At 40.0% G+C, this 288,358-nt stretch overlaps 4 protein-coding genes across 16 annotated transcripts; 1 reads left to right on the top strand and 3 right to left on the bottom strand.

Annotated features, from left to right (window-relative positions):
• Positions 1-149,426: 149,426 nt before the first annotated feature.
• dcdc2c (doublecortin domain containing 2C) lies at positions 149,427-198,797 on the bottom strand. 5 transcript variants are annotated; one of them, XM_085143621.1, is made up of 12 exons: positions 198,289-198,790; positions 197,882-197,930; positions 197,599-197,675; positions 197,330-197,461; positions 196,872-197,027; positions 196,699-196,747; positions 192,999-193,122; positions 191,347-191,447; positions 190,630-190,758; positions 187,739-187,808; positions 185,694-185,751; positions 177,268-184,646 (listed from the first exon to the last, which is right to left on the bottom strand). In XM_085143621.1, exons 1-11 carry the CDS (start codon positions 198,570-198,572, stop codon positions 185,726-185,728), a joined length of 1,197 nt encoding a protein of 398 aa, XP_084999747.1. In that variant the 5' UTR covers positions 198,573-198,790; the 3' UTR covers positions 177,268-184,646; positions 185,694-185,725. The 5 variants fall into 5 exon arrangements, with proteins under 5 accessions (XP_084999750.1, XP_084999746.1, XP_084999747.1 ...); XM_085143620.1 differs by lacking the exons at positions 177,268-184,646; positions 185,694-185,751 and adding an exon at positions 149,434-167,651 and having other exon boundaries at positions 198,289-198,794; XM_085143622.1 differs by lacking the exon at positions 185,694-185,751.
• A 2,745-nt stretch (positions 198,798-201,542) lies between these two features.
• colec11 (collectin sub-family member 11) lies at positions 201,543-204,145 on the bottom strand. 3 transcript variants are annotated; one of them, XM_085143617.1, is made up of 7 exons: positions 203,980-204,142; positions 203,539-203,704; positions 203,363-203,434; positions 202,769-202,840; positions 202,608-202,661; positions 202,393-202,488; positions 201,543-202,234 (listed from the first exon to the last, which is right to left on the bottom strand). In XM_085143617.1, the coding sequence occupies exons 2-7, from the start codon at positions 203,672-203,674 to the stop codon at positions 201,825-201,827; spliced, it is 840 nt and encodes a 279-aa protein (XP_084999743.1). In that variant the 5' UTR covers positions 203,675-203,704; positions 203,980-204,142; the 3' UTR covers positions 201,543-201,824. The 3 variants fall into 3 exon arrangements, with proteins under 3 accessions (XP_084999743.1, XP_084999745.1, XP_084999744.1); XM_085143618.1 differs by having other exon boundaries at positions 201,544-202,216; positions 203,980-204,138; XM_085143619.1 differs by lacking the exon at positions 202,393-202,488 and having other exon boundaries at positions 201,543-202,216; positions 203,980-204,145.
• A 2,109-nt stretch (positions 204,146-206,254) lies between these two features.
• myo6b (myosin VIb) lies at positions 206,255-245,759 on the top strand. Of its 2 annotated transcripts, XM_085143291.1 has the most exons (33): positions 206,255-206,459; positions 209,688-209,836; positions 212,032-212,101; positions 212,183-212,256; positions 212,670-212,799; positions 213,035-213,140; positions 213,474-213,529; positions 213,623-213,720; positions 213,825-213,989; positions 214,617-214,697; positions 216,320-216,500; positions 218,565-218,709; positions 219,951-220,108; positions 220,248-220,339; positions 220,859-220,931; positions 222,248-222,375; positions 223,017-223,112; positions 224,528-224,698; positions 225,850-225,888; positions 226,056-226,149; positions 226,948-227,078; positions 227,316-227,393; positions 227,507-227,636; positions 231,177-231,267; positions 231,871-232,021; positions 233,619-233,827; positions 234,393-234,471; positions 237,940-238,100; positions 238,229-238,279; positions 240,602-240,705; positions 241,774-241,908; positions 243,031-243,249; positions 244,349-245,759. In XM_085143291.1, exons 2-33 carry the CDS (start codon positions 209,720-209,722, stop codon positions 244,546-244,548), a joined length of 3,813 nt encoding a protein of 1,270 aa, XP_084999417.1. In that variant the 5' UTR covers positions 206,255-206,459; positions 209,688-209,719; the 3' UTR covers positions 244,549-245,759. The 2 variants fall into 2 exon arrangements, with proteins under 2 accessions (XP_084999417.1, XP_084999418.1); XM_085143292.1 differs by lacking the exon at positions 238,229-238,279.
• Positions 243,318-273,248, bottom strand: impg1b (interphotoreceptor matrix proteoglycan 1b). 6 transcript variants are annotated; one of them, XM_085143294.1, is made up of 19 exons: positions 272,639-273,248; positions 272,202-272,531; positions 267,556-267,771; positions 265,199-265,365; positions 265,061-265,083; positions 264,741-264,775; positions 264,471-264,517; positions 264,229-264,381; positions 262,835-262,893; positions 262,134-262,324; positions 261,629-262,051; positions 258,693-259,339; positions 258,088-258,177; positions 252,575-252,794; positions 251,259-251,469; positions 249,368-249,553; positions 249,071-249,254; positions 248,318-248,401; positions 243,318-247,858 (listed from the first exon to the last, which is right to left on the bottom strand). In XM_085143294.1, exons 2-19 carry the CDS (start codon positions 272,266-272,268, stop codon positions 247,775-247,777), a joined length of 3,087 nt encoding a protein of 1,028 aa, XP_084999420.1. In that variant the 5' UTR covers positions 272,269-272,531; positions 272,639-273,248; the 3' UTR covers positions 243,318-247,774. The 6 variants fall into 6 exon arrangements, 5 of the variants coding, with proteins under 5 accessions (XP_084999420.1, XP_084999421.1, XP_084999419.1 ...); XM_085143295.1 differs by lacking the exon at positions 272,639-273,248 and adding an exon at positions 248,148-248,167 and having other exon boundaries at positions 272,202-272,631; XM_085143293.1 differs by lacking the exon at positions 272,639-273,248 and having other exon boundaries at positions 272,202-272,631.
• Between the last annotated feature and the right edge of the window lie 15,110 nt (positions 273,249-288,358).

Below are 288,358 nucleotides of genomic sequence, written 5' to 3'. Positions count from 1 at the left end.
GCTGACAGCTTTAGGCCATCACTTAGGTCACGTATTAGAGGCTGTATTATCATGGTGTCTGCACAAACACATACACACACAGACACGCATTCGCGGCCATACACACACTCAAAATGATCCCCTGTGTGGCAGCTATAGCAGATGGAGTCCTGAGTGACATGTCCTGGCAGAGGAAGGTTACATCATGTAAATAATGTGATACTCTGCCAGACTTTAATGACATTAGAATTAATTCCAACTCTGTGTTTTATGCCCCACACATACACCCAGTCAAACGCACATGCGCACACACACAGAGACCTCATTCAGTTGTTTACAATGCTCGTTTGCATCTGTAAGCCTCAGCTGGCTTTGAAATTACATTTCTGGTCGTTATAAAGTTGATTATGACATTTTAACTTAATGTATTCTAAGGTTTAGAATACTTACTTGCTAAGTGAAGGTTTTTTTTTTTTTTTTGGAGATATTCTCCACTTTACAGTGCAGCTCTGCTAACCATATGCTGTTTAAAACTGATTATTAGATTTGATTAATGTGTATCATGCACAATTACTGGAATATAATTGAACACAGTGGTCGCTTTTGGCACTGCTCCCTGACAGTGGACATGTGCCGACACGACTGAGGGAGTTAAAAAGGCCAAGCAGCTGCCGAGACAGACGTGACTTCTGCTCGAGCCAGAAAAAATGTAATATGTTCAAACTATATTTCACTGTATTGTTTACTTTGAAGCCCCCAGATGTTGTGAACATGTGGATGTTTTATATGGTAGTTAACAGCAGGTCACGCTTGGACTGCCACTCCCTCAGAAACAATTAATAAACTATAAACAGTCTAATGTCCCCTCCCCTGAGCATTAGGTTCATACTGCTTCCGTGCAGAGAAGAAAGGCGGTGAAAATTTGCTTTCGGTTCACTGGGGGGGATTTCTTTTAACTTTTTACAGCTTCTCTGCTGCGGAGCTGTTGCTGTTCATTTGACCAGCACTTAGGGGACGGTACAGTGAGAGCAAACTGATGATGGGGCTGAACTCCATGACTCCCTGTTTCTCCCGGCTGTTTTTGTTTGCTGCTGTACACAGGCACCTTATCCAAAATGTAAGCGATTTTGTTTCAAGTGAGGCTTGTTCTGACATGATGCAAGTAAATATATCTGTTGTCTGGTGGCGTCTGATCTGATTAGTGTGCCATGAAAGGCTCCATTGAGCGCAGGAATCTGGTTTATGCAACATGTCCAATTATAAATGTATAAATGGATGACTGGATTTCGGCTTTGAAGGCAGATGGAAAATTCATTACACCAAACAAGCCTTAAAAGGAAAACATGGAAAAGTCTAGCTTTTGTTTATGCTTTTCTGGTTTGAGCTTCACCTGTCCTTAAGGATGAATGCATTAAACATTTGTTTTACTGTAGAGGAACTGAGCAAAAGCTTATCAATTTTTTAAACAAACCCCCTTTGCAAATAATAAATAAAATCTGTATCAATAGAATGTTATGCATAGGACAGATTGTGTAGGTTGGATTAAGTCATCACAGTCCCTGGGAGCTAGCATTCTCAGTTTCATCATCACAGATGGCTTATCCCTTACCCGGGATCCTCTAGCAGGGGTTCAGGGGTCACCCTGCCATCAGAGGAAGCCATCACTGAGTAGCTGACCCCTCCTCTAGCCCCCACCTTTCATCTGTCTCTCTGATTAGTTTACCCATGTGACAGATAGCAACTCAAAATGAAACACCCCATGGACACCCTCCTGGATATATATATATATATATATATATATATATATATATATATATATATATATATATATATATATACACACACATATATATATATATATATATATATATATATATATATATATATATATACACACACACACACACACACACAGTGGCTTGCAAAAGTATTCGGCCCCCTTGAACTTTTCCACATTTTGTCACATTACAGCCACAACCATGAATCCATTTTATTGGAATTCCACATGAAAGACCAACACAAAGTGGTGTACAAGTGAGAAGTGGAACGAAAATCATACATGATTCCAAACATTTTTTACAAATAAATAACTGCAAAGTGGGGTGTGATCAGCGCTCTCCTTGTTCGGCCTGTGAGTTTAGGTGGACGACCTTGTCTTGGTAGGTTTACAGTTGTGCCATACTCCTTCCATTTCTGAATGATCGCTTGAACAGTGCTCTGTGGGATGTTCAAGGCTTGGGAAATCTTTTTGTTGCCTAAGCCTGCTTTAAATTTCTCAATAACTTTATCTCTGACCTGTCTGGTGTGTTCTTTGCTCCCAATATTCTCTTAGACAACCTCTGAGGCTGTCACAGAGCAGCTGTATTTGTACATTAGATTACACACAGGTGCACTCTATTTAGTCATTAGCACTCATCAGGCAATGTCTATGGGCAACTGACTGCACTCAGACCAAAGGGGGCTGAATAATTACGCAAACCCCACTTTGCAGTTATTTATTTGTAAAAAGTGTTTGGAATCATGTATGATTTTCGTTCCACTTCTCAAGTGTACACCGCTTTGTGTTGGTCTTTCACGTGGAATTCCAATAAAATTGATTCATGTTTGTGGCTGTAATGTGACAAAATGTGGGAAAGTTCAAGGGGGCCGAATACTTTTGCAAGCCACTGTGTATGTATATATATATATATATATATATATATATATATATATATATACAGTGTATACTCACACACACACAGACATTCTGCTAGTGAATGCACTTTCAATTACAAGAAGAAGAGAGGTGAGCCTTTAAATGTTCACGACTCGCAGCCCAGGGCTCTGCTCTGTTGGGTTCTTGAGAGCAAATCCATCCACTTGCCTTCAGCTGCATATCAGGTGTCCTCTAGCTTGTCTCTCACACGTGATTGGTGCGTACCTACCCCGCAGCCACAAATGGGGCTCTGCTAAATGCAATGGCATCCAGTACTCATTCAGTCTTGACATTATGTAATGGACAGCTAGCAGAGGCTCAAACAAAACTTCACAGTCTGTACATCTGTACGTGGTTGCTGTGTTTATAAGTAGAATTAAAGCCTTCTCCTTTACGCTTATTCTATACAGTAACGTTTCTCTATAATAAACGCCCGTTTTTGTTTGGACTTTGCACAGGTTGTAGTCTATGTTCTCTATCGTGCATGAGGTAGTCGGTATAAAAGAGCTTATTATATTTGAAGGATGTCACATTGTCAAGTTCATGAGTTGAACATTAAGCCCTGGTCTTAACCCACTGTGGAGGAGTGACAAAAATGAAGGGCAGCATGGGTCTAAAGGTGCTCTTTAGACAACAGGTACCAGCGTAAGGGCTGATTTGAAGATTTCCCTTCGCCATACACTTAGAGAAGTGTAGGCTGCATGTTGATGCAGTCATCAGGGGGTGATTTGGCTGATATACGAGGAGACCTATTGCTCATCAGAAAGCTATCCACCATGCTGATTGAGTCATATGTAGAGCCGCTGGGATAATTTGTCACAGGCCTGCCAGGTCAATGGACTTTGATTGGAACACGGTATGAACTCGAGGATTTCCACTGAGTTGAGTACTCTCACACACTCTCAGTCTCAAGATCTTTTCTCACTGTCATATCACATCTTTTATTATTTTTTTTGTTCTTTATTTTTAAGTTTTCTGAGTTGCACTGTTGCCTTGTTCCTTTTTGTTTCTTCCTTTGAAAAACTTACTTTAAAATCTCAACATCTCCTCTCTGGTGTCTGTATTTTTCCAGCCTCTTTTCTCTTTGCCTCTTTTTTTTCCCTGGCCTCAGCCTGGGGCCCTCTGCTTGTTGAAAGGTAACAGAATCTTCCGGAATGACCCGCTTGAAATCGCTGGGTTGATTCACTGATGTTTCTGTCAGGGAGAAGCACACAGCACAGGACTGTATCCCCCACACTCCACAAAACTAGAGGTGTCAATTACAGTAAAGATCTACGAAAAGGGAAACAAAAAAAAGAGTGGTCCATGATCCAGACTGAACTGTTAAATGTGACAAAAAAAAAGGCGATCAGCAGACATACATTTCCAGAAACCTTGTCTGAAGCACCTGTTCATTTTGTGGTTAAGCCTGAAACATTAAAACATGTGGCTTAACTGGGGAGCTAGCTGTAACTCTGCCAAAGGCTTGAATATACAAGTTCAGCTGTGCACTGTAACTTTTAGCACTTCACAGTGAAAATCACAGCCTCTGCACTTCTAAGCTGAGCAGTGCAGTTCCCCTTCATTACCTTTCTCCAGGAAAAAAAGAAAGAAAGAGAGGTTTGAAAGCAGGGAGAAAGAAATGATGTGAACTTGAATAACTGAAGAAGAAGAAGCATGGCAAAATACCTGCAGTGACTTTCAAAAAACCACAAGATCTTTCATCTGACTGTTTTGGCATTGCCAGGTGGGAGACTCTGTACTGACCATAACATAGGTATGCCTAATCCTCTTTCATCTGCAATATCACACAATGGGAGTATCTGTCCGAGTGAAGAGGGAGATTCATGCAGACATAAAAGGCCGACAAGGGAGTGTTGCATGTCTGTACCAACATTGTCCTGGTCCTTATTATTCTTTGCACATAGCTGTAAGTCTAAACAAGACCAGCTTCCTGAGGAGGACTGCTGTGCACTCTCTGCACTCACGCTGGCCCTGGTGTTGTTCTGCTCCAGTGTGTATGTGAGCGAGTATGTGTTTGTATGTGTGCAAGGAGGCTGCACTGTTAAGATGACCCTGCTTTCATTCTATAGGGGCTTTCACTCGGCAAGAGCTCAGCCCCTGTAAAGAGTGAGACTGTGCTGGTGCCTCTCTTAGCCTCTCTTTCTTGTGCAGACGTCTCTTCTCTTTCATTCTCTCTCTCTCTCTCTCTTTCTCTCTCTCTGCAGCAGCAGCTTGAGTACTTCCAGCTGCCGACATTGGATACCACCTCCTCCACACACGCACACTCTCAAAATTGACATACACAGGTACAAACTGGGCCAGTATAGGGTGCATGTACCAAGACTGCCCTCTACATACATGCATTTGCTGAAATGCCTAGAGTTTCTAATTGTGTCTGAATTTTTTAGCCCATATTGTTGTGTGTTTATGTAATCGGTCTATGTGTGCATGCAGACAAATCAGCCTCGTCTGCATCCTCTGTCTGTGTCCACAGAGGCTGTGATGTACCATGGATAGCCGACCAAGGAAAGATACCCCACCTTGCAATGTGCTGCTTTAGCTTCTCAACATAAGAAAAACTCCAGCAAAGGAAAACAAACGAAGCAGAGAAGACAAACGCAACGAGAGATAGTGCAGTTTCAAATCCCTCCGTCAAATGTGACCTGCTAGAAACTTTGAAACAAACAGATGTACACACTCCTCATCCCGCAAGCAGTTCCTCTGTAGCAGCAGTATGTCTGTCAGTTCTTTCATCATGTTATGAAATAAGAAGAGAGCACAAGAGGAACTTGTTGCTGGGCTATAAGACCAAAGCAGCCCAGAGAAAAAATGGTAATGCAAGCAAGAGCGGCGGCAGGGGTCTGCCGGGGTGTAACCATAGCTGCTAAACTCGCATTCAGGCCTTTTCCAGAGCAGGGCTCAGAGTATGCAGACGACCCAGGGGCTAGAGACTTAGGGAGGACTTTAAGCTTCTTTGTCAAGCTCCTCGGAGCTCAGTCGACTGCTGTGAAGAGGCCGAAGCATGCAGCTGTCTAGCAACAAGAAACCCCTCATACCACAGATACTGGCCTGTGGTTAAGGAGTGTGAGTATGAAAGTGTACGTGGTTCATATTGTGTGACTCAACATGTGGGTCTGAATTTGTGAAAGTGCACCGCTGATGAGTATCACACCAGGTGAGGCATGCGTTTAGAAGGCTGATAACATGCTTTTAATATTTTGATTTCAGACTTTATAACACAAGTGTAACACCAAATACACAGTTTGTCTGTGAAAACATGCGAATGTAAAGAACCACATCTCCATTTGTGTCATTAAAACTACGCTTAACGTGTAAGTAATGAATCAAACACCTATTCAAAGAAAGACACCCAGTTAAACTGTCTAACTCAGCCTACTAATCCCTGATTTAGAGAGGTAGGTACACTTAAGGACTTAAGCAATTTCACATGGAATAAGGATGGTAAATTCTGTCTTCTGTCACAACGCTTAAATTGCCTTTAAAGTGGGATTTCTGCTACAGGCAAAAGGGATGACAACAGCCAGCAATAACTCTTTCAGTGTCCATGTAGACATGTATTAGTTTTATTTTGATATGAAAAACAGTGAAACTAATTGATCATGAGCCTTCTTTTCTGGCAATTGTAACGGCCAATATATTATAAAATTGTAGAGGCAGTATAGCAGTGACAGTGATTTATCAGTATATGAGGTCTACAGTGTTTCTTATAGGCCTCATCTACATAAAGTACGGTCCTTACAACGAACACATCAATATGCATGACTCATTCTCGAGTCCTGTGAGATGTGGCGCAGACAGAGCCACAGACATTGGACAACACAGCAAACCTAAGCGCTGTCTTTCCATGACAGTATTATCAGTGAAACTAACACCCTCTTTGGAATGCCACAAACCTGCCTGGAGACATGGAGCAGCTAGTTTTATGAAGCCCATCCTTGCAGTGCCCCAAATGAGCCATGGTGAATTCTCCACCGCCAGTCAATCCCTGGGGAGGCAGTCAAGAAAACCCTATTATATTTGGGGGCAGGCACCGCTCAAACTGACAGCAACTGCTGCGACAGCAAAGCTCGCGGAAAGAGGGAGAGAGAGGGAGGTATGTTCACCATCTCGTGACAACAGACTAAATTGCTCACAAGTTGGTCTCATTTGCTTTGCATGGCGATTGCGCACACAGAACAATGCACTTTGCAGTTAAAGATGAACAAACCTTCTGAATTATGCTAACAGCCCAGAGTGCTCGGGCTCCCTCGCCTTACAAGTGCTTCATCAGTTTCACACAAAACCCAAAGTAAAAATCGAACCATAAATAAGCTTTGCTCTTAAAAACAGCTGCTGAATTTATTTGAGTGCTATATGATTAGCTAACTAAAAAAAGCTACGTTCATTAAGTTGCACTTTTCCAGATGTCTCTCTACGCTCAAACCATTGGACTCCCCATTGTATGCGTCTGCAATTTAAGATCAGTTATTAATTTTATAGTCCACTTAAAATAGCCGCACCTGTAATTATAATCTTAAATTGCTTATCTGTGCACATGCATGTGTGCGTGCATACACACACACACACACACAAAACCACAAACTGGTCATGGAATATAACCAAAGCAGGGAAATTACCACAGCGTGTACGTCTGGAAGTCCCTTCTCTGTGAAATGCGTATGAAACATTAAAGCAACAGCAAAAAAAGTAGCATGAACAGAGTGGAAGCTTGGGAGGACGTGAGTCCACAAGTGCTGGTTTCAATCTGAGGGATAACATGGAAAAGGTCAAGTCTGAGTCGGCAGATCACACATAATCACCTCCCACACAATGCTGCTGCCCTATTCCACAGAAGCCTCCTGATGAGAAGAGTAGATAGACAGACAGGAAGAGGCTGACAGATATAGGGCAGTGGAGGGAGAGAGAGAGAAGGAAGGAGAGGAAGAAAGGCCCAAATAAGAGGAGAATGAGGCATTATCATTCCGAGCATCAACCCAATAGCATATGGGCAGCTTGTCTGTCTTGGGCTGTGAAGGAGTGGCGTGTGACCCTGTTCACCCCAGGCCTAATGAAAGATTGACTGACTCACTCACCTCACTACGCCAGCGTGTATGTATGCTCGACCAAATATTATTGGATGCAGGGCCTGGAAATGATCTAGGAGCTTAGAGAGGGAGGAAAAAACGAACATTGCAGAACAGTGACTGAAGGCAGGGCCACAAAGTGAACTAATCTGAAAATGAACAGTGGTTCTGTGTTACGGGCAGACCACAGCGCAGTGAACTGAAAATAAGTGCGGTCGTGCCATGCTTTGACATGCAACTGAACACAAGGCTGCGGAGTAATGTTGAAGCTTATTTCAAATCACAGTCTGTGATTTAAAAACTACAGAAAAGGAAAAAAGAGTACTTGGAGAAAAACTGGAATTGAACAAGTTATTTTACTGTGTTTAGAATTATACAAAAAAAAAACATATTGCAGGTAATTCTTTCTGTGACTATGATTGAATGGAAAATCAGAACTGTGCACTCTCTCAAGCCCAAACCGAGTGTATACTGAGCAACCTTGGTTATGTATAAATCATCTGTACATGCAACAAAGTTTGAATGGCTAATGCTTGCTTTGTGCTTCTACAAGTATCACACAATTAATGCTATCCTGGAGGTCAAACAGGAAAGATAAGTGGCTAACCTCAACTGAATGCAAATAGCCCACATGCGTACGAGGTGAGCTACTGACAGGAAAGGACTCATTTAAGTGCCTTATGAAAGGAACATTTCTAGAGAGAAAGGTGCAAAAACACAATTGTTCAGTGTAGTAATTAATTGTTACTTCCACGGTCTCTGGTTCTATATTCTTTATCACAACAGAATAAAACGACAGCATTACTGCAATAATTCAGGTTTTAAATAATGTTCACTGAATGAATTAGGTTCTCCAAATCAGGTGTGTGCAGCTTAAATCATGTCAAAATTAATAATGAATTCCCACAGACATTAAGACTGGTGACTCTTTTTGGCATATCCAATTAGTTCTTCAGTGTCGTCTGGGTGCCTTTACAGTGTCAATCAGCAGGCAGTAAACATTGTCTTTCAGCAGCAGTCTACCTCAGGGGCACTGCCTTTAAACAACAAAGTCAGCTCTTTGATACCTCCCCTTCTCACCTTTCAGCACAGCCATCCCCAGATGTAAAAGCACACCTTCCCATAAAACACCGCCACAAAACACTAATACACCCTCTTTTTCGACTTTACAGCCTCTCGTCACACAATTACCCATGATCACACAATCAGCATTTCTTTTTACGACTCAGACCTGAGCTGAGTGTATGTATTTTGAGAGAGCGCGAGCAAGCGAGTGAGGGTCCGAATGGGGTTTGTGCATGGAAAAAAAAAAAAAGAGAGGCATATTTATATACAGACGGACAAGCTCACATAGATGCAGACAGGGAGCTGAGCAGACACATGCACCCAAGCACACACAAACGGATCTTCCCCTCTGCCTGCTGTCTCTCTCTGTGGCCTTTCTCTCCTTGCCCTTAGCTGTTTCCCAGATTCCAGATGACGTCCTGACAGGAGGGCTGAGTGACTGGAGGTGAGGCTGTGTGATGACAGACCAGGGCCTTTATCAGTGACCAGCACACTGCCGGCTTGCTGTTTGAAGATTAACTGGCAGATTGAAACCCAAAACTGCTCTCATTCCTGCTTGACTCCCTGCCTCTTTACATATTTTCCCTTTTTTTTTCTCTTTTCTTTTTTTTTCCCTTTTAACCCCTAGCCCACTGGCTGTAGGAACTCACAGGGTTTAATGTAATTGGCCTATTTCCTGCATATGAAGTTCCCGGTTTGTTGTAATTGACTTGGTCTTTTATTGGCTGTGAGACAGGTTAAATGGGAACCAAATGGAGAGGCAACACAGGAAGCTTAGGCCCAGGCTATCTGATACTCATCAAATCAGTCAACCTGGATGCAGAACAGCAAAGTGCTGAGAATGTGGCCGCAGTGATTAGCAGCTGCATAAGGATTAGTAAGGTAGTAACATCTTGGCATATGTTAGTCAATCTTGGCAGTGAGTGATGTTGTTAAGGCGTAGTCTGTCCCACAATATGGCACTAGTTTACTGTGCAGAGGAGGATATTTTCAGCTCTTTTTCCACGTGGAGCTATTTATTTCTTATGGGCAAAGCTGAAATCTTATCAGCCAAGGATGTCAAGATCAACTTCCTTTTTTAAAAAAAAAAAAATATATATATATATATATATATTTGATTATGTTATTTTGTAGCTTCAGCCGACGCAGTCTCTCTGCTGTTTCCTCTCAGCGGAGAAGAGGCATGGAGATAACCTTATTCAGCTTGTTTCATCAAAACATCTCATGCCACAGTAAATGACATTCAACAAAGCTGATCTTCTGCTCTTTGATGTTTGCCAGAGTAAATGGACTATCAATGCAAAGTATAAACACTCCTCTATGCTAATGTTCCTCTGGGGGTCTTTGATGGCACCAGTAGTATCTGTGAAGTGTGTTTTGAAAAATTGCATTGGTAAGCCATCCAAATAGCAAGAATTAAAGCCTTTTCACTCATGGTGCCTTTTCAGCCAAAGGCAAAAAAAAATGTTTCTCTGTAGTGGGAAAATTGGAGCACAAACAAGGTACAGAGTAAGTGACTTGTAACAGACAGTACGGGCCAACCAAACTGGCAGTGTGGCAGGGGTCCAGTTGACTGCCAGGTGACATTATTTGGCATTGTTTCACCACTCCATTTATTTTATTGTGCTCAATGTCCTCCCACATTCACTCAATCAAGTGGGTCTTTTTGTGCTGGTTGTTTAGGTAGTCCAGGTGCACCATGCTAGTGGAGGCTTCCTGTCTCCCCAGAAATCTTTTCAATACCTCTCCTGCCGCGGGTATTGTCATATCCCACAGAGCATCTGAAAAGAAGCAGCAGCCCTGCGTAAATGTCAGAGAGGTGATTTGTTTTTAACTCTTAGCAGTCACTAAATGCCTTGTGTGGGAGTCTGAGTGTGGGTGCGCAACTGAATAAACACACAGCTGCCTCTCTGGAGCATTTCCTCACTTTGCTGCAATGTACAGTACTTTATAGTAGGGTTTACAGTGTGGCGCCCCCTGTTGATATGGTGCTTTTTTAAAACAGAGTATTGACAGTTTGATTTAAAGGTATCCTTTGACTGTAACTACTGCATTTTATTTTCATACAAAATGAGCCAGCTATGAGGGTTTTTCTTTTTCGAGTCTTCTTTAAATGCCTTGTTTTTAATACATCAGAGAAAGAACAAGTCTGGATTTATCACATAAAACTGGAGGAAAGATGCCCCGGGCTTTCATGTGGAGGTACAGTTTATCTAGGAAAGGCGCCAGCAAAGTTTTCTTCAGATGTAAGTTAATTCCACTTCCCCCTGACACCCAAAATAACAAGGTATTATTCATTTAAAAGCGAGAAAAGACACTTTTCTGATTGGCAAAGAAAGTTGAAAAAAAAATCAGTTTTCAAAAGTGTGAAAAGACTCAAAATATAGTGACAGCTTAATCATCTGCTCATTAGATTGGCTTAGTTTTTTCACCAGTATTTTAGGAGATTTCACACTTTCCAGCCGGGCCTAATGTTTTGCAGCAAAGAGATAATTTATTTTAGATCACAGAGGTGCCACCGTTTCCCTCGCTCTGTTTTTTTAGAAGGTCAGAAGGACAACGAGATGAACTTTTCTAATGACTGCAGCATGAGTGAGAAGACTAGCAGAGACCAAGCCAAGGAGGAAGCCACATAAGTAAAGCCATGTCAAGTTCAATTAGACCAGCTGAAGAGTTTAGCAGGCAGAGCTGACACAGTCCAATTTGCCCAACATACTCAGCCCACCTTTCCCACATGTGCTCACTGCTCACAGCTTTCAGCACCAAGTTTGGACAAATATTCACACTTTCCCACATAAACCTCTTGGGAAAGATGCCCCAGACTTTCATTTGAGAGGTGCCGTTTATCTAGGAAAGCCGTCAGTCAAGCTTCCTCCAAACGTACGTTAATTCCACCCCCACTCTCTACTTGACAAAGTATTATTCCTTAAAAAGAGGGGAGAAAAGACACTTATCGGTCTATTTTTTCTTTCCCCTTTCTTCTTTTTTCATTCACTCGCAGCCTCTTTCTGTTGTACACACACCGAAACACACAGAGCTGTACCCTGTGGTGAATGTCTCACATATGCCATCCAGTTAGCAGGATATTTTTGTCTGTGTGAGTGGGCAGCGGTGTCACTCAGCGAGCTTTGAGCTTAGCGGAGGGAGAACTGTGAAAGCCAGTCACTAACAAGCAGAGAGATTCCCTCCCCGTGTCCCACAGCCAGATGGCTAATCTGGGCAGAATAGGAAACATACTTTATAATCAGATTTACAAAAGTGGAAAAAAAAAAAAACATACACAAACACCATAACAATTCAAATGCCTTGTGGTCACAAGCTGTCTGGAATGAGGTGACAACGACATAAAACAAAGTCCCTTCAAAATGGTTTCAATAATTAGACGGACTGGAGTGGCTTCGGTTAGCCTATAAAACAACTGCCAGGGCTTGAGGCTGGTCCTGCAAATTGGAATCATTTGTGTCTCTGCGTTTGTGTCAGGTCAGCATTAAGTGGATGACAGCTGAAGAAAAAGAGCTATTTATTTATTTGTTTTCTCTTTTAAGGATCGGGGCAGTATCCAAGTCTCTTTTCAACCACTAAAAAAATAGCGATAATAAATAATATATACATATAAAAGACTCTCATTCTGTCTTCCTCTGCCTTTGGCCTGAATGATGACAGGCATGATTCCTGCTGGTGCCCTGCCAGTGCATTGCCCAAGGATGCCCACGGGTGTTTGAGGCAGCGTATCCATTAGCTACCTGTGTAGACTGCTCCTCTGGGATATTCAGAGACTGATGTCTGCTTTCCTTCTGTTATTGAGACTCCTGAGCCACACAGACCAACACACGTGCACCTGAAGCCAACCATCTGGCCAAGACGTGAGGACCACGCTGCTGCAGCCTCCGATGAGCTGACCACTTACTCCTCTTCCTGTCACTCAGCCTCATCAGCTGGTGCTGTCAACACAGGTGGCATTCCCTTATTCCTTTACTACTGAGGAAAGAAGAAGCCGACGGATATATTATGCTTTAGGCTGTAAATATATCATGTGAGCAGAAAACACAATCCGCTGTATTACAACATCTCTGCAAAAACTGTCCAGCTGAGAAATTTATGGAGTTGTTGTTTGTATAACAGTGTAAGGGCAATACATGCAGATTGATTTGGCCTAGCTATTATAGAATTTAAGTGGCAATATGTACAACAAAACCCCTATAATGTACTAATTAAACTTGTTGGTTGCTTGGTTTTTTGCTGTTTTGGTGAATAAGGGTAGCCTATGTATATTTTTTGCTTTTCAACAAAAGTGCAACATTTTGAGGAGGTTTTGAATTGTGCAAAGAATGCAAAGCCCAGTCATTACTGTTTACACCAAAGTGTGGAATCGGACACTTCGTGTTGAACACCGGGAATAAGGAACAGCTGTTTGATGGAGAAAAACTAATGATGTCATGCCCAAAAACATCAGCGGGGACACCAACACCACGGGGGCTGTCACTCAACAACAGAATGTCAGCGGCAGAAGGGTCTCTGTTTGGGGAAGGCTTTTGTCAATCATCTCTAAGGTAGCGGGGAAGCAGGTGGGTCGGCCAATCGCAGAAGGTCCCAGCACAGCAGGCCTGCGACCAGGAAGTGGAAGCGCCATCTGGAGTGAGGATGAGCTGTGAGTGGGCATTTGAAACAAAGTAACGACATGCTGGAAGAAAGCTGGTGGTGTGTGTGTCTCTGGATATAACAAGGGCATTTGGATTCATGCTGCCTATCACACCCACTCTGTTGCTGATTTTACTAGTCAGATGGTGCTTATTAAAGATGTGCACCAGCAGCCATTCCTCTCATATAGGGGTTGAAGACCAGTGTGTGATACCTAACTGGTATGATGGGTAGAATACTGTTACTGGTATTAATGTGGCATGCAAGACATTGTTTCCCCCTACCGACACTGATTAGGGCAACAGACCTTCCATCACACACACATATATTTATCATTGTATTAATGTTATGAGCTGGCAAATTGTCAACTGCGAATGTTAAAGTGACACCCTGCTGGTGAAAATAGACTGAGTAAAATTGGCAAATTGAAAATTATGACATGAGTTTGATTTGGGGGAGAAGGGTGAAAAAAAAAATCCATTAAAACAAGTTCTGCATGGAAAGCGCTCCTTTTCTTCTTTTTATGTAACAATGATCTTTAATTCCTTTGATAAGAGACAGATCTGCTGAGAGATAGGTCAGAGGAAATGGAATTGAATGGAAATCTTTGCGCTACATTTACTGAATCATCAATGTGATTAATAGCAGTTAACACCTCATAAAAATAGAGCTGCAATTACAGCGGAAAATTAGAGGCCAGCATTACCATCATGCTAATAAGTACTGACTGTAATTACATTTATTGCAGCATTGTCACAGAGATTTATAAATCCACGCTCAATCTCGTTAATCTCTCAATAACATCCAGCAAAGAATTTAACAATTACTTTTTATTTTAAATTCTCGTGAATGAAATAAAGGTGAGAAAAAGGGGGAGAAAGACCGCGAAAGTAAGACAGAAGTACGGGGAAAGATGGAGAGATTCAGCGAAAGAGAAAGAGAGAAAAAAAAAGAAAAGGAGGAGATATGCTCCTGTCCATCCCGGGTATTTTTTCATCCTATTCCCAGCAGTAGGAATATAACAGATAATTACCAACTCTAAAAACTGTGTCTTTGTGTGCGGCTCTGAAAGGAGAAACTCTCCAGCACTGAAGAGATAAAGCTCAAAACAAAAGCAGCCTGAATTGGACCAGGATTAGCTTTAATGGTGGTAATTACCAGAGGGGATAACAGCTCAGTCCTCTCTGCCCATCACTGAGGCCTAGAGCAGAGGACAGCAGGAGGGGGAGAGAAAGACCTGAATCAGGGCCTATGCTTGGCTGCCTGTGTGGCTGCATGGTGGCAGTAGTTTAGCACATTCAATTGTAAAACACTTGGACGACCCATCTATGTCTGGCATCTCCTGTGCTAAAAGCCACTACTGCATCTCACTGCTCCTATAATGGCTGTGCATAAAAAGGACCGGGCCCTCCACACTGTTGCTTCTTGAATTACAATCTGAGCTGATGGCATAGATAAGAGTGCCCTAAATTATAGCAGCGGGGGCACTGAGGCCTCTCTTTCTCTTCCCCTGTGTCTGTCTCTACCTCATCTTTATTGCTGAGTAGCGTCAGTAAGCTGCACTGTGTGCACCGATAAAACGTTATTATTTGGGCCATTGACAGTGATGGAGTCTGCTGCCTAAAAACAAGAGAAATTAAAATGCAACACGGTGCCACCTTGCACCCACAGTGGAAGATGGCCCCCCAGACATCGATGGAACAAAAGAGGAGCGAGAAGAGCCATGTGCAGGACATTCAGCTGCTCAGAGGGCTATAATTTATCTAGATTTAAATCTCTGCTTCCAAACCCTAATTTGAATGTCAGCCCTCAAGCCCCAAGTGTATCGCACGCTGCATCTAAATGAAATACATTGTATCAATATGCAGCTGATTTCCCCTACCCCTACTTCAACTGCCTCAATACAATAATTCTACAGTGTCCATATTCCCAGGCTGTGTGTGGATGTCTGACCTGCGGTGTGTTTGTTTCCTGAAACTTGGATCAATAAAGAACAACACACTGGACAATCAATCCACAGGGAAGACGGATCTATAAATATCTCATATGTCCAGCTGAGCCAGACTGTCCGCACACTGGACTGCATTAACTGGTCTCACAGATTCAGGATGCGTAGCATAAAATGCTCTCCCCGTCTTATTTATCTCCCCATTGATCATATCAAATGTGTGAATTGTTTCTATATCCATACCGAAGAGATGTGTTTATTGTTTCTTTATCAGTGTCAAGCACTTGAGGAAGAAGTTCCTTGAGCCTCCAAGACTGTACAAGTAACCTATTTCCTCTGTGTGTTTAAAAGGGTAAGTATATACTCCTAAGTGCAGTATATACATTTTTTTGAGAATTATATCATCCAGCTTGGCATTTAGGCTGATTTTAAAGTTGGACAAAAATGTAAAAAATGTTTTTTGGGGAGGATGCCTGTTGGTTGTTTAGCTCACATTAAGAGGTAAAGTACTGTTTGACCCCCTCTGCCTGCTCTGTGTGGAAATTATGCCACAATAAGCAGAAAAGTATATTTGTGTGCCACATGGACTGTTTGCAGGAATATTTCTGGTTGGTGCTATAAAATGGATACAGACGACTTAATCATGACTAGATTTGGCACCGTTGTTTTTGCACTGGAATTCTAAAGTGATGTGTATGATTCGCTTACATGAAGAAGGTGACGCAAGATAGCTCAGCATAGCTGGGTTACATGAGTGGAGTCAGCATTTGAACTATTTGTGCAAACAAATTCTTTGAGGCTGACATCAAAAGTCCAACCACATGTCTTCTGATTGCCCTTGCGAGAAAGTCAGAATGGAAATCCCCCCCCCCCCCCCCAGCTCCACCCCATCCCGCTGAAACATGCTTGTGGCTTGCATAGTTTTTTTCTCTCCTTCTCGTTTTAATCTAAGAGAAACTCCGTTGATGAAAGCCGAGTAATGATGCTAATGTGTGCGATAGTCACAGCTACATAAAACCCACCACAATAAATTAAAGACCACAAGTGTTCATCTTGGCCTCATGTGACCAAACCCCCCAGATGCACTCAGACAAACAGTCACACAGTCATACATTGTCCTCCAACGCCCTCCAAATCAGAAGCAGCCAGCAGGCAGGCGCCCACATTCCCCACTCCAGACCTATCTGGCTGTGGAGATAAAACCATACTGTAAACACAACAACATTTGAATCATCTCAGTGACATCATTGGAAGCTGAATAATGATGAGGAAAACCTAATAGCTCTAATGCACAGGAGAAAATTCTCCTAGTGACCTGTAGCTTATACAGCTTGTAATGTTATGTAATGTAAAGTTCTTTTTTTTATAATGGGGTACGGGTAAAGCTCGCATGAGTCTTAGGACACAGCTTCCCTGCTCTTCATTTCTGGCTTTGCTTTAATGTGTTTACATCTTGCACATCATATATGTATAATTATTGTATGTATAATTTAAAATACATCCTTCTGCTTCACACATCCACTGTTCGACAATTTAGGTGACCTCTCCATCACTCTCTCTTTCTCACACACATACACACACAGCACCCATAAAATTCAGATGTCTCCACACTCCATCCTTTGTGAGACCTTATTGTCCTGGTTATTACCCTGGGTATTGTTACAGAGAATTGGTATGCTTATCAAGGCCTGTAGTCTAAAGTTGATACGACACTGGCCTGGCAGCTTCATTAAGATTGATATCCTGCCGTAGCACACCCAGATGAGCTGATCTAGGACATGCAAGGGAGCAGCCGAGCGGAGTTAGCGAGAGGACAGAAAGAATGAGAGAGTGGGAAAGAAAAAGAGACTGCTGCTCTACCTCCCAAGTAGCTCAATTGCTATCTTCCGAGCCACTTGAGCTCAGGAGAGGGCTCAGGCATGCATACCTCTCTTTTAAGGGGACATTCGCCTCTGTAACCTCACCCTGCCAGTCATAAATTACCTTCTTTTCACAGAAGGCCCCTATAGCCTCTGTATGAGCAATTAAAGCCCCAATAGGATAGTATCAAACCACCCTGACCTCATCCAACCTCTCCTGTCATTGTGGCCACCTGAAAGGTCTTCTCCACTTTGTCCCCAGAGTGCCACTGCTTTCTGTGTATGGTGCAGGCATAGAACATTTTACTGCCCACTCACCATTGTTGTTTCAGGGTTTTATCTTGTACCATATAAACAAGGTCAAAGGTCGACTGGACTCAAAAAAATTTTCGTGAATGTTTTTGAGACATGATTACAGCCCAGCTCACTCTAAGTGGCCCGAATGCTAACTTTGCCATCTGATTGGCTGTATGACAGCAACACTGTCTCATTTAACAGATTATTTTCATTCCAGCCAATGGCCTTTCTGGACATCCTATCATTCGGGCCACATTCAATCTGTGTAACCAGCTGGAATAAAACTTCTGCTTTATGAGGAATCCCATGTGCTAAATTCAGTCTGTGTAGGTCAGAGAAGATTGCAGTGTGTACATTAGCCCAGCACTTTAGCGTGTCTAATTTGCTGCAGTGGACTAAACAAAGGCTTTCACTGATATCTTGATATCGAGTCGACCATGTACTCAGTGGTCCTGGTTTCCACTGGCCAGACCTAATGATTTATTGCACCGCTGACTAGCCATCGCACTATCTGATTGGCAGGGCTGGAGCCCATTAAAAGGCATATATTTTTAATCACTGTTTACCATGTCAATAGCAATACTAATCGCTTCAAAGGTGTATGTATATTTCATTGCTGGGTGAGGAGGCCCCGATAAACAAGAGTGAGTCCTTGTGGTACTTCTTTTTAAAAGCTTCATAAAAAATGACATTGAGTTAAGCATTACATCTAAAGCTTTAATTTCACCTTTAAGAACCTTCATCACAGAAAGAAACACTAAAATGCAATTCAGCGAGCTAACATCTGTTATTCAAAGACACCGCATTAAGCCAAATGTGCAACATTCTCCTTGCTGTGACTCTTTATGTCAGATTTAAATAGGTGAAATGCCTTTCAGAAAATGATAAGACCGATATGGTGCATTGGAATGCATTTCCTTAAGATAGTCATTTGCATTTCCTTTAATACTTGCAATGACATTGTAATGGTGCGATCCTTTATTTTTGTCCTATCTGTGTAATTTTATGAACAAAACAATAATGTTTCTGACTCAATGTGTCACTACAGCTGGATTTTGATGATGTTACCTTTCTGCTAGAATCTTGAGAAGAATGGTGTTACGTGACAGCGAGTTTAATGCACATGTGGTATAATGTCATTAAGCGAAGCCCACTGGCCAGAGCAGTGCACACAGAGTGGTATTATGGAAGTAGGGCAGTAGTTGCAGCAGGCCCCTCTCATGGCCTATAGAGTGCTCCCTACATACAAACAGAGTCACTAGGCAGATGTGACCACGCCAGCAAACAGAGGCTCTTTGTGTCCAAGGGATTTAGGGTCCCCTGGGCCCCCTGACTCTAAACATTAACAGACCTACTGCAGAAGGAGAGGGAAACTAACTCTGCTGACATTCAACATTTACTGAGACCAACTCTCTCTCAATGCTTCCAATGGCCTTGTATGTAAAGTGCACATGCAAAAAGGCATGTGGGGATTTGATGTAAAGGTAGCACAACAGTTCTCAAAGATGCTAAATATGTGAAACTGTGCACTTAAATATACTAGTTAGTAATATTAAATATCTTAATATTAATTCTATAAGTCTCTGAAACACTGGCAGAGAAATGGGACTCCTTTCCAAGGCTATTCCCCTACTTGGTGATTTGATATCTGTGGGAGAGAGCAGTGTTTAATAAGTTCAAAATCTCTCAGGTGTTTCACTGGGCTAAGATGCAGTGACCACAAAGACCACAGTGTATATATCACATAATTTTTATACACTTCAAAGTACTCAATGACCCATTGAACCATATGAACAGAAATGGGAAGATTACCAAAAAACTGTATTCAAGTAAAAGTAAAAATGTCTTGGTAAGAATTTTCTCTGGTAGAAATAAAACGTCAGTTGATATGTACTTTGTCTATGTCTATGTTTTGATAATAATGCCTAAAGAAAAACAAATATATTACAAATCAAAGGAAAACATACATTTCTTCAACTATCCATTAATATTATTGAGGAACAACAAAATGATTTTTTCTGTTTTAATTATACAGCGCCAGGTCACAACAGTCACCTTGGAGCATTTTTATTATAATGTAAGGACCCTAAAATATAAGAAAGAACACCCCAACATTCAGACAGCCCCCCTGTGAGCAAACACTCGGTGACAATGAGAAGAAAATCTCCCTTTTAACAGGAAGTAATGTTTGACAGAACCGGGCTCAGGAATGGACAGCCATCAAGGTCACCAGATCCAGCCCTAACCATAAGCTTGATCAAAAAGGAAAGTTTTAAGGCTGACCTTAAAAGTAGAGAGGATGTCTGTCTCCCAAATTCAAACTTTAAGGTAGTTCTTCAGAAGAGGGGCTTGAAGGCTTTGCCTCCCTTTCTACAGATATGAGATCTGGCTTGTGGGATAGATAAAGCTGAGTATCAGCTACATAGCAATGAAAATGTATGCTGTGCATTCTCATAATGTATAGCATGTATAATGTAAATATAACTGGTCCTGGGATAGAACCGTGTGCAACTCCATAATTAACCGTTAGACACGACTAAAACCACTGATGTGCAGTACCTTTAATACCTATGGGATGCTCGGATCTCTGTGTTAAAATATTATGGTCAACAGTATTGAACACTGCACCTAGGTCTAGCAGGACAAGCACAGAGATGAGTTCACTGCAAGAGGCCACAAGAAGACAATTTGTAACCTTCACCAGTACTGTTTCTGCACTGTGACGAGCTCTGAAACCTGACTCAAACTCTTAAATTAACCATTCCTCTGTAGATGATCTATTAGCTATTTGACAAGCACTCTTTCAAGATTTTTAGAAATGAAGGAAAGGTTAGAGATTGACCTGTCATTAGCTAAGACAGCTGGATCAAGTGACAGCATTTTAAGTAGTGGTTTAATTACCGCCACCTCAAAGGCCTATGGTACGTATTTTATTAATAGAGGTAGATTGATCATATTTAATGTTGAAACATGAATTAATGGTAGGACCTAAAAGACACGTTGATGGTTTGGAGGAAGTGATTATTGAAGTTAACTCAGAAAGATTGGAGAGAAAAAATATCAGTAAATATTTAAAATTTAGTATACATAATGATACCTCTATAATGTGGGACCTCTTTGAATATTTGTTCTCTAATTATTAAAAATGTAATTGTAATGAAATTCATGAAGTCATTACTAGTTAGAAGAATACTTGGCTCCACAGAGGTTAACCTTGCTACATTATATTCAAGCTCTTATGTCCAAAACAACAGCAAATGTAATGCATTACAACAATTAGTGAGCTTGTTGATATACTTCTCTAAATGAATGACATGCTTGTGCTCCAAAAAGACCTCTTTGCTCCATTTTAAAACAATGTAATCAGCCAGTGTTATACCCAGAAAATACCCTGAATATTTAGTAGTGCTGTGTCACTGCTATGGATGTAACTTAAGTAAGCAAACTAAGGAGCTGCCAACCAAAAGTATTAAGGATGTATTATTGGTAAACTGTGAAAGAGCACCAGAAAAGCTAATCTCTATTACCAGAAACAGACTTACAATTTAGTGGCTAAAGTTATGCAAAATCTAAGAATGTGCTAACTGCACATTTTTGGCAAAGCTTATACATCACAAGCTTTTCTTTGATTTTCTAAGTGTTGAATCTGTCCCTTAAAATGCCACAAATTTCTTAAAGCTAAAATAATACTTTTCATTTTAAAATCACATAGGTCTTACAACCCTTGTGACATTTCACATTGATTCTGTGACATTTTTTTTTACTCTGTTATGGAGGCATTTAAATTGTACTAAAATAGGCTTAAAATAAGCTTGCTTAGTAAAGGCGCTGATACAGCTTCTACAAAGTACACAAAATATATGCTTTGCTACAATAACCGTGCTAAACATAGTTCATTTCTTCCATCACTATGGCAAGTGTCATGGGAATGGAAGTAACTACTCCTGTAAGGATATCAGTGAGTCATCATAGGTTAAAGTGATAGCTCAGAATAGCTTTGTACTGCACTGACTCTTCCCTCTAAGAGGACAAATGGTCCCAAACCATGCCAGCATAATGTGCCCACAGCTTAACACAGCCACAGATCCCCTCATTGTAAAAGTCATGGGTTCAAGCTTTCTTTTAATTTGTCACAAGTCTATATATTTATATGGCTACTTACTCTTTTTTACATGTAATAAAGGCAAGGTCTCGAAGCACTCCACTTGAGCAGTCCAATGCCAATTCTGTCCATTTCATTTATTTTTATGCAGCAATACAAACAAAGGTCAGCATCCTTCACACATTTCAGCTCATCTCCCGTAATGTGACTCTTACTGGAATGTGTCTGGAAGACATCTCCTCCTTTGCCAAACTGTAAAGGCTTTAAATAAAGAGCCTAATTATCTGTCAAGGATTGATGTTATGAGACTGATGTACATAAACTTATCTGGTTTCTTAGTGCTTTCTCTCCTCTCTGTAATTGTGTGATTTTTCACTACTGTAGTTATAGCTGGCTAGTGATTCACTGATATTCTCATAATTTTTGCTAATAATAATGATACACCATTTGCATAGAGGAAATGAAACAGGTTGCATTTGCATATATTAAACATTTATATTTATGCATATAATATGTTTGCTCATTTAAAAAAAAAATACTCGGCAAGATAATAGTAAAACCAAGACAGGAAATGGAAGGAGCACAAATCCACAGTAAATATTGGTCTTCTTTATCTGACAATCCCCTGACACAGGAGGCTGTATCATTTTTCAGCAAAGAGCCCTCTGATCTTGAGGACTATGCCAGGCCTTGCTTTATTAAATTATCTCCCTTGCTTTGCAAATACAATTTCCTACATAAATCACTCAAATGATCCTTCAGACTGTCAGCTTCAAGAGAGAGTTTTTCTACCCTATCTGCCTCTGACCAGGTTATGCAAATCCCCACCGCTGGGTTCGATATCTATTGAGATGCTTCAATTGTCTGCCTTCGGCCCTAAATCCTTCGCTTGTCCCCACATTATTCTCCTGCCCTCGATAAAAGTGACGTTAAACATCAAGCAGTAACCACATTGGTAATCCTTTGCCAAAAAAGCCCATGCCAATTTAACTAAGCCAGAAACACTGACCCTTCAACCTTGACCTTGTAAACATTGAAAAGGGGGAGGCCAGACTTTTTCGCATTGAAAATCTATGCAGCAGAACACTGGGAAGGCCTTACTGCGGCCCCTAAGCTGGAGCTGAATTCAATCACATTGGAAACAGGCTTTTTACTAGGGGTCAACCATGAGTAAGACCCCAAAAACAGAAGCACATAGCTGCATCAAGTCAGCCAGATAAGTCAGCATTATCATTCACCAAACAGCCACCAAGCCAGCAGTCTAGTTCTGAAAGATAAACATCTGCAATGCATTGGCTGAAATGAAAGCCAGCTTAGAGTGACTTCAGCTTTATCCCAGACAGCTGTTGAAGGAACAGCTCTGGCCTGACTGCACTGGGGGTCTTGGTAGATGTCCTGAAAAGGGACCTCCAAAAGTCTAAAGGGACAAAGGGACCTCTTGAACAATGTTCTTGCTGATACAATAGTGTTGCGCAGGGAGGAAGGGGCAAAAGAGCAACGCCTATTCTGGGGCATGAATGACCAGCACATTCCTCCCCAGTCACCAAGCAGTAAGCACAGTGACCAAGAGTGACAAGCCTTTGCACCGCTTTGTTGACACCCTGTACGCTTGACCAATACCTTCCTTCTGTTCTCCACATCACCCTCCATTTTTTTTCTCTTTTTTCTCTTTCCTTCCTCCTTTGCTTCTTATTCAGCAGATGCACATGTATTGCTTTATTTTGTTTCTGCGTGCTTTGAGTGCACATAAGCGGTGTCAGTTTAGTTACATATTAGCTCTCCTCAGAAAAAAAAAAAGACAGTGAACAGCATGCACATAAAATATACTTTGGGGTCAGGTCACTACCTAGCATTTACTGACACACATTTGAAACACATGTTTGTTCTCAAAGAAGCCACATATCAGCTGTGTGACAAGTGAAATGGATGAAAATAACATATGGGACAGTATCGAGGGTTCATGTGGAGGACAGGGAATTCAGGCTTTCTTCCTATCTGACACTGCTCTTCTCTTTCTCTCTCTTAGATACTCAGACACACACATGCACACAAACCAGGGACAAGATCCTGATGTAAAATGGCCCAAAAACTGTAAAGTTATAAAACAATTGGATCAAAAAGGAATACAGATGTGAAGCATGAGCTCTAGAACAGCTGGAACTAAGAGAACTGTGCTGATAGGTTAAAGGCACTGAGAGTAAAGAAGTTAAGCAACATACGTCTGATTAAGGCCTGAGAGCATTAACTTGGGCCTCGGTGTTGTCGTCAAGCCTTGACAGCGTATAGTTTTGGTGCTTGTTCTTTGTGAATAGCTGACTCCTTAATTGACTGGGTAAGCCTGTGTTAAACCCCACTGAGCTCCGACATCAGCAGATCCACACCTGTGACAGCAGCGCTAGAATGACGGCGCTCATTAAAAACTTGATTTAGATCTTCAGCAGGAACCCCGTTGAGTTTTTTTTTTTTTTTTTAAAGCAGCTCGTTCATTGGAATGATAGGTGGCAAATACAGTAGTGGAAGGAAAATTGGACTTGAAAAGGAATATCTGTCTCTCCATTTTTTAAAGCCTTCCTCCTAATAACCTGCTTTTCTTTGTACTCTCAAAAAATGGCTTCTGTAGTTGTACACGGGGCCTTTGAAGGTGAGCTGTGACTGGCATACACAGATGTCGGCTTGTAGGGCCTTAATTTGATGCTCGAGCACCGCCGAAACTCCCGTCTGTTTGTTGCCTCCGTTTGAAAAGAGTAGACCTTCATTGGAGTTAAAGTAAACTGCATCCATTTTTCATGTACTTGTCCTAAAGATAGGTACTGCACCATTCAAAAGTCTGAATTTCACACTGTACTACTTTCTGCAAGTGATATTGCACGTTCTAACTCCTTCCTGTTAAGTGGCTCTGGACAGGACTGAGGTGGTGCACAGTGGCACGGACTGCAAGCAGTGAAAATGAATTCAGTGAAGAGTATGACTCTTGTGATGAGAAATGTTCTGGTAAATTATGACACAAAGCATAATTCATGTGATAAAAAGAGGGAAATATTGCATAGATGGAGCAGATTATTGGTCTGAAGGCACGTACCTCCAGGCCATGAATATCTGAACTACCTAGTATAAGAGATAATAAGCACCATCTTAATGGTTTATGAATCTCATTTGATTTATGGTTATTAACCATAGGAGAATTATAGTGGTGATGTATTGATGGATGGGGGGGGGGGGGGGGGGGGCATTTCAGGATAGAAGCTCATATGATTGAAATGATATAACCTGCCAGCTCACAGACAGACATAATAGAGAGAAAGGTTGGTACACATCATGCTTTACAATAACCTGACCTAAAAAAAACCCTCATCCCTTTCATTTTATTTCTGACAATCTTTCTATTCTTTTTTTTTAACTTTTCCAACTTACAAGTAGCTTCAAGCTAATCATCTGTTCTTAGATTTTTTTTTCCTTGTTAGGGATTCGAGAAGGAAAAATAAAAGGGAGAGGGGGGGTAAAAAGGGTTTTATCTAGGGGCCCGACACCATGCCCATCCTGCACACGCCTCCAAGCAAGCATATCCCCTTGTTGAACACCCCCACCACCACTATCACCACCCCGCCCTCCCTAAAAAAAATAAAAAAAATAAAAGAGCATCAATAAAAGAACTGTGGTGCAGATTGGAGGAGGCATGAGCAGATTTTCAATAGGATTTCAGGAGAAGGCACAAGGGGCAGAAATCTTTTGCTTTTGTCTGACGTTCAAATGGGTCTGATGAGCCTCGAGCTGGAGGCTCTGCTTGTCATAGAGGTCCTGATCTCTTGTGAGAATTGATTTCCATCATTTGGGGGGGAGCTACACAGACTGAGGGCATAATGCTGCCTGGAAGAGCAAGATAAGGGCCAAATGAACTGAGAACAACTTACTGTACCAAAAAAAGGCCAAAAAATACCAATCAGGGGGTTCATGGGAGTGAGAAAAGAGACACTGAAAGAAAGCAAAAATAAAAATATGTTGTCTCACAGTCCACTCTGAAACGTTAGATTGGCTTTCGGAGTAGGAAGCCTTGTCCTGTTGTGACGTTTTTCTCTCTGCCAAGCATTTCATCTGATTATGAGTACTTTGCAATCTGCGACAGCATGATTGATGCTCCACTTTCATGAGGGGAATTTTAACAGCACCTCTTCAGCGCTCAATGCGCACCCAATTATGCGTCTGAGCTGGTAACCTTGAATTTATGTCACCATGGCAACAAAACCCCTGGTCATGCATTATGGATTATCATTGAAATTCTACACCCCTACCTAACATAATGAGAGCCCAGGACTTAATCAAATCAGCCCATTCTGTGTGACACAAAGTGAAGAAGGAGCTCTCATTGTATTGGGGTTGAGGCTGGGAGAAGCCAGCCAGCCACGCAAGGAGGCAGGCAGGCAAGCAGGCGGGCGGGCGGGCGGGTGGCAGACTGGGCTTTGACGGCCCTAGCAGCTGCAGGGCTAGCAGCCTGATAGATGGCTCCCATATACATCAGTGAACCTATAGACAGATGGCCCTCAATGCCTGGAATTTCCAACCCAGGAAGCAGCTGTTCAGCCTAACCTCTGCTGTCTGTCTCACCTTGTTGTCATGGAACATTGAGCAGAGAAGGAGAATGTGGATGGTGACACGGTGCCGAGCGCGGCGGAGCACTATTGCGCTTCAGGGTTGAAACAGGGGAAGGGGCTTGAGCTGAGGGTGAGGAAGGGCTTGCTGAATATACATTAGGTGGCACTTTGTCATTCTCTCCCCCCTCTCTCTCTCTCTTCCTAATTTTTTCTTCTTCTTTTTAGTGCAAGGATCTGGATGACACTGAAGTCTTGCTTTCACATAAACACATAAACAAACAAAGGTGGAAGCCCAGAATTATTTCGCCTTCCTCTCACTCCGTCCATCAGGTAGATGACATAATTGTTGTAAATCACTGCACGGGATTAATGCAATCTATTTTTCATCTCCTCCCTGGCTTCTCCCTCTTCCCCTGCTGCAGGCCCAGTCTGAGTTGTTGCATAAAATATTGATTGCTCTTGTGTATTTCTCTCATTGTATGTAAGCATTTTTATTAGCTAACAGGCAAGAAGAGGAAACCGGTATCCCCCTCCTTCTCCCACTCTCATTCTATAGGAACTTTTAATAGCACAGCAGTTTTTTTCCTCCCTCCTCTGTTTCCCTGCATCATCCCTGTAGTCTATTGGATACCTCTGAAGATTTCAGCAAGGGAATACTGGAGCAGGAATACGGGAATTAAAAAAAAAAAAAAAAAAACTATAGATGCATGGTCGACAAGATTTTTTTTTCTTTTGTAGAAAAAGTGTCAACAATCAGTTGGGGAAACAAACACAAATTAACACAAACATATCCAAAATCGTAATTTTTCCATTTGTACATAAGGACAAAAATGCATCGTAACCCAGATTTATAGTGTTTTTAATATATTATATTTGCAACAATGGAAATGTTGTCTAATACGGCACAAGTCATTTTGACTTATCATCAGTACAGTCCTTCCTGTAAATGCATATAAAAGCTTTAAAAAAGCATGTTTTGGGAATAACAAAAAAAAGCAGCTTCAAAATTGCAAACAGATCATTTGCACTGACTTTAAGAAGAATTTGTGTTTTGCCCACAACCTCATGTCACTGAAAGGTCCTACTGAGTAGTTAATTTACATAACTCTCTTCTCTTTTCCAAAGCAATCATACCAATGATAGTTTTTCGGGTGCTGTCTAACTAGAAAAGGGGATATGTGCAGTTTAGATGTGTATTGAGTCTATAACAACCACTTTTTGGAAGCAAAACAAAGTCTACTGCAGGCACTCAGGCATATCAAATTTATTCTGAGCACAGCAGCAAAAAGGGATAGTCTATCAGCAACAGAATACTAATATCCAATATTCTGTGGAGAATGAAATAAATAAAAAGTAATAGAAAAAGTTTATGTAAAGCAAATGAGAATCCAGTAGTTCATCTGCGCCACAGGTCCACTACAGCAGTCTAATAGATCTGCATATTTTCAATAAAGATAACAGGGTAATAAATGTTGTGTTCTCTGAAGTAAGCGCATCACAAGTAGAGATGTCATCCAAAATGTATCTGTGATGTGCTTGATGAAGCCTGCTCATTCCTCTGTAATGACACCCCAGCTTCTCTCATGTGTTATGCATCACATCTTGTTACCATCTTTTTCTGAGCATGGCTGTCATCGTGCGTCTTCTTAGGCTTCGGAGGAAGCGTCACATCAGCTAAGGGATATAAGGCAAAGGGAAGGGAGGAGAGTGGCATTATTAGATGCCTCTTCAACTCCTCAAACTGCAGAAGGTGTTATTCTCATCTATATTTGCTGAGGCCACCTTTCCCCTGTGCCAGACTAACTCATTACAAAGAAGAAACTAGACGGTAGAATCATTTAAGTAGGTGTGAGTGCACTTTTTGCGAGTCCATTCTCACAATATATTACTGATGTTATAGTTTGCTTCTTACTGATACTTCTCTCTGGCGTATCTTTTGTTCTCCCCACTAATAAGTATGAAAACATTTTAGCCTCTACTTGAACTAATAGTGTTTGCGGAATACACATCAGGCATTTACAGTATTTTAGTTCTGTGAAAACACGCATTTCATATCAGAAATGTTTGAGTGCATTGCAAATGCTTGCACAACATTTTTCATGACTATTACAACAAAGAATAAAAGCTGAATATCTTGCAAGATGCTTTGTCTACTGTACCGTGTTTCACTTAAATCACAATGTCTTACAAGCCAGTTCAATGCAGGATGATTATTTTTGTATCACATAAGAAAATCAAACAATAACTAATAACTCACGACTCTACATAGTGGATGGTGCACTTTTTTTTTATGTATACCATTAAGATGTAGAAAAGATTGCAACAGATCACACATCAGTGACAAAGTTCATTTTGCACACCTTCTTCATAAATCACCAAGACTGAATCTATATGGAAGGACTATCACAAATTAATGACTTTGCATCTCTTCATAACCTTCCTCTGACAGCTATACTATTGGGTTACATGAAAAGTCACACTAGTGCAGTCCCCACTGTCTCATTTGCATAGAATTAATGATGCATGCATATGCAAATGAGCATTTTAAACAATGCTGATTACTGCCTATGTATTCATAGGCCAACAGTCACACGTGTCTGACATGCCACTTCGCCATGTAATTTGCACCACAGTAAAGGGCAACTGGTACCATCTCCCACAAATGCTCATCATTGCTGCAGGTAGTAGTGATAACTGCTTTACACTGTGCTGCACTGATGATGTATATTTACTAGTCTGAATCTGTCTTCAAAGATGGAATCATATTACTTACAGTGTCAACAGAGCAGAAATAAAAAATACAGATTCTCCATTCTTAGGCTAAATAAAGACACATTTCACAGTATGTGTCTTCAAAGAATAACAATAATATGTCCGCTGTGTATAGACCACTGCCTAAAGAGAGCAGGAAGTAGCCTCATGCACTAATGCACATGGACATACACTTTTCTCCTTTAAGACAAGACGAGTCAGGGTGGGATCCTGCTTGATACCCCAGATGTTCTGGACCTTCTGAGCCTATGGATACATCATAGCTTGCTTTCAGCCAGCTCCCGGCCTGCTGAGGCCCACAGAGGCCCATGAAAGCCATTCAAACCAGCCTTCTTATGTGGGTAAGGGCTCTTCAGTTCTAGGCCAACAGCACTGAGAGCCTCTGCATCTAACTCCCTCCCTCTTGTCTTCCCTTTCTCTTTTCTCACCCCCTCGGGTCAGCCCTGTGCTTGGACTGTTACATTTCTAATATCTGTATGTCGTGCTGTGACTTACCACTGCCCTATAGCAAGAGCATGAACTCAAGAGTAGGGACTATCGTTTAAAAGGAACAGAATTATGGCTACACGTTACAATACAAAGGCACCGATCCTTCCGTTTTGAAATTCTAAAGTATATGGGAATGTATTAAAACGAGTGTTTGTTCTAGAAAATGAAGGGGACTTGTTGGTAGGTTTATTATGGGGAGAAATTCACACTTTTGCAGTCTTATTTTCCCTTTACACTCACAGTCATAACTCCTGCTTTTACAAGGTTCTCTTTCAACATGTATTACATTTTATTGTGTCAATATTTATAACCTGGTTGTAACCTACATTCGAATTATATCAGTGCTATGTCACAATATGCATTTATAGACTTAAGCTTAATGGCGTATTTCTTTAAAGGGTTAGTCTGAAGTCATTAGTCTTTTTATAATGCATGGGATCACAAGATTTGTGTGCAGTGCATTTATTGTAGGTTTTACGCCTACAAAAATGGGGAATCAAAATCAATACACTAATATATTTCTTCTTCTATTCTTTATTTCTTTTCTGTAGCCTGGCACAAAATGGTAATGAATGCTCAGGGGATGTTTACCCCATTTAGATTTCATAGAACTTGGTGTCTGCATTGATTAATGTGCGCCTAACCTATGTTTTCATTATGAGAGGAGGAGGTGGTGAGTGTGTGTGTGTGTGTGTGTGTGTGTGTGTGTGTGTGTGTGTGTAGACTCTGTTTTGAGGCTGGTTGGGGGTTATATTTTGGGGTGGTATGATTGAAACCTCCCATGCCTCTGTGTGGAGGTAATGAACCTGAAGACAACCAGCGACTAGCCTGAAATTTCATGCATTGAGAGAGCGTCAGGGCATACATAAAACTGGCTTGGTCATTTGTTATCATTAATCTTTACATTTATGGCCGCAAATATGTTATTAGGAGGCGTGTCCTGGGTATTTCACTTTGATTGGGCTTTGCTCTATGACATATTGATCAGGTGAGATGGAGAGGGGAAAGGGAGGAGGCCAAAGTGACCCAGACCTTGACTTTGGACATCTTGTAAAGACATGCCTATGAATGCCTGGCTCATTTTCAGCATCTCTGGTAATTTCCCTTTGTAGGGGAATCAAGGGCACATAAAGCCCATCACATTTAGTCCCACCACTAGCTGGCTGGGTGAGAAAGTGACAGCATACAGAGAAACCAAGATGGGTTCTGGCAATGACCAGCAGTCTCCTTTGGATTACATTCGAGGAAATCCTATCCATCTTCATTCAAGCATTTCAGTACTCAGTGAAACGGTACGGTAGGGTGGACCAGATTCAGATTGGTTCTAGTGTTTGTGTGTGACTGTGTGTGTATGCATAAGTCAAATTCAAACCCTCTGCTAACCCCAGCCTTTTTCCAAACTGTCCTGTTTTGGATAGCCCTTAGCATGCATGCTTACACCTTAATAGCCCTAATAGGCTGACATGATTCCTGCATTAATCAGCCAAGCATATTTTTGTAGGTGAATTGTGACTTGCCTGGGGCCTGGGTCAATGCAAGCAGCGTTTACATGAAGCAGCATACATCGTGCTGCAATCCAGAAATGACAAGACCCAGATTTCAATCAATTATGTCTGAAGCTATAACAGCACTTGCTATCTGCTAGTTCAAGCAGCAAATCCCCTTTTAAAGCCAACGCCAACGTATCACATGCAAAAAGAAAAATGCGGGGGTTGGTTTATTAATGCGCCACGTCTAGCTCAGCTATTTATGCAGTGGTAGCGCTTGCACCATATCCATCTTTGTAACTCAGAAAACAATATGCCATTAGTCATACGAATATTCAGGGATAGAAAATTTCCAATTCATGAAGAAGGTTCCATATGTACATGCACTTATACATTTGGGGGCAATGTTGTGGAACTCACTGATCAGTGCCTGATGAAGGTGACATTTTTCTCTGTCTGCTGTTAGACTAATGTGAGCAGGAAAGCCATTTGGCACCCTATAGCGGGTGACATTTGTGTAGACTTAAAGATGGAGAAAGACAATTGCAATAAAATGTGAGTGAATCAGCATTACTCTGCATGCTGATTCCATCCTTCTGGGCTGCATGCAGAATGTGCTTGGTAATTGTGGGTTGCACAAATGCTTTTTCACTAGCGCAAGTTCAGTTTCGTATCCTCGAATGTGAATTTGGAACTTTATTCCTGCAGTCATAAAAATAATTCATGATTACTCGTCCATGTTGAGATGTTTATACCCAAATCTAAGGCTTTTCACACAAGTGTAGGAGCTCAAAGGATATATTGAACGAAAAGACAGTGTAGGGGTGATGCAGAGTTCACTGTTGAGAAAAACACGGCATACTTTAAAAAAAGACTTAAGGCATGATTATGTAATCTTGTATACAACTACAACCACACTTTACATGCAAAACATTCCACCATTATTAAATTTCTATTATAAGTGTCGATAAATATCTGAAGATCTGAAAAACATTGAATTTATGGAAATTACAGTAATATTCTTTGTAAACTGTGGCCTCCGCTAATGGATTTTATGCACCTTTACAGCAGACAGCCCATGGCACCCAGAGAATAGAGATTAAGTGAAAATACATATTAGGTTATTATGCATCTCAACTTCCAACCTTCCTCTCTCCTTAGTCCAGTGCCCGGCTCCTGGTTGTAAATTAGAAGGACAAGTTGTGTGCAGCGATCACTGTTTATTGCTCTGTTTAAATTCACCCTCCATTCAGAACAACATATTATGGGGTGTACCTTTAAAAAAAAAAAGAAGGGGAAAAAAGAGAAAGAAGGCATTTAATATAAATGATCTTGTGTTGATTGTGATGGATCTACTATGTAGAGACACCTTGCCTTCAAGGGCATCAAGGGATAAGCTATCATTTTCTTCCTCTTACGCATGGAGGGAAGAATGACAGAGGGCTCAATGTCATCACAGTGTCTACAACAACACAGTCCCTCTTGAACACACACCACCTGATATGCGACAACAGATTGGTTTTAAGGTCTGCGTGCATTTCTCCAGCTAGTTTTCATGCAGCAAAGCATGTGCACAGAGCACAAGCTATCTCGAATCATCTCGGTGTAAAAATGGCCCCCATATGTTTTTGTGCAACAGCAAACATCAGGCTCCTTACTTGGGTGAGTGGGTGACCTTCTGTCACATATTTTGCTGAAGCTACCACTAAGTTTTAGTCTCAGTAGTGTTTTTACCTCCTCTCACCTCTGCTGATATTTCAATAAAGAGAGCCAAAGTGACCCAGCTTTATAAACCTGTGCTCAGCATAATAAGCCTATGTTGGGATTAATGAGATACCCAGGGCATTATTTGTTATCTTACATATCTTATTGATTGCATTGTCTTTCATCTTTGCAGGGGCCCCCCTTCGCTCTCTCTCCCTGACTCTCTCTTACCTCCCTCTGGCTGTCTGTTTTGCTCTCTCTCAGTCTCGCTCACTCGATCTCTCCCCTGAGTCCACTGTTCTCAGTTATATAGGAGATGTTGAAGGTTGAATAGCCATGGCATGCAGAGTGCAAGCTACGCTTCCATTACCTGCAGCATGTGTGCGCTAATAAGTCATCTTAAGTCAATGACCTGTATATATCAAGCTTCTTAGACCAACAATCCAAGATCACTGCCCATGCAGGTTCCTTTAACTATCTTATTTATAACAGACTTCAAAGGTTCTACTGATGCTCGATAAGGCCTCCCACTTTGAGATGTCTGATAAAACTGGCTGCAGGTAAAACGAATCATTCCCTCATGCGCACAAATGAATACATTTGCAGAAATATTTACATGCACATGTGCTGTAGCTCCTCTCTTGAAAGTGTTGCTTCAGCTCCAGTTCCAGGATTAAAGAGTGATGTCTGTGGGAAACTAGACAGGCGCAATTTGTTTGATCACATTCAACACTGTGGCTACTGGCAAACACCAAATGCTAGTTTATTGAAGGAAAACGCCAGTCTGTAATGAAAGCATGGAGGATTGGAAGTGGCACAGCATAAACAGGAACTGTCAAACAATTAAACAGTGTAAACAGCACAGATGAGCCACTGATGAATCTGGCTGTCGGAAACCATTAACTACCCTAAGTCAAGTTGCCTGAAAGGTGGTTCTATCTGTCCATCCCTCCGTGTGTGGCAGTTTCTCACAGTTACTTAGCTATTGTATAAATGCATTTCTTTAACTTTTATGTGTTTTAGGGCTTGCTTACTAAAATTTTAAAATGCTTTCTGTTTGTACAGATGCTGCATTCTGAAGAATAAGTGATCTTCATGGTTGGTAGAGCCTGGGAATTTGAGAATATGCCATGTAAGCACTGTTACTAAGGCTATTAACCTTGACACCATTATGTAAAGTAGAGATGAATGACATCAAATAGGAAAAAAAGAGACTTCTTATAATAGAAAAATTACAGGGAATGCTTTTAGCAAGCAGGAGTTCTAGGAGGGAAACAGAGAAACAGGAAGACAGAGAAAAGCAATGTGGGTAGCAATGAATATTAATGCAGAGTTGCACAGTTTCATTGTGAGGGTCTGAATCACTGTTGTATGTTTATGATAAATGGGTGCTCTCTTTCTCTGTGTCAGGGTCTCTTGACCGACAAATAGCAGGCTAATGACAATAGCTACAGCATATGGTAATGGAGCTTCACAATGCTGTCCTATCAATGACACCTGGAACCTCCTGGGCTACTATTCATGTGAACTATACAATCATCTTGATATTTAGTGTCTACTGTGTATTGTTTACGATGACTGAGCATCTGATTAGCAATATGTTTCAGGCTCGTTTCATCACTCAATGTGTCGCACTAGCTGTGAGCGTGTTCTCAAACATCTCGGTAAAGAAAAAAGGCTATCTTTTGTTTCTGTGCAACATTTTGTTGTTAACATTTTATGAATTTGCTATTTGTTTACTAGTTTGTCAACATTGGGGCAGTCTATATAGCCAAGGGTAATTTAAAAAAAACACTACCCAATACAAGAAAGTATCTCAAAGAAACTGGTATAAGGGCAGTTTTATCTGTAGTTTTGACACATTTGAACTAAGACTAAACTTGTAAATACATTTTTAATATCCAGAATCAGCCGCAGACTGGCAGGCTGGGAGTTCTACAAAGTTTTTGCCTTAATTGAGAGTTTGTGCAGTCTGTGGAAAGAAAGTCTAACTCTATAATTTCCTTCTGATATATTGTGGGTGTTTGTCAGGGTGGTAAAAACATAAAGATATACAATTAAAACTTTAGTCCTTAGTGATATAGCACATGAATTTCGGAGCAGTGTCAGTGCACAGTGTTTTGAGACGATGGGAAGAGTGAATCAAATGCACCTTTTAGCTGGCCAAATAAAGCCATGTCAACATAAATTTCTGAACTGATTTCTGTGTAATATTATATTTCACTAATAAAAGTTAAACCATGTTACAGCCTGAGAAGAAAACTTACATTTAGTCTTCAGACAGCAGGATATTATGATCAAATGCCTTTTTTTAAGAAGGAAGGAGTAAATCTATGCTTTCGAGCAAATAACAAGTAGTCGCTTTAGCTGAATACTTCAGGCTGAAGCAAAATTAATTAGGATACAATGCAGATTATTATCCTCCAAATATGTAATTTATGGTAAAAAAAAAAAAAAAAATTCAAAAACTTTTAGAACTTTGAGAATAGAAATTTGCACATAATTAATAAAAAATCACAACATTTTTGGGAGCTTTAGACAAGTTTATCAGTGTCTCAGGAAGTATGAATGTGTTTCTCTTTGAAAATGTTGCATTTTATGTAGTTTCTTGATTGATGACTTTAACATGAAAAGACCCATATACATTTATTGTAATATTATTATGTATTATTGAACAGTGAACTAATTCTAATGTTCAGGTTGTTAAATGTCACAGTTTAGCCAAAGCCACTTGTGTTTCAAAGATGCATACAAGGTTTTTATTTTTCTATCCTGTGACAGATGCCTGGCAGCAAAAGTGAGACACTCTCCCATTCATCCATCCATTCATCCATCCATTCACTTATCCTTAACAGGGTCACATGGGGCATGGAGCCAATCCCAGCCACCACAGAGCAAGAGGTGGGGTACACCCTGGTCAGGTCACCAGTCTGACACAGGGAAACAGGGGTCACTCTACCAACTCATCATATTTAACACAAACCCAAACCATCATTTTTCTTCAACTAAACAGTTTCTCCGATTAACTCCAACCCAGTAGAAAAAGCGAAATGTTACAGTGCGTCAAAAAGAACGTAGCATGTTGACTCCAGGTTTTTTCCAAAGTCAGATTTTTGCAAACTTGTCAGTATAAACTCTGCATTTCTGAGCGTCTGTACTGATATGTCATTAATATGGTGGTAAAGACCGACACGTACACTTATGTCTTTAACCCAGCTGTGGCACAATGCTCCAGGTTACAAAAATCGATGTCCATGTCACCGAAGTGACACTAAAACAACAGCTTGTTTCAGTGGATGTGATGTCAATTCCATTGCACACCATTAAGGTATTATTTAATCTGTTATAGCTATATAATAAGATTCCAGATAATGTTCCATAATAGAGTAGTTATCTATTTACAAAACTGAAACCTATAAACAGACAGATTATGTTCTACAAACCCATTACTAACCAAATAACAATGTTTATTATACAGGGTTACCTTTGAATTCTGACTTTATTAAAAGAAAAAAGAGAACATTTTGTTATGTCTGTGATTATGTGGTTGTGATTAGATTATTATTGTGCATGTCAGTTTTGTTTAATGTGAGAACAGACCAGCCCTAGTGAGTTAAGACTGTGGTGTCTATACAGTATATTTTACAGTCCCCGGGATTAACTTTCAAAGCTTTGTTTTAATTCTAATTCAAACATCCAAGGCAGACACACATGCCTGCAATACCTCATAAGTCTCATCTATACCCCCTCTCTCAGTAGGCAGTGACCAGAATCCTGAATCCCCTCTTAGCTATGTGAAGTGTTGAATAGCTTTGCTCTCCCCTGTGCTAATCCAGGCCCATCCATCCCCACAGCACTGGCCTGTGACAGATACAAAGTACAGGGAGTGCTGCTAATCACAGGGCCCTTGTAGCCAGGGGGTCAGTGGGGAGGTCCTCTGCCTAAGCAGGGCATCATGGGAGGCCAAGGAAGGAGATAGCTAGGCAGCCCTCAGCGTCGAGCCCCACGTGCTGGATTAATGCACCTCTGAGGGACAAGACGTTTCTGATGGGCCGCAGGATCTCAGGATCACAATATAAGGAATGGGAGAGCTGCAGATGTAGGGAAGCACTCTGTTAAGGTTCACTCCTCAAGCAGATTTTGTAAATAGATAAAGATGGCAAGAGAGAAACAGAGCCAGACACTTGGTGTAAAACATAAGGAAAAAACCAGTATGTTTATGTGTTGAAGTTGTAAGTGTGAATTTAGCTCGAGGGCAATATGTAGAGGAGCTGGGAAGAATTCAGATTGTACATTAGCAGGGAGAAAGACGTTTCTCTCCCTTCCCTAAAGGATGAAGCAGTGCACTTATAAGATGATGGAGATATAATTCAATAATTAATGTTGATAACCATCATCTGCAGCTCAGATCGATTCTTATATTTGCCTCTGTTGAGCAATGCTGCATTTTTAATGTTCTTGTCATTTTGATTAAGATCATGTTTTTGCCTTTGTCCTCACTTACAATATGAGTCTGAGTACCTGGAAGTATTTTTTTTCATCACACAGCATCCTGCTACTAATTACTACTAGCTGCCATATAGGCTGTTGCTTATAGGACATGATGAGATACAATAACAAATATCAATAACAAAGTGTGAAACTTAAAATGCCTCTGGCACTGTGTGTTGAAAAATCCGAAAGTGCGCAAAGCAACTTTTTTACTTTTATCTTTCCAAAAGTGATAAAAGTGAATGACATAAAGGGGCTTCGATCCAGGTTAAGTCAGGAAATATGAAGTGAAGCTAAAAAGTATAGCTAACATGTCCCGTCTAAAACTTCCCCATTCAGTTGTTTACATTAAGTAAATCATTATTAAATTAAGATTTTTGGGAATATGTAAGTGTGAATCTATGTGAATCTATTTAAATATCCACCATATGTAACAAATACCAGGATACTGGAAAAAGCCAGGTTCAAAATTCATTAATAGAAGTATGAATTCACAGTCTAGAGAAGATAAATGTTATTAACTGTAATTCATAAGACAGTCTTGGCTTCTGGTATCTCACTTTGGAAGAAACAGAATACAGTATAATAGAATACAGCAGTCCCAACATGATACAATAATCCCCAAATAATCAACAAAAATCCTGATCCTAGAATTTAGTGAGGCGTAAACTATCCATAACTACTGTAGTCATACCACAGCAGTGCAATTTCAGGGTTAACATGTATTTACTCTGCAATGCAATCTTACTTATACTTATAAGTCATTCAAACTAATGATTGTTCTGAAGCTAACCCAACAGTAGGACGCTTTAATTCCATTTTGTTTTCATTATTAAGTTTAGATTTCGAATGAGAACTTTGAAGTTAAGTAAGGAGCTTAAGCCAGCTAATTCCTATTTCAAATCATGAAACCATATTTTGTGCTGGCACACATACACAAATGCACGCTGGTGCACTAACACACCTACACAGGCAACACAGCAGCAGCAGTTTCCTCTGGTAGATAGACACCAAATGACTGGAACCCCGAGGGCTCAGGCAGCCCTGATGAGGAAGGATTAGGAGTGGTGGGTTGTCAGCAGGATGCATTTGCGAGTGTGTCTGTGTTGTGTCCAGGGGTGTGTAAGTGTGTAAGAGAGACAGGGAGAAATCTTGCTGTTTTGGTATTGCATGCCTGCTGAATCGGGTAGATAGAGGCTTTTAAAGCCTTAAGATGTCCTTGCGCTCAAAATCCCGAAATCTGCCCTGTAAGTGATGAGGTTTTAGAAAGGGATGCACAGTTAAATTAGGTCCAGATCACAAATAATTTGGTCAATGTCAGAGAATTAAGGAAACTCGCGTCACGATCTTGGCAGAAGGTGCAAACTGTTATTTCCATTCACGGCCTCAGCTACGCTCATAATATTACAACTTCTGCTTTTGTGTCACGTCCATATTCACATGTCAATTTCTCCACAACCAACCGAGTTAAATGATAGAATGTCATCAATGCTAAATGCTATTCTCTGGCGCAACTGCAACCCTGTTTCATATTCATAAACCCTCCATATGACATTTTCCCACTCTTGTGTGATGTCCTGTGTCCACACAGCACTCCCGTTTAGAGTGCCTTCCCATCCAAGCTATAATTCAAAGCCTAAAATTATGTCTGAGTTAAATGTTCTGTTCCTAATGCACTGAAATAATGCTAAATTACAGATGGCTGGTTTTATTTGTGTGAATAAATTTGTGAGCTTAATGGTTTGCAAAACATGTTTTCTATGCATAGTTTACAAACAGGGAAGGACGCTAGAATCTGTGTAAATTGTGAAATACAATTACCATTCATTTAGGCAAAATACAATAATTAAGTACAACTTCAAACAACAACAACAACAACAATATAACCCAGGAAATAAAAACTATTTTGCCATTGTGAGTTGGGGAAATAATTTCAAAAACAGGGTTTGCATGCTCATTAAAAATACTAAAGCCTTTTCTTTTTTTCTTTTCTTTTTTTTTTGTATATTTTTAGTGTCAAAACAAACTCGTGGCTCACAGCAGTGACCTGTTGTGCACACGGTATATAACACACAAACAGTGAGATCCAATTCATGCTATAAATAAATACATATTCTCCATTTAGGGTAATGATAGCAAATGTGGGTCATATCTGATCATTCTGTCTGAAATTATATCTACTCCTAACAGATGGTAAAACACTGCCCACAATTAGGCAGCACATGGCCAAGATCTGTCCATTTCTGGAAAGTAAAACTGACATATTTTCCTGTTATCTGCCAGTATCTGACATTAATCTGGCAGAAAAAAAAGCATTTGGCACAGTGTCAAGTAGCCACAATAGTGCGTACTTTCCATCTGTATCCTTAGACGGAGCACTAGCTGAAACCATATCTTTTTGCTTATACGGATTCAGAAGAACATTTAGAATTGATGTTGATGTGAATGTGAGGTGAATCTGTTGTCATAATATTGTTCCGTGCTCCTGTGAAGAACAGCTGTTCGCTGACAGATAATACCTGTTCAACTTGCGACGCAGAGAAGTTCTGCAATCTTTGTTTGCACCGTGCACATTCATCAGCCTCACACCAGAATTGTCAATTATTTGCATGAAGAATGGTCCGAGAATTATCTATCAATTTATCAGCATTACAATTTCTGACATGCTAAATGTGCGATGTTGTGAACAGCAACGGCTCCAAACGTAGGGGGACGGGTGGTGGGCAGATTTTATCAAGATTGAGTGCTGCAATAATCAAACACCATTGGACACAACACCTGCTAACATCGCGGAGATCTCAATTGTTCCCCCACGTGAGAAAGATGGGTACCAATCTAATCAACAGAGCAGGGGTTGCGTGGTGTTGGCGAGGGTGTGAGGCTAAGCCCCCTGCCCTTTGCAGTTGTTGTTGACACACTGCACACAATACTCATCTCATTCTGCGCAACAGAGGAAAAAGGGGGGAGTTTTGGGCAACTGCAAAGAGTCTTTTATTTTTAGTTAATGATTGAACAAACAATCCTAGCCTTGGAGCTGTGGCCTCTGGTGGGTGTGGCTACCCCTGAGGTCATATTTGCTCAGCAACTTGGGGGGAGGAGACACAAGAGCCGTTAGAGAGCAGGATAGTGGTTGGATACGACAACAGACATGTAGATAGAATAGGACTGCGTGTGTGGGAAGGGGGTTGGGGTGGGTATCGGGGTGTGTTTTGGGAGTGGGAGATGAAGTAGTGGTGAGTGCTGATGGTTAGGCATGGGGGCCTTTTCTGCCACATATAGCACTATGAGGAACAGATGGGGCCTGATAAATCCTGAAAGGAAGGCATTACCTGCCCAAGTCACCAAGCAGCCACAATTATCACAGGGCTCTGGGTTCATTGTCAATTAGAGTGGCAGTTAAAGCCAGGCAGCAGCTGTGGCAGATGGCTGGGATCCAGAGAGGCTGGGGGAGCCGGGACAGCGGCCAGCCCCCTGGCTCCCTCCATCTCTCCTCCTACTTTTCTCTCCATCTCTTTGCACATTTCTCTAAAGGTCTGCTTTAGAGCAGGGTCCACTTTCTTATTGTGTATGTGTGTTACAGCAAATAAATCAGAGTAAGAAGGAAGTGTGTCGTGAGTACCACAGACACCGCTCATTAGAGAGACTCCAGGAAAAACGTATTGTTCGACATGTATTTTTATTTTTTTTCTCGTACGGTGTCTAAAACAATCTCATACCTACAGAAAAGCCTCTTTTGTGATGTTGTCAGCAAATACTGCATCCCAGCAAGCAATTAGTATTTTCTGTTTTTGTGGTTATAGCAGACATCTTGGCTGACTTTCCTCACCACAATAAGTCATTTATGGAAGTGAGATCATGATCAATAGGGTTCTCCTACAATGTATAATATAATAAGAGCATACAGTCTTTGTCAGCTGGAGGAGGAATAATTGAATGCACTCAGTCATGTGGCATCAGTTGCTGTTTACAAGTTGCAAGTTTTGTGATTTTTCAGTGCCGACCGAAATGTCCTTTTAGTGGATTTAATTAGGATTTTGAATCCTTTATTGTGGAAAGAGAGTCTGTCTGATCCAGCTTTTTTTTGTGGTTGTGTGCCAACAGTGGTCCTGCCGTCTTGGTGGAGTACATGGGTGACTGAAGGGCAGCCTTTTGCTGAGTTTGTCCCCGTGATCTTCCAAGCAGTCTCCCCCTGCTTCCCGGCCTGAGCCAAGGCTCACCAGCAGGCTTCACTTTCAGCAAGTACCACCATTCATCACCAGGCAGGGGTGCTGGCGACAGGGAGGGGGATACGGAGGGGCCCAGTAAGGGGGCAGTGTGTATGCCCCTCACCCCTCCTCTTTTCTTCTCCACAGGCTGCTGAGAATATAGGCCTCTGCCACAGACAGCAGCCACACTCCTCTCTTACACTACGTACAATGGAGCTTCAAATTTATTCAGGGGAGGAGAGACCTACTCCCTTCTATTGCACCCTTACTCCTTCACCCTTGTCTCTTGCCCCCTCCCCCCCCCCTTTTTTTTTCTTTTTTTTGGTGCCTGACGCCCTCTTCCCTTGACTCTCCTCCCTCTCTCTCACCCTTTTCTCTCCATTGGGGCATCATTCCTCCTACTTTGTTCCGCTAGTCCTAGGCCCAGTGTCTGGGCTTCCCTGATAGCAGAGAAGAAGTAAGCAGCCTATCCATCTGCCTGCCCAGGGCCTGCCAATGAAGAAAGAGGAGCAGAGGTCCTCATTCATAACAATAGCCATTAACAATGCTAACAGCACTGCTGCTACTGCTGTAAAGGCTGGGGAGCAAGGGGTTGTTAGGGCCGGGACAGGGGGCTTCAAGGGCTGGGACTGCGGGGGCCAGACAAGGAAGTGAGTGCAGGGGCCTGGGAGGGCCTGTAGCCAGGCAGAGTTGAAGATTGCAGCGATGTGATAGGTTTATGGCACAGACAATGCTCCAAAGCATGTTGTTATGGCGTTAAGCAAGATCTCAGAGTCTCCCGGGCCGGTAAAGAAATATTGATTGTCTCTCTTTTTTTTCTTTTGCCTGTGGTCAGCCAGCATGTGAACCCCTGTCCATACAAAGACGCTCTCTTGTGAGTTCATGCCGGCTATATAGGAGTCTGCAGATCAGCTTTTTTTTTTTTAAATAATAAAATAAAGAGATATATAATAAAATTAAATAATTAAAAATAGTATATCTGAAACATTAAATAGAAAAAATCACCAGGAAGACAGAAAATATTTGATAATATAAACTGCTCAGCAACACCCCAAAACTGAGGGGTAAAGTAATTTACTAAAAAGGCCCACTGTATCAGCAAAAATACAGCACAATGTGGGTGAACTTACTGACAGGCACACAATAGCTGTAATGATGCCCAAGTAGGCCAAATTTACCTCTGGTACTTTCCCGGCTTCCCTCCTGAGTTTTGACACATTTTCACATTTATCAGGAATGCCTATCTGTCTCCAGTAACAACAAAAGGCACCCCCTCTAAGGAACAACACTGCATGGAGCCTCCTGTGAAATGGTTACAGTAGGCTCTCCCTCGCCATGCCTCTCATCCCTCCAATCAAACTGTCAAAAAGCACAGTCTTTTGTATTGAGGGTTTTAATTAGATTTGGATGGATTTCAAATCTGCTCTTGTTTCCTGGAATGATTCTGAGTGAAAGAAGAAACCCTACAACAAGATTAACCACTAATCTATCCTTTAGTTGCCGCTACTAAAATCTGTCCATCTGGCCATCCATTCAAACACGGAGAGCAGCTTTTTCAGAAACTTCCATATAATGTGTCATTTTTAGACATTTAAATAAATCCTCATGTGAAAAAAAATCTTTATAAATGAGACAAAAGATTCAAAGTGTTTGTGTCCGTGTATGATTTTGTGGATTCTGTTTTTTTCAATGAAATGTTAATCTCTGCTTGTCTCTCGTAGGCAGTCGGGTTGGATTTCTGTAGGTGTAACTTCACTTGAATTTTTCTTTAGGGCAAGGAAACAAACAGTACTGCATACCATCAATGACTCAAATCGATATGATCCTGTTATGGCAACTTATTCTAGGTGGCACAGTCAATATCACATATTGTCAATAGTGCTGTTTTACAGGTTAATAGTTTCTCAGTGTTCAGCATGGACTTTAGCAATATCTTACCAGGACTTTTAGCAGCTGTAGATTACAGGTATCAGTGCATGTAAAGCTATAGACAGCTCCCTGTAAGCATGCTGATTTTTCTTTTTAACTGTTCTTGTTTTGCTTAATTGTTTTGCCTGTTTTTTGTTTTGTTTTTTGTTTGTTTATTTTTTTTAACATGGTAGGTAAATTACTCAATGGCTCACAAGGAAATTGCCTGGAAACCCGACAAAGACTGTGCATAAGTTGCTGACAAAATTGTCAATGACTTAATTATCATGGAAAGTTGGCAGTGTCGCAGCTTTTCAATCCATCTCTAATGGATTCATTTCTATTGGCAGCCACCGATTTTTCTCCCCTTGATGATAACAAAGACCTTGTACCAACAGAGAAACAGGAAAAAGCGCACACACAGAGAGACACACACAGAGACACACAAAAGCCATTTGAAAGTGGAGCATTTTATCCTATCAGCTCAGTCGTTGTAGTTTGGCTAGCGTGAGACCATGTTAAAACTCAAAACAGACCTTGATGGTATTGGAGAAGTTTTGGCTGTTTGCTGGTCTGGAGCATTCAGGTGTGTGTTAACACGATGGCGAGGAGGAAAGATATCAGCAATAGTCTTAGAGAAGCAACTGTTGCTCTCATGGGCCTGCCAGCAAATTCACTCCATGGTCCGTGCAATGATCAGACAAATTACAAAAACCCCAAAAGCTGCATCTGAAACTCGACTGGCCTCAGCAAGTTAAAGTTAATGATGGGACACTTTACAAAGACTGAATAAGTACGACTTGTTTGGCAGAGTTTCCAGGAGAAAACCTCTTCTCTCCAAAAAAACAACAAACCACAAGACTTCTGGGACAATGTTCAGACGAGACCAAAGTGAAGCTGTTTGGTCAGCGCAAACACAGCGTACCAATTGCCAACCACGGTGGTGGAGAGGTGATGATTTGGGCTTACAGTGACTGAGTAGAGTATGAACTCCTTCCTACACCAAAGTATTTTAGGTGATTTGTCCAAAACATAAAACTTGGTCCAAGCACACCAAAAAAAAAGAAAAAAAAAACTACAACAGAACAGCTGAAAACAGAAAAACACAAAACTACAACAACTCACACAAAGTTTAGATCTCAGCCTGACTCAAAGGAAGCAATGGGACCCTAAAGTCCCTTTTCCATTAGTACCTACTCGGGTCACCTCGACTTGCCTCGACTCGTTTTCCATTACATTGAAGTACCAACTAATGTGCATGGAATCGTTACAGCAATATGTCCTGTGATATTATGAACCCACGACAAAGGTGGACGTCGAGACGACGACATAAGTGCTGTTTGGTCGGGGACTACAACGTTGCCAGGTTTCAAAAGTGGCGGTTGTGATTTTCGTAAAGGAGGCGCTCTCATTACTCATCGAGCGACGCCACTGACCAGCCAATGCAGTGGACTGCAGTCTGCTGACATCACATTTTCTGATTGCATCAGATTACTTGGAACCCAGGCGTAGTAGGTACTAAAAAGTACTTGGTATCAGTTACTGTCACCTAATTGAAAGCCCTGAAAACCACAGGGAGCCATGGTGAGCTGACCTGATGGTACTGATGGAAAAGGGGTTTAAGACAAAGTGCTGAATGACTTCACTACAATGTGAGAGACTGATAGCATCATACAGAAAATGACAAACAAAAGTTCTTGCTGCTAAAGGTGGTTCTACAAGTTACTGAATGATGGGAAGTGCTTAGTAAAACGTTTCTGCATTTTGACTTAGATTTTGTTAAATAATTACGTGGTGTTTTTGCTCATCTTACCTAATTTTAAGACCAGATTTTTTTCATAATGTCCTGATATGTAAAACTTTCAAACAAAGGTGTACTTTTTTGTTTAGTTTCTTTCTTTTTAATTTTTTTTTATTGTAATTAGACCATTGCATTCATAGTTAGAAAGTGGTATTTTACTGCCTCCTGTACATTATACTCAGACAGCACCCTTGTGTATTTCCAATAGTTAGAATTCAGCCAATAAGAATCATCTCCCACCGTGTGCTAAATGAGAGAAAGGACAACTTCAGACAATGTCTCCTCACAATTCTTCTGACATTTCCCAGAATTCATGTGTGAAAACAGCATGAGAGAAATTGTGCTTTCCAAAAAAAGCTATGCTGCGTGATTGATAACCAACGCTGGATGAATACTGTCTATTCTGCCTGTTTCTCTTTTAAAACATAATAAAGGAGCTAACGTCTCACTGTTCAGGACCACATCTAAGATGTGATTCTGAGCGTGACTGTGACGTCTGTATGCTGTTAAAATTCTGTGACCTTTCACTTATCTCTTTCCCAGATCATGCATCCTGTTTTATGTCTTTCCTCAACTATCTAATATGCTCTGCAAGGCAATCAATTATGTGAATAATCATTTTCAGAAGAAAAAAACACAAAGAAAAACAAAAAGCAGACTTAATCCTCATGCAAAGAACAGAGAACTCCTTATCCACATTTTATCTACACCGCTCCTCAATTTTATCTTTAAAACTGCGTCATTGATGCATATAATCTATTAAATGTGCAGGCTGTAACTTTAACTCACATGGCTGCCTAATAGCATCCTGAACTAAATCAAAACTTTCCATCTGTTTGATACTGTGAGTCAACATACATTTGTTTGTTATAGTGTGTACAACAAGGGCGGGTTTGTCTACACACCTGACTGCACATTCAAAGCTTAACATTTTTACAGGTAAGCTGTGAAAATGCTTAGAAACAAAGTATTCTCTTGATTAGAGCAGATGAGGGTGGCATTTTTTTTAAAGTTTCCTGAACTTGCCAATAAACTTTAAGTACAAAAATGTTTTAGGATAAGCATCAGCCCATAACCCGGATAATGCAGGCCAAGGAAACTCTATAGAGACATTCTGTAGCCTTTGAAAAAGTAAGATTCGTAGGAGAAATGCCCTTTATCTTACATTATTATCTGTAAAAGACGAGTATCTAAATCTCAATCCAATAATACTCTTATAATATGCTCTCCTAACAGCCCTCAACTATAAAATCCTGTACTTCTGTTCACAGAGAAACTTTCAAATGCTAATAAAAAGCCACAAATGTGTGCAAACAAATGCTGAATCTCTGGAATTAGTGATTCCACATATAGACCAACCGAAAAACAAGATCTAAGTTTATATCAGTGCATGAATTAAACTGGTTATATTCTTTTTATGCACAAGTTACATTATTTTTTTTATTACAAAAAGCCACATATTGGCCTTAAGCCAGCTTTTAATATAAGATGGTGACATATTGCTGGTTTCAAAGCCACAGGGCTGACCCTTTCACACAGAACACGAGTGCACAAGACGTGTGCTTGGACATGGTCTAAAAAGGTCTTGAATCGCTGCCTGTTTATCCTTCCACTCTTTGCCCTTTTGTACAGTCTTCATCTTCTCAGCATGCATAATTTAATACACTGTCACCTTTTGAAAATGAGCCCAAAAAAAAAGAAACATGTAATAACCGTGACCCTGTGGAGAGAAAAAAAAATGAGCAACATTCCTCACTGCAACCATTTATGGGCTCTGAAAAAGTAAGATTGTCAGAGTTGGCCGCTGGCCTCTAAAATTTCTTTGCCCAGTCTTGGAAACAAGCAATAAATCTGCGTTAAGCAAAACATATTTATATCATGTAAAACCAAAAATTTCTATTTTTTTTTCTTTGCCCTAAATCAATCCTTGCGTGGGATTTTGTGCAGCAGATGACAATACTCGATAACTGTAAGCTCGTGATACATGTCATACAGCATGAACTCTGCTTACTGATAATGAAGCAGGTGACTGCTGTATGGCTCCAGAATGGTCTCAAATGCACAGTTTAATGACTGCATGTGTGTGTGTGTGTCTGTGTGTGTGTCATCCTTGTGTGGCTCTTTCACAAGGCTCCTGTCAGGTCCGTAATTGACAGTCTAAGTGGGGCAGCCGAGAGGCCAGGCCCTGTTAATTTATTTTCTCAGACTCTGCATCCATATTTATGAGCCCCTGCTGTTTTGTCTATCAACGCTGATCAAACTTAGTGTGTAATTGTACTCGCCAAAGCAAGGAGCCACGTGTGAGTGGTCACTCGGCCTGCAACGTTCGCATTAGTTTATATTATTTCATTAATTCTTATTCCCCGACTAGGAGGGAGTGGTAAAGAGGAATAGCAACGGAAGAGGGAAAGACGCCAGTGGCGACTATGATTAGAGATCAGGAATAGAATAAGCTGCCAGAATCAGGTCATTATGCCAGCACCCTCTGATCTGGCTGAAACTAATTGCAGTGGCTCCTGTGGGTGTGGTTTCCTTCTTCTTTTAGCCCTAATAGCTATGTCTATCACTGCGTGGTGCAAAGTCATTAATCATAAACCATCATTAACACAATGATATCCAATACACAATAAGCTTTCAGCTTTGGGAAAATCCAGTGTAATTTAAACCAATAATAATCAGTGCTATGCATCTTCCATCTAGCTCGAATGAAAGATCACCTGCTTTGTTAAGTTCAATAACACCTTGATTTGCATTATATCAACCCAGCAGGGAAAAATCATTGCTTATGTGGACTACAAAAACACACACACACAAGGCATGTTGCTGTTTACCTTCACTCATCCTCCTTTAATGAATTTAATTTGTTTACAAACTAACCTCAAGGAAATATTTGCTAGAGAGACCTTGATGTTTGTGGTGTTAGACGGGGGCATACCTGTATCGTCAGGGGTAATAGCGTAATTATGTGCTATTTTGATCCCACAAACATTCACTCATTTCCATTCATTATGACTTGATATGTTTTCATCAAAACAACACTGCAGCCTGATGTAAGCATGCATAATTGGGGATTACTGGAAGTAGCCTGGCGGCGGTCAGCTCTAGTTTCCCTCTGACATCATAGATCACTAGAAGTAAAGTTTCCGGATTAAGTAACATTCACGACATTCCTTTTTTTCCATGAGTTGCATTACTTTTCACCTTGTTTTTTTCTGAAAGAACTATCTGAAAAATATTTTTAATTGGGTCTTTGTATTAGGTCCAGATACTCAATGATGCATAGTTAAAAGGCAGCACTTAATACGCACTGGGTAAATCATTTAAGTTGCTCATTTACTTGAGCTCAAAAGGTTTAATTTGAATGTTGTTTCACATTTTCATTCAGTCTTTTTTTTCTCTCTCTCTCTCAGTTTCTTTCTTTCAAAATCTCTGATTGAGCGCAGTTGCTAATGGCTGCATTGTGAGTTATAAACTACAAAATGAATTCTTTTCAATCCAAATGAAACTTACTCTGATAGGGGCTCCCAGCATGCATTGATGATTATAGAAACCCTCCCCGTGAAATTGCCTTTGTAATTGTCTGACTGCTCATGGTAAGCTAGATACTTCCCCAATAAACCAAACTGAGGCGACACCGAAGGCATTAAGACAACCTTGCAGAGTAAAATTACTGCCCCAAATGTTTCGCCTGCTAAATTTTATCAACTATGCCAATTTCATTGGTTGTTTTTAGCAACTGTGCAGCTTTTTCTATTAAAAATGTAATTTCTGTGCACATATAAAAGAAAAGTTCATCGATTTTAGGAGAATCACCGAGTGTAAAAGAAACTTTGTGAAAATTTCCAAAATGTGCCAAGTGAAGCAGATTAGTAACTTTTTTTTTTGTACCCAAAAGTAAGTTTCTGGTTGACAGAGACTAAAAATCAACCAGGCCTATAATTTTCATATCAGTTACAATCTGTTTACTATGTAGACAATATGTCCTCAGTCTATCCTCCCAGGGCATCGGTTCCAGACTCACAAAAACATCATCTGTCGTATATTTATGTGGACAGGTTAAAATCTCTTTTTTTTTGTTTCCTGTCTCGTTTGTCTATGCGCTGTGGAGAGGAAGTGAAATATGCTGTTTTACTGAACTGTCTTTTGTGCATAACTCAGCTTTTAATTCATCAAGTTTCAAAATCTTTTCAACACGATCGCCAGCTTTGATAAAAACTGAGGTGAGAGAGATAAAAACAAAGGATAGGAGGAAATTAATTAAGAAGAGGAAGCAACTTCAGAGTACCAGAATGTGTCCCAGGTGAAAACATGTCACCGGATTGACTTCTGCGAGAACAGAGGCTGAACCTGCATGCCTTGATTAATCAATGTGCTGTGTTTTCTCCCCTACTTGAACCCAAGGCCAAGCCATATTTCACAGGAGCAAATTGAGCAGGGTACTGACACAGGTCTGACCATAAAACCAAAGGTAATTAGGAACCACTGAAGACATTCCATAAAAGACAGTGGGTCAGACACATTCAATATACCCTTTGTAAGCTTCACAGAGACAAACAGAACCGCTGGCTGACTGCAGACTAAGCACAGATACCACAGGAATATAGCGGTTGGAAGAAGACACAAATCACTTTTCCCCGGTCCTATTATGAATTCACTGTGTTGCAAGTGCACAAATTTTGACAAATAATACCTTCACATCAAGCCAGTAATTTGATTTCCTGTGAGGTAATCTAAACTAATTGACACAAGAATTGATTGAGCGATGCAGTGATGTTAAAGCGTCCTGGCACAACATTCGCAGCGAGGTTTTTCGACGTGTCACAATGAAATGAAACATCGTCGCTTCTCTTTTCTCGTGCCTGTCATTAAAGACAGGGAAGTCTCCCATTTTATTGCAATGGAGATTTTCTTGATATGGCTACTCTTTCACTTAAATATTTTAATACAGGCACTAAAGCATTATAGCAATGCTGAGGTACAAGAAAAAAACACTTAAGAGAAAATGAAGCATTAGTCAAGACAGAGTAGAAGAGAAGCCAAGAAAAAAGTATTAGTTAGCCATTTTGTCTAAATGCCTTTGCTGTAGTACACCACTGGTTGGAGCTCCCCTTTTTATTATGCTACTGTTATGAAATCTGCCAAGGAACATCTCTTCTGGCTCTGTGTTTAATGTAGCTTGAACGGCAAATGGTCAGACATTTATTCTTCTGCACTCTCCTCATTACAGAGAGGGACCGAGGAAGATAGAGAGTGAGCTGCAGTCATTCTTTTCATTTTCAGACAAGTATTTTGATGTTTCTATGCACAGTGAGTGACGGGGGACAAGGAGAACTGCAGATTGCACAGTAAGCATTTCAGGGAACTGATGGGAAAAAAAACACAGATGGTTATTAAATCTATATTTAGATGTATGTATGTAAAATGCTGTATTAATGCCTGTAATGACATAATTTCTGGGTTTTTGGAAACTGCAAAATGTCACCAATAAAAGAACAATAAATAAATGAAAGCCTGCATTTACTTCCATAAACAAAACATAGCTGAAATGCTATTAGACAGGTAAATACAAGTACACTCATTGCACATGTCACTGTACATGCTGATGTTAATTCCGCTATCGGCCATTTAAAATAAGACACTCCCCTCCAGTCACATTTTAAGCAGTAATAACAGTGGCACTGATTACACTGCCGCTAGAATATCCACACTGAATGGCATATGAAGGTATGCATGTAAACAAATTAATAAAAAAAAAGAGACAAAATTGTCAATAGAATCTTTCCAAAACATGCATTTGGTCAGCCAGATTTAGAACCAGTCAAGGCTGGGTGGCACGAGAAGCTGTCAAGCAGGCCTTCCAGATGGCAGCCGCAGCATATGTGGCATGACCTTCTGTGGCATGGGTACACAGGGGTACCTAGTCACTGTGCAAACAGCAGGCAGGGTCTTCAGATGTGTGCGGACCTCCTGGGAGCGGCAGCAAAATGAGATGCCCATCACTCTCTGGCTCTGCAGATGTGCCTCACAACTGCCAGGCTTTCAGCTTCATTAGGCTCAGATCAGATACATACCGAGGAGTGCAGCCTGAGGCTATCAATGCAGCAACCCCGGGATGTGGGCACACACACACACACACACACACACACACACACACACACACACACACACACACACACACACACACACACAGATACAAGGACACATACATAGACACAGTCACATTTGAAATCATTTCTAAAAGGAGGTAATTTCATCAGTAGAAAGACATGATGGGGAGGGGATTTTTTTTCTTTTTTCTTTTCAGTTTGGTGTTTTGAATATGTGCAGGGAAGGCAATACGTGATGAAGCTGGTGAGCGTGTATGAATACAGAACTCGTTTAATGGGCAGAAATGAAATTTGTTTCTAGTTTGGCCAAATTATAATGGGAAGCAATGATATGGGATGCCATTTGTAGATGTAGCTCAGAGTAGGCAAAGGGCAAGCAAGATGTTTTTATTAATTTCTTTATGGAGAAACTTCTAAAGATAGTGACAAATAAATAGATATGAGTGCAAATGTGAAGTCTTACCATCATCTTCTCCTCTGTGAATCCAACGTAACCACTAAAGTCCTGCATATATGTTTGCTGAAACAGGAAGTACTGTTATTCATCACCAGTGGAGACCTTCCCACCAAGCACTATGCAATTAGTGAGTAATCAGCAGCCTTCTTTTCTTTTTTTAAATGAAAAATGATGATGCAGAAGCAAACTGAGATATTAATTTTGAAAAAACAGCAGACACACATTTTTTTAAATCTTCACCTCAATAAAGCAATGATGTATAAGTTAGCTTGAATGCAGATCTTGCTTTTACACCAATTTGTATTGGCAACCGGAGTTTAATTTCCTCTTCTGTCTGTTCCTCATTAAAATCTCAACCCTATCTGTCAGCAGTCTGTGTGTTTGGAATAATGCACTGGTGAAAGAGACATAAAGGAAGACGATACAGGAGGGAACACCAAAACACAAATGTTGCACATGTTTGTGGCCAAGAAAACATCACGCCAAGTCCCCCTGAACGTTGTCATGTGTGTTCAATCGCGAGCATTTGGCTCAGTCATGTAAAATGTGTCCCAAGTGACCCCTCCCAGGTACGAGCATCTATCAATGTGTTTCTCAGATTTAATATTTGAGTTAGACAGAATTCGCTCCAGTGAGTTCCCGCTTTAGCTTGAAAGGGTTTGAACAGTGACAAATGAGAAATGAGTGCAGATAATAGAAGAGCATTGTCCAAATGTGATTAATATGAAGAATTGTATTTGACTAATTATATTTGAATATTTGGCCAATCTATCAAAGAGCCAGCAACAATTTGTGTGAGCTGGATTTTTTTTTCTCCTCTGGAATTTTGCTTGACAGTCATCACTTTTTACTGTGAAACACAATATTTAACCAAATGGCCTTTAGCATTGCATTCACACTATTAAATTATTACACACCATGTCATCCATAACAGAATAACCCCATTATGTTCATGATTCATCAAAATTCCACAAAGCTGCTTTTCTAAACTTCCCCTAAACATCTAAAGAAAATGTCTTTATGCAAATATATATATATATATTTAAATATATATATATATATATATCGAATAAAAAATACAAAAAAAAGTGTTTGCATGTGCTGAAGCATATTTGTCACCAGCAAATCTTCACATTGCACATTAGAAGGGAATAAGGTACTCTCAGATTGCATTTTTGGCACCATATCAAGAGTGTAATTGAGCATGTGTGTGTGTGTGTGTGCATGTGCGCGCGCATGTGTGTGTGTATCAGGGGTTGTGGGGGGGGGGGGGGGGTTGAAGGGGCTTAAGAGAGTTGGGTCACCCTGTTGCCTGGTAACAAGCTTCAGATTGACAAAGGAAGAGCAATTTAGGACTACTTTCCCCAGAAATCAATACAACAGGCCTGATGTGATGATGTGAGATTAGCCAAGGGAGAAAAGCCAACATATTTGGCCCGGGTTACTTCATAACCAAGAGAAGAAAGTGTGGAAGAGATTGAATCTGAAACACTGAATATAAAGATATAAGGTCTGGGTATCTTGCTTCTGAAATCATGCTAAAATGAGACTTCTCTACTCCTCCTCTCCCTCAGGTAATGACAACTTTAGCAAAGTGGAAACTCATAGGGAGGGAAGAATCAGATTTTAGCTTTGTTGTTTAATACCATCTGTCAGACTGTCGCTAATATTGCCCTGGGCGGGTGGATACGGTGCAAGGCTGTAATATTGGAAAAGATTAAAGTAAAAAAAAAAAAGATGAAATAGAAGGTGAATAAAACTTTAGGACAGCTGTTGAAATGTAAACTTTTTTTTATGCATGAAATATGAAACATGTCCACTTCCTCTCAGTAAGTGCAGGAGATTCAAAGTAACTGAACATGAAAAAATGTCATATTGTAAAAGGACAAAAAACAAAGGATACACATTACTTTGTAAACTATAAAGCTGTTTTTGAGGGGAGGTTGTTATTCCAGCCCCAACACATTAAATTGAAGTTTAAAAAACCAAATTAAAACCAAATTTGTTGATTTAATATTTGGTTACTTTGGAGTGTGCACAACATTTAAAAGCAACACAATCATCAGTTTATGTAGCTTTTGCAATAAATTGCCTTTGTACATATACAAATGTCATGGAAAAACCCAAGCTTTAGTTTAGACTTTCTGACAACGTGGCAAAATGAAGTCCAGCACTTACTCTCCCTTTAGCTCTGTTTTGGTCTCCACCCCCTTGTTGTAAATATCTTTAACTGAAAACATCTGCCTGTGGAGTCTCAAAAGACCCTTTCTTTTCAGATTTAAATAATAAAGTTCCTTGCTGCTAAACCACCAAGGCTTCATAACTTTGTGGTGAAAGATTTTTCTTTAGGTAAACCAGAAACTCTATATTGCCCTTAGGTGTGAATCTAAGTGTGAATTTGTTTATCTTTCTTAGCCTTTTGGGAGACTGGTACTGAATACATCTCCGGCATTGCATGCTTGAAATTGTTCTGTGGAGTCACCCTGTACACAATATATAGCTTTAGATGGATGGATTATTTTGTGCTTTTATTTAATAATCATCTACCAAGAGTTATGATTTAATAGATCGCTGTATGTGTGTAGATTTTGTTGCATAAGACAACTGTGCGATATGCTCCTTTTAAACATTAATGCACAGCCACATGAGATATCTAATGTTAAAAAGGGACTTAGGCTGAAATGTGTTGCTGGGAGGTCATCAGGGACAAAATTATATTCTGTGAAAACTTTAAAAGGACATTTTTTTTCTCAATGACTCCTATTTATTTAACCACTGAAGACAAATGTTTTTGTTATGTAGGCTCAGAGCAGTTGTAATTTTAAGCCCCGATTGCACTAGATCTATCTACGACACGTGGTGGACTTACCATGGCCTGGAAGGCATGCAAACTGAGAAGGAGGGCGCTAAGGAGAAACTCACAGGCCAGACCGGAGAAGGAGAGCAGATAAGCAGGTAGAGGAAAAGAAAAGGAGAAATCAACAGACACACAAAGTCTAATCTGGATGAGTGGAAGAAAATATGAAGGATTAGACAGACTAACATTCACACAGGCTTTTCTCCCACTATAGTCCAGTGTAACAAGACCTTGTAAGGCTAGACAGTGAGAGCTCTTGATGGGCAGGAATGTAGATCCTGAGAACAGCAACATAAGATTGGTGAGGACTGAGAAAGGGGAGGAATGCATCAACTCCTGAGCCAGTGGGAAAAGAACAGCAGGAGAGGATCACCGTGACCTGTGCTGACACCTCTGTCATCGCACGTCCTCTGTCTCAGGCCACGGAAAAACGGTGGAAATGGAGAGACTTGTGGAGGAGAAGGAGAGAGGACAGCGTAAGGGGGATGGAGGTGAATGGCTCACTTCACCACCAACAGTAGGAGGCAGAATGTGCCCGAGTTCTGAGGAAAGGCATGTTTTGTGTGCAGTCTACATTGGGAATGTAAGAGTGAGCTCTTTGCAGTCAGCAAACACATACTGAACATAAAGAAAGGACTGTTTGATTCAAAGGGTGCGATTCAAAATCCAATTTCAGATAGACAGCCATAGATCTTTTAAAATATAATATGCAAATGAGGGGCAAAGTGACACACCACTTCAAAAGTCAGCACATCAGCTAATCAGCAGCATTATTCAGTATTCCACAGATTTGTAATCAGTTCTCATATCAAGCCCACAGTCAATTTAGTGATCAGCACCTGTGGTGAAGTCGGGCAGAAAAAGAGTCACCCTGAAGGAATGAACTCTACAGTCTTTTCTACAAAATGATCAGGCAATCAGCCCTAATAAGCTCTCTCTCGCTGTCCTTGTCCGTCCCTTTCGCTCCTTAACATTACAAGTCATTTACCAATATCTGCATCATTAGTCTGCTTGGACTGGCCTTTATGGACTGATGTGTCCGTGTCAGGACCTGCCGCGTTTGATCGCCACTCGGGTGCCATAATTCACCTCAGTATGGGCAAGGGGTCAATGGTGAGATGAGGCTCGTCGGCCATTAGCTACTCAGAGAAAGACAGTGAGGTTGTGTCAGGGCCAGTGAGGGTCACTGTTGTTAAGCCGAGTACTGCAGGAGTGAAATTAGGCAGGAAGTGGTGTCGGCATTATAATGACAGGAATGAAACAAGGAATAGTAGTGTGAATAGATAAATTAGGAGGTTTGAACTGGTTGCCCGGTTGAGCTTGGTACTATATTCCAGCAATAAGTACCTCAATTGCATATTTAAACCAAATTTGACATACAAAAAACATTGCGTTAATATAAGCAGTTCCATAGGAGTGTTTGTGTCTCAAGTTAAAATTTTATTATAGAACTAAAACTTGGTTGTGCCATGACATCAAGATCCAGGAAGACAATCACAGCTCAGCACAGAGAACAAAGAGTTATTGCAAATATAAATAAAAAGATGATTACTGCCAGTTATTAGCTGATGTTTTCTATAATATCGTAGTAACATCAGTGTCATTGTCATGTTTGAATGAAACTATAAGGAACATATCTTTATCAGACAACAGCGACGTGCATGTTTGAATAAGAGAATGTCATTACTTCAAACAACTGAGTAAACTAACAATGGCATGAATGGCACATAAAATAAGCAAACAAATCAATAAAAAGCCTTCACCATTTTTATCATAGTTTAGCACAGAGGTCTCCCTATTAAATGTTGCATGCTTATAGCGCCGTGGTCTTTATGAATGCCATTTTTTAAAATCACTCCAATTATCATATACCAACCCTGGAATTCTCATGTTTGTTGCCTGTAGTCCTGCTTTGCATATAAAGAGAGTGGATGTTTTAAGTACTTTAGGGATTATGTGTGTTGGCTATAATGTCATATAATTATCTGATGACTTGCAAAGCACTATAAAATTCTACAAGCAGAATGTCGTGTATGAGCCTTACAATTAGAATTAGTGGTTTAATATGTTTGTTTGCAAACATTTGGCTATTGCACTGAACCAAAAGTACAACTGAGGGTAATTTTCAAGTAAGAATTTAAAGAATAAAGCTTGCAGAATCCACCCTGAGGGGACCCTCGGTGTTTGGACCAAATGTCACTATAATCCATCCAAAACTTTTTGGAATATTCCCCTAAAATTCAAACAATGTCACACAGCTGGTGCCAGTAGACAATCATACATTAAAAAACAAAACAAAAACAAACAAACATGAAAAGCCTTCACAGTCTTAGGAGCCACCTGAGTGGTATGTGTGGTTAAATTGAGGCATGGCATGTGCTGCACTTAGTAAAAACACCACGAGTCTTGTAATAGTCCTTTGAAGTTTGGCTTGTAAGACGTAGCAGCTCTGTGGCTATGAAACCGACAAAACGGCTCCGTTAACACTTGTGATACACATGCACCACTGCTCTGAGAGAAATAAAATACAACACAATCTTACCGTGTGATTCCTACTGTTGATATCCTTTACTTTTTTTAGATTTTTATCTATTGTCAGTAGATTGTGGAAAAGAAAAAAAAAAACAGTCCATTGAAGAATCAAGTGACTCATTCTTGGCTCGTAATTGCTGCAACTCAAATATCTGTTAACAGGCTGCTTCCTGGCAGGGTTACATCAGCTCTGGCACCAGCCAGAAACACAGACAGAGACATTAGTCAGCACTATTCTCTCTCCAGCTATACGCCGGCGCATCCGGCGGGGGGTTCACACATCAGCTGATAATTCATAGTTAGTGTCATTTATGGTAATCTGGGTCACTTACAAAGGGTGCCGAGCTACATTAAAGTATACCGTCGCTATGTTGTGTCTTGTTTGGATATAAAGTACAGGCACTTTTGCTTTCACCTTTGAAAATGGCTTTAATAGCACGCCAATGTGTGTGATATATGTTCAGCGTGACACGCTTTGTTTCATTTACTCGAGTGCATGCATGCATGTGCTTCCTTACATTTGTGTTTACAAACCCTATGCATGCAAACACTGAAAGCAACACGGTAACATGGCAGCTGCACAGACACCCAGTCTTGTGCGGACGGGCCTATTATTCTATGGCAAATTGCTTAATGCCAGGATTGAAGGCGAGGTGACAAGGAGAATGCAAGGAATGAATCCTCTGCTTGTAATCTGAGGCTGGATGTGTCACGCTCTGGAGTTTTATCACCGACACAGCATGGGATGAATTCCACCATTTTCTCTCCGCAGGGCCATGACAGTGCTCTTCTTTCTAGCGGGCCCTGAGAGGGGGGGAGGAAAAAAGGAAAGGGAACCCAGAGAAGAGAGCACAAAGACGGAGGAATGGATTGACTAGGAGCTGTTGATAAACTTTCAGAATAGTTCTCTGTTGGAAATAGCTCAGCGGCCCCATCGTGAAAGGAAAAAAAAAAAGAAGGAAGAAAATGAAGCAGGCTGAGAGAGGGGGATTGAAGGCTTTCCTTTGCTTAATCAGAAGCAGCTGAGTGAAGGGTGACAGTTTGGGAACAAGTGCTGGTTCACTCTTTGGGGTGTGGTTTAAATTATTTTAAACACTATATGGACACAGCAAATTCCACACTGACAGAATGACAGGGCTCTGAAGTGTTTGCTGGCATAAATCCAATATCCGTGGATTATTGCAGAATTCTACCGATTTAAACATCGGATTTTGCCCCCTTTTAATGAGTCATCAAAATGCTACCTTCAATCAAACACAATGTGGTGTTCCAATCCTTCAGAAAAACCTGACAGGCTCTAATAACTCAACTTCACAAAGTACGGCTTAAATAATTACTAACCCTAATTATGATGGTTGAGGAGTGTTATGCATTCTTTTTTTTCGATAGCAATTCTCTAATTAGCATATTTTCATTATCTTGACAGATGAATAATTTAGAGGGTCTGTAATAGACGTGAATGATTAGACTATGGTACAGTGATGGATTTAAAGGGGCACCACACTCAATTTGTGTCTCAATCCCTCCCAGGGTGACATGAATAATTAGTAGAAAAGCGGTGTACGAAGTTAATATTGCTGCACTAAATGACCAAGATCTTGATAAAAAGCTTCCTCATTCACACTGTAGTCTCTTAATTTTATTTTCTCACTCAAGGTTAGCCAATTTGCACTTTTTCTTCACTATGAAGGGTTTTACTGTTCCAGAATAATTTGTCAAACATCCAGGTATGTCTCCAATGCCCCACTTATTACTCGCCTGTGCATCCCTGTTTTTCCTTTTGTTTGCATTTTTTTTTAATCACACATTTTCTATATTGCTATAAAGAGAAAAACACAAAAAAGAGAAAAAAGTGGCAGTGACTTCTCCTCCTCTCTCTTTACCTCCAGGTGTCCCTTTAGATCTCACCCTCACTCGCCAGGTCCCACTCTCTTAGCCATCCCTCCCCGGTCCAGTTCTAAACAGACTCTGTCAGTGTAAGATGAAAATAAAATGATTTATGTTGTCCCCCCTCCCCACTTGTTCAAAGTAATGAGATTCCATATTTCAACTCACTTGACAGATGGATTGGAAATTAAAAACCTTAGATAAGTAATGCCTTTTTGATGTTGGACTGTGAATAACTCGCACAGGCTGATTGATTTCAAAACTCTTGTGACAAACTGCGCACGCTGTACAGGGGACAACATGCCCATACCACTATATGTCAGACATTACTTAATGTGGTGGTGGGGGAGGGGGGGTCTGTGTCAGAGAACTCACTTTCCAGGAAGCCTTATTTTCATTTTTTGTGCTACATTACAATAGTATAAGGTCGATATTTACAGGAGTGATTGTTGCCATTCCGACGGGACAGGCTATGCATTATGTAGTAGTAGGGCTTTCACCTTGAAAATGGCAGCAGTGCAACATTACTTTGAATTCCATGTTAAAAAGTGCATGTCCAACCTTAGAGCTGCATACACTTGGATTGGTGCAGCGCGACACCTTTATACCGTACAAGTAAAGAACACTGTAGTATTAAGCAAAACGTACCTTCATCTTTTTCACATGTCCACTGCGGTGGTTGTAACAGATTCAAAAAGGGAAACTAATCAGGGACGATGCGTTCAGCTCAAACTGGAACTTTACTAAAAAAACGATTATTCACGTAACACTATAAATCTGCACATTTGTATCATTTCTTTTTTTCTTTTTTGCATATAACCTTCGTAAATTCTGCTGTTGTTCTCCACACAAGCCGGCGCTACATCACTTTCATTCCATCAGCACCTCCAGTCAATTTGTGAGAACAGACAGCTGTCTATTGCTCCGGAGGAGGCAGAGTGAAAATATCGAACCGGCTCATTCCACGAAGAGACAACACCACCAACATAACAGTGATTCATCAGAAAAAGTGCTTGATGAGCAGAGTCTTCGCTCCGCTTTCAATTTTTCATCAAACATTTCAGGTGCAAGAAAAAAAAAAGAAAGAAAGTAATGCCCCCCATATGAGCCGGAGGTGTGCAGCTATCTGAATGGATGGTATTAATACTAATCCGTGTTGTCACTTGCTGCTGAAAGACAGAATTTTTAAAACATGTGATTGATTTTGTCGAAGTGTTTTCTAGAGGTCATATTGATTGGGATTGCAAAAGATAAAACTCTTGTTTTTAACTCTGCATGAACTGACTCGACCCAAAACATAATTATGGAATAAAAGGACACATCGCCAGTTGGGCACTGGGAGAACGTAAAACGAATTGCATCCAGTTTTGCATTATTTTGAAAGTGCGTGCTTCTTCTTTTTTATTAGAATTCAGCCACTTCATGTTTCCATATTTTACTTCCCTATTTGAAATAAATGGAAGCTGAAAACCCAGTTAGTGAATATGACTGATATTAGAGCAGTGAGCCTCATTAGGACCACAGGTGTGTAATACCCTCAGCCTCCCCTGTTGTTCCCCCCCTGATGTTTCCTGGCTTATTTTCCGTCATGACAGGAGCATATTGCTGTTGCGTTGAACTAACAGTCTTCTTGGTTAAAAACAATGCAAACCCAAATTCATCAACTCCTCAGAATAAAGCGCAGGGAGATAGGAGGAAGTCAACAGGGCTAGAAGTTCTTTGCATGTTTCCCCATAAATGAGACAGTTGCACAAATAATCCATCACGCAAACAAATACATACAAATGAATAAATAAAGACAGATTCCAGGAGTTGCCTCTTCCTTGTGTCACTGAAAAACAGTGGGCGCTCTCATTAGGCACAGGGACGACATCTAGTGATTCATTACCCGCTCCATGCAAAACCCTGCTATTAAAACTCTAAAAGCCATTAGAGAGATCCATAATGAACCCCACTAGCAGCAGGTGCACATGGGGGGTTGGCTCTTGGAGATGGCACAAACAACACTGCTACATGTCAGCTTGGGACTCTGTTGCCCATTAGCATCACCACCACAGCCATCACTACCATTCTGGTGCAGTTAATGCTGGGTGGTTTTAAGTAGATCTTGGCTGGTTTTTCGAGCCCAGCCTTGCTCCAAATTCCTTCATTTCGCATGCAGTGCAAGTCAGTAAAGTGCTGGTTGTTGGTCTGGCATGGAGGCGTTAGTCAAACGTAGTGTGACAGTATTGACTGTGGCCTGTTTACTGAAAGGAGTTCAGAACAGGATCAGCTAAACATATATTATGGTAGATCGATACTGGCTGAAGAACTGAGCAATGCGCTTGATATTAGTCTGGCTTCACTATCAGCCAGTGCTTGGCCACTTAAAACTTCTCTTCCTTTAGTTTTTTTTCCCTCCCCATCTCCACCACACAGACAAATAACTGCTTGAGGGGAGTTATTCTTCTGTGCTACCACAGATTGATTTGGTGTGAATCTGGTCTCGGGCTAAACAAGCAAACATCTCGAGACCAGCCATTAAAAAAAGAAAAAAAAAGAAAAAAACAGTGAATGTAAAACAGAGAGCAGAAGGGAGACAGAGAGAGAAAATGTGTACTTGTTCTCCAGGGTTTTGGCTCCCCATCATTATAACCTTAGTCATACTTCATACTTCCTTCCCTTTTATCTTTGACAAAATCCATCTGTTTCTCATCATGTGAAACCCCAATATAAATACAGCACCAGGTCTGTGCAGTGCACAGTGCACTATATAGAGCATATGTCATACCCAATGTGCACAACTACTAATATATTCCTTCAAAAGGTTTCAAGCTTGAAATGTATTCTGAATCAGATATTTCCATAAGATTAGATTATAAATTCTGGATTGTCTAAAATCCAAAAGTCTTCAAACTGAATGACTTACATACACCACATGGTTGTAGCCTAGAGAGGCTACAACCATGCCATGCCAGAACACCATGGTCATACTGACCTCCAGTGAGAGCAGGGTTCAAAACCAACTGACCCCTAAATTCCCCATCAAACACACAGCAAAACAAGTGTGTTCATGCATGGGTTACCATTCACCGTGCCTTTAGTCAATTCAACCTGCAAGATGCATGAGTGGATGACGGACAGATACATGTGGAGAGGGACCTGGAAAAGACTACGTCCTAGGCAGCTGTGATTGCCCCACCACAGTACACCTCATCCCTTCTTCCAGGGTATGCAACCATGAAGTCAATCAGCATGATACCAGGACATCAATCATTCAAAGTCCCTTTGGGGTGACCTGCTTGCTCCTGAAAAGGATACAGAGTCAAAGAGAAAAAAAGCAGTATATATTCCAAAAGGAGAACTGAGAATGCCATAGATTTTTTTCCTTGCTCATTTCTATTATATAGGCCGCACAATGCAATTCATGAAAGCATTACATTTATCCCGTATGTGTACCTTTTAATCTCATTGGTCCTCAAAGTGTAGTCTTTGATTAAAATGATACATTCTGTCCAGATCCTCATATCTTCCAATTTCACATAGCGCTAAAGGAGAGGAAATCAGTTTTTTTCACCTTTCTCGATTATCTTGCATACAGTTTTGCATCCTCCTCCAAACAAATCTCCTGCTCCAAAGGGTCCTGGCCCCATTAATAATTCCTTCTCTAATCTCTCCTTTCCATCTGACCAGGTCTTTTCTTCACAGCCCCTCTCCATTTCTCACCTGCCCAGAAACTCCATCAACACCTCCTTCTTTCCCTCTGTGTAGGGTTCACTGCTTTTGATGTCCCGTTGTTATCTTAAAATGAGTTTTAACAACTGTATAATCTGAAATAACATTGCCGTGGCCAATTCCTGAAAGGACAGAACGTGAATAAGAGGAGATGAGGAGAAGAAAGAGCATGTTCTGAGCTAATACATGTTCCTAGGATGTGTAATGTAATAATTTTTGTGAAAAGGAGCACTGGAGTATAAGGGGGGGAAAAAGATGATATGGATGGATGAGTAGGGGGAACAGATGAAGAGCGGGTAGAGTGAGAGGCAGTAATAAAAAAAAGTGAGAAAGGGAAGAGAGGAAAGTAGATGGAGCCAGGAAGAGGTTAGGCTAATTTAATCTATTCACAGACCCTGTGGTAGCTCCTCTTAGACCACTCTGACAGGTAGAAGGGATTATATAGACTGATCAAAATTATAATCTCAAACCCTTCTCACTTTTAATTGCCAAATGGCATGCTAGTGGTCACTTTTCTGAGTTCTTCCTGTCAGTTAATATTTGATAATAGTCAGTGATCCATTAATGGAAAGTGCTTTAATTGGCCTGACTCTGAGAACATGGTGCAACTGACTTGCCGACTCTTTACAGTATGAAAGAACCAACTTTAAAATATTCTATATATGAATTGTTGATACACCCAAAGTTTAAACTTATCTCTGTGAGCTTGCATGCTTGACTGGATGTTCCTCTGATGTTTAATTCATAATCATTATGCAACTCAGCACTGGGCCAGCCTCTGCTCGACCTCAGTAATCTTTGAGAATTTCATTATTACAGATAGTAATCTTCAGTACTGCAGAGGAAAAAGGACCACACTCTAATTCACTCTACCATGACTCATCATTACACTCTAGAACCTCGGCAAGTAGCTTCACCACCTCCTTGCTGTCCTCATCACTGCTAATTCCCATTTCCTTCTTTCCCTTTACCTAGCATTAAGCAGCATGCCCTCCTCCCTCTTCCCATTCAAAATCTGGGTGTTGGATGTCACTAACAGCACTTACTGGTCCAGCAATACAGCAAAGAAGCCTGAGCTGCTTAGCAGCCAGTCCCTGGTGTGGTCAGAGTAGGAGGCCAATTGTGGCCAACCCATTGATCGCAAGGAGTAATGGATCTGGAGTTGGCTGATAATGCATGATGTAATTGTCAGAGGAGTTTAATTATGTGCTTATTACACAAGGCACTGAGTATTCACGCTCCCTTTCCATTTACTGCACACTTCATGTGAAGGCCATATGGAAAATGTCAAAAGAAAATCTTGTGTTAGGTTTAAAAAAAGTTTAAGTTTTCTATATCTATATATACATATATAAATTAACTGTAACATTAATAATACTAACTAGCATTTGTAATGGTCATTTTATAGTTTTGTAGTTTTGATATTCCATATTCTTTACACACCACCACATCAAGATTACCCATGACATTGAGAATAGTGTCAGGGCATAGTGCAATCTTAAATTTCTATCATGACACGCAGCTCTTCTATCCCTTCATTCCCTCATCCCTCATCCCTCCAGGCCATGCTGAACCGTAATGGTGGCCTCATCGCATGTCTGAGTGCATACGCTAGACTGAGCAATGCTTTTCAATTACCTGAGCTGAGCCCCAGACAAAAATACATAGCATATATTTCTGAGGCAAAATGCTTAGGTCAGACGCACAGAGAAGTAAAATATACCTTCTGTCATTTAATTTGACAGTTGTCCTTTCCCAGCTATTGAATAGAGGTCGTCACATGTACAGCTTCTGTAGTGTAACTGTTTACAGTGCATGTGGATGTGTGCATCCCATGCAGATGTGTTTATAAATGAGCCTCTTTTTTGCTGTGACTTTGCTTTAAAACTGTATGAATCCATAAGGAAAATTCTAGTGACGTCAGTATGAGAAAAACTATCATCTGTCTGTTTGAGAAAACCTGATTCCCTAAGTCTCTGTATCCAATAAACAACATGTTAAAATTTTTACCTGATCATGGGGAACTTTTTTTGTATAACTTTCGAACCCTCTCAGGGCAAAGTGTACTGGTAGAAAGAAAGCACACCTTCTTTAAATCCTAAGGTTTTACATATCAGGGCATAATAAAAATAGTCTGTTACTTACAGAGAGAAGACATCAACAATAATCTTAAAGACACAATTGATGTTGCCCATAATTCTAGGAAGTGTTACAAGGCCCTTTCCAGACAATAATTCTATAGTGAGAAAAATATTTCACAGATGGAAAATGTTTGGTGCCAATTGTCCAAGGACTGGACCATGCACTGCTCAGAGAAACTGCAACAAACCCAAGAGCTTCATGTCAGACTCTACTGGCTTCCATTAGCATGTTAAAATTCATGACTGTGGTTACTATGTTTGATTACAGTTTTACACTAGACGCCCTTCCTAGTAAGTAAGTATGCCCTTCCTAACTAGATGCCCTTCCTAACAAAACCCCAAAGAGGACTTGTTTCTTCAGCTAGAACTGAATTGAATCAATGACTTTTGATATGCCAAACAATTGTGTAAACAACTGAGACACAGTTGTCAAAGTTCATTACAGTACAATTTAAAAGAAAACAACAACTATGGCTTGTTTGGGTGGTTTGCCAGCACAAAGGCTCTAAAAAGAAACATTGCAGCACAGCTTAGGTTTTCAAACTTACAAAGCAGACATCTATGGCAATGCCTTTTGGACACATGAGACAAAAGTGGCTCTTTGGATTATAACTGGCCATAATGCACAGTGGCATGTTTGGCAAAATCCAAACACAGCATATCAGCAAAAATGCTGCACACCAACTTTCAAGCACGGTGGCAGAAGGGTGATGATTTGAGCTTATTTTTAAGCCACATAACATGGGCAACTTGCAATGTCTGAGCAAACCTTGATCTCCAATTTATTCCAAAATAATATAGAGTCAAATATGAGGCCATCTGTGAAATAGTTCAAGCTTGGCCAAAACTGGGTCAGGACATTGATCCCAAGCAATGCAGCAAATCTAGAAACGAATGGCTGAAAAAAAGAATCACGTTGGTGCAATGGCCCGGTCAAATTCTGGATTTCAACTTGATTAAAATACTGTGTCAGGACCTTAAGACAGGTGTGCATAAATAAATGCTCATGTGAAAGGTTAAAAATGTGTGGTTAAGACATAAACATGGATTAAAATAAGAGCTGAAAAGTCAAGAGATAAAAAATAGTGCTGTCAGCGTTAATCACGTTAATATGACGTTAACGGCATAACCGCATTAACGAGGCAAATCCCCGTTAGCGAGTTAATGCGGAATAATACTCACTAAGGTTATTCATGCACTTCCTGACATCTATTAACATCTGTCATACCATACCTTACAAAGAGTTGCTGGTTATCATGGAAAATGAGTGTTGAGGTTGCGTTTCCTTGTTTAAGAAAGCACAATAAACCCTGCAGTCGAAGCTGTAAACAAGATTATGATTTGTATCTCTTTATTTTAATATACTGTGGCAGAATATAGGATCGCACAACTCCTTGACACCCACCAGGCCAGAAGGGGAAACACTCACAAACCTCAATGAACTGAAGTAACGCTGTAAAAGAAATTCCTCCACAATTTGACAGACTGATAAAGTTTTTCATGATAAAAAAGGAAATCTAAAAGCTATTAGAGGTACTGTTTTTTTCATGCTGCTTCTATATTTTGGCTTTGTTTTCATCAAACAAATAATGACAAACATACTACATCGTTATTTATCTCAGATTATTTTGATCCTATTTTAAGACCTGTTAACGAGAAGATCATTTGTTTTATTATGTAAAACCTTTGAATTTTCAGAGGGTGAGCTTTCTTTTTCATCATGACTATATGAGGAATGTCATAGTGCCCACGCTGGGTGGATTGAATTAAATTAGATGTTAATAGGTGATGTGAATTTAGAGGCTAACACATTCAAGATGTGCTTACGAGACTGTGAGACAGAAATGTTTAAAAAGAATACAAGAAAGATTAACAATAAAGAGAAAAACAGATAGTAAAGAACATTTAGGAGAAAAGGAAAATAAAAATACAACAAAAACTAAGCACAATCTTACTTTCACGTTAGGTTTCTGAGTAATTATCAACAGTAAATCCCCACAGAGCACGTGTCATCTAAATATACCCTGGCTGATTCATAATTGGTGAGACAGAAATGTGTCAGTACTGCACTTAGTCATGCTCAGCAATACTTAAGCCAGTTTTACCTGCGTTCAGATTGCTAAAGAATAATCAGGTTTTTGTAGAAAAAAAAATGAAGAAAAGGGTAAGCAGGACAAGTAGGAGAAGGGCTGTAAATCTCCTGGTGTCTGCCCATGTTGGGGGCTGCATTAATGAGCCTCAAGTAGGGACCAGAGGCTGAGGTTGGGCCTGTAATGGAGTCCGCCTGGAATAGATGGGGTTGTGTTTGTCTGCATTTGTTAGTGAGTGAGTCAGAATACATGGGGTTGTTTATAAGGGGTGAAACAGGACACCTCTGATCACTGCCTCTGACTGCTACAGTCCGCTCAATGCATCTGCTTCACTACACAACATCCAGCTGGGCTGGCATTGCTGTTTATGAAGTTGGCAGACACCCAGCTAAGCAGCTATGCATTTTCAGAGTTTCTGATATGGAATCGCTGGGGCTCTGACAAAAATAAACATCCAGCAGACTACACATACAAACTTTAGAGAATACAAATAGAGAACACAGCGAGGCATTTGCACCGGAACATAATATCTAGTTGCCTTAAAAGTGAACATTGGTTTGGAGGTTACATTCTAGCCCTATTTTGCAGCATTTAGCAATTAGGTGGAAACGCTCAGATCAAATATGGAACAACAAACACTGGCGGTTATCTTTTTATAATCTCATGTATGGAAATGAGTGTTTGATTTTCTCCTCATGCAAATGAGATTTTCAATTAACCAAAAAAAAAAAAAAAAAATCTGGGGCTTGGCAGAGCGTTGCACGCTTGTCTATTGTGTCCTCCCCACACAAAAATAAATTATGAATACCTAAATAGCATTTCACATTGGAGATAATTATAGTACGGGAGAGAGAGATTGAAAGGGGGAGAGACAGAGAGAGAGAGAGAGAGAGTATCATTCAACATGCAAATAAAACACACCACTTTGTTTTCTCTTGCGAAGATCAATCATAATTGGGCAGGTACACACAATCACAGGGGTAATTTGATGACCTATTTTATTTTTGGATCACACACCCCAAATCTCTCTGCTCCTCTCCCATGTGTACTGCTCCGTGTGTGCTCTGCATTCACAGACTTCAGCAAAAAGAATAAAAAGTCTGATTATCAAAGGCTCTCCATACAAACAGCACCGTGCAGAGCCAATTTCTTCAATACTACTTTTCCTCTTATTTTGATAAGAATAGCATCTCCATTCACATGTTGGCGTGTAGACTTCACATATGGAAGTCTACATGTTTTACAAATGACAGAAAAGTAATTGAGTGGAGTTGCACTCTGATCTCTAGTCAGTTTGAAATCCTTATCACAGTGTCTGATTTCAAAAATATAGAGCAGCTCTGCTACAGCGCTGCTAATGAATGTTTTGCCGCTGTGGATTGTTGAATGATGCAGACACGTCTTTAGCATGAGCTGTGTACACATCCAGAGAACAGATGTACAGGGCATTGTTTAAATCCACAAGGAATATATTCTCACCCACCACCATCCCACTGAAAAACACACAAAAAGCAGTACATGATCCATGATTGCCAAGCCAATTAGACTGTACAAGAGTTGACATAAACATTATAGAGCCTTGGCTTTGTCCTCCCTTAGGGGTGACTGGTTGTCAGTTTAGCTTGCCCTTATATAAGTTGTCTCCCTTGCTAAATAAATACTAGCTTTGGGCTTTGTGAGCATTACAGACATTACTGTTTCTAATCTAATTTTGAGGTCAAAAAGAGAAATACGGGAGGAAATAACCCAAAGCCATGCATTGCAAGAAATTTAAGGTATTATGATGACTAAAAAGACCATCAATCATGGCTTGAATGTACTGTATGTCACTTTAAAGTGCAGCGCTTGCCTGTCAACACACCTGTGCGCATATCTCGTACATAGTGAGGAAGTTTCGGAGATGTGTCTCTGTGGCTTTAAAAGTGCTAAAAGCAAAAATCACTTGATGGAACAAGTGCTGAAGTCATGTCTATGTGTTGTTTGGCTTTACTGTGCTGTAGTACAGTTGTCCAATGACCACTTCAGTGAGCCAAACACTCGAGATATAAGTGCATGTGTGTATATACACTGTGTACTGCAAAACGGGAGTTCTGAGATTGATGTGAACACCTTTGAGAAATGCTGGATGTGTTTACCAGTGGATTTCCACTGTACCAGGGGCTAATTCTGTAGGCCTTTACACTCTCACAAGTATCAATCTTCGCTGACCTGGCCTAGAGCTGCATCCTCCCATAGGAGAAACTCTCTCCTTCTTCCTCCCTCTCTTTCTGTCTCACACCCTCTCCTTCTTCTAGCCTTCTCTCTTACCACCTTCGCCTCCTCCTCCTCCACTTTCTCATTTCCATTCTCCTTCTCGTCCCACCCCGATGTCCCGCCCGCCCTCCTCCTTTCCCCTTTCCCTCCATCTCTCTTCCTCTATCTGACCTCATCCCTTCACTAAATCTCTCTCCTGTCAAGCGAAGCACCGGGAACGCGGAAGTTGGGAACTTGTGAGGAGTGAGATCAATAAAGCAAGGACAGGCAGAACGATCCGCCCAGAGACAATGTGTTTTGTGCAGAGGATGGGCACCGCAGGCCATAAATCCTGCCATCTAGGCCGTCGGCTGGGCAGAGAGCGTCAGTCGTCATCATCGTCCTCGTCATCTGGAGAGAGCAAAGGAGTCACTGTAAACAGTTACGTCAGTCGTCCCATCACTGCCAGAGGAACAGATAAATTCCTATTAGCAGGAGTGATGAAAGACACTTTGATGCACGTTCATGACGGAGCCGTGTCAATGAATTATGAGTGTGTTGTGTCATATATGCCATGACAACATACTGTAGATCAACCAACCAACAGATGACAGATATGTTAATCAAAAGCTACAGTAATATACACACACACACACACACACACACACACACACACAAAGAAGCTGAAAAATCCTGGCCAGAGCAACTTTTTTGGAGGGGTGTGTTTTTAATGTGCGTGCGCGTGTTACCAAAACCCACACAAAATATTTTGTTTATATTCCATACATAAATAGTAGGCTGTTTGGTCCCGTCCCAGCAGTCTTCATATTTCCTGGTGACATTATCAGCTGTCTCCATCGTGTGCAGAGCGGGAAATAAATTGCATTTTTGCCGGTGGTTCTGTGGCTGCAGAAGGCAGGAGGAGCATTATAATATAAAACATGAATAAACAAAATCACTCATGAGCAAATGTGCAGGAGCATGGGGAGGTAATCTCCTTTAGGCATGGTCCTTGAAATTAACTCAAAGAATCTGCACATGAAACGTGTTAAGAAGATTAATCAAATATTTCTCCTCCCCTGTATCCCCCCCCACCCACCCTCTCACCGCACCCACCCTTCCACCGGCTCTCCTATTCCATTCAAAGCATTCAAAGTTGGTTTTTTTTCCCCTTTTTTATTCAAACATTATGGCAATTATTTATTATTTTGCTTACTTGAGGAAGGCTGCTTGGCCACAGGTGAACTGGAGTGAGGTAAAGGATAACGCTATGTGTGAAATTGTCATATCATCTATTTTCTAATGTGGCTTAGGCTGGGCATGAGTGTGCCAAATGTGAGAGATGTGCATGGCGGAGAAAGCCCTGTATGGTGAGCGCAGGACCAGTGGGCTTGAATAAGCCAGAAAGTAAGCGAAGTAGGTAGATAATACGTTTAAACTTTGAAAACTGTAATTGGAAAACTTGAAAAAGCACACAGAAGAGAGGGCAAGCAGTGGGTCAGAGAATGTTGGTTGACTTTCACCGCAGACAGTCAGGAGTAAGTTTTACAATGTTCTCAATGACATACAGAGGGAACCACCTTTTTCTCTCAGCATCTTAGAAGTTTAATTTCACAGAAAATACGATCTACTGTATGCATATGTGCGTATAATTCGGTAATCCTGACTTGAAAACCAACGGGCAGTGTTTTGAATCGCAAAGAAGTATTTTTGTGACAGCCTCTGTATCAACCACACCGGGCATGCCATAAAGCATCTGTGTCCCAATGGTGGAATTTGCTGGATAAACATCATTCCCTGGAAGTCGCACCTCCTCGTGTCATAAATCAATTACGTGACGTGACGCAAGCTTCGTTGGAGGCTACAGTTGAAGAATACAGGATCAGATGCCACTCACATCGTGTCCTTTATCAAAAATGGCTGTCAGACATAAGCGAAGGTAAATCACTCATCTGTCCATGTAATCATGCAAATGTGCATTATCTTTCATGTCCCACACACCTCTTGTCACTCATTTATGCATGTTTTCTCCATACCTCATCGGCCACATCATGTTAGACAAATGCTGTTCAAAAATTTACAATGTCTTTTTTTTCCGTTTTTACAACAGGATATAAAAAGAATCAAGACACCAGTATACTGTGACCATTTTCTAACAATAACCTAAAAGTGAAAGCATAAAAAAAACTATCATCAAAGATCAGCCAGTGTGACAAAACAAGCCTCTGTGGCCTTCGGTTTCATATAAAATCTAGTCAGAGTGACAGAATTTTAAGAGGCAAAGTCACACTCAGTCCTTGGAATATGTTATGCTATGGTTTCAGCAGAGAGTATGGTTATTGGTATGGATGTATGGGAGATGGAAGGAGCGGCTGAGCTTGTGAAAATCCCCAGTGACCAGAGGATGTCAACGGTTGATCAGGCTGCAGCTTGGTATGGTCCACGATGACTGATGAGTTGGCAGTGGACCTTGGAGGTTTGGGTGATAGCCTTTCGGTGTGTGATTCACGGGGAGCACCCTGTGCCCTGACATCCTCTTACGCTGTGATTGAGTTCACAATCGTACGCCTTTCCACCCAAGTATATATGGCTCCCAAAGAAATAAATGGAAACTGCAATACAGTAGCTGTAGGAGTCATATACCCACTGCATTGATGAGATCATCTGTACTAATATCGTTTAAAGTATATTTTATTCTGTGTTGTCTGCTTATAGTTATGCATAATTATGAATGCATCGTAACTGGGTAAGGCTGATTTTATCAACAGTAAGGTCAATGTTTCTTCTCCACCCTCAAGCTGGGATTGGACTGGATTTAATTTTGAAAGAGACTTTCTGCTGTTAGAGCCCAAGCACAAAGTGGTGTGAAAGTTCTCTTTGATCTGCAAGATCAGTAAATTAAATTTTTGAGGGGTCTGAGAACTCCAGCTAAAGTGTTTAAAGAAAATCATATTTCACTGGTAGTATGGATGTAGCAAAAACGGCCTAATAGAGGCCTCTAAAAAGGAAATCAAGCATTTGGAAAATAACCATTAAATGTTAAACATTAAAAAGGCAAAAGAAAATGTCATGTTAAAAACAGAAATCATAAATAAATAAATAACCATAGAATAGAGTCCAGATCTGAGAACATCTACATTAGTTTGATCATTACAGCTTATAAACAGTACCAGTGATACATTAAAAAGACAAATCATGCTAGCTATTAGGTGGATTTCTTAGTCAGCCATGCCCCTATGCTTTTAGTTACATCATCTTGAGCCAGTAATGGACAGATGCTCAAAGTGATATCAAGCTCTCAGCAAGACAAAGTGTAAAATATATATTTAGTCATTACCAGGTCTTAAAATTAAGTAAATACAACCTCAGATGAACAACACATGTTGTACTACAACATTATTATTATGTACTTAACAAAACCATTAAGAGAACTTGTGAACAGTATTATTTCACATACTGCAAAAGCATTATGTGAAACTTGGCTTAGCTTTTGTTAAATGAATAAGGGAACGGTGTAATATGTCTGGATTTTACTTTTTCTGGGTTTTTAGTTGATCTGAAGGTGCCTTTACTTAATTTAATGACCTGCTGGTTTACATTATATCCTGATGCACAAAACCAAAGCATGAGAGTGAAAGAGTGTACTTTCTTTTTACTGTGACTGAATAGCTCAGACAGCTCCTTTCTTAAATGAACATCAACTTTTACCTTTCAACAGTTTGTCCTTGTTTATCCTTTGAATCCTTTAAGCACTAGCAATAAACACTGATGTCAGTGATGTCAGCATCCTTGTAATCAATCTCATCATCTCCTCCGTCCACCACCTTCTCTCTGTCATGTTACCAATCAGTGAACTCCTTGAAACACTCAGGTCCCTCAAGTGCCTCAGCAGGCTGATTGTATCCTTCTTGCCAGACCTCTGGCAGAGCATTTGATATCATGTAAAAAGAGGATTTGCACAAATAACTCTATAATCTCCAACAGCCCGTAATGGGTGACGTAACTGTTGCTGTTAGTGAATAACAAGGCAATATGGAGGTGAGTCATTCCTCAGTGAGGATAGGGTCTTAGCCAAAGACTTTAAGCAGATAAACCTGTTTGAGCTAATGAATTGGCAGATTTTGAGATGTCATCCGAGATTTCTCGCACTCATGCAAATGGCAGCAGGACATGCTGAGGAAGGGCACTCGAACGCATCAGCATAAAACCGTTAGTCAATAAAGGAATTAGAGAATATGCCATTTTTACAGCTCATATGATGTTAAATCTTGTTACAGCAACTTTATTACAAACATAAGAGGCATACAATAAAGACAGCTAACAGTCTTTGATGTAATAAAGAGCTCCAGCTTGCACGACTAGCCGGTTGCTGTTACTAATATCAAAGCAACACTATCAGCACAGGAACATTTGTTTGTCACAACTGCGCCCTTATTAAGGGTGAAATTAACTGTGTTTAAAGTAAGTGAGAGCTGCAAGCTGAACTCCTCATAGTGCTAGAGCTGTGGACAGAGATAGGAATCAGTAGGAAAGGAACGAATGCTACGTCTGTCCAGGCCTCAGATGTTCAATGTGAGAGCCGCTCGTCTTATCAGGCCCCTGAAATGGCCCTCTAATTGGGGACATGTTTCGACCAAATGTGTATAAATTGGCTGTAATTGCTTTTGTATGCATGGAAATGCTAATTTTCCTCTATAATGGCTATCACGAGAAACATGCAAACTAGTTTACTGGGTTCCTATATCACGAACGAGAGAACAATAAATAGATGCAGAACATGTGCACAAGTCCCAATCTAAAGCGAATGAAAATTTGAAATGGAACTACTATATCTCATCCTTGAGTGCTACTAAAGGCAAAAAGGCAAAACATACACAACTGTGGCCTCCCCATCCCATGTTTTCTCTCCAGTGAGGGAAATGTGGACATTAAATGTGGCATCGGAGCACTTTTGCGAGGCAGTGCACCCACTTGAGATGCTGACTGCTTGTGATAACTCCTGGGTTCAATGTCCCATAGGCAGAGCTTTGAAATAATCCATTCTCCATACAGATTTCTCCCACTGAAGCTGCTTTATCCCATTATCACAGGCATTATACAAATGTATACTGCTGTAATCCACACACTTAGAGCCAGATGCTTTTGGAAAAAGCTGTGTGGTTGATGACAAACAGCTCCTTCTACAGTATAACACAAACAAAGTCGCTCTGAAATGAGTCAATACATGCAGTGGAGATGCTCTACGTTCACAAAAAAAAAAAAAATGTTTGCAATATGTGTTTGTTTTTGTGTGGATGTGCAAGGAGCAAATGCATGTTTGCAGCAAACTAATTTCTGAGGGAGATGTTGCATGTAGCAAACTTGGTCTCGGCCGTATGGGGGTGTTTAACATATCCAAGGTCTCCAGCAGAGACACACAGAGACACAAGCGGGTCATGGGGGATGCTGATAGCTCTGTGAACTCAGCAGGTGGTTGAGCGCAAGATGTGATAACTAGATGTTCTCAATGACAACAGTGGTGGAGCTGCTCTGTCCCTAATGTGCTGTATTTGCTTAATAACACAGCAGGCTGCAGAGGTCTGGGTGTGATGAGGAAGATCCCCACCACCACCACCAGTAAGAAACACGGAAGAATGCATGCAAACATCCCTGACATGCCCTTCAGGCCATGTGACCCATGAAGAGCAAATAAAAAAGACAGAAAGAAATACAGAAAAAATGTCAGACAGAAAGAAAGAAAACATCATTGAGAAGAACAAAACATTATAATAAGCATATTATATGTTCTTTTTTGCTCTATATTTGAAAATAAGCAGGTATCAGACACTCTTTTTGTTCAGGCAGCATCTTGCAGATATTATTGTTAAGGTGAAGCTTGCCAACTGATTTATGAGATTTATGCTTCATTGACTTGCGCAGTGCTCGGGGAGACATCATCCACTGGCAGATGTGCCCGCTCACCATTCTCTGCCACCACTATAATTGACATCTGCATGTAACAGAATGGCAGCAGCACCAGTCTGTGCCATGTTTCTGGGAAATAAGGCAGAGAATAAGCAGAGCACATCCTGAGAGGTTTGCATCAAATGTCTGTCTAATGCCTGTGAGTGCTCCGGCATTAATGGAACATATTATGCTTCAAATTGTGGAATCATATACAGCAGCTGTTGATCCAATTTGGATGTGGTGCTACAGCTAAAACAAGTCCCTCCAGGGAAGAATGTCTACTTTGTCTATATGGCAAGATTTGGATCTCTTCAGCTGCCATTCGGGGTGCGTTTCATGACTCTATGAAAAAAAATCCTCCATTATTTTAAAGAGGATAAAGACAAGCCTCTGCGGACAGAAATCCAGAACTAACTACAATGGAATGATCAATACAACAAAGCAATCTACAAAGACTTACAAGCCAACACAGCCCAGTGATTAAATCCATGCAAGTGTAGAATGTCATTGGTTAAAGTCACAAAGTTGGCCGATGTCTTAATTTTTATTGCTGGGTTTTTTCCACTTTTTACAGTAAATTGTATTTTACAGAGGATCAGATGTTCTTGTTTTTAAAAATATACACAGCAGAATTTCCACAAAGATATGATTTGTTTTTGTGCAGCTCCTAGTAATATAGTAATATATACTTTAAAAGCTGTTGCTGAAGATATAATGCTTTTTTTTTTTTTTCAAATCTTGAGTTATTGCATACACACCGGACAAAATTAACTTCTACCTTCAACTGGGATTAAGTACAGCAACCATAACTAATCAGATTTCAACAACGGAGAGAAATCTTCGAGATTTACTGTGGGCTCCCCTCCATTTGGGGTTAATGAGTGTCTTCCACAGCCTCCTCATAGCTATTTCATACCTTGGGGATTTGAATAATTCCCATTGATAGTTTCAAAATCTCAAATGAGACAGGATTAATCAAAAGCGGAGAAAGTAAAGCTGATGAGGCTGGAGCGGTGCGCGAGGATGAGGAAGTCAAAATCATGAGGAAGGTGACTGGTTATACACAGTGGGCAACACATTCATAATGTTTTAATGGCTGCTGGGGGTCTGTGACTAAAACTGTATAAGTAGCTTCACACAAAAGCCTAATGATATTTAGAGCTCAAAGTATGCTTCCCCATTTTAATCAAAAGACGTTTCCGCATGCTGTCGCTGTCATTTTTAATAAAAAGTGAAGACAGCCCGTAGAATCGCACCTTTTTTTCTCATGCACTAGTAAGTTTAGAATATGGGCTATTCATTATCATACTCCTTAATTGGCAATTGGCTATTCTACTCATAGTTTCATCTTTTTATTTCTTTTTTTTTTAAGGCAGAGGAAAAAAGGAGCGCTTTGTCAGACGAGCGAGACAAGCAGTTGCTTAGGTTCCGGTCTGAGCTACAGCTTGAAAAAAAAAAGTTTTCTTTTTAAATAGAAAGAAAAGCTCAGGCAAATCAAACTGTTAGACTTGCTTTATAAATATATTTTTAAAAAATGCACCAATATGACAAAAAGGTGCATTTGCAAGTATTTCACTTTAATCGCACTAAGGTCTGAGCTGTTCAGAACAAACACTGTCTGTATTCTCACTTCTATTCATTTGTCATAGACATGTCAATTTCTTTATTCTGCTGAAAAGCATGCAGCGCTCAAGCATTTGCAGGGTGGTAGCCCTATGTGATATGGGCAATGGTATTTAAGTGCCCTTGGATAAATCATTTACATCAATTCAGTTACTGATGAGGCATGAATACATATGGTGAATTTTGTTCAGACATGATTTATTTTAATTGTCACACTGGGACCCACTATTACACTGCTGCACAATGGGTCACTGCATTAGAAAATTAAAGCAGAAGCTCTAATTTGAAATCTATTTGTAAATTCTGGCCTGTGGAATAAAGATATGCTGAGTGCTTATAAATGCCATTCCCAACTGGAATGAACTTATTCCAAACTGGAAAAGAGTCACCTGGGTGCATGACTCCATCCCAGGTGCACTCTGCTGCCACTGTGCTCGGTCTGAGGGAACTCAAATTAAGCTGTAGCAATGGCACACGTCTTACATGAATGAGCATACATTTGTGGTGTCTGGGGTGCAGTGTGGGTTGTGAGGTCAGCACGTGTGTGGCCTGCCAGAGGCTACTTATGTTCAGGATTTCATGAGCTCTATTTCCATGGATCATTTAATATTTTCACTCATCTACTTTGGGTGATATATACGTGCAAGCTGCAGCAGTTGCTGTTGGCAGTGATCCTTATAGAACCTGGGACTTAAGCAATTAAAGTTCCCAAACTACTATGTAATCATATTACTTTGTGATGCTACACTTCTGTTGCAGTTTAATAAAGTATTATTTTTAAATTAATAAAGTTTTATCTCAGTTAATATTAAGAAATAGCTACCATCTAATCTGCTTATTGTTTGTTGTTGGCTCGCAACTACAACATAAAAAGTGGGAAAAAAATGATAACAGACTTTCCAACTTTAGTTTCAGACTGCTCCCAGAAGATGCACTCCCGGGTTTCATAGCTACTGGCAGACAGGGCGAGACCCCACAACCTTGTCTGACAGGTTGAGTGCATGGAATAGCTTATAAAATTGCTCTTTCACATGGCCTTTACTCCGTTGTTGTCAGCAGTGTCTTCCCTACTTTGATGCTTTAAACAGTTTGGGATTGTAGTTCCAGACGAACGATGTGCTAACTGTACCCAATTTAAAACAGAGGTCGCGATGGTGATGGTGTTCTGAAAAGTACAAGCATATGCATACACAAATATCCACTTATTAAAGGCGCATGAAATATGGATACGGGATATGGTTTGTAACTAAAAGACTAAATTAAGGTTTAATATTCAAGACACTTTATTGTCATTATGCAAGCATAACGAAATTATAGAAACTCTCACACATGCTGCGTAACATTTAAAGGTGTAGTAAAAAAAGAAAAAAGAATATTGTATTTATACATAAATATAGATTAGTGTGTAATTATGTCTTACAACAATGATGCATTCTCATAAACATATAATTAATTTCTTAAAATGCAATTTTATCCCATAATATTTAAATACATTCTGACTAATTGTTTTTCATATATGTGGCTAGAGACCAGCCACGTGCATGAAAGACCAAAGGTGGAGGAGAAGTGAAATCGTTCATGTGCTGTGGAGGGACATTTCAAGTCATGACAGCACCTTCAGATTCAAGATCATCACTCCCATATTTCACTGTCAGAAAAGGAATCCCCGTCACCAGAGAGACGAAATTGCGAGGAACAGAGACAACCCCACCAGCAGTCTTAACAAAATGTCATCTTCTTCCTCCTCACCTCAAGCCTCATCTCCTGTACTGAAATCAGAGCACTAACACACAAAAACATGCATAAATATAATAATTTGTTGCTGATTACAATTACTTATTGTTGGCAGAGCAGGCATGTTACCTTTCCATCTCTGGACACCTGACAAGCTGGCCAACGGAAGCGGCATCAAGACCACAAAGCTCCTTACCAAGTTCCACTCCAGATCTAGCACCCTGAGGTTGAACATTGAGTGGAAGGATGGAGGCAGAGCTCTACTGAGTGTCAGAAACACTACTGAGGATGAACAACAAAGATCCATAAATACATCAGAAAGATGATCATATGCTTAGTGAATACCTCAGGCAGCAGAAACCCAAGAAAGATAAGGAGCAAGAACTGAAACCAGCGTGGAAAGACAGGCAACTGCACAGCATGCGCCGCCAGCAGATAGAAAAGGTGGCTGATATCAAGTAAGTGGGAGTGAAAGACAGCACAGAGGCACTAATCACAGCAGCATAGGAACAAGCCCTGAGCTTAAGAGGCATGAGTCTACTACACCAGATGAGATTCCAGGTGCTGACTGTGCAGAGGTGCCCCAGATACAATCCAGCTCATAACAGCAGGGTGCAAGATGCTAACAGGCAGGGAACACTTGGTTGGAACACCAAAGCCAAGTGGCTGGTATATCTGTGCCCAGTGTGGCCTGGAAGGCCCGAGGTCAAAATGGGAGACGATTCCCGGGGTGGTGGAGACTGACCGAGCTAAGATCCTGTGGGACTTCCAGATACAGATGAACTAACTGGTGATAGCTAACCAACTGGACATGGTAGTGGTGAACAAGCAGAAAAAGAAGGCCATAGTGATAGATGCAGCCATGCCAAGTGATAGCAACACCAGGAAGAAGCTTTAGCAATACCAAGAGAAGGAACTAAAGAAAGTGTGGAAGGTGAAGGCAACATTGTTCCTTGTGGTAACTGGAGCACTCAGAGCAGTGACCCCCAAGCTAGATTGGGCATACGTATATAGCATATTAGGACTAAAAATGAGAATAGACATTATAGACAGATGTCACATGATGAGCATTTCATGAACCCAATAATTTGTAGACATAAATGTCTTGTTACAATCGCTATTGCTGCAGTTGTCAGTGCTGTTGGATTCAGATTGGATTCTGGCATAAACATGGCTGGTGGTGTTAAGAAACTTCCATTTCCAATAAGAATGGGAAATTATTCCTACAGTTTGCTTTCAGAAGCTCTGCACAGGCAATAAGGATTCTGGAGTTCATGTCCCCTGTAATGTCTCTTCCATTATTATTTATCAGTGTATCCATTTTCATCCGCTTATCCAATTCGGGGTCATGGTGTGGCTGGAGCCTATCCCAGCTGATAGGACGAGAGGCAGAATACACCCTGGACATGTTGCCAATCTGTCACAGGGCTAACACAGAGAGACAGACAACCATTAATTCTTGTATTCACACCTACAGCCGATTTAGAATCACCAGTTAACCTAACATGCATCTCTTTGGGCCTTCTTGCTGTGACACAGTTGTGCTAAACAATTATTATTTAATTTTGTTTTGTTTTTTTCAGTCAATGGTCAGTTTAATGACCAATAAAATAACTGATTCATTTGATCAGTCTACTGTCTAGTCAATTTTAAACAACAAGCATAGATATTTTAAGCAACTAGTTTTGAGCTATGGCTATAACTGAGCAAATTCTCACCAATCCAGTGCCATATTCTGTGTTTGCATCCACTATCATACTGCCATTGGGATCAAATCAGGTGAAGAAGTGCCCGACATAGATAGGATTTCTTGGAATGCTTGCGTGCTGTTTAGTGTATCAGTAACACAGTACCATATATAAATAAATAAATGAACAATTCTGAATTAATAACAGCAGGCCTTCCTGTCAAATCATTTTCAGTCTAATCAAATTTTCCATCATATTCTGAAAGCAAAATGAAGCAAGATGAGGCTTGTAGATTGAGTAGCTAAATGCTATAAAGGATACACATATAACAAACCCTCTGACACACTTAAAGCTCCAACAGAGCTACCTTTTTTAACATTCATAAAAACAATAACGAGACTTATTCAAAAGCATGTTTTATGTGCATAGTGAAAGGGTGATCATTTCCACACCACCTGCAAAGAGACTTTCCTTTATTCTGTGAGGACTTTGAATATCATTTTTATAATAGACCTATGCATCCTTTCTCTTCTAAAGCAAAAATCACTTGCTTCCGAATGTTTTTCTTTCCCCTTTTTTTTTTGCGATAATGATCATGCATAAGCGGAGTGAGCAGTGAGTCTGAAATAATGAGATCCCATTTCCCTTTCATTCTACCCTTGCCTTCCAATAGTAAAGTCAAGTTTAAGTAGAGAGAGAGGATGATAGATTAGTTGAGAGGGTTTTCTGACAAGAGAGGGAGATAGAGCGAAAAAAGAAACCAAGGAACAGCAGCTGTTCCATCAAACTTGGATAAAAGTGCTGCGTAATGCGCCCTGCTTTTGAAATGATGTACTATATCTAGATCCCCTATTGATATCAACAACAAAGGAGGAAGTCCAAATGAGATCATGACAATTGAAAAAATTCCCTGGAATGTCATTCAAATCTAAAAATAAAAGATAAGGCAAATCAATTATCCGGTTTGTGGCCTATAAAACAAACTGTACGAGAGCACGTGGAGCTCGAGAAACACAGCAATAAAGTGAGCGTGTCAGGGCTTCTGAGGAATAGTAGCGATGATGAGCATGAGTATTTGCGTAATCTTTCAAATGTCATTTCATCATATGTGCTTTGTCCCCTCAGAAAGTCAAAACTCACCAAATAAAATGTCAGGATTTACATATACAAACATGCCTACTGTGATGCTTAGGTTTCTCAATGTCAAACACTATCTTCTAATGAAACCTCTGCATTATCTGATTACATGAGTGCATGAAGGAGACTTATCTGGCTAAAAAATGGATTTTTCCTCATATTTCACGATTCTCATTTTGTTAAAAACAACAACAAAAAGTCTTTTAATGAGGCCTTTAACATTTGTTGTCATTAAACCAGTTAGACATACTGGCTTACAAACTAGGCTTGAGGTCCTACTGGATACATGTGAGGATGCAATTGTCCAACACAGTCAGACTGTGCGATATCTGGCCTTTAACCTTCTGGCTGTGAGTTTGTGTGAGTTGGAATTGCGCTTAAACACCGCAGCTAATACAGTAGTTACTACTTGCATGTTTGCTGCCTCCTGCATCTTCTATCCAAGCGGTTCCTTTACACTAAAACGTAGATCTTTCCAGTAGCGCGAACGTATCGGAAACCAGTTATTTCCACCTGCACGATGCATGTGAAAAAGTATAACTGAGAAAAAATTATTTCACATGCACTATTTTGTGTGTGAAAATGGGTCTGACTACATGCATTTCCATTAATAGTCTAAACTAAGACTGTTTTTTGCGTTATACTGGTACAGTCGCCTGTGTCCTCCGGAACTTAGCTTCCATCTGTCTCTTCCTCTTTTGTGCTCTCTTTCTCTCCCCCATCTGTGTGCAGGGTTTAAGTGAGAGTAACTAACCAGTGTCTTCCAGGAGCGGGTGTGGTCCAGGAAGGAACCAGACATGAGCATGTGCTTTCCGTCTCCGACTACTGGCAGTATTTAAACCCAGCACTCATCTTCACTTGCTGCCAGATTGTTAACCTACTACATGTGATTGCTCAGGCTGACTGCCAGTTAGCTTTATGTTCTACTTACCTGCAAGTCTTGTAATGATAGATTTGTATTTACCTGCTCATTTCCTCCTCCTAGAGAATCCTGTCTTGTGTGTCTGTTAGAATACCCTCCTGTGTTCCTACCTGACACACTTTCCCACACACTTTCTATAAACAAACTGGCTTCGGAGACTTGGTGATTAACAGCTGAAGCTACATCAAGGCAGGAGGATGAAAACCTGTTTTTGGAAGGAAAGTCTAATGTAATTTAACAACATTAACAGGTTTGGACATTCTGCCTTAGATGAAACTTCAGAGGACTTAGTTAATCGAATAATAACATTACTTACCTGAGTTCAGTAGAGAAAACTTGAGATGACTTTTTGTAACAAGTACTGACCTGTGTTGAACACAGAAAGTCTTTCATTTACTTCTGTTGTTGTAAAATTAGAGTTTGTTCATTAAACCTTGTGAAACTTCTCCGCATGTCTTGCGTTTGAGTCCTCTCAGTGAACTGTGACAAATAGCCTCGTGCAAATGTGAAAGGAGTAATAATCTTCTCGTGCTACATGGCAGGAATCAAAATATTAACAAGTAAACATCTGTTCATAGCAAAGCGGTATAACACAAAATGAATACTATACAGAAATACTGCACAGATTTAAAAAAAAAAAACATTGCTTGTGCGCATCATTGACATAACTGATGATCAATATCCATATGCCAGATTTTTGTTTAAACACTGAGAATTGGGGTGAAAAGGCATCTGCATGCTTCTTTTGAAATCAGCACTAAAACTTCACACATTTTCCTCTTCTTTCCTTTTTTGTTCGAATACAAAAAAAAGACTCAAAACTACATATCTCAAAATAAGGTTTGAATCATGTGAATAAATGTGTTTTGGATTTCTGTACTGCAGTGGGTCTCAGTGCTTTTCCACATTTCAGATCTTGTGACTGGTTCTCAGATGTGCTATCCAAGTCATGGATGAGCCAATATGGAAGTCAAATCGCCTGCCTGATAATCAGTAATCCACTATGGCCTGACCGCTGACCCTTGCTGACCTCCTTGGAATTAATTTTGCGCTTGAACCAAAAGCAGGTGCAAATTAATCAAACATATCAACAGAAAACAGAAGAGGAGCTAGAGAATGACAGAGAGATAGGAGCAAAAAAGGAAAAAACAGGCCAGCATTTGGGTTCTAGTGAAAGAAAGTATTTAGCCAAGGGAAAGATAGATGGTTACAATGACTTACTTTGATAGAACATCTGTAGGATAGCAGGAGAAAATGACGAGTGCCTTGTGAAAAGCTGTAATTTAATAGCCTAATTTCCTGCCCAGCTCGGCAGAAATATCTATCTGACACTGACAGCTGATGAAAATGCACCAGGATTTGATTTTCTCCCAAGTGGAGAACAAGTTCAGGCCTATCTCTCTCGGTCTGTAAAGTCCCGCAGGCGATAGTCTGCATGTGTGCGTCAGTGAGAAGAAAGAGACAAATTCTAGCTGTGGTTGCTTCCTCCGCGGGGCTAATAACAAATTTAGTGATAATCGTCATGTTTTAATTGATGTTTCCGCTCTACTGACTGAAACCACCGGTGGATTACATCAGGGCATAAAACATACGAGTACTTTTGTATCTGCGTGGCTCACCATTTCCTTTTTTGCATTGGTTTGCTTCCAATCTGTCCAGTGCTCAAGGCTTTAATGCACGGCACAGGCGGTCCACCTCTGGGACAGCACAACCTGCTCATAGTCACCGCATAAAGTAGGTGGTATATGCTGTCCCATCTCCCCACCGCCACTGCTGGAGTGGGTAAAAAGTAGCAATATACAAACAGCAAGCTGCTCGATTGCCCAGCAGCCCCCCTAGTGTGGTGTGCTACAGAGAGGACTAATGTATTTATAACCCCTCTCATATGTGCTCTGGGAACAAATTAGAGACAAATGAGGCAGGATTCCTTTGCTCGCCCTGGAATGACATGAAATTAGGGCAGCAATGTTTTCAACTGCAACATATCAAAGCAGCAAACTAATGCAACTTTAAATATGCCTGCAGACGTGTCTATACAATATTCTGTGCCATATTTTACACTCAAAGTATAGCGCAATTACAGTGTGAATCACAAACCTTGCTGAAGTGCCTATTTAGTGATCTAGTGAAAAGGGTACTCACGAACACAAGGACACAGCTGCAGAAAGCAACAGTATCATGGTTAAATAACCTGTATGTATATAGTCGAACTATATCAGAAAATTAGAGTTACAGTACAAAAACAGGTTGTTCAAGTGTCTTAAAGGACAAAAGAAGACACAAGCTGATGAAAAACTAAACACCAAGATGAATGTATAACCATAGTTATTTAGTTGCACTGGTAATTCATACTGGCACTTGGTTTGTCTGCTCTGTATTTCAGCTTGGGCATCTGATACCTCTCTTACAACAGTATTTAGGCATCAGTTCTCATCACTGTTGCAACATCTGGAAAGGGATTTAATGTTGTGCAAAAGAAAAAAAAATCCATCCAAATTGGATTGATGTTTAACAGCATCCAATACAGATACTCGGTAGCATCCTCAGTGAGGACCGGACCTCCATCCAATTAAAGTACTGGACTGGTTCATTCCGATGTTTTCAAGATTTCTCTGAGGGGATTTGTTTCCAGGCAACATTATAAAGTGAGCTTCTATCTGAATTCAAATTGTCTTTTTCAAAACTTAATCAGGTAGTTTTGGTTCATAAATCTAACCAAAGCAGAGAATAAAAAGTAAACCTGTTCAGTTTGGTGGCATTATTATTACAATTTCTATTTAAATTCATACTTTTGGAAATAATTTTAATTTCTGTACATTTCTTACGCTATATTTCTCTAATGTCTGTCTTTGTTGTAGTTTTATATTTATAGTTTACTGTGGTTTTATGCAGTTGAATGTTGTAAATCTTGTCTGTGCAACAACAGAAAATGGTTGGAAACGAGCAAAAGATATTCACTCTATGTACTGCACATCATTCTGAACTGCGTTGTCCCTTTTAAATTAAAAAAAAAGGGAAATATGCCATCACCACCTCTGCCTTTGTTACTCTGTCCTTTTTTAAAACAGAAGCAAAAGTCATGATTTGTCTTTTCTAGCTAGCAAACACAGCAAACAGTGTTAGCTTATGGCTAATACTGAATGTGTAATCTGTAATTAATAATTTAAATTGTAGTTTTTGGTGTTTTAGGGGACGTTCAACTCAGCTTTTGACTCATTCCAGTATTTCTTCATCCTACCACTCTATTGCCATCTGTTTTATAGAAAGCCACTAAAGCATAAATCATTTCCAAAGACATTGCAACACATTTCTGTTGTTGAGTTAGTTGTAGTCATTTTTAAAAGTACTACTATTATTCTCCACTAATACTGCTATTACAGAATGTAGTTATTTAGATCACAATCCTAGTACAGCAGACACCAAATATCATATAAAATGTGGCAAAAACTGTTATATCTGGACATACTATAGGCTAGAACGACACAATGGTGATAAATCTTTTGACACGGATGCTGTTATATGAAGAAAAAAAAACACAGACCTCTTCAGAGTGACAGAGAATGTCACATTTTCCATAGTTCACTTCGAGATACACAATGTCTGCTCAGCAACAAACAACAAACTCTCTATATATGTAAATCAGATCAATAGGATATCCATACAAACGGCCTGCAGCTGTGTGTTGCCATCAAGCAGCTCACCTAATGTAATAAGGAACATCAATAGTTGATTTTCAAACCTAGTGGTGCAGAGAAAGAAAACGAGGATGATGAGATTAGCACAGCTTGGCTCCAAAGTTGAGCTCCATTTTATAAACAGTCACAATTAACACAGATTGTCATTATACAGCGGACAATGGGATGAGTTGGGGAGAACAGATTAATAACTTCACAGTGTGAGTCAAAATGCACTGCACAGCAAAGACACACTCATGCTTGTATCTCAGAGTCACACTGATATTTGGACATTAGGATATGATAATTACTTGTGATAAACTGAAAGGCTCGCGTGCTTATTCCGACGCTGATGCGCTGAGGTTTACACGTCCGTGGCATGTTGTTTTTCAAAAGCAGCATTATGCGGTTTGACAATTACAGGCACTATATGATAACACATTAGCAGGTGTGTTCTCTGGCAAAAATACCTCCATTAATGGTACATCCTGAGATATTTTCCCAGAGGTGGATTAGGCACGTTCTTAACTAATTATGGATTCGCTATGAAAATTTAGATGCTTATGTTGTCACGTGTACGTTAGCTGACACACAATTAACTGACTATTATTTAGCTTATTTCTAGTTGTAGCAAAGATATTTTTGATATGTTTTTTCTATATTTGTAGGTATGCTTTTACTGCATTGGTAGTGTATTTCAGATCACCGATATGCTGAAAAATGAGCCTCTTGCTAATCAGAGGGTACTTTTCTGCATTCATAAATTCCATCAGTTTTATCAGTATCCTCAAACCCAACCATGACAGAGCCTCCACTGGGTTTTACAGATGGCTGTAGACACATACTGTTGTAACCTCACCTCACCTCCTCCTTGCATACAAATTTTATCTGGCCATACCTCTTTTCTCCTTTACCCTTTCTTACAAATGACTTCTTGATAGCCAAAATTAAGCTGAGATCATTTCCGATGATCTTTCCTCAATCACTTGTCCAGTATCTTTAGTTTTTGAAGGACACACTGCACGTCATGCAAACCTTTTGTTTAGGATTCTTTTTTTAAAGTTTTTTCACAGATATCGGGTGAAAGTGTCCCTTCAGCATCCCTAGTACTCTTCTATATGTATGCTTTTGCATCAAGGTAACAGGAATCATCGGCATAACTTTGTGTTGAACATTGGGGGGGTCAAGAGCTCTGTCTAAATAAATATATAAAGCTGGGTAAATTCCCAGATGATTAAACATGCAACTATTTTGCTGGAAATACCTGAAATGAGTAAATAAAATCAACAGCCTATTTATGCAAGATAATTCATCATTTTATTGGGGGGGGGGTTATATTGGTTGGGTCCGATTATTGGGGGGGGGGGGTCATAACCCCCCTAACCCCAATGGAAATTACGCCCCTGACAGGAATACCTGAGACACCAGCATCATCTTTAGAGAAACAAAATTTAACATTCTGAGAGGAAAACAAGCTAAAAATACTGGATTGGTGTAAATTTGTAGCATTAAGAAGATCTTAATAAGCTGTGATCTTTTTGCTATGATTATTTCTTCTACATTAAGTTTAAGACATGAAATGTAACCCCGATATGTCGTGTCAAAATAAGAAAAGCTTCACATATAACATGGAATTATTCTACTGCTCGTTTTGTAATCTTGCTTTACTTTCACTTCATACATCAGCTCTTCCACAAGGTCAGACAAAGTGAGGCCATTAGAGTGTACTGTGTACTTATAAACATCCCTTTTTGCACAGCCAGGGGCTGTGTACTGAGTGTTTTACTAGAGAAATGTGTCTGAGGAAAAATGAAGTCTTATGCCTTCTTTCTCCCTCTCACTTGCATTGGATTAGTCATTGCTTGGTGAATCCGGCATTTGTCACTGACACAGTAAGAGCCTATCGCTTCATCGCTGGGTTAATAAAAGGAGAAAAAAAAACACTACTTTGGTGTCCTCAGGCCAGCAGAATGTCAATTCATCTACAATCAGCAAGTGGAAAACCACCTCCGGTTTGTTTTTTTCTTCCTGTTTTTAATCTTAGTTCATAAACCTTCCGCTTCCACTGCAGTCAGCTGCATACATAAAAATAACTTACGATGAAAACATGTGTATTTCACGACAGAAAGAGAAAAGAAGACCAATAGAGCTGGAGAATAAAACTTAATTTAAAAGTAAATATGTGTTTATATAGCTGTGAGTAAGTGGCCTTGCATGTTACAGAAGCTATGTCTGCTTTAATTGTGTTTGGTAATGTGTTTTTCAAGTGCCGTTATTGCTATTCATGGTATTCAAGCAGGAGCAAATGGCTTCTGCTGCCCAAGAACACATAATTGAGGAGCCAGAGGAAGAGTATGGCAGCAAAGAAATAAAACAGAGCTTGAAGAAAACAGCCAGAAAAATTACGGATAGAGAGAGAAAAGAGGAAGACGAATATGCTTGGAAAGTGTTCAACCACACGCCTCCAATTCATAATTAACTTTTTAGAGCCTTCACAAAGCTTCGGGCCTGAGGCTCGTGCCAGCAGAATTATTCCTTTTCACTGGCAGATGTGACTCTGTGGTGTTTCATTATGTTTATTTACATGTTTTCTCAGTGACGGCCGTGCATGAGGTAGTCTGAGGAAGCACGTGTTGCCAGCGGATCGACAAGCACACACTTTGTCTGCAGGAAAGATACAACAGTCACAGATAGGAGAGCACTATGACTTAATGATTGGTAAATGGGTTACAGCTTGCCTGGACATTAAAAACATATTACTTTCTTCATTTTTATCTTTGTCTTTCTCCTGCACCTTACTTTAAAATCATTTCCTCAGCATGTGGGAATGTTATTAGGCAGTCCCTTCTAATTTTAGTCGTAACACCTAAGGCAGCCACCAGGTGAGTAGGATTGTGACTATTAAAATGCTAATTGCGCAAATTAGACAATTGTGTGTCTCTCAGCAAGTCAGGAAATCGTTGCCTACTTTTCTGTGTAGTTAGTAAATCATTGTCAGGATGGGTCGGTTAACAGTGTTGATTCATTGCAAGGTTTGAACGTAACACTAGCTTAATGAAGAGAAAGAGGTGAGTCATGCACCAACAGCTTGGAGACACTTTAAGTAATGATATGAAAGGTATTCCTTGTTTTTCACAATAAAAAACTGAGAAATTAAATCTTTCAAGTCCACTGATGTCCCCCATGTCCTAAGGGTCTCTGTTCTAATCACTGACCAGCGGAGGCTGAGTGGTTGGCACATGGCCCTTGTTAATCCTTTCCTTTTCTGTGCAATAAATTATGCATCAGAAAAAGCTTTTTCCACCTCAGTGAATGTGTCCCTTAATCCCTGGCTCCTAAAACCAGTTTAATCTGAACTAAGTCATTAAAACAGTAAAGGGATATCACAAAGGACTTTCAAGCCAATTGGCTTAACGGTAACGTGATTAGATCATTGATCTCTCGGCAAAGCCTTGGGCTTCCAGGTGCGAAATGACTATTTAATGAAATCAGAGAAATCTCGTTACTAGAAAATTACTGATCAAAGTTAAGACCAGGTGACTGGGGTGGCATTGGTATCCATGTATCTGGGCAAAGGTATTTATTCTCTAGATCCCCTCTTGACATTACCAAGAACGTATGGGGCCAGAATGAGAGATTGCGTTCCTAATCCTTTACCAGTCATTATCCATACCTCTGTGCATCTTTAACAGGGATTGCAGCGTTGGGCTGTGATAGTGATCACCACTGCGCAACGCCCCACCCCCGAAAGCACAGAAAAGAGGAAGCCTAATGTCATTACTACCTGATTAATGAGTATTGCAGCTTACCACCTCCTTTTAGTTGTGTTATATACTGTATACATGTGTAGAAATTCTTAAAATTCCAGTTATCTCACCTAAACATGCCAGTGGCAAGGACATATACAGCACCGCACCTAAAATGTATCCTTACCGGCACCTAACCTAACTAAATCTAAAATCACATAGTGGTTTTTGATTGTCCTATCCTTTTGCTAACAATAAATAATTATATCACAGAAGACCTCTTTTCCAATTAATGAGAAGAGATGAAATATCACTTAATTTCAAATTTAATTATGAGCCATAACATTTCCTTCATTGGACCGCCTGCTATTAGTGTGCAGTTTTCAGCCTCTGATGAATGTACTGTGTATTAAAACTATGAACATTTACAGTTCCCCGGACTGCAGATGAAATTTCCCATGATAGTGGCATTCTGTGGGAGGCAAAAGAAAAAAAAAGAAAAACGCATAAACATACACAACCAAGTCCTGACATATGCAGATTGGGGTATCATCAGGACTACACAAGATAAAAAGGTTAATAAACAGTGGGTAATGAAAATTAATGACACAAATCATACACAGTCCCTGACACACTTTTGCCTGTTTAATTGCAATGGCTGAGAAGCACTCATTTTAATTACCTATATTGCAGCATTGATGTCCTTCAATGTCAAGCTTCAGTGTCAAGTTCTTTCTGTGCGTATCACTACTGATGAGCATTTAAAGCTATTATCATAAGCATGACAAAGGTATTGACTTCTATCCTCAGATGAGTTTTGCTTATGCAATGAGAAGTGCCATTAATTGAGGTAATGAAGCTTACATACTGCCTCTCACCATCATTTTTTGTCTCAATCATATAGTGATGATGTTGCATTAAGAGGATGGGCTGGAGCCCTCGCTGAGGGCACAAGTAATGTATGCTTGCCATTTAGCTCCACTTTACATTGCAGTCCACCAGCTTTTTGTAAACTTAGTTATTGAAGAGAATTAAAAAAGTTTAACTTTGGTGGCTCATCTTTTTTTCTTGGCCTTGGCTCATGTACCAGTATGTAAAAGATTTAGCACAGGCTGACACACATGCACCTTATTCAGCAAGGTTACGAAGTGTCAATCAGAGATCAATAAAACAGACAAATGTGTTTTAAAATTCATTAGCATCCACAAAATCGTTGAAATGGGTTAACTTAATGCAAGTCATTTTGTTGCCTTTACGCAACGAGTTATATCTAAGCAGCATGTGAAAATACAAAAATGGCTTCTTCCTGATTTTGCGCTTTTTTGTAAAATTGAAAAAAAGAAAAAAACAGGAGGTCTGTTACTGGCTTCACTTTAGTGATGAATTTTGAGTAATGCAAATATGATAAATTATCCAACACACAGCATTTCGCTAATTAATTATAATTAATCATGTTCAAGTTTTCAGAGGTGCAGTCAGTGATAATATTGTCTGGTTGATGTATTGCACATATGAAACCCAGTTTGCGGACCAACCAGAAGCTTGCAATGTGTTTGTGTGCGCGCGCTTCATTGAATGTATCCTCCTCATTTGACTCCCCAGATGGAATTTCATTTTAATTGACAGTTACCCGCATCCATTCGTCAAGATGACAAGCCTGGGGAGGGAGGGGTTGTTGAGGTGCACCCTGAATGTACTGCAGTGAGGTATATAGGTGGAAGTGTTTCATTTGTGTGTTTCCGTCTGTCTTTTAATGTGCTTGTATGTCTTTCTCAAGGCTTTTTGACGGGCTCCAGATAGGTCAATCTTGGCATCAAAATGCAGCGTTCGGTGTTTGTTAGAGTGTGTACGTGGATATGTGCACTTGTTTGTGCGTGCGGGGTGCAGAGTCTGCCGATCCATTGATCTCAAGGTTTTGCTGTGAAGTCTGGCCTTTGTCTGCCAGATCTACCTCTCTTGCCGTCTTTCCTTTCGCTGTCATTCCCTGACACATGGCTCTGACAGATCCTGAATGTTGCACCGGTGGGAAAATAACACATATCTCTGACCTCTTGAACTCTTTCTTCTCTGAAAGCCCTAGAGAAAGAATGGTTTAGCTGCCCACGCCTCTCTAAATGTCTACCAAGGGAGATGGCTATTGAGACGAGAGGGGGTAGAGAGACATTTCAAGACAGGTATAGATCTACAGCTGGTGTCAGGTATGGGTATCGTGCAAAACAGCCAAAGATTTATAGCATGTGCGCTTCATGTATTGTGCATGGACTGCAGAGAGCCCAGAAAAATAGACAGTGTTGTCAGCAGTTCTCTGCCTGGCTTTTCCTATGAGCTCTGTTCAGTGTTAAATCACGTACTCCATGCAAAGCTGGTCAATTCTTTTCCGGGCTGTTGCTTTCAGTGTTTACTGTATCACGCTTAAGATCCCAAATCAAATTGATGTGCAGAACACCTTTACTATGTGTACAAGCCAAGAGCAAGAGATTGAGTTAAATGGAAATGCTTACTTAACATAAATGCCCTGCGATGATGGGATGTCAAATATCAGGCTCTCGTGAGGCCCGCTCAGTTTTCTGCTCACACAGTGTGCGACAAATAGCCGTAAACACTCTACACCAGGCGATCCGAAAGCTGAAAGGGGGTTTGTGGGGAAACTCGGAGGGTGGGGGAGTGGTGAGGGGGGTTATGAGCGGTCACATAATGTTGTCTTTGGATCAGCCCAAAGAAGCAATGTCACTGATCATTCATTGAGTCAGTGTTGTATACATTAGGGAGGAAGGGGAGGGGATTGGTGGAGGCCTCTCCACAGCAACAGAGGACAGCCTATGGAAAATGGCCCAGCCAGCTAGCCAAGACGGTGATGTCATAAGAGTGTAACATGCATTTCCACGCACTGTCTCCTTTACCGCATTTGTGTGTGTGTGTTTCAGGTGGGGATGAAATTAACACACAAACACACACCCCACATGCTGAATCCCCTTCGGGCGATCCTCAGCTGTACTACACAGGGATGCTACGTCTTGAATGATTCTCTCATGTATATTGAATGAACTGCACAACAAGATCATGTTCATGGGTGATTTATCTTGCGCAGGTATAATAATGTCAATCTATTGATTAATCAAGCAGTGATTGAGGACCATGCGCTCTACTGATGATTAATATTGATAACCACGTGCCGCCCACTTGACAATGCAGATTTAATCACACCTATCCTCACTTCAAAATATAAACGGAGTGTGTGTTTTACAGTGTCTTACCATGTGTAACTGGTGACCTGAGGGATTACACCCCCTCACACGCATACACACCAGAGTACTCAGAGAAGCGTATTGTGTCACTGTGGGCAGCCTCTTAAAGAAGTTTGAAAATGTGTGAAGCTTGCTCTTTATTCTCTGCTTTATAATCCTCTTTGGTTGCACAATGGTGCCTCATTCAACAATAGTAAAAGCACTGAAAGAGGACAACTGCAAGCGTGGCCGCAACGTCTGGCCACTGATTTCATGCCCAGGAAGAAAAAAAGCATGTATGTACATGTACGTGCATATTATAAAGAGGAGCGTGGACATGCCAGTCTGCAGGAGGTCATTATGCCATTTGCTTCTTCCTTTGTACTTACCAGAAAAATATATACTTGTCAAACTACTGGTAATGTGTTAATCTAGTGTGAAGCAGGGACTGAATGGCCGCATGCATGATAGGCTTGCGTTTAATAACAATATATCTCTTAAAGCTTCTAGTCCCTGTGTTGTCACAGCTGCCAAACTTGGCATGGGATGGGCAACAAAAAGTAGGCACGAAGGCATGTGAAACTAGATTCTGTGATGGGGGGAGGAGAAAGCGGCTGAACATATTCAGTTTTGTCAGGCTTTAAATGTATCCACTTTTTTTTTTTTTTTTAGGATTTTAAGGGCCAAAATGTTCAAGAAAACGAATTTACTCATTTTACTTAATAAGGTTTTAATGTGGAATTTTCAAGTATAAAACTGCTTAAGACTATAAATCTGACACCACTCAAATTTAGGATAAGTCCCCTATTAGTAAGAGAAGGATTTTTATTTCTTTACACCTTGCAGCAGCCGTAACACAGTCCCTTTTCTTCTGGCGCTCGGCCGTAGGCAGAGAGTGGTGGCAGAGCTGATTTGCCGTGATGCATTACGCTGACAGATAGCTGACAAACAGCTGAACTCAATGCCATCGTTACCGCGGCCATCTCCACTCCACACTGCCCGACTATTTGATGTTGTGCGGTGATTTGCTGGCTCTACACGGGATGACAACTATGCTTCATCCCTCACTTTCATTGTCACATAAAGGCGCCGTCTATGGTGGTAGATGCTGCATTTTACTGGTTAGGCTTTGTCATCATTACGATGTCACGGACAAGATAACCAGAAGAGGGGCGGGTTAGTGGGGAAGACAGTCACAGGGTTGAAACTGTGTAACCATACCTATGTCAGGAGTCACCGAGGTCCACAAGAACCAGCTCATCTATCCATTCATCTTCATATGCCTGTGTCCCAAATGGCACTTGAGGGCCTGGTAACCCAAAGGGGAAATACCCAAGCATCTGTTACATAGCAGATGTGTTCACTGAGAACCAGCTATGAGGATCTGTTTCTGTTATACAACAATGTGAACCTAACTAGTAAATGAAACTGTTCTGTCGATTTGTGTTTGCTGTAAACCTAGGAGTAATTCTGAAAGATATAAAAAGATTAAAGTCGAATAAGCTCTCTAAGCTACAAGGAGTCTTTGATCTAGAAAATGATTTGTATGCTCTGTGATCACACAGCAAACACCATGGGGTGTTTGGGGATTTGCAAGTTTCCAAGTGTCTGTGTATATTTGTGTCTGTTTGTGTGCAAGCGTGCATGTTTAAAAGCGTCTACTTTTTTTTCTATGCTATGCACCTGAAATAGAGACTTCACCTGTGGATGAACCTGAGCTAAGCTCTGTTTTCTTTTTCTTTTTTTTTTCAGGTTGTGTGGGTGAGACAGCATCTTACATATTTCCCTGATGGTGGTAGAGGATGCTTTAGGTCCTGCAGCAGTCTGCTCTGCTACTGGGATAACAAGTAGGGCTCTGATCTCATCGCGCCGCGGCTCACTTTGCCGGGAAGGAGCAGGATGATGTAATGCTGTTTCCGCAGCGGCAGTGCGCACTGATCAGATGCTCTATGGATCAGAAAGGCTGAGGAACCAACCAATGTAATAATAATAACTGAACTATGATTTGGTGAGGCTTCATCATCTTTATAAAAAGAATAATTATGGTAAAAGTCATCACTTCTTTTTTGAATTGTGCAAATACATACCATACACGCACCATACATGTTTACTATAGATCACGTCTTACCTAATGGCAGCTAATTTGGTCGTTCCGGTTCCACAGGATGTGTTTAAGGGCATGTTTAAATACCAGAGAGACTTTATGTAACATCCTCACTTGATAAATCACAAAGAGGCACCCTATAGTACGGTTCTGAAAATGCACCTCATTCAGCGGATGCAAAGCCATCTGTAATTAAGAAGGATGTGTTGGACAGCTTTATGGCAAATCATATATTCCATCCAGTTCACCTTCTACTGAAATATAAAAATTACCAAATTAATTGATGCCCACCCCCCACCCCCACCCAGCAACCTACAAAGGAACCCATACATCTACATTACCGTCATCTTTCCCCTTGCCACAGTACAAGACAGTCACCTCTAGAGAATCATATGACTCAAGTCCTGCATAATACTGGGGTGAGAATATTATAGTGTAGATTTTATGCTAGATAATTAAAGGGATCACTGTTTTATGTCCTAAGCAGGGATGGACCTTCGCTGATTCACAACCCAACACACTAAAATGAAAATAGCCATGTTCTTACTATTGGCTTCTTTGGATTAATTGCCCTTTGTGTCTAGTTTATTTTTTCTAAGTGCTCAATACATGATACATTGGGTAGAGCGTTCTTCTTTGAGATGTTAAAGGGCTTTTGATGCACTGAAGCAAACCACCTTTCAAACCCTGATGATGAGTGAGACTGCATCACCTGCATCTACCCTCTTACCTCATCTCCGTTTCACATGTTTTTTTGGCGTGGGCTTGCAATATTAGTGAATTTAGTGCCTGAAGCCACAGCCGAGCCCTTGTCCTGAGTGAGCGCCTCGGAGGTGAAGCATGTGTCAGGAGCCCGAGATGAAGCCAGAGAACAGGAGATGAGTCAGATGAACACTTGTCAGGTGATGTCATCTCCAGTGAGCATTGATGACTGGCCCCAGCTGTTTTGGTGCACTGAAGCACAGGCTGCAGCACCTGTCTGAGGCAGTTTTAGCTCACACACAACTGCAGCACAGAATGGGGCTGCTCCTCACTGGGCTTTTGTAACTCTCCAGTGACGGAGCCAGCAGAGTTCAAATGGGGCAATCAGTACATCTCCATCAGAATGTGGTTTCGTATTACCAGCACTGCTGACAACAAGATAAGAAGAATATCATTCAATTTAGCACAAAGTCTTCATTATTACGAGCTGCAACAGCATAACTGCTTTTCAGTTGATTGTATGTGTGTCAAGAACATCTTACAGGTGTGCAGTTGAGACAGAAAAGAAAGCTGACCAATGGTTACACAAGTTACTTGTGCATCAATACAACAGAATACTGACCCTAATAACAGATATTGTTATATCTTTAAATAAAAGCATGTGTTCAAATGCCAAAGGCCCAGAGGAAATGAATAACAAAAACAATCAGGATCTACTTTTGGCTAAATTACTGTTTTAGTTACAAATCAGCAAGTTAACATGGGTCACAGCTGGTGTAATCCCATCATTAGATGCCCCAGCTTGTTTATCTGTGTGTAACTGAAGTTCAGTGACACAGGTGTTAAGGACTCTGTAATGTGACCAATATTTCTGATGACATTCATTTGTGACACACTCAGTTATGGGTCATCTCCATTATATAAGGTGTAGTCATTAAGTGCAACATCCACATCATGCGGTCTCTCAGCACACGTCAGCAAACAAAAAGCACAGCAGGTCAACTTGTCATGCATGTTTATTTTGTAAAAGCTCTACATGCTGTGAACAAAAGAAAAAAATAGAAAATTATAAGCACTGTGTGATGATTGAATCAGCTGAACTGAACTACACCTATTCAGAAACGGCACAGATGAACCCTAACACACACACACACACACACACACACACACACACACACACACACACAAGTCAGTACAATGCACAAGACAGCAACAGCAAGACAGAAAATCTTCTTGCATAGTAAATCAAGAACAGTTTTGCTATAATAGCTTCACTTTGTAATAGCTATTTCAGTGGAATAACTCTGATTTAATCTAGCTAGCAATCAATATTTCTGACTGTTATGATTGATGGGTATTAAGTAAGACTATTAGGCAAATAAAAAAAAAAAAGGTTCAAGTCTGGATTCCACTGACATCCCCTTATTCAAAGCACTAATGTAAAAGGGAATAATCTGTCAGCTAATTTACAAACAGGTTTAGAGCTGTGGACATATTTTCTTAATGAATATGTGAATTACTTTTGCATTGATTTCTATTGTGTGGGAAAATGGGAAATGTGTTAAGAAATGTCTGCACAGGCGCCTGCAGACCGGGTTCATTGATGTTTCACTTGGAGACTGCGAGAAATATTGCATATGCTGAAACCAGCAAGTTGAGTATTTAAAGGCTCTGGTGAATCAAGGTTACAGTAGTGACCCTTTTAGTAGTAGCCTGTCATACATTTAGCAGAGCAGGGGATGATTTCAAACTGTCCTCCATCACATTATGACAGATCTTAATTGACTACCGATACGGCTTTGCTGAGTTGACAGAAAAATCGGATTTTAATCTAATTACTGCAATATGCCCGACTTGCTGCTAGCAACACTCTGGCATATTAAAACATTTGCATTGGAGAGATGGGCCAGAAAGCTTGTGAACAGCTAAATGCTACACGTAATACAGTATCTGAGGTTCACAAATTGATTCATTAGGACTTTTATGTGACATTATAGACACCATGACCATTTAATGTATAATTTTCAATAGGCTTTTCTTATTTTACAGCTTTCTTGTACTTATTCTCTTCACACATGGTTCAAACTATATCCCTGTGCCTGGAAGATCATTTTAACCACATACAAAGCACTGGCGATTGAGACAAGTTTGAAAGTTTAAAGCCTTGAACTTCAGTTTCCCTCTCACCATGCTTTCCTCCAGCAGTAGCTCAAACAATGCACTCCTTTCGTTTTTGCTTCTCCTACCACGCCGAGACAATTTTCAGTCAGTCTTCCCAGGTTTATCACTGAACCACATCATTAAGAGGTGCCCCATGGATCCCTGTCTAAACTGCACGTCGCCTCACTACCACTAGCTCCCTGGATAAAAAGCCCAAGGCTGAGCAAGCTGACATTCTCCTGCACAAACGTAATGATGGCACAGAGGATGGTGGTCCAGAATACTCTCGATAGTCTTGGGGGAGAAGACAGAGAAGGAAGAATGATGATAGATTGCATGGAGAGTAGACTGAGTGGATGGATCAGGCCTCTCATACCCAAAGAGCACCATCTGCTGTTAGTTCAGGTGACTCATTCAACTGCGCCAACATGTGCTTGTAAAGGAACACGCTGAGAGTGCCTCAGACTGCCGTCAGGCAAACCAGTGATGGGCATCATAACAGAAAGGTGGAGGTGGGGGCAGTGCACAGTGAAAAGTGAAAGGCTGCGTGTGTATATATATATAACTCCTTTAAACGTCAGCTGTTTACCAAAATTATTGAAAGAAATGTTCTGTATAGAGTTATGTTTGACAGAGCTGAGATTTTAATAATAAAAGCAAAAATAAAGCTGCTTTGATGCACTGCAACATTAATATCCTCCATAAGTTTTCAGGATGAACTCTTGACATTTCCCCTAGTGTAAAAAAAAAGGTTCTATACAAATTCTTTCCAAGCAGCATGTGCTTGCCTTATACCAGCAATATTTCATCTGTGGAACCCCATGTGTACTACTAGAGTGAAATAACAGAATAGCTAAGGGGCGAGAAGCCAGTATAGTGCTGGTATCAAATGACCGAGCCTGGCCCTCTTAAAACAATGAGCTGTTTATGGTCAGTTTTAACAAGCGAAAGCACTTCTGACTGCTGCCTTCTTCTGAAAGACTGTACTGCTTAGAGCATCGAAGAAGAAATAATAGCACGAGATGTCACTGGAAAGACCTACAAGCACATGAATCACCCAATGCTGCTTGTTGGTTGTCTTTTTTAAATATATGGAGCTAACAACTACCGTGACACTACAGCACTAAATTTTCATAACCATCCCTTAAAAAAAGAACTGCCTATTTTTATTTCTTTACAAAAAAATTGTGTATCCCAGGAGAGCCCACAATTACATATTGTATTTCAAGGATGTAAGGTCAGCATCAAAGTCAGGGTCCTGTCATCTTCGATTTCATTTCAGGGGTTCCAGAGGAGTCTTATTGTCAATAAGGAGCAGATGTATTGACACCTGTGACACCGTGCTGCTTTGCTACAGACTCCTACGCTCTAACTCTGCCCACTGGAGAGAATCGGCCGTCTCTAGGAGTGACGAGGCATGCCAATACTAAAAAGGTCACAATTTATGAAAGGCCATGACATCAAAGCACTGATCAATGCCTTTCATAGGCCACAAACTGAGCACAGAGATTGATTCCATAGGTGATATTGTTACTAGAGATCTGCAGACATGCTGGAAGTGTCAAGAGGGGACCTGTGCTCAAGTTCAAAACAGGCAATTCTATAGGATTTGCGTCAGCCAAACTAGGTGGTTGGACAGTGATGGGGGGGACCCCGCTGACCCCACGGGGTAATGTACGCTTGTCAGTCTGAGACAGGTGTAGACTACTGGGAGGGTGAATGATATATTATAGTGAAGAGACACATTGCTGGGCAGCAGCAATCAAACAGCCTCTCTCAGCTAAGACCATTTTATTATGGACAGTGATGATGGTGCTGCACAAGAAAGGATGTACAGATGGATGTACGGTATTCAGATGAGATGGTCCAGACAGGCTCACTGAAGGGGGAAGTGGAGTATATTAGTGCACATCAATGCCAGGAGAGCTTACAGTGTAGATTTACACAGTGTGTTATACACATAGCAAAGTGACAAAAAAGACTGGGATCACTACAAGCAACAGAAAACACATTATATTAATAAAACATGAAGATTCATGATATATATATTTTTTAAAAACTAGCTGTTTATCTAGCACTTAATATATAATTTTTAAGCTTGACCTGGATAATGAATGCACAAAGGCTGCTCGCAGTTTTCTTGTTGTGTTTTGTCGCATTGCTTTGGGTGTATTATTTTTCATTTTATCTGGAGGAATCAATTCCCAAAATAAAAGCCCACACACGGACATTACTGCATATGTCAGAGGATCAGAGAATGACACTCGAGTCTGCATGCATACACACATCTTAGTGTGTCCAGCGTCACTGAATTTATGCAAAAAAACATAAAAACAGACATACCAAAATAATGTCTGGAATGGACAGGAAGACTGTAGGGCATGATGAATAAATAATAACATCCAAAAGCAAGTATTCCTTTGTATTGGGTTGTATTTGTCAGTGCTGGCAGAAGCACAAGGATGTGGGTGCAGGGCTAGCTAGTAAGCAAATAAATAAGTAACGTGTTCAAAAAGCAAGCTGTTGTTAAGTCTGTGTGACATACAAGTCATATAACACATAGAAGATACTCAGCACTGCACACGGTCTGCACAAGGTCTGTGATTTATCACTTTCTTTTAAATTCCAGAACTCTGTTTGGCTTTCTTTCATGGTTTTGCAGCACTTGGTGCAAAAAGCAAAAGAATTCATGTAACTGCTTTGACAGCTAACACTTTCAGCCATCAGCAAGATCATTTTTGATAAATTACAGTGTGGCTATAAATAATTAAACAAGGCTGATGATGTGGAATAAATCCAATTTACCATGCAGAAGATAATCAATACATTAACCTGGAAAGCCATGGTAAAGCACCTTTGCTCGACAGTACAGTATGTGCTTGTTGACTTTAATTGCCGGAGTGTTGGATGCTGAAGCCGTGGGCAGATAATTGATAGTGGCCATTAGCAAATGATTAGGTGCACAGAGATGAACTCTCCTGCATTGATTTTGTTGGCTTACATTTCTGAGTTTTGCAGGAGAATAAATAAATTCACCTGTGAATCTATAATGCATGACTTTATATTCATAATTTCCACAAGAGAGGATCCTTGGCTCCCTGCTTTCCATCGTGTACACAGAGAAGCTGGCAGCTTGTTGAAGTCAGGCATCCACAGAGTCTGTTCTGTGCCAAATCATAACTGTTTATTCAGCCAAATACAGCATTATAAAATGTTTTGCTGTGAAGATTTATAATGAGACTGAGACTGTGAAGTGAAACCGCAGGCTTCCCTTCATACTGCTTTCTAGACATGCTGAAGCCACCAACATATCAAAGACTTTCTTTATCTTTTCAAACCTATTGTCATTTGTGCCATTTAAACCAAGTCTAATTTGTTTACTTTAAGTGCATTGGAAGTCCTAACTTTTCAACAAAAACAGCCACCTAGTATGCTTTTCTTCCCACTGAGAGGCAGCACACTGCCAAGTACGCCGGAGTACATCATCTTTTAAATATTGCTTTTCGTGCCTTCTTTCTGTCAGCCACAGGAGGAATATATCCAAGCAGGACTGGATGTCTGAAAAGTACAGGGTAAGATGCTGAAGGTGACAGAATTGCTGGGTGTTCACCTTGGAAATTTAAGCATTAAAGTCACCAGTGAGCTTTGTTTCAGTTGTTTGTCTGTGTTCTTGAGCGCACGGACAAGCAGTAATCAAATAGAAGGGAACTGAATGTTCGGTGGCCTAAAATCTGATTTAGCTGCTTGCAGCTTTGACCCCCTGACCTTTGACCCATTCTAGCCTGACTTACAAGGGTACCGACTCATTTATTTACTTTGTCAAGACATAAGCCAGATGGGCAAATTTCAGTCTGAGGGCAAAAAAACCCTTTAAAAGTCAAAACCCAAATAAAAGCCAGATTAAAATATAAACAGCTGAGGCCATCCAATGTATGGCTGAGTAATAATCCGTATTGATTCACGAGAAACATCTTCACCTATTAAAGCAGTCATTTTGTTGATTTCCACTGAGCCCGATCAATCAGATCAATTATTTAGACAATAACTTTTGGTGGCAGCAAATGCTTGTCAATAAGTATTGTCCGGCAGGGGAGACCAAGCCTGTGGAGGCTAATATACATATCAATACAGGAGCTGTTTCTCTTGCTTGTTCACAAAGCATCTGTCATTAACAGAAGATCATCCTGAGGTAAAGGGTGAAAAGATGAGGGCAGCACCTGACCAGACAGACTTTAATGATCTAAAAGAAAATAACTGTTGGCTACATTTCTCTCTCTCCATCTTTCCTTCTTCCCACCTTTCCTCGCTGTCTCTTTATAGCCTTATTTTTTGTTTTTTGCTAGTTTCTAACCAAGTCTCTAGAGGATTATGCAACGGTGGCTTACCACATATGTTATTCCAGGACTATACTTGTGTAGCTCCACTTACTTGTTACACAAACCTCTCAAGGCACACCTAACATTAAAAACTAGTTTTTGTAGTTAACCGTGCTTCCCTACAAGCAATTCATCTCCAGCTTTCTTGTTCTCCTGCTGAGCCCTCGCTGCTTCCCGAACAGGCAGCCTACAGCATACCAACATGTGCTGCTCAACTGCTGCTCAGTCGGGTTCCTGCTCCTTTCCCTCCAGCTCTCTCTTAAAATAGACCCATTTCTGGGCCTCCAAACGTTTGGCTGCTTCCTTCCTCTCATCTTGTCCACGCCTGTTTAAGGGTTACAGCTGCTCTCTTGCTGACCACAGTTTCCATTGCTCATCACTGTTTAACTCCCAAGCCCCTTCTGGAGTCCATTACCAAGGCCAGCTTCCCCAGATTTATTACCACTATGACCTGCAGCAGCCAAAACACCAGCAGCATGAATGCACTGAGTATTCAATGGGCTGTTCTGAGTATGCTAAGGCCCAGTACAAGTCCGATTCGTGAAAGAAATGAGGCCTTTGTTTATCGAAAAATATTTCAAAGATACCCTCTGTGAAATGTCTAGACACTTTTTGCCTCTGTAGAGCGCAGATGTTTTGAAGAAAAAAAAAGGGGGGGGGGGATGCAACATGGAGGAGCTGCAGTAAAGATGTCTTTGATTGAAGCTCGTAGAGAGTGGGTGATGGGATCATTGCCATTTATTTCTTTTAACTTCATCCACGGCTATTTCCATCTCCATTTAAGAGCCACATTGTTTGAAACTCACACCAGTCACAAATGGAAAGAAAGTGTGCTCCGAACATAACCCCAAACATTCCCCAATTCAGTTTGAAGTTTCACAGAGTTTGCACATCAGTGAGTATTATTAAAATGACAAGAATTCAGACCATGTTCCAACATTGCAAAGAGCTCATCAGCGCTTTTAGTGTTTTCTGTCAGCTTAGTTTTTAGCATTCAGGCCATAAAAACAAATCTATCCTCCGCTGTTAATGCATACTGGATGAGGTGCAGCTGATGGTCAATAGATTTGCCATCCCGACCTACAACGCTGTCTGTTTGTTTCCATTACGGAGCAATTTTTATCATGCATAATGCATCGCTTAACTCACTCTGTCATTAATTCATCAAAAAAAGTGAAAGACGGAGCGGGTGAGAGAAAGCAACAGGGAAAGAGACGAAAAGAAAAGAAGGAACAGATTCATGCGGCTTAATTATGCATCCTTGAGGAGAGACAATAAGTCTTCAGATGCATAGCTACAGTATTTTGGTTTCACATGATAGGCTTATTAATCACAGTAATGAATCATGAGATGGTTTGCAGAACAGTGGAAACAGGGGTAAACAAATGCAGATGATAAGCCGAGGATAAGGCCTCCCTCGCAGACTAATTGCAAGAAGAAGGAAAAAAAGAAAAAGTTGGAGACACCGGCGTGACTTTACATCTCACACTAAAAACCTACCCTTTTAATCTATTTTGTTTGCACCACCTTTTTCTCTTTGTTTACTTGTTTGTTTGCTCACTTATTCATTTGATGGCTTGCTTTATAATATCGTAAGAAACTAGTTGTACGTCTAAGTAATTACACTGTAATTGATGAGATAATAGACTTGTAAATTATGCAGTAGCGTGTCGCCAGCAGAGTAGAAAGAGTGGAGTGTGTTGTATAATTACAAACTCCAGCTGCCACGCTCCTGTACAGGAGTCATAAATTAAGCACACAAAATTTGAATAACTGTGCAGCAGTTTTTGCACTGTACCTTACAAGCAACATATCCCATGTGTTTTCTATATGTAGCAGTGTCTTTTACTCACCTTTACAAGGTGCAGAACCGCGTCGAGGTTGGTTGATGGAGCATGTGGTTATCATGGGTTAGGAGTTCAATTCCCAGTGGGGTCACAAATATGCACTCGCACTGCTGTAAGGTTTCTCTGGGCAAAGCAATCTAAAAACAGCATGGAGGCCCAGTTTACTGCTTCACCGACTGCAGGGGCTTTGTCTTTAAAATCTCCAGCATGTTCAGACAGTGGCTGTATTTGTACACAAACACTACATGTTTTTATTGATTAGTTGTCATATCTTACCATTAGATCCCTCTTATTCGGTTTTCCATGGTGGCCCTGAGAGGTGAAATGTTCTGCAACTTAAAAAAACAACAGCAAAAAGCTGCAAAAGTGCTTAAAACACAGTGGAAGTGTTTATGGGGAGACAGTAACATTCCAAACTCACTAAAACCGCCAGATAGAACCATTTTGACCCTATCGTTCAACAACAGACATCATTTCTGGAATATTTTAAGTTGTAAATTTTTATTTCATTTATTAATAATTTTGGACAAAAAGTGTTTTTGCAAAAGTTTTACATCATTTTACTACAGACTGTAAATCTGAGGAGGAAAAGGAAGAACATCATGGAAGTAAAAAATTCTTTTTGGATAACGTGTGCTCTGGATTTCACTCTGTATTTGCTCAGCTTAGTTCTCCACACTCTGGTGGTGCCATGGTTAGCACTGTTGCTTCACAGCAAGAAGTCCTGCATTCAAATCCCCCAACAGGCTGGGCCTTTCTCAGGTTCTCTCCTGGTACTCCTGCTTCCTCGGCAGTCCACAGATATGTAGTTAATTTTTAATTGCTAAATTGCTCATAGGTGTGAATGTGAATGGGATTGGTTCTCTGTATGCAATAGACTGTCGACCTGTCTGGGGTATACCCAGCCTTGTCAAAATGTTTGTAAATTATTATGTTGCTAGGTAACCCATGGTGCTGCAGTAGTGGTTTTACATTAATTTCTATGGGGTCAAAATGACGTCCTCGTGATTCGAAGGTAAAAGTGGTCTTTTTAGTTATGGATCCCACACACCCCAAAATTCAGTATTTGATGAATAATCCAATTTTAGTAAAAGTCAGGGAATTTGAGGTGATGGGGTTTTAAATTAACCAAGTTACACATTTTAAAATGCCGAAATGGTTCTAGTGTGTCTCAATGCAGTCCTTCAGCAGTTCCTTCTGTGACTTTGGCAACTGTTCATCAAGTCCCCAAAAATGCATCCATTATGTTTTATTTTTTCTACTTCCATTTTGTGTGTGTGTTTCATTCAGCACTGTTTTTTTTTCAACTTCTGTTGTGTTTTTCTTTTTCTATTTCTGTTGTGTTGTTTTCAGTTTTCATTGTGTTTTGTGCGCTTTTGCAGGATTTTAAGAACACTTAAGAAAACTTAAGAAAACAGAAGTTTCCTTCTGTTTTCTTAAGTTGTTGTGCATTCAACTTCTCAGAGACTGTACTTTTGCAATATGTCTGAATAAATATGGGGCAAAAAAAGTGTGAATTTTCACCCCAAAGCGGCCGTAGCTTTCAGCCCTACTGACTGCCCAAGTTGGACAAGTGGTTGAGAAATTGGAAGGACTGACAGACGCCACCAAATTATTAAAGGAATTACTGTGGTTTCTAGACGCAACCCAATCCCGAATCGCTTTTTTTTCTTCACAGTGCGATGTACATTTGCAAGACTGCTCCCAGGAGAAGAACCAGGCACACTGTTTGTATATACAATATTAAAAGACCAGAGCGGCTGGTGGCACCGAAAGGGGAGGTACGATTATAACCCTTGCATCAGAAGAGTCATCAGTGGAGGCTTGTAGAGCTCTCCTGCTATCTGTTACTTGTACTGTCCCAGTCCTCCTCTGCGCTCCTGTACGTAATTATGGTGGTTAATCTTCTGGTTCTCCCCTGTCTCCTGCCCACTCACTGCCTTCCTTATTAGCACCTCCTTGCCCACTCTCCAATTTTTCCTCTCGTGGTAGCAGAGTAGTCCAATCAGAGTTGCCATTGTTTATTGTGATAAGTTGGGATAATGAACAAATGACCTGTCACCTGGAGCACTTAGAGCCTGGTGTTAAACTCGGGTTATAAAAACCTCTTCCAGCTCTATTGATTTACTGGCAACATTTGATTGTACCCAGGGGCATGGGGCCTGTAAGGCTGCACAGAGCTCTTACTGTTTTACAGTCCTTATTACACCAAACAAATAAATCTCCTGACCATTAATTCACTGCCTGTGCCCTCACTCTCCAGACTGATAGCCCTAAAATCAGAGCAGATTCAGCTTGCGTGGCAGACCCAGCCAGATAACTAGGTAGTTAGAGGTAATGTTTCTTTTCCATGTGCCTCATTCTATATTGGATTAGCAGACCGCAGACAAGTTTGAGTGTTCTCGGAAGACTTTATGATTATTCTGGACAAATACATAAGGAAATCATTTGAATGGGCTATCCTGTTGTTGCAAACAACGGTCATTATTTCAATATCCTGTGAGGCTCTTTTATGATGCCCCTACGGTGCTTTTTTAGCCGCGTATCCCCTATATAGAGAGCAGGAACTTGGCATCTGATAGTTAACAGAAGTCAACTGCAGGGAACTGTCACTGCTCTCAGACAACAGAAGGAAACTGTAAACACTCAGGGAGCCCAACAAAGCCAACTGAGAAGAGTGTTACTAATAGCTAAATCAGCGATACTTTCAGCCTGGATAGTAATTGGAGGATGAGGCAATCTTCTTGTAAAACATAAATAAAGGGCTGTCCAATGAAATCCACTCCACCAATTAATGATTTTAAGCTTAGAGTTTGCTGGGGTATATCAGTTCATAAGGCTCTTGCCTCATTTCTTTCTAAGAAATGATGCAGAATGCAGTGTTTATTTATGGGAACAGTGCACCTTTAAACTCTTGTGCTATTTCTCCATCATGCATTTGCATGTAGACAGTGCTATATACCTCAACACAACCTCTCAGGACTTTAACATGAGAGTATACAGTACCATGACAAAAAGATGAATCAACTGCCTGCAACACGAGAAGATGAAAGATTGCCTGATTAGTACATGCCAGCGTGTTTACCATAGTTTGAATCACTACCATAGCCACTGATTGTAGACTTATGCAATATAGGTTCAAGTATACTTTCCATCCTGCCCACTGGTTTCTCTGAGGCATAATTGCCAACATATGTGTAACAGGCACACAAGCTATGCTTCACTAACACAATGGATGCAGTCACACACTCGCAGAGAATCCTCAGAGTGATGTCACCTTCAAACGACAGACGATAAGATGCCACAACCATTCTACCGTCAGTGACTGGCTCAGATTAAACAGCTTGGTTAGCGCGCACACACAAACACTTGTGTAAACACATTTGCACACATGTATGCATTAACTCCAGCGGTGTGCAGTTTTTTTGAAAAGTGCCCCTACACTCAGAAGTCATCATTCGGTTCTGATGTTTTCATCATCCGGGAGCCATGCCGAAGGAAAAATACGCCTGCTTATCACGCAGGACTCACCGGCTGCAGCATAAAGGAAGCTTTGAACACTTAAGCTCTACAGGAAATACATAGGCTTCAGAAAGTGGAAGGAAAAATGAGATGCTGGCTCACAGATACTCAAACGTTAGGATACATTCCTTTCCTTCGTAGCCGGCAAAGCATGTAAATATATATCCGAGTGTAGTTAAGATCAACATCCAATGCAGACATTTAGCAATGGCACAGTCCATCCAAACCTTTGAGGAAAAATTATCTCTTTCCTTTTTCACTACACGCAACTAGGGATAGCTACCATTATGATTAGTAGGGACATTCGAGTTACTGAATAAAAGATAAAGATCGCAAGATAGTTCTGCGGCTAATCTGCCAAATATTCTGCTAATCTTGCACGCCAAGCTGAATAATGAACACATACATTAATCACAGAGGCAGGGATCACAGAGGGTACACAGCCGATCACTTTCCATGCTTTAAGTGCATGTGGCTTGCCTGTTATCAGTATGATATGTAATGAGTCAATTTAGGTGAGTGTACATTAAGCAAGTGATGCATGTGTGTTTAATTATGACCACAGTGACTGGGAGCATACAGCACTGTTGAATAAACCAGCAATGATACTTCCAATTACACTCACCTGGCAAGTGCAGGGCTTGTACATCCATTTATTTATTTATTTATGTTTTATGTGAAAGTAAATGTTTGCGGGCTCATGTATGTGCACGTTAATGTACTGTAGCTGTCAAATCTCATTACTAATACACAACAATGTCATCCACAATTGATAAAATTAGGCATTACTCTGTTGTCATGGTACCCAAAAGCAACAACTGAAAATAAGATATCTACATCCAAGATCTGTTTTCATATATTTCCTTTTTATCGTGGTGCCCCTTCCCCCTTATTAGCCCCCATTTCATTCTATGTCCTTCTAGGAGTAGAGCCCCCGCTTTACCTTTCAACCACAACATGCTACCTGTCACACACACACACACATATGCACACAAACATCCCTGTGCGTGCTGCAAGAGGCAAGTGACATCTGTTCTCTCTCTGGTGGGCTCCTCATGTCCTCGACCTCATCCACAGCATTTCACAGCACCTGGGAGGAAGGGGAGGCTGTATGACAAGGGGACGTAGTGGAGGAAAAGGGGATGAAAGGGCAGTTGTGTATAAGTGTGCCTTAGTAATGGCGAGGTGGGTGGGGTCATACCAAAAGACCAGTCAACCAAAGCAACATTTGAAACTGCCACCACGTCTCCTCCCTCCATCACTAACTTTTTCCCTGCATGACCTTGACCTGAGTTTGATGCTTTATGACAACACAGGGTCTCGTTGACTCCAGCTGTTTCTGCACAATGGGTCAGACGCACAGAGTGAGCTTTGGGAAATCAAAAGGTGCTGCAGCATTATGCTGCATAGGGCACTTGAACATTGAAAAGCAGTTCAGTGATCTGAGTGCTTGATACCATGTAGTAAAAAGGAAAAAGCTCTGCAGACTAGTTGGAGAAGTGTAGCATGAAAAGACAAGCCAGAGACATCAGCGCTGGGAACATAAACACACACTTCCAAACAACAACACTAGTTTTACCCTTGAGCGGCCCAGCTCCTCGAGTCATACTTAGCAGAAAGCAGTTACAGTACCATCATGGCATTCCACTTAAGCCAATGCAGAATAGCCTTAAGCTGCAGTTCTAGTAATAGCTAGTAGATGCAGGCTCCACTACAGAAGAACTGGAGAAATAAAAAGTACATTGCAGTCTCAAACCTATGGTCTGAAAAGCCATTTTATATTCACAGAATGTATTCTGGGGGCAGTGTTGATGATTACAGTCATCTCTGAGCATCGACAGAGTTATTTTTGTCAGCCTTTTCACATTTTATCCTCTGTGGCTCAGTTTTTCACTGTAGTAACTATTTTTGTGTCACCAAAAAAGACCAGAGCCAAATTAGTTTGTTGATGCACACAAGCAACTCTCAATGGCTATTCTTCAGCACAGCAGCCCACACACGATCATAGTGACAAACGTGAAAAAAAGTATAACTATCTCCTTAAGATGTACTTGATAGCACTAAACCTGAATTTCAGGTGAGGGATTTAACCCTGTATTATAGTTATGATACTATAATGCATTTATAATATTTAAAAAAAAATAGTAAGAAAGAATGAAGACTAAAGATTAAGCATTTTTCTAATCTGCAAACACTGTCATTGTATATTTGCTAATGTATCCTCCTCTATTCCATATGTCATATTTTCTTAAAGTGCCTAAGGCAGAGCCTTGTCTGTTTAGCACATTGACTCATCAGGGTCATGTGTTAGTTGGCTTAGCCTCAGCTTCCTAACAGCTTTTTCAAATCATTAAGTAATGGAATGGGTGCCATTCAAATATAAATGCGTCCACAAGCCAGGATCCTTTCATCTTTTAAGCTATAAATACTATTGAATTTTCCTTTGAGCCAGTATACCTATCAAAGCTATTTCAAACATCTGTTATCCACCTACAAAATGTAGGACACTGGTCCAAATGCTGTAGCTGCACATGGTGTTTAGGAATGCCTGGGACACAGAGCATTTATGCTTACTTTTTCTTAATTTGTTAATTGATTATCGCCTAATCTTTCAGGGATCCTGGCTCAGAGCCCTGCGACTGAGAGCGCTGTGCACTGTGAGTTTTAAGCTAGTTCAAACACAACCAGAAACACACAAACAAACATCCAGTGAGATAAGCAAACCACCAGATGTAAGTCTCCTGATACTTGCTGATTACTGTGAGAGCAGCCACCACTGACCTTGGCACAAATATCCGTAGCAAGCTCCTTCCTGCTCAATCCATCGCTCTCCCTCTCTCTATTTCGCTGGAGTGGCCCCTGGCCCGCAGCTTATTGGGGGGCCTGGAGCCAGTTTCCCATCTCAGACAGGCACTAATCTGAGAGGCAAATGATAAGGCTGAGGTTTACAGGAGGGGCTTTGCACACTCACCAAAATTTGCATTTAAAGGCCCTCAAGTAATCTTTAGGCTTATTTAAATCTCAGCAAGACACAAGCAGAAGTGATGGAGGGGGGAAATTCTGCAGATCCACCTCCTCTGCTTCTTTCCCATGGTAGGCCAAATCCCAACCATAAATGAGCAAGGAAGCAGATAGCTTCGGAGTTCTCACAGCAAGCCATCTCTGTATTATCAATGCCACTTAACTGCCTGAGAATGATTTTTGTTCTCGGCACCCAAATAAAATCACCGCGTGGGACAAAAGTTTCAAACGTCGCTACAACAAGCAGTTTGTGAAAAAAAGGCCTTTTTGCCAAGAAGACATGAAGTTTATATTATTTTTCAGGATTTGTTTTTACACAAGTAGATTTGGTTGTGTGTGTTTTTATAATATAAAATAAACAACTGGATGTGTTTCAAGGCCCTGCAAAGACTGCCGTTTTATGGCCACGTAAGCACTATTATTGTCATGCAGTTTCTTATTTTTGTCTTATTATTTTAAAGTCACGCACAAGCTCATCATTGCTTATCTGTTCTTGTTTTTCACCAGTCACAGTCATTCGCTCAATGAAAAGCCATAAATAGAAACACAATAATAAAAAACACCAAACAGTCGTTGGCGCACTGCTACAATATATTCTGCCCCACTTTTTTGTTTAAGCGTGTGCATATTTACTAGCTTTTGAAGCTATGGTGCATACGGTATTGTTGAGAGCAAATCCACTTGTTTGCAGTATGTCAGTATGTATACCACAACATCACAATGCTTCTGCTCAGAGATGGCTGAGCTGTGTGGGTTTTTTTTTTTAAATGCGCCACTGTACGTTGCATCCTACACATCCAGAAGGTATTCGAAAAATAATCCCCACCTTTTCAACTGAACGTATGTAATTTGGTTTGACAAACACCAACCCCACGGGGACATCTTCTTCATTAATACTTGACAATGTGCCTTGCGTCTCAGGCCCGAGGAGATGTAGCGGTGTGACGGACGAGAGCATTAAAGTGACCCAGATTCTGCCTTTCTTTCTTTACTTGCAAGCTTTTAACACTCAGCATAGCGCCTGTGATACAAAATTCAGCTGAGCCACAAAGATGGATGTTAACAGCTATTACAATAGGCCCCACAGACAACATGGAATCTGATGAGGCTCTCAAACTATAATATGCACTAAAATATTCACGGGGACTGAGGGGCGTTCAAACAAAGTTGTTCACCTTACGATAACCTTCAGCACATTAATAATGATTTATCCTGGTTTATTCGTTTCAGAGCCGACGTTCATTTAGGTTGAAGCTGACCCCACAATCAGTACCTGTTGTTTTATTGGTTTATTATTAAATAAATAGATTGCATTTTGCAAAATGTCCAGCGTAGTTGGTTCGCTAAACTCATTACTAAGAAGAAGAAATCAGTGCAATTGTGTCTTCCTCAAAAAACGTCATCTAATGACAGGAAAGTTTCTAGCTTTTCTCAGTTTATGTGCCTTATGATTTATCTCTGCAAAAAACCCACGCAATTGAGTTTCAAACAGACAGGAGATCAAATTAAACTCCCTGGAAATTCTAAACCCACTATCATATTTAGCATTCTGCCACATTTTCTCTTATGCACAACCATCTTCACAGTCTGAAGACAGGTCATGCATGCATATAAAAGCTGTTGCCCTGGGCAAAGATTTAAACCAGCCCGGATGAGTCTCAAGGCTCGGTGTAGCAAACAAGAAACCCCCTGGATGCCATTCTTGCTCTGAGAAATATGAGGCGAAGCAAGAAAAGAGGTCTGGACAGATCCCGTCCACCGCCCCCCCTCCACCTCTTCTCTGAAACTAACCGTTAGCTTGGCTTCCCAGTCACACTGTGGAGACCCTGCTCACTCTTCCATGCCGCAGCGACTTCCTGCTGGCTCAAAACAATGCAGACTCCATTTGGGCTGCCGTAATGGCTGACTGCTTGACATAACCCTTGTCAGTGAGAGCCGAGATAGGTGACACTTGACAGATGTGTAATTGCTAGAAAAGCTCACTGACAGGTGGATGAGCTTAAAGACACCTGATATGCTTCTGAGGCTGTTGACGCAGGGGATTACACCTTTAAGCAGCATCAGCTTCCCCGGTTGTTGTTGCTTTGTTCAGTTTCTCCCGAGAGAAGGGAAAAAAACATCTACGAGCAACATATTTTAAGTGAAACCGGTTGGATTGATTTGAGCTTAGATATGAGCTAAGTGTGTTAGCGGGTAAAGTCAAGTCCCATGCAATAACCAACGTTTAATAAATGCCAGTGTGCATTTGCTGCGAGGTAACATGTTGTTTTGAAATCATTTGAGCAGACTTGGAAGGCCCGTGCAGAAGCGAGATAGCTTCCCCTCTCGGGTCAATTCAGGTGAGGTGTTACCAGAAATCGGAGATAACACTCTACCCCTATAAAAGACAGGAAGAGAGATAAACATTCACTCCTTGATTAGGAGCTGGGGTGTGGGCTGCCATGTGGGAGGCGGCACAATCATATGGGTGGAACAGTAAGATGTGGATGGGGGGGGGGGGGGTGCGAACGTGTGCGGGGTGGGTTGTGTTTTATGTGTGGGACTATAATGCAAATCAATGATCTCCTTCAGTGCAGAGCAGAACAGCACAATGCCTGCACACCTGTCCATCATTCAACATCTCCTGTTCCACCTCTTCAAGCTGGGTAAAAAAAAGGGAAAAAAATCACTTTAGCTCACAGTCAAGGGGTTGAAAGCAGGGGAGGGGAGCGACGGAGGTGTGCTTAGAGGCCCAGACATTCACTTTTCTTTTCCTTGCCGACAAGACCATGTTATTAGAACTGCGGCTGCTGAATTGGGAGGAGGGAGACTGATGCTTTTGGGTGTGACCTCAATTGCACTGGCATACTATCTGAACCAAAGTCTCATTTCACCAAGAAAGACAGGGGAAGAGAAAAGAGAAATTGACAATATCTTCTGTATCATTATGCACAGGCAGTTTGTAGAGATTTAGTGATGTTATAGAGGGTGGTGGCTCCAGCTTCACCTAAGAAGATCAGCTCAGTTCATTGGGGGTATTTTCCCTTATAACTAGGGTAGCTTTCATCTTGCCTGCCAAAAGGCGTAGCAGTGAAGAAGAGCACCAAAAGGGAGCTATCACATCCCCTATTTCCTGGCCTCAGACAAAGGCATCCAGGCAGGCAGCCTACTGAAGATGATGTATTTCTGATCAAAGAGCCTGGAGTTGTCAGCAGCCTGGGCCAGCGCAGCAACCTGATTGCTCCTGGATAGATTTGTCCCTTTGATCAGAGCAGACTCTGACTGCAGGCACTGTTTATGCAAAGAAAAGATGGCAGAGCAAAATCTACCCACTGTTATGTGGAAACAGACACTGTGCTGGGGGAAGGACTTTCGCTTCAGGCTCACACAATAATACAGGCTCATATCTGTTATAATTACCACTAATGAGATAACATTGCAAAAGCCTTTTACTGCAACTTGTTGCTATGACGCTTTGCGCTGACAGCGAGAAGTCTTACTCTAATATTACTCTTGATGAGCTGATAAAATCCTGTGTCTAATTACAACCACATACATCAGATATACAATTGAGATTATGTAATGTGCTTAAAAAGCTGGTATTTCTACAAAATGATCAGTTAGTCACACTATGCAAACATCGTACCCATAATTTAAATAACTGCTAGCTATGAATTTATGTGGACATAAAAAGGCACATAATATTGTAGTAGTAAATTGATGTAAATTCTCGTGGCTAGAGTTAAGAGTTGTTCTTTTAATGGGCTACAAAGAAATATTAATGCCGTGAGTCTGAGGGATTGTACCTACAAATCCCACTGAGACAGCTGTCTTGTACCCAGCTACGTGGTTTCAAGCTGCAAAATGTCAAACATACTTGAAGTTGAAACCCTCGACGAGGGTTGTAGTAGAGCGGGAGACACAACATGAAACATCAGGAGATTTTGGCTGCAAGACTTAAGATGTCCAGATGGGTCTTCCCAGTTCACTGCATGCTCCAAAGGCAGACACAGACACGCACAAACTTTGCAATGATTTCACTGAAATGAATGAAAAACAAGTCATTGTCGAAGTATGAAAGGAGGAATTGTTTACATTCTTAAAAATGCAGTTTCTACATAAATACATATTTATACTTGTCAACATTTTCTTTTAGAAAGAAAGAACAGTAAAAAAAATGTTTGTTTTTTTTCAATTCAACATTGTCTTGTTTTTCTCTCCACTCTGCTTATCAGAAAGCTTGAGGTCATAACTTTCAGGGACATCAGCCTTTCTCGTTTTTCTGTCATGTTAAATATTAGAAAGGTACAGCTCAGCACACCACCTGCAGAGATATGTCAAAGCCAAGGTTAATTTATGGATGCAAATACTTCACCCAGAGTTTGGCATTTCTTTTATTCCCTTTTTTTCTCTCTTTAATTTGTTGTATGGGAGGCAGGGGCTATTTACCAGGGTTTCATGCACACAAGTACACACAGTTTAAGACATTGGAAAGAGGGCTGAGTGGTTATGTAAGCTGTGATTAACATATCTGACGGCTGCATTTGGGTCAAACAGTGATGGGTAATTCAGGTCATTTCTGACAGCTGATGAAAACAGTAATCATCATGGCGGCGGTGGGCATAATTATGTATTTATGAGTGGAAGAGGACCTTGGGGGTAGAGCGAGCAAGCGGAGATGAGCACATACACAGAAGTGTCTGAATGCTGTCTTGCTACAGTAATGACAGCTCATTTCCCTGTGTGGATGTTTTTCTTAGCTCAGTGCCAAGCTTTTGTTAGTCCCACCAGCTTACTGTACCTGCCAGCCAAGCCTTTCATGGACCATGCAGGAGGGTTAAGTGTTGTATTATTGAGGGATAAATGCTCGAAGGAAAAGGAAAGCGTACAGGTCTTGCCCAGAGGGCCCTCTATGGCAGCTTGTATGCTTTGTGAAAAAGTCTGCAAGGATTTAGGCGGATTTAAAGATGCATCTTGAATTACAGGTCTATGCATGAATACATGTATATCCTGTGTGGATCTTATGATCCGCATGCAGAATAAATTCATATTTAATAGTTGTGAGTAAACGTATATCTGCAGATATTTTTTATGCATGTACATCCTAGTATCTTTAACTTCTTTGTAGTACTCAAAAACACAGGGCACAAGCCCTAGAGAAAACAGACAGGGAGCTGGGAAGGGATGGGAGAAGACAGATGCAAATAGCTCTGGAGTTAAATCAAAGCCATCTTCAAATCAAACCCCCCACCAATGCTCTCTGTCAATCCACTGTGGCATTTGTGATATGGGCAACACTTTCAATCTATGGCTGCCTCCTCCATTGGCCATGTAAAGTTTAATGAGCACCTTTTGTGGAGTGATATGAATAATGTATACATTATAGAGCTTTAAAGTGCCTATGGTGCATCTGTCTTCGGCGTGGATGGAAACCACAGGAAAGACCGGTGAAAATTAAAAAGCCTGAGGGCAAAGCGGGGTAAAGAAGAGAGAAAAGATAGAAAAAGGCGGGTAAAAAAAAGTTGAAGGCAGTCCCATTAATGCGAATGCGCCAGCGTGCCACTTCCCGTGCAGAATAGAAGTCATCAGGACAAGCACACAGCTCGCCACCCAACCCCCACTTCCTCAATCTATCTCTCGTCTGTTGCTCATCTGTGTCAACCTGCTCTTCACATCAAGGGCTGAACACGCAGTGGCATGGAGGGGAGGGAGAACGCTTTCTTGGAAATTCTGGAGAGCACAGCAGGTGATGGGAGGAAAACACAAGTCAGTATAAAGCAGACAATCCTGTGCCTGCACTCCTGCAGATAGCATTGATCTGTGATGTAAAAGGAGATGGATGTGCACTGTACTCTGAATGAAAAGCTCACCAGTGTAAAGAAGAAAAGTATTAAGAAGGACTCAAACAAAGCACTTTAAAGAGAAAAACATATAGGTGCGGTGGAAAGTATAAACTTCAAAGTTTACTGAAGCTGCGGAGAAAATGGATTATTATTTCAAAGAATTCCAAACCAGTTTCTAAGAAGCAGTTATATATATATATATATATATATACATATATATATATATATATATATTTTTTTTTTTTTTTTTTTTTTTTAAAGAATCTTTTCAATCTTTGGCAAGGATAAAAGGACAGTTAACTGTTACATGCACTTCAAGCAATTATTTCCCCTGTGAAAACCTTACAGAATGTGAAGTACCTAAGCCTTTAACCTCTAAGAGCATTATAGCAGTAGCTCATCTTTTCTAACTTGCTCCATCCTCTGTATATCGTGACTGCCTTGTCCAAGACACCCTGAGCCCTGATCTCATGCACAAAATTAGAAATAACCTGCACGCTGGCTGCTCCTCGTCCAAATACCCCCACCACACCCCTACCACCACCCACCATTCAAAAGATTGGTGGGCCTCTATCTTCTTAGAGATCTGCTTCCCTGTTGAATAAGCAATGATGCATCCCCACTTCACTTGTCCACGCCAGGCTGGCCTCAGCCACCTATCCCTCCCTTACCCTTTCCCCCCTTCTGTCACCTCTTCCCCTAACCTCCGTTTCCATCTCCACAGATTGCCCTCCCACCCACGCTCCCGCCCCAACCCTCCCCCTCCTCCTCCTCTCTCAGCCCTAGCAAGCTCTCAGCAGACACAGACACAGAAAAGCAGCAGCGGCAGCGGCTTAGTGGCCTTGTGATGGATGCATTTTCATAGGCCAATCTCTGTTATCTTGAAGAAACAGGTCTCAGCCTCCATTCTCTCAGGGCTTTACAGTTTTCTCTCTGCCACTCACCCCACCCGCTCCTTTCGTATTTTTCACCTCCTCCCTCCATCCTTTAGCGCTCCTCCACCATTTTCCGAAGGTCACTCATTAATACTCCTCAGCATCGATGGTGACCCTGTGACCCTGAGCTTGAAAGCTTGGCTCTCCCATATTGAGCAACCAAGCCCTTGTCTCACAGTTCTCACCCGGGCCTGGACCCCCACCCCAAGGTCAAGGACTGGCTGACATAGGGCCCCAAAACAATAGGAGGCCCTTCCTCTCCGCCTCCCCGTTGATGCCCTGTGGGTTGTCCTGTTTTAGATTGATTGGCTATGCAGCAATACCCCCAAGTCAATTAATTTAATTCATTTTATGCAAATGCACCAAACCAGAAAATGTATCCATGGATTTTATTTTATTTTTTACATGTAATTATTTTATCAATCTCAATTCAGACACAAGCAAATATTGCCTTTTTTTCTAGCTCTTATTCCGATGTTGCAGTTTATTATCTTAAAATTTACTCATAAAGAAAATTGAATCCTACTCAGTTCCCCAGATTGTTTAATCATCTTACCCTATTTCTGTTTCAGTGTGATCTGTTTATTTATTTGTAAATAACTGACAGCAGGGAAGGTGCAAATGAAATGCAAAGCTTGTGACGGACAATGCGCTCCTCTACATTGAGTGGCGATAAAATAAAAATAAATTATACTCTTACAATAATAAATCAAATGGATGAACGTCTTTGCTTCTATCTCACAATGTAGCAACCTTCACCCCAAATAGAAACTGTGGTGTTAAAAAAAAAAATCCCCTTACAATAAGCTCCTTCTTTTTCTGCTCACTCTGCTGTTTTCAGTCACCTCATTTCCCGAGTTTCACTGGGCCTCGATGTATCATATATCTCTCTGTTTTTCCTGCGTGGCTCTTTTTGGGCCTAGGGTCAGGGGGTGAAATAAAGCAGACCCCCATTTTGAAGCTGACAGGGTCTCCAAAGCCTGAACCTGGGGGCAGCCCTCAGAGCTCCGGCCTGACAGAGGCCGCGTCCAACAAAGGTGCAGTTTGTTACGAGTTTCTAAGGGGAAAAAAAAGAGAGACACAACTGCGAGGGTTATTTGGTGTTCCTTTGACCCTTTAAGCCCCCTGAGATGAAAAGGCTTTCAATTTTTACCAAGGAGGACCACTTCAGCACAGAACAGCAGCTTCAAAGCTCAGCAGAAATTTTAATCAGAGACAAATTACTGTATATTGTGTGGTGTACAGTGCTCAACTGCCATAGTTTGAAGGGGCAAGGGGGTGAAAATAGTGTAGCAATACAGAGATGGGAAATGGACTAAGGTACTGGCTAAAGCCTGCATAGTCATGTTTTAAGCCATGAAAATCCACTGTATGTTTATGCCAGCCTTATTAAAAGCATTATGCAGAGTCTGGATTACTCATTACATGGTATCTGTAACCATGTATGAGCTATGAGTTGATCAAAAATAAGTTTACTGGCTGTTTACCGACCCCCAATCATTCAAATAAATTGAGAGAAATTCAAGACTGTTGTTACTTTTAGAGTCAACAGAGTCAGTTGAACATAGTTGTAAAGACTTGGAGACTTTTGTAGTTTTAAAAGAGCTGTAAAAACCCAACGGCCCTAAAAAAGTAGGAAAAAAAGCAAAAATAACCAGAAGTTTACACAGTTTGGTATAACATTTGGTCAGTGGAAGACTAGCACAAAGGAAACCACTGCTCTTTGAAAGAATACGTTGTAGAACATCCCAAGCTGGCAACAAGCCCATCAGGATGGAACAATGCAAAGTTAAACAAAGTTCAACTTTCGGGCATCAAAGCAAGGTGGAGAGAGCATCGGGGAGCATGTGGCTGCTTTGTTACCTCAGGGCGATGAATTCTTTACTATCACTGAAGAGACAGAAAATTCAGAATAACTCATTATTCAGATTTATATAAGCAAATTTTAGAAAAGAAGGTCAGAATAATCCTAAAAATAAAATAAGTAAAATGACCAAAGACTAAAAAATTTAAAAATAAGTAATTTTTGGCTTTGGAATGAATAAGTCTGAATCCTGACCTCAAATCACCCGAGATCGTATGGCACGACCTAAGGACGGCTGTTTAATCACAGCATCCTAGGGATTATGTATGAAAGGGTTTTTTTTTAGGGAATCGGCCAATTTACTCCTCATTCTTTTGTAAAGCTACTTTAATACATGGGGAGGAATAATTATTGGAGTCCCTGATGAATTTGTAAGTTTATTTATTTATTTATAAAGAAATGAACAGCCTCTAATTTTTATGGCAGTTTATGATAACCAAAAAAAAAAAGCATAACATAGAATTTATAAATTGACTTAAAAGAAATACGTATTTCATTTCCTACAACTGAGCCAGAATGTTTGCTCTGCAGATTGGCTGTGTGTCCATGTGGCACATATATTACAATCAATCGAACATTTACAGATACTCATGATCTCAAGTTTCTCTGTGTATAAAGCTCATCTGTCCACAGAATCTACTTCTTCCATCCTCTCCACCACTATAGGTAAGACCAAACATATGTCAAGATATGTCATGGACAAGACTTTAGAGATGCACAAGGCTGGAATGGGCTACAGGGCCATCAGTAAGATGCTTGATAAGAAGCTGGTGTAACTATTTGGAAATGGAAGAAATATAAAATGACCATCAGTTTCCCTCAATCTGGAGCTGCATACAAGCTCTCACCTCAGGGTGTGACGATGATCAGGAGAAAGGTGGTGGATCAGCCCAAAGCTACACAGGAGGAGCTTGTTAATGATCTGAAGGCAGCTGAGACCACAGTCATCAAGAACACCACTGGCGACACACTACACCTTAATGGACTCAAATCCCACAGCACCCGCAAAGTCCCCCTGCTCAAGAAGCCGCACGTACAAACCATTCTTAAGTCTGCCAATGAACCAGACCAAAATCCAATAGAAAATCTGTGGAGGGAGCTGAAGCTTTGAGTTGCTGAAGATTGGGTCCTCCCAAGCAGCAGCCAATGAACCTGAAGGATTTGGAGAGTTTTTGTAGAGTGCAGTGGGCCAGAATCTGAAAACCTCCTGAGATGGGTGCAAACTATAAGAAATGTCTTAGTGCTGTGCTTGCAAACAAGGGTTTCTCCACCAATTACTGAGTTATGTTTTGCTTGGAGTCAAGAATGATCAAGTAGTTATTTCACTCAATGATATGCAAATCAATTTATACCGTTTATGTAATGTGCTTTTTTCTGGATTTTTGGTTGATATGCTGTCTCTCTCCATTAACATGAAACTGCCATAAACATTAGAAACTGTTCATTTCTTTGGAAGTTAGCAAACTTACAAAAACAGCAGAGGATTAAATTATTTCCCTCACTGTAAATGTCTGAGGCGCTTCAGCGAATTCCTAGTTTATCTACTTTATCCTAGTCTGCAGTGGGAGATGTGAAAGGAAGAACTGGTTGTATGTTGGATTAGACAGACTGAATTTTTCTATAGCTGCAAATTCTGATGATGATTATCAAAAATGATGACAGCTTTATCATATTCAATAAAGAAATCCTGGAAGTTCCAAAGGGCTTAAAAACAATTTCTTGCAGCTGCAGTTGTGAAAAGTAGGGAATGTAAAAGGTAAATGAGCTTGCAGATATCTGCCATCTTAAATCATGCAAGCAAATATTAATACAACCACTCTGATTAAAGAAGCATTTTGCCTTGTAAAAAATACTTGCAACAGCAGGGTAAGAGAAAAAGGCTGCGAGTGTAACACACTTTATGCCATTTACTAAACATTTTATCAAATTTTACAGAGCCTGCTTAATATTTAAAGCCTTGGTCATACAGCCTAATGGTCCAGGGCAGAAATAAGCTATTCAGGGGTCAATTGTTTTATTAAGATTAATGAGGGGTGTAAAAGGGTACGTCATATCTGCGCTGCTTTCCCGCTTTCTCTGAGCACTAGTGAGGCATATTAAAAGGAGCAAGTAAGCTTTGCCACTTAGCTTATCTGCGTAAGTGGCTTATGGATGTATTTATCCTGGACACTCAAGGTACATTTTTTCATCAATTTATTTTTCATCAACTGATGAACTCACTTCCCCAACAGGATATATCAATGAATGCTTTAATTCTTTGCTTTAATGCTTTCGTTCAAGTACATTAGATCAGCACAGTAGAAAATAAATGATTATATATACATAACATTTTTTCAGCAGCCTCTAACAGCATCTGTGGGCTGCTATGAATATGGACAAGGACTGATGATCATAAAAATCAGCACTAAATGTTTCAAATTTTAATAGTTTCACTTTTCTAAACTTGAAATTAAAAGCAGGACAGCTATTTCTCATTCAGTCATAGCATTTTACCATTATAATACTATTCATTAAAGAGTACTTGCAGCCAAACATTTATCTCCTTACAATAAGAATTCAATAGCAAGCCTGGAAATAAAGCTCTTAATATGGTTTGCTGATGACCAACGGCCAACCAGCAGATCAAACTGTCATGACTCTGACAGACTGATTCATCCTTTGACAAAAAATGTCTATGCTGATGCATCAGAAAGAGGAACAGATGGAACCGGTAAGTGGGTGGTGACAACTGAGAGCTAGTAGGCGTTCATCTCTGCAGACATTTACACTCCATCAGCCATAACCCCCAAACCACACTGATGTCATTGTTGTAATTGCTCTGACACTTCGAAGCTGGCACTAATCCTGTTTGGACAGTGACTTAAACTGTATGGAAAGCAGGGACACACTGACTATGTCCATCGGTACATCTGTCCCTACTGGCCAGGAAAACATCTGCTGCTTGTAAATGAGCAGAGCTAATTATAGCACAAGTTTTAAGATACGTCTGTAAAAATCCCCTTTTTAATGTTATATGATTCAAATCCTTGCTTAAGCCCACAAAAAGAGAAGTGCCAAAAGGGAACGTTTTTAAAGTGGCAAAGTCTGTTTTGCCCACTGATCTAATGTGAAGTGACGCTAAAAATGTTTTCAGTTGAAGCAAACTGACAGGACTTCTTGGGAGAATAGTTTTTAATGTTTCCGACAAAATATGTAGTAACGGTTGCAGAAAACATGCATGGTTTACAGACTATAGTGACTTTGGGTGTTCATCAAAAGTGTGACTTTGATACAATATCTGCCTACATATTCTGAACAATACCATAACAAGCCACTATAATGTCTGTGTTCTGCCATCAATTAGTTCATTAATGTTTATGCATTAGATTTTCATGTAGAGTCCCTGATCTCATAATTGTCAGGTTGAAATCTACATAGCATAGTTTTCTAGAGGAAGCTAGACCAGTTAAATGCAACAAATGAAATTAGTCATGAAAAAGTATACAGTACTGCACTCAAAACTTCCTTGATATCGCTGTGGTTGCTAGCAGATTACTGAGGTCACCTGAAGTGTGTATGGAAGATATTGACTGTAAACACTTGCTAGGTACTAAGTATTAGTTAATAAGTGGTTCTGAATATTGTAAAAATGCAATAAAAACCAGAGAAGCCTTCAAAGTAATTGACTAAATGAGCAGTTCTCTTTTAATGTTGTCGGTTTCCAGTTTGGATCACACGTTTTCAAATTGCTCAGCACGTTGTATCTTCCATGCAAACTATAGGCAACCAATCTCCTAGCAATGAAAATAGTCACAATCACCCTCTTTGTTGCCAGTTTCTCCTACTGACTGCCGTCAACGTCCAGTAACCATTGTTTTTTTTTTTGCCAGATAGTTGCGCACCAGCTTCTAGGTTTGTGTGGCTGGGGCTTGTTTGATTTCATTGTTGACTTTGGTAGGTTCTTAAGTTTAAAACTGAAGGACGCTCAGTTGGTTTATTTTCTTTATACCAGTGAATGCCAGACTTTCAGAAGCTTGCAACCTATAGTTAATGGTAGTGGGAAGGTTGAATTTGCATGTAGAGATGCCACAGGCAAGTTAGCTAAAATGATAAAGTCAAATTATAAAGTTATCACTGCCATCACATTCACTAGCCTGAGTTCCTTGTGTAGATCAGCATGTCCCTAAATGCTACGTCTATTAGCTTCCTCGGTCTGTGTAGGTTTATAACTTCTTTTACAAAGTAGCTTTAAGATGTCTGTGACTATTTGTCACAGGCAACATGATATTATATACATTTTATCTTTCTGCTGGGGATGGTCTCCAAGAGCATTTGTATTTACAGGGATGTATTCTTTCTGTGCTATCATGTGCTGATGCAGTTCAAGAAATGGCTGCATACTTCTACTGGAATACAGTCACTTTTTAAGTTACATTGATATTCTGTGAAAATATTAATGATTGTATGAAAGCTGTCAGGACACCTGACAGTCAAAAAAAAAGGAAAAAAGGGGGAATAAAGGGTTAATAAGAAGTCTGAGTCATGCTGCTGGAATAGGTTTAAGGTACATTCTTGTTTAGTAGAAAGCTTAAACAACAAAGATGTCACATGACAGCAGGTCCGGAGGGGTCACTTCATTTCCACTGGACTGACTTCTCTTTCTCTAGGCAGAGCATGATATAACCAATGTTTTTGAGGGCCATCTTCAGCCGCCATCTTCACAACACGGAAGCCTTTCATGTGTCCATTTCTCTCCTCACCTCAGCCCTTTAATCCTCCCCAGCACGCCTGCATGCATCCTGACACGTTGACAAGCTGGGAGCGAAGCTGGGAGCTGAGCAGTGTTGTGGTTGACCTGGGAGGCCAGGACAGAGCGGTTTGGTTCACAAAGTGAGAGGTAGACAACAAAGTGCAGCGAACTAAAATGCTCCAAGCCAACCTTTAGCCTTGGTCAGCATCTGCAAGTAGTTGAGGTAGCAGGGGAAAAAAAACAGCGGAAATAGACCTGTTAACTTGACCCTAGGCTGTCCAGACCATTATAGCGCTCAACAGACGAGTCTAAGATTAAACCACAACTGTGGATATCAAAACTAAATTTATATTTTCTCCTCCTAGATCAGCATCAAGTAACGTTTTTATGTATTAATAACTTTATTTGTTATTTATTTAATTACAGGTTGAAGTTTTACCAGATATGGGTCTTGGAGTTCTGGCTCCAGGACTCTTTGAAGGACTTAATCAATGTAAAAACGGAATATTTCCCATCAAATCTAAAATAACACATACCAAGAGAATTTCCTGTCATGTGTTGATGATTTCACAAAGTACCACAAACAAAGCCAAATCCAAATCCAGCACCAAAGACCTTGTATAATAACAGTAGTTTTGTACTACAATTTTTATTTACATTTGCATACTTGGCATTTTCTTGTTACTGGAAAAGAAAGCAGATGTAAAACATTATAATTGAGAAATAAAAAGCAATCCAGCCCCCAAAGAAGAGGGATTCAATTCACCCTTTTTTATTTTTGGAAAGGTCAAAGGTCCTTACTCCATTGGAAACTGTAACATAACACTTTAAATCTCATCCTGACACAATGTCCTGAATATTTGCAGTAAGCAAAAGTAAGAAATGTAAAGTAAGAACCACTCTCCAGTTTAGGACTTGTATAGATTAGTATTCTAGGGCTATGCACGGTGCTTGTCTGTAACACCAGTCCTGACTGCTGTTTATTACAGATGCTTGGCTTTGGAAACATTAAAAACAATAAACTCTATCGGGGTTTGGGATAATATGCAAATGATCGATATTTCTAATTGCAGAGAGGAATGATTGTCATAATTATGGTGACTCTCTAATGAGTCCACCTGTTGGAATCATGCAGAAAACAATTTTCCACTTGAAGAAACATAGCGTATGTAAACTCTCGTGAAATGTAAAACCAATGGAAGGTCTGTCATGCTCTGGCAGCTGCAGCCTACAATTATGCAGCATCCAGTGATAACGTGAATACCAATCTGACAAAACAGTGCCTTTTCCTCTTTTCTTCCAAACAAGAGAAGTTACACATCGCTCACTAAAACCAGGCACCAAATTCTATTCTGCTACTATGAATTTATTGAAATTTGAAACTCCAGTTCAAACTGAAGCATCCCTGCTGAAGTAGCTGATGCTGCATTTATTAGATGTGTTTGGAGGGCTGTGGGGAATATAAAAACCCAGTGAAGTTTGAATGTTATAGAGTCTGTGGGGCATCATTTCCAGGAAAACAAAATATTATACACCTACTGTAATCCCACTGCTTACTTCAAAGACATGTCCTGAAATTCAGGAGGACAGTTATTGATCCAATTCCTCGATGAATCGGGAATTGATAACCGGACACTTCAGAATGCACTTTTATGTCTTCTCACTTTGAAGCTCTCCACTCCCATGTTTCCAGGGGATGTGATTCTACACAAGAGTCTTTTTAATGTTTGAAAACTACACTCCTCCTTGACTTTACCAGCATTTGGAAGCCTTGTCTGTGCGCATTCACACAAGGCTTAGTGGGAACCCTTGTTTTAAATGTATTGTGATTGTAAGTTTGTGCTGGACGCGACAAAGGACACCTTCATTTCATTTCAGATGAAGCCGAACAGGTTTCAGGGCAAGATCAGGTCAGGTGTTGTGAAAAGAGACCCCGGGCTTCCTCCTCTCCTCCTTTTATTGTCCTGGACTCCCTGCCAAACCATCATTCTCAATATCCCACAGGGGCCTCTCTAACCCCCAACATCTGTCCCATTTTACCACACCGATGGTAGAGAGCTGGCTAGTATGACAGGCGCACCACAGCACTGGTGCAGGATTTAGAAACTGCTTCCAGACTTCTCAAAGTGCTGTCATCTGTAATTTTGTGCATTTACTTGTTCAATTTATTTGTCTGCAATTTTCCTCAACTAATCGCAGGTGTGTTTGCATCTCTGCAAGACTATTTATGAGGACAAAACACACACAAAATTAAGAGCTAAAGAGAGGTGTTTAGATTACCAAATCTGTTTTTAATCCATCTTGTCCATTATGAATCGCTGCTTTTGGTTTAAATATGACAAACTTTTCACAATAATTGTAAGGAGAAAAAAAACGTAGGTTAATTTATATATCTGTACTGCTTTGACTAGTTGAGAAAATTGGCCATAAAGAGATTTGCACTAGACAAGCAACACTGCCATGTAAGAGATCATAAACTTGTGTAAGTCAAAAACAGGATGCTATATTTTTTGTGAAGAATGTTTGGGGAAGGCAAGAACCTTATAATTGTATTACAAGTTTTTCCTTTGGGAGAAAGTACCTTTTCCCCACATGTGTAGTGATAAAATATAGGTCTCCCCTCTCTGGCAAGAAAGGTACATCTGCCCTCTAACTAGACAAGTGGGAGCAGTATAGGACAGAGAGAGAAAGAAAGAAAGAAAGAAAGAAAGAAAGAAAGAAAAAGAAGGAAAGATGAACATATATAAAGGATAGCCGAGATAGACAGGAAAAGTGAGTGTAAGGGAGGAAGAGTGGGAATCCAAACCACTGCCTGTACAGTTAGTGGGTTTGGGGTGATTGCTTGAGGGACAGGAGGGAGCTCCATTTACATTGTAGCTGCAGAATAAAAAGCAGCTTTGGCTTGTCAGTTTTCTGACTAGCGTCATGAACTTGGAGATGCCCATGGCTGCACTTTCTACTTCAGCGCAGTTCAATACCTGCCATACTTACCCTTCTCGTAGTCAAAGAGAAAAATACACAGACACATACACACACACCGGGTCCCTCTGGTGTGTTTGTGTTTCTGTTTGTGAGCATTTGTTCCGAATCAGGCACCTGGCATCTTTTGGGAGAGCAGACTTCACCAATGAGGCCCCCTGGACTGTCATATGTCTGGATGCAGACCAATACCCATCACGCCAAGCTGATCAAAAGCAAAGGAAAGTACGAACCTTGAACTTCCCAGTCGAATATGCATCCCTGTTGCCTATTATATTCACACACAAAATCACAGCATGCAACCATATGAATATCCGTGTGTTCATCACATATACCAGAAAGCTATTTTTTTTTCTCCCCTTGTTTTCGGTTAGAATTGAAATTCGCCGCACGTTAAATTGGACCCTCTCTCTCTAGACTGCTGTAATACCCCATAGTAGGTATAATCAAAGTAATTACAACGACACACAGGTGTTCTACGCCGCACGCCACTGAACACAGCACACGTCAGTGGCAGTGGATGAAGTAAACATCACAAGAAAAAAAAGAGGAACCCGCTAAACTAATTCAAAGTGTCATTACAGCTACCTTATCAACAGGCAGTAAGTGGACAATCAAATGGCGTTTTCTTTTATTTGGTGCTTAACATGGACATTTTATACAGTGTCTGTTCACATAGCTTTGCTTCTACTTTTTGACAATTTTGATCCTCTAAGGCTGGTAAAGTGAGAATAACAGAGGAAAAATGTTTTATTGATACGTACGTGAACTTTTATTGCAACAAAAATGAAAACATGCAAATAAAACATATGGTCACATGAACAAACCCTCCGTTTGAATCCTCCAAATCTCATCTGGTGAAAAAGATGGGGGGGAAGGGAAAGAGAGAATGCAAGGGGGTCAAAGAAGAGAGAGTTAGGAAAGAGAGAGAGAGCAAGAGGAGAGCGAAGGTGCAATTACCAAGAGTGTAGTCTGAGGGATCAACTTCACTTCAAAGAGGCTGGGGCCCATGTCCCATGCTCCACACAGCCACAAGTACCAGTGTAGTGAGAGTAGGTAAACATGAGCAGATCACAAGACTGTTAATAGCAGTCAGATCTGAAGAGGTCTCCACCTTTTGCCTTCCCTGCCTGTCTCTTAGATTCTCCAACAAGCCCTTGCCTGGAAGGAACAGACTCAGCCCGCAATCTCAGCTACTTAGTCTCTGTGCATGTGTGTGCGTAGGAGCATTATCCCAACAGCTTTTTCATATAATTGAACCGCAAAAGCCCACAACTTCATGCTGGAACCTTTTAAATCTTCACAGCATGCTACACCAACAGCTGCCATGCAAACCTCTGAAATATGCGCAATGGTAAATACGTGACAGCACATCATGAAAAAAATGGTGATACTGCAAACTGTTATATATGTATCTTGTCTTTGTTCGATTGTTTGTTTCACTAGCAGCAGTTATAGAGTGCAGTACATCTATCTGCGTGTGTGCACTGCTGCTAAATTATTACAGTATTCACACAGAAAGTCCTGCAGCGGTGAAATATAGCCGTTCCAGTATGCAGTGAACTCAATGAGTGGATTTTCATTCATCTTTTTGTGACAACAAAAAAGATACTCTGTGTCTGGAGCCTCGCTCCCTGAAACATGCTGTACCAATTGCGGGCAATGTCGACTGTATGAAAAGTGCACTTAATGCCCACTAATCTGCCATCACTGGATAAATACGATAACGATAGCGATTCCCGAGGAGTTATCGCTGGCCTGACTGCTAAACAGGATTAAATGTTCTGCATTATGCAATGTAGAGAGTGTACAGGAATATTTAGGGATGCAGCACACTATTCACTTCTCTTGACTGGTCTAGTCTTCATTTCCATGTGTAACTACGTTTGCATAAACCACAAAGAGGCTATTTTGGATCACCTGCTGGGTAAAAGCCCCCACTTCTGGACAACCGAGCACCTGCCCCCCTCACTAGCTCCCAATGTATCTCACCTTAAACGTTGACTTTTCCCATTGGAGATTAATGAAGTAGTATATTAACATATAGGATGTATTTCAAAGCAGATCTTGGACTATCATATCCTCTGCTGATTCTGTGTCAGTGCTGTGTCTGATGCATTGAATTAGAGCACATTGACAGCGCTGCTTTTTTCACACCAACATTTGTGGGGAATCAACTGGAAAGGCTGACATCTGTTGGCGGGGATTTGCAACTGCATTTAAGAGGATCTCGGCTGACCAGCGGGGAGATGGATACAGTGTTATTGCACTGAGGTATGAAACAGATTCGGTGCCCTAGAAGAATAGAGCAGAAAACACTTAAAGGAGACACATAGGGCCAAACTCCCACGTCATGAACCAAGATGAAAAGATGCCTCCAGGCTAACCTCACAGCTGAAGCGGAATCACCCTGAGTGCTTTTAGTGTGCTTTTCTCCTCAGATGTCATTTGTTAAGAGACTAAACCCCTTCATGCTTGTGTGAAACTTAATTCCCTGCCCTGTCCTTGAGCGCTAAACTCTCACCCTCTCCCTGACAGCTGGGAGTGACCCTTCTCTTTAAAAAATAAAATAAAATAAAAGCCTTCCTCTCCTTTCTTGCCACACCAGATGTTACTTTTCATCTGTGATTTATCACACGGTTTGGATAAGGGTAAACAAATACTTACCATAGTTATAATTGCAAACACTGCTCCTCTGGTGGGCTTATCACAGGTCATAGATTACAAAGTTACCAGATAGGAGGGGGGAGTGAAACAGGAGGGGGGGGGAGAGACAAAACGGCAACTTTTTTCTCTAGGCTGTCAAATCAGCTTGAGCATAATCATGCCTTAAATGATTATGTGCACATATACAAACAAACACACGCATAACCCTGAGCCCCGACCTGTAGGAATGCATGCACTCCGTGGAGCACGATTAGCTGGCCGGCCTCTTCGCTCCTCCAACACAGGAACCTCATTGTGATAAAGCCCAGTCAATGTTTGCCGACACACGTTATCTCCTGTCCCCTTTCCCTGGGCCTCCAGTTGGATCGAGCTGCCACGGCTCTTTACAACGATTTAGGGAATCATTTGTTTTTCAAGGAGCTGTTTACACAATGGCCACCTACCACACAGGGGACAGTGGGAATGGGACAGGTGGGGGAGTCATTTGAAATATAAATCACAACGGTACCCGTTGTTATCGGCACCAACTCCGCTTTTTTTTTTCTTTCCTTCTTTCCAATCTTTTTCCATTCCTTAGTGTGGGATAAGGCGATAAGAAGCGAGATGAGGTTTTGTCATCAGCTGCCAATGTATGTGACAAGTGCATGTGGGGAGAAAACAGGGAAAGGAAACACTTATCTTCTGTATGTGCTCGTGTGCATGCATGTGCATGTGGAGAAGGAGGAGGTGATAAAAGAGAATATTCCTCAAGGAGGATCAATAGTTGTTATTCAGACCTGCATGGGTCCCTCCATAGGAAGCACTGACACTGTCCTAAGAGTCTGCCAGCTGTATTGATTTTAATTTATTTTTAACTTAGTGATGGATATGGGACATGTCATGAGAGAGAGGCATTGGTCAAATAATTACCAACATCTATTCATTAATTGGAAGGGGAAAGAGATAGAACACTCAATATTCATTAAGGCCTGCAAAGACTTTGTAAATGTACTGTCTGACACAAGGATGTCACAGAAAAATGTCGATCACCTAATCACGCAATGCAAATTTGTCCCTGTGAACCAAAGTGCCCAAAACACACCGGCATATTTAACCTGAAAGTACCCTTTACATCCCCTCCTCTTTCTTCCCAGAGAGGAAAATATATCAGCTTTAAGCAGATTTTGGATTGTAGCAGAGCTGTAATGTATTCCCATGTTCTTACACTAAGTACAATAAATAATGCACATATTATTGACATTAAACATACACTGAATAAGAAAAATGGCCCTGCTTTGTTATTGACCATGCACTAAAAGAATTAAACAAGTAATAATAAAATATATCAGCTAGCCCACAATGGATGAACATGGTCAAATGATGACTTACGAAGTGTAGCAAAGCTTTTTTGTCAGCAAGTATTAAAAGCAGCTCCTGACAGAAACAGATTCCTTGTGAGCTCGGTAAACGTATCATTAATTCTCAAAGAATACGGTTCAGAAAACAAAAAAAAAATAATAACAATAATAATGAGCAGCAATTAAAACACTAGTATAATTAACCGAGTGAACAAAAAGTGATCGGATGTCAATGTTCTGTATTTCAACCTTGGAAGTTTCAGCCCTCCACAGAATATGAATCTTTCTATTCAGCAGATGGAAGGTGCGGCTGTTGTTGCTGTAACAGAATCAGCATTCTTGTCATACATATGCTGCATAAATATATTATCAAAAAACCTTGTAACCTGCAATAATTCGCTTGATTGGCTCACTGAGTGCAAGTTCCTTTGGTGTGCTTTAAGTCAAACTGACCAAAGTGGCCTATGGGCTCTTGCAGACAGGCCCATGGTTATTGAGTACAATCACAACACTAATTATCCTGCATGCACGCTACTGCAGGGCTTTGCCCTTTGAGAGAAGCAATCAAACTACTGACGAAAGGCTGAATAATCACACTGCACTGAATATGCTGGGCATAGCATGTGTGTCTTTTTGTGTATACTGAACAGCTCGCATTATTTGTCAGAGTTCATCAGAACCTTACGAATTTAACACTGCAGCATCCTTCTCATATATATAACAAATATGGTCATAAACACTGAGTTAAGTTCATGTTCGTTTTTGTTTGTATTTATTTGGGGGGTTAAGACGAGAAAGAAAAAAAATCATTGACCTCCGTGAGCTCTTATCTCGCCTCGTGTTGCATCATAAGCAGTGTTACAGCCTCCTTTTTCCAGCCCAAGCTAGGCCAAGGTCATGGTTAAGTTATTATTACGGTATGATGCACTCAGCGAAGATAAGCAATAAAGAGGTCTGTGCTAAGCCATAAAACTGTCAAAATACGTCACCAAAAATGTCTAATGCGAAAGAAAGAAGAAAAAAAAAATCTCACTCACTATTTCTCCAATCTTCTTTCTAAGCAATCACGGCCTCAGCTCGGAACAGGCTGAATATTGCAAAAGATGAATATATGTTTAATACTGGTTCTACTACAGTGCCATGCACAATAATGATCAGTTGTTTGGTCTCTGACTAAAAGGCTCACTTTCCCTGAGAGCGTCACATTATACAAGCCTTTACTCGCCCCACACATCCAACATAGACAATGCACTCATTTAATCCCTGGTTGTTTACTGCAGCTCTTCTTTTTCTGTGCAATATTGCTCTAATCTACCAAGCTGGAGAAAGTCAGATTCTTTCTGTAGGATAACATTTCTTTTTCAGTGTGTGCATCTACTGTGAAAATAAGCCCACGCTTTTGAAACGTGAAGCTTCGGAAAAGTATATCAAAAATGACTGTGATGCCCGTCACAAAGAGTGAGAATAAGACAGACAGAGAGCGAGAGGAAAATGTAAGGAAATGTGCTGTAATGTGATCTTCTGGAGTAATAAGGTGTTTCTCGCTGCTATTCATTAAATGTTACCACAAAAGGTCTTTTCCACACTCGAAATTCTAACATTACTCGTAGTAAATGTGCCATTAGACTTCACTGGCACCTGCCGTGGTCTCATTTCAAGGTGATTAAGATACTTATCAAATTTATTTTGCAGGAAAAAAAAAAACATCAGTAAGAAGAATGTGAATTTTTTCTTTTCACCCCCCCCCCCGTGGTTCCTACGGAGACAAGATTTTGACACATTTCCACACTCGGTTTGAAAGTACTATTTGAAGATGACGGTAAATCACACTCCACCACAGGAGCAATGAAGCAAACTGCACTGGTCCAATTTTTAAGCCTGGCTACCCCTTCACCCCCCCCCCTCCCCTCCCTGTGCACCCCAATCCACTAGTCCAATGGAGGGAGGCAGCCTAAATGCACCATCAGCATTGAGGTTTGGCTGAGCTGCTACAAGGGTATTATGTTCCAAATTCTCTCCAGCTGGAGTGAAGGGAGGCTCGCCCATCTCCTTTTTTTAACCCATTCCCAATCCTCAAAAAAATCCTGGCTTTTTTTTACACTCGCCATTCATCCAGTTCCTGTCTTTCTCCATCTCCATAATTCAATGTTTAAACAATCGGCACCCTAGAAGGAGCGTCAAAAATTTCAGGGGCATCGGAGAAGGCCATGTCGCTGTGGTCGGGAGAGTGATGGACAGAAAAAAAAATGAGACACAGAAAGAGAGTGAGAGAGGGGGGTTTAGAGGAAGAGAATTGAAGAGAGAGAGAGAAAGAGGAAAAAGAAGAGGGCTGCTGAGGCAGGTGCAAACCGTCCACATACAAGGTGGCGATTAGGGTGAAAGTGGCCCTGTGTGAGGCATGAGGAACATCTGTGCCTATTACTGAAGCACACAAAAGACGAGGGGTGGGGGTGGGGTGGCGGGGCCTTGTGTGTGGGGGGGTGCAGGGGAAAAGACTATGGTCTCCAACACAAGCAGGGCCTCACCAAACACCACAGGCTGAATTGCATGGTCCAATTTGAGGCTTTCAGCACTGCTTTTCATTAGCATTTGAAAACACGAGGCAGGAGCTTACTCAGTGAGTAACTCACGGGTTGAAGCAGGAGAGTGACTTAAGAGGTAGGAAGAAGTGGAAGCCCCCACCCTCCCCCTAACCCCGGCGCCCAGTCTGAGACAGATTTCTGTTGAATGGAACATGTTGTGGAGTCACCTACATTAATGCTGCTAAAAATTACGGCTGATTATGCAAAAGTCAGGCTGAAAATAATGAAAGAACTGAACTGAGAAATTGAATTAAGCAATTCCTACAATTTCAGCTGACATAACTGGTGCTGTTTAAATATGATAAAGAAATTGCATTCTCAGAAAGTGGACTATATTCAGAGGGGCTTTTCAGACTTACATGACACTATCATATGCTTAGCTGTCAAAACTGCATACTTTCAGCATCTAACCATGAAAGAATTCGCTCTTCAGAGAGAAACGCAAAGCCTGTGATGCACTGCATCCATATGCATCGTTGCATACAATATCTCAGCATGGCAAATGAACGTTCAATTTGACTTAACATTTGGAATAACTGCATTTCAAAGTGTGTCAACCTGGTTCAAAAACACAGCTAATGGATGGCAAAAGCATGAAAAATAAAACACTCGTTCTGGTGAGCGCTGCATCAAACTTGTATAGCGGATTGCACTCTTTTTCAGAATTGAGAACACTTGGGAGGGAGATGTATTACTTATTTAAATGCCACAAGGCATATATCTGTTTGCTTAAATATTCCAATTTATTCTAAGACAGTAAGTGCCTTGCTGGGGTGAATTATAGATGGTAAATCAAGATGCTGAGTTATCAGTTATGACACCATAAGGCTCTGCCTTAGTCAATATGTCTCTATTTGAGTTGGGTATAATCTAAACAGGGCGAAGTGATGAACAGGCAAGTACATACGCAATTCTGATGTGAGGAATGTAACTTGTGTACAGACAACATGACCCATAGTGTGAAGGCGATACTATGAAAACAGAATCCCAAATTTTCAATCAGCATTTTAAATGCCCAGTAGGGCCTACTTTAAAAAAAAAAGAAGACAGGCAATAAAAACTGTATCTGCAGCTGATTGTAACCACATCCTATTCTGCTTTACTTTTCCTGGACAGTCAATTTTATTTATATAGCACCAAATCAAAAGAACAGTTTCCTCCAGGCGCTTTATAATGTAAGGTAAAGACCATACAACAATACATGAAAAGCAACAACAAAAAAAAAAACCAAAAGTCATATGAACTCATTTGAGCAAGCACCTTGGTGACCGTGGGAAGGAAAAACTCCCTTTTAACAGGAAGAAACCTCCAGCAAAACCAGGCTCAGGGAGGGGCGGCCATCTGCTGCAACCAGTGGGGGGTGAAGGGAGGAAGACAGAACAAAAAACATGCTGTTGTAGAAAGCCAGTGATTAATAATAACTAATGATTAATTGCAGAGTTCTGCATAAACACATAGAGACTCAAAAGGGTGAGTGAAAAAGAAACACTCATGGGAAGCCCTCAGCAGCTTGGACGTACTGCAGCATAACTAAAGGACAATTTAGGATCATCTGACCCAGCCTTAAATATAAAGTTTATCAAAAATCAAAGTTTTAAACTGAATCTTAAAAGTAGAGAGAATGTCGCTCTCCAGAATCCAAACTGGCAGCTGGTTCCACAGAAGAGGGGCCTGAAAGCTGAAGGCTCTGCCTCCCATTCTTTTTATAAATACCCTAGGAACAACAAGTAAGCCTGCAGTGTGAGAGCAAAGTGCTCTAATGGAGTGATACAGTACTGTCTTTGCCACACATATGTAAGAACAAATATGAAGCTTTTTACAGCTCAAAGCCAGGTAATCTCTGCTGAGAGGAGAAAGAAAAAAGGTGTTCAATATATTTTACCGTTAAAAAAAATGCTGTTAGCCTAAGGTATCAATTTAAGCACCTAAATATTAATTTTTGTTCTAGGTCACTACTCACATAGTGTATACTTTTGCACTATTTATAAAATTCCATTTAAATTTTGAAACATTAACTAGTACACTCGAAGACCAGCCTATTACCTGATTAACTAAAATAAAAAACGACTTCATCCCTACATTTTTGGGGGGATGAGGTAAATGGGAAATCTTTTAAAAGCAATAAAAGCATTATAAAGCAGCTATACCGAGTTATTATGCACAACGTTACACAGTTACACAAATTCCACTATTTCTGACCCTCAAATAACACCTCGGGTTTTATTGCTGATGGATGAGAATGCAGCTGAAATTAGCAGGAAGAGCCTTTTATTTTTCTTATATGCATTTGCTTGATCTTGAACTAAATGTGTAAAGACATTACAATACATTATGCATGTTGCAGAAGTAATTTGATGCTATCTGATGAAATTCTGCATCAGCAAACATTAAAGAAGGCAGGGTCAAAAGGCTGCTCTGATTAGTATGAGTGGTCTCGAGTATGACCACTCACACTGAAGCAAAGATCAACAAGGAGGCATGCTTCTTCAGATGCCATTATGCAGTGCGTATTAGACTATTTGTGAAATTACACCATGACAATAGCAAAACATTAAAGGAGCTTTAATGTTTTTTCATCGCTGGAGTACCTGCTTTCAAAGCGATTCAGGATTTCAGGGCACATAAATGTTTGATATGCTGCCGGAGTGATGCACATGTGCTTTCTGAAGGTCATCAGATCTAATTGTCAGATGGACCGAGTTGCCACAACAAATCCCCCCAGGGCTCAAAAGAAGCCAGATATGAGGATATTGCGGAGCATGTTTCCATGTTTACTGAAAATAAAGCAAAGAGGGCATTTGGGTCAGAAACTCTGAGGAAAAGTCACTAGAATTCACACATGGCAACACGTATATTGACAAACGAGTCACTTTCTGCCTTAAACATCTGTGAAGATATGTATGCATTAACACTTCTGTCAGTGGAATTCATATGCACGTCTCCACTTGCAGAAGGGTAGCAGTTACTCGCAACCTTGCATAATGAATGTGATATCTGACATCTCCGGCAGTACAGCAAAGTGAGCACTATTTCATTTATTCATTCATTTATTATAACATATGATGTAAATGCTCAGTGGTACACATTTAATATGATGTGATTGTACTATTGACACCCAACAGACCAGCGGTGGAGGCTGATTTGTTTAATATTGAGTTAGGAGAATTCTATTGACTTTACTTTTTTACTCATCTGCTCACAAGATGAAAACATATCTTCCTACCCAGAAGCTCTGACCTAATATCCCTCTCTAATGTTTTTCAGAAGGACACGCTGTTTTGTGCGTGTGTGCGTGTGTGTGTGTCTGTTTTGTCCATTCAGAACTTATATCGATATAAGCCAGGCTTAATCCTTTCACTCTGATGGCTCCAATGACAGCAGCACACCATTAGATAAGAGGTCATTGAACTGCAGCAGCCACCTCTTCATTCAGAATAAATGGGGTGCACCAAGAGTGCACCTTACTATGTGCCACATTGCTCTAGTTATAATGAAAATGTAATGCATTTTGGTTTCCAGCCGCCATCACCGCTGCAGTATTGACAGAACAGATACTGCAGATATTACTCAAATAACTTGCCCAATGTTTTTTCTAGAAATTATGCACATACAAAAGACAAATTTCAGTATTTGGTATGAGCGAACTTACTCTCTGGCCGCCTCTGTTTGTGAGTACACTGCTTATATATACACTTTATATTCAATTTTTCAATTCAATTTTATTTCTATTGCAGCAATTCACAACAACAGTCCACTCAGTGCCCCTTATATTGTAAGGTACAGTCCCCAAAATAATAGAGAGAAAACCACAAGAATCACACAATCCCCTGGGAGCAAGAACTCGATGGTAGGAAGGCAGAACTCTTTTCTTGGTCAGAGGTCTCTTATTATAAGTATTTTACATTAACAATGTGGAGATACTTTAGTTACCTACCTACAATGTCTAAATCAATAATAAGATGGTCAAGCTAAGAATATTGTGGAGGAAAGACAATCAGGGGCAAATTAGGAGCGAAAAGTCTTTTCAAATCTGCACAACTCTTGTGCGCGACCTATTTCGATCTCAAAATGGTGACCGTTACTGAAGCTTGAGGGGTTTTTACACCAAATAGGTGTACCACCTGAATGTCCATCAGTTGTGAGGCAGGCACCTATCAAAACGCATCAGACTAATGTACTTTCCTATATCTTGGCACAGCATGACCATATGGAACTGCACACATTTCCGTTTGCTTGACTAACCAGTCAGATTAAAAGAAGTGAGTAGTGTGAGGAGAAAATTCCTTCAACATCTCATATCCACAGGGATGTAGCTTTTTCTTTCTTTCTTTTTTTTTGTGCTCTGTCTGTCTCCTATCTCTCTGAGGGACATGAAAAACCAAAGACCAAAGAAAACACTGATTGAGGCACAGCTGAAACATGCTAATGCCCTGATTTTGTTTTCATTGGAGGGCTCCCTGGCTGTGGCATATCATTTGATTTTTGCATGCATCGAACCGCTCCGTGTGAACTGTCACAACATGTGTTTCTGTCTGTTGATGCCTCACCAAGCACCTCTCTTTGAGCAATCACCTGGGGACAATGCTGGATGTTTGTTTTGGCAGAAATCCCATTATGCATTCATGTTCATTTCCTTTGGTCCGAGCGGTGGCCCTGCATGTCATTGTAAACTAACTAAAAATACAATATGCATGTACTACAGGCCTAGACTCAAGACTCAAAGACCCCCACCGTCTTTCGCTTAAAAAACCCAAAGCAATTTGCAGCAAACTAATTATGATCCAATTTTGTTAGCTTTCTCTCATTGTCTTAGGTATTTGCTACCCCGTCCTGTAGTCTTGATGGTTTAAGACCTGGCCTATTAAAACAACCAACACTTTTAATGACAGCATGTTAACGTAGCACAAAGAGAACATCCTCCTTTGCCTTTTCTTCATTTAAATTCAATTATTACCGAGAACGGTTAGACATCACGGAAATAATCATAATGAGGGGTGTGCAGAGGATGAAGGTGTGCAATAGTCGCATGGTGACATCTTTTGTTCTGTTTTTTTGGATTGGCAAGATAATAGCGAGGGCTGCCAGGAGGGGGGCCAGGAAAAGTGGAGCTCACCACGCAGGTTATCTTTCATGCTGTACAGGATAATCACTGAGTGGTGAAAACCGGGCAGCAGCAGAGACCTATCTTCGTGGAGATCAAGGTCAAAACAACTCAAAGGAAGGTGGAAATTCAGTTTCAAAAACACTCACAGCTGCTTGCAACATATTGATCTAGAGCCTCTTCCCTCTACCACCAAAGTCATTTCTCTGATAGACTCTGGTAGAAATACATTATTTTCTTGTCATAGCCACCACAATGGATCACTGTTAAGAGTATACGGCACTTATAGAGAGAGGATAGGGAGGAATGTTAAGAGCTTGGTTGGCTTTATTTGAAATAACAATTCACTGAGTGACCTATGCTTCCCATCAGTCCCGCGCTAGGTTCCCATTTCACAATCTAAAATTTCCATCAATCACAAAGCGGGACCACAACATTAAGAGGATCAAGAGCTGGATACGTGACAAAATTAAAACGCCAGATGATCTCAACAAAACCACAATTTGTCAGGTGTGGAATTGCTATAATCAGGGTTTGGGGATAGGTAAATGTTACATGCACAGTCATCTTGCCTTTAAAAATGCATAGCTGGTTTATACGTGGAATCACTCTGCAGAAACTTTACTCAGACAGATCAATAACAACGCCTAGCACTGAGACCTCTAAAGCATTGCAGTGAGCTCAGCCACTGATGTATCTGAGCCAAGTGGCCTTTGCAACAAAGGAATAGCAACTCCCTCTTATTCCTTTGATTTATGCCCTTGGAAGTTGGTACACATTCCCACCAAAGTCTAACTATTTGATTGAAGTATCTGATGTTAAGCAAAATTGTCCTTAATTCACAAAGAGTTAGAGATCAAAGCATATGAAACAGGCTTAAGAGAATGATTATTTTGCATTTGATTTTAATTCCTTTAAAGTGATAAAACTCACTTCAATGCTTATTCAACAGTGATGGACGTCAAGCATGTTTATAGGGCTCCGCAGTGAATCAACACTGTGTTATTTTACTGTCTTAAAATCATTTATTGTTCCTCTGTGCTTTATTCCTCTAAAGCTGACTGACTGTTGTATGTTGTTCAGATGTTGTCTCTCTGAAGTCCTCCACCTCTCCTCCTTTGTTCTGAGCACAAATCCTTTTTTTATTATCCAGGCAACAGAGTAAGGTCTCGACCCCACTTCCCTATTGGTGTTTCCTCCATGTTTGATTCCCGTCTCCCTCTTTGTGGATTATTGTAATACTCGATGCATTTGCTTTGATGTAATAACTATGTGCAACTTGCAGTCAGAGCTGAATTTGATGGTGCAATGACCTGATAGACAAGACACAGCATGTGCCTAGTGTATTTATGTTTCCTGTCTTTTTGTTGTTGCTAGGTTATTTTTTCCCTTTCTTTCCCCTTAAATTTAAGGCGTAACTTAAATACTATACTAATACTTAACTTTGCAATTTGCAGCATTTAGTTCAAATTTATTGCAATTGGCTTAAATATTTTGAGGACCCACTTAGCAATGCACAATACACTTGCATTATCTGCTCAAGTGGACGGTTTTAATGAATTTGTTGAAGTTATCTTAGAAAAACATTACTGCCATGAGTGAGTACCTCGTCCTGCTAATTAATAAATGTTAATTAGATGAAGGCAAATCAAATTATCTAACTGTGAGATAATTACTTACAAAAGTACAATGAACACAATTTCAAAAGACTGTAAACAATTAGTGACGTCATGCTACTATGACAATACAAACCAGCCCTTCCTTTATCATCCTGTTGAATGTATATATATATATATATATATTTACACATATATATGAACTCATCGAACACTTTATTAGATACACCTGTTTGTCATAAAGATTTAACAAGGTGCTGAAAACATTACTTAGAGATTTTAGTTCATATTGATACAGTGTCTCCAGATGTGTCAGCTGCACATCCACCAAGCAAATCCCTTGTTCCACCACATCCCAAAGGTGCTGTATGGGATTGAAAGCTGATGACTGTAGAGGCCATTTGAGTACAGTTAACTCAATGTCATATTCAAGAAATGAATTTGAATTGATTTGAGTTTTGTTATCCTGCTGGAAGCAGTCATCGGACATTGGGTACACTATGGTCATAAAGGGATGGACGTGTTCAGCAACAGGTAGGCTTTGGTGTTTATATGACACTCAGCCAGTACTAAGGAGCCCAAAGTGTGGCAAGAAATTATCGCTCACAGCCTTGCACCATCAACAACAGCCTAAACTGTTGATACAAGGCAGCCAGGGTCCATCCTTTCAAGCACACACATTCTGTACATATAGATATATACATGAAAACCTGATGATTTCTAAGGGGGGTTTTTTTGTTTATCTTTTCTCTCTTGTTATATTTGCATGTTCAAAATAAAATTCGATCTATTCTTTCACATTGTTTACACCAGATTTTGACCCTACCATCCAAATGTCACAGAAGAAATAAAGACATATCATACGAGAGAACTGTCAGCTGACAGGAGTGGCACCAGGTGCTGGTTTTCTGCTGCTGTGGCCCATCGGCACCAAGGTTGGATGTGTTGTGTATTCAAAGATGCTCATCTGGAGTGATTATTTGAGTTACGGTTGCCTTCCTATCCTTTGACATCTGAAATTAACAACATGTTTTTAAACAGATAGCTGCCCTAGTATTATAATATATTTTGGAGGCAGTTATATTTTATAGTGTGTTAATGAATGCAGCTTATTAACCAACCATGTTCCTGTTAACGGATAACTTAGCGCTCCATCCTTTCATATATAAGAGAACTTTGGGTTTTACAAACTAACATGGCAGCAGCAAAAATGCTAACATCAGAACCTCAAAACCACTGGGTGAGTCATGCTAGCTATGTCCATGTTTCATATGCAATTCCTACTGATTGGTAAACGCAATATTTTTGTTAACGCCCGTGCTGAAAATGTACACTTCAAACAAATCTTGACCGCTCCGATAGAAATATTGTTTCTGACCTTAAATTTAAGTCAGCCAACAGGCCACATCATGCAAACTTGGTGGTTGCCAAGACCAGACTCTTCTGAGATGAGAACCATGGAAGAAACACAACACATTTTCACTGATTTGCTTAATATTAATGAAACATACCAGTGTTTAAATGTGACAAAATTACTTTATCAAAATTTAGACAATTTGAGAAGAATACAGTTTTTCCTGTTTTGTTTTGTTTTTTGTTTGTTTGTTTGATTTTAGGAAGGAGATGCAGGAGATCTAATGACAGTGATGCAAGCAATCACTGTGAGCTTTTGTCCATTGCTTCACAAACACACATACACTTACCGACACACACCGGCAAGCAGCTTTCTTCGCCAGAATAATTGCGTGCCACACCTGACTGTCAAGCTATGTCGACGTCTCGTTAGGGCTTGCATTGGCTCTGTCTTAGTTGGTAGCTTCGGGAAAGGTCAGAGTGGCAGTGTCTGCGCTGTCACACTAAGTGCAGACTGGAAAGACACAAGGGGCTCTGCCCTGAGTGCCTGGCAGATCCTGGGGCGGCTGGGAGGGGTCCATTCTTTTTTTGTTTTTTCCTACAGACAATTTAAAGAGGATTGAATCTGTTGGTTACAACTTGTTGTAAACAATATGGCAAAAACCTGTCATTTTAAAAATGTGTGGGCACAAGGGTCAAACAAACTTTGAATATGTCTAATGTGAATTGGAATTGTTATTGTACTCATCATGTGCATGATTGTCTTTTGGGGCTTTCAATGGTTTCTTTGAACTGTTTTTTTTTTCAGGATGAAATGATTGTACAACATATGTCTTATGACTTTAACAAATAAGAACTCAAGAATCAAGTTTGAATTTATTTAAGATTTATTCACAGGGTAAAGGGTATACATACACCCCCACTAACCTCCCTTTCCGAGTTGCACCTTGATGAGAAACCTTTGCCATAATTAAGGTTCTAGCATAATTCTAGATGGCTAGTTGATCACTGTTCTTAACAGAAATTGTAGAGTTCGTTTAAATTTGTTGGTTTCTTAGCATGGACCAACTTTCTCACTTTTCAATAGAATAAGAAGGCCATTCCAGAAGCTTAATGTTAGCCTGCTTTATCCATTCCACAACCAGTTTTTATGGGTGTTTAGGATAGTTCTCTTGTTCTCTTGTTGAAACATCCAAAGGTTTCAGTCATAAAGCATTTGATTTCAGGTGAAGTTGCAGAACTGAGAGGACGCCTTCCTTCTTTATTATTCCATCTACATATACAATGCACTAGCAAAACAACGCCAGAGCAGGGTACATCCACCACCATGCTTGACAGCTGTTAAAGTGTTCTTAGGTATGAAAGCCTCATTTTTGTGTTGTCCTTTTCAGGTTAAAAGACATTGCTGAACCATCAGCATCACTTAAAAAGATTTAAGTGAGCCTATGCATATATTTGAGTATGTATGTACACTTCTGGCTTTTGACTTTATGCTTTAAGATAAGATAAGATAAGATAAGATAAGATAAGATAAGACTTTATTGATCCCACAATGGGGAAATTTTTTAAAGATGTATGCTGTACAATTCTTTTGTACAGCATACAAATATGCTGCATAGTGGTAAAATGATCAAACCAAAATAACCAGTAAGTATTAAACTAGCACCCTCTCGTAATAAACTGGGACTAAGAATGGGCTCAGCTTACTTCATACTGCCGTACCTTTAAGTCCTATTTAAAAAATTGTGTCCCTTGCACACTTAAAGTGCTGCACACTGTCTACAGCAAATCAGACTTGCATTAGGAGTCCTGAATGTGTTTTCAGTTTGAATATGATTAAAAACAAAAGTGGATGAAGGCTGACAGGTGGAGAGACACCAACAGGAAACCTCACTGATGTCTTGACTAATGAATCCCTCTGATACGTGTCTGAACTCTTTTTGTCTTAACGGAGACAAAAAGCTAGACCCAATTTATTTCCCTCAATTGCTAGCCTTTCATTTTCTTGACTGGCGCCTGTGTGCTTATCAACTGCAGAACTATTAGCCGTATCAAATCAATGTGTTCATTGCTCTCTCTTGCCTCCATTCCTCTCATCTTTTTCTCCTCCCATCCTTTCCTCCCTGTCCCCTCCTCTCACTCACTCTTTTTCTGCCAGACAGGTCAGATATTAGAAACCTGTATTATCAGGTCCTCCCAGGATGCTGGTGGAAAAGTTGATTTGCAACGCCCGATTGAATCTAGTTATCCTTCATCCCTTTCCAACCCCCAGCAAGCTGCCCCAGCAGACAGGAGCCCAATGGCCTATCTACACTGAGATGCCAAGGAATAAAAATATCTATCTATAGAAAGAGGGGGAGGAAAGCAGGGAGAGAGGAGACAGAGAGAGAAATGAAGAGAGGGACTGAGTGTCGGGCCACATGTCACAGATTTGGACAGCTCATGGGGGGGGCTGATGTAGTCCTTGCCTCTTCCCATTCCAGCTCCAGTTCCATCCCCTTTGTAAACCTTTATCTACTAGCATTATACAGCCATTTATCAGTCAGCAAACAAAACATGTCACACCCCTCATCCTCAGTCCCACCAGCTCACGCCACACACACAGACACAGACACACAGTGTAAAGCAAACCTTTCAGACAAAGTTAGTTGAACGCCTGAAACCAGGCAAGCAGAGCAAAGGTCACAGAGGCCATCCATTAAACAATTGTAACTTGCGCTAATTGAACCCAGCAAGTGATAAAGGAAAATGGAGAAAAGAAATACTTATCTGTTGACTGGGCTGCCACGACTGAGTGGCCATCAGTGGCACAAAGAGAGCTATTGTGGCTTTATCTTGGTAAATAGAGGGAAAAGTGAGCATTGCCTGCAGAAGCAGGGATGAAGGAAAGACAGGGGAGCTGGAGAAGAAAAAGAGGGAAAAAGATAGAAGTGGGTACGCTGACTGATGAGGAGAGTGAGGAACTGTGGCTGGTGAAGTAAAAGGCAAAGGATACACAGAGTGGCAGGAGAGGGCAATAGCTCCAGAAATGTTGCCTTCATTAAGAGGCAGTAGGATGGCGAATGTGGGGTGGGGGTGCCCGATTTGTGAATGCAATTACTGTAGACCTCCCAAGTCCCACTACTGAATTGAATCAGCACAGTGGTGGCAACTCAAGTGCCTAATTTCATTCTGTATGCCGTCCATTCAGGAGACAAAACGGACAATTAGAGTAATGACGATGGCAGGTGTCCTCACATAAAGAGGTGTCACCGAAAAACTTCTTTGCAAGAGTGATGACTATGACAAGCAAAACATGGAGTCGCAAAGAAGTAACTAGTTTAGTGATCTGTACACAGCTACAGCAACACAGCCAAAGATGTAAAAGGACAGCTGTCAATGGAGAAGCAGATGTCACCGGGCCAGGAATCCGTTATTTGGACAGGGCATAGTGAAGTCTCGTCTTTTGACTTTAATCTCAAACAGAGTTGCTCCCTTTAACAAATTCTCCCCCGAGGGACCTCTTTAAGATATTGGCACGGGTCTACCTGCAATTAAAGCCACCAAAACAAACTCCATTACCACCAGCGTGTCTTTCGGTTTTCCTGCAGATGCCTGCCGACATCCGAGCCAAACGATGTTTGACTTTTAGGGCTTGGAAACTTTTAATGGAGTTCATTTTGCAATCAACCTGGCTGGGGAGCCAAGTGAACTCTGACTTTGTCATATTGATCCGGCCCAAAGTGTTTACTGGCTGAGGTCACCAGAAGCCCTTCTGCAGCCTGCAAAGGGGTCAATAATGTCAATACAGTAAATTAGGTAATTCTGCTGTAAAACATCCCAGGATGGTCAATTTCCATTTTAGAGAACTTTATATGTGTGACATGCAATTACGTCCACACGTCAACATGTCAAGTTGTAACACACTTCCAGAAGACAGAGAGAGATTGAATCTGGACCATGCAGAAGGATGTATATCTAAAGGGACCGATCTATAAATAAACAAATCGCCTTTTGTCAAGTCCAATGATATATCACTCCCCTATAGAAAACAGAGGATTAGTGGCATTTAACCCTTTAGACAGACTAGGGTCAGCTGGAGTTGAAAGCAAATGAAGTGTACTTATGCAGAATTTATAGCTGATGTCTCAAAGACCTTCAAACAGAAATCGGTTCAAATAGTTCAAAGTCATGTTGTTATACTGTCAGCTGGGCACACTTGATTATTGGAAGCCTGTAAACATACAAACAAAATACAAATGGAAGAAATGGGTGCAAATTCCTTTTGCACATCCAAGAAACACACGATGCACCGTCTGAAGGTCCTCTTCCTGGGAAATTTAACCATAAGGCACTTTATTTCCTGCACTCTGGTGCATTTTTATTCACCCATTTGTGCCTTTTCTGGACTAATTTATTGAGAAAGTGCTTTTATTTATGTGAAGGAAACACAAAAATCAAGAACAGAGTGACAATTGGAGGCTACCAGATATTCTATATTTAACCTCCTGTGGCTGACTTTTCACATTTTCTACTATTCATGATTTTGTTCTTTATTTGAGAAAGACTCCATTTTAAATATGCATGTGGCATTTACATCAATAATAAATGAACCCAGTATGTTTAAGAATGTCATAAAGCTCTGAACTCTAATAACTTATTTGTTTAATAAAAACATTGTGTATATGTTTAAAACATGTTGTACATTTAACATTTCCGTCATGATTAATTAGTCAGTAAACCTGTTATTGAAATGATCGCAAAACAATCCCAAATCATCACTCCTCCATCACTGTGCTTAACATTTGATATGATGTGCTTGCTGCAATGTTCTTTTAGAGAGAAGAGCCTTCTCCGGGCAAACCTTCCATCTGACCTTTAGGTGGCTGGGAGGCCACACTTGGAAAGATTGTGGCATCATGTTAACGCACACCCAAATGCTCCTGACTAGCAAAACTTCTGCTTTTATAGAGCTGCTCACACTTGCCACTGATCAATTAATCAAGTGTATTTGATTAATACACTTGACTAATCAAATACACTTGACTGCTCTTAACTGCTGTGGAAGCAATGAAGCTGAAACCTTTCTTAATTGCACATATAAAAAAGAACCACAAATGAAGAAAAAAAATACCAACAAAACATTATGAAGCAGGTTTACTTTATTAACACAAACTGGGTTTCAATTGGGTTGAAATAGGTAGCTGGATATAATGTATATTCCCATATTCTTGCTACATAGCAGTTTAAAAGAAACAAGAGCTGCAGACTTGAATAAAGTTGTGCTGGGGTTCAAAGGTCACAAGCGTATTCCACACATATCGAGTACAAAACAAGTTGCTGTACAATGAGTGTGAGTTCCTTTGTTTCTAATGGGATTTTCAGCTTCACAATACTATTGTAGGTGAAGGTGAAGGAACTTTGCAGAGCTTAGAGTTTAAAAATCAAAAGTATAGTTAACTTTTCAAGCACATTCACAGTCCAGTTTCGCGTGACATTCCACACAGTCTCAAAGTGTGCAGAAAGGGTTTTTATACAGACCTTTGCACACCTGAATGGATAACTTGACTTTCATCTCCAACACATGAATGCAGCAAGCATGAATTAGCCTAAAGGGCCCATTTAAATTAACATCTCCAGGCCATCGTTTTTGTTTAATATTTTAAGTCTGTGCTTAAGCTGTGTGCTTCTCTCACTAAGGTCTCAGAGGCAGTTATACAACACTTTTCATGGTTGTAGCAGCTTATGTTCCAATCCACAAGGCCACGTAAATCAAAAAAAAACAGTCTAATAGTTATTATAACTCCCGTTAATGTGCTATAGAGTGAAGAGCAGGCAGTATTGTACTTAACTCAGTCAGTTTGTTGTGTTTTGTTTCGCTGTGCTGTAAAAGTGCAGGGAAGGCCTCTTAGTCTTAGAAAGTAAATGATTGAAACATCAGTCATGTGCTGTAAGGTCATTGAAAAGTCATCATTTGTGCTTGGGAACAAAGAGAAACAACAATAGCAAACACACACTCCGGGGAGCACACAGCATAATGTAGGCACTCGAAGGCATACAAAGAGGTGAAGAGCAAGAAACACTGAAAATAATTTACATCAAAAATCTACATGAAATTACACAACAAAAATACAATAATCACCATAAAGAACAGGAAATAACTTCTGTTTACTATTTTATACATAAAAATTAGAGTGAGTGATTCGTGGCATTGTTTTTGTCATCCAGGAACTAGATTGATCTGTATTACATCTGTCCCATTTTTCTCCACCTCCCTTCAAAATTGTGCTGCAACTGTGAGAAAAATAAAGACAGAAATAAAACAAAAGTGCCACAATTTTCTGAAAGCCAGCAGTGGATGTTGGCGAAGCTAACAGTTGTATGGCTTGTATAATCATAGGAAATGGTGGGAAGGTGGACATAAGCATCAAGCTTCTGTAAAACACTGGAGACTGACATCGCACCAGGCACTCTGAAATGGAAGTCCTGGTAGGGCCTATTGGCTGATACCACAGGGGAAATAAACTGTCTAAAATAGGCACAAGAGCAGGAAATGGATTTTATTGGAGAACTAATCAAGGGGGGGCGTTTTAGTGGGGCACAATTTAGATTTTGATTGGATTCCTACTGAAGTTTAGGTTATCAATGCATCTCATACTAGGGGCTGTAATTTGATCTTTCAAGTCCACGCAGTGGGCATGATGTATGTCCTAGTGCATGGCCCATGACTGCTGTGCATGTGTCTGTTACAGCTCCATGTGTGTGGGTGGATGCCAACAGGTATGTAGGTTATGATTATACTGACTATTGTGGCTCAAGACTGAATATTTACAGTCTGATAGCATGTAAAACAGCCCAGCAATTATTCATATTCTTAATCTGGAAAAATATTATTAAGCAAGTCCCTTGAATTGAACAGTTGAGAAAAGTGGAGACAGTGAAACAAGTATTCTGGTGAAACCCGTATGCTGATTTTCAACTTTGCTGCCATCATCATTCCTATAACCACTTGAGGGCTTTGCTACCTGAACATGAACAGATGCTGCGTTTGAAAGCTGCTGTGATTCTTTACAGAAAGGTCTTGTTTTGAAGTTCAGTTTTAGATTATCAGATTAGTCCCCCAATTAAACGATATCTGTAGGAAGGAGGGGAAAAAATAATTTTACGGTTGCCTGACATGTACAAAAGAACAAGAAAGTGTAGAGTACAAACGGCAATTAATGAGCTCACACTGACACGTTTAAAGATCAGCAGAACCATTTTGCTTTCCATAATAATTAAACCAGAAAGACTTTTATCGAGTCTGTCTTTTAATCAGGATTCCTTATTGCTGACTTTAATCAATGAAGATTCACCGCAGCTCAGGGGAAAAAGTGATTTTATTGACTGACTCGCTTATAATTGTAAAATTAAAAATGTAGCATTTTTTATTAAATAAGAAACACACACTGGAATTTTTTTTTTCTCCTAATAATGTGTGAAAGTGGATTTTGATGTAAGCGTTTGTTTCTCTATGATTTGTTACTGAGGCTCCAAAAACATGTCATTTTCCTGTGTAGCCCTAAGGTGAAAAGGTTTCTGTTATGGGTATGACTGATAAAAACACTGCAGGCATATAGTAAAAGAGAATCATACAGCATATAGCACCTTAAGCTACTTTCTGTGGATCCAATTCACAACTGAAAGAGAATCCTCAAAATGTCTAAATGGTTGCAACTTCAATGGCATGCTGGATTTTTAATTTCCTTATTGTGTTGTGTTTCTTCACTCTGCACTCTAATTGTCAGAAACTATAAAAGCTTCAAATATCTGTTTGTCGGTATAGCAGCTCGAATTGTCCATGTTGGAAAAGTAGCGATAATTTAATCTGAAATTGCATAAATATGAATCCATGCCAGACTGATGAGCCAGTGTTACACCAGTATGAATACATATATATGTAAACAGTAAAACTTCTACACACTTTGCAAAGCTGTCTAGTGGGTCAGATTAGACCTGTGGTAGGCCACAGTTGGTTCATTTTTTAAAAAAAAAATCACATTCAAAATGACTTTTTGTCAACAATCTATTCAGAATAGCTCATTTTGCCTTAGTAGTTCTCTTTCAGCCTTGTGAAGGATACATATAACAGTCAAAATCCAGCACAGCTTGGCAGTTGGAGACAATAATTAAAAACTGAATAAGCAATGAATTGGCAGTTACCAAACAATGTAAATGCACATCTGTGAACAGTGTGTAGTGAGTTCACTTTCATTTGAATATTGGCTTTCCTTTTTAGTTGTTCCATACCGTCAGGTGTTATGAAAAGTGTTTTTTTTTTTTTATTGAATTCGACATCTGGTGTGGTGACTAGCAATATCTGAACCCAATTTAGGTTGTAATAATGTTGGCAAGCAAACAGCATTCAGTTCAGGTTTTGTCCAAAGAAGTGCGTTTCGCCAAACTGTTGGTGGACTGGCCTGTTACACAGCGTGCGCTAAATCCACCTTGCAGGAAGTCTTTATAATAATAGTTGGTGGTTTAGAAATTCTGAAAATAAAGTGATGATCTTTAGTATTGTCCAAAAGTCTTGAGCTACCCCTCATTTATTTCTATTTTACTACAAAAATGGGAAGTATAGCGATGTATTGAAACATTTGCAAACATACATTGAAATGCAGTATATAATGCAAAGGCAGAGCTTCTTCAAGAACATCGCAAAGCTCTTAGGATGTTGGCTGACCTGTTACCACTGATTTTCAGTCTAGTTCTTGTGTAATTTGGCATACAGCAGCCTTTTCTCTGTTTCTCTTCCTTAAGAATGGCTTCTTGACAGCAACCCATTTCTAATGAGGCTTTCTAATGAGGCAGTAAATGGATCAACTTAAAGGCCATATGCATCTTTCAGGTCCTTTGTCTGGTCTTTGCTATGTTTTTTTCTTATTTCTTAAGGTTGTGTTTTCAGACACTCTTCATCTGCCATCTAAAGATGCCACTGCCACTTCTTCTTTTGTTCTCCACTTTTCCAGCTTCCTCAGATTCTTTTAAGGGCACACTGCACACCACTTTAAGATATGCCATATTTGAAGTAAACTGGTCATTGGGTATCACCTTGTTGTTGTAAAAATACTGTGTGTTGGGTTTTTGGGGTTTTTTTTCTTTTATGACAGTCTAATAGTAACAAAGTGCCTAAAGATGCTATTTAAATTTGGTTCTTACTGCTAAGCCGTCTGTTATGTGTAGACAAACACTGATTCATCCATTGAGTTAGGTGCCTTTTTCATGCTTGAGTGACTCATAGGTCAGTTTAAATGGCAGTTTTACTCTGGAAATGGCCAGGTGCAAGGATGGATTGGAAATTAGTGAAAAAGCAGCTAGTGTCCTACAGAAAGCCTGGGAGTATTACTCATGACCAAGAAAGTATGGATCCTGGGAAGAAGAAATGAGGGGTGGCTCAAGACTTTTTCCCATGACTGTAAATCTAAAGTAAACTTTGCTTGTGGAGATTTTGTGTTGTGCAGTTTTCTTTAAGATGCTAACATTTTTCTTTTCACACTGAAAAATACTCATAATATCCGGTTATGATGAGATAAAGACCAGAGGCCTTTAAAAAAAACATGCAACATTCTAATCCCGTTTAAGTTGCAGCCAACACAGACCAGAGCCAAAATATCATCAAAACCAGGCAGCTTTGATGCCCGGGCCAAGACTTTAAAGACAGAGGAATGTGGAAGTGGGGGCTAGTGCCAGGTGTACAGTATAATTAGGCCTGAGTCAAATTATAAAGCAGCATATAAAATATGATGTTACTGATCAGCAACATATTTGAAATATGTTAGTGTTACTAAGCTAGCAGATGTTCAAGAAAGGAGTGAGAGAAACCATATCAGCTAACAATAAAGTACGAAGGGCCAAACAACTTGTCTGCTCATTAAATGCATGGCACTTCAGTGATCCATGTGCGTAAGAAACAAGTGTTCCATGGAAGTCGTCAACACTTCAGACCAGTATCAACTGGATAATGACTTGTATATTTCAAAAGGAGGAGACTTGTGAAGCAGGCGTCAAGTCTTCAAAAGCTCAAACTGACCCAAACTGCTTTTCATGGCTTGACAGCTCACTCAGTGTCCACACATTTCCATGCAACTATTCCCATGTGCGGTGCATTTGTGAGATTAAAAGCACTTCAACGCAACATGCAATGTTTGCATGTGAATAGGAGCCATACAGGATCTGTCACATCAGTTATCTTTTGTATAAAACTGTGGCGTTCCTCTTGTCAGCTGCAAATAAGCCCATTGTATCCCGCTGATAAAAGGCAATCAAACAAAGTATATAATTGTGAAGTCAAGCATTAATTGCCTGTATAACTACCGCCTAATGCTGAAATAATTAAGAATGTCTCTTACTGGGGACTGGCAATGCAATTATCACCTTGATGACTGTGCCATACAAAGACATTCAGAGGAGAGACGGAAAATGAGCGAGAGGCAAATAACTAAATTGACGAAGATAATACAATTAGAACATGGCTGAGGGGGGAAAGAAACAAAGGGGAGACAGCCTCAAGGCTTTTTTCCAGCAGGGTTGCCATGTCTACACACTTCATTTGCATCCTTATAATGTCACAATTATGCTTAATAAGCTTCCAGAGCTCTTCAAAAAGCTTGTGGAGCCCTTACATAACTGTTTTAATATTTTTTTATTTCCAACAGTACGTTTAAAATCTGCAAAACAACTGCTGCTTTGGAGTTTGTCTTCCTGCACCCAGCATTCGAGCTAATTCAAAGTCAACTATAAAAATAATTCAGAGTTAAGTGTCAAACAATGCTTCACTGTACTACTTAAACCTTCATCTTTCTGATTTAATGCATTACGACTGCAACCCGTTTGCTCGAAGGTGTGACATAATGTCCACTAAAGCAGGTGCCATTATTAACTACACCTGCACCACAGGTACTACACCTAGTGATATACATTAGTGGACACGCGACCATCTATAGGAAAATGGGCCATGTTCTTTTCCACATCTTGCATTATTAAAGGTGCAGATCAAATGAAACATTCAACAGATGATATGCTGCTTTAATATTCATAGAAATGAACTTTATATTAGCGAACACATTTTTATGGGAAGTAGACTGGAGGCCACTGATTAAATTTCATTGTTTGATCACTATGCAAGGACATTAAGGGGTATTACAAGGACTAGCCAGTGCCCCCTTTAGCAAACATTTAGGGCCAGTGTGCAAGGCTGCATGACTTGAGCAGGGCACATCATGAGATTACAATACTTAGATACGTTTCAAAAATGGAAAACACAGCATTTTAATGCAGTGCCTCAGACATTTCTGCATGAATAAAAGCAGGAGGTGCGGTGGAAATATGTAAGTCACAGCATGTCTGAAAAAGCAATAATACATATTCATGTATTTACAAGCAAAGATATCACCTAAGGCAATCATGATTCTGTAAATATGAATAAATCAGATAGGCCCCTGTAGTGTTGTTTCTTTACTTTCATATGCTAGGCTGACTCTGGCGTTGCTTTGTTTTATTTTGGTTGGCGGTGTTTACATAAGAATATTAAAGAGTTAATTAAGTTTAAACTATAAACAAACAGGAACCATTACCCAACTATCAGGAGAGATCGCTCAGATACTGATATGTTTTGGAAGTTGGATGAGATGCAGACTAGCTGCTCTATCTGTCAAGACTACTTTTCAAGCACACACATCCCTCCCTTACACACACACACACACACACACTGGCCAGAAAGATCAAGAGGGGTATAGGGGTCCCTGCTGCGACTCTTAACAAGATGGCATTCTCCAAGGTCGCAGAGGTTGCCAGAGTTCGTGTCTACTTTTAAGGGACGTGAAACTCTACTCAAGGTTTTCTAACAGTTATCTAATTGGATTAGGCCTCAAAGAGAGGCCCCTTTTTCATCCTCTGCTTTTGTGCATTCACCTCAGTGTCGAATGGAGCTTAGAGAGCTCCAGACACTGAGAACGAGAGGCCATGGATTAGGTGAAGCATCCTGACCAATTAAGACGAGGCCAGGTGTCGTGCTGATTGCGGGAAAATTGAGACGTCAGCCGCGATGTGTCTAATTCCCCATTCACTGTCCCACAACCACTCATTTGCTTCTCAATCACACACTGCTTTCCCCTTTCCCCTCCCCTTTTTCCTTTCCTTTCTTCCTTAAAGGTAACCTGAGCTGTCTTTTCTTGACCCTTCCCTTCCGTAGAGAACTAATCAGACCCACCTGGAGCTCCCCAGGGTTCTGTTAGCTGCTGGCTCAGCTAGCAACAGCTGATCCTAAAAGGATTCTCTGGCACCCTACGCACACTGACTCAAAATCAGTTGGGGAGATTTTTCTGACTGACTGAACACAATAAACCTTGAGAAGACTCAAAACTAACTTGCATCAAAAGCAGGGAGTGCGGGTGCATGCTGTATGGGTTTGCATATGCACCCAGAGTCTCTACGTTTTTTTTTTTCTTGTTTGTTTTTTTAATGCACTACACTTGTCATTACGAGACCCTGCTAGATGTCAAACAGAATACATAGAGACATAGAGTCTGCTACATCCCTCTGGGCCACACAGAAATGAATCTAAATACATAATGTCAAGAGTTTGTATGTATGAATAATATACTGACTAAAATAATTTAAATGAAAACCTAATTTTTTCCCATATAGCAGCTTCTGGAAGGAAATGACTGGCTTCAAACTGAGTCTGTCTTCATTCTTCCAATAGGTTCTGCAGGAGGTCTTCCTACTACCAGCATTAATAATAATACATTAAACAAGTAATGGGAGAAACACCCTTCAATTGTTATTACTGTTGATGTTGCAGAGTTTGTCCACCAGTGGGCACTCTGTAACCTCCCTGTAACCTCCCACAGCAATCAGCTGGTCTCTTAGCTGATTGTGAGTAAGAGCTTAAACAAGTAATCCGCTGCTTGTTATAACATTAAAACCAGACAATCATAAGACTGCGTGTGCACATAACAAACGTCGGGGAAATGTGTTTATTTTTGTGTCTGAAAGGACAAAAACTATCAATGGACATTTCAAATTTTTGAATCACTAAATATCGAATTGAATGAACAAGTACAAGCATGATAAGAAAAAAAACTGATTAACCAAGTGAGTGAGTTTCCATGTTTTTGAGTCTATTTTTAATATCTTAAAATTAACAGTTGATCACATGGCATTGTTTGAAATCCACACAGACACTGTTTTTGTGTCAGTGTTTTGGTTTTCTGGTTGGGAACTTTACTGTTTCGCTTTACTCAAATTGCTCCAGTGTTGTGTTAAATTCCACCTACCACATAAGGATGGCAATGACAGGGTAAATATGTTACAGCCATGTAGAAAGGTATTGCAAGATAGGATAGCCTACATCACTAAATCTGTGTAACCAACAATAAAAACTTAAAAAACACAAAAAGCAGGAATTATGTATTTATGTTTTATGATCGTTATTCAGTTTTCATGGCATGTCAGTTCAATTAATTGTCACTGACTCTGTCACTGACTTAACCCCACTGCTTGCCATTTTCCTCATGAGAATTCCTTCTGCTTCACCACAAGCTAACTTTCACTCTACTCTCATTCATTTGACAAGTGCCACTGAAATGATGGGAATCCGTTTAGAGTGGCTGCATGTTTTCATAAAAATGTTGATCTTATCAAAAGTGTATTGCAAGAGCATGTAATACAATATACTGTTGTATCCCTATTTTGCCCCAACCTTATTGCTCAGCATTAAAAAGCGTAACACACACACATATATGAGACTGAAGTAACAAATTATTCAGAATATAGGTTTATTGGTGTATTGGATGCCAAAACACTAAAAACTATTTTGTTTTGATGACAGAGGCAAGAACAAAGTCAAAGGGACAGTGATTATTTAACATATATTTGCAAGATACCCAGATTTCATATGAATACTATGTATACCATGAATATTATACGTATAACATGAGATATGTTGTTTTAGGTCTAGAAAACTTGCTAAAAGGTTTTTCAGACTTGATTAGTGATAACGCTGACCAAGTGAAATGACTAAAAACATAAGGGTTTGCACATCATACAAAAATATGCAGCTCTCTATACAGGAAACACAATTAAAACTGCAAACAGTTTATCGTTTCATCATGAATATGCAGCACTGCACAGAGATATGTATATTAATCACTGTGGCTCTTTGCTTTTGCTTTGCACATTTTGTTACGCTGCTCTTTCTATGACGGAAAAGACCAACATCATAGTCAAATAACTGCCAGATGCAAACAACCTCATTTCCTATAATGCAACTCAGATTCCTTTAACTATTTATCAAAAGAAGCAATAATAGCAGTTTTTTTTTCCATATTATTTGGAGCATTAAATTATTTTAATATAGCCCAAGGCCAACTGAAATGGAAACAGGAACATGCAGATTCAGTCCATTATGCATTGTTAAATGTTGATCTATGGTTTAATATTTGCTTCCCAACAGCAATGACAATCTGTTATTACCTTGACAGAGGGCCATAATGTGCGTTGACATGCTGGTGATTATTTAAATAAGCTGCAACAATAAATACGACTCTACATGAGCTGGAGATGGAGCCTCACAGCGAGAATGTGCAGACAGGAAAGTGAAATCTAAGTGTGGAGCTGAGGTAATCAGAGTCTGAGGGTAGAAAATATCAATCAGGTAAATCAAGCAGAGAACAAAATAAAACTTCATTGTTACACTAGGATTAGACTCCAAAACAAAGCTCAAGTACAGTGTGGCAGGAAACTACTGATGAATGATTTAAGACTTTCATGTGTTAAAGCGAGCAAAAAATTGATTGTCTTTGTTGTCAACATGGAAATGACTAGTCCTATATGGCTAAGGCCTAAGGCACTGGTGAAACCACTAAGGCTCTTCAAACACTGCTTAATCTCCACAGCTGTGCCACAGTCTCCTTCTCCATGTGCAGAAGTTTGCTTTAAACAGTTACAGAAAAATATGAACACATCAGACTGTTGCTGGAAGTTTCACTGTGAAGCAGGTTGGGGCAGCTGGCATCAACATCCATGAGGGACGCACACATTTCAATTCAAGTGAGGATGCTAAAGCATTCCTTTGACAAAGACAAACTAAGTAGCAAAGCATCAGCTAAAATCAACATAAAAGCTTCCTGCCAAACACCAACTGTTATGAAAGGCAGAGGATAGCGAGCATACTGGCATCCGCAGCAATTAGAAGAGAGGGGTTAGTGAGGACTCCGCCTGTCCCAGACTCACGCCTGCTCCCGCACCTGTTTCTGCTCCCGGTCCAAAAGCGAAGAGAGGGAGAGGGAAAGAAAGAGGGGCTGGTTACTTTGTCGCTGTGCCATCTTAGCCCAGCATCGTCTAATGAGATTAGATGGCTCACTAATGAGCTCTACAGTGAGGAGAGTCAACTGTGAAGTGAAGGTCAGAAATGTCATCACTCAAATGTGCTGTTGGACTTCAGGAGTCATTAACTAATAACAAACAAATGATTTAAAAGAACTGGCTATGGTGTTTCCATCGGTCCATCAAGAATTTCTCTCTCCACTTTGTGAATGGAAACGATCTGGGAAACAAAGTCAGCTCGATTTTTCTTCCCAAATTGTTTTCTATAGGAAACCACACGTGTAAAGAAAAAAAAAAACGCAGTTTGCGCAGTTGCACAGTAATTTATGTTTTCTGCAGATTGAGATCAAATCACACACATAAGCACATTGTATTCATTATAGTCCTTTGAGAGGGTACATAATCTGCTGAGAAAGACCTCAACCTTGTCCAATAACTTTTCTCTGTGTGATCTTTACCAGATGCCTCAGTGGTGAGGTAAGCATCAAAGCAGAAAACGAGCCTTTTTGCTGGCACCTTTAATAATGTGCTGACATAAAGTCATACATCTTTAACCAGGTAACAGAAGGCTGCAAAATAATGATCCATATTTGCTGTTGAGACAAGTATTAATCTCCAGTCTACTTTTGCCCTTTTTCTCTGTGACTTTGTTAAGCAAGGGTTAAAACAGATTGACCTCCCTTCAAATAAAATTAATTGTTTTTTTCCATTCGTTTTATTTCCCGCAGGTAAAAGATGCATTGCTAGTAGAATTTCTTACCCGTTTGTCAGCATTTCCTGTTATTGACTCCCTAATAAATGTTAGCTTTTTTTTCCTACCCCGGAAGGATTTCTTATTATATGTAATACCCTGTTAGTCAATGGTAAAATTTATTTTATTAATACCAGGCAGATATAATCAACATGCAATCTGCTTAAGTGCACAAAACTATAATTTTTGTTAGCACTGCATATTTGCTGAGCCAGAGTGTATTAACACAAGGAGGCCTTGTGTGGCCTGCCTTGTCTTTGAGTCCAACCTGAGAGATCCTTGTCACCACTATCTCCTGTAATCTGTTTTAATACTGTTTATGTCCATTGGAATTGAAGGTGTGGTGTGGAATGACTAATGCTCGGGTCATAATTTAGTCATAACAGCCTGTACACTATAAGGGCCTTCACTGGATGCTCACTTCATGAGCAAACTGCATGAATAGTGGTCCATTCACCCCTCACCTTTAAGAGCCCTGATGGCAAGCACCATCCACATGCAGCCCCTCTATCAAGCACACGCCATTCTTCAGAGACAACAATAAAGATATGATGTGAATATGTGTGCGTGTGTGTGTGTGAAGATGATCTCACTGACCCACAAGCTGAAGGAGAAAGAAGAAGAGAGCGCTCGAGGTGATGACTTCTCCACTCACTTAAGGAACTTTGACTTATGAGGTGCACTGCATTTAGCCAAGCTAATGCAAGTGAAGGCTGTGCCATTAACCTCAGGAAAAGAGGCAGTCCTAGGCAGTATGATGCATTCAGATTGGCAGAGGACAATATTTCACTATGACAGGCATTACCAATGAATAATTAAGTGTTTAATATAATGATCTTGAGAGAGAGAAAGCGCGAGAGTAAAAAAGAAAGAAAGAGAGAGAAAAGAGAAAATGTCAATTCCACAATTCATTGCCCTTAAAACCTATCTAGCATTATTACCCAGCAGCAGTGCATGGGGGAGAGGGCTTTTGTTGAAACAAATAGGTTTTTGATGGCTCCGCCAGAGTAGTAACGGTTATTAGGTTTGAGAACTCTTTCATGATGGAAGTGGTATCCTGCAGAGCGGAGATCATGAAATTTTAAGTGGGGAATTTACAGCAGAAAGACTGCGGGACAGTGAGGCCGTCTGGGCCATGCCTGGGGACACATGTGTTTTGGTGAAGCATTATGCTGGTCTAATGTCACTGCAAATAAATAGTTAACAAGCCAGAGATACTTGCGTGTGTTTGAACTACAGCCTGGCTCGCAAACACATCTTCCTTCCTTATTTTTCACCAGAAGAATTTGGGTTTGGAAATAAAGTGACAAGTCGGTTGGGAGAAATGAAAAACATCTACTGCAGGGCTGAATGTTACTCTTACAAAGCCGTGCCTAGTTCAAAGCATATAGGATGGACTGCGTACAATCAAATTCCAATAATATCAAGCTTAAAAAGATGCTGACATAAAGCAAAAGTACTGAGGCTACTGCAGTGCAACTGCCAACATCCCAATATTGTGCAGATTTTGTATTCAGTGTTTAATATAACAGCTTCAGAAGGAAAAACATTGAAAAGAATATAAAACTTTAAAACTTAAAAGTATAAGTATCACCAGATATTTATAACAGATAAAGTTAATAGACTATAATTTCCTTGTAGTTTTTATTCATTTTTTATCTAACGTGATCAATTCACTAGTCCCACCACTCGTGCCTCATGTGTCACTACACTGAGTTCCCGATTCCTGCCGAGCAGAGAAAGAGCGACCGTGACCATCTTCAGCATCACTATCTAGCCTCCTTATCTTGTGTGAAAAAATAAAACTTTACTGACTTTTTGTCACGGGATAAAAACAACAGGGGATTTTTGGTATTTTCGCTCAGTGTGAAAAGCACACAGTGGGTGGTCTATATTTACTCATGTAGTTTAAACCAAGCAGGGAGGCTAATGAAAACTCAGTCTCATAATGTAGTGTTAACACATTTCATTTAATTTCCACAGCTTTTTCCCACCTTTTATTATAACCAGGCCTGCTGTTCCAAATAAATATGTGAAATAGTTTCAATATTTGTTTTCTGTGTTTGTTTTTATGCAATGGCCTTGTACAAATGAAAGCTATTTTTATATCTTAAAGATTGTTAGCAGTTTTTCTCTGTAGCATCAAAATTGTAAGAGAAAATGAATATTTTTAAAGCATTTCATAGGCATGGCCAGAATTTTCAAATTATTATTTTTTTAAAGTTTGTGAAAGCAAACTATATGTTTTATATATTTGCTCTCTTTATTACCAGCACCTAGTAGTATGTAATATGCCACTACTACCTTAAATTGACAGCATCTACACCAAATCAATATGATAACACTTTGATAATTACCGCAGTGGCCAGGTAACAAGTGGGAAGGACAGCAACTCGTCCACAGAGCAAGTTCAGCAGATGCTGAGGTCCATGGTGCACAGAGGTCGCCAACTTCTTGCAAAGTCAATAGCTACAGACCTCCAAACTTTATATAGCCTTTGGATTAGGCCAAGAACAGTGGATAGACAGATTCATGAAATAAGTTTCTATGGCTGAGCTGCTGCATCCAAGCTTTTCATCACCAAACGCAACGCAAGGCATTGGATGCGGTGGTGTAAAGCACCCCACCACCGGACTCTAGAGCATTGGAGAAGTGATCTCTGGAGTGATGAATCGTGATTCTCCACTTTGCAATCCGAGTCTGGGTTTGGCCTTTGCCAGGAGAACAGTACTTGTCTGACTGCATAGTGCAAAATGTAAGATTTGGTAGATGGCGAATTATGTTGCGGAGGTTGTTTTTCAGGAGTTGGGCTCAGCTCAGTTCCAGAGAAAGGAACTCCTAATGCTTCAGCACACCAAGGCATTTTCCACAATTTGCTCCCAGCTTTGGGAGCAGTTTGGGGATGGCCTCTTCCACCATGACTGAACACCAGTATACAAAGCAAGGTCCATAAAGATGTTGCTAATTCATCCCAACACCTATGGACACTGGACACTGCGAGCCAGGCCTTCTCATCCAGAAGACTTGAATCTGTTCTAGCTGCAAGGGGTGGGCTGATATCATATTACACCCTAAGGATTAAGAATGGGATGTCACTCAAGTTCATATGCATGTGAAGCTAGACGAGTGAATATGTTTGCCCATGTAGTGTTGTATAGTGTGTGGTCTGCCAAAAAAATAAATAAATGGCAATGAACTCCAGTGCAAACTACTAGTGCTGCATAAAGCTAGCATATCACATTTCTAACACAACTTTACACAGTCATTTGAGAGTGGGTGGGATGGAGGGAGTCTTCTGAGAATAGTCAAGTAGTTAACAATGAACATCAATCAATGCTACTTTCAGCTGCTTCCTTATTCACAAGGGGTTGCTGCAGAAAGAAGCTTTACAGGTTTGATTTAGCAGATTCTTTTGCCAAATGCCCTTCCTGATGCAGTCCCCGAGGGATCTGGGTGTCCTTCCAGAACTGAACCAGGGGTCTTTCACTGGATGGGCAAACAATCTATAGTAAACCACAATAATATAGCTTCACTTAAATGTCTAGTATTGCATTAAAATTTGAATGAGTTTGCAGCAAAAAAATTACAACACTACACTACATATTACACTGACACTACGATGCTAAACAATGTTATGCTATGCTATACTATACTGTAATGTTAGTAGACATAGAAAGTCTTATTACAATGTGGTTAATGACAAACATAGGAGTTTGATTCCTGACAAAACACTGTGTATTGAATTCTTGGGCAAAAATAGGCATACTTTTATATATCCTTGTCTTTAGAGCAAACCTGAGTTTTCCTAAGTATCTTCTTGGGTTTTCAAGAGGCACACAATCTATCTTTTTCCATTTCCAATATGATGCAGTACCGATCCACTGCCAGAGTTAAATGAATTATTTGTATTCCCCACTATGAGGAAGAGGATGGGAATCATTCTTATTTGTAAGGAATCATCAACCTCAAATTAAACACGGCTTTCCTGACTTTCCAAAATGAAATCCCTCTGTTGTATCGCTGACTTCACTATCCTCTACCTCTCAATGAATACAGATAATATTAAGTAGCCAAAATTCTCAATCAATGTTGTCCTCTAAAATTGAGCCAAGGACTAAACTCGCACATTAGCATGATTCACAGTCTACCCACGCCTTCCAAACATAGTCTTACATCTCCAAATGTCCAACAGAGAGTCAATTTCACTCCTCACACTGGTGGCCTTTGGCATCATATATATGTGGTCCTTGTTGCCTGTATGACAGATTCCCATGCATATTCATACCTACATATGGCCCATCGGAATGAAGTCTGTCTACTTTCTGCAGACTATAAAGCACATGAGGAACTTCATTACTGGGAGTTCTCAATTGGGTCCAGTTAAACCCTGATGATTTCCTTTTCTGTATGTGTGTGTGTGTGTGGAGAAGTGTGTGAAGGGACTGTTGGTGGTGGAATAATTTTTAGTTAGTTGAATTTGAGCTTGTGTGGGTGGAGGATGGATCCATGTGAGTTTTGCTGTGGGTTGCAGGGGAGAGTGGGAATGTGTTTGAAAAAAACAGGGGGGTATATAAGCGTGTGCGTGTTTTCACGCATCTGTCGTGGAAATGATGGCGGCGGTGTGAAGCGTGCATGTGAACGGTGGGGGTTGAACATGTCTGCATTTGTGCGTGTGCTTGCGTCTTTGAGCGGTGTGTGTGTGTGGGAGTGTGTTTGTGTGTGTGTTGTGGCACACGCTCACAGCCTTCTCTTGTTTGTGAGGTGAGAAGAGAGAAAAGTGGAGTCCCTCAGCATGCCTCCACCTCCTCTTGCTCCATCTGCCCATTTCGCTCAGTTCTCCATAAATTAAAAACGCCCTACATCTGCTTTGGGGTACATTGTTAGTTGTGTGCATTCGGTGGTTCCTCTGTTTATGAAAAATTAAACACTTTTTCTGCATTCAATTATTTCCCCACTCCCAAGAGCCACACTGCTGCATGACAGAGGCCCATGCTTCACCCCAACATGTTAAGAAGACGACCAGGGCTTCCACCTACAGGAGGGATGAACATCTCAAGTAAAGTGGAAAAAATTAACATCTGTTCATGGTAATGGTAAGCACGTGTGGAGTCTGGAAATGCCACTCATCGCTGGTATGATTATCTGCATTCACAGCAGCAATGTGCTATATCAAAATAGCAGTTTGATAAACACTGACACCAAAATTGCATGTGCTGTACAACGTGCTATTCATATTAGTATACTGAAACTAACAGAGTAAAATGGCAGGAAAATTATAATGTTAACTCCATGCAAATACACGGAGTGTTCTGCACAACAGCAAACCAATGCTAAAAAAACAAAAAGTTCCCCTCCAACTGTCAATTAAATACTCGTACACTGAAAAAAATCCCAAATGTGCACTCGTTTCTTTCCCTAAATGGATACTCAGATAATAGGGCTGGCCCGGTGAAATATGCTTTCCAGTAAGCCAGAGCATCTGTATGCAAGAAGACTTGTATCTGGAGATGAATGGACATTTTAAGGGACACTGTAGCTAATTGGGACAAAAGGGACCACAGGATGGCCCCTAGAGCAGCCAGGCTTGAGTGGAATAATGAGTCTAATCAGAGGTTGTGGTCACAGTGTTGCCCCATACAGCACACCCAGGCCACTGGGGAGGACCTGTGTTTGTCTTTGACATTAACATGCACGGCTCCAGGGCAGTCATATTTGGCCATGGTTTGGTAACTGTGAGCCTTGTAGCAGAACAGGTGTTGCAGGCCGATGAGGCCATCAATCTCTAGCACGCCTGTCTCTGTAGGATTCAGGGTTAATTATCATCAAATAAGCCATTAAAGAGAAGGATGGAAGCACAAAGTATGAGGGGATGCTAACCTTGGCAAGAGGGGGACAGCTGGGTTGCGGAGTTAGGTTAAGTTGGCTTTTGATTGTGTTGCTAAGGTAACTAATTTCTGGAAAGACTACTTTTGTAGCAGTGCCAAGTTCTTAGAGGCGACAAGCCAATTTCAGGCCAGTGAGTGTCTAAATTGGGCTTCACTGTTTAGAACATAGCATAAAAAAAGTTTACTACTATATAGTCTACCAGAAAGCATTAGTTTGGCCATTTACTAGAATAAATTACAGTCACATTAAATAGATAAATGTAAAATTTACAGTGTAACTGTAACTACAACTAATGTTTTTGTAAAATCTAGTGTGGTGCAGTTTTACTTTAATCTTGTGCATGTATCTAATTCGTAACAATTACCTTGTAACTGTGACTGAAGCTCCTGTTGCAACCAATTTCAGGTACAGCACAGATGCCTTTGTACAGTGCCGCGACATACTGTGAACTATTTTGACCACTATGCTCAGGTGATCAAGGAGGAACATGTATTCAGGTAAAAAGTGACAGGAAGGTGAGGGACTATGTTAGAATTATATAGATTCATATCTATATAAAACACCCTCATAAAGCACACCTTTTTACTGCAGTGCACCTTTCGACTTAACAGCATCTATCTTAGTGTGGACTACTTCATAAAGCATAAATGGAAAAATGCCATTTGGGTTACTTTTCATGCTCTTAACATATTAATCGGCATTACAGTGAATGTCAGATCATACAGTAAATTGTATCCGGTGGATTCAGTGACATCTGACCTATTGAAAATTTTACAGTGTGCTTATACCTTCATTTATCTACTCAATGTGTCCATGAATATTAAAGGCTGACAATTAAACCCCAGCTGACCTGCGGGATAGGGCGAGACCAGCGCTGTCAAAGTGAGGCAGCATAAATGCACCCGCACAATCACACTCATCTAAATCGCACAAAGGCGAGCAGCCCTTCCCCCCACGCCCCCAGACTCCCATGTCACCCGTACACAAGACTGCACATAGGCATACAAGCTCTGTCACGGTGTCACACGGTCACAGTGACATGGCTCATGTATGACAGGCACGTCACGCATGTGTCATGTGTATGGCGGGGAGCATCAGTTGAGTTGGTCTGTGTATGTAAATGTTTGGGCAGGGTCAAAGTTAATGCATGTCTCCACCTTGGTTTGGTGATGCAGAACAGGATGTGAACAAGCCACGCTGCATAAAAAACACTGTGCTGTACCTTAAACAGGTTTCCATAATTAGAAAGACATTTTAGACTCATTTGCAAAAAAACAAAAACAAAAAAAAACTACAAACTGAATTATTTTAGATGTGTTATAAGACTTTATGGCTTCATAGGCACCATTTTGCCTCTCACTGATTACCTCACCATTACTTTTGGCTACGTCTCGCTGATACATAATGTATTTATCGAATAATTGGGAGTTGGCTGAAGCCAAAAACAGAACTAAAAGGAGAATATTAAGACTAACAACTCAATATTGTGCCTGAATGCCTCTGCCTGTGAGGACACAAACAAAGCACCAGGGCAGCTGCTGCTGCTCTGCAAACACTACACCTTCTACGCAGACAGTGTCAGACTTGCGCTCACCAGGTGGTCAGAAACAGAGCTCCAGATGAATGCTAATATTGCTCTACAGCTGTTAGATGTGCAAACAATTTGCTAAAAAAAATTCTCATATTAAAATAAACTTTAATATTAATTTAATTGTCAACGTCTTGGGGCTTCTACGCTGAGTTTAATGTTTCATTTCTGTTTATTATTGTATGTTTTCTACCCAGTTTGTTTTTTGCTTTTTATCATAACAAGTTTATTCTCAGTTTTAGCTCTATCGCCTTTCGTAATTAATTTTTAGAGCTAATTATTTAGAGTTAATCCCTGAGTTTCAGTTTTCCTGCCCTCCTGTGTTCCCTCTGTAAAGTCTCCATTTCTGTGTTACGTCTTGTTTTGTTACTTCCTGTTTTGTGTGCTATGTTTCCAGTTTCGTTTCCCTCATCTCATCTTTTTAGATTAGATTAAGCTGAGTTTTGTTACCCTGGTGTTTCCAATATCTATGACTACCTTGAGTGTCTATTTATAGCATCGACCCACCCTTTATCCAGTACAGGTAATATGCTCCCAATATGCTCTCTGTCAGTCACCAGATTTAGTTTGCTGTTTCAAGTGCATCTTTGGCATTGTTTTTTCATGGGAAAAAATAATGCAGGATTAAGGCTCATTGAGTTATTGTTGAGAGGCAAAAGAAAAAAATATAATATGGTTCATTTTCATTTATTGAGTATTATAGCACAAACTCATAAAAACACATTTCATCACTAGCAAACGCACAGAGTCCAACCAATGTTTCCCTGATGTCAAACTCTCAGGCTGCATTTACTGTAATGCTGTATTTAATCCACACTAACTGCATTGCATATTCCCTGAGATATTTATATGTACAGCCTCGTGTAATCACATTATGCTAGAATGATCAGATTGATTTAAGATGACTCTCTGGAAAGTGCCTCCACTGTCACCTTATTTTCCTCTCCAACCTTGTATTGGTGCATTTGTCCTCTGAATATGTTTTTTTAAACAGTCAGTCTGGTTTTTAATGACGTAAATAATGTAGTAATTCTGTTGAAACTAAGCAGAAGAAGGTTCTCCTACTTCCACATCCAGCACGAGCCACTGTGTCTATAGGTCAGATTACTTTTTCATATGGTATGAAATATAAATGAACTAAAGCTTTTTCTACCCCCCTAATCACTTTCTTATTTTTTATCACTGTGGCCATGAAGGTGGAGGGGGAATGACTTCCCATTCTAATCATATTATCATACCCTCAGGTTAGAACTTCCATTTTGCATACTAGAAGAAAATGGCATTGAAGGAGAGCCTTGATATGTGGAAAAGGTGCTCCATTTTTTTTTCGTGCCATAGCGGAGCATTGTGCCTGAATGTAAAGCCATCAATAAAAGAAAAGGCAAAGTAAGACAAGACTGATACGAACTTGCTCAAACTTTTTCTTGTCTGTCAACAGTCTTTTCTAAACTTCAGCGTGTGATTCTATTTCAGCTTTATTACCTTAAAGCATCCATGATGCAGCAATTTAGTCCAAAACATCTTCTCTAAATTGTTTCACACATCGCCATACCCATAGTCAACTCTTTTCAGACCCGCATTCCAGTTTCCATTTCTGGAAAATGTCTGGTTAGGGATCTATCATTACAGCAATCACTCTCACTGTTGTATTATTTTTTCTCAAACACACATCACATCTGAGGGCCCGCAGACCGTCCCAGGGCCAGCATTTCCAGGCACCCTATTATTCTTCCACAAACGGTGAATCTCCACAGGCAATTTGCATCTAGCTGTGGTGCGTGTTTGCCATGGGAATAGGTATCAGACACCTGACAGTGGGACACGAGGGTGGGTTTTTGTTGCCATTTTTTTTTCCCCTTCGACAGCTACCAAGCAGCCAGGCATATCAAAGAAGAAGAGCGAAAAAGTCTCCTTGTGGAGTAAGAGGAATTTACATTGTAAAAAAAAAAAAGAAGAAGAAAAAAAAGGGAAATGTATTATGGTTGTCAGGCTTCAGGGACTAATGTAACAGTCCTCCTCGATGCCTCCATCATCACTGACATCTGGAACAGTAATCATACCTTAAATGAAATCACTGCAATGGTGTCAGCTTTTTGGATTTATCATTTTCACTAAACACTGTTATACTACTTTCATTTTCTATCAGGTGCTGGGGATCATTCGGCGAAATAGTAAAAGGAGTAAGCATTCTTCAGTGGCAGGAAAAGCAAACTTTCAAATGAAACATTCTTCAAGAGAGAAAAGAGAGAAACTTCTTTTTCTTTTTCATGTTTTCTGTGCACATAAAAAGTCACATACTGTGGCAGTTAGGGTGTCTGCATTTATCTACCCATTCTCCTCTCATTATCCTTCCCTTTTTTCCCCTTTTTTACAGTCTGTTAAAAGCAGCTGTGTGACGTGAGATTTGAGTTACAAGCAGTTTTGATCGGCCCATTTTCTAAATACACCCCCAGAGGAATGCTTCAAATGTGTGATTTCAGGTCCTGGGGGAAATAACAGCAGTTGCGAACCACATATTGACAATGTTCCTCGCCCAGGTGTTTTCACTGTCAGATCAGGATCTGCTGGAAAGCACAAGGAGAGAATCGTGTTAGAAGGTCACAGAATCTAAAAAAAAAAAAATCACAAAACCTGTGAAGGAAAAATAGCTTTGTGGTTTTAAAAATATATGAGTGCTTTGAAAACAATAAGTGCATCCTAACTCAATCATTTAATGCACACTGAGGTAGCTGTGCAGACTGTGGACTGTATACAGTTCTGGGTAATTTATTCAGATTTATTTATACTGCCAATATTTCATACTGTATATATTATTGACTCTTTTCGAATGTCTTAAGTAAATTCAGTCCGCTCCTACCTCTGAGGCTTCATTAATCTGCAGTTGCATCCATCCTTGTATATCCGACTGTTCATTAACCGAACCTTTTTCCAGAGAATATTCAATCGTAATGTGAGTCAGGTCAGGCAGGACTACAAAGCCACGAATTGTGATTCTAATCATGTCCAAGAGGACAACATGCACCCATACACATTTAATTGGCCTATATACTGATGTTGAGCAGGTGCTGATAACATCCCACATGCACTATTTTCCACAAGTGGGTGGCTCCTCCATCTTTGCCTTCCATGTGTGCCCGAGAGAAGAGGGCACACATGGAAGGGAAGAGTGGAGAGGGTAAGTAAATGGATATTCTGCTTTACATTTTCTTTGAGTAATTTCTCCCTGTATGTTTGAAGCTTTTCAGAGGCCCTGTTAAAAGAACCCCAAACCCGCCCCCATCCCTACTCCACGCCTGCACACTATTATATAAAAAACATTATTAATATTCACCAGAATTTACTAAGGAGAGCAAGAGAGGAGTGCTGCAATATCCAGATGGATGCCCCTTAAATCTGTGTTCAATTACTCTCCACTAACTTACATCTTCCAGTTGAATCCTGATTAGCTGATCTGGCAATTTGCTCAGCCTGGCTGGAGAGCACTTGGTTCCCCTCCTGAGTGCAACCTCGCTGCTTTTGAGTATTGTGCACCTTTGATCAGTGCCCCCTTATTACCTATAAAAGCCAATACCATTAAATTTAGCACTGCCTCATCTCCTTGTCCGTAGAGCTTTCCTCTCTTCTTCCAAAGATCATAGGCTCGTGTAAAGGAAAAGAAAAATTCTAGTGTGATCTATAAATGTAAGGCTGAAGATAATATCTTTTAGTTAATATATTTCAAATCTCTCCAGTGTGAATATGAACCTGTGGCCTGGCTCCCATCTCTGCAACTAGCTGCTACCCTCTTGTGGCCAACCAGGACACAGAGATGCGCTTACTAAGGTCAAGGTGCTCATTTTCCTCCTACTTGCATGTTTTTAAAGCAACATGAAGAACAGAAATGCATACAATGCAACAACACCCTACAGATATTCCTCTTTAGTGCTGGTAGCATGCCCCCCTCCTCTCCTCTTGTACCTCTATACAAAGTGGATCTCAGGGGTGAAACCTGCCCATTAACATATAGAGTTTTTATTCAAATCCCATTCACTTTGCCATCCATTTAGAAGAACGATGCCAGGAGGTTACAGCGATGCCGTTGCGGGAGGACCTGATTGAGCTTCCATTTTAGCATTTGATTTGATTGTGAGGCAAACAGTAACATGATGGATAAGATCTCATTACAACAGGAATGTGAAAGTTTAATTTCCTGTACATGTTCCGTCTTTATTAATGTCACAGGCTGCGGGTCTTCAATTGCAGCGCAAGCCGCGGCGCTCTGGCTCCAGCTTGACATAAATGAGGCAGAGGGATTACATTTGGCACCATCCACTTGAGCCAGTTTTAATTTAGGTTTAACACCGCATCTCTCCGAGCGAAATTAAGTTTGTGTGAAAAATAAATAAATAAATAATTTAGTGCCATTTTAATCAAACTGCGTTCTTGTTACGAGTCGCCTCTTGATGTCTTCGCTGGTTTCGAAACAGTAGCCTTGTTGCATGTGAAGAATGAAGCTGCAGAAAATGGTGACTATCGCACCCTCACTTATCTGGTTCAGGGGGGAAAACAGAGAGAGGGGGAGGACAAACTTCAATAATAAACCTGTCAACACTCCAATTTGAATACCCAGGAGTCACAACTATCTCAACTCTCCTCCGCTGGCAATCATCATGATCACGGACCCTCTTGAGAGACAGCATCTCATCTATCAGTCAGTCTCACACACACACACACACATACAAACACACAGCTCCTCATCACACCATCTCTATTTGTCCCATTATATCCTTAACACAGTGTAAAATACCTCTGCTTCTCCAATAAGGGAATGGTTGAGAGGCAAGGGCCAGTAAAGTCTGTGTGTGCCTGTGGTTATGTGTGTGGCATCAGGGGCTTCATTGCAAGCATGGGCTACTGCCTGTGCCTGCTGCTGAGGTTCTGAGACAGCCCTGCTTGTTTGTTTCCCCTTGCTGTAATCCTCAGCTCCTCAGAGGTCTGACGTGCAGCGCACAGCCTTAGCTGTGTTACCCGCAGGCCTCTGGGAGATAGAGCACCGCAGCATATGCTGGGAAAAGGGAAGAAGATAGATACAAGAGACCTACACCCACTGCACCTGATCATTACCATGCCAAATTTATATTGATTGCTGTAGCTTGAGAGCTAAACTGTGACTTATTCCCCTGATGCAGTCCCTGTGTGGAGTCTGTGGTGAAGGGCTGTTGGTAATCCAGAGAAACCATGACACATGCACCATGTTTGGCCACAGATATGGCAGCACACATTATACTATGGCAGGGAACATTTATGGGAAGCTGGCCGTGTCTTGCAGCAGTGATTTTTATTGATGACTGCACAGCTCTTGGATTTTATCCACATCCATATCAACTACATCCAAATCTGAATACATTGACTCTCAGCGGGGTGGCGGTGGGCCCAAAGGGAACGGGAGGAGAGTGGACAAGTAGTGGGTACTTAAACATATTCACCATTTTCCCTGCCTTTGCTTTGCTGGATAAACTTGTATATTTGTGGTGTCTCTTCCCGCAGGCACCTTTCATCACGCATATGCATATGTGCCTGCCCTTGACATTATCATCAGCAGATTTGTGCAAAGGGCCCTGAGGTAAGGTTGAAATACTGCTGAGGCTTCTGAGGAGAGTGGCCTGCTTTAGAGAGGCTGTCCGTGGGCTAAATACGCACCAAGAGACGGAGTCAGAGGAAGGGAAAAAGCTCAGTAACTGAACCTAGCAGAGCGCCCCTCTGGGGACAGCAGTAATTAAACAGTGATTAAATTAAGGGGCAATGCGGGCAAAATGCTGGCTGATTGACACTCTGCTGGTTCCTCTCTCTCGCCGTCTCTCAGTCGCGCTCTCTCTTGCTCTCTCTGCGGGTTCAGCTCTGTCGTGGAGCATTGCTTTCTATTGACCTCCAATTACTCACCCACTCTGAATTCTTCAAGGTCCAATTTTCGAAAACTATTTTCTTAACTGTGTTAAGAGCATGGATCACTGCACATTTGTTTCTGAAGACTGAGCAGCAGGACTGAAATACAGAAAAGTTGGAGGGGGTGTAAAAAAGAGACACTTGAATGTATAGTTTCTTTGTGCTTCCAATGCTATCAATGTTTGCACTCACAAACTGCAATCACTCTACCATTGCGCCCGCTATCAGTTTTTACTGCAGATAGATTCACAAAAGTACAATCACAAGAAGCTGGTAGTGATTTAGAAACTGTACTCATGCAGAATCAAAAGTGAGTTTCCCTTTCTCGAGCCTGTAGTCGGGCAGCTTTAGGAGTGCCCCATCAAATACTCTCCTAAGGGGGGAAATACTATAAATTACCTTTGGCGACTCCTTAAAACCCAAAGCAAATAGAGCGACAGAAGAGCCGAGCAACAGCAATAAAACCAGCTTTAACAAAACAATCAGAAAAAGGCAAGATGCTGAAATTGCCTTCCTCCAAATCTGAAATTCTCCACACGTTCACGGCTTACCCTTCCTGCCACACTGCCCCAAGTCTCCAGGCCCTTGTATAGATTTTTATAAACCTGGTCTTGTGCTTATGAAAATAGTACTGAGGGTCCTTAAACAATCTGTTAAATCTTCTGATAGTGAAGAAGGTCCTTAGGTCTCTAATACAAATTCAAATAGCGGTATGGAGATGGATTAAGGGGAAGACAAAGAACAGGGGCCCACTTTAGAGGATGAGATCAAGATGACAGGTATTGATTAAGTGCTCAATGAGAGCACGCCTATGAAAGGCCAGCCACCACACAGCTCATGAAAGAATCATACACAAGGTGCTCGGCAAACATACATGCGTGGCATGTAGGTGTGTGCACATTCAGGCTAAATTGTAGAGAACCTGCCTGGTTTTCTCTGATTAAAAAGTCATTAAAAATTGATATCAAACTTTTCTCGTGTAGTTGAAATCCTACTAGTACCTATATATCTCGTTAACTATTCAACAAAGACACAGCAGGTAGATTGGGGCACTGTTGTGGATGTGGTTTTGCCCACAAAAACATTTTTTTTAAATCCTTATGTCAGAATCCACTACTCCTTGGGTTGAAAAGTGCAGCTCGACACCACACATTCCTTTACTTTGGCACTGTTATTGGAGGGAAAACAGGAAGGATATTCTCAAAGATTACACGTGAATCTAATTTCTTGGTGAAACAGTCGAACTGGAGGACTTAGCCCTTTTCAGAGTTTTTTGATGATGTAGCGCGAAGACAGCCGTAATCACAACAGCACTGCCAGCCTGACCCACCTCATCATCCTTGACATTTAGCACAGCGCTGTTTCTCTCGCTCTTCCCTTCTTCACTGTAAACAAATGGTTTAACCCTGATTTGTGTAAGTGTAACCGGAGGACATGCAGTGACACCAAGTGTGGAAACCCTCTGAGAGTAGAGGGAGTAGAAAATAGAAGGAGAAAGGCAGGGAAGTGAGTACTGGGAAGAGCGAAGCAAAAGAAGCAAAACAGACACTAAAGCCTAACTAAAATAGAGAAAGTGAGAGAGAGCCGCCATGGTGAGCAACTTCGCCAAGACTGCCACCACCTAAGAGGGGGGTATCTGAGATTAATCTCTATGGAAAGCTGTTGGGTCTCTGCAGACAATGCTCTGATGGAAACGAGGCAATAAATGCCTCTTAAAGCCATCATAAATGCAGCTTCCTGCTTAACAGTCACTACTCAGACCTGCGTCCAACCTCATTATCCTTCGTCTGGGCCGGCTGGTTTGCATGCCAACTTACAGGCAGGATAACTAAAACCCCTTTCACTTAAGCCTCAGCGGAATATGTGGTTTACTTATGAGACTTGAAAACAAACTCATCAAATCAAAGGATGTTTTTCCATAATTTAGAGGGGGGAAAAAATCTACGCATGACATGCGAGGTGTGCCTAAATCAACATCTCCAGTTAAATTAAGTATATCATATAGAATTCACAGAAATGTTACCTACATACAGTATTTCCTTATATACAGTTTTAAATCCATTGACAAATGACACATTTGACTTGATTACCTCTTGACATTTCCCTCTGTGAATGAAGGCGGCAGTAGATAAGGCAATCATGGCACCTACACAGTGTAAATATAAAAATATGCTCATTTGTCTGGTCTCTAGATAAAGACATAAGGTCACATAAATGGGCAACTCTCAGCACACAGCACCTCCCACCCTGCCCGCTTCCCCTGCCTGTCTGTCTGTAGTGGCTGACGGTACAGCAGCGTGCCCTTCATTATCACTGGGTAATGCTCATCACAACGGCCGTGGCTTTTCTCCATAAAAACCCCCAAGTCTCACTCACAATGAGAAATAGGGGAGATAAGGTGCAGGAGACCATTTCTTTTGACATTCACGATGGCAAACTCATCAGTCATGCTGTCAAAGGCACTGGTCTTGGCTAGTTTGGGATTTATGAGAAATAATGATGGGTTGAAAATAGCTGGTAAGGGCTTTGCTTCTACCTTTTGGTTTGGGAGTGTTGTGTATTGAGGCACGCTCTGCATAAAACCCAATTTCTTTTGTCAGTGACCCTTGCACTGATTTCACATCCAATCTCGCCATGTTCGGGAGGTTTGGCTGGTCCTGTTTGAGCTGGCACTGACATTTCCGACTCACAAGATAAAAGAGGGAAGCAGGGCAGCAATAGTTGATTCTTTCCCCTTAAAAGACAGCACATTGCCACAGGAGCATTACGTGTACCACTCCCTCTGATTCACTGAGCATTATTCAAGTATTCAAGGCCTCAGTGCTATTAATTGGACTTAAAGTCGTCTTCAGAAAGCTAAACAGCTCTGACTGAAGAATATTCACACAGAACTCTCTTCATCTGCCCATACCTGAAAACAGGGACAATAACAAACAGTAATAGCATGTGTCAAACACTTAGATTTTCTATTTAAACTAGTGACAGGCAGTGACAGATGCTCCCATTCCAATTCTCTGTAAACATTCTGGGACACAATATATCATTCAGTTACTGTGACGCACCTCAAGGTCTATTAAACTTAACATAAATTATTCATTTCAAAGTCATTTGAAAGTGGATTTGAACAATGTTGAAAGGGCAGCATTGTTGAATTCTATAGAACAATTGCACAACTATAGATTATAGTCAGTAGGACTTTTAATGGAATCCCTATGGGAACACACGGAAGGGATGTCCTCAAGCACCAAATTATTAGTCAATTTCAGATTATCAGATTTATTAATTACTATTCTTAATATATCTTATGAGAGTGCCAGGAGATATAGCCTAACCACCTAAAGGCTTTAACTGAAATGGTCGACATAAATTTATATTAAACATATTAATGAAACGCTAGATTGGCTGGTGTTTAGCTCGCCTTTTACTTGACAGTTCAGGGACCTGGTAAAATTGCTCAAAACGTAACATTGCTTATAACCCAAGTGTTGCAAAATTGTAGGACAAGAGAGTTTGGGGCAATTTTGATTCAAGTGTGCGAATGAGACCTCTTAGAGCTCAAGGGTGCTTGGATCTGTGTGGAAATTAAGCCGTGAGATTGTAGCTAAGGGGACGCTGGATTGACAGCGACATTAGCCCCGCGGCACCCCTGCCGTAGCGCGCCATAGTCACGTAAAATAGATGGACAGGAATAGCAAATTAAATCTTCTTAATAGTAGCAAAGGATGTACAGTCAGGTTAGACTGAACTGTAGGACTGTACAAGTGTGGAGATGAGGGCTGGTGTTTTTAGTGGGATGAAATGAAGTGGCTCTGAAGTGTTTTGGTTAATAAGCCTACTCCAACCAACTTCATACAGAAGACCCTGCTATCTTTATATCAATTTGAAATTAGCTCCTTCACAATGTTTCATGGCCTCTTTCTTGAAACACGTTCATAGGTCATTTCAGTCGTTGCCATTAATTTGAGTATATTTATTAAATTCATTACACTGCAGACTAAAAGAGTTACTCAGTAACAACAGAGTGAGAAAACACTCGTAGCCGCAGCTCGCACAGCACTGAGCAGCTGGCGGCGGCTTTGTTGATGCGTTTCTCACAAGTTGTTTTTTCCCCTTTCCAGGTTCAGTGACACCGCATTGCTTTGCCACAAAGACCAACCTTAATGTAGACAAAGCCAAGTCGGCAAATCTTTGCACAGCATGCACGCACACACTTCTAAAAGCGGGACGTACACAGAGGGAGCAAAGCGTTTTTCAATGCATTTAGATGAGACCTTTGACAAAGGTCCCTAATGCAGATATCAATGAACCAAGGGACTGTGCTATCGGAGCGAAATTGGCTGACGGAGGGATGTCACCCTTGTGCATGAAAAATGATGGATCCCATTTGTAAACTTCTCTCTTCTCTTCCCTCCTGCCCATCCTCTCCCCCTCTAGCCTCGAACACGGACACATGCGCAACACATACGATTCCTTCCTCCACCATCAACCCGATTCTCCAACACTGGTTATTGAACAAGGAAGCCAACCTGTGACTTTGCTGGCAAATAGCAAGCGGTCGGGTAAAATTGGCACTTTAGCGACCATTTCATCTGACTGTCAGGGAGCCCAAAAAGGACCTGTGAGATTTCAGTGATGACAGGATAGATTAACATCACAGACTTTGTTTTTTCATCTTCCTTTCATTTCCTATACTATTCTCTGAGGAGATCAGCAAAATGAAACCAATATCTATGAAACCACAAACAAATAACCAGAGCTTTCCAAATATTAGATTTTGTTTGCTGGATTGGACAATCAACTGTTTCTTTCCACTCGCTTCATGGTCAGTGTTGACTTGAGAGAGAAAAGAAACACCCTAATCCACCTAATAAACAGGAAATGAACAGCTCGGCCTACATGGCAACATGCACTCCTGTATACCCTGAAATAAAATCGATTTCGCATATAAAATTCCATACATTTTGAAAGTGTAGGGCTAGGCTCTGAATGCAAACATCAAATGATTCAACACATGTCTGCACAATAACCTATAATTTACAGAGCTTGAAAAAATCATGCTCAGCATATAAAGTGTGATAAGCAACGTAATATGCATACTGAGCATTTCTAAGGAAACAATGATATATTGCTAGTTATCCTAGAATGAATTACTGCATTCTTAAGCAGCATGTTGAGTCAAAGGTGGGGAGGTTAATATAGGCAAACAGGCATCTCTGCAGGAAAATGAAAACTTCCCAGTGGAATGTGATGGCCAACCTAAATGCTGACATTGTGGTTTCAGTGATGGAGTGACTTTGAGAGGGTTTGCGGTCTGCCAGTGTTCAAAGCTTTGCCTTGAGGGTAAGGGGTAAATTTGCTAAGTTAATCACATAATGAGGCCAATTAAACATCGGAGAACCCAGGTGAAATGGGAGCTGCCACTGAGCCTCCACTAAATGAGGCTCTGCGGCTCAGCCAATTCCCTCTCTGGACCGATGCTGGACAACCCATTTTCAGCTCCAATAATCTTCTATAAAATTCAGCAACATTTATAGGCTTTATCCTATTGATGCACAGGCATATACATCTTACAGACCAGAAAAAAGAAAAACGTTGTCATCTCTTTACTTTGTTCATATTGATATCATATTTTGATTGGTACATATTTTCATTGCTTTTCATTCAAAACTCTATAAATTTATAAGAGCCTATAAGAAAACACATACATACATATATATATATGTGTGTGTATATATATATATATATATATATATATATATATATATATATATATATATATATATTTATATATACATACACACACGCGCACGCGTTTGCATACATGTTTTTGTCTGCTAGAGTGGGATTTTCGCAGCATATTCTGCACCAAATCTCTGTGCGTTAGTCATTTGTTTGAAGCCAGCTCGCCTCCTGCAACCACTTTTCCGAAAATACGCGCTTCTTATGCGGTTCGGACTCCTTCTGACATTTCTTTGGAAGTGGAGGAACACCAAAGTAATTGCTTAAAGGAGCTTGCTTCTTCAACATCTTTAAGAGTTCTAAACAAATGTCTGTCCTACTCCAGAAAATCTTATGTACGCAAAGAGCGTTGCACATTCTTATCTGGTGGCGTCTTTTATTTTGACAGCGAATGCGCACCTGTGGACCACTTATGTGCACCCCTGTACATGTGCATACATATATATATATATATATATATATATATATATATAGAGAGAGAGAGAGAGAGAGAGAGAGAGAGAGAGATACTTATATACATACATATATTATGCTATTTTGATCATTCCTGTCTGCGTTAGTACAGTATGTGTTACACAGTCTGATAAAAAATAAAAAACCTAAACACTTAGATTCATGCTAAGGTTACACATACATAATTGACTGCTGACAACATAAGATTCGAAACCTTGGTTTAAAAGAGTTTTCAAGATAAACCAAATACTTCTCAAAAAGTGATCTAGGCTAAGTTTAAATGATTTAGTTGTTTCTACACAAATCTAAAAGCACCCCAAAGTTCAGAAGGAGTTTCAGGCACTCTGTTACTCGAACTTTGAACAACACCAAACCTTATTCACCCCCAATTAATGCTAGAATTTATTAAATATCTCCTGACATTACACCTCTTTATCACATGAAAGCATTTTGGAGACATAGACCATAGTACCCCTTAATTATAATTGCTGGGGTGCGTTGTTGACCAAAGCATCTGAGTATTCGAGAGCCCTTGGAGGGTCTAGAAGAGGATAAATCACTCCAGCAGCACTTACGCTTATCTGAGTGCTTCCAACATACCTGTATTTCTACAAGCGCAGCAGGCTTAGGGTCAGAGAATGTAAGGGCTACACACTGAACAAGATGAATTGTGGTAAAACAGTAAATCCTCGTGGCATCCTCCAGTACATACGAGTACCTAGAGCTCAATAATCTTGGCATATAGCCCCCTTTCAAACCAATTCCATTTCCCATATGATGTGAAAGGCTGGAACATTATAACACTTTGGCTTATGATACAGAAATCCCAGCTTTACCTGTGCTCATCAAATGAGAGGTCTGTGGGTGTGTTGGTTAATTTTGAATGCCAACCCAAACCAGCCAAGGATGAAATATCTTGCTTGCAAGCTGTAGGGCTCATATAAATGAAAAGCTGTATCACTGTCACGGACACAACACAAGGCAATAAGAAACTGCAGAGAGAGCAGTTCATTAAAACGTGAATACATGGGGACATATATGGACACTGATGAAAGAATATTTCATCACCATCAGGGGTTTATAAAAAGGCCCACCACTCTGCCCACCACGATCCAATAATCTGGATGTAGAGGATTTACACAGAGTAAGATGGACAAGGGAAATTAAGGCAGGCACATTTTACCAGATCATATTGCCATGATTTGTTAATAAAATGCAAAGCGACAGGCTAGATGTGAGACAGCGACTAAAGCGCGGCGGTGATTTAGACTTAATCCGTCATTATCCCGCCTTTGAAGTGACCTCACTGTGCATGTTCCCACTGTGACCCAGAAGCATACTCACAGCTTCTTCATTAGCTGGGATGAAACAGAGCCAGTTCATAGACGACTTTGATGTCCCGTCCTCCTCACACAGACCAGTAGACATGCTGACACACGCGCATAAATGACACCTACATGCACGCACTCACATCACAGATATTCTTATCGCTGACTACACTGAGCCATGAAAAAAACATGGTTTTAATCAATTATGGCTCTCACCTTTGGGGCAGCACATTCATTACATATGATAGGAGCAGCTAAGGGACAATATTCCGAATGTGTGCTTAGATTGAAATGAAAGAAATTGTATGGTTAGAGGGTAGACAAAGACTGCAATTTCACTCAGCTGAACATCGTTGGCTTGGATTTACATATGTGCACACAAAAGGCCTGCACTGAATGTGATTTCACTGATATAATTTATGTGTACCCAGCGATTTATCATCCTTAGATCACAGCATGGAAATCAAGCAGACGACCTAAAGAGATCCACACATCTGTTCTTAAAGTTTATCATGGAAATTTAAAAAAAAAAAAATCAACTAGACACAGTTTGTCAATATGCAAACCACTGACCAGTACAAGGCAAGTGGGTATGACATTATATATAAGCTTAAAGACAGATCATATGGATTCCCATACACAAGTGTGTGTGTGTAGGTAAGAGTGCACTTAGTTTTTCACAGGACTCTATTCAGGCCTGTGAAAAACTAAGTACACCCTTACTGCTTCCATGGGAATTAATAGGGTAACAGCAGACAGGTGCTGCTAATCACATCCAGTTGATTAAATGATCATTGGCAAGTGTGACCACCTCCATGAAGGCAGATGTTCTGGCATTTTTACTGCTCTGGAGCATTCAGATAAGTGTTAACACAAAGCCACACTCTTCCCAGGAGTCAATGTCCCAGCAAATTCACTCCAAGGTCAGAGTGTGCAAAGAAAAGGAAAAGCAAAGAGATACCTCTCAGTCACTAATGGCCTCAGATGGCATGTTAAATGTTAAAGTTCATGACAGCACAATTAGAAAAAGACTGAACAAGAGAAACTCGTCTGGAAGCTTCGCCATGAGAAAGCCTTTTCTTTCTAAAACAAGCATGGCTCATGTTAGGTTTGTAATGTTGCATCTGAATAAACCCACGAAATGTCCTTTGGACAGATGACACCAACGTGGAGATGCTGTGCCATAATGTATAGCACCACATTTGGAGAAAAACAGATGCATCAAATCGGCATAAACGCCTCATACCAACTGTCAAGCAAGGTGGTGGAGAGGTGGTCACTGAGTCTAACACATCAAGCAGGGTGGTGGAGAATGGCCAAAAAAGTAAATAATAAAGGTGTTGCAATGGCCCAGTCAAAGTTCAGACCTCAAACTGACCTCAACTGATCTTGGCATAAACAAATGTCCACAAACATCAATGAACTAAGGCTACGTTATAAAGAATAGTAAGCTAAAATTCCCCCACAACCACGTGGGAGACTGATAGTCATACAGAAAATGTTTGCTTCAAGTTGTTTCTATTAAAATAGATTTTACAAGCTACTGCATAGTGCATGTATACTATATACTGAAGTTTTTATATACCAACAACCGTGCTAAAACAAATCTATGTGTGTATCTGACTGTGAGGGTCTACCAGTAACAAAAAAGGTGTGAGCACCCATGCAGTTAGCTGCACGACACACGTTTTCTGCACAGTGTATTGGTAGAGTTCTTTCCCCAGGCAATGGCCCGTCAGGCCAGACAAGGAGGCCGGGTGTTAAAGTGCTAGCCGGGTACACAGAGTAACAACAAAGCCATCTGCCCTGGGAATGCACACATCCATCTTACTAAAGACAGCCAGTGAAGGAAAAGACAAAGGGGGGAAGAGAAAGGAGAGAGAGAAGCAATGGAAAAGAAGCAGTAGGGAAACTAGAAAAAAATAGAAATGTAAAAACAAATTTGTAAACATATGTATGGGCACGCTGCTGGTGGTGGCAGGGAGCTGCAAAAAGGTGAATGAGCAGACTACTGGTGTGAAAGAGTCCCGGGAACTATACACTTGTTTTCGCCTTTCTGCACAGATTAGATCTTTTCGTTTTTCAGCTTGCCTGATTGCACAGCTGCTGAAAGCCGCTTCCCTCGTTCACTATAGACGGTAAAAGCCAGTGGCATATGATTGGCTATAAACTAAACCTTGCGCTGAATGTATATGCCTGCAACAAAGTAACAGATGAGAGCATATGGTATGAGAGTATGTCTGGAAGTGGGGCATGCCAGAGCTGATGGAGGGACCAAGTTAGTAAGTGAAAGGATGAGAAAAATTAAGCCAATTTTAGACCAGAAATAAACATATTTATATCCTGACACACACAAAAAACAATAATCTTTATCAGGGATGTGGCCTCTTTTATGTAAAGTGGAACAGGCTGCTAGGTGGACTGTTTAAGTGCGCCAGGAATAGCAATTCAAGTCACTGAACAGGATTGTTTTTCTATGATGTTGCTGTCTGTTGGAACATTTTTAATTCAGTTACATAACAAATAACAGGACTTGCGTTGGAGACTCTCCAGTGAATTTTCTTTTATTTATTTGTTAGCAGGTATCTGCGTCTGTAAGATGCACCCATACAGTCTATGAATGCATCTTGCCAACCTAACTTGCTTTGACAGTGACTCACAATAGCTGTAAACACTGAACGTCATGATCATAAAAATACAGGTAATTTTTTTTAACGAAGCTCTACAATTCACGAATCTGTTTGCAAAGCATAATGTCATCCTCATTTATTTTATTAAGCATGACATCAGGTGAGAGGACAGCAGTAAGTCCCAGCTCCCACTGTCATCCCTGTTTCATAGCCATCTGGATGTGACTCAAAACACTGCCGTCAGCATTCCGGGCTCAGTGATATCATCACAACATTTTCCATTTGTTTTTTTATTTTTTATTTTTAGAGCATTTCCTCATCCCTGTGTAGTCTGAATATATATCCCACTTATATAGTGCTCTTAAACTCGCTCGCTTTCTCTCTGACTCTATATTATCTTATCAGACTGAGAGCTTTCAGTTGTGTTACCAGCCATTAGCTTTAGACAGTGGGTAGCTACAGAACAGAGTGAGGGAAAAGTGGCCTCCTGGTGGCTCTGGGTGATGTCAGTTGTAAAAAGGCCTTTTTATAACACCAACTATCCATGCAGGTTTCAAGGCACATGGTGCCTCTGTATAAAATGACCTTCAGCAATTTTCAAATACATTTCTGATACAAATGCTAATAGATTTTGTGTTACTAGGAAAAAGGCACTCAGTAATATACCTTATCATACAAAACTGTTGTACAAGTAGCACAACTACCATATGCTACATTTACACTGTTTCCAAATAAGTTAATTTAGCTGGGTAAAGATTAAAAAAGCAACACGTGCAGTATTGTCTAAATGTCTTGAACCATCCCTCACTTCTTTATATTTTATATCCAAGGCGCCAAACTTTCTTGTAATTCTTGTGAAAAGTAATGATGAGTATTAAAGCTTTTTCAAAGTCTTTAAAAGCCTTTCTGTGGACATGCTATGGCTGCTTTTTCACTCATTTTCAGTTCAATCCTTGTACCTGACCATTTTCAAAGGAATGTTTTTGTGTTTTTTATGCCACATACTTTAGCACTGACCTATATCAGTCAAGCGTAAAAAGACATCTAACTCAAGAGATGAACCTCAAGCAAAAGCATATAATAATTAGTCAAAAACGTGGCATATCTCAGCATGGTGTGCAGTGTGTTCTTAAAAAAGTTTGAGGAAATTGGACAAGTGGAGGACAAATGAAAGTTTTTGCATCTACTGTTTGCAAAGGCCTACATAGAAGCCCTCTGACGGTAGAAAAACAGGGAGAAAAGGCTAAGGTAAACCAAATTACAGAAAAACTGGAGTGAAAAATCAGTTGCAAAGGTATCATGTAGTGATGAATCCAAATTGGAAATCTTTGGTCATTAAGGAGGCCAGTGTTGGGGGGAGGGTTGTCAAGACTGGATTCGAATTATGAAGACAGAAAAGTACCATCAGCTTTTTATCCACCCTGCAACATCATCTGGAACATGTCTGATTTAAGCATGACACCGATTTCAAACACACTGTCAGTACAGTAAGTATATTAGGTTTGAAAAACACACAATGAAACTCAATCAGTCATGGACTTGCCTCCCCAGAACTCAGACTTCAACATTATTGAAGCAGTTTGGGATTATCTTGACAGAGAACCGAACAAAAGGCCTGGAAAACTATTCCTGAAGACTACTCAAAGAAATTACAAGAAAGTTGAGATAAAGAATACCCAATACTGACTTTCAAGCTCATTAGATTGTACAAACTCTTTCTTTCCTTATATACTGACTTTCCATGTATGTTTGCACATGTTTCAATAAATCACTGGAAATAGTTCCCATTTCCAAGCAAAACATAAACAAATGAAGCATGGCTCAAGAATTTTGCAGAGTATTACATTGTGTTTGTAGATGCATCATCTGTTTCGCTGAGTTCTATAGATTAAATGCAAACACAAATCTATAATTTATAATCACTGCAATTATATAACAACTAGAAAACCGAATCGGTATATACCCATTACTTCCAGACAGCATTGCGGACCCCTGACTGAAACCAACCTGAAACATTCAAAGCAAGCGTCAAGCATCGGTTAAAAGCAGAATGTGTGATTTACAGAAACATCACACTGAGAACAATTGTTCAGCTCTGTGAGTCAGTCAGAGTGCCCGCCGCGCACGATGACTGACGTGTTATTGGCAGATGGCTAGACTCCTGCACTCCATGGGAGGCTTCCAAACAAACAGCTCCTGGTTACACTTAGGTGATTTTCACATCAATATCGATCAATTATTCACATATTTGTGCTATCTGAAGAAAAGCAGCTGCACTCCCTTTCATATGTGCTAGACCAGTATTCATTTTGTAGGAGGTGAAAGGAAGGAGCACCGCTATTCCCTCGCATTTTATCCCACATTTATAGTGAACTAAATTTCGCAACATCACAGCATGATATAGAACTGTGATTAAGTGGGTCAGTGACTCTTACTGTCAGCATTACGGCCATTAGCTTTTATGGAAGAATACATCAAGTGCAATAGTTCTGTATTTGAGGTAACATGCAGAGAAGTCTGCTTTATCCATTTTTGAAATGTCTTTTGACATAAAACTGAGGTCAACCCTTAAACTTTTCTCAATGCAGTGAGCATTTGAAGTGAATATATAACAGCAATACTGTGTGGGTGTCTAAGCTATAGTACATGTTGGAGAGGAAGATGTGGCTGTAGCAAAGTGCTGTAGTTACACAAGCAACTGTGCTTTGTGGATTTGGCAGTACTTGAGGGTGATCTAGTTTATTATTCCTTGTTTAGTCAGCCTCTCTGGACTTTTTCCTTGAAGTGCTTTATATGAAGTATAAAGTAAAGCACTATGACACTATTTAAAATGAGGTTTGCTTTAGTACATACCATCACACACTTTCCCTCCCTCGTGTTACAGAGAAATATTAAAGCTGTGCCCCAAGGTCAACAGCAATAGCCCTCATTCTACCCATCACTGTGCCCTTGTGTTATTCATGGCCAGCACTATGAGAGGCAATGATTCTTTTTTTTTTCTTTTTTTTGGGCCACTCCAATATCATTAAGTTATTAGTTGATTTCAGTGGATTTAATCAGCATAGTAATTCCTCTCCATGGGAAGATAAGTCCCTCTCAAGAGCAGTTACGCCGTCCACTATGCCCGCTGATTAGACACAAGCCCCCAAAATAATTCATCAGAAAACTGCAAAAAATAATTTATCAAAAGTGCTTCTCGCAAAGCCCGCTCAGGACCTTTGCTTCTTAATAATTAAACTCTGCAATTAGGCGTCTTACCATGCACCCAGTGTGAGGCTCCATGTAATATTCATAACCATACATAATTATGCAATATATTCACTGGAATAAGAGGCCATATATTCACGCCGGGGCTGTCAGGAGAAAAGACATTTTTATTTGGTTTATAACACTGTTTCATCTTATACATGAGCAGCTGGCTTCTTGAGACAGAAGAGAATGAGGACGTCTGGTCCTTAGCAGTGTGACACTGTATTCTATGATTCTGAGAAACAGAGAGAGGGTTGCAAAGAGAGGAGGAGAGAGAGAAAAGGAACTGAGGTTTTCTTCCTTTTTTTTGTGGGCATGCTCCAATGCCACAAATATCAAAGTCTGTTAACTGGACACAACAAAGACATACCTGAGTGGTATCATACACTGACCACAGTCAATGCAAGATACGGAAAGAGAGGCTTTAAATTAAAATGGAGTGGAGACAGGGTGCTGTCTCAGGATCCACTGTATGATAAATTATACATAATGCAGTATGGTAAGAAAAAAACTGTAAAAAAAGAATAGTCCCAAACCTCTTGATCATGCCTGAAGCAAATAAGCAACAGCAGCGGTCTGCAGTGGACATACTGTGGACAAGGTTGGCTTTCATCTTGAGACACAGTTCAAAGCTATGGGGCTACGCACAGAACAAACTAGCAATCAAAGCTCATGTGTAACTGGGCAGTGGTGCACTTCACAGAGCCTGTCGTCTCAAGTGTTGCAAAGATCACACACAGATGCCTCTTTCACATCACAATGGCTGATTTCTAACACACAGCCTTTGGTCCTTCTTATTCTTCACCGTGGTAAATTATAGAGAAAAAAAAAACATACTGCTATTGAGACGCACTGAAGGCCACTCACCACATGTATATGCTGAATAAGAAGAAAAGCATATGTTTTCTTCCAACTTTGAAGAAAGGCTGCTTTTTGTCATTGGAAGTGGAGACAGTCTGATATTTGATTTAATAAAAACTGAAAGATAATAAAAAGCAAATGAAGAATATGCTATATATTCTGTAGTAAACGGGATTAACAGCCATTGAACATGAGATTATTTACTGCCAAAGCTATAATCAGACTCTTTGTACGGGGATTTCATAATCATTTCCCACCAGGTGATTGTAACGTGCACAAATTGTTATAATTTGTACATGCTGCATGATTAATGAACACTGCTGTGCTTTATATGCAGCTCGACTACACAACAATATGTTTTGTGCATTTGAGCTAAAAGTTCAATCGATGAAATAATTTATAGTGTTTGTATAGAGCATACCTCTGGAGTGAATCTCATGCAGATCTAAACAACTAATGTTGAAGTTTCAATTTTCTTCCTGTAAAAAGAGTTTGAAAAAGAAAAACACAAAAACTGGTAACCATGCAAGATTTTGAAGTCTTACTTCACGTGCTAATAAACAAAGCTTGTGTGTGTGTGTGTGTGTGTGTGTGTGTGTGTGTGTGTGTGTGCCACAGTTTTATTCTTTTCCAGAAAACAATGACCTTTTCAAATATGACACAGTTTTACTGTGGGCATAATACAGATGTGATTAACATAAATAAGAGTTAAAGTCAAATAGGCGTAAAGGTCGTCACTCAGGACTAGTCTCGGGTCCACGAGGTGATTTACAACAACTTAATTTGACTGTGTGGAGTAATTTATCTGTGACAGAGCAAGCCGTGGAACTGTGCATGCCGCGCGCACATGCAGGCAACAATATGCCATGACTGCACACATCTTATATCTACCCAATCAGTCAAGATGCTTTACAACTTCTGTCAGAGGGCCTAACAGTTCTCATAAATTATAAAGCCATTGTACATGGTGCCAATAACTTTTGAAGGAGAATCTCCACCAAACTGAAGCCAGTTTCTCTTCCTATTATATGTGGACATCAAGACGCAATTCTCCTGAGATGTAAAAAAAAAATGTGGAAAAAAGCAGGCCAAATGCTTTGATGGTAGATTTGCTCTTAGAAAACTGTGCCAAAAAAACCTTCTAGGATAAAAACTCGTTCACATATTGACATTTTGATGCAAAGCAGGTGGCAGGTAGGTATGATTCTGTTAGAGATAACTTGCATTTCCTATCACATCCCTATTCCCTCCGCTGACTCTCCAGTTATGCTGTGCATCTGTGTCATCTGCAGATCCACTGTGACAGCTGGAGAATATGAGGTATGAATGATGCAGAACAATTCATAAACAGCAACAACAACGCAATGTGATAGGGACAGAAAAATGTGGATGTGGGTCTCAAGTCGGCAAGCAATAACGTGCTGTGATTTATTTCGAATGCCCCCTGTAGTGCCCACTGATATTCTGCAGGGAAATCACTCACTGAAGTGTACGGGGCTGCCTTGCATCCTCTGCTACTATCAATATGAAGATAATTGAAAGAGAATACATGTATGTACACAAAAACCATGTGCAGCTGTATAAGAGAAACATTTAATCTAACCTCCTGTCTGTTAGATAACTCTGTGCATATGTGAGTGTATATGGATGGCAGATGAGGGAGATAGGAGGCCCGCTGTTAGCGCTGGATGCAGTGATTTCCTGGACACCGACAGAGCGAACCTCAAACTGAAGGGCGGACAGAGATAACCACCTGCAGGGATTCGCATCCTGTTTTATTTAGTCACCTTCGGAATTTCCTCCAGGGACAGAAGACGATATTGTGAAACCAGTGAATGGTCCTAAAAATCAAAGCCAATGTTCTGTAGGCAATTATAACAAAATTGCTTGAACCAACTGCAAGGCACATTCCCCAAGAAAGGAGAATGTCATTATTTTGGTTGAGGTTCAGCTAGGTTACTCTCACCTCCATAAAAACATTTTTTTCATAATTCTTTCAGATATGTTCTTTTTTTAATAATTATATAAAGGCCAGCTCATGTAAAGCCACTTAAAACTGCAATTAATTATTTTTTTCCCTAATGGTAACATAAGTATGTATGACTCTTATTCTGTCTGAATGGTTCAAGATTGCAAACAACATGGGAAATATAAAGAGTGGTGAACAATGCCAGCCCTCAGCATGGCACACCTTGATGTGCAGGTGCCTTTAATACTAGAATAAGTCATCTTAGATTAGGGAGTCAAAAAGAAAAAAAACTCAACCACATGCTCTCCATAAAGCACGCTATAAAGCTCTCCCAGATGTTGAGAGGTGGTTGCGGTTCCAGCGACATGCAATGTCAGGGAGGAACTGGTAATGCCGAGTGTATTAGCGGTCTCTTTATGGGTGCATTAGGTGCTGTGGAGAGGAACATGGGGGCTGCCACTGATCTCCTACCAGGCTTTATGCTTTGATGAACATACCCTTGAAAAACAGGGACATCTGCGACCGTATTCTGCCGAGCTTGGAAGACGCCTCCCTCTCTTTAGCCTCCTGGAAAACATAAATCAGCTTCTCATATCATCATCTAGTCATATTCAATGCATATGAAGCTCTAATCAGTTAATCTGTCAGCTTTCTCCCCTTTCGGTGATATATCAGATTTGTAATACTCTCCCACATATGCAGTAAATCTCTGACAAAGCCCGTGTTTTTTGAAATTCAGCGATGGGGCTGCGTGAAGTGAAGAAGTTCACTTGAAAACAGATACCAGGGAGAGTGGAGCACTGAAAGCTTCAGCGCGCTCCCATGTGTCATCTCTCTCCCTACCACTAAACAGTGGCCTAGACAGGAAGCCAGAATAAATTTCCCCAGTTCATTGTCCCCGCTGAGGACTAGCAGAACATCTCAGTCTGATTAATGGCTGTACACTGTCTAATGAACAGTAATTGAATGGTATAATACTGCAGGTCCTTAAAAGCCCAGAGGAGTCGTCTTCCTCCGCTTAGCTCTCTGGAAAAGCAAGGCGGTGACATTGTCTAGAGTTGATTATAGTTGACCTTGCATGTGGAGACTAAGGTCCTCGAAATGGCTAACCTAAGCTTCATGGAAGAGCAGCAGGAAAACAGATGAAAGACAAATGCAACGGAGAAAGAAGAGGAATGGATCAATGGTGTGGTCGATATTGATTTGATTTTTTTTATCACAAAATTCTTAAGGAGAGGAAGGCAATTGATCAAGCATACCTAGTTTCATTGGCATTTCCAACAATATTAATTAAGAAAAAATGCTTAGCCGACTGGCTGATAAATCAGCCGATACTGTTAAATCAAAACAAATGATAATTGTGAACACAATATTACACTGGTGAGTACAAATCTACCCTTGTCCACATTTCCTCAAAGTGTATGACATCTACAATACAGACAGAGTAGGCCGTCATGAAATCAATCAGATCCTTAACAGAGTGCACTCTAAAGGAAAAGCCAACCTGCAGAGAGCCCAACAAAAGTCAGTGGAGTGAGTGTAAGAGCAGCTTTGATAAATGTGCATCAAGCTCCAGCCCGCCATCCTTTGCTTCCTAACACCAAGATAGCCTGTGTTCACTCTCAGCGGACATCTCCACTTGGCAGAGACGCTGAATCTCGTTATTCTTTCCTTGGCCTGGACCACACAGGTCAATACCACATGTACACCACCACCTCACCGCTGTACTGTCTGCAAATGTATTCACTATTTAAATGCACTGCAATAAATCATTTAAAGCTTCAACTGAAAATGTAATCATGTAATTGAATTTGGTCATCAATATCGAGCATATACATGCACGTATACAGAGTACACGGGGCATTTCACGAGCATATATGAGCACCGGAGTGGGATGAAATCTGTCTGGACTCAGCTGAAAGTATGAGTCATAGCAGTGCAGTTATCCCTCATTATTATTCACAGCCCTCTAAATGATGAGGTTGCTGACAACGAGACAGCGACAGCTTGTTTGGCCTCAGTGGGAAAAAACAAGTATGAGTATGCATGAAGGATTATTAGACGCTAGGTAAGGTAAGTCTTACCTGCAGAGTTATTATTTCTGGCTTGACAAAGGCATTTAACTATAATGTAAGTACAGTGCTGATAAAACATTAATGAACATAAACAAATCAAAGTTTGGTAAGGCAGCCGGTCTGATTAAAAGTGCTGACACACTTTTACTGCAAACTAGAGTTATTTTTGCTTAGGATTTGTTCTTTCAACTAAAATTCCATCTTATGCCACTTTCCATTCGCTGACAGATCAAAAGCTACTTGGCAAGATGATTATTGCAAACATAGCTGAGTCCATACAAGGATTATCATTATTATTATTTCCCATTATCTAATGGTCACTCCACCCAATCCATAGTAAATCTGAATCAGCAAAATTCATGTATGACTAAAAGTGATAAGTAATGAATTAAGCTATTGATGAGGTCTTTAGCCAGGGTCATAACCGACCCCCAGAAGTCAATAATTATCCCACGAAGAATATCTTTATTGCAAAAGTGCATACGGCAGCAAAATCATCACCACACCAAAACATTCCCCTACGGTGTAATTGCCACTGCTTAAAATTATAGTTTTCATTAAAACGAAATGTTCTAGGTTATTGATTGCTTAAATAAGACTCAATATCTTCTCATTTCAAAGCCGAATGAAATTGCATGGAATAGTAATATCACCCAACTATTGTGTGCATTTATCACAGTTACACGGCTTCATATCGCTGTCCCTTGAGGATTATTAGAGCAAAATAAGTTTATTTAAATGAGCGTAATTTCGGGGGGACCACAGATCCATGCAACAACATCTGTATACACAGCTCACTCCCCACTTCATCAATGTTAATGCGCACAATAACCAGAGTAAAGGACAGACATCAAATACAACTGCATATTATTATGGGCCTCTTTTTCAACCATTGAAACTCCATGATTTGCAGTATCTGGGGCGACAGCTTGGCTCTAAACGCGTCCTACAAAAACTTGTAACTGAGACACAGGTAATTTAAATCCTTTGTAGTACTAGTAATGTGTTCTGTACCTTTTAATGTTCCCCTCTGCCCCTTAGAAAGATTGTGTTAGTAAATAGCAAATACACCAAAATAACCATGGAGACAGAAAAAAATGTTACACGTGCAATAAGTGAAAGTATAGTTGCTGAAAGCGGGTCTATGTGACCCTATTACAATTATGGAAATGATCATTACCATAATTGCTGGTTAGACCATTTTTTATGTGACCTAATCCAAAAGGAAATGAGAAAATTGGACATAATAATAAAGTAAAAATGAACTGAATGTGAAATACTAACTGCATTAAACTAATAATAAGTGTACTTACATTTTTCCCAGAATCTGTGGTGGAAGACCTTTGCATACTCAAGTCATCTGAATCACGGAGGGAGGCCTTGCAGGAACTCGCACAACGATTCCCATCTTCATACTCCTCTTCAACTATCTTGGCCTCAACCTGCAGGGAGGGGAAAAAACACACAAGATCCCCTTTGGCTTACACTGTACTGTAGTGCTGTATTGATTTTACAATATTTATATATTTATGTAGCTTGTTCTGCTGAGCATTCATGAGCCCTTATTCTGAGCAGAAAATGGTATTATACTGTACTAGAAGTATATTCGCAATTCTGTTTGATGTTGGGAAACATACAGAAAGGTAAAGCTTAATAGGAAGAACACCGATGGGGGGGGGGGAGAGAGGTTACTAAAGCTGCAGGCACGTCTTTCATCTAACCCTTTCATTTTACATCAAATGCAAACAGCTTGTTGTGATGATCAACTTGTATACTTTAGTGTGTCTCCAACGACAAGCTGTAAAAATTATAATAACTGACATATAAAGCGTAATAAAATCCGCATGGAGCCAAGGAGCTTTACATGTTTCTCCATGTTCACATGGGTTATGTTTTTCTCTGGCTATGCTGTGTTTTCACACTCAAATCACTTCTTATTTCCTGTCTGATATCAGGCCAAGCTGTTAAATAACTGCGCGCTTTAAGGACCTCATCAGACTGTAGCGCTACAGTATGGGATTATGTTTTACCTGATCAATTGGCAGATCCACCTTCAACTGGCGGTCTTCCTGCACCTCTGCTGCTCCTGCCATCTCACTCCTTTTGTTTTGTGCATTGAACACGCTGCCCTCTGAGAAAAGTGATTAATCACAATTACCTCATCTGCTGGCAGTCGCCATCTCATTCTTCTACACACTTGCTTTCTCTCTCCTCTCTACTCCTGTTCAACTTCACAAGAGATCAATGTTGCTGTCAAGCCATTTATTTATTTATAGTGGTCCCCCAGACTTAAGGGCCACAGAAAGCCACAGCTGCCCTGCCACAAATATGGCCAGCCGCCGTGAACTTTTGGTCCAGGGTTACATCCTGACAGTGACAGGCTGCTCTTGATGCATGTGGGGACGTGCCTCATACAGCAACGTCACCCTTGTAAACAAATTCCTTTTCGTCTGCAGCTGCTAGATCTGATACGGTGTGGAATGTGAATAATGAAACATGCGCTTGAACTTAAATCTACTTCAATTGCCCTAAGTAATTTAATTTAAATAATAAATAACCACACATGCAAGATTTATCATCGAAAACACGAAAAGACGATGTAAACAAAATATGCATCTGCGTCATGTGTTAAGTGAAAAGAGACATTTACACAACCACAAAAAAGCCTAGAATTACTTTTTTGTCTAGAAATCTATAAAAAGTCTTAAATCTCTGACCTCATTCCAGATTAATCTTGTGAACACTGCACAGAGCTGTTGTCTGTATGAAGGGTTTTAAGAGCTGATTTAATTATAAAGAAGACATAAAACTTTGCTTTTTAACTTTAGGGACTTTGCTAATGTGGTTACAGATACAGTATAAGCAGAAATGTGTCCTGAGAACTGAGTATCTCAGTCACAGCATATGAAATCATGGCAGGATTCAAACAGTAGCAATTAGCCTGCGAATGCTACCATACCAGTATGTGTTTTTCAAGTGAAGCAATCGTACTACTGCGCACAGATGGCACAACAACAACTGCATAAGTAGATACAGACAGTGTTATTATTATTGATATACTGAGTATCACATTTAAAGCACACAAATAATATTTGTCTTTACTTTTGTCAGTGTTGCTTAAGATTAATAACTCATTACCATCTTGATTCCCGCATCCAGAGAAAATAAGAGCATTTTTGTCTCCCCCTAGATAGTTAACCAGGCTTTCAGGATACGTATTCAACAAAATGGCCTGATTGAATTCATCTATGATTTAAGCCCCCTTGATAGTGTTTGAAGTCTTTTTCTTTATTAATATTCACAGAAAAGAGCAGTGTTCCTTTGAAACGGCGCACAGCTCTGTTCTGTTTGGACTTAAAAAGAACAAGCTGAGATTCCAAAGAAATCTCCTTCACCTGCCAGATGGCAGATTTTCTGCATGATCAGCACAGACTAGGAGTTACATCTCTTTACTTACACACACAGAAGACTTACAAATGTACAGTTGCAAACACAAAGATGCTTTACCCAAAGCGCATAGATGGTCTTCAAAATCCAACAGGTTTCTTTCTGTCATCATAGCAAAGAAGAAAGTGTCGAAGAACAACAACAACAACAAAAAAGAAAGAAAACAAAAACTCTGCGGACAGAGGGGCTAAAGAGCAAGACAGTAAAGACAATATTTCTATAGTGCTCTGCTTACCCACTGGGGGGAAGAGAACTGGGTTCTTGGACACCTGCCCTTGTTGTTTGGTTCTCTCTGCCTTGGCTGTGAGTTTCTTTGTCTGGCCCCTGGCTGTGTGCTCAAGGTCTTCTCCAGAGCTTGTCTGAGCAAACCACATGGAGGTACAAAAGAGAGGAGAGCAGAGAGGCCCGGATTAAGGTATATGTCCTCACATTCGGTCTGTGATTCATCATTGACTTATTGCTCGTTTTGTAAAGAGGAAGAAGTAAAACAAGAAAACAAGACAGGAAAGCTTGTTTCTCCTCTCTTTTCAGCAGCTTTTTTACATTTTCCATTGACCTCAATTTTTCATGAGCTGATATGTTTTGTAACTCCCCGCTGACTCCTACTGTATTGAATTCATCTGGTTCCAATACATCCCATGCACAACCTATCAATCACTAGGGAGCGTGGCAAACTAATCATTTATTGATGAAATAGGGCAGCCATGAATTTCTAACTGCATTTGTCTTATTTATCAAGCCAGATCAAACAATGAAAATCCAAACAAGCTTAAAGGGAAAGGGAGGGAGTCGTAGGGAATAACTTATTCTTCAGCAGCAGACAGAAGAAGGTTATTGATGGGGAGGGGAGGAAAAAAAAAGGTTTGGGACTCAGTTGCATGGTGGGAGAGCAAAGGAGTGAGAGAGGAAGAGAAGAGAGAGAGAGCAGTGGGGAGAGTTCAGTGATGTTCAGACAGCAGGGTACACATCTGAATTAATGCTTCCACAAAAGGCAATTTTCTCCTCGCAGGCTCCTCATCCCCTCCGCAGGTAGCAAGGTGAGGTATGTCTCCCTTACAGAGAATGAGAGACACAGACATAGAGATCGAGAGAGAGAGCTGACTTAATGTGTCTTTTCAGCTAGAGTGCTCTTTACTGCAGGATCCCTGGGCTGGCTCGGGGGATAGTGTAGTGATCTCGGGCTTCCACCAGAATACACTTCTGGCAGTGGTGTTTGCAAGCTCACTAACATGGAGTCCGGGGAATAGCGGCGTTGTTTCTGCACTTGTTTGCTTACTTTAATGCAGAGGCAAAGTCTGTTGATATTCTTTTGAATTTATACAGCCGTTAGTGGGCTGAGGGAGAAAAAAAAAAGTAAAAGAACAAAAGAAGTGTGAAGTTTGCCTGCTATATTCAGAGGAGGAGAGTTGAAAGAGAGTTCATGTTCTAGCACGGCGGTGTCCGCGGCCGCATGAGATCAAAGACAAAGGAGCAGTGGCACCGTCGCGGCGATAAGCTGCTAATTCAGCTCCTGTAACCTCGGTTCATCTGCGAGTGATGTGAAACAACTTTGCGATAAAGTTTTAAATCAAACTCTATCTGGCCCATCAAAAATTGAGCAGCTTGTTTTCTTGCTTGTGGTGAGATGTAAATAGATGGTATTTAAATAAACCGAGCTCAATCCAAAGCTGTCTCGCTCAGGGAGAGTGGCAAGCAGGGCATAGGGGAGGAGAAAGCAGAGGACGAGGGGTGCTGAAGGAGCCGGAAGATTACAAAAACAAGCAGCAGCAGAAGTAGAAACACGGCAGTGGAAAAGCTGAGGTCATACAGTATAGCCTCTCGGTCTGCATTACATATCTACAGTACCAGGTCCTGCGGGAGCAGACAACTGTGTGTGTCATCAGGCTCCAGAGACAGAGAGAGAGAGAGAAAGACAAAGAGAGTGCTAGAGTTAGTGTGAAGGGGGCTCAGGAGGGCTGGACAGCAAGTAATCTGTGGCTCTCTCGTGTGGCCAAAAACTGGAGTCAACAAGAGGACACGGTGATATGATAGCCAGGGGAAAAAAGGGGGTCCTAAACAATTGGACTGACCAGCCTCCAGCCATACTGACTGTGATATCAGTCTGAGCCACTCCCAGGGCCGAGTCCTCAGTGAGTAGACACACTGGCAGCAGCGAGGGGGTAAAGTCTTCCTCGGGGCATTGCTATTTCCCCTAACCAATGAGCTCATACATGGGAAACAGAGGAAACGAGGAGAAGCAAATCATCAATGATGTCAGAAAGCACAGATATTAAAGGTTTAGTCAGCCTTTCTGGGCTTTTTTTTTTTTTTTACACGGGGCTCTTAATGTGAAGCACATATAAAGCACTGCTTAACTGCCATAATAACGATTGCCATAATAACTAAGTGTACTGCACGATGCACGCCGTTGTTCTCTTTTTCGCTTTGTCTCTTTGTATTCCTCTCTCCCCTATTAATCTTCTCTTTATGCTATGTCTACCTCAAAAGTTTCTACCTCATCATGTCTGTAAAACACTTAACTCAGCATATACAGCATGCTTGCTTCCAATGGGAACACGGTGTACTGGAGAGTTTCATTATTACACTCTGCAGAGCTGTCAGTTTAGTCGGTGGTTGCTCCACACCAGATGTCCCGTCCAGCAGTGCAGAAACGGGTCCACCGCCGGTGCGGACAGGACAGACACGGCTCCCGTGCAGAGCAAGGTTACATTTTACACAACCTCAGTGGGCATATTTAAAGGGTCTTTTTTTACGGGCGTTTCAAATCAGACTGCTGTTGTTTTGTGAGGTCAAACTGAAATTAATGATGGACACGACCCTATAAATGTATGTGTAATCAGTAAGCTAAACAGCTGACAGATCAAGACAGATTGGGTAATTTTTTGTCACTTGCATATCTCCCCCTCTGAAAGGCCCTTATTAACTGGTCAGATCATGTTTACAAATTCATGAGGGATGAGACACAGAGGCGAGGAAAGTAAAATGCGGCAGCCTCATGTCTAGTGAATGACTAACACTACACTGAAACGAAGGATGCAAAATACAGGCATAGCTCTGTCTCTGTCTCCACCTCATGGTACTAAGTGAAATGGCAAAAGTTGTGGTTGTTGTGTCTTATTAGCTAATGTATCAGATAAGCAAAATTGCTTAACAATGTCATTTTCATCTACTGCTTTATGGCTGCATAGCTGTTAATATAATGAAGAGATCTTTTATATATAACTAATAAATATTCAAATTATTTCTAAATTCAAAGGCAATCCAATGCAGATAAAGCTGGAGATAAAGCAAGGGACATTTTTCTATATCTAACAAAAATTGACATCTGCCAGAACACTGTCATCTTTCATGGTTATAAAAATCACATGTCAGGCACATTTGTCACAGTGGGGCCCATCTCTATCTAGACCTGCTGAGTGGGCATGTTCTCATCTTCATCACGTGATTTGGTGTTCACCTCGGGCCCACAGCAGCGCAATCCCCGTATGGGTTCGCAGCATTTCACTGTCAACTTAATCACAATACAAATAGTCCCAGCTCTTGTTTGAATAAGAGATTTTTTTTCTTTTAGTTTGCTGTAAACGAAGTCCCCCTTGTGCATATGATCTGTCTATGAGGCTCACTGCACTTGATCAAGTGGGCCAGCCTGTCTCTGTGGGAATTACCCATCAAACTGGAAAGCAACGGTAACTCAATGCCTCCTGCAGACAGTGATTGATGATAGTGGTGTTTCATAACGAATTGCGCCCCCACAACAAGTCTCACACGTGGGAAATGTTAATTGAAATGCTGTGTGTGCAAAGATACGCTTTTCAACTGTGAGTCTAACAAAGTGCTACAACAATGACCCGGAGGGAGTTCAGGGGAAAAAGGGTACCAATTTAGCACGTTAGGAGAACGTGAAGGACCAGATGGCAAAGTGCATCAACACTCACCACATTCTTTGCACATCTTTTGATTTTTGTACTGGGCAGGATGCCTTGGCTGCAGGGAAGAAAAGGAAAAACAATACTGACAAACACATTTCTGCTTTCTTTATCGAAATAAAATCAAATCCAGTGTTTATTCTGGACATATAGAAAAAGCCATGAAAGATCACATCTCGTACCCTTCAGTCATGTTATTTTCCCTAAGCAAATCACTCCTGGGGACACAGTGGTAATATGGGAGAGCCTTAAACTTTTCTGAACCGACTGCAACATAGTAGTGGTTGTTCTCCAGTTCAGTGGGACCGGAGACAGGGTGTCCGTTTAATGTGGAAAGCCTGAAAGCTCAAATAAAGAAAAACAACTCACTGCAGTAATGTTTAGTGATAGTTTCAGCTACGTCTTTGCCTGAATAAATTCTATTGAATACATCACAACCACACATGGTCTCAATCTCTAATTAATTGCAAAAGTCCCTCTACTCTCCTTCCCAAGTATCATTTTTCTGCATTTAAATTGACTGTAAAGTGTCCACTAATCACATTACCTTCTAAATTAGAAGGCAAGAGGAAAACAACCTTCACTGATACTCCAGTTAACTAGTTTAAAAATGATGTATGACTAAATGTCCTGACATTACCTGAAAACAGCACCCGTGCGAAGACGCACTTTCTCTGTCACCATAGCTAAAACGTTTTCCCAGCTTCTAAGGGTATACTTTGGGATCCGTATTCGAGCCGGAGGAACCAGCACTTCTCCGTTGGTGAAGACGCTACGAAACAAAACAGGACACACAAAGATCCATGAATAAATAAATGGAATTGTTTCTTGCATTGCACAGCACGGCAGAGAACATTATTCTTTTAACACCGTGGAAAAATATGTATGCAGTTTAAAATCAATACTCACTTTATTGTGCAAGACTCATCAGCAGTTCTCTTCCAGCGGGCAGAAACTACTATCCTGCTGTGAACAACAGGTTGGATCTGAAAATTTCATAAAGGAGGAACTGAGTGGGGTTTTTTTCAGCACGTCACTCAAAATCTAATCTTATGTGTCTCGACAGGACCTTCATGAGCAACTTAGGTTTTAAGGATGGCATCAGCATTCAAGCAGAATGGTTAAACTTAAAACAAGGACACATGAAAATGCTTCACTATAACTGACCACACACACAAAACATTGCTCCTACCTGTTCTTTTTTCTTATTCTGTGGCTTCTTGGCTGCGATTTCACAATAACTTGAAGGCAGTAAAAGATCAAATTAGCTTTAGGTACAAGGAAACGTATGCAAGGATGTGGGTGTAAGGCATCTTTAGATCTGATAAAACTAATTGAAATCAAATAGTTATATATGTAAAAGTATGCTCAAGATCAGTGCTCTGCTGACTAGACTAAAATACTGGGTCCAAAAGATTACATTTAAAGACAGATTAGACTTTATTTAAGATAAGCTGACATATTCAGAGCGTTTTAATGAATATTAAGTACCAGACTAGTCAAATCCCCTTGCCAACAAATGAAGCTAAAGAAAAAACCTGTAGATTCCAGTATATACAAGTAAACTCAGACAGGACACCCCTAAAACATGACACTTACTTCAGTTTCTTGAACGCCTCATTCCCGGCCGCGACATACTCACTCCCGTGCTGAAGGTCATCCAGATGGTGAACTTGGTGGCCTTGTGTGGCGGTGTAGAGCCTCCTCACAGCGCCAAAAGGTGCTTCAATCCCTTTGGTCAGAGATGTCAAAAAGTTGTCAAAGTATGGCACGTGCCGCGGATTCACAACTACTTTCCTGCCGGGAAAATAGGCATCCCCGTTCCTGTAGACGACGATTATTTTTGTCGGTGGAAAGTCACTTCTCACTGATATGCTGGGCATACTTGTGTTAGCTAATGGGAACGATTTCAAACAACAAACAGCGGTGGCCCTTGGTGTCAGAAGTTAATGTGTCAGCTCTGTTCGCCTCCGGAGACGTAACTGGAGACAGCTTCTCAGTTCTTCCACATGAGAGGTGTAGTATTAAGATACGTATGCACGTCTCTGTCGTGTCTTCTATTGTGTAGCTAAGGTTAATTTAGTGTTCGATACCAAACTTCTGGTGCTACCAAGGCAACCAGTGGGGTGACCCCAGTGGGTTTTACATATTTAGCTAAACTGCTCATAGGTCTGTATTAAAAAAACAAACTCATTTTTAATTTTCATTACCAGCTGGCTGATTCAATCTCATGGTATTTAACGAGAAACTAATTGACAGAACACAGCGGTGAATTTCATTGCTTAATAAATTTATTAGGCCACTACCCAATGTAAAGTAAGCTGTAACAAAGCATATGTCGTTTAGTTTTTATTATTGTTAGTATCTTCATTTTTTAGATCCCAAATTGCTGTTATTTACTTCCATTCCTGAACAGACAGAAATGTTATGGTGAATCCAATTCAGTACTTTTTAGCTTTAAACGTGTTTTCAACACATTTCTATTTTTCCCCCTTTTTTCTTACGTTTATGGTATATTGTAAATGGGAGTAACTGCGGGTTCAGAATCTTGCCCAAGGATACTTTGGCATGCATAATAACTTTTTTAAGCACTGTACATTCTTTTGGAATGCAGTTTTTTCCCAGGTTTAATCCGCTAATATAAAAACACATTTACTGTTTGACTTCAATCTTCTCTCAGTGTTTATTTATATACACTCATAACATATGTAAATGTTGAAAATAATGAAATCTACACATATTCTGTCTGACAAAGCCAACTGAAGTTTAACACAAGGCTACTATACATCTTTCCTCATGATCCATGCCATATGGTTTACCATTTATGCCCTCCTCCAAAATCTATTGTAAGTGTATAACGGTGATAATAAATATAATAGAAAGCCAAAGAAGTGTATTCTTTTTTGAAGAAAAAAGGTATCCCATTCAAATTTTTGACAGACTCCTATTGTATATTACAACTGTAGCAGAGTGACTGCAGCCCCTTCACTTTTAGACAGAGCTGTCCAAACTGTTTACTACAAAGGTAACCAGAGACTGCTGCAACAGTGGCACTTAATTGGTTTATGGCGGACAACTCCTGGTCAATTAAATACATAATTCATCTCAGCATTAATTATTCATTTCTTAAGGGACTGGTGTTCTGCTTTATTAGGAGAAATGCATCATGCATATTCAAATTCCTCTTCTTAGAGGGATGCAATAGGATATCATCTCAGCTGGGACACCCATCCTAAAACAATAGCTGCCAGGGCCGCAAGACATCTCCTATTAGTCACACAACCAAACCGTTGGAGGATTTTCAAAGATGAAAATGTCAAACTAATCTAAGGTATGTAATATTTTGTTTCTGTCATTCAGCAAACAATCGGCTGTCATATTATTGTCATGTGTAATCTGTTATTTTTATTTTAAACTTTAGGTGGTAAATTATTTTTATATAAAAAAAACTGACAGCATTAATTTAACACTACAAATCAAGAATATGTCAATGTGCTTAGTATGTGATCACGTTTTAGTCATTGCATCAAATGGTTTTCAGAATTTTATGAAAAGTCATAAAAGTCTCCAGCAATTAGTTCTTATCAGTTCTTAGCCAGGATACATGTCGTAGTGTAACTGTGATTCAAATTGTGCTTAGCCAAAGTGTGATATGTCATGTCAGGAATCAAGGGGAAGCAGTGGGTGAGTTTCCTTTGGCGCTCTTAAAGGTCAGTGCCATCTATTTTAAAACTCCCATTTATTACAGCACACTAAGGTGCAGAGTGAATGTTATAAAGATGTAAGGTGACTCCGGTGTAATTGCATTGCTCGCTGGATAATACATGAGAACCTTACCGTGTTCACTCGTTAGGATGTTTGCATACTTCAGAAGGACATTGTCGCAACGATTTGACTTTGATATGATTCATGTTTAATATATTTAGCACATATACCAATTACTGCTTGGTATTTATGCAGTGCTATAGAACAGCCTAAAATCAACCTAATAGACGAACAACTGTAAACATTAAAATTAATGAATTTCCTGGCTTCTGTACATTTAGCATGACAGTTATTGTTTTTTGTAACACCTGTGCTCTCCTTAACATAACAGATAAAATGTGGAGCAGCCACTGACTTCAGTCCCCTGTAAGGGATTTTTGCTGTAAGATGAGCTTTCGCCCACTGGGTGGCGATGGTCCAAGTGGAAATTACAACAGAAAAGTAATTATTTTGTTATTTTACAATAATATAAAATGGGTCACTTTAATGATTAAAACATAATCTAAGCCATATAAGTATTTTGAGACATGCATGTATACATGTTTATGGTTGCCAGTCTATTGCAGGGCTAACTCACAGAGACAAACAGCTGTTCACACTCACATCTGACCAATTTAGAACCAGCAGTTAAACTAGCATGCACGTCGTTGGACTGTGGGAGGAAGCCTGGACACCAAGAGCCCAACTTCTGCACACAGAAGCCAGCCAGTGGATTCAAATCGAGAACCTTGTTTATGTGAGGTAGTAGTGTAGCTTCTCCTCCTGCAGCTTTGTGCTGCATCATTTATCGTATATTTCTTCCATAAGTTTGCTTTAACTGCTGTAGTAAATAAGCACAACTAGTTCAAGAGCAAAAAATAATGTGCAAAAAATTATTTTTAAACTATGTATGTATGTTTATTGCACAGCACATGAATGTGGAATGCATGCTGTATTCTGTTCCTCTGATTAAATGCACTCAACTGGAATGTCTTTTAATTGTATTTTTTTTTCTACACAATCCACAGCTCTCTATATTTGCTTATTTACACTGTTTGTCTATGGTACTGCTACAAATATTGCTCAGTGGATATTCTGAATTAAATAAAAACTCAGTTCCTGGCATGCTTTTGGAAACACTAATTTATTTCAGTATGTATCAAGGACGTAAAAAAAAAAATATTACAAACATTTGGATATTTTGTATGTTCAGAAAATAAATAGCTTATTAGTTCATAAGCAAAAAGGAAGTTGAAAGTATACTACTTTGCACAACTTGCGTATCATTTCGTATTCATATTTACAGATAGAGGATACAGCAAAATAATAAGATTACAGTTTTTGCTCCATTACATTTGTCCAGTCTGCAGGCTGTTTAGCATATACTGGCCTCAGATGTTGTCCTTGTCAAATTCACAAACAAAATACATTGTCGGATGGCACGCCACATCAGTCCACTCCCCAGAGGTCACCATCTCAGCACAGTCCTCATCATCATAGGCATTGTTGGGTTCTCCTTTTCTCCATTTGCTGAAAGTGGTCATGGGAGAGTGATCTACGTAGGTGAAAACACCTTCGTGCTCGAGGTCATGAATGCCAATGTAAACTCTGCTCAGGCCAGCATCGGCTATGTACGCTGCGATGGCTGCGTTTGCTCCCTCATCCTTCGGCATGACCAGGTGCCCTCCCCTCGTCTGGCAGTAGCCCTCAGCCTCGGTGTAGCGCTTCGCTTCCTTCACCAACAGATAGACCTTACTGTCTGTTTCCTTAATGCCAGCAACAGCTGCAGGGGAGGGCAGTGCTGAAAAATGAGCACTTGTATTTCTATAAATTTCACATTGACATGCCCGCATTTTCAATTCTATAGGACAGGAAATCAGCAAAATACCAAAACTGATATAGTTTTTTTTTTTTTTTTTTTAAATACAAAAGCATTTTTAAAGACTGCAAATCTTTTACCATTTTTAATGAATTTTAGTTCTGAGGAAAGCTGAGCCACAAGAATGTCCATTTCTCCAATCATCCTTCTAATTGGCGCACACTCACAGGGAACCCCTGATAAGGCAAAAATGTGTGGGACTATCACAAAGTTGACTTTATTCATTTACAGATGTGTCTGTCTAATCCTGCTGCCATCTGTTTGACAAACAAAATAAGATGGTTTTAGAACCCACCTGGCTCTCCGTCTGGGCCCCTTGGACCAGCGTCACCTGGATCTCCCTTGGATCCTGCATCAGAGATGTAAATATTTATCAATCATATAAACACACTAAACAAATAATTGATGTGTTCCTGAAAAAGTGTGCAGACAGTACATCTCTGCTTCTTATAGCACCTTTCATTCCACTTGGGCCAACTTTTCCATAACGTCCCATAATGCCTTTGTGTCCTTTGACCCCAGGTGGACCTAAAAAGAATGCAACATGAGTAAATTGTTCATATGAAGATAGAGACATACTGTATATCTTATAGTCAAGACAAACTTAAAACAGCACAAATGAAAGCAAAATTATATATATTAAACAATAAATCTTTACTTTCACTAAAGGTTCATTAATTAAAATGATGAATATGCTTCAGAGAACACCCTTCACTCCTCATTAAGGTCTTCCATAAACACTTGTCCACAGCTCTGGATTCCACAAACCATTTCTCATTTGACCTCTTACCGTAATATAAACACTTGACCATTTCTGGATGGCCTGGTAGTGATGTAACGGCACATTATCAGCCCGAGAAATGTGATCTTTACCCCAGTTTTTCTTGTATTAGTGGTAGTAATGAGAAAATGAGGAGATCTATAAATGTCGGCATGTAGAAAATATTCTCTCTTTAAAGATTTGCATTTTAGGGGAATGTACTTTTGCTCACAAAACAAACAAACACACTGTGTAGTTTATTTTTTTTGGTGCAAGTGCATAAAATATACCAATCTCCCCTGGCGGACCAACTCTTCCTGGTCTCCCAGGTGCTCCCTTTTGTCCTTTTTCTCCGGGTTCTCCTTTTACAGCAGAAGAAAAACAATTATTATATCAGATAGAGTCTATTCTTGGTTTTTAAGGTGTCTGGTATGCATTTTGTAAGAAAGAACAAAGAGCTACATGCCTTTGAGTCCAGGGACAAGGATCTGAACAGTGCAAGACTCCTCTGGCAAGTGTTGTCCATATGATGTCTGCATTGGTAATAAACTCATCACTACAGACATTAGTATCATTGGCAGTAACAGTTTCTCACCGGTCATTCTTCTACATGGGATGATTAGGGGGCTATGCTGGAGAAACAAAACAATTTAAGGAAATGCTAATATAAAAAAATCATTCATAAAAAGCAAGGCTTTGTTTATATGTTTCTGTATATTTCAGAATTAAAATAGTGGAATTAGAAGTGAGAATTTCCTTCCACTGAAAATAAATAAAAAAGAGACTCCAAAGCCGCATTTAGAACTACATTTGCATAAACCAAGTACACACACACAGCTTTTTAGTAACTCCAAGAAAGCGTTTTTACTTGAAAACTATACAGTATTTCAAAATCGGAAACGCCTACCTTTAGAAGTATTTTCCAGACAAAAGTAAAAAAGTAATGCCAATGTCCAAAGATTTGCAGGAGCTTTGAGTGCTGGTGGTCCTACAAGAGCATTTCATGTTCCTCTACACAGGCACCACAGAATGTGTGTGATAGGACTTTTGTAAACAGTTCACAGATAAACTCCAAAGCATTTGGGCTCCCCACAGATAATTAGCTGGGAAAGCGGTCAAGAGATTGACAGCAGAGAGGCCTGATAAATATACTGACTCAACTTTTTAGTGCTATCAGATAATTGGGAGAGTTAAATATATAATGCATTTTACAGAGCTAGCATGCACATTGATTTAGTAACAAGGTAGCATCTATTATTTTAGCAAGTCGCTGTAGTATTTTGGTTTGTATGACAAACCAGTAGTGGTGATTATCATTACATATGCTGTGGTCCATATGAAAATGTTACAAGGAGAGTTGTTTTTTATGTTATGTCTATCATATGATGTTATTTATTTAACATTAAGGATTTAAATCAAAGGTGTAAAACATAAGGCTCGGGGGGCACATTTGGCCCAGGAAAGACTCCAATCTGGCCTGCTAGAGAGCTTTGGAAAATGTGAGAGAGGGCATCGATTTCTACGTTTTTACTGTTTTGTCATTGCTTTTACAGTTTTTCCTACTGATAAAGAGCTCTCCCATTGCTATTCATACTATACCAGAGTCATTAAATAATTGATGAAAAAAACTGTTAAAACACAGAAGAGTGCCTGATTTTTCACTAGCTGCTGTAAATTTCTATGTTTTGCAGTGAGTCCACAGAGGAAAAACTATTTTGTGAATTTCTGTGAATTACTCTTCTGTTGTTGTAATTACTACCATAATTTTTTCTGTAACATTATACATGTCTTTATTTGTGTGGACAGATTTCTTTCATTTACTACAGCAATATCTCTTTATCCTGTAGCAAAATTGAGACAGCCGTTAAATGTTTAATGTATGTGGCCCATGATGCAAAATGAGTTTGAACTTAATTCAAACTCATTTTGAGTTTGAATCAACTCTAAATTAAATTGTTTAAATAACTTAAATCATTTCATAAAATAACAACGAGAAAGTATCAAAATAAAAACACTATTTTTTAACACAGAAAACGTTGAGTCCTCACCTTCTACAAAAACAACCTTCCTTTGGCTTCAGTGGAGGATTTCACTTTATGTCATGCATTCTTTCTATAAGTATACCAAGTTCCATTCACTACACATTCCCTACAAGCATGTGGGTTTGAAATTATTGTGTGTTTGTGTTTTGCTTAACTCTGTGCTCCTTGGTGTCCCAGTGTGCACTGGGATTCTCCCCATCATGAACCTTCTAGTGCATCCCTTCCATGTGAACTGTAATTACATGGGATATGGTTGCTTATATGCCATATGAGCACATGGGGGAGACATTGTCCAGCAGGCAAAGCAATAAAGAACCGTGTTCTGGATCTTTAATATAAAAGCTAACCAGACCATTTATTTTTTTAGTCTGCTAAACAATATAAAATTGCGTTAAATCCCACATGATCAAATTCATTAACTGTCTTAACTCCAAAGTGGTTGGGTACAAAAAAGGTAATAGTTTTGTAGATTGGTGTTGGTCTGGGGGCTTAAAAAATAAAAGCTACATTTTAGTGCTTGCTGTCAACTACTGTCCGTAATCAGATATGATCCAGTACTGGCGTATCAGATGTCCTAATTAGATTTACAAACCGAGTGGCAGCCTGTGTTTCAGTTGTGGATTGGATGTCTCCTTCAAAAATCTCCCCCAAAAGTTTCAGATTACCTGCCACTCAAATATTCATGAAGCTCAGGCAACATTTGCAGTCTTTTCTTCGCAGCCACGTGCTCTCTGCTAATCCTCTGTTATTTTTATATGGATGACAGACCAAACAAATAGCCCATCAATTAGTGAAATAAAATACCTACATTCAGACACTCAAACATTGCATATTTAAAATTCTCCAAACCCATGTGGTGATGTAACATGTTGAAACTTGTGATTGTTTATACTGAACTATTTTTAATGAGATTCACATGCATTAATACATTGATGGAAAACAATTCGAATATAAAAAGTATTAAGTGATATAACTGAAATTATTCACACTCACGATCGCCGACCTGAGCTGTTTTTGTTTAGTTTTTTACAATATGAGTGGCTTTTTAATGTTTAGTTATCAGTATAAACCATAAGCCAAAAATGAAAACGTCACAGGATCTTACGAGGGACACTTTAACGCACCTTTCGCGGTGCGGGTGACGTCACCGGTGTTCACCGGAGCTCGAGCGTAGCCTGTCACCCAGACAGCCCGCTGCTAACTCATCCGTCCTGTCTGCTGCAGGAAGAAACACCGACAAAGCTGGAAAGCTGGACCAGTGCTACACACATACAACCGAATGAGGAGCATAAAACGTCTTACTGTCACCGTGAACGTAAATTCAACTGCTTGAAGGATTTCACTTGTAAGTGTGTTGTTGTTTTTTTGTCTACCTGTTACGCTTTTTAAATTTTTATTCCAAATAGCTAACGTTACAAGTATTTTGAAGTACTTTGTCTGATTTAAGAGCAATTTGGGAACTGAGTTTTCTGTGGGCTTCTGTTTAAACCTGTACTTTTGACTTACTTCCACTGGTGTACTGTTTGGTGTCTTGGTGCAGTAGTCGTGACTTATTATAAGGTGCTTAGTTCCATAAGTTTCTTTGAAAAAGTTATTTGGGGTTAATCGTAATTATGAAAACCTCATTTTAAGGTTGTCTCGAGTAATCACAACAGCCGACAGTTTAGCCCACATCTCGTTTCTGCTTGATTGCTATCAGGAAATTCTGTCCTAGATATTTCTCCTCTGCATAATTTAGCCGTGGTGCGTTTAAAGTGTCCTCACGGGATTAACAAACGTAAACCAGGATTCTTTATTCTTATGCATTTATTTATTTTATTTTACAATTTATTTCTCTGACATGTCACTTTTCATTCAAATTTAGGCACACCACTTAAACTAAATGCTTTCTTGGCATGCACTTCTGAAAGTGTACCCTGTGTTGTGTGTGCATCTTTCATCCTGTTGCTCTGTAGCCATCGTCCAATGCTTTTTCCATGCCTCCCTTCCCTGAGAGAGAACCGGAAACAGGAGGCAGGAAACACGAGGGGTGTTTCACCGTGTACTGCTTTGACTCTCAAGCAGTGTACATTTGTGTGGGAGTGTATATATATTTGTGTGTGTGTTTTCATATTTCCTCCTCTCCGTACTTTCTGGCTCTCTGTTTCACTGGATATGTGACACCCTCCTGATTTGCATTGTCTGAAACCTACTCACTGACTTTTATTTGTGAGGTTTACATCTCACTTCAGGCGTCTCACCTCTCTGTCTGGATTAGGGTCAGATACTAAGAGGATTTGAGGCTGCAGAGTCAAAGTTACTCATAAGGGGCTGGTCTCAGTTTTGTTGTACGCAGCCAAGGATGCAGACAGTTTGGAGGGCTCTTCTAAAAGAGCCCAATATAACGCCCTGTATAATGAATGGAACTTGGCTTATAGAATGCTCTGGCAAAGTACGGTTAATTTTATTGTGGTTTTCCAGTATGCAAAGTCTTTCCGCTATAGCAAAATGTGTGTAGCCATTTCAGCTTTCCGTGTTCATGAACCATTCAAGTGACTGAATTTCATGTGTGAACAAACTGTAAATTAACTTGAAAGGAACTGTGGGATAGTTATGTGGTTATCGGTTATCTAACAAAAACAATCTTTAGGATTCCCTCTAGCCTTGATCTCACACTTGAAGGTTAGAGATAATAGACCGGGAATGTCATTGTGCGTTTTTCTCCTGCTTATGTTAGAATGTGATTTTCTATTTATCTATCAATTTATCTAATAAGATAGATATTTAAGATACAACTAGGATATTAAGATAGATCTATCTACCCATCCTAGTACCTGACCTGCTACCTGACTTTAATGGTGCAGAGTCTTTGCTGTTATGAATTCCGATGGTTACATTTAGGAGTTTGATGGAACGTTTATCCTTTGATATATGAACTCTTTCCTTTGCTTGTCTGAGGGCCTACTTTGAGCAAAGACATCTACTGTAGAAAGTTGAGTATTCCTCTATAAATATAAATAGATAGGCCACATAACAATAAACTGAGATAACAGCATGTGTTTTTCTTCAATGCCTTTCATTATCTGTGGCAGCAGATTGTTTAAAAATGTAGAATATGCACTTTATTATACATAGCCAGACCGTGGATGTATGTGTATTTTAATGGCCTTAGCAGTTTAGCCATGTGTGTTTCCTCAACCAGTGTAGTTGTGTTTAGAAATCGACCTCATGCACTTTCCAGACGTAGACGTACTGACCTGATGGGAAATGCGTTTGGTAATAAAGGAGTAAAACTGTGATCTTTGGTCCTTCATTGCTATTATCATGTGAGAAGTGGTAACTAAACTGACATAAAGAAATCACTTGTTTCAGTAGTTGTTATCTGGGACGTAGAAGCAATGAAAGTGTCTGAAATGTTAACATTATCTCATGAAAAGGATTTAATAATATATGAAGTGTGCTCATTTTTCTTATTGTAAGTCTAAACAGAAAAAGAAAAAGAGATACCTAAGTTGGATCAGTCCTAATGCTGAGTGCATTCACCTGCTGAACTTTTAGTTGTCGTTGAAGCTGTATCAGCAGTTTCTGTAAGACGTCCTCTGTTGACATTTCACCTCAATCCCTGAAGCTTATTGGATACTCAAGCATAACATCAGCACTTTTGCTTTGAGGAGCTCTTCAGTTGTAGGATTAACTCAGGTGAGTTAATCCTACAACTAAAAAGAAACTTTACTTGACAGATTCAGACACATGTTATCCACTCAGTGATCATATGAATCTTTAAAGAATTACAAAATTACCTTACTCAGCCTCACACATAAAGCTGTGCATTTGGTAAAACTAACAGTGTTTAAAATAACCAATAAATAGAAAAATTAAGTACTGTACTTTATACCTCACAAACCATTAACCAGTGGTTGTAGCGTACCATATTTAGCTTCTTAACTTGGCGTACCACTGAACCCTAGCAGCACACTTGCAAAGTGGATTGTTTCTCTTGTCAGATTTGTGGGGTCATTCGGGGGAGTGTTGTCTTCACTAAGATTGCAGCAGACAACTCCTTAGAAATCCTCTCTCAAAGGACCAGTTGGTGGAATAACCGAGTAATGAAGACCATGAAATGGTCAGATCCCAGTCATGCAATGCAAATAGGTAGAGAATGCCAGCAGATCAGTTTGATCATGAATTCTTGTATTTATTTATTTCTATTTAGGTGAGATTTCACCATAGTTGGTAGGCCTAGCTGCTGGCTACTTTAATATTGTCTTCCAAGTGTGAAGGAATAGCAAAATGTTATAGTTCCCAAGGCTTTTTACAAGCTGCAGGGTGTAATGAAGACTTTGGCAAATACCATGCAAATACAGAATAGATGGTAAACAAAAATGTGGTGGCGGTTATGAGAAGTTCTGACGTCAAATTTACGATAGTGATATCAACTTCCGTTTTGCAGTTGTGGAGAGTAGGTGTAATACATAGTAAGTGGCCATAAACCTAGAAGCAGACTCTGTTTGCTTAAAGTAAAATGCAAAACAGTGCTTTACATATTTATTTTAATTTACGTCTGTGTTCCTCTTTTTGTCTGTCCCTTTTGCAGAGTTGTGTGCCTGTGCTGACTGGAGGTAAATCATGGAGGATGGGAAGCCAGTGTGGGCGCCCCACCCCACTGACGGGTTCCAGCTGGGCACGATCACTGACATAGGAGCCGACACACTCACCATAGAACCGCTGAACCAAAAGGGCAAGGTGGGTTATCACACAAGTAAAGTAAAACACACGTGTACACACACACACACACACACAACATTACTTTTAACATAAAAAATAATTCCAAATGACTATTTTTATTTGGAATTTGAAAGTAGTGTGTTGAATAAAACGTTCAATAATTTTATTAAGCGTGATTTCAGGTAGAAAGGCGTTAGCACAACAATGTGTACAATGTGAGAAACATGAGAGACCACATGTACAGAGACATGAATAAATAAAGGGCAGCAGCAGGTGTGCTGATAGTGTTGCCAGGAGGGAGGGCTGCTCATTAGGAGGTAAAGGCCACCTGTTACACCTGAGCCATCATGTATCCCCAGCAAGCAGGCCTCTACTGCTTACGACAGACCTGTACAGTAGCAGCTGCTTTTGCCTTTGTTTTCAGGTACTGGATAGCGAAGTCATGCTATAAAACATAGTTTGTTGTGGCAGGCAAATGCCTGTCAAACCGCAGATATCATGGCAAGGTAACAAGTTAGTCAACAAGCTCCCTCAAGATAATTTGCATATTTGCAAAAATAAAAACGTTATTATGAATTATAATGTTAGCTCTGTTCTGTGTCCTATGCTCACGCTGTGACAATATGACTGTCATCATACATAACCCCAAGACCCAAAATTAGCTAAATTCAACCATCATTCCTTTATAACTTTACTATGAAATGTAGTCATCATCAATGTTAGAGTTCATGTAATATCAGCTATTATGCATGGTGGTTGTACAGGGAAAACATTATATGCATTGGTGTGCATCTATGGCATATAAGAATCTACATTGAGAATTTATTTGTATTTTTATTTTCTTGAGATAAAACATGTTAATTTCACATGCTAAAGATACAAAAAATGTTTAAAATGGTAAATGGCCTCCACCCATTCACACACACATTCACACACTGGTGATGGCAAGCTACATTGTAGCCACAGCTGCCCTGGGGCGCACTGACAGAGGCGAGGCTGCCGGACACTGGCGCCACCGGGCCCTCTGACCACCACCAGTAGGCAACGGGTGAAGTGTCTTGCCCAAGGACACAATAACCTCGAACCGCCAACCTTCCGATTACAAGGCCCCGATCGCATTAGAAGTGTCCTGAGGCTCTGGATATTGCAGTTGCCTCAGATTATGTCCATGTCCTGCACTGATTATGCAGGACATTGCCATTGGAGGCAATAACATTAGCTAAAAAATATTGTTGACTAGAAGGTCAAAACTTTGTATGACAATCATCAGTTTATGCCTTCTTGCAAAGCTTAAACTCTCATTCACTGAACAAATGAAAGGGCAGTTGAGTGTGTTTTTTTTCAGTGCTCTGTTGAACTCATTAGTGCCTCAGCTTTCTGCAAGACCCTCAGTCTGGATGCCTGCTTTCCTCTCTGTCAGTTTACTGGTTGGACATTTCTCGCATGATTGTTATTGTGGACGACCAGTTTGTGCCAAGACCTGTTAGCAGGCACACAAAGCATATTCTCGTTACGCTTCCAGTCAGTTTTTGGCAAGAAACCATGCGTCAAAGCACAAGATGGATCAGTCTCACACAGATAAGCAGTTGTTTATAGTCAGTGTGTAGCAAACATTAAATATATATAAAAGAAACAGATACTTTTAATATATACTGTATATAGCAACTCACTGTTGATGTTAGTGTCGTTCTTGCATCACTGAATGATGGTGCCAAGTTGTCTGGTTACTGCAAGATCAGCAAATAACCTTACCAACATCCCTACCAGCTGTAACCCACCCACTTACTCAGTCAGGTGTTCAGATCCTGTTCTCTCCCACCAAATTATTCATTATCCTGCCATGTCTCCCCTTGTTTCTCTCACAGCCGACTTGTTCCATTGAGTTTATTTCCATGAACTCAGACTCATAAACAATAGAGTGAGAATATCAGTAACTAATTTAGCCTGGGAACATGTCACACTGAACATCGTTACTGTGATCTTTAAGCATGGTAAACTTTTCATGTTTATTCACTCTTGCTTAACTGTTTATAATGCTTGAGAACTCTAATAAACATTTGTTTTGTGTCATAAGCTCTGTAAACTGCAAGGAGTAAGCAACAATTAATCTAGTGTATAATGTTAGTCGGAAAAAGCAAAGACAGTGCCACATGTAGCACACCTGTCTATCCTGGAAATGATATTATGTAAAAGTGAAACTGTTCACGTTTTAGACTTTTCTCGCTCCGATGAACCAAGTCTTCCCTGCTGAGGATGATGTCAACAAGCATGTAGATGACAACTGTGAGTCTTCACACAAACAATATTTGTTCAACATATTGTTATCAATAAAATGTTAATCATGTGTAACCCGTCTGTTTGCAGGTTCCTTAATGTACTTGAATGAAGCCACTCTCCTCAACAATGTTAGAGTGCGGTACAGTAAAGACCACATCTATGTATGTTGTTATTACCATCCACATTAAGCTGCCTTAGCACAAGTAATAATACGCCTGTCCTTTATGCGGCATATGCTTCATCATGAGGAGATAGAGTAACAGGGTTGAGTGTAAAAAAAACAAAGGATCAATTTTCTTGTTTCCCAGTGGGGAAAAGTACCAGCTTGTAAAGAGTGAAGGGAAGCTAGTAGTCATGGTCAGACTGGCAAGCCCAGTTCTGACTTCAGTCACTTAGATAATAAGGGACAGCTGGTAGATGAGAAAATTAGAATGGATTATCTCAGCAGCATTCAGTGGGGTGTTTTTCACTTCTTCTTCCTTTAATTGATTATTAAGACATGTTTATTTGTAATATCTAGCAATTCACTCAAATGCAGAGACCCTAATCATGCTTTTATTTATTTCTTCCACAGACGTATGTGGCAAATATCTTGATAGCTGTTAACCCATACTTTGACATTCCAAAACTGTACAGCCCAGATGCCATCAAGTCATACCAAGGGAAGTCACTGGGCATCCTGCCACCTCATGTCTATGCTATAGGTGAGAGCTCACACCTGCTCAGTGTTAAAAAGGGGGGTTCAATATATAAGCAACTGAAAGGCACATGTATAATGTATTATAATCATGAAGTGTATTCAAACTTGCCGTCTTTTGGAAGTAACACTTTTGTTACATGATTCATTTAAGCTTAAAAGCTACACTTTAAAAGATTGTCTGTCATCATGCCCTGATTTTCCCATTACATTACTGTGTTTGGTGTTATGTTTTATTTTAGCGGACAAAGCCTACAGGGACATGAAGGTTTTGAAGATGAGCCAATCCATCATAGTTTCAGGTGAATCTGGTGCAGGAAAGACTGAAAACACCAAATTTGTTCTCAGGTAAGAATCCGTATGAATTATTTTACATTCTAGCCCCAGTTTTTCCTTCACATTTGATCTTTTCCTTTCTAATTCATGCGAATACAACATTTAAGAATGACTTTGGTTCAAATCTGTTCATACTCCCAATTGCTTCTGTATTGAATTCAAAGAGAGCCATTGATATCTATCAAATCAAAAACCATGCAGACACTGTTAAAAAGCCTATTGTATTAATAAATGATAATTTCACTATTTAACAAAGAACTATCTAAAGTTTAATTAACTATCAAGTTCCCATTTAATGTTGATGGATTCTAGAACGTTATTTTTAATGGATTTTAAACTTTTCAGATATCTGACCACATCATATGGAAGCGGTCAAGACATTGATGAGAGAATTGTTGAAGGTACTATATTAAAAGAATTCAACACTTATTCGTAATGTATTAAAGTTTTAATAGAGAAGGTGATCTTGAGTGTATTTTTTTTGCATATGTCAGCAAATCCCCTTCTTGAGGCCTTTGGAAATGCAAAAACAGTCCGAAACAATAACAGCAGTCGCTTTGGGAAGTTTGTAGAAATCCACTTCAACAGCAAGGTAAGCAAGGTAAACAGATTAAGCTCTAGTTTGTTCTGTTTGTTTGTGTTTCGTCAGTTTTAAAATTTGCACTGAAGACTTGATTTTTTCCCTTGTGCTACCAGAATGCAGTTGTGGGTGGATTCGTCTCACATTACTTGTTGGAGAAGTCAAGGATTTGCATGCAAAGTAATGAAGAGAGGAACTACCACATCTTCTACAGACTATGTGCGGGAGCATCTGAAGACCTAAAGAAGAAATTACACCTTGACTCTCCAGACAGTTTCAGGGTCAGTGGGTGCAGAGGTTTTATTAATTTGCCAACTGCCAACTGAGTTTTTTATTATTATTAATGAGCTATATTGACACTACAAACATCTTTTTGGTATTTTTCTATTGGTTAGCATTTCTGTGGAGGCCCACTAGATGTCACATGAGGTTATCTTTAGCGATGTAATTGTCTTAAATCCAAGACATCCTCCCAAGTGTGATCAAAAGCCCTTCAGTAACATAATAGTTCACAATTGAATTTTGGCTCTTTAGGATGCAATTATCAGCTCAGTAGGGGAGAGAGTTAGAGAGTATTAAAGTGTTTACCATGGCTTTTATTTTCCTCTAAATACTCTACAAAACAATGGTTAACAGAACAACAAGCATTTCAAGCTGTTCCCTCAGATGTTTATCATCGTATCAAGTCCCTGAGGCGACACCCACATCAACAGAGGCAATTACTTCATGCAATCCACTACTAGTCAGCTGTGGAGCAATATTTGGAGACAGCAGAGTAGATTTTTTCAGTGATGAAAATCAATATAAACATCCTCAGTAGATTTGCCACCATGAATAAATTGAATTTATTAAAATACTAAACATATTAAAATGTTTCTAAGTGTTTTTTTTTTTTTTCTCTCTTGCAGTACCTGAACCGAGGATGCACCAGATATTTTGCCAGTAAGGACTCCGACAAACAAATCATGCAGAATCGTAAGAGTCCTGAGGTAATGTCGTGTCCTGACTTAATCCTTCTGGTCCAAAATATGAAATAATAATTAAACTTTGGGTATTAATCTGAATTCTGTTTTAACACTTACATTACCTTTGTAAGAAGAAACAAAGAACACTTTAGAGTTCTTTCTTACGTAGAATGAAAAATAGATATGTTGATAGATATCTTATAGATATGTTGTTCCCAACAGTGAGGAAAGTTCAAAACAAATCCCAGATTGTAGCTAAGAAAGTATGTTGCCAAACTGAGTTGATATGCAGGAACTGCTTGATACCAATATTTTATGCCAAGATATGTGAATTTAGTAAATTATAAATAACACAAAAAAATAATGCATTGTTCAGTAGACGTCTAATATGGAACGATTAGAAGTTGGTCCCTTAGGGACTAATTATTATGTTCATTTTACTTCTTGTTTTTTTTATAAATATCTTCTATGAAAGTTTCATTCAAAATGAAAGAGTAATGAAGAAAAGCTTAATTAGAACATGTATACTTTGGTTTTAAATGATAGTTACTTAATGTGACAAAGTATTTAAATTTATGATTTAAAATAGGTTCTTTGCACGTTGTATGTAGTCGCAACATTAGTTCATCCCTTGGGTTTAGATGCCTTTTTAATGCTTGAATGATTCATACGTCAGACTTGCACTAAATGTCATAGGTGTGTTTGTTTATATGCTTGCAGATGTTTTTCCTCACTAAATTTTACTTATTTAATGATGAAAGGCAAGTGAGCTCTGTGGATGTAAGGAAAAGTGTGCATCACTAATAAATGTGTGCTGCTAATTAAATAATTGTGTATTTGTTTGTTCCCACCACATTTTTGTTATATATAGGACAATAAGGTGATGTTTCTTTCTGTGTGTTACTTTCTGTGCTTCCTGCTCTTTTTCCTATGAGTTTCCTAAACTGAAGACTGACACGCTCTGGTTTTACATGCTGCTGTTTGTAGTTCAAACAGGAAACATGAGCGCTTGCTTCCTCTTCTCTGCGTGTGCATGCCTGGTTTGGATTTGCTTTGGTGCAGATGGTGTTTAAATAGAAATATAAAAAGAATCAACTTCTGCCAGTTATACAGTGCAGTGGAGCATAATTAGAGTATTTATTTTTCCAAAGAAGTACAATTAAGATTTAGATTTAGAGCATAACTCTACACGCCTTGTTATAGTAACTATTACTATATAATTAATCTCCAATTTAGTTTCCTGATGATTTCTAATAGGTTCTATTTCACTGATTAGATTATTTCACTGTATTCCTGGCCTTTCTGCTTTATTCAGCTGTTACGACAGCTGAGCAGCCCTAGTTTTAAGGATTTCCTGCTTGCTGTGTGCTGCTGGTGAAGGTTCTTTTAACCTGCTGTTGTAAAATGTTTTGGTTTGTTCAGTTTTACCTCATACGTGTGGCTTTTCTATTTAGTTGGAGATGTTGGGTCCAGTTCAGTTCTAAATCAGATTTACTCATTATACAACATCAAGTTAATGAATCTTCTAGAACATAGATACCATTTACAAATGATTATATCATGATGCTTGAGTAAATCTTGATTTGAGCTGACTTTTTAAACACTTCCTGTCACTTTGTGGTTTCTAACTTCCGTGTCTTTTGCAGCATGTAAAGACAGGCGCACTAAAGGACCCTCTTCTGGATGACCACGGTGACTTTAACAGGATGTGTGAGGCCATGAAAAAGATTGGTCTGAACGACACAGAGAAGCTGGACCTGTTCAGGGTTGTCGCCGGTGTCCTGCATCTGGGCAACATTGATTTTGAGGAAACAGGCAGCTCTTCGGGTTAGATAAACATTATCTGTGCAATACCTTGCAACACATTTAGAATAATATGAGGTCATTTTCAAGAACTTTGACTTTCTGTGTGGGGTAGGGATTTTTTTTTTTTTGCCGTATCTTGGGTTTTTTTATGCTTATCTTCTCAGAAGCAGTTAGTCATTTCTGAGACCAGCATCGTCCATTTTTACCTTGTTTTTCTGTTTTCTCTACTTCACAGGATTTTTTTACATTTCAAAATATGCCATTAAACTTAATAAGCTGCCCATAGTAATAAGCAAAACAAATCAATATCTATTTACTTTTTTATTGAATCTTAGCACATGGAATCCAATATGGAGTTTTAAGAAGAGTGTCACCACAGATAAATCTGAAGTGGTGATGAAAAAGAGCATCTGTTACCCGAGTAAACATGAGCTCTTGTTCCATTTATTTTTCTTCCTCGTTCTTTCTCATTCTGTGTCTATAATCAAAATCTCTGTGAGTGTACTTTCAAACTCCTCTGGGTGCCCAGTTTCTCTCTCACTTCAGTACAGTTCTCGCTCACACAAACACCTTGTTAGAACACTTATTCATGCTCGGTGCTGCTATAAATCAAATTCCCCAAAAAGTTAGGACACTGTAAAATATAAATGAGAACAGAATGATTTGCTAATTTATTGCTATTTACTGTATCATGAAAACATGAATTTGATAGAAGCAACAAATATCAGAAAAGTTGGTATAGCTCCATGCTTACCACTGTGTAGCATCCCCTCTTCTTTTAACAACAGTCTGTAAATGTCTGAAAACGGACGGTTGTTGTTGGTTGTCTGATATTGGGTACCAGCTGTTTAACAGTCCCGAGTTTTCACTGTCATTTCTTCCATTTAATGATGCATCAAATGTTTTTAGTTGGTGAAAGGTCTGGACTACAGGTGGGTCAGTTCAGCATCCAGACTCTTCTACTATGAAGCCTTGCTGATGTAATAGAATTGCTTTGTGGTTTTGCATTGTCTTGCTGAAATATGCAAGGCCTCTGAAAAACATGTCTTGATGGGAGCATATGTTGCTCTAAAACTTTATATACCTTTCAGCATTGATGGTATCTTTCCAGGTTTGCAGACTGCTAATTCAATCAAAGATGCAGGCTTTAAAACTTGATAACAAGGTGGATAATCCTCGTCCTCTTGAAGATGCGGAGTCTATATTTTCCAAAAAGAATTTCACATTTCAATTCGTCTGAGCACAGAAGAGTTTTCCACTTTGCCTCAGTTCATTGTACATGAGTTTTGACGCAGAGAAAATGGCAGCGTCTCTGGATCGTGTTCAAATATGGCTTCTTCTTTGCGTGATAGAGCTTTAACCTGCAGTTTCAGTGAACTGTATTCACAGACAGTTAATTATGGTGTTCCTGAGCCTGTGATTTCCACAACAGAATCCTGTTTTTTTTTTTAATACAGTGCTGCAAGAAGGCTCAAAGATCATAGGCATCCAATGTTGACTTTCAGCCTTGTCTCTTACACACAGAGCTTTCTCCAGATTCTCTGAATCTTTTCATGATACAGATAATGAGATATTTAAAGTCTTTGAAATTTTATGTGTGGGAAAAGTATTCCAAAAATGTGCCATAATTTGTAGGCAGTTTTTTATGTATTGATGAACCTCTAACTTTTTTCCATTTTTTTTATATCCTTTTGTTATCTTGTCACAATTTTTTGAGATGTTTTGCTGGCATCGATATCAAAATGAGCAAATATTTTTCTTAAAATGCTAGATTTTCTCAATTCAAACATTTATGTTCCATTGTCAGTAAAATAAGGTCTTATGAGATTTGCTTGTAAGATGCATTTTGTTTTTACTTACACTTTGAACAGCATCACAATTTTTTAAAATTAGATTTTACTTACACATTTCTTATAGTATGACTTGATTAAGTTTGTTTGGCAAAGGAAAATTCAGAAAAATGAGTCTTACTATTCCAGTTAGCAGATTATAACGACGTAGAGAAGAAGAGTCTTGCACATACAGAACGACAATTTGCTATAAAAAGTCCTTTGTAATGCTTATGTGTGTTGCTATTTGTCTTAGGTGGCTGTGTCATGAAGAATCAGTCCAATGACTCTCTTCAGTACTGTGCTGATTTGTTGGGCCTGGATCAGGATGACCTACGCGTCAGCCTCACAACAAGGGTGATGCTCACTACAGCAGGGGGCACCAAAGGAACAGTTATCAAGTAAGAGGAACGGCACAGTTTTGATCGTCTTTTTTTGAGTGGTTTTGTTTAGAGACAAAGTTCATTTTATTAGGAAGCCGTAGTCGTTTCAAACAGTCTGAAGTCACTGAACTGACTGAAGAAATATACTGCAGATAAAATATCTGTAGTCAGGGAATACTATTAGACAAAAATTCAAATAAGACCCGGGCAGTGGTAAGATGGGCTTTGCTCTACTTATCCTGACAGTGAACAAAATCGAATTAATATAACTAACTCAGTTACAGCCTTGTCTATTTAAGTACACCAGTTGCACAAATCTATATTAATACTTTTTGTATAGTAGTATTTTAACTAGTCAAGCTTTGTTATTGTGATTTTTTTTTTTGTCGGGTTAAATAGAGCATGTTCAGACTAGAATATGGCATTGGCAGTGCTCTTGTGTCATTTTTGTGATGATGTGGTGTTGGAGTGATGGGGCCAGGTTTGGTAAATTAATATTTTAGGAGGGCCAGATGCTGGCCTGGCCTGGAAGTGTTTTCTCCACATAAATAATGCAGCCTGTATCTGAGGAGGCAGGGAGGGGAGCATGGCTGCAGTACAGTACAAGCCCGGGTGTCAAGGGAGCAGGTGGAGATAAGAGGGGGGGTTGGTTTTGTCATTAAGCCTCAGACAAATCCACCCTGACCCTGTAAGGCTAAGGATAACAGAGGGGGCGTTGAATGCATTGGTGTGTATGAAACATTGCAAGAGATAAAAAACGCCAGTCACTGAGATAAACTGTAAAGATCTCATGTGTTTTCCCTGCAGTCTATTACTGCTGTTACTGTTTGTAACGGATAAGGGCTTTTTGGATTGGGTTGGGTGTGTTGAATATCAAAAGAAAATAGAGGTAAAGATATGGCAAGAGCGAAACCTTTTTATTTGAAATTCATCTGCTTTCCAGCTGGGACTGCCGAGTTGAACTCTTAGCCACTGTGGAGCTGCACTTTGTCATCAGTCCCCTCTTTAAATATTTAAAAATAAAGTTTAAGTTCAAGGTTCAGATTTTAATTTGAATATCTTGTCTTTGGCACAGAATTCCACATTTTTAAGAATAACCTGGAACAAAAGGTGGAAAGATACTGGGCAGCAAAAAGTGTCACATCGACGCAACAAAACTTTTGGTTTAATTCTAAAAAGTAAAAGAGGGAGGTTTAATAAGACACAGGCATGTCCCAGTTTCGGACTCTGTCAATGCCCCACTTTGTGTCTCTCTCCAGGGTGCCTCTAAAGGTGGAGCAAGCAAACAATGCCCGCGATGCCCTGGCCAAGGCTGTGTACAGCCGCCTCTTCGATCACGTGGTCAAACGAGTGAACCAGTGCTTCCCCTTCGAGACCTCCTCCAACTTTATTGGAGTGTTGGACATTGCTGGGTTTGGTAATAATATAGAGAAAAAGATCTAAATTTACTGTATAATTTCTTTTTTCTACTGGCTTTAACATTTCATCCACTAACATAAAAACATTTCATTTTCTTAAATAATTGAAATGTGTGTTTTCTGTTTATTTCTTCTTAGAGTATTTTGAGCATAACAGCTTTGAGCAGTTCTGTATCAATTACTGCAATGAGAAACTGCAACAGTTCTTCAACGAACGTATTCTCAAGGAGGTGGGTGAGCCCTGGGTGAATTGAGTTGATTTTGGGGCAGTTTACTTCTTTATCCTGGGAAACCTGCCACATCATGTCACTGATAAGCCACACTTACTGACTCTTTCATGAGGCAGGTGGAAGTTGTTGGCATGCTAAGCTTTTCTTTTGTTTCTTTCTCTGTTTTCTCACTTTTATCTTCACCCCCATCCGCCTCATATTCATTAGAATACTAATTTCTCAAGGGACACGATAACACATGCTTCTCTCCTGTGATCTCTTAACGTTATTCTCTTCCAAGGTCTCCAATTAGTGTGCCACAATTCTGGCTTTAGCCTCTTTCTCGTTATCTGAATCACATATTGTTGGTTTGATGTTTCTATTTGTTTTTCGGTTTTTGTTTCTTTTTTGGAGATGGATATTGTTATGGATATTGGATATTGTAAGGCCACTCAGAATAATCTGAATTAACTTTTACAAACTTTTAGAGTAAGTCTTGTTTTCAGTGTTGATTTTTGGTATTTGATCATGTTTTTACAGGAGCAAGAGCTCTATCAAAAGGAAGGGCTGGGTGTGAATGAGGTGCATTATGTTGACAACCAGGACTGCATAGGTGAGTCTGTGCCAGCTTCTTTGCTTTGACCACATCTCCTCCTGAAGCTGATAAAATGGCTGATTTCAGCTTTTTCCAAATAATCAAAAGGGAACTTTGTCCTGTGATGAAGCATTTGTAAAAGCACCACCCATAATGTGCTAATATCTTTTGGAAGAATGGTGTTTAATCCCTCCAGAGACTTTATGTTGCTTTGCTTTTTTTCTTTAATTTGTTACCTGGTATCTGTCCGTACCTTGGATGGTTCTCGTGAGTGAAAACGGGTCGATAGACTGACACTCTGGGGCATCATAACCATGAAGTGTCGCCTTTGAGAGCTTGCACTGCAAAATAGCAAATGTACAGAGATTGTTGTGACTCTCTGTAGAGTTCACACACTACAAATGCACCGAGGTAACATCAGTAACATCAGTTCACCCACATGACATTAATTTGGGCCATTCCTCTAGGCTTCGCGTCACAGCAGTGAAAATACACCTGTCAGGGGGACAAAAATACCGACTTCTCATTATCCTCGGAGCTGGCACATCCCTGTGTCTGAAGGGAGCAAGCGCGATGAGTATTTGTGGGTTTCACGGCCCTATTGTGCTATGAGAATACGGCGAAATGATACCCCCCCCCCCCCCCCCTTGTTGTCATTGCCTATGTCCTCGAATGAATCCTCGAATTAATGGGATGAAGTAGTCAGTGTATCAAGGTGAAGCAGTTTGATTTGTATTTCAAAGGCTGTGATTATTCAGGTGTGAGGTTAACTGACAGCCATGAATAACATTTATGACTTGCAAATGACCGTTTGGGTTGGCCATTAATTCACTCATCAATCTTCAGGATTTATGCACAGGTGCTTGTTCATGCAAAAGAAGATTTTCGGAGGTCCTTGGCCATTAGATTATTTTCCAAGCGCAGGATGTCAGATGAATAATTCAGTTATTTGGCTAAATGAGCATCCTGACGAACATTTTGTGCTCTGAATATTCATATTCCAGATATGATAAGCAGTGGAAATTTCCAATAAATCTATATCGAGGAACAGAATGTTTTGTGATTTCTTTCCAACTTGTTTCATTATTGCTTTTTTGATTTCCACATTATTCTGCGTGAATGCTCTTTGTTGTTTCTAAAAATGTTTTTAAATATTTTAAACTTTAAGGATGAATGGATATCACTTGCTTTGAGATGTTAACATAAATTATTTTTCAGATTTAGTCACCTAGTATTTAGGACAATAGGAATGAAAGGATTGTTATTCACAAAAATTCTGTCTGGACTTAATGTCACAATGCTGTGGCTGATGGACAAATATTTGACATTTCCAGATCTAGTGGAAGCAAAGCTGACGGGAATCCTGGACATTTTGGATGAAGAGAACCGTCTTCCACAAGCCAGCGACCAACACTTTGCACAGGCTGTTCACAGCAAGCATAAAGACCACTTCAGACTCACGGTCAGACTTCATCCTTATCCTTTCTCTCTTTGTTATTCACTTTTCCCTTCTTTTTTTGCTTTTTCTCCTTTGTTCTCCTATTATTAATTCTTTGTTAGACTATAGACAGGACTGTCATTGTAATCATACAACACTTTTGTGAATGACGCACAATCTTACTTCCTCCCTCTGTCGCTGCCTTTGCTGCTATTGTTTGTCACTTCGCCTGTATTTCTGCATGCATGAAATCCTTTTAAACATAGTTCGGGCTTAAGATAAGAGGAGGCTGCTTGCAGCCACACTACAGTAGGGAGAGTTGCTACTCAGATATATAGCTATTAATAGAGAGAAGAATTTAATCCAAGCTAAACTCTGCTATGCAGTGTACATAGGCTCTTAATGATGTTTATTTACTAACCTAATGCCCTGTAAACCCTGTAAAAAAACTTGACTTGCAAAGACATTTCACATTTAAAGTGAAATCATCTGATCCAGGTTACACCTGTTAAATAGCTAATGATGAAGATAAAGAAGCCCTGAGCACTCAGTCGTCATGTGGACAAACAAAAGTCTGCTGTAGACACGATGATGGATGGGTTTAATATGAAATCAATATATGTGTTTTAGCATGATATGATTTACTTTGATCGTCTCTGTCTTAGGTTCCCAGAAAGTCAAAGCTGACCATTCACAGGACTCTCCGGGATGATGAAGGCTTTATCATCAGACACTTTGCTGGAGCAGTCTGCTATGAAACAGTAATTCTTAACACTCAATATCACGTATGGCTATTGGGACTGAGTTGTACTGACAAGATCCAATATGAAAATATGTTTCACCTCTATTTTTACACAAAGTTCATAAGTATTTTTTTGGTATTTTGCCCCAGTACACCACCACAGTGGAAAGCACTTCTATGGCCAGAGGAGCCCTATTCCCTTGTTATTCCATGGCAAAATGTGAAGATAAAAGTTCTGGAGACAATTCCAAGTATTGAACTTTTGTTCCGTTAGCTGCTCGGTGGAACTAAGGTCTAGAATCAAGACACATATATGAATGTTATGAATGGAAAGACAGGGGCTTAGAACAAGGAGCAAACCACTATTTACAACCAGGAACAGGAAAGCTAGATTAGACTTTTCCAGAAAACACCTAAAAAGGCTGCACAGTTTTGTAAAAATTCTCTGGACAGATGAGACCAAGATGAACTTGTAATAATGGTAAAAGAAACATATGGATAAGCAGTGAAGGGGTTAATGAAGCATAGCACATTATTTTTCATACTTGTTGGAGCCAATGTTATGGCATGGGCATTAAACCCTGTCAGTGGAACCAGGTTACTACTGTTTATTGATGATGCGACTGTTGATAGAAGGATCTCTCTGCTCAGATTCAGCCAAATGCTATAAAACAGAGCTTCACAATCCAAATGGATAATGATCCAAATCATTGCAAAAGCAACCTGATAGTTTCTCAAGGTAAAGAAATTGGATATTCTTCAGTAACCAAGTCAGTCGCTTGACCCCAAACCAGCATGCACAAACAAGAAGCAGCTGAAGGAGGCTGCAGTAAAGAGCAACGTCCTGTCTGAACAACTGAAGGGAGGAAACACAGTATTTGGTGATGTTCACGGGTTCTATACCTAAAGGATTTAAAACATTCATTATATTAATATACTATTTGGGCCTTTGAATAAAAATGACCTCAACAGTTTATTCAATGCTTTTGTTACACCCCTTAAATAAAGCTGAATGTCTGCTCTTTCATCACACCCTTACTGTTTGATTCAAAGCCCACTGTGGTGGTGTAGAGAGGCAAAACTGCAAATACTGTGTCATTGTCCATAATTGTTAGAAACTTCACTATAATGTCTCTTAGAAAGTTGCCAATCAAGAGGCATTGAAGCAAAATAGATGACATATTAAGCACGCAGCTTGTTATTTTTATTTATTGAGTTATTGGTTTTTTCACAATTATAATTTTTTTAATGCATAAGATAGATAGTTAAAAACATTATTATCACAGTGAATTAAAAACACATGTGTTGTCCTGGTACAACATGTTCCATACGTTTTACTGACTGACACATCCTGCATTGGGTTTGACCTCTATTAATATGTATAAAGGTCTTTTGTGATTGTACATGTATGGATTTGTCTGTGTGCACTCTCAGATTCGGTTTGTGGAGAAGAATAATGATGCCCTCCACATGTCCTTGGAAAGCTTAGTTTGTGAATCAAAAGACAAATTTGTTCGAGAGCTGTTTGAGAACTCCAACACCTCCAAGGACTCCAAACAGAAGGCGGGGAAGCTCAGCTTCATCAGCGTTGGGAATAAGTTCAAGGTCAGAGTGACGGTTAAAGGTAGTTTCTTGACTGTTAGAAAAAGTCCTTGAACATAAACGTATCATAACTACACGTGAACAAAACCCCTTAACTTTACCAAAAAATTTAAATATTGCACTTTTTCATGCCAAACACTAAGACGCTATAATATTTCATATTATTGTATCACATGTCGTCCAAATTAAAGATGAAATGCTTTAATTTTGACTTTTGTGCATCCTGGAATTTTTCCACTGTTTCACTATGTAGGTTTACATTTTGAATTTTATTTTCTTGATTTAAGAAATTTGTTGTTTTGGACTTGAAAAGTAAAAACACAATTATCACTATCTTTATTAGGTTTCAGATTTGTGATTTAAAAAAAGTAAACCAACTCTAACATCCAGACCTTTCCTGTGACTTTTCTCCTGTCCACTCTTCTTCTCATCCCTGTTTCCCTTCCTTTATTCAAGGTCCCCTTCTTAGATATCCTCCAGTCTTCCAATTCTTTCCTCTGAGAAATCCTTCCTTGGTGGATAAAGCTGGATAAAGTCAGCTTGAGGTATACTAGAGAGGAGTTAGAAAGCAGGGCTAGTGGAAAGAAATAAAAGAGAGAAGAGATGAGACACTCGGGGTTTCACACAAAAGCGAAAGTACACAACTTTCAAGTGCATTTCTTACGTATCACAGAGACCAAAGTAATACAAGGCTGCTCATGACTTATCTACCAGCTCCATGTGTTGGGCTGTCTTTTTCGATGAATAAAAAGTGTTTGTGCACCATTTCAAACCTTTACATCATTGCACCATCTTTTCAAAGTCTCTGTGTTTCTGTATTACTAACGTAGCTTCTTTGTCATCATCACTTATTCACCAGATGTGGACTCAAGCACAAGGACTGTGTGCATCTTACACACTATTTTACAAAGAGATAAACAGCTAGATTGTGTTATGGGGAGAGAAAATTAGAAAGATAAATATCCTTTGTTGTAATGATCAGTCTCTTTGCATAAAAGAGATGCACAATATTTACTGTGCTTTGGGTCTTGCATGACTATATATAACTGCTCCCCACCCTGTACGTATTCTCCAGCATGTGTGTCTTGGCGACTTTCACCACAAATACCCAAAATACAAAATAAACATTTCCTTTTGTCTGTTTTAACACACAGACCCAACTGAATCTGCTGCTGGAGAAGCTTCGTAGCACTGTAAGTAAAATTTACATCTCTGTTTCGCCGTCTATTTTCTATCCTTTTTCTCAGAGTCTAAAAACATTATTACAGCCTTTGTGTGTACTGTGCACACAAAATGGATGTTATGAAATGCATTTTGTGTATGTTGACCAATATTTCCTAATTAGTCTTTGTTTTAACAGGGTTCAAGTTTCATCCGCTGTGTAAAACCCAATCTGAAGATGGTCAGCCACCAGTTTGAAGGAGCTCTTATTCTCTCCCAGCTGCAATGCTCAGGTAAAACCAAAACAGTGTTTTGATTAAATAGTTATAATTTATAATCTTTAAGAGAATTAAAATACTTCCAGTTTAGCTCCACTGTTAATGGAAGAGTTTCAACAGGTTAGTCTGACTTGCTCTTTGAAGCACTTCAGATGGTTTCAAGGTGGGAGTGGGATTATGTCAGTGATTGGCTCTGTAACACTTGAAGTCAAGTGGGAGTCTACATGTATTGTGATATTTGCAGATGATATTGTGAAATGTTTAATTCTTCTTGGAGACGAGAAGAATGAACATCACTAGAATAAAGACAGATGAGAGGGAGACAGGTGGAATGGTGAAGATAGACGTAAGAAAGGTGGTGTTGTAGTTGTAGTTTAAATATCTGGGATGTTAGTACTCAAGAGAGGGGAAGAAGAGAGTGCAGGAAGGGTGGATTGGATGACAGAAGGACAGCAGCAAGAGTGAAAGTTTTTCTGGATGGTAGTGAGATGTGCTATGGTGTTTGGAGATGGTGGTACTAAAGAAAAGGCAGGTGACCTAGCTGGAAGTGCCCAAGTTACAGACTCAAGATGGTTTGGACATGTACAAAGGAGGGATAGAAAAATATTTGGGTAAAGGGTGCTGGTGTTTTCAATAATTAATGTCAATATAATCCTGCAACAGCCTTCATGAATGAGAACACATTAAAGTAGATTGTGCTATTGTGCCCCTCTTGGATAGGCATGGAGGTTTTCTCACATACATGCATCTTACCCGTCAGGGATGATGTGTTTTTCTGATTACTTTCTCTCTTTGTGTGTTTCTCATGATTAGGAATGGTGTCAGTGTTGGACCTGATGCAGGGGGGCTTCCCCTCAAGGGCTCCTTTCCACGAGCTTTACAACATGTATAAGCAGTATATGCCGGATAAGCTTACACGGCTGAATCCTCGGCTTTTCTGCAAGGTGGGCTTAAGTTGAATAGTTTTCTGTTTCACTAAAGAAATCCCGCGTCTACAGTCGAGTTTAAACAACAAGCTAATCTGTTTAAAGTAAACCCTAATTAGCTGTGTAATTTGCAATGCAAAAAAAAAGCCACACTGACCCACTTGGGAAATGATTAACAAATATAAACAGTTTAGTAGCCTGAAACCCTGCACTTATACGATATTGTTGAGTCATTGAATGTTGTTCTTCTATTAGGCTTTGTTCAAAGCTCTAGGATTGAATGATAAGGACTTCAAGTTTGGACTGACAAGGGTGTTCTTCCGCCCCGGAAAGGTAAAATATTAATGTTGTAGATCTATACATATGAATCTGTTAGCCATAATATCTTCATTAATACTAAATTTGACTGAATTATAACTTGACATTTGGCTGTGTGTGTGCGCCAGTTTGCCGAGTTCGACCAGATCATGAAGTCTGATCCAGACCACCTCGCAGAGCTGCTGAAGAAAGTCAACAAGTGGTTGGTGTGCAGCCTCTGGAAGAAGGTCCAGTGGTGCTGCTTGTCTGTCATCAAACGTAGGTTCATTTCGTGAAGAATTTAAAATAAGTAGCCAACCAGCTTTAGATATGCCAGCAATAATATTTGTAATGTAGTCAACTAATTTCAGTTTTCTTTGCGTTATGGCATTCCTCTGCTTTTGCTGTCGTTTATTTGAAATCATTTACCATCTTTTAAGGAGACTGAACAAACATGAAATTACTGTCGAACATTAGCAGCCTCTTTGTAGCTTAAATAGAGAGTCCATTTGTGCTGCCGTACACTTCGTCGCCTGGGTTTGTGCTTTTACACTGATTTTTCTTTCAGAACATCAAATGAAGCAGCCTCCAGCAAGATTGAATAGTATTCTAAAAGCAGTTCCTTGTACCATTACAGTCAGTGCCAAGCTATTGATTTCCACAATTTAACAAAGTGCAGGCTGGCTTCTGTGTGTATGTGCAAAAGCATAAAATGAAATTACATGGCAGCTATAACAGAACGCTGCCTCTGCTTGACCACATACTCTGTGGATAAGCCTGAGTAAATTTATACCCCTGGTCCTGGACATTATTTCCTTCCTGTGATTTCAGTGCTTCATCTTATTATCGCTGCTTTGTTTGTGTGGATGAGCAGGTGAAAGAAAGCCTTTTATAGTGTGCTGCTGCTGGTTAATAATAGCTATTATAGTAGTTTGTGCTACGGTGGCCCTGAGAGGCCAAACGGACTGCAACTTCAGAAAATACTTGCAAAAAGAAAAATGCTGCAAAAAGAAAAACACCTGCAAAAAGAGAAACGCTGCAAAAAGAAAAACACCTGCAAAAAGAAAAACGCTGCAAAAAGAAAAATGCTGCAAAAAGAAAAACACCTGCAAAAAGAAAAACGCTGCAAAAGCACACAAAACACAACGGAAATGTTTCTGGGGAGACAATAACCCGACGGACCAGTTGCACGAACCAAAACATGTATGTATGGCTGTATCCCAATTCAGGGTCTGCAGCCTTAAAGTATGCAGCCTTAAAGTATGCAGCCTTAACGGTCCTCAAGGGCCGCGTACTCAAAGACCGCTGAGGCCGGACGTGCAAGGCTTGTAGGCTTGTGAAATGGAACGGTCTAGCCTCTGTTGCGCTGCCCAGTTTGCCTAGCAACCATGATACTAACAGCTGGAAACGTTTTATACAGCTTTGTTTGACAGAAATGAAGGAGAACATATTTTGTACATTTGTTTCTACAGGAGCTTTGTGTGATTTGATAAGTATCTGAGGCTGAGACCACAGGACTGTAAAACATGATTGTTGGGCTTCATTTCTGTACTGAACAGTCATTTAAGATTAGTTAGTAAATAACAATTAGCTAATGTTGTTCATGAGACTAAAGTCATCTCACTTTGGTAATGTAAATATAATATGGCCAATATTATATTAATCATTATTAGTTATTACAGCAGTGAGTTTGAACTCCGTGTCAAATACTGAGCTTCAGTAAAGATTCAAGTTGCATTTGTTTATATTTCCTATCACCTTAAATAGATGCGGATAATTAAATTATCCAATACATCTATAGATGTATTATATATAAGAGACAAATATTGTTCTTTTAATATGTTGGCATTATTACATTTGGCTCAATGCTTACATATATGTGTAAAAAGAAAATGTACAAGCTGTGAAAACTGTTTCTGATAAAAATGAAAAGTAGACTGATATATGAAATATTCCTTTATTGGGTGAGAAAATCAGACCATGTCATAACTGCTTTAAGTCATACAGAATAGATATCAGAGCCTTAAACAGGCTGACTTCTGCTAAATGGGTCAAACTGGGCAGAAAGTATACAAACACATAACATCCTTATAGAATATGATGTAACACTATAGATCAACTTACCTCAGAATATATAAAGCATATAAACAATTACAGCAATATGATGCAACAAACACAGCAGTACTACTAATCCAAAATACTCAAAGCTTCATAGAACTGAAACAAACATTTATTTTTAGGTCCATTCTGCTGCTGATACATACTTTAGGTTTCTGAATATTAAACTTGTTTCTGCCTTTCATAGTGTTTAACTTGAAGGCCCTGAGTACTTTCTCCCACACTGAAAACACTGGAATGATACAATTATTTGAACATTACCTAATAAGACTGATTCAGGACAGACAATTAGTTATGTTAAACCTTTCTAGCAGTCCTTCACAAACAGGGAACAGTCTGTCTATTCTCTCCATCTGTCAGCTGCTGCTGGCTCTTCCTCCTCCTCTTCCTCACACACTGCTGAGTTTGTCCTGGTGGATCATCAGGGGTGCAAAGCCTCACAGATGATGTGCAGCAGTGGGTCCCTCAGTCTGTCCTCACTCTGGACACTTGCAGTTGTCACACATGGAAATCAAATGTGTGATAAGCTGCAGGATTCAAACACAAGTGTAACTTATAAATACATGTTCATACTTTTATTCCACAATCAGAGAGAAAGAAAAAGAGAGAGAGAGTGGAGGACAGACAGACAAGTGACAGTCTCAGGTGTACACACTGCTACAAAACAGCACAAGAGAAGGAGGATTTAGTGTTTGTGGTATTACGAGTGCTAAACAAGAAGAGTTCCCAGCTGGTACAGTGGACACATGTGTGACTGCTGTGATTAAAGCATCTTTCTTTCAGTTTAACGAGTGAACCGTCAGCTCGTTCAAACACACGTTAAAGTCCGTTTGGCTCGACACCACCGAACAGAGGCAGCAATATAACATAGCTAACATTAACAGTGCAGTGAATCCTGCTTGTGCCGTGATATTCAGGACTGCAAACCAAGCAGCATCACTGACTTTCAGCCTGTTGTGTTTGTGGATATATGACTGACTTTAATTATCCACAAAATCATCAGATTCTCTGTAAGATTAAGGTCGACTATTGAACGGCGTATAAAGTAAAGGCTTTAAAACAAAGTAAATGCTGAAAGTACAAACATCGCTAATGTCACATAACTTTGCTGGCATGTGGCCAACAGTAATGTTTTAATGTTCTTCATTATTAAACATTTGCACATAAATAAGTGACATAATATTCAGTACTTACTTTTGAAAGTTTACTCTTTGGCCGCTCCGCTTCCACTTTGAAGTGTCTCCCAGTCCCAGTGCACTTGTTAGCATGTTTTGGTTCGTGCAACTGGTTCGTCGAGTTATTGTCTCCCCAGAAACATTTGCGTTGTGTCTTGTGTGCTTTTGCAGCGTTTTTCTTTTTGCAGCATTTTTCTTTTTGCAAGTGTTTTCTGAAGTTGCAGTCTGTTTGGCCTCTCAGGGCCACCGTATTGTGCACTGATTTATTAACTGTTGTGTCATAATTGTACCTTTACTTTGACGCTCACTTTTTTTTTCTGGTGTTTATCTTTTAAAGTATTGTTTTTACTACTGCATTTCATATTTTATTTGATTCTTCAAAACCTTGCATAACCTATTACTAGAGCAGGATTGTTATGCCACCAAGTACAAAGATGTATATAAATTATATAGGATTTAAGGTATGCAGTCATTGAAAGTAGGTTTGATTCTATGCTTTGTGAAAAAGTATTTTCTTTCTTTTTAGTTAAGAACAAGATGAGTTACAGAGCTGTGGCCTGCATCAAGATTCAAAAGACTGTCCGCATGTGGTTGTCTAAGAAGAAGCATAAGCCACGGTGAGTCTCCTCCTGTTCCTGGGTCCCAGAACCTATACAAGGCCACAAACACATGCAACATCATTTCTGCTTTTCTTTGCACTCTCAGTTTGCTTTTTCTTGAAACTGGTTCACACTTGGTAGGTTTTGATGGCTTTCCTATATCAAGCATGTAAAAGTTTAAATCAATCTAAAAAGTCATCAGTGGACTGTGGAGAAATGGAGTGTCACTATATGGGAAGTGTCTCACTGTACATGCGTTTTCAGATAGTTCCTTGCAATGAAATGTTGATTGAGAGTGGGTGAGTGGCAGTTTGTGCACAGGAAACGTTTATGCTGGCATTCACACACTTATATCATCAGTTCCACAAAAGAACTGAGAATTGAGTTCATGTGTAATATGCAAATAAAATGAATCCAAAGATGAGGAAACATTCATTGATCTTTTAATTCCTTTCAAGTGCTAAAATGCAAAGGCATCACTAAAATGCATTTTCCTCAGTTGGACTAAATGAGGTCTTTAACAGAGTTATTTTATTAGCGGTCATTATAATAAAAATCTTATGCTTTCATTTCTTAGTAATATACTCATTTGTAAGTCTGCATTTTTATCACGGCCCACAGAATCGATGGTATGGCGAAGGTTCGAAACCTGAAGAAACACATGGAAAGGTTCAATGAGGTGGTGAATGGGCTGAAGGAGGGAAAACAGGAGATGGCCAAGCAAGTTCAGGAGCTGGCTGCTGCCATAGATGCTCTGTTAGCGAAGATAAAGGTGAGGACTTTTAATTTTTGGTTCAAAGCATAATACACTCTTTTCTCTGTATGTACTGTATGTGGGATATTTTGTTCTTTTGAACTATGTATTTTAAGTAAGGGAAGATTTTTCAGATCAGATAGATTGTTTGAAGCCTTACTGCCTCATATTTATTGTATATTGCTACCTGCATGCAGACTTTTAGCTCTGTGGCACTGACAGTCTTCTTTTAGACGAAGACCTCATCCTGGAGTTATACACTATAGTCTGTCTTGCAGTGGCCATTCTCATTCTATCCTCCAGAATCAATATTTTCAGTCACCTGAGGATAAAAAGAAGAGCTTGTAGAGCAAGATTCTTCTTCTCTCCAATAATTTAATTTAGCGGGGTTGTTTTTCTAAATGATTGGACTTGGCTATTGAAATCCCAGCCCTCCCCGTGCAATAAACACCCACCTTATTGGACCCTCTAGGTACAGCAAATCATCCAGATATATGGGCACTGTATTCTCCAGTAGTTTTGATTTTCTCTTTGGTAGTGGCCTGTATCTAATTAACAAGTTAGAGAGCTCATAGGTTCTTTGAAGTATCCTGACTCACACTAAAGAACCATTGACTCCTAGCTCTTTCTCCCCCCTCTATCCAAATAAGCCACTCTGCCCTCCTAATGCTGATTTGTTAGCCTATTAACACCCCTGCTGTTGACACTTACGGTGTTCTAAGTATGTAGAAGTTGTTTATGGCACGACATCTCGTTGTGAATAATGCATGAGATGCCAGTGCCTGTCAATCAGACCATTGTACAATAGGGACAAGACCTTGTCATCTTCCCTCCCTGTGATGCTGTTAGTGGCTCATTCTTATGAATGTGCACAATATGGTGACCTCTTCTCCCCCTGCTGATTGTCTGACAAGTGCGTGGAGAAGTGGGCATTGTGGCTGTGGCACTCAAGTGACACGTACACTCAGTGTCAGTCAGTGTCTAACTTGTAGCCACATGGGATGGTTGTGCTATGGAATCAGAAAAGTGTGGCAAGTTTGAGCATTTGTGACTCTTCTTTATGATTCAAATTCAAATCAGCACAGGGCATATTTTCATTCTAGCACACTCAAGCTAGCCTGCTAACATCCTATCGGCATTTGATCAGTTTTTAATACTGATAAATACATTGTGAGAGCCATGTTTGAACTCCACTCAGACCTGAGCCCCAAAATCTGATGGTTGAACAGCTGAATAAAGACATGTATTTCTACTTTATCCTTTGCAATCATCCTTTGCTGTTTTGTTGAACAACTAGACTACTTCCGGGGGCCCCCGTGTGCGGCAGCCTGTTACAGCAGCTCTGCTCATTCTGAGTTTCTTTCTTTCTTATCTTTTTTCTTCTCGTAATTTTTATAACTAACATATTAGTAATTAGACTCTGCAACCATGTTCTACCGTTTTGTGCTAGTTCTGGTCGTTTTTCTTAGTTTTTTTCTACTTTTTTCACCCGTGTCTGGGGACCTGGAGCAGGGATCCTTTGTTTACAGTAAGGATCAGCTGTTAGCGCTGCGTCTTTTAACAAATTTCTCACCTGTGGGACTAATAAAGGTCATCTTATCTTATCTTATCTTAGACCACACTGATGACCAGGAAGGAGATTGACACGGAGTATCAAGGACTGGTGAAACGTTCAGAGCAGCTGCTTGCTTCCATGCAAAAGAAGAAGCAGGAGGAAGATGAGAGAGAGAGGCTGAAATGCATCGAGGACGAGATGGAGAAAGAGAGAAAGAGCAGGGAGCAGGAAGAGCAGCGACGCAAACAGGAAGAAGAAGAGAGACGACTGTAAGTGCTAAGTGCAAAATTACTAGTATATGTGTTTGTGTATAATGTACAGTGATTCTCTTAGTGTTGCCTTGGGAGAAACAAACTTTTATCCCCTACTCCACACCAAGAAACCAGAAGAAGAAAAACTAACAGTCTAATTTACGTCCACTCATTTCATACAGAGTGTAGTACAAAGAAGAGCAGATAGGTAAAGTGCAGACAATGTTTCAATTGGCCAAAAAAAGCATAAGTGCAATAAAAGCTGCAGGGAAGCTAGTCCTGCACAGAGCTCTAACAGCTCTCCTGAGAAGCACAGATAAAACGCTGCAAGGTTAGATGTAAAATAAATATGTTCAACTCCACTCAATCGTTTAGCAACCAAAATGTGATTATTAAACACAGTTTTAGTGTAAAACAACTGTGACTCAAAAGACAATAAAAGACAAAAGTGGGGTCTGTGCTTCACTGATGTGGCACACTGGCCTCTAGAGCAATCAGCCTGAGGAGGAAACATTTTTTGACACTTTCAGAAATGTTATTTTTAGTAAATATTCTGATTTTCCTTTTTGTCTCAACATTTTAGGAAAGCAGAGATGGAGCTGAAAAGAAAGCAAGACGAGGAGGACAGAAAAAAGAGAGAGGAAGAGGACAAGGCTTTGCAGGTTTGGAAAATTTCCCAATTGAATACTTCCGTGCTCTTCTGTTGAAAAGTAAAATGTAAAAATTGGAAAACTAACAACTATTAACTTCCTCAAAATTCTACTTTAACTTCACTGAATGAATTTAATGAAAGCCTTGCAGTTTTATTTAAGCTTCTTATAAATGACCTGCACTCCACTGCAGTGGCAGTGCTTTACTGGTTGCACTCATAGAATCGTGTGAAAAGACAATTTTCACAGTCCTATGAAAAATTAAGTACTGCCTGTGATTCAGTTGCTTGTGTAATAATTTGAAGTAACCCTTTTCAGTATGTTTTTGTCAGTCTCTCACATCGCCGTAGAGGAATTTTGGCCCACTCATCTGTACAGCATTGCTTCAGTTCATTGAAGTTTACAGGCATTCCTTTTGCACAAATCGCTTAATGTCCCGCCATGGCATTTCAATCAGATTGAGCTCTGGGCCATTGCAACACCATGATTCTTTTCTTTTTCATTTTGTTGTAAATTTGCAGCTGTGCTTAGAATTATTTCCCTGGTGTATGATCTAGTTTGGGCCATGCTTTAGCTGTAAGGTAGATGGTTTCAGATTTCACCCTAGAATACTTTGAAATAGAAAGGACTTCATGATCAACTCAATGACTGCAAGGTGTGGATATGAAAGAAGCTCTTAGGCTACGTTCACACAGCAGGCGAAAGCGCATCAAATCCGAATTTTTTGACCCTATGCGACCCATATCCGATCTTGGTATGACAGTGTGAACAGCACAAATCCGATATTTTCAAATCCGATCTGGGTCACTTTCGTATGTGGTACTGAATCCAATACATATCTGATGTTTTAGAAAGCGACTGCTGTTTGAAAGGTCATGTCGCATTAAATCCGTCTTTTACGTCACTGACACAAGACAGATGCCGATTATCAGCGCTCGAGAAGACATCGTGAATGCTTCCTGGCCATCCAGTTAAGGTGTTAGTGAAACTGTTAGGAAGACAACGTTGGAGAAACGTGAACATTTTATTTGTACTGTATAATCTGCAGATTCTGACAGAAATCTGCAACTATCCTTTGAAGCACCGCTCCTCTCTAAAACAGCAATAAGGATAATTATTAGGCCATATGTAAATAACAAAATAACCTTATAACTTTAAGTAAAATTGGGAAACGTAAAGTCCAAAACAAGTCTTTATATTAAGGGCCATCAGTCAAACAATACTGTTTGGTCTGGGTCTGAACAGAACGCGTTGTGTGTGACGTCTTCTTTTGCACATGCGGGCCGTTTGAGGGTTCACACTAGAGCGCGTTTGCTGTCACATTTTATTTGTAGTGTGAACAAACAGACAAAAAAATCGGATTTGATCAAAAAATCGAAATTGAGCATTAAGACCTGCAGTGTGAACGTAGCCTAATTGTCTCCTCTCCACCAATGTGCTTGAGAGTTGGTATGAGGTATTTATGCTGATATGCTATGTCTGGGTTTTTGTGCCAAATATGGAGCTGTTCATTATGTGCAAACATAAGATTATTTGGCTCAAACTTAATTATTCCAAAATAAAATTTGGTGGGAGGTCCACTCCTGGAAGGTTTGTGCTGTTGTGTTAACACACACCTGAATGCTCCAGACAAAGACAAAGCAAAATGCTGAAATCGCTGCTTTCATAGAAGTGCTCACAATTCCTAATGATTAGTTAATGAGGTGCATTTGATTAGTATCACCTGGCTGCTACTTATGCTCTTAAGTCCTATAGAAGCTGTAATAGTTACTTAGTTTTTCACTGAGTGAAAACTTTCTTTTTCACACAACTGTGTAATAAACAGAGCAATATACCGGCTTCACCTTAAAAGCCTATTTTTAATATTTGATTTCGAGCAAAGGTGTTAAAATTGACAAATTACACACCTAAAGCGATGTACCTCCAAATAATGTAGCTCCAAAGCCATGGAAATGGCTCTAATGTTTCCCCTTGCTGGCAAACTCTGCCTACAGCTTTAACATTTATTTGCTGTTTGGTGTCCTACAGCAACAGCTGGGTCATGACATTGGTTGGACTCCCAATGGATTACCCACAGGGTCTTGACTGATGACTCCACTTCTGCCTGGTTTCTGTTAACTAAACTAGTTAATCCCACCTTGTGCTGTCCAGTGTTTTATTATCATGCCCCTTAATCTCATCTCCACTTTGCCACCTTTTCCAGCTCTATGTGTTTGCTGATTTTTGTTTCAGTACTGTTTATCTGTTCTGTCCTCTGACCTTGATGCTACACCATTTTTTTTCTTTTTCAGTTCTATTTTTATATCCCACCTTTCCTTACTTTTCATGTCTAAAGCCGCCCTGACCCATCGCCCCATTTTTATTCACACCAGTCCAGTTGGACATCTGTATGCACTTTTTTCCCTAGAAGTGAGACCAGGCTGTCATAAGCCACATGTCCAAGAACACTGTTTGGAAAACTGGTTTGATCCACAGCTCAGACTTCAACAGTAAACTTTCCACGGGTGTCTGCTGTGACTTTCATAGAATTTGGCTTTATGTTCTCTGCTATTTTCAGCCATGACAAAGCTTACCCTAGCACAATATCCCTCACTTCAATTCTGCAGAGCTTATTTTCTTGAAGGAACACCGCTCAGACAAAAACTTCCCATGTGGTGTTCCTGTAGTTCGCTGTTGTATAATGAATATTTTTCAACACAAATAACTTTGGTAATTTCTGCAGCCTTTTTCTTTTTCTGTCTTTCTTTTTTTTAACTTGGTGTTTCTTGTGAAATGAATGAGGGTGTCAGTCAATGCCTCATTTTACAAACAATACATTCAATTTGGTATATTCAGGGAACATTGTCAAAATCCCAAGGACAGTGCCAAAGAGTATGTATTGTTTCGGGTGTTCTCCAGTCGAGTTTCAGCCCTCGTGCTTCACTCTGGTCATGTAACACAGCTGCCACCCTACAATATGAATAATGCAGTATATTCTCACCTGGAGAGGTATTCATATTTAAAGCTCCTCAGAGAAAAGTATGCAATGAGGACTTCATTAGAGGCTTTCTATAATAAGACACAGGAGAAGAATGCACACTATGCAGCGTATATACATGAATATTTATTGATTTGTCGATTTATGTTACAGCTTTCTCTTAGCTAGTTAAAATGAAAAAATGAACACATAAAAACCTGGACTTTGAATTTGGGTCAAGTCTATAAAAATCTCCCAACTTTTGAATGTTTCTCAGTTGTTTGCTTTGTTCTGTCTAGACAAATAACCACTAAAGCTTTATTAGCAGCCCAAAAGGGGGATAAATAAGTCTAATCAGGCTTGGGCACATTGGGGAAACACATCTCTGTGCTGTCTGGTATATAATAGTATTATAATATAATTAGTATTATAGTATTTTGACTGGAGCTAGGTTGATCGACACATTAGGCAGATGAATTAAGTACTGTGTTACGATACTTTTGTGTTTATGTGTCCATTTACAGGCCGAGCTTGAAATCCAATTGGCTCAGGAACGTGAGGAGCAGGCCCAACGTGCTGCCGTACTCGAGCAGGAGAGAAGAGACAGGGAGTTAGCCATGAGAATCGCTCAGAATGAGGCCGAGCTCATAACTGATGAAAGCCAGATGGATGCAGCCCTGCGCAGGTAATGTATATGTAAAGCACAGTGCCCACATTTGCATACAGATGTATTCTGTACACAGTAAATAAGCACTATTGACGTCAGTTTGCTTGTGTAACTGCCTTTTTTCCTGTTGCTGTGTTTTCTCCCAGTGATGAGTTTTTTTCAGATCTTCCTATCTCTTCATCCTCAGCCAGAGCCATGTAAGATATCAGCGCAGCTTTCCGTAACTGCCAGTGTCCAAGTGTACCTAACACCAGCAGTAGCGATTCACTCACTAACTCCCTTACTCGCTTAATCGCTGTCGTAGTCCTGAATCGCTAAGTCGCTTAAAATATCTGCAAGATTATAGCAATGATGCAAAAACAACACACAAATCTGTAATCCTTATTCTGAGTCAGTCTAATTTTTTGATGATCTGCATGATTGCAAATTTTAACACGAATCAGAAGATAATTCATTATATGTAATCATAATTACCCATAAATTAATATGGCACACTAAATCATCAGTGTCAGATGAGCGCAGTATCGGATCTTTTTGTTTCTGCAGGGGTTAAACCATGACTGCAGCCTTCATAGTGCTGGTGCACCACACAGACTGAACATACTGTCCTAAGCGATGGGTTCTGATTTGCATGCATACAGTAGTTTATAATTTTGTGGCAGTATGACTTACTCCACTGTCACTCTGTATTCTAACTGGTGGTGTCAGCGGCTCTTAACAAAGTTTTCAATGGTAAAAAAATTGGACTGTATTAATTCTCTAGTTTTGAGAGTGTTTTCAGTTAGAGAAGTTTAACCAAAATATGATTTATCCTTCCCAAAATGTTTAATACTAATATAAAATGTTTAGTACTCAAACAAGCTGTATTCAAAATCACGCTCTCATTCACTTTTCACTCTTTCTATATGAGGACACTTAGTATCTTTGTGTAGCTACAGAGCAGGAAACGGCATTTTGAGGTTATTTGCGGGAAAAAACTGCACATCCCATGTAAATATACAGCACTGTGCAGCTAAAAGGGAAGTGAAAAACAGATCCATTTACATAAACTGCTGAAAGTTTAACAGTTCTATCTCTGCTCTCCTTATACCTCTAAACCTTGTCCTAAATAAAGCTCGGGTGTTTCAGATATAATATGCATCACTGTATTTCTGCAGCTACATTGTGTTTAATGTTAGGAGAAAGCATTCAACAGCCTATGCGTGCTTTTACCTGTAGTTTTCAGTGAGCTTAAATGACATTGGATCGAAAAGCTTCTTATGTCAGCGCTGGCTCCAGAGCCCATGTTGTAGACTCTAACTATTCCTGTAAGTCAGGTGACCTCTGGGAACCAACTAGAGGAAGAGAGACACATGTTTTGCATGTGCCTAGCTCAGAGATTAGGCCGATTTTGTGCAGTAGAGGTAAGCACATTGGCTGGCATGGCCACCTTAGTAGCTAAAGAATATTGGAAAGATCACAGCCGCCTCCTGTCTTCCTTTTCCTGAATGGGGAATGGGATTCATTTCACATTTACGTTCTGCCAGAAGCAAAGCCCCGGGCATCACATCCTTTCCACAGCTTTTTTTCTCTCCGCAACAGAATTAAAACCTTTTTTTCCTCTGGTTTATCACCATTACACACTGGCACGCGTCTCAGCCAGCACTGATCATCATCCCAAATCAGTTTAATCTTTGCAGTCTGTGTGAATCTTAAATGGTAATGGTAATTTAGTAAATGATTCATAGATCAGCAATCCTCTACCCAGAGACAGTAACAGTTGTGCCAACTGTAAATAGAGGAGACAAATCCTTTGTATTATTGAATTAGCTGCCTATACTCAGCAGGGAAGCTGGAGACATGAGATAAGAGCTCTGCAGTAGTCTGTTAAGTAGCTAAAACACCATCAATTGCCATTAGTTGACTTAGTAGTTGTTTATTAAAGCAGTGCACAGTTACACTTTGTTTTTCATTCATCTCTCTGGTTTTTTTTTTACATAAATTTAAATACACTCAAAGTTCCACAAGAAATATTTGGTACTAAAGCTCTTCCACAACGGAGTGGAATTCCATGGAATTTAAAAACAGGCCACAGAGATGTGGAAAAACTCTTGCTGTGCTCTGCTCTTTAGCTCCCCTGCTGTCTGACTCCTAATGTGAATTTTAACAGCTGAGACAATGAGGAAGGTTTATAAGAAGTGAGGTGATTGTTTCATTTTTTCACCAAAGTTGGTATACTTAATAAATCTGCTGGTTGCAAATGTTCATCCATTCTTTCTGCAATTTAAACATTAGATCTTAGTAATTTTTTATATATTTTTTAAAGTACATATGTAATTTTTTTCATTATTTTCTGATTTATTGTTAAAAGTAGCTGTTTCTGTTTTGACACAGCCCTAAAATGTTAAACTCGAATCATATTTGAAAGTAACAACTCCCAATCCCTTGATACTCCCACCTTGTCACACTTACCTGTCTTCACACTCACCTTTTTTTTTTTTTGCTCCCTTTCGCCCCCGCTCATCTGTTCCTTGCCATAGGGGTCCTCAGGTGCAGGCAACCAAAGCTGCTGCTGGTGTGAAAAAGTACGACCTTAGCAAGTGGAAGTATGCTGAGTTGCGAGATGTTATCAACACATCCTGTGGTGAGAAATCCTCAACCCACCCAGTTTCACCTCACTCAAAAAACAGTGTCTGCACATTGACTCAACCGTCAAATGCACATTTAGTTATTAAAGCCCTGATTGAAAGTCACTTTTTTCAGTGGAGGCTTCATCACAAAATTATTTACAGTTTTTAGCCCCCACATTAAATAATTCTGCATCAGCTCATGTTTTGGCCATTCTGGTACACAAAACCATGGGGTACCATCTCTCTCTGCACACACTTTTCATCTGCACTCTCAGTCATTCCTCGAGTTGCCAAAGTGGCTGTTAAAAAGCTAAAACTGCAGCTGTAGAGAGTGAGAACACAAGATGTCTTCCCTGCAACATAAAAAAAACCAATGTGAGGATGTTCCCACAGCTGCTATGGCTCATCGACTTGTTTTTTACTGTTAGAGAGAGAGGAAATTATCATCATTATGGAGGATGGCTGAGTTTTACTTTTTCCAGTCATTCCCAGCCAACCTTCTTCTCAGTCAGCATGAAAAGCAGATGCGTTTATGCCAATGTCTTTATAACTGCCACTGTATACAGTACTCTGATCAGTGTTAGGCACTCTGATATCCCCGATGGGATTCCAAGGACATCTGGCTAATTTGTGGAACCCATTTGCTTTGATGGGATCGGTGGTGTTACCAACAAAAAACTCTGCTTTAAAACTGACTAATTATAGCCAGATTTTCACTAAAGGCGCTGTCGGTTTTGAATGTTTTCTTCACTGAGATGACATGCTGCACCCTAAAACACAGACATGCACACACAATGTTTTCTGGAAATAGCAGTTAAATTTTTCAGTCCTGGCATTATGAAACTGTTGCCAGCCAACTAGTTGCTGGACGTCTTTACTGGTTCTTAAACTATATAAAATGGTAATTTGCAACTTATCTGTTCCAGATTTGGATTTTATGTTGAAAAACAGAAGATAGATGTAGATTAAACCAGCCTGTGTTAAATAAAAATAGGCGCTCATTCTTCTCTCTTTCATTCTTTTGCCAATTTGTGATTGTTTTGATGTCATGCATGCTTACTGATGCTATGTTGTGGGGACAGACATTGACCTGCTGGCAGCCTGCAGAGAGGAGTTTCACCGTCGTCTGAAGGTCTATCATGCATGGAAGTCCAAGAACAAGAAACAAAATGATGACGGGAGCGATCTGAGGGCTCCTAAATGTGTCACTGACTATGGTTAGTAAAGGATATTGTGTTCTGTTGTTTCATAATTCCACTAAGTGTGCTGTACGTGGCTCCATAGTGTAGTGGTTTACACATTTGAGTAACAAGGTTCCCATTTTGTTCCCAAGAGGAGACAGAAATCTGTTTGGAGTGCATCAAGAAGGACATCTAGCATAAAAATCTGTCAAATCAAATATGCAGATCTACCTGCTGTGGTGACCCCTCGACAATAAGGGAGCAGCTGAAAGTTGCTTTAAACACGAGCATAAATTTACACCCTCCCATACGCTGTATATGAGTACTGTAATAAACAGTCACTAATGCAAATCTTACTGCAGGTTATTTTCTCCACCTCAGCCCTTCACTTTTATTGGCAGACACCCGCCTGTGTGACCTGCACACAGATAACCTGCCTATGTTTTCCAACACTCAGTTAACAGATGAAATGCCAAGGCCTAAACATTCAGCCACCTTCTGTCCGACTCTGTCAAAGATGGTTGTTCTAACTAGCAAATAACTGCCAGCCATGCCTCGTTAGGCTCAATGGTTGCTAGTATGACAGCTTGCTTTCCTTCTCAATTCAACCGAGCATACTCTGTGCCACAAAACACAAACAAGTGTTACTCGGCTCCTTGAAATCTCACAGTCGTACTACATTTGTCTTCCTGTTAATTTCAAAAACAAATATTCGATTATGGACAATGGGAGCATTAGATGTTGCTTCTAATTTTACTATATTTTCTTGCCTTTCTCTTTTGATATGATGGCTCTTAAAAGCTTTACTTTGTTTCCTTATATTTGGACCCTGATTTTGGCCTGTTCTGATGTAGCAGGGGTCTTATTTGAGACCACTTCATAAAAGGCTAAAAGCTGTTTTCCCAGCCTGTCCCTGTAGTGTTTACATGGGGAATCTCTGTTCCTTTTTGATCTTGTATGTTTTAAAAGCTGTATTCTTTGTTTTCTGTCCCACTCAGCCTGTTCTCGTCTTTTACCAAAGCTAGTACAAAGCTACATTAATATAAGCCCAAATAACAGGTTCTTTGTTGTGAATACTTAAAGCTGTTGCCGTGAAAGTACAAAACCATCTCCTCTACTACTACAAATTTTTCTAATGATTGCACTGTGTCACTACAGCTGAACAGAACCCAGCTCCTCCGATGACGACCCAGCATCAAGAGGTAGCCATGAACCGGCAGCAGCGTTATTTCCGCATTCCTTTTATCCGACCCGCTGACCAGTACAAGGATCCCCAGAATAAAAAGAAGGGCTGGTGGTATGCCCACTTTGATGGGCCCTGGATAGCCAGACAAATGGAGCTTCATCCAGACAAACAACCCATCGTGCTGGTCGCAGGTGAGTCAACAGTTACATTTGTTGTATATATATATATATATATATATATATATATATATATATATATATATATATAATTTGTTGATTGATTTATTTTAGTAAAAAAATGTGTAATTTAACTCAGAGACTCTTAAGTTCAGTGCCAATGATCATTGTGATGTACATGATTAATGCTTAATTAATGCTTTCAAGAAATGTGTTTGTTTTGGGCATTTCGTGCAGCAGATTTCTCTGTTATATCCCTTTTATAATCTTGTGAGGATTCCTGATCTTCTGGATCTTCTGGCACTGGTTTAGTCTACAAGTTGCCATGAAGGAATGAAAAAATGCAGTTTCACCAAAGTAAACACTTCAGTTCACATTTATTCACTATTTTAGCTCTACATGATCTTCCTGAAAGTCATGAACTCTCTGTTTGTGTTTTTATTTGTTTGTTTCTTTGGCTGCCAACTAATGTATGATTAGGAGTTTAGCAACCAAATTTGGCAAGTATACGTTAGGTCCCTGATAATCACATATTATGACATTATCTGTCAGACATTGTCATCTTGCCTATGAAATGATTTGCAGCCGGCTGTTTTTTGCATTTATGAACCTACGGCGCCTTATGAAAGCATCATATCTGTTTTATGTCACCACAGTGTCATCAAATTTATAGCCAAAGAACAGCAGTTACACATAATATATTATAACACTGTAAGCTAGCTCGCATGGCAACCATCTACCATCAGGCTATATTTATTTGTTTTTGCCTTTATGCACCTATAACCCCATATGAAAGCATCCTATTCTTTTATTTCACGACAGTAGCATCTCATTTATCTCCACAAAAGTTAAATTATTATATGATATAATGTCGTCACGTTGCCAAGCAACCACCTAACAATGAGCTAAAATGGCCCATTTTTTTTGCTTTATGCACCTTTAGCACCTTATAAAAGCACTGTATCATTTTCAGTTCACTGCCAGCAGCGCAAACACGCCAAGCATGGGCATGTGGTAGTCTAATAAATAGATGACTGGCTAAAACTGTGTGATGTCAAGTGTCCAAGTGAATGCACTGCTAGTAAATCTTTATCCTTCCCCTTTGGCTGCTCAGGCAAAGACGACATGGAGATGTGTGAGCTGAGCCTGGAGGAGACTGGTTTGACCCGGAAGAGAGGGGCGGAGATCCTGCCCAGGCAGTTTGAAGAAATCTGGGAACGCTGTGATGGAATTCAGTACTTGAAGAAAGCCATTGAGAACAAGCAGGCCCGCCCAACATATGCTACCGCCATGCTTCAGAACCTCCTCAAGTGAACCGCAACACACAAGATAAGGGAAAAGTCAAAAGCTTGGTCTACGTACTGAGACACAACACTATACACAGACAAATATAAAAGATGCACAGTCAGGTTGCAGAACACTGCACCCACAGTAACCACAGACAAAGATGCCCTAAACACACTGTTTCTGTAGACAATTTATGATTTACTTTATTTTGATTATTTTTAGATTTTCAACATTTCTTTACAGCTTGCGGTAGAACATCTCAGTGATGTAGCATAACAACTTGTGGGGGGTTTTCTCAATCAATGTTTGTAGAATATCCGACCGTGAGGCCTTATATTGCAATAACATTACACCACAGAAGCCTTAATTGGTGCATAGCCTTTTTAGCTATAAAGCCGAAACCTTAATGGTCTGCAAAAGCAACAATATATTAGACAAAATCATGAAAACCTCAGCAGACGTGCTTTTAAGGGTTATAACTGTCTTCTAATTCTTTATGAGTTTTCTGATTATTACAACCATAATTGCCATTTAGTGTCTATAAATAGCTGCGATGTGGCTATGAATAATTGCCCATGCACTAGCGGCTCGTATGAGATGACAGTAATGAAAAACACCACATTTATTTGTCAGATTAAAGTACTTAAAGGTGACAATCATGAATACAAGGCCATACAACCAAGAGTCAAATTAAATTCACTTTGTATAGATTATGTGCATCTAATGTAATAATGTGAAATATCACAGGTCAAATATAGAAGACTGTAATGTTATAAGTCATACTCACAACTGCTCACAACACAGCCTAATGAAGTAGGATACATTTTTCTGGCAGAATAATAATAAGTTGGTATAATTATTCATTAGCGAGCTCTGACAACTCAACGGAATTTCATGAAAAAACTTCTTTTGTACTGTTGCTCATTTGTTATCTGAGAGGGAATTGTTTTCATGTTTGCAGTTTTCTGGGTTTGGGGTTGTTTTACAGACAGTCATTTGTGTGCGTGCGTGTGTGTGTGCTGTGTTTATGTAGTATTTTCTTAAGTTTATTACTTGACTCCTCAGTTGGTTATGCCAGGAATGTTTCAGTCATCTTATTCAAGGGTCAATCTTTGTTTAAAATGTAGTAGTCAAGAGCAATGTAACTATTGAATCACTCTCATGTGTTTTTTCTTTGGTTTTCTCTTGTATGTTGGCCTTGAAACTGGAAGATTGTAGAAAATAAATATATTCCTGGATTTGTTTTTTCTTTTGAAGTTATTCTACACGGCTGAAAAATCACGAATTAATTCACAAATATTCACAAACAAGCTGTTAATGGTCAGTGCTCAGTAAATGGATCTGACATTCTGATGATAATTCCTGATAATAGGATTAGCATGTAGGTTAATTAAACAACAAACGCTAACACACTGCAGATGTCACCGAGCTGATGCTCGTGAGTCCAATTACGTGATCAACAGGATTAAAACTCAAGGATCTTAGGCTGTTTCAATGTACAGACTTTGCAGAAGCCTTGGCTCACCCCTTATTTCTTTGTATTTTGCTATAAAAATATGAAATAGTTGCATTGATTTATTAAAGCATGTGCAAACATATATAGAAATACAGTTTACAAGGCAAAAGCAACATTTGTACAATTCTAATGAGCTTGAAAGTGAATATTAGGTATGACTACCTTTATTCTTTAACACAGCCAGAAATCCCTTAGGCAGCTTTCTCGTAACTTCTTTAAGTAGTCTTCAGGAATGGTTCTCCAGGTTTCTTGAAGGATGTTTAAAGCGCTGCTTTGGATGCTAGCAGGCTTTTGTTCCACCTAACCATGACAGAGGCTCCAGTGTCTTTTACAGATGGCTGTAGAAACGCACTTTGGCACCTTGCTCCTGACCTCCTCAGTACATTTTGACTACAATTTAAAAAAGTGAAAATTCCAAACTTGGAATCATCGCTCCAAAAGACCTCTCACCACTTACTGTCAGTCTAGTTCTTGTGTAATTTGACACACCCTAGCTTTTTCTCCCTGTTTCCCTTTCCACGAAGGCCATTTCTGATGGTGTTTCTGCAAACAGTAAAGAGATCAACTGCATAGCCAGATGTATCTCCCAGCTCCTGTGTCAGGTCTTTGCTGGCTTTTTTCATGCTTCTCAAGAACATGACCATGACCAGTTTCCTGGAATTTTTATGCCTAGTTTTTGAGTGATAGTCCTGCTGGGAAAATTATATTTTTTGCTTGTCAAACTGTGTCATCTTGGGCGTTTTCATAGATTCAACTAAAAAAACTGGAAAGAATTGTGTTTTTGCAACAGGTTGCTATTAGCAATGTGTCTTTTTTTTTCTTTTCTTTTTTTTAATGGTTTAAAAACATTTTCTGTTATGTGTAGACACAACAGGGGTTCAGCCAACGCACAAAGAGGCTGGAGAACAACTGCTGAAAACTACTAAAAAAGAAAAATTACATGAGTGCGTAAAGACTTTTACACAGTAGTACATGTGAATTGACAGTATACTGTATGGTGCTTTAGGACTCATAAACACAATCATCTTGATTTTATTTCAAAAACCAAGTTCGTTGACGTCAGGCTTTAAACTCATTCTTTATTCGTTCTTTACATATGATCAAATTACACAGACCTAACACACTCTGAGCTGCCAAAACAAAGAAAACTGTTTTTGTTAATTCAAAAACTTTTTATTCTTTTGTTTTAAATAGAATGTGCAAAAACAAATGTCCTGGTATTAATGGACAAATGATTAGTGGTTAAAATTGCAAATGGTACAGACGCCAGTATTTTTAGGAATAATGCAGTATGACCAAATACTTTATGCATTCAGTTTCTTTTTGGAACACAGTAATGTTAAAGATGACATTGCCGTAAACAATATAAAGTCTAAACAAAAGATACCACCTTTTGTAAGCAAGGTGGTGGTAAACACCTTGTATTTATGTAAATAATAAATACCTCATTGTGAGGAAAGAAAAACCTTTGTCAAGGGTATACAGGAAATGTTCCTACCATTCATTATATAAAATAAATATTAGGTTACACTTGAACACAACCTAAGTGCACAGCAGTATCCATAGCTCTCTGTCTAATAAGAGACTTTCATCACTATGAACAATTAAACTTGATCACTGCTTTACGGTATCTGCACCCACATACAGTTAGACAGCAACATCAGTTCTTTTTTTTTTCTCCCTCCTGTTTTGCACCGTGTTAATGCATTGACAGATCTTCAAATGAACAAGGATTCATCAGAGAACTGAAACTTCGAAACATTCATTATCCGATGCCCTTAAAACATGACACGTTCTGTATTCATTTGACAGTCGCCACGTCTGGAACAGACAAGAGCAAGAATAAAAACGGACTCATTTCAGGTGGAATTATACATGACAAAATGAAACTGCATCTACAACTTGCTTGCACTGCTTAAATCATAAGGTCCATGATAAAAGGCACACTGCTGAAGTGCTGATCGGCACAATTTTATTTTGAAACTACTCATTAGAGGTGTAGAATTTATTTTGAAGGCGTTAATGCGATAATTGCACAAATGTCAACAGTGATTTGGTTTGTGAGTAAAAAGAAAAATCATTCAAACAGTTGCTTGCTCGGATGGTTTACCTTTTGCAAACATCATATAGCTGTAAAATATTTACAGTTTAAAGTTATTACGTTTTCTTATTTTTTAAATCTTATTGAACACCTAAATTGTAATATCGGTGCATATAACTTTAAATGTATTCTACATCTTATAACAGCTCAATTTTACATTGTGCATTTATATTCCTTACCTCATTGTGTGGTATACCGTGATGAAAATCCACCATTTCTGAGACTAATCTTTCTGATCTTGTTGTGTAGAGTTGTCTGGGGATCTGTGTAGGCAGGCAGTAGAAAAGCTCCATATTTACAGTGCGCTTCAATAATGTATTATTAAAACAAAGGCATTTGAACAGGATAAACATATAAAAGGCAAATGAAAGCAAACACTTAACTATTCAAGGGTCTACTCCAGGAGACTGTACCTACAGCAATCAGCACACAGTTCACTGTTAAAACTACACACAGCGGTTGAGTTTTTGTTATGGATCATGCAGTTAACTCTTTCATTTTGTCGATAAAAACCTCTGAGTGTCTAATGAACATACCAGAGGATGTTCAGTCCCAGTGAATGATTTAATCTGCAGTATATTTTTGACATTGTAATGTAATTCGTCCACCAATCAATCCATTTTCTTTTGCTCATCCAATTGAGGGTCACTGAGCCTATCCCAGCTGTCATGGATTGACATGGCGGCTGCACCCTGAGCAGATTGTCAGTCTATGTAGATATTTTGAAGAAGCAATTTTAAATACAAATGAAAAGTCAGCCTAGATTAAATGCATAGAAGGACGGAGATCAACCCAAAGTTTGCTCTAAGTTAAATAATACTAACGTATTTGTTAGAACAGAATTGGTTGGAGTATTTTAGTTATTAGTAGCCGAAGAGCTGAGGTTAGTAGTTTAGTCGGTTTAGTGTTCTGTGCGACGCAGCACAGTGTACCTCGATACTCAGATGTATATTTTCAATGGAGGCAAAATGTTCTTGCTCAGAGTGTTGGGACTGGGAGGAAGCAGAAGTTGACGGGCATGGTAATGTGGACACGTGAGTTAATACACCATCGTCATTCTCAAATACTGGGTTCTCCCTCAGAGTATTCTCAAAGGCATAAGGGGCAAGAGTCTGCCTACAATGTAAAGGACATTATGAATGCTTTTGAAACAGTAGGCTATACCACACAAAATGACTAAATAGTCACGTATACAAAAACAAACCACAGAAAATAGGACTCATACTTACACCAAAGTTACAGCCTTTCTGGTTTTTATGCATTTCTTGTTGATGAATATTAAAACGCCAAGGACGGCGCAAACAAGGCAGAGACTTCCCACAAGGCAGGTTACAATTAGTGACGGGTCTACCGGCACTGACACCAGCTCATTGCAGCGTTCCCCATGGTAGTGCCAATATTTACCCACGGGGCATCTAAAAGAGATGAGAAAAATGCATGCAGTTATGCACAATATTTTAATAAAATTTTAATATATAATAACTGGGTACAGTTATGGCTAAATATGGCCTTTCTTATTTCATCATCAGTTGAGCAAAAAAATAAATCTGTGACGTTTCACTTGGAAGCTGTTACTGCGAACCCAAAATTGGGATTAAAAGAGCTTTCGATTCAAGTGATACATGCCTTGCATAGGTTGCAAAAAACAAAACAAGTACAAGAAACGAGAGAGTGGGCAGGAATATAAAAATGTCCAAATCAATGCTTTGGTACGTTCAGAGAACAAAAAGGGCACACTGTTGAGCTTGGCCAATTAAAAAGGCCTGGAAGGTCATGCAAGATAACCGTGTTGGATGATCACTTGGTAAAGAAAACCCCTTAACAACCTCACCCCAAGTCAAAAACACTGTCCAGCAGATGGGCATGTCATTAAACAATCTTCCACAAAGGCACGGCTTCATGAGAGCTTCGCCACATAGTGAAAACCATTCATCAGCCTCAAGAATAGAAAGGCTATTTTTGCATAGTGAATGGCCTTTCAAAGACGTCGACAAAAGCCAGAGGACAGATGGAATTCAGATCAACGTGTAACAGAATGATGCAAAGAAAAAAGCACGGAAGCAGACCAGAGTGGTTAATGAGGTTCAGCACCTGTGGGACATGCATGGCCATGCGTTCCAGTGGGACTTGGTCACTGAGTGTTTAGTGACGAAGCGACAGGAGAACCTATAAAAGCTGTTTTTTTTACTGATTCTGCCAAATGCAACATAGTTCATTGCATGGAACTTGACATTACAGTGACCTAAAACACACTGTGAATGCGCTGTGAATTCTGACAGTAATTGTCTGCAATACAGTCTATAAAGTTGCAAAAACTTTAAAACGGTATATTTTTTCAAACCCTGGGGTCAAAGAAATTCTGTACTTAAATGTGCCATTTAATTTCAAATCTATTACTGTGAAATACAGAGCTCATATTATGCTAATTGTGTCGCTGTCCAGATTTGCAGACCTAACTGGAAGTTAGAAAGAAGCACCCTTTGAAGGTAATGACATTTTTCATAGTAGAAAATGAAAAACTTGCTTTCTTTTTCCTGAGACGTGTTCAAAAGAGCTCACTATTGCTTTCAGGTTCCAGTGTCTCAATACATACCTCATGGCATATGTATAAATTTGCATAAACATTAAAAATTCTTTCTATTAAAAAGATATGTAGCGTTCTTGATAAATGACTGAATGATCCTTGAAGATAAATTTGTGAACAATTAAAAAAGCCTTTACGAGTTGGATCCCTAACTATAATAATAATTGTTATTAATAAATACACATTTTCATCCTTACTGCAATGCCTCCGGATGCATCTCTTTAAATTGTGTTAAACACAGTTGTAGAATTCAACATTTTTCAGCAAGCAGCTCTCAGGAGATGGATGTCCTTGAGTACCCCACAAAGCAACACGTTTACATCAGCCTTACAATTCAGGATAAAGATAAAAAGAAAAGAAAAACAAATGAAAAATAAAAAACAAACATGGTGGATTTCCAACTTCAAGGCTCTGAGAGTGACATCAGGGATCAAATCCAAACACAGCTAAAAAAAATAAATAAATAAATAAGGACCTAGTATAAACTTTAAGGTCATTTTGTTTGTGCTTCCTTTCATTTGTCAGCTTGTGTGTACCTGCAGGTTGCTCCGTGGCCTGGGATTATTTCACACAGGCCTCCGTTCAGGCAGTAGTTTGGCTGCAGGGTGCAAGTGCTCTGACAAGGCAACCCGTCCACTGTGCTGTAGCCTGGATCACACAGACACTCTGCCTCGTTGGTCCAACTGTTTATCACACAGCGTGAAAACTCATTGCAGGCCAGGAACTTGCAGGGGTCTGCCTGGTCAGCTAAAACCAACGGAAACAGGAGAGAGAGGTGAAAGAAATGTAGACAGAGGGCTGAGTCTTCACTAGCATTAATGCAGTCTTTCCATGTTTGCAGATTCAGAGGGGAAATAAGAAGACATGCTGATATGACAAGAGGTGTCTGCTTTCTGTTTCGTGTGCTGTTAATATGGCTCCATGCGATCATGAACTCACAATACACAACACCTTTGTTACAGTCTGTGAACAGACAGCAGATAAGCTGTCAACACGAACCTTGTGATATTGACAAGCATAATTCACTGCATGTGCAGATTAAGGATTTTTGTTCCCTACGCCTTGCCTGCATATTTTATTCACACAACATGGGAATGAACTGTGATCTCGCTTTTGCTTGGAGACACACAAAATTAAAGGTAGTGTGTAAAATCTTGCCACTAGATATCATTAGATTTCACATTGAAATCAGCTGAATTCTGTTTTCTTACGCCTTCCAATTCAAGTGCATAATACTATCTACGGTGGCCCTCTAGGACAAACAACTCTGGACTGTCAGTTAGCTGTTTACCTCAGTTGTCACATTGTTGGACTCAAACATTTAGTGAATAAACTCTCATATGATATGAGATGTAATCAAACTGGGAAAGTGTGATTTTTAGGACAGTTGAGCCTGACATTAGCTAGCGTAACGTTAGCTTATAACCAACTCTTGTTGTTTAGCTAGCTTTATGTCAGATATCTGGAGACAGGAAGGTTGTATTACAAAAGGTAATTGCAAGAATGTCAGAGATAAATAAACAAGTTTATGCATTTTTCATGTGTTTTAGTTCTGACTTAAGTTCAGGAGGTGAGACTTGAGGATGGGAGGGGGACGGTGTGGAAATGAGAAAAGAGTTTGAGCAACAGTGGTGGAGGAGTAACACATAATGAGAAAGAGGATGGAAATACACATGTACAGATGTTAAATGGTCATATATAATTTGACCTCTGTAATGGCCAAAGGTCATGGGAATACATCAGTTTGTCAGAACACATAATTACACACTAATCAGTGCATACTTATTGTTTATTTTCTATTAAATAGAAAGAAGAACCAAATCAGAGCAGTGGACAAGCAAGAACATCTCACCTGGTTCTATTTCCAAGGAGCGACTGTCAATTTCAATATCAAGCCTTTTGGAAGCTGCATTACAGAAGTCTTCAAGCACGCAGTGCACTGCTTCTGTGACATTATAAGGTACGGGCTTGTCCAGTTTCATCCTGCTGTTTACCACAACACTTCCATTCCTGAAGTTAAGAATTTCCAGCTGCTTAAATCCCGTCAAGTTGGACTGCAAATATGGCAAAAGCTGTGGAGAATGAGAGGAAAAGCATATTCATTTCTGAGAAGCTCCTATTTCAGTATTTGATTTAGCAATTCTCTTTCAATGTTTATTTAAAAGGCATTAGTAAAGTTAGTAATCTGTGGGGAAAAAATCCCACAAATGTATTTCTTGGTCCAAGAAGAGAAAGGGACTTCTTCACTTTGATTTTTGGGTGTAATTAAATTATGCCAGACACGTGCCACCCTATGTCAACAAAGAGCTGTTCCCTCCTGAGATTAAGTCCCGGGGGAGGAGAAGTGTTTAATTCTGCCACTATGATACAACAGCTTTTTCTTCTTCTTTTTTAATTTGCTATTCAGGTCACTTTTTACAGTGTTAATGCTATGAATAGTTCATAATTAAATTTTGATGCAAGCATGAAATCCTGGCATCACTGCTCAGGCTGTGTAATTAGATCCAGAATAAAATTAAGGTTATGTTTATAGGCATTAGTATAAGAACACAAATCATGCTAACTCTAGTCGCAAAACAGTCAGAAAACACAGGGACAAAAAATTATACACTTACAACAAAGCTAACTCAAGTCTATCTATAATATATACTGTACTGTTTAGTGAAAGCTTTTATCTAAAGTGCCTTAAAGTAACACAAAGGCAGACAGTAAATGTTTATCAGATCCAGTATCTGTGCATCACTACAGCCTCACTGTGGTAACACTGCCCCACAAACATAAAGCACAGGAGAAGCATAGTCAAGACTGATTTGAGACGTATCATATCCATTTTTTTTTTTAAATAATCTGTTACATGCTAGCTGGGAAGAGGCCTTGCTGCTATTCCTACTTGTTTTTTACAACTTTTTCCTTTTAGCTTTTTTTTTAATGCCATAGCATCTAAATAGAATCTAATCACAATGACACAAAAAGGAAAGAAAAAACTACATACAGAGCATATTTAGTAGTAACTGCAGGGTCATTCCTATGTTGGTTCTCTTCCTAAGATGTTACATTACCTAACTGACCAACCATGTTGTTGAGCTGTCATTAATTAAGGTAATTAAGGAAAAAGAGGTGAGGAACCCAAGCAGCAACTCATTTAAAAATCCTATCAAAAAAATAAAGTCCATGTAGGTCTACAGTTGTTGATTTTATTTCTGTTTGGTTTTCTCCTTCATGGTTTCATTACAGTGGTTACTTTAAGGTTAAGGGGGAAAATAATGTTTGGGGTTTTAATAGAATATTTCACAATGGTAACCATGCGACAAAAAGCCAGGCAGAAAAACCTGATGACAAACTTCTACACTGAGTAATATTTTCTCTAATTAAAAAGCTCTAAAATCTCAACAGCTGGATTGATTGTCTCATAAAAACATTATAGTGATGCAGGAACAATGCTATGTTGTTAGGTTGTTCTCCACATTTACATGATACATAATGGAAACATGACAAAGAAGTATGAGATCTCTCAAGTTCTACATAAATGTGATGAGTTTATTTACTTCAATTTTGGTATTATCAACAACTCAAAGTGCTTTACACTTTAATTAGAAGTCTTGAGCTACAGCCACCCGCATATGCTCCCCGGGCTTATATTGTATGGCACGTAATGGGAAAGGGTCCAGTGTTCCGAGGTTCTTGCTATATGTCAGTATTTGGACAACGCATGAGAACCATAAAAGCATAATCTATAGTTGCTTATAGTGTATAGCACATGTAAAATTTTAAGATTTATATCGGTTAAACTTGTTAAGTTGATGGTAAAAGTGTTAATTTACAAAGAAATGCAATAAGGTAACTCATTGGTCCAAATAGCCAACAAAACTCAACAAGCACAAACACATTGGCTTCACTGGATCTGTGCTGCCTTCTTCTTTTAAAAGGCAGTACACAACACAGCACCTGTCTGGAACTCTATATTTACACAGCCATGTCTTAGCTTTAAGTTAAAGTTAACTTCCCATGCAAACATGTTTAAAATATCCCCGCATAGTCAGACTTTGCAGTCCAGATAAGTGAGAAGCCAATCTTTTGGGACTTTGAACCAATGATTGCAGAGCTGTTTAAGCAGGAAGGAAGTCAACCAGCTCAAGTAATGGGCCTACATCAATGTCCATCGATCTGAACCACTCTCCTTCAAGCCACTCCATGTTCACTACAGATGAGGCAAACATCAAACCACCACAGTGTGGGGGAGAGAGATTACGATGCTTTAGCAGGCCTGGCTGTTGAGAGGGAGATAAGAGGCCTTAAGGAGCTCTGCTCTGATCTGGTTATTTCACTTATCATTGACAAGCAGTTTACTCTCAGCTAGCTCCCTATAGCTAACAGTCTTGCAGAGAAGGAAGGTGTAGCTACTGGAGGGTCCACCATCCAGAACAAATGGGCCACAGCTTGCAATATAAATACACTTTCACACTGTTGTTTGGTCAACCATTTGTCTCAATGCTGAAAATTGTTGAGTTATAATCGCCCACTTTAGATGACCAATCCAGCTATATTGACTTTCATGCAAGGTCAAAGCTTGTTTCTTTACAAGAATTCTCACTAGAGTCTGTACTGAGACTTTAAATTGCCATGTTGTATATATACACTAAACCTTCGCAGGATGGCACAAACTATAATTTCATCAGTCTGACACAATCACATTTGCTTCTCTGAGGTTACACATGTATCTACTGGTTCTTGCTTTGGAAAACCCAATTGAAATATCCCTTCATCTGTGTCAAAAGTCCCAAGAAGTATTTTGCTTCCATAAGTTTTTAATTTTTTTGATTTGCTGTATCAAACTAAGTCCCTCCAACCTCCATATCCAGTTTTATTGGTTGCTTCACAAACCAGTAGGTACAGGAGTAATGGGGGAGTGTGGTAAAAGGTTTGAAGGCACTGTAGGCTAATTGTTCATGTATATTTGAACAAAACAAAGAAAACACTGCATCCATTTAAATGGGCTGCATCATATGCATTATTTGACATTTCTTCATTATTGTTTCAGTGATTTATAACCCCGCCTGGATATACTGGGGCCTGTCTTTATTTTAAAAAGCCCATTTAAAGGAAGACTGAAAAATCCTAATGGGTGCTGACAAAATAATATATTAAGTATAGTAAATACTTACCAGTGCAATCATCTGAAAACGGCTAAATACATTAATTAACAAGGAGAATTGCAGAAACTGGGGTTTGGGCAACCATTAAAGATTGGAGATGGAGTGTTGTTTGTGTTATTGTTTCAGGATTTTTATGCATATTTTTTTAATATATATATTTATATATTTTTTAAATACACATGTTCACATTCCCTATGCCCACTGGCATGACTGCATGCATACAATCCAGTTTGCATTGCTGCTTCTTCTCGATTTGAAGGTATTTACATAACACAGAACGCAGGGCTCTTCTGAGTGAGCCTAAAAATACCTAAGGGCAAGCATCAAAACTAAACAGAGATGTCAAGTGATGCTTTTTTCTTTGATGCTTGTAGCAGATGCAGGTTTAAGGAGACATCGTCCTCATGTACATACATGCCAGCAGCTAATGTACACTTTTTTTTTTTTTTGGGGGGGGGGGGGGGGGGGGGAATAAAATATATGCAGGTCATACACTCAAATATCCAAATAAAATAACATAACATTGTCCAGCTTGTGATTGGCTTTATTTCATTTTCACTTGGCCAATAGTAGTACATCCATACAGTGTGCCTATTTTGACAGGTACCCATTCAGTATAACTGATGCAAAATGCATGCTGATGTCCATATAAACTTTACTGCCATCACACTAAGCAGATGGAAACCACTAATAGCATAATGTGTGTGGTGCTGGAACTGACTAGAATTACCTAAAGCTTCTTACCTCGGGTCACAACCAATGACTAAGGCAGACCAAGGTCCCATGACTCACACTGCCCTGAGCTAGGTTGCTTTCTAACATATACAAAATTCACAAAGCTATGTGACATCTCTGCTATATTTTCTTGGCCCACTTAATTACTATTTACTCCGCCACTCTCTGGGTTAATCTTTAAGGCCCCAAACAAGCAAAAATCACACATACCAATAAATAAATGACAATGCAAAAATAAATGTCAGAGATTGCGGTGAATAGCTAACTGCAGGACACTTTCACTGCATACTGCATTTCCCAGTTTAAAAGATAAAACCTGAAGAAGTATACACTTTACACGTAAATTTAAACTCACAGGCTCGCAAATAATAACAAAGCAATGTCAGCTAGTAGCACATTTGCAGTACTTCCCACAAAGCTCGTAAGCACGGATAACTACATAGATGTTTTGCTTTCTGTGTTGTACTTTAAAGAAATAGGAGCACAGATTTATATGACTCTCTCTGATTTAGCTAACTTAGCACAAAAATGTAGGATCCTTAAAGTTTGCAGGCAACCTTTAAGAGCTGAAATGTGGGGAAACAACTAGCTAGACTGATTTTATGAGCGGTGATGTGATGCTCTGTTACTTGGTTGGGGGCAGTGACCACAGTGGCTAATGGGATATGTTATGCTAAGCTAGCCTGACACAGATTGAGCAATGAAGAAAATCATTACTGTTTTTTATAGAGAAACTTTTGAGAAACCCATGGCCACCCCTCTGTTTGCAGAAACCAGGGGTATGCTGACAATGAGTCAAAGAGAGTCTAGACTTCAGAGTTGTACCAGGAAGCCAGATTAATAGGTAAGATAAGTAAGCTGAGGCCATGCAACAGGAGTTTTTTGTGTCACAATGGTGACTGTCTTTTAGCTTGGCAACATCACCATGGTCAATTATGCTGAACACATAACCTAGACATGAGAAGGTTATTTCTTTTTAACATGATATGCCCCATGACCGGTATCAATTCTCAACTAGATAGAAAATGTTCTATCGGAAAACCTGTTGAGCCGTCTGCATGGCGGCACAAAATTTCTCATGCCTGGTTTTGAATTTTACATATTCTACATTTAAAATTTGGGATTTGATGATTCATTAAGCAAAGCACTAGCAAAAAAAATGATCAAATTTGCTTCATACTATATCTTGCTGTAAAAGCAAAACTGCAGTCAAACATTAAGGCAAAACACACAAAGTCAAACCCCCTAAACAGAATCAGACTTACAGATAAAAACTTTGCATTATAGCAGGCTAGCAGGAGAGTCTATAATTTACTACAAGGTTGAAAGTAAAGCTTAGGTTTAAAGCTGAATAATTGAGAACTGTTAGAAATGTTAAGAGATGTCGTGATTTTTTAGTTACTGCATTTGGAAAAGGTTAGTTAACTTTCTCTGAGGCATTAGAAATATATTGCAGTTCCAATATGGAAAAAAATACCGGTATGGAGGCTAAAGTCGTCTGTCTCCCAGGCCCAGATTTACTGGAAGCTCCAGGGTTTGGCGAATTTCTGGACCCAGAATGTTGTGTCTGAGTGAAACAGAATCATTTTACCACCTTGGCGATTGTTTAAAGCTTTACCTCACTTTACAAAAATAATGAAAACAACATTTAATAATGAAAAATATAACTTTTTATAATTCATTACAATAACTTTTTGGGATTAAAAGCTGCTTTGAGGATAAGGCTTATTGCACTGTGCTTCCTCACTAATATAGAACAACAAAACACAGAATAAGAAATTCCCAAACCCCATTCCCAAAAAGTTGGAACAACAACCCTTTTAAGGTGTTTTGTATAAAAAGTAAACACATTTTTTAAAAACAAATCCTGATTTAAACATTGGATATTTCTCTTTGTGTAGGGTTTAATCGATTGGCAAATTATTCAGTTGTGCGTTTATTAACACAAAGTGACTCTCAGTGTTTTTGGAAACATGGTTGCACTTTCTGAAACTAAGAGTTTTCATCTCTGGGCTACAAAAGCAAGTATGAGAATGAAACATGGAGAAGCACGATATCAAGCACAAATGCTTGTGTACCTACCAGTTCAAGAAATGTATTCTCCAGTGTCTTATACTCAGGAGAGCTCTTGTTGAACAGGTCATCAGAAAACATCATGTTAGTGACTCTCAAGCTAAAGAAAACCACTAACTCTTTGCTCTTATCCACTGCTGTCATCAGAGGTGTGCTGGCTTGTCTAATGATTGGGGCAGCAGTGGACTCATATGGGCGTTCTTCAGACTCTGAGGCGACTCCACTACCACTTTCCACTTCATGGGGCTTGGACACCAACTCTGTACCATTCTGACTCTGTCCTCCTTTCTTTTTACTGTTTGAACTCTCAGCAATAAGGTCCACTGAGACCGGGGCTACTCCACTGTGCCCTCCACTTGACTCATTGGCATCCTCAGGGGCTTTGCTGCTGTCCACAGGGGATGGCGAAGACTTCACATCTGTTTCTGGTTCAATGCCTTGGACTTTGCCCTCAAGTGATGATGGTGTGGAAACTGGCGCTGCTGTTTCTGTGATAGACATCTCCAAAATTGCGATAGGGTAAGTAGGCAGTGACAGGTCAGTCAAAACCTCAGCATCAGTCACAACTTTCTTAGGCTGGATGTTTGGAGTTGTTACAGAAAGGTCCTCATCCTTTTGATCTGGATGCTCATTCCCCCCATTAGCTTGTCTGGGTTCTTGAACGTAAAACACAGCAGGAAAAGGAAGAAGATATTTTGCATTTAAATATACTTGTACACTTATTGTTATGTATGACCATAAATACAATACAGGCAGAGCCAGGATGATACAAGGAGTGATCAGCATGAGCAATCATAGAACTTGAGTTACATTAGTAACTATAATTTTCTAGGAGAGCTTTTATGTGGAACCATTCATCTACAGCAGTTATTCCCATGTGGATATCTTATCATCTTAGATATCTTATACAAAAAACACTTTAGCAACAGTGCTTATATTTTTTTTTATTTTGAGCATCTGAAGTTTACCCCAAAAAGCATATTATGTATAATTTTTTGTGGTGTACTTCCACATAAATTTGTTGCATGGAAGACAAAAATAACTAGCTGTCTAGCTGCACCACTTGCAGGCGACTTATGAATCATAGGATGTTGTTTGAGCCAGATCTTGTTATCTCCCTGCTTTGATCATTTGACTGTATGTCTGAGGCCATGCCAGTCACATTTATTTAATACCCTGATCTGCTGCTGTTGCTGTTAGCCAAGTCACTTCAGTCATTTTAATATTCACTCCATGTTCCCTTTCATTAAACCGTAGTTACTTACAGCTCTCTCTTTTCTTTTATTGTTGTTTCTTCGTATAATTATTATATTTATTTCATCTTTTAGAACAAGAGTAAAGAAACAGTTATCCTTGCTTAGCCTAACTGTAAGTAGAGAGACTATAATGCCAAAATCTCACCACATTTCTCCACTCATGTGAAAAAGAAAGTTTGCACATCACTCTTACACTCTTACATCTTCCATAGGAATTAGGCTGTAAGTAGCAGCCAGGTGCTGATAATCAAATGCACTTTGTTAGTTGTTCATCAGCAACTTTCACAACCTCTGTAGACCAGATGTTTGCTGGTCTGGTGCATTCAGGTGTGTTTTCAGATAATGCCAAGGAGGAAAGACATTAACAATGATCTTAGAAAAGCAAAAGTTGCTGCCCATTAATATGGGAAGTGTCGTAAGGTAATCTTCAAACAATTTGAAATTCACTATTCTAAAGCGAAAAAGATTATTCCCGAGTAGAAAATATTCAAAAGAGCTGCTGGCAAATTAATCCCAAAATCAGAGCATGCAATGCTCAGTGAAATTGCAAAACAACCCTAAAAACTGTCTTTCAGACTCCACAGGCCTCAATTAGCATGTTAAATATTAAAATACATGAAAGCGCAATTAGAAAAAGACTGAACAGATACGGATCCTTAGGAAGGGTTATGAAGAGCTTTGGAAAGATGCATCTGAACAAATCACATTATTGTGAAATAATATCAACTATGATTTTATTTACCAAAATAATCTGGAATCAAATCTGAGGCCATCTGTCTAACATCCAACGTTTGGCTGAAACTGTGTCATGCAACAGGAAAATGTTCTGAAGCACAGCAGCAAATCTACAACACTGTGTCTCCAATGAAAAGAATACAAATTTTACAGTGGCTCAAGGTCCACAACTTAACCTGACTGCATTGCTGTGGCAGGGTTTTAAACATCAGTGAACTTAAGTGGCATTGTAAGTTTTCCTACTCATTCCACTATAAATAAAAATACAGCACATGTGCCGTGCATCATTTTATATACACATTTCTCTCAATGCCCGAGGACATGATATATTGAGTCTCTATGGAAACTCGTCTGGAATTTAAAAATCAAGTTGTTGCTGGTTTAAGTTGGCCTGCACAGCATGAGAATGTAATGACTTGACCACCGGCAGGTTGTTACTTAGTAATGGGTTCTAATATAATGTATCCTCTCAGCATGAAAAATCTCCATGTGCACAACTGAACCACCACATCTAATTGTACTGACATTCCTATTTCCTCTGTAGTAAGAATGTTCTGTACAAACAACTGGGAACAACTTTGTCATATATTACTATCTGTATTCTTGTTTAACAGCCTTTTTCTGTTAATTTTGAAAATTTACTGTAAGCTCCTTTTGCCTACTTTTCTTGCCTGGGTGTCTTTTGTTTTTCGATCCTCACTAATGTTGTTTGTATCTGAGCTGCCCAGCCCTTAACAGCAGGTCATCCTTCAACAGCTTTACCACCATTAAGAGAAACAGGATATAGAAAGCCATTAATGAAGGCCACGTTGTTGAGTTGTTCTGAGGTTCTTCCTGTTATTTATCAATACCTCTTAATGGAATCCCCACTACACAGACTGGTGGGTTAATCAATAGAGCTTTCACTTCTTGAAACATCCCGCTTTATAAACATTTAACCTGAGAAAGCCTTACCTTTTGTCACCTCCTCCTCTGATTCACCCTCACCTCCTTCTTCATGTTCAGCTGATGGTATTTCCTCCACCTCTGTCTCTGCTTCCTCCACCTGCTCTGTGAGAGTCTCCACTTTTGCTCCTTGTGTAACGGCCTCCTCTGCAGCATCGTTTGTGGACTCCTCTTCTACAGCTGCCAATAAAGAATTTTCCACTGTGAAGGCAGAAGTGACTTCTGGGAGGATGTTGGGGATGAAAGGCACAAACGTGTGTGTTTCTGGTTTGACAGTAGAAGCTTCTAATGCGGTTTCAATCACTCCCAAGGTGGGGAAGAAACTTTGGGTGAGAGCGTTGTCCTCTGTTGGTGCCTCTGTGGTGTCATCCTCGGATATTACAGTCTCAACAGGATTCAAGTTGAGCTCAGCAACTGGATAAACTGTGGTTACTGAGAAGGAAGTGTTAAAATACTTCAATGTTGAACACAAACTTAATATCTAATTCAGGTAAACGTGTGATATTTTGCTTACCAGCCTCAAAGCTTAGTGTCTGTATGTCCAGTGGTAGTGATGTCTCCTGCTTTAATGCTTTTACAATGATGTGCTTTAGTTTAGGAGCATTTATGTCTTCCCCTGTGCTTGTGACATAACCCTCAGGTTCCTCATTCAGCTCTGTTTCTCCATTAAAGACCACAGCATACCGTACAGACACATCCTCCAGTCTGAGCAACAAGACAAATCATGTCAGAAAGCCTCACAACACACAGACTCCAGTGGTAATAGTTGTCTGTGAAGGTTCTCAGTCATCCAGGTCATCGTAGTCAAAGGAGCTTGCAAAGAAAAGCGTCTGGACTTCTTTAAGTTGCTTGAAGATGTTTCACCTCTCATCCGAGAAGCTTTTTCAGTTCTGAAACTGCTTCTTCAGTTCTGAAACTGAACTGAAGAAGCTTCTCGCAACTTAAAGAAGTCCAGACACTTTTCTTTGCAAGCTCCTTTGACAGTGGTAATAGTTGTTCACTCAGGCAGAAATTTCAGAGTCATAAGCCAAAAGATAAGATGAAACAGAGAAGGAATAGCTTCTCTCGAGACATAAGCAATGAAATGTTTCAATAAATTCTATTTTAAGGGAAAACTAAAGAAGGATGTGTTTTTACCGTAATCAATGTTTCCATTTCTATGTTCTTTTTTTTTCTTTTTTTACAATAAACCTAATTAATCCTCTTTTAACTCACCGAAATCCCAGAACACGTATCTCTTTGAATCCTGGAACTTTTTCAAACACATGAAGCATCTGCAGAAAAAATGAAAAGAGCATTAAAATAATTAAAACAAATGTGAAAGAAATCCTAGAATTTTCTGTTGTTACTGTTAAAAAAAAATTAGACGTTATGGAGTGCATAATATTGCAATCATGAGGCCTATATGGAAGTTTTGTAATGCCCACAGTGAACTTAAGTCAGCATTAATGCAATTTTCTCAATTCACCAGATTTAACATTATTCCAAGATCTTAGGCCCTGAAAGCTACATGAACTAGGTAAACAGCTCCCTGACACTACACTTACTAGAAAATCTGTCCACACTCTTTGCAGCCCCATGCAGAAAAATGCATATTTAGAATGATGCAAAACACATCTGCAGCATTTTTATTTAATGGAATGGGACTTTCATACACTCATACAGCTTCAAACTGTTGCTACAGGATCACCTCATGACTCAGTAGCTGCAATAACAACCTTTAGCAGTAATGACTTGAAGTAATCATTCTCTTAATGACTTTATCAGTCTCTCATATTGTTATGGAGGAATTTTGACTCACTCTTCTTTACAGTGTTGCTTCAGTTCATTGGTGTTTGTGGGCATTCGTAGATCCTCAGCTCTCTTAAATTGTATTGAGATCTGGACTTCGATGAGGCCATTACAACACCTTGATTCTTTTCTTTTTCAGTCATTCTGTTGATGTTTTGCTGCTGTGCTTAGAATCACTCTCCTGTTGCATGACCCAATTTTAGCCAAGCTTTAGCTTTTGGAGAGATAACCTCACATTTAACATTAGAATATGTTTGTTTCTCATCGAACGTGATGCTGCAGATTGGGATAAATATATCTCCACATATCTCATGGAGATGAAGCTTTTGGTGTTTTTTTGCTTTGTTTTTTGCAATTTCCATGAGCAAAAAAATATTGTACAGTGTTAACACACACCTGAATGTTTCAGATGTGCAATCTGTTAGCTGCTACTTACAATCGTAATTCCTGTAGAAGCCGTAAGAGTGTCTTTCGTTTTTCACAGACTTGCCCAAATAAAACGTTATTTTTTCGCTGACTGTTACACCTATTTCTTTAACGAAATTCTGCGTTAGTGGCTGTTTGAACTGTGGCCTTATTAGTCAGAGATAATTAGAACTTACTATTCCAGGCTCACGCTCTTAAGTCCTGCAGTTACCCTTAAAGCTGTTAAATCAATCAGGGTGTGTGTTAGACCTAACACTGCAATGTAATACAAGCTGGCAATCACGACTACCTTGTTACATAACACCGCCATTTAGAAGGGCTTTTGTTTTTAATGACAGAATAAGACGATCACAGGAGTAAGATACAGAGGGGGACTTGATGCTTAAACTCACCCTTTGTTTGAGGTCTCGGGCGATGTCATTGTACTGTGCAGTCTCGGGGTTACTGAGCAGTTCGCTGTATGTCGGATCCACGATGGTGATCCTGAACTCAACAATATACTCTTCATAGTTTTCTTTCATCATGCTGGGGTTTATGTCTTTAACCTAGCAAACCAAAATCCACATTTTTACTACTAATTAAAAAACTGAAACTTGACAATGAGTTAATGTTCTAACTGTTATAGTTGACCTACCACATCAGCCTCAGTTGGAAGGAGAATCACAGGCGGAGTCCAGGTGCCTGACGCAATAAAGCAACATATAAGTTAAATCATGATATCTTTATGAATGTTTTATGACGCCCAAAACGACACAACTACTCGCCAACCAGTCGGGAAATGCATATTTTTCCCTAGCGACTGTTGGTTGCCAATGGATTGCCAACCAATCTCTCGGCGTGTGGTTGTGGCTTAAGTCAAGTCTGTTTTGCTTCAACTTTAATGGTGTTTATCTGTCAAACTCACATTCAGTTCCCGGCTCTGCAGTCCCAGATTCAATTCTGAAAATGGAAGAAAAATACTATTTAAAAAGCTTCAGGGATCTTCACCTTCACCATTTTTAAAAAAAAAATCTGCAACATTCTTCTGTTTGTAATTGAGTGTAAAAATATTTGCTGTTGCAAAAACAAGATATATTAAAAAACTGTCAGTCTTTTGGCAATTACTAGGCACTTTACACAGTTACAGAAAAGAAAAGCCTTTCCTTTCTGGAGTGTAGCTGATTCTTAAAAAAATGACTCCACGCACAGAAAACACTTTCACATTTCAGAGGGAAGTTTACCTACCCTTCATTTTCCTCAGCTACTCTCTGGAAATTAAAAACAAACACACACACAAAATGATATCAGCTATTACATTACTATTACATCAAGCAAGCACAGAGTACAAATGTACTGTTATGGAAAGTGGACTTCCACACTCACTCTGGCGACCATGTCCAGGTGCTCCTGAGAGCTGCTGAAATTGTGAGCCAAGTCGTCCATGCAGAGGTTTTCATGCTGGCAGGTGTAAACCCAGGCCCTGTACTCTTCTGAGTTTGGCACTCTGTCCAAGAAGATCCGAAAAGCTTCCCAAATTGCTTCCTGACAAACTGAAGATAAATCACAATTTTTTAAAGTACTACCAAAAAAGACACCATTTAATCTGATTTAAATCAAAATGACAGAAAAAATAAATAGACAGGAGGTGAATTCCTGCTAGAAAACAATTACAATATCGAGGCTAAAGAGGCTTGTTGAGATTAGTCCTGCCATCGGTTAGTATACAGAGCTAGTCATGATTTACAGGTTACAGTTGGCTTATTATGACCTTTGGGAAGGAATTTCAATGGAGCTTTACATATGAGTACACATACAACAGTACCTTATAGATGTATTCAATCACAAAACAGATTTAATGTGAAATAATAGAGACCGCAACAAACAGTATTATAGCTGTTGTTTCATTATTGTCAAAGTGTATATTCAAAAGTCATTCTGTGTCTGTGACATTTCTGCAAATATTAAAATTATAAACAGAAAGCTGTCCCGAAGCGACATTATTTTTTATCTGCATCTGCGGCTGAAACAAGCACCATATTGTTCAATAACTTGATGCCTATGGGAAATTTGTTCTCTTATAAAATCATTTCTGTAATGATTTGAGCATCTCCCATACAACAAATTAATCTGCCTCATTTTAAAATCATACGCCACTGCAGCTGTTTTGGGACACTTAAATAACCAATTGCAATGACAAAGGTGGCAATTTTAGCTTATTAAATCACTGATAACCCATCTTTCTTAGACAAGGGATTTTTGCAGTGTAGCTAGACTCTAAAGATTTTTTTTAAAATATCAAAATCATACCATGGATAAGGGAGTATTCAGTGAGATTCGTTAAGATTTAGAGACATAGCACCATTAAATCTATTGTGGCAATGTGGTCTGCGACCAAAGCAATGACGGAACTTAGAACAAACTCTTTTGCAAATAAAAAAAACAATTTGATGTGATTGAAGTGCAGACTTTCAGCTTTAAAATAAGGGGAGAGGCTCCAAGGTAAATTGGCCTGATACGGCCTGTTTTCTTGTTGTTCTATAACAAATAGACACTGAAAAATCATTAGTTTATTTCAAGCATTGAACTTGTATTTGTTAGATGTTCACTGGAACTCTAAATATGAGGTCCAAAGAGTGTCGATGCAAGTGAAGGGGCCCTCATTACAACGAGAAAACAAAATAAACTCTTCAGAGAGATTGCAAAAACTTTACCAGTGGTTCAGTCAACAATCTGTTACATTGCTGTTTTTCTTTTTGTGTCTTCCCCCTGTCTCACCATCTCTTCTCCCATCTATTTTTCTTTCTCTCTTTCTTTCATTCTTTCTCCCTGTCCTATCCCCCAGTTATGTCTGTCCCGTCTGTAACAATCGAAAATCAAATCAAATAAATACATAATTATAATAAAGGTCAATCAAATGGACCAATATGGCAAGGCAAAGTCAATCTGCTTGGCATCTTTCTTGGCCTTCAGACAACAATTCTGATGGCTAAAAAAATCTGCTACATTCTTAAAAAGACTGAATTCACTGGCCTGCTCTGGACACAGAAGAAAGCTAAAGTAGATGATATCAAAGTCTTCTCTTGGTTAAGAAAAACTATTTCACAACATCTAACTAAGTCAAGAAACTCTCAACAAGACTGTCAAAATCAACAGTCAAGAGACTCCTTCATGAATACAGAGGATTTATAACAAGGTGCAAACCACTGGTTACACTCAAGAACAGGAAAGCCAGATTAGCCTTTCATAGTCCTGGAAAAAAAACTCTTTAGACAGACTAAATATAAATATACTTCATCAACTATCTGTCAGAGATGGTGGCACAGGCATCTACAGCTTCCAGTGGAACCAGGTCACTAACATTTATTGATGATGTGAATCCTTGTAGAAGTATCAGGTGAATGTGTGGGACTATGTTTAAAATTGAGGTAATTTGCTTTTGTTAAAACATGTCAGTCACATATTGATTGCTCTAAAATCCACTGGTTTAAAATCCTATGGACCTAGCTGACTAAACCTTGTCTTTACAAAATGTTTTGATTGGATAAAACATCCAATTTGGTAGCTGTTCATTCAACTGCTAGGACATCTCTGTTTGCCCCTTATTCTAATAGACTAAATATTTCAGGACAGGCTTGTTATACTAATACACTCTGCTGTGATTAGACACATAGTAAATGTTTAAAGACTCCTTGTACAGTACAAGCTTACACTACAGTCTAACACTGCTCATTTCATCTCACCTCTGAGTTTGTAATAGGCCCGGTGGCTGCCGATGACTGCTTTCACACTCTCCTGGGGACACACTTTGACACCCGTAGTGAAGATCGTTGACCTCTTTCCCCGATGTCCACCCTGCTCTGCTCTGACATTGGTTGCATGTGGGATTGGCCTGGAAGCTTCCAGAAAGTGTCGGTACTTTACATCCCTGAGTCCAGAAAAACTGTGGTCGTGAAGGTCTGCAAGAGTCACAAAGAAGAAGTTATTAAGTCAGGCAGAATGTTTTTACTCGCAACATGAATAATCAAACACTTCATGATAAGTGGATGTAATTCTGTTGACTGTCAGGTTGGTGTGAGATTTCTCCCGCAGCAGTACAAGTGTTTGTGTGGATGGCTGGGATAATTAACAACTGATGGGTGACAAAACAAAGGTAAAATTGCACTCCATGTACTAAATGCTCCAAAGTGAGTCACATATTGTGCATAAATTAGGCTGAATGGTTTGCATTAAACAGCAACGTGTTTCTTTGTTATTAGCATTTTTAACAGGTTCATTATTTCTTGCTGATGGGAATCCAACTAATCTGACATAAGCGTATATTTGTTTTTTGAATTAGCCATCAATTTCCTGTTTAATATCACAATAAATTACAGACCTTGCTAAACAGGTTTATCAGTCTTCACTAGTGTTACAGGATAAAATTTAAATATTTTCTGCTTCTAAAAAGTGAAGTCAAAGCACAAATGCCTTCAACAGACTTCTGGTTCCATAGAAGTCGTGACCTCAGTGCTCAGGTCATATTGAATTGAACATTAGGCTCATCTTGTAAATTATGATCATTTATCAATTATCAGTTTTATTCAATTATCATCATCATGTGATCAAGAGTCAGATAAGTGGATTATTCAGGATATGTTCAGTGACTAACAGCTTGTCCATCACATGTCAGTAGCCAATGAGTATGCAGCTTCACAGACGCAGCAGCAATGGCAAAAACGCTGAGGCTTGATGATGGGACTTCACAAACCAATTGATGATATCCTGGTGGCTCTATTTTTTATACCGTCTATGTTGATAATGCTCCAGCTTAAATCATCTCACCCAAATATCGTCTCATCCAGGTTTAAAAAATTAAAAATAAGACCGAGACAGCCAAAATATATTTCACATGAAAAATTCCACATTTTAAAAGGTGGCTCACAAAAAAATCCATCCAGATTTAAGGAAACGCAATCCTGAAATGTTCTCATGCCCTTTCAAATAACCCTTATTAATCTTGTCATATCAGAAAATGGGCAGCCAGCACTCACTATCACCAGAGAGAATTTAATTTGACAGGTATTTTATCCAGCAAGGTGCCATCTGGTATGTTAACTGCTGCTTGCTTTACCGCTGCTTTTAAAGAGCATTTGTAGTGAAAAGGAAATCACACATAGAGTACATGTATTTTAGGACTTTCTAATCCAAAGACAGCCTCTGTGTGTGATTTAATTATTTTTTAAAGGCGCAAAGACTGATTCAGGCTTGTAAGTTTACTTCAATATGAAGACATCCAGAGACTAAATCTTAGAGGTGCTTGTTTGTGACTGGAAAAATGCAGAGACATATGGAGAAAGTCTTTCGAAGTTGAATTGACCTTGTGCAGCTTAACCCACGTTACGTCACTGAGACTGGTGAGTGGCCAAAAGAGTAAGCGATGAGATCGTGCTGGGCCATGTCCAAGTATGAATGAGCAGAAATGCGTGCGTGTGGATTACTGTCGAATAAGGGTGTGCATGTATAGCAAACCTTAAAGAGATTAAATTTAGCTACAGTGGTTAGAAAAGAACAATTCTGCAAATGAAGGCATTGAAGAAATGACACAGATTCCCCTGTTTCCATGAATTATACCACTGAGATGCTGCACAGAGGATGAGAGCTGCTCTAATTTTCTGATCAGTTTAATTAAATAATCTTTACGAGCTTCAGTGACACTGGTGAATTACAGGAAGGTAATTGTGCGCCATTACAAAAGCTAGTGTGCCAGTCAGTCTCTCCAACACAGTTACCGCATTGAATAAAGCTATTTTAGAAGAAAGCAATCATTGTCGTGCCAGGTGGCAAACCTTTGAGGACTTCTTAAGAGAATAAGCTGGGATTTATGAGCCCCAAAACTGTCTGGAGGTCATTGAACCCAAACAGAAAACTGTGCCTTTTCAGGATTAGGATAGAGAATGAAGAATACGGACAAATAGAAATAGGGATTGTGTAATTACTGTTGCAATTGTATTCGACTCAGAGCTTTTAGCTGAAGCTGGTATATTTCTGGGGAGATACAGAGAGTGGGCTATCTCAGTACTTAAATTTTGCATATCTATAAAAGCAAACGGAGCTGTTTTGCATGTTGCACCAGTGCATTGTGAATCACAAACATTGTCATACGTGACAGTTTCAAGAAGTGAGTTTAAACATTTGCAGTGAGTGGACAGTGTACTTGAATTACTGTTATTGTGCAATATTATAAATGATTTTTATTGCAAAGCTGTTACATTGATAGAATATGTGTTGCAATCAAGCAGCTTTGTCCACCATATTAATTTATGTTAACTTCATTTAATTAATACCTTGGAATTTACATAAAAGATGGATGCAGTGTCACTATCTGCATCTTAGTTCTGCCACCTTATAAAAATACGTTTCTACTGTCTCATCAATTCCTCACTTATCATGTCTTCCTTGAAATAACTCAGACAGTGACAGACCAATGCTTCAGTTGAAGGTGGAAATCCAGGTGACATCACTGTGGTTGTGTCCATCTTTTATAACATAGTCAAAGTCCTAGTTTCAGTCTCATAACCTTTTTGGAAGTCATACAGTAGGTTGGTGGCGATTGTTTCCATAGGGTCTCCTATTTAGGTTTTGCACACATGTGACCGCTAATCAGGTGGCATTAACTTGACCACCGTTTGGGACATGTGACAATCACTGTAGGGTCGAGTGAATAAGGTGCACCACACACAGGCCTAGGGACCAGTCCACAACCATCAGTCATGAGGGGAAAATGAGTAATCACTGACTGGTCGCTGGAAGGTCACTGTTCCAGCCACACAGATGTAGAGACCAATCGGTGACTGGCTGGCAACAATCAGTCTATAGGGAAAAATTTCCAAAACCAGCTGATATAAACCTCCTTGTGACTGGTCACTAGCTTATTGCTGCGGTCGCAGTTTGAGTGTAAGCGACAGACATTGCAAACACTGTCTGGGTGGTCTTTGGGCTGCAGTAAGAAGTGCAACAGAAACCAGAAAAGGTGATGCTTTGGTTTCTTGTATATTGCCACAAATGACTGTATCTTCATCTGCAAATTCTTGCTAACAACTAGCCTTCAAAGTAAAAGTTGTGGCTTAGTGCTATAGCCAACATGTTTCAAAGCCATTTTTACTTTTAAGGCTAGTTGTTACAGAGCATGAAAGAGCAACTACACAAAACCGTACCAGTCTTCTAGCAACTAAAGCAACCACTATGAGTGTTTTGATGCTGCACCTTCTTTGGAACCCATTTCTTCCGGTGAGTGTCAGAAACCTCCAAGAACACATTTCCCCAGTAAGAAGTGGTTGTATCGTGTGCAATATGCTAAACAGCACTTGAGCACTGTGCACATGACATCACATGAGAAACTTCATTATGCTTTTGATGTTATTTCTATGTAAAAACTTGGAAGTTATAAAGAAGCCTTATTTAGACAGATGTTCATTACTTTGCATTTCTCAATATGTTGCATGTGTAACTCCACTACATAAATAAAACCCTTTGAAATGAGCAGTACTCTTTAATCCAAATGTAGCATAAGACCAAGAAAATGCAATGAATGCTTAGCATTATAACCTGTAGAGGAACGTAGCCTCCAGTTTAAAGACTGTCAGGCAGACTGATTGACCAAAATAGTTTCCAAACATTTCAGCAAGTTAAGCTGCCAAATCATTTTTTTTCCTAAGATTCATAGCATAACATTTGAATTGGTTTTGCTTGAAGCCTCATTTGCACATGCACAGACACGAGGGCCTAGGCAAAAGGAGGGAGTGTTGGCACGGGCCTTAATGCCCAGTGCATCCGCAAAAAGGCCCCACAGCAGAATTACAAGCCAGAAAAGATTAGCGTCCTGCGACACTGGGAACAGAATGGCTTTTGTTTCCTTCAGGATAATGAGCTCACCCGGGCACATCACACTGAACAAGACAACCAGTGCCGATGAAAATGTTATCCCTGTTGAAATTTCGCTATCTTTCTCAGTGAACACCTATTAGATGTCACGACCAGTTTAATTCACACTGAATATTCATGACCTTAAGAGTGGTTCGCTATCTGCTTGACATTTGCTTGACATCTAAAAATCAAAGATCTTGGGTGAACTGGCATTTTGTAGCCTGCCGGGAGATTAATTTAGGTAACAGAGTCTCATGCACATAAAACAGAAATACCCTGTTGCTCCTCTAAATTTCACCACTAAATTTGCTAAACAAACAAACAAACAAACAAACTTGCAGGTAGATCTTTGCATTAAAAGATAATTTGTCACTGGCCAAACTTAAAGGAATGCGAACAGTCACTTTTATTTTCTAAATTTTAGTAAGCTATCAATCAGATGCATCTTAAAGAAAGTTTCTTCATTCTACAAGATGATTCTTACCTTTGATTTGACTTGCTTGGAGGGTAAACAGACACAAAGTTAAGAATAGTCCCGACTTCAAAAGCATGATGGGCTAAAGTGTAAAGTTATCATTTGTAAAGTGACTGTGGCAAAAAGCAATAAAATCCAGAATCTCCTTATCTCGAGTCCTTTAGCAGAATGTATAAAAGTCTCCTCATCGGTGCGTAGGTGTTCTTGGCAGGCACCAAAACTCAGCTTCTGCAATCGTTAGTTCCTGGATGCTGTGGGATCCCAGTACACTGCAGAGGTGATTGCATGAATGGACGAGCAGTGGGAGCAAGGGAGGAAGGAGAGGCAAAGGAAGAGAATCTGGGAATAGATGATATTTTGGCTCAGGAGTTTCCTTCCATGCTGTCAGTGTAACAACAATGACAAGGTTAAAAAAGCAGGCTCTGCTTTGAGCGTAATCTCTTTACCTTCTTCTTGATGCTTGTAATCCTCGAGGGGGCCACGTGGTTCCCTGGCCTCATCCTGTTAGTCACCTTCTGGACCCTCGTCTGTCAGCTGAACAAAAGTGGGGATCTGCCAACCAGCCGAGACCAGATAACTACTGCCCGCAATTGCTAGGGCTTGATCACTCACGACCAGCCTCTTTGTGTTTTTGTCTGCCTCTATGTGCAACTGTAAAGCTGCCCAACTCTTCTTCGTCCTATAGATGTCAATAGAGGTCAGCAGTTTGTTTCTGTCCTACACACCAAGCTACCAGACAAACAATGTGCTTTGATGTTGTTCTCGCTGCACAGGCATGTTGAGCCTCTAAGACTCTTTCCTCTAGGTCCTGAAGAAGAACATTACTAACCTCTCTTCCCATTACCAGTTCGGTAATTTACTTGAGAGCATTTTCCTATGGTGTGTTTTTGTTCTTTGGTTGTTATCTGTGACTAGTTCTTCTTGCGTCCAATCCCATCATGCTGTGACACTAACAGCTATGAAATAAGCAGCATCCTTGACATGTGATGACTGCACTGAAGTGAGTAGGCTTTCCTGGTTTGGTGTGCCAGGGTGGAAAGGCTCTGTGTTGTTAGTCTCCACCCCCACCCACATATTTTAGTGAATAGGATTAACTGCTGTTGTTGGCTGTTAGAATTTTTTTCTTTCCTTCTTTCTTTTGCAATATATAAGCCTGTTCATTATATTCATAATCCATCCAGGCACTTTTTGTACATACTAATCTGAACAATGACTTTTTCTGAACCTTTCAAAACAAAAGTAATCATTTATTTTTGCTTGTTCTAGGCAAAAATAGAACGTAGACCCTAGCCATAGCTTTGTGTCTAAAAACAATTTTACATCCATCAGACGTGATAGAGATGTTTCCAAAAACCTGTCGAACAAGAATCCAGTTTGTAGCCCGACTCCTTCCCCATCATTTTTTCCCAGCTACTGTCACTACACGTGGCTATCTGTGAAATGATTGCGGTCAAACCAACCACCAACAACAGCTTGGTGAGAGAGCAGTCACGGGCTTTGAAGAGCTATTAACAGGCAGGGCATCAATGTAAGATAAGATAAGATAAAACTTTATTAATCCCTCGGGTGAGTTACAGAATATTATATATATATATATATATATATATATATATATATATATACACATATATAAATACAAAGACATATATATAGATAAAATATACAGAGGGGATAAATAGAATAAATAGGAATAAAAATAAAAATAAAAATACAAGTGAATTGCACATTTCAAGTCTATTGCACCACTGATTATTAACAAAAAGTATTGCACAAAAGGTATTGCACAGTGAAGTGAAGAGGCACTACAGCTTAGTTGTTCCCCCCTCCTTTGTCCTCCTGTTTCCCCTCCCTCTCCCCTCCAGTGAGGAGTTAAACAGTCTGATGGCGTGTGGGACAAAGGAGTTTTTAAGTCTGTTGGTTCTTGTCTTTGGGAGAAGCAACCTGTCACTGAACAGACTCTTCTGGTTGTTTATGGCCGTGTGCAGAGGATGCCCAGCATTGTCCATAATGTCCAGCAGTTTCTTTAGTGTCCTTTTCTCTGCCACTGTCACCAGAGTGTCCAGCTTCATGCCGACCACAGAGCCAGCCTTCCTGATTAGTTTTTCCAGCCTGTGAATGCAATAGAAGGTAGAAGATCAAATGTCTTGATCTTCTTTTTCTGTAAGACTCTATTTCAAAAAGGTAAATAAAAGAGAAATTGTGTTGTTAAATCTGACTGTTCCAGGATGTCTCTCCAGTTTGTGACGCTGACCTGAATCTTTCATGATAACACAAAAGGTAAAGTCAGAGATTCAAGGTTCAAGGTGACGATTAAGAAGAATTGTTTTTAACATCTGAGATGAGATTAGAATAAACTGAAAATAAAGCAAAACACTGTCAAACTGAAGCATTGTTTATGCATAAAAACAGCTAATCTTGGAGCTGAGACTTGCACATTAATAATGTATTTCAGCTCTGTTTTCATGAGTTACTTTGATATTGTTCCCAAGATAAACAAAGCTTTGTCGATCTCAACTAAGATTTGATTCAGACAGGCTTGACCTTCTCCCAATGGCTGATGACTTGAATCATTGTCCAATTAGAGAGGTCAGTTTAAATTATGCAGCAGAGGGAAAGTGCTACTTGCCATCTGTCAGAAGGGGTTATTTCATTAGGGACAGAGCCTGGGTATTGCTGACTGCCACAGTCTGGCACAGCAGAAAAGACACCTGCCGTTAAATTCATCATTTGTCCAGAGGGAGACTGAAAGAAGATTTCAGGCTGAGAATTTGACTCCATCCTTGGTCACTATTTGTTAATGGGTACTAGACAACTGCACTGATGTGGGAGGAGAGATACCCAGACTGCCTAGCAGCTGGAGTACCGAGCTTGAAAGTGTGCTTAGGCTATGGGTGCACACTGAAAAACTCACAGGGTTGGAGACACAAAATGATTAGTCTATACTTTAAAACACTGGCTAAGATATAGAGTTTGTTCTCTGTCGAGAGACAAAATGCCAGAAAATCTGCAATGGAGGGGCTAGTTGCATGTGTTTGTAGCTGCTCCATGATTATTGTAAATGGCAGAAGTGCTCCTTACACCTTAAATCAACTATGTGTCTTAGACTCTGTGCACATGCTTTGCTACACTGGCACTTCATCGACACTACTTTTGCTTTTGCTGTTTTTATCCTCCACACACTGATTGGATAAACAGCCAAAGAGGTGTTTCACAAATAAATCTTGATGATAAATTAGCCATTACAACATAAAATTAGACATAGATACTGCTGATTTGCTGGGATTTTCTTGCACAATCATTTCCAGGGTTTACTAGGGTTTATCCTTTTTCTAGGCCTGAGTGCCTTCTTGATCTCAGAGGTGAAGACAATGGACAAACTGTTTCAAGATCCTAAGAAGACAAGAGCAACTCAAATTATCCAAAAATGAATGCAGAAGAGTATCTCTAAATGGATAACACATCAAACTTTAAAGCAGATGGGCTACAGCTGTCAGGGTGCTGGGTCAGTGACCTAGCATTTTGAGTTTATTTTGTATTTCTGATTTCTTTTGATGTATTGGGGACATTTTTAGTTCTAGTGCTTAATGTTGGTATATTTTAGCCAGGTTTCAGTCTAGTTAATGTTATCATCCATGCTTCCTTGTTTATGTGTCTTTTTCTGTTTCCTGTGTAAGTCTGTTTTGTCCTCTGTGTATGCCCGTGCCTCGTCCCCCTTACCTGTTCCCGTGTTCCCCTCCTTGTGTTCCATTCCAGCTCCCTAATCTGTCATGTGTTCCATGTCTAATTGTCAAGCGTGTGTTTTCACAGTCTACGTCTCAGTATGCTTCCTGTTTTATTTTGACAGTCTTGTGTTCCGTATTTAGTGTGTTTAGTTTTGCTTCCCCTGTGGCGTCATGTCGGCTGTGTTTTCACTTCCATTATTAGCCATTGTCGAGCTTTCTGTTTACCTCCTCACGTCTCCATGGATTTTCATGTTTCATGTTTTAGTTTTTCCCAGTTTTCGTTTTGTTAGTTCTTGTTCACTTTATGTTATCATTTATTTTCATATGTTTCATTGGCTATAATAAAGGCTCATTTTTGTTAGATTCAGTCAACCCTGTTGGAATTTGACATAATCAACATCAAACCAGGGATCTGTTCTGCTTGTAACAACAGTTCAGACTGGTGATGGTAGTGATTTCTTGAACATAATAGCAAATTACTGAAGTCAGATGACCTCCATGGTGAACAGATCCCAATAACTTTCCCAAGATTTACATCATGGATGTGCAGCTGACAAATCTGTTGCAACTCCATGATGCTCCATGATGTCAGTATTACATAAAATCTTGGATGGCAGGGGAAGGCTATGAAAGTAAAGACACTACTGTTTTTAAATCTCTAAACAAAATAAAAAGTACCTTCGGCTGCTCTCCTGACACAAGATGTTAACCTCAACAGTATGGAGCTACAAATATCTAACCTATTCTGTACTGTAATAAATTGGTGTCCTTTTTCATTTTTGAAAATGAAAATTTCCCCCTCAGTAAAGTACAATTCCCTAATGCAGTACTTTTATACATTTAGGTCTTGCATTCACTGCCAGTAATGACCCTAAACAGACATAAAACGATTTAACTGTTTGCAGTTACGACTCTCTGCACAAGAGTAACCAAAAGATTACAACACATCATCTAAAAACCTGTGGGATCTGCTTCAACTGAGGTTCCAGCTTTTAACCTTCCCTTGGAGAGCAGAGAAGATGAGTGCCTCGGGGCTGGCAGTCTAATATTAGAGTCATGTTTGTCGTAACACTCCTCTTTGAGAAAATCCACTCTGGGCTGATTATCAGTGTGATCCACTCTAGTAGACCGGCAGCGGTGAACGTGCCATCGTAGCTAGTGCCATCATCAGCTCTGTGAATCGCTACTGGAGTTCATAAGCGAGGACGTTCTTTAATAATCTTTTATGAAGATAGGTTTGTAAGTGTAGCAAACTGAACTTGTGAATTTCTTTTGAAGCTGTTAACACATGTAGACACATATTAAGAGCTGTGAATGGTAAAGGTCAGGTTGTGTTCATGGATAACCACCACAGTATTCAGTAGCAGCACAGGTTGTTACATATTTGAGACACTTTTTACTATATTGTACTTTACAGTAGAATTATGGGAATTGAAGTAATGTTTGTTTACAAAGTTGTACTCTGCTCTCTAAGGTCGAGATTAAGCAGAGGAAACTTTGTAGACAAAGGAACAGTTTTCTTCCCTTCCTGTTATTGTGCACCATCGTGGCCAAAATTGCTAAACTGCCAACAGAGGGCGTTATGCTAAGCAATCCAGTCAGGATTCAAAACCTGAACTATTTAAAGCCAATGAAAAGAAAAAGTGTTCAGGCTCTGCGGATGCAAAAATAATTCATTCAGAAATAAACCTCTTATTGTCCAAGCTACTTTTACCAAAAACGCATGACCCACTCTATAAGCACTTAAAGTAGGAAATATTTTAGAAAACAATGTGGAAAAATCACAGACATATACTCCCAAAGAAAGAAAGAAAGAAAGAGAGAAAGAGGGATTATTTGAAGATTGGACAAACATGCTGAAAGAGCATACTAAAATGATTAGGGACCTGCAGCAATGCATTTAAGCATTTCTTTCTACAGTATACAGACAGTGTGCAAGATTACTGTATGTATACCCCTTTGCATGCATGCACGCATGCAATATATGCAATTGCAAGATAACAGAATATTAGGTGAGAGGTTGTAAACATGTGGCTGGGACTTGGAAAGTCCCTTAACCCTGTAAAGCCTGACTTATTAATGAAATAATTGCTAAAAAATTAACATTTCTAGCAACCTTCTGACCTCCTGACAAAATACAGATAAAATTAGAGATTAATTTGCATTTGGATTTTTAATTTGTATAATATTTACTACATTTTTTTAAAATAAATGTATTGTGCAATTTATTTGGGTTTTTGAAGGGAAAGGTATCACAATGATGATGTAGAAGTCTCAAAGACTTAAAAAAAAAAAAAAACCCTCATGTATCAAATATGGCACACTTAGTGTTATAGGGTTAAAGCTGCAAGGTTGCCAGGACTACCAAATATGCTTCTGTTCTGACGGCCTCATGGGGCTCAAAGGAATTTACTCATTCGGTCTGATCATGTTAGCAACAGTTCCTAGGAGGGCCAAAATGCATTGCACCATTATGCAGTCAAAACTCCAAATACTTAATCCAGACAGACACAGGTCACACACAGAGAGGCAAAAAAGGGAAAGGAAAAGAAATCCAGCACGATTCAGGTAAAAGAAAAAAAAAGAATTGGACGAGAAAAAATAATACACAGTGAATAACTGGAAAAACAAAGAATACATGAGGAAATCTGGAGGAAATCTCTTCTTCTCCTTGACCTCACTGGAAAATCTCATGAATTCAAGGAAATGTGTGAAGAATTAATAAGAACTTGATAAGGTGAGCAGAGGATCTGACAGAACTTACCCCGGGCTCCTTAACAATATGATGGAGGCTCTTTGCCTTATAACTAAAATAGAAGATTGACTAGAAAATGTGCATCTTACTTTACTCCAACATGTACTCCTGTTTCATGTAGGTCACATGAATTAGATCCACCACTGAAGTGTAACATTTTTAAAAAGGTTAGATTGAAGAGGGAAAAGAAACATATGGTTTTTTTGATACTGGAGAGTGATCCTGGGAAACCTTCCTCCTGTTTTATTTAAGATTTAAGATAGTAGCAGTATAGTAAAATTCCCTCCATCCATCACTTATGCCAGCTGCTCTGAAATAAGAATGAATTCATGATCCTAAATGATATTTATGGTTCACATTTAAAACATCAAAACAGCTAATGCCATGAAATGGAAAACACACATTTAGTTTACGTTCTTCTTCGCATCAAGACGTGCTGCGCTGTTACTGCTCAATAACACTAAAAACAAAATCGAAATGGGGGCCATTCGATCCCTATACAACCGTTGCAAGAGCTTGGTTCGCACTGCCGGCAATAAGTCGGACTCGTTCCGACTTATTGCCGGAATGATGGGCTCCGCCAGGGCTGCCCTTTGTCACCGATTCTGTTCATAATTTTTATGGACAGGATTTCTAGGCGCAGCCAAGTGGCGGAGGGCTTTCACTTCGGTGGCCTCAGAATCTCATCTCTGCTTTTTGCGGATGATGTGGTTCTGTTGGCTTCATTGGGTGAAGGCCTCCAGCTCGCACTGGGACAGTTCGCAGCCGAGTGTGAAGCGGCGGGAATGAGGATCAGCACCTCCAAATCTGAGGCCATGGTTCTCAGCCGGAAAAGGGTGGAGTGCCCACTCCGGGTCGGGGATGAGTTCCTGCCCCAAGTGGAGGAGTTCAAGTATCTCGGGGTCTTGTTCGCGAGTGATGGGAGAAGGGAGCCGGAGATCGACAGACGGATTGGTGCGGCGGCTGCAGTGATGCGGATGCTGCACCGGTCCGTCGTGGAAAAGAGGGAGCTGAGTGTAAAAGCGAAGCTCTCAATTTACCGGTCGATCTACGTCCCTACCCTCACCTATGGCCACGAGCTGTGGGTAGTGACCGAAAGAACGAGGTCGCAGATACAAGCGAGCTTCCTTCGAAGGGTGGCTGGCCTCTCCCTTAGAGATAGGATGAGAAGTTCAGCCATCCAGGAGGGGCTCAGAGTAGAGCCGCTGCTCCTCCACATCGAAAGGAGCCAGCTGAGGTGGTTCAGGCATCTGACAAGGATGCCCCCTGGGTGAAGTGTTCCGGGCATGTCCCACCGGGAGGAGGCCCCGGGGCAGACCCAGGACACGCTGGAGAGATTATATCTCTCGGCTGGCCTGGGAACGCCTTGGTGTTCCCCCGGATAAGCTGGAGGAGGTGGCTGGGGAGAGGGAGGTCTGGGCTTCTCTGCTTATGCTGCTGCCCCCGCGACCCGGCCCCGGATAAAGCGGATGAAGATGGATGGATGGACAAACTCGAAATGATGGGGAATAAAAAGTTTTGATGAGGAAAACTAATGAATAAATTAAATAAGTTTCATTGTACGAGCTGTGTCAGATGCAGTTTTTATTGAATAGATTTTACATCGGGTTGGGTTTGTCTCACCTAATGCTAATCCAATCACAATGCACCTCAAATCCAATCAATCAGAATATGATAATGATGCAGAAGGATAATTTATTTGAGATGACAATGATTTCAAACACTGATTACTTCCATCACTGGAGACAATGACAAAATCAGCTCATACACCAGGGAGCACTCTCTCAAATTAGCAATCATTTTGTCACATATCTGTGATATGTGACAAAATGAACATCATCAATGACCCTTTCAATATCCCGTGTAATTGGAGCTTAAAAAGGCTCGTGGCTTCTTGGGGGAGTTTGTTGACAGGTGGAAGTCTAGAGATTAATTCTTCGTGTCTTTTTTCTCATGAGAGGTGCCAGTTTAGATTCCTATGAGGATTTCCTCATGCTCTCTTAGTTGGAGAGAAGTGGAAAGCCTACACCCCCATGTTCTGAGAAGCAAGATGGAACTGTGGCTCCTGGTATCCGGTCTACTGTGTTCCCAGTGGGCAGAAAATATAGAGAAGGGGAAAAACAGATTTACATGGAAAAGGTCAAAAGAACAATAAAGGCCAAAGAGAAAATAAAAAAGTAGAAGGAGGTCAGGTCAAGTAACAGCCCATCAGGGTAAATCTCTGTCCCACCATATTTATCCACACCAACTTAGAGCCCACAGCAGGATGACACGGGCAGCACGGAAACCATGACTAAATCAACCTCAGAATATAAACGTGCAATATAAAGCTGCATCAGCCACAGGCCAAAACATATATCTGTAGCGCTGTTATGACAGGATTGATTACAGCAGAGTTAAGCATGAAAAGTGACGAAAACATGAATCGAATACAGCGACCGATGCGACCGATGAATTTCACGGCCATCGAAGCAGACATGTGCAGAAGTACGCAGCTAATCCGAGACTGCCGCACAGGTGATGCGTGCTCTTGTTCCCGTGCGCATCTGCTCATTTATGTATGTTTTCGTGTCTCCTCCGAGATTAAGTGGATCAGACATTTTTAATCTTGTCAGGGGAGCTTTACTAGAGAGCTCTTGCTTTGTCTGGAGATCCTCTGCATCTTTCTCAGTGCCTTTGAAATCTTAGTAGCGAAACAAACTCTTTAACATAAGTAAGAATACACACTTAAAATAGGTTTGACCAAAATGTTAACCGCTAACTGAGCATGAACAGTTTATCATAGCATGTGAGGGTTTTTTTTAACGTGCTGTAACAAAAAAATACCTTTTTAAAATAACCCTTTGATGACATTGATCTTTAGATCCCAGCCATGTGTCTTTTTGGTTGTCAAAGCTGTGACTTTACTGGTTAATCTATGTAACAACCTGAGATTTGAATAATAACCTGAATTATTCAGTAAGGAAGCGAAGAGGGAGTACTAGATATAACCTCAGGCTCTTCAAAGAAATACAGCATTACTTTCATTTGATTTGATTTTTCCGTTGGTCCACATCTTTCTCCTCTTTAAGACATTTCAAATCAATTATCTACTCACCCATCACAGTCATGAGATGTGTTAAGGAGAAGCAGCGGGGTTCCAATCAGATTTTCTAATGGCGATGTTGCCACTTCCTGCCCCTCTGGACACAAACCACTTGAAATTAGGGTGAAATCTTTTTTTCCCTCCACGGTGACAGGCCATCGTCGAATCAGGAAGGACCTGCAGCTTCAAAATGTGTAGTTAAGATGAATTTGTGGACCTCTGGAATGAGATAAGGCTGACCTGAAAAAAGCAGCTACGAATGGAAACTCTGTAACTAAAACACACTGCACCCACATCCTACACTGGAGCATGATTTACAGCTATAACATTTCAAGGTGTAGTACTTTATGTTACACATGTTTCAAGTGGGTGTGGGTCAGTCTCCACAGTTTTGACTTCATTTAAACCTGATAGACAAAATTCATCAGTTAGCAGAAATAGAAAAAAGTGGAACCTACTAAAAATGTAGCTCCTGAATAAAAACAAGATCATTCTTTCTATTTTATCTTTTTGCTTCGAATATCTCAAATTGGAAGACATGATTAATTTGTTGAGATAATATGATAACCACAACACACAACACAACACACAACAATTTAGAAGTAATCGGTAAAATAATTGAGAAGTGATATATTTCTAAGTCTACCACTCCAACGATGATTAAAAAGTACTTTTGACTGCCACCTTATACATAAGAAGTCACAACACTGGTATGCATGTGAGATTTGGCAGATTTTCTCACACAATCCTCGAGGGATTTGTGTCTTCCTCCTCAAAATGAGCCAGACAGCTCATTTCGAGGAGGAAATGAATTAATGCTTATGATAGGACACACCATAGATCTGGTCATTTTACATCAGAGGCCTTGGGATGATGGAGTAGAACACCACGTTGACCCGTGCTGCTGTGAGCTTGGACATGCGGATGCTTCGGCTGAATACTCTTATTTGGTCTGAAGCTGGTGGAAAGCTGGGTCAGGTAGAAGCATCGGTTGTACATATAAGGTTGATTAATAAAAGTGAACATGCCGGTGAGCAGAATGGAGTTTCAAGGAAGAAACACAGCTGGAAGTCATCCAGAGGTGCACAAGCAGATGATTCAGAGAAGAGATCTGCCAAATTGAGATTAAGTGTGTTTTTTGCTTTTTATGGGCATAGCTGAGAAACCCGATTTTAATCCTTAGGATGATCGCAAAACATTGGTTTGAAAAGGTCAGCTTCTTTTTATCTCCTGAGTATTAAAAAGAAAAATAAAGTCCTAGTTCTTCTTATATACAAGGATGTGTGTCACAGCTACGCAACAGAACTGCTGTCCCGTTCTGCCCTGTCAGTGAAATGAAGAAAGAAACCAAAAGGTCAGTGTGGTCAGACGTTTGCATCGAGGCCATGGTATTTTTTGAGATTTTAAGGATTTATTTGAACTGCCCACAACAGTGGAACGATTGTGCAGCATCCATAATGTTTCGTCTTTATTGGATAGTTTGATGCTGAAGATCTGTTATGTGGTCCTTTGCTCACCCACTGAGCTAAAGTGGTGCAAATTCAAATTTATTTCAGATTTTGTCTAATACACACAGGGTCAAAATAATAGAGAGGCTAAAATATATGCATGCAATCATTTAAATATTTTATGGTGCTGAAGGTTCTATAATGTTGTTTAACCAACTCATATTAACTTTATGATTATGACTGACTATAACTGGTAGTTTGCAGATTTTTTATTTTTTATTTTTTTTGGTAAATGATAAGTGGACATGTTTTTTTTACTTTTCTATCTGAGCACTCAAAGCGGTTTACACAACTTGCTGTATTCACCCAAGGACTTTTTCTATGCTCTTTCTATGTAATTGCTTCCTATCTAGCATTCACACACATTCACGCTCCAATGGATATATCGGAGAACAATTTCAGGTTGGTATCTAGCCCAAGGATATTTTTGGCATGCAGACTGGAGGGATCGAACCTTGAACCTGGAGATAAGCAGAAAAATTGTAGATTTTAAGTTGAGAAAATCTCTTGGAGCCTTTCTAAACAACTGCAGATTCCAAGATCACCAGTTTAAAAAATTGTATGTAAGTTATTCAGATGTGTCACACTTAGCCGAGGTCTAGAAGAAGACCCAACCTGTGACCCTCAGATGAGAGGTAATTGTTTAGGATGTTCAAGATCAACCCAGGAACCACCAAGACTCAATCCTACCAGAAAATGGAAACTGCTGGAATGCCATAGTGGAGCCAGTTTGACATTGCCATGGACTGTATGTTTGGAGCTGTAAAGATGAGCTTTTCAGAGCTAAGAACGCTATAGCAACTGTATGCATGGTGTTAGTAGCATCATGCTCTGTGGCCGGTTTGCTGCCAGTGGATCAGGTACACTGCAGAAAGTGGATGGAATAATGGAGAAGCAGAACTACCTCAAAATCCTTCAACTAAACTGCAAGACAGTTGAAACTTGGATACGAGTGTTCCAAGAGGACACGGATCGAACATTATGCGTGGCGCAGAGTGGCGCAGCGTGGAGCGTGTTTTGGGGTTTAAAAGCCACCGAGACCTGGTGTTTAGAAAAAAAGTGGAAGCAGAGCAACTACGCACAAAAGTTTTGGCCTGTCTCAGCAATGCAAAGCCCCCAGCATCCAACATCACCATGGAGGAGAGGAAGGCACTCACATCACTTATTGATGACAACAACATTATCATCCTTCCGACAGACCAGGGTAGGTGCACAGTATTGCTAAACCAGAAAGACTATCATGAGAAAATTTTGTCACTACTCAGTGATGAAAATACTTATGAGCCCCTGAAACGAGACCAAGGAAGTGGCTACAGGAAGAGGGTGATAGACTGTCTGAAGCAGTTAGAACAAGACAAGGCTATTGACCGGACCTCATACCACAGGCTATACCCAGGGGAATCTACACCAAGTCTGTATGGTTTACCAGAAATACATAAACAGGGTGCACCTTTAAGACCGATTGTCTGCATGATCAACTCTGTCACCTATAACATTTCCAAGTTTCTGGCTTCGATCCTCAACCCGCTGGTGGGCAGCTCTGAACACCACATCCAGAACACCCTGGATTTTGTTGAGAAGGTGAGAGATGTCATTATGGAGGCAGATGAAACCATGGTCTCGTACGACGTTACACCTCTCTTCACTTGCATCCCAGTCACGGAAGCGTTGGAGGTAGTCCGTAAGAGATTACAGGATGACACCAACCTCAGCAACAGGACCACTCTCAGCATCGACCAAGTGTGTTTGCTTTTGGAACTGTGTCTTCATTCCACCTACTTCACATTCAAGGGTCAGTTCTACTGGCAGAAACATTGGCGTGCCATGGGCTCCCCAGTTTCACCCATCATGGCCAATTTGTACATTGAAGAAGTGGGAAAGAGGGCTTTGCTATCCTACCCTGGAACACCACCAAGCCATTGGTTCAGATATGTGGACGACACCTGGGTGAAAATCAAATCTCAGGACGTACCACATTTCACGGATCACATTAACTCGGTGGAACAACACATCAAATTCACCAGGGAGGATATGAAAAGTGGCAAGTTAGCCTTCTTAGACTGTGAGATTTCCATCAGTAATGGGGGACATCTAAAAGCTGATGTGTACCATAAACCTACACATACAGATCAGTATCTAAGGTTTGACTCTCATCATCCACTGGAGCACAAACTGAGTGTCATCAGGACGCTACAACACAGAGCGAACACCATCCCCACAGACACAGCGGCCAGGGAAGCAGAAGAACAGCACATCAAAAAGGCCCTGAGTAAATGTGGTTATCCCAGCTGGACTTTTGTCAAAGCTGGAAAGACACCTAAAGAAAGCTCCAGCCGATCCAGGAGAGAAGGACAACCGCTGCCCAAGCGAAAACCTGTAGTGATCCCATATGTGTCAGGAGTATCGGTCAGGAGCAGTTGAGACGCATTTTTTCTAAACATCGGGTCTCTGTGGCTTTTAAACCCCAAAACACGCTGCGCCAAAAACTGGTCCACCCCAAGGATTGGGTTCCCCGACACAAACAGAGTAACATAGTGTACGCTGTTAAGTGCCAGGAGGACTGCCAGGATTTATACATCGGGGAAACCAAACAACCTCTGGCAAAGCGGATGGCACAACACAGAAGAACTACCTCGTCAGGCCAGGACTCTGCGGTCTATTTACACCTACAGGCCACTGGACACTCTTTCAATGATGAGGATAAGATAAGATAAGATAAGATAAGATAAGATAAGATAAGATAAGATGACCTTTATTAGTCCCACAGGTGGGAAATTTGTTTTGTTACAGCAAAAGTGCAAAGTTATGTTGCAGAAATTAGAAAACACTGGAATGTAATAAAATACAATATAATAAAATAAAATACTATATACAATAGAATAAAATAAAATAGAATAATATATACAATAGAATAAAATAGAAATACAAATACTATATACAACTGAGTAGGAAAATACAAAAATACAACTTCGTCAGAAGAAGAATTGCACAAGAATTGCACATATAGCAGTCTTATTGCACATGTGTGGGTTTGTGTGTTTGATCAGCTGCAAAAGTCTTTATTGTGGAGTCTGACAGCAGTGGGGAGGAAAGACCTGCAAAATCTCCCTGTCCCACACCGTGGGTGCCGCAGTCTCCCACTGAAAGAGCTGCTCAGTGCTGACAGCTTAGCCACCATTCTCCTGTCACTCACCACCTCCACTGGGTCCAGAGGGCATCCCAGAACAGAGCTGGCCCTTCGGATCAGCCTGTTCAGTCTCTTCCTGTCCCCAGCAGAGATGCTGCCGCCCCAGCAGACCACACCATAGAAGATGGCTGAGGCCACCACAGAGTCATAGAAGGTCTTCAGGATGTACACATCCTGGACAGGGAGAGACGCTGGTTTGAGTGCGGAGTCAAAGGCCATTTACGTGAAAAGGGAAAGACCATCTCTGAATTGAGGAGGGGGCCTAAGGGTACATCTTTCACCATCTTACAATGCTGTGATTGCAGCCATTCCCCAACTCTCTGTGAATGGTGCGCATGGTCATTGATCAGTGGTCATTGATCAGTGGGTTTTGGTCAGTGGTTGTTGATCAATGGGCATGAGAATTTGCATAATTATGATTAAGGAACTGACATTGTGCAAATGTACTGTTAAGGTTGGGGAAACCTGCAGTCAGCTGAGACTGAAGAAGTCACTTGGATGAGTGACGAAACGTTTCTCTCACAAAACGCTACGTCCAGATGAACAGAATCAACTTTTTGGACATTTTAAATGAATTCTACCAATTTTGCTATGAAGAGTGATCAGATATCCAGCCAAAATAAGGCTAGTTCATGGCTACCAAAAGCATCTGGTCAAGGTGCAACTTGCTAAGGGACATTGAACCAAATATTAATTGGGGTGTATGTATATATTTGAACTGGTATATGTTAAAGAAACTAGTTTCATACTTGTGCATTCAATTCTTGTTTTTTAAAGTTATTAAAAACGTGTGCTGTTCAGTCATTCAACCCCAGAAAGAGAAAAGTTCAAATAAATCATTAAAAGCCCCAAATTACCATGACATTTACGCACATGATGAGTGTATGCAAACTAAAGATTAACATAGTTACTTTAAAATAAATGATCCTTAATTCAGTCTTTTAAATACCAAACCATAGTTTAACACAGGCAGGAGGCTTAACTTAAATGTTTTTGTAAAGAGGATGCTCTTATTCAAGTGTCACAACCTTGGGGGTGTTTGCAGACGAGCAGAAAAAGAGCTGAATTAGGTTATGACAGGCAAATTTCATGCTAATAGCTCCGGTGACATTTTGCATTATTATTGCTTATGAAAATGGAAAATTACAAATGTGCTACTCAAGTTTCCATCTCAGTGCACCTTCTCATGCTTAATATCAAAAGGTTAATAGACAATATGTAAATGGCTCCAGAAGAAAAAGGGAACCCCTCATTTATATTCTTCAAAGCTCTTAGTGAAACTGAAATCCATATGTGGGTGATGGGTGTATTCATCACAGTGTTGGAGGATATGTGACTTGTGTAGCCAAACAAGTATAAGACAAAAACTTACTGGCATTGTTAATAGTCTTATACAAGCCTCTCCTTGCAAATTAATGCAAATAAAATGGGGATTTTGCACTATGTGATAAAAGAGAGATAAAAAATGACCTTTTTAAGTTGAACTGCCATCTTTGTTGTTGTGGCAGTCTCTGCTCTCTGCCTCTTAACGAGGACTGAATAAAGTGTGGTGAGCTTGACCTCTGAGCAGGGCCATTTCAAGTTCAGCACAAATGTCAGCCGAGAACAAGACATCTAACTCCCGCTAGTTCTTTAGGTCTTACACGACAGTTTACTTTCCCCTTTTACTTTTAACTTTGTGTGCCCTGAAAGCCTCGGTAAACAAAGAAAACAGGCTGGAGTAATGTCAGTGAACCAAGCCCATCCTGAAAGAAAAATATTCAGATTTACAAATCAAAACTAAGAATGATCAAAAGGCACTTAATACTTCAAGTTAAACTCCTTATAGCATCATAAATAGAACGTCAACAATTCAAGCAGTTGATCTGTGAATGAATAGAATTGATCATTACCCCCACCACAGCCGCAT

Source organism: Neolamprologus multifasciatus, chromosome 19, assembly GCF_963576455.1.
Source record: "Neolamprologus multifasciatus chromosome 19, fNeoMul1.2, whole genome shotgun sequence".
NCBI lineage: Eukaryota > Metazoa > Chordata > Actinopteri > Cichliformes > Cichlidae > Neolamprologus > Neolamprologus multifasciatus.
Note: the sequence above shows the minus strand (reverse complement) of the source record. Positions and strands in the feature narration are given on the sequence as shown.

Coding starts and splice junctions, on each gene's coding strand:
- colec11 (XM_085143617.1), bottom strand. CDS start 203,674: ATGACCGGTGAGAAACTGTTACTGCCAATGATACTAATGTCTGTAGTG. Junction 202,662..202,768: donor TGGCCCAAGTGGAATGAAAG/GTGCTATAAGAA, acceptor TCTCTGATGCAG/GATCCAAGGGAGATCCAGGT. Junction 202,489..202,607: donor GGGCCCAGACGGAGAGCCAG/GTGGGTTCTAAA, acceptor TTGCCTTATCAG/GGGTTCCCTGTGAGTGTGCG.
- myo6b (XM_085143291.1), top strand. CDS start 209,720: ATGGAGGATGGGAAGCCAGTGTGGGCGCCCCACCCCACTGACGGGTTC. Junction 209,837..212,031: donor CGCTGAACCAAAAGGGCAAG/GTGGGTTATCAC, acceptor TTCACGTTTTAG/ACTTTTCTCGCTCCGATGAA. Junction 225,889..226,055: donor TGGAGAAGCTTCGTAGCACT/GTAAGTAAAATT, acceptor TTGTTTTAACAG/GGTTCAAGTTTCATCCGCTG.
- dcdc2c (XM_085143620.1), bottom strand. CDS start 198,572: ATGCCCAGCATATCAGTGAGAAGTGACTTTCCACCGACAAAAATAATC. Junction 196,748..196,871: donor GAAAATAACATGACTGAAGG/GTACGAGATGTG, acceptor TCTTCCCTGCAG/CCAAGGCATCCTGCCCAGTA. Junction 167,652..187,738: donor GATGTCCCTGTTTTTCAAGG/GTATGTTCATCA, acceptor GCTTTCCAGCAG/ATCCTGATCTGACAGTGAAA.
- impg1b (XM_085143294.1), bottom strand. CDS start 272,268: ATGCTTTTGAAGTCGGGACTATTCTTAACTTTGTGTCTGTTTACCCTC. Junction 258,178..258,692: donor AGAATACATTTCTTGAACTG/GTAGGTACACAA, acceptor TGTTTCACTCAG/ACACAACATTCTGGGTCCAG. Junction 248,402..249,070: donor ATATACATCTGAGTATCGAG/GTACACTGTGCT, acceptor CTGCCTACACAG/ATCCCCAGACAACTCTACAC.